The sequence below is a fragment of the Cuculus canorus genome, chromosome 1, assembly GCF_017976375.1.
Source record: "Cuculus canorus isolate bCucCan1 chromosome 1, bCucCan1.pri, whole genome shotgun sequence".
Classification (NCBI taxonomy): domain Eukaryota; kingdom Metazoa; phylum Chordata; class Aves; order Cuculiformes; family Cuculidae; genus Cuculus; species Cuculus canorus.
The window spans coordinates 45,802,169-46,028,642 of NC_071401.1; the positions used below are offsets into that span (position 1 = coordinate 45,802,169).

Below are 226,474 nucleotides of genomic sequence, written 5' to 3' on the forward strand. Positions count from 1 at the left end.
TCTCCCCCGAGCCCGGGCCGCTCTATGGATTGCTCTGTCCCACGTGCGGGACTCGCGGAACGCAGCGCATCCCCCCTGCACTTCCCCCTCCCGCCAGCAGAGGCCGCTGCACGCGCACGTCCGGCGAGAGCTGCCGCTCCTCCCCTCCGCACGGGGGCGCCGCGGCGGTCCCGCACCACCACAACGGCGAAAGAGACTACACTACCCAGAATGCATCGCGGAACCAACCGGAAATAAGTCCCGGCAGCGCCTGCGCGATGCGGCCGGCGGCCGGAAGTGGTGACCTGCCTTCCGTGATGAGGGGTAGCGGGCGCAGCGCAGCTTTCCTTGCTTGGGCTGGCCGCTCCCACTCGCGCCCGCTCCGGGCCCCGCCGCCTCCCCTGCCTCGCAGAGGTGAGAACGCCGTGGCCGCGGGAGGCCTGTGAGCGATGGTGGGGCCGGTGCTGGGGAGCGGCAGCCGCTCCCTGTAACGGGCCCGAGGCACGGGGCAGGGACAGCAAGGCTGGATGGAACCTTGGGCAGCGTGATCCAGTGGGATGTCCCTGCCCATGGCAGGAGGGTTGGAACTAGATGATCTTTAAGGTCCCTTCCAACCAAAATCATTCTATGATTCTATGACAGCCACTGGCGTAGCTCCTGGGGGCGGGTGGAGCAGTGAGGCCCATAAAGGCGCGATCTGGACAAATTGGAGAGCTGTGCAATTACCAGCTGGGTGAAACTTAACACCACCCTCACAGGAAAAAAAAAAATCACTAATTTCTAATCTAAATCTTCCCTCTTTCAGCTTAAGACTATTCCCACTTGTCCTGTCCCTGCATCCTCTCATCAAGAGCCCCTCCACAGCTTTCCTGTAGGCCCCCTTTAAGTAGTAGAAGGTCTCTCTGGAACCTTTTCCAGGCTGAACAAGCCCAACTCTCTCAGCCTGTCTTTGTATGAGAGGTGCTCCAGTCCTCTGATCATAGTCCTCCTCATAATACTCGCTCTGCACCATGGGGCTCCCACACAAAATGCCAAGATCGCTTGATATTTGACTCCTGAGGGCAAGAGTGCCTATAGAGGGATCTGGACAAATTGGAGAGCTGGGTAATCGCTAGTTGCATGGAGTTTAGCAAGGGCAAGTGCTGGGTTTTGTACCTGGGGCACAGCCTCCTTGGATGTATGGACACACTGTGAAGCAAGAGGCTGGAGAGCAGCTCTGCAGAAAGAGATCTGGGTGGTTCTGGTTGATGTCAAGTTGAACGTGAGCCAGCAGTGTGCCCTGGCAGCCAGGAGGGTGAACTGTGCCCTGGGGTGCATCAAGCACGGCACTGTTAGCTGGTTGAGGGAGGTCCTGCTCTGATCTGCACTGGTGCAGCCCCAACTGAAGTGTTGTATGCAGTTTTGGGTGGCACAGTACAAAAAGGATATAAAGCCACTGAAGAGTGTCCAGAGGAGGGCTACAAAGTTGGTGAAGGGTGTGGAGGGGAAGTCGATTGAGGAGCTGCTGAAGTCACTTGGTCTGTTCAGCCTCTAGAATAAGAGACTGTGGCGGGGAGGGGGACTCATAGCAATATTTTGCTTCCTCACAAGGGAAGGAGGAGGAGCTTCTCTCTTCTCTCTGGTGACCAGTGATAGGACTGAAGGGAACAGCAGGAAGATGTGCCAAGGGAGGTTTAGGTTGGGTATTAAGAGAAAGTTTTTTACTCAGGGTGATGGAGCACTGCAACAGGCACGCTAGGGAAGCAGTAACAGTACCAAGCCTAACAATACTTAAGAAGTATTTGGACACTGCACTCGTATGCCTGGTGTAAATTTTGGGATTGTCCTATGCAGGGATAGAAGTTGGACTCAGTGATCCTTGTGGGTCCCTTCCAACTCAGGTCATTCTGTGATTCTGTCTGGAATCTGACTTGGGAAGAGAACAGCAAGGATGGAGGGCAGCTTGTGGCTGAGAGCTGAGCATCAAGCTGGGGAGGGGTCTAGAGCCACAGGGATTATGGGAGCATCAGGGATTATGAAGGGACCTGGGTTTGTTTAGTCTGGGGAAGAGGAGGCTGAGGCGAGACCTGTGTTCGATCCAATGAGAAAAACCCACTAACACCTTTAGGGGACAAAGAGCTGTGTGTTTAAAAGCTGTTCTGGCTCAGTGAAAAGAGACTGTTTTATTCCACGGTAAAGTTTAGTTACTTTGTATCATAGAATCATGGTATGGTTTGGGTTGGAAGGGAATTTAAGGCCCATACCGTTCTAACCCCCAGCCGTGAGCAGGTACACCTCCCACTGGATCAGGTTGCTCAAAGCCTCATCTAACCTGGCCTTGAACACTTCCAGGGATGGGGCATCCATGATTTCTCTGGGCAACCTGTGACAGTGCCTCCCCACTCTCACAGTAAAATCAGGGAGATTGTGAATACATGATATTCAGTGTTCAAGCACTTAAAACACAGATTTTTCCCTTTGTCTCCCAGATCTTAAATCTGACACAGACTTTGGTTTGGATACCACAGCCAACTGAGTTGTAATCACTTCCTTACAGCAGATAAAAGGCAGCATGTAGCTGGATTTATCTAGCAGTGGCACAACATACCTTCACTGTTGTTTAAATGATATAAAGCTTCTGAGTAAAGGCCTAGACAAGGCACAGAACAACATTGTGGTTAAGGCGGAGAGCTAGCCACAAGAAAGCTTTCAAGTGAGCATGGATTTAGAAGTAACAGGGCTTTTTAAATGGTAAAGAATCTGTCAGAACAGAATCTGTGACATTCAAGGCCCCACAAAGATAAGATAAAGGGAGAAATATGCCTGAAATAATGTTGAGAAGCAATGAAACATCTGTTGGAAGGCATTCCTGTCATAAATAGGAGAGATCTTTAACTAATGCCTGTCTCAGAGGTCTTGGATGCAAACATTGTGTCCAATTTCCCAGTTACTTTACTGGAGAATCAAGAAATTAATTCTGAATGTGACATTTGCATAACTTCCTACCCAGAATATGTAGCTTTCTCTTGACTCATGAGGCTCTCCTTGACAGTCGCAGAAGAAAGGGTGAAGGGAACATGGTCAAGGGATTCTGTGAAGAACCAGATGGATGATGTAACCTGCCGGGGTTGGCAGTTTGTTAGAACTGGTGATGGTTTAAAAAGTAGGAGAATTATTTAAGTGTTGTTTCTCAACTACTATAAAACAATTGATTATGGTGGGTTTATTTTTGGTGTATAAGGATGCTTGTCTGTCGCACAGCTCCCTGGTTACACAAATGCAATTCAGGTTAATGTCCAAGTCCTAGTTAGTGTAGAGTTCCTGTGGAAAACAGTGGTGGTTTCCGATCTGTGCTGTAACTAAACTATTTAAAGGACCCAGCTTTTTGTTGTAACTTCCATGCAGCTTTGCTGTGACAAAAGAAATTAAAATATTGCCGGATAAACCTATTGGGTAAAGTTTAAAGCAGCTGTTGTTCACTTCCAGGTTTTGCTGCCACACTCATTAGGAAGTCATATGATGTCAGAAGAGTTGATATCACTCCCTTGGAGCAGAGGAAGGTAACTTTTGATACCCACGCATTAGTGCAGGATCTGGAAGCCCATGGTGAGTGATAAATAATTCAAAGGAAAATGTTTAGTTAAAGTATCGTAACTTTGAGTACTCTCAGTACCAATACTTGGCGTTATAAAATGTTTTGGCAGTCTCCCAGGATGGCCGGGAAAGGAGTAGCAGGCAGTACTGTTCAATGCCTCCAAAACAGTACAGGCAGTCTATACAGCATCTTCCAGCCAAGGAACATCATACACTCAACAAATGTTTAGTAACAATAACAGTTAACGAACTGTTTTCTAGCAAAAATGAAGCTTTAGTACAAGTTCCTTCTACTGGCCTGCTAGTAGTAACTTAAGGGTTTTCTTCTAACTAGAAATAGTTGCAGCAGTGTGGTGCTGTGATATGTTCTGAATTCCTGCACTGTTATTTCATGAGTGTAGTTGCCGGAAGCCGCCTGGAAGGTCCTTCCAGCCTGGAGTTCTGGCTCCCAACAGCTACTGTGAATCAGTGCCTGCGGAAGAGTGTCAGGACAGGGCAGATGTAGATGACACAGCCTCATGTAATTCCCAAGCCTCCAGCTGGTTTCACCCTAGAGGTATTTGGAGTCAGGTGTGAGTTTTAGTAACCTTCAAGGGAATTCTTTTCACAAGCTTATTTAGCCCCTGGGTCACTCTAAATGGATTAGTACCCAAAACATCCTTTCTCATGGAGTTTCAGACAACCACAGCTTTATGGAGAACCTGCCTTCTGCAAGGATAATTTGATACCCTCTCAGCTTTTTTGTGGGAAGAGGGAATGAATGTTTGATCTCTCATATTACTCCTGACTATGTAAACTTCTGTCATTGTTCTTTTCCAAACAGAAGAATCCTAGCTTGTTGATTTTTTTCCTTCGACAGTAGCTTTTCCATACTTTCTGTCATTTGTGATGCCCTGCTGTGAATCTTTTCAACTGCTATTACATTCTGCTTCAAAGCGGAGGGAACAGACCTGCTGGCATAATTTGACAACCAAATGTCCCACAGATTGGAACAGTGACATCATGTTGTATCTGTTTTGTTCTCCGCTCCTTTCCTTAGTAATTCCCAAGGTTTTGGTTTGCTTTATTGATCCCTGCTAAGCATTGAGCTGATATCTTCATCAGACTAGCAACTATCTTTTAAAATTCCAGGACCTGTTGCACCTCTTAGGGGAAGGAAACGGCCACAAAGCATGCACACGTTTTTCATTATCATTAATGTAAACCCATGCTGCAGCTTGACAAACCAGCATTTTAGCAGGGAGCAGCGGCATATTTCCCTAAAGAGTTCACCTCAAACATTTTTTTCAACAAGATGTTGATTGATCCCACTTGATAAAATGGACCAATTAGAACCATAGAATCATTAAGTTGGAAAAGGCCTCCCTGACAAGTCCAACTGTCAGCCCAACACCACCACGCCTACTAAACCATGTCCTGAAATGCCACGTCTACACATTTTTTTAACCCCTCCAGGGCCGGAGACTCTACCGTTCCCCTGGGCAGCTTCTTGAAGTGCTTCAACACTCTTTCAGTAAAGAATTTTTTTCTAATATCCAGTCTAAACCTCCCCTGGTGCAACTTCAGGCCGTTTTTTCTCACCTATCATTTGTTTCTTGGGAGAAGAGACGAACACCCACCTCCACTACAACCTCATTTCAGATAATTATGAGATCTCATTGCTCTCATTAGGGAGCAATGAGATCTACCCTCAGCCTCCTCAGGCTGAACAGTCCCAAATCAAAGCACAACACGTCAGTGAGACTGGTAGCAATAAATCCCTTGGCACTAGACCACATATGGTGAAAATGACACTTGTTTTTTTCCACTATTCACCACACATCATCTTTCACATCTTGGAGTTGCACTGAGCTATAGACAAAGTGTAATTTTTAACGTCAGAAAGCAAAAATTCCAGTTTGAATTCATCCTGCAGGCAATGCATGCAGCAGTTTTAAATCTAGATTCACACGTGTTCATATCTGTGTGCAACAATCTCAGTTGATGCAGCCTTACGCTTTAATATTATTATTCCAAAGAATGTGTGCTTTGTAGCTCAAGGTAAGTTTGGTTTTAACAAATTTGTCAAAGTTTATTATGAAGTAAAATTTTGATGAATGCATGAACAAATATGCATTGTACAGAAGTTTGGTACTCCTGTCACCTGCACACATAGACTGTTGCAATTTATTGAAAGTTGATGTGCTTCTGGTTTTCGCAGCATTAAGTCTGTGGTTTTTGTAGTTAAAAGTCACAGTGACTTGCTTCTTGCTGTCAGTTCTTAGGAATTTACTGTGAGGGTATTGAGGCACTGGCACAGGTTGCCCAGAGAAGATCTGGGTGCCCCATCCCTGGAGGTGTTCAAGGCCAGGTTGCATGAGGTCTCAAGCAACCTGATCCAGTGGAAGGTGTCCCTGGCCATGGCAGGTGGGGTGGAACTGGATGATCTGTAAGTTGCCTTTCAACCCAAAACATTCTGTGATTCTATGAATTGTGTGACTTCCAATTTGCCACTGTAGTTAGGATCCCAGTTTATTATGTACCTTCCTGCTCTTCTCTTCATCCAGCTTTCTAATATTACCTTCACTTATCATCCATCTTTTAGGCTTTCAGAAGGAACAGGCCGAGACCATTGTATCGGCACTGATGATCCTGTCGAATGTCAGCCTAGACACCGTCTATAAGGATATGGTTACACAGGCGCAGCAGGTAAAAAGCAATCTGTGGTGTGGGCCTACAGCATTGTACAGCTATAATGGCTCACATTTGATATTTTCAAACTGTCATAGTACTATAAGCAGTTCACTGGGATAGGTTTTCCTAAGTTTCAGGGTGGTATTAAGAGCAGCAACATCTCACACCTTTCCTCTCACAGGAGGGTTTTCCAAATGCGGCCACAATATATAAATGTAATGTAGAGATTGCTTAATTTGCTATTGAAAAGCTCTGTGATAAACCAAACATTTAACTGTGCTTTACAATGGTTGAGGATGAAAGAGAGATTCAAGGAGAGGTTCCCAAGAGATAACGAGACCATCTAAAATACCAGAAAATCATCAGTGTTTTTATTGAATCTCAGTAAAGATGTCAGCTTTCTTCTGAAATTCACTATGTTTGTCCTGTTTTCCTAGTCATGAACTAAAAACTACTATTAAAACTATTCCCTTATTTTCAACTATTCCCTTATTGAATCTGTTCTCTGAAAGCCAACCATGTTCTAGGCTGTATCAAAAGGGGTGTGACCAGCAGGTCAAAGGAGAGGATTCTCACCCTCTGCTCCACTCTCATGGAACCTCACCTGGAGCACCGTGTTCAGTTCTGGAGTCCTCAACACAGAAGGGACGTGGATCTTATAGAGCGAGTCCATAGGAGGCCACAAGAATGATATGAGGGCTGGAGCACCTCCCATACAAGGACAGGCTGAGAGAGTTGGGCTTGTTCAGCATGGAGAAGAGAAGGCTACAGGGAGATCTTATAGCAGCCTTCCAGTACTGAAAGGGGGCCTATAGGAAAGCTGGGGGTGGAGAGCTCTTTGTTAGGGGATGCAGAGATAGGAAAAGGGGGAACAGTTATAAGCTGAAAGAGGGGAGATTTAGACTATATGTTAGAAAGAAGTGTTTTCCGGTGAGAGTGGGGAGGCACTGGCACATATTTCCCAGCGAAGTCGTGGATGCCTCATCCCTGGAGGTGCTCAAGGCCAGGTTGGGTGAGACTTTGAGCAACCTGATCCAGTGGAAGGTGTCCCTGCCCATGGCAGTGGTGGTTGGAACTTGATGATCTTTAAGGTCCCTTCCAACCCAAACCATTCCACGATTCTATGATTTTATTCTGCATTTCAGCCTCTGATGCTCCATCTGTTGTAAAAGATGATCACAGCTCAGGTGTGTGCACAAACATTGATGTCCACAGTGTAGACATCAGGTGTGTGCACAAACATTGATGTCCACTGCAGCACCGTAGCTGGATTTTGCCCTGTGCCAGCTCTCAGCCTCCCTAACCTGGGCATGATTTATGTGAAAGTGTAGGCCTAGGAACTGTTTCCATTCAGTGGAGTGGGACAGAGCGGCTTTGATTTAGGAGGAAGAGATTTTAGCCACCTGGATCTAATCTGTGGTGTTTCCATGCCCTCTGGAACAGTAAGTGGGCTCTGAATTGTCTGGTTGTTGGTATAAAAGTAGCTGGTTTTGCTGATCAGGACACCACCTCAGCTTGCACTCCAGCAAAGCTTTAAGGTGTCTCCTCAATGTAGGTATTACAGTTCATGTTTGAGGACCTATTTGGACACAGCAAACTGGTCAAGTAGCATGGCTGTTTTTTCTCTCAATAACAGAGGTGGTGACAAATTTCATCGTAAAAAATTGCCAAAATAAAAACTTCTGATGACTTTGTGGGCAAGAAATGGTAGTGCTTACTTAGGATCTGGATTCAAACCAACAGTTAAAGCTTCACAGACTACTAAAAACTGTTCAGTGAAAATGGAAGAGAATGAAGGCATAACCTGAACTTTTGGGTCTCTCATTTCATAGCTTTTTGTACATATTACTAATTCTGGCTTTGTTGCTTAAATTCAGAGTTAGTGTCTAAAGCAATAGAAAAACCCCAAAACCCAAACCTCCTGAATCTTTCAAACAAATTGCAGCTATAAAATTCTGCATTTCTGTCACTTCCCTGTTGGAGTTTCTCCTCCCCCCCTTTTTTTTTTTCTTTACAGTAGCCAATTTAATAACTCACACCTAAAAATCTTTCCTTTATTTACCAGAAGGCATGCAATTGAGTCACTGACATGGTTTATTGTTTTTAAGGAAATAACTTTGCAGCAGATCATGGCACATTTGGATTCCATCCGAAAGGATATGGTCATCCTGGAGAAAAGTGAATTTGCAAACTTGAGAGCAGAGAATGAGGTACTGATACATATTTTAAATGAAAAGGTTAAAGTGTAATATGTGAGTCATACCTGTTGTGCATTTTAGCAGAAGAAAATACAAATGTAAAAGTAGTGATGGGTACTTCTTATCAGAGTTTAAGTGTTTGTATATTACAGCATCTGTGATATATTTTTGGGTAACAGTTTTAAGCTGAAAGAGGGGAGATTTAGGTGAGGTATTAGAAAGAAATGTTTTACTGTGAGGGTGAGGAAGCAGTGGTACAGGTTGCCCAGACAAGCATTGGATAACCCATCCCTGGAGGTGTTGAAGGCCAGGTTGGATGAGTGGAAGGTGTCCATGGCACAGGGATTGGAACTGGATGGGCTTTAATGTCCCTTCCAACCCAAACCGTTCTATGATTCTGTGGTATTTTATGTGATAAGACTTGCTCAGTTCTTCTGTAAAGAAAAAAAGAATTTACACATCTTGGAATCATCTTCTGTATTTTTATTTAAAGGTGATTCTGGTGCAGCCTTGTCACCATTATCAGGGAGAGCAGACAGCTGTTTCTTAACCATTTAATTAATCTGGTGATTGAGGCATATTTTGGCTTTACTTGACAGCGTTTAGATATTTTTCTGCTGTCTTTAGCCTCAGAATAACAAGATCATCATTGTATAAAAAACCCCCTTTATTTGCAGGAAAATTCCCAGCAGATTGTATATGGCTATACAGACTGAACATACCAGTTAGGATGTTTAATCAAGAACTAATTGCTCCATGGGGAGAAAAATTATGGAAGAGTAGTTGCATGCATGTGGTGGTAAGACTTACGTGAGTGATTTAACTTGGTCAGCAGTTTTCTGAATTAGTAAAATCGTATTTTATTTTCCTCCTCTGCACCTAGAAAATGAAAATTGAATTAGATCAAGTGAAACAGCAGCTAATGGTAAGTAAACAGCAAGTACCTACACACTCCTGTGAGGGATAGGAAATACTTATTTTTACATTATCATTAAGTTAATTTTTATGTTATTTTTATGTTATCATTTAGTTAATTTTAAATAGATATTCTCATAATTTTTATTTGCTTTAAAGAATGAAACTGGTAAAATTCGAGCTGACAGCAAGTTGGACATAAACCTGGAAAGGAGCAGAGTGACAGAGATGGTGAGGTCTATGAAAATACTCTTATTAGTTATGTATCTTGTTTCCCATCACTACAATTCTGATTTGTTTTTTTATCCACAGTTCACAGATCAGGAGAGGAAACTGATGGAAGCAACTACAGAGTTTCATAAAAAGGCAAGTATGGCACAGAGCTGATTTTGTGTTTAGCAGGGCACAGTTAGACTGTATACAGTGTGTAACCTCCCCAGCTGTCGTGAAAGGTAACAGTTTTGAATGTAGTGAAGCGGAAGGCTGGAGTGTTTCACTCGCACCTGCCATACATGTTTATCACCTGGGTTGCTGAAATTCACACTGAACACTGCTCAGGCAGAAGAGGGTGTGCAAGCTTTATCTCTCATTTCCCCAATATCTAATGTGCAGGCTCTTACAGGTGGGGTGTGCGCTGCCATGCTTCTTCCCAGCACTGATAGATGGGCTGATCAGCTCTACCCATAGGGGTGGTTTGTATGTCTACAGCTAAGCAAGTGTTTCAAGGTGGGGGAAGTCCTTGAAGTTGCTAGCAGGCCCTGAAGACAAAGAGACTGAAGATGGACATGTCCCATTTTCAGCATCTCCTCCCTTTTCTGGATATGGCTTGTGAATGCTTAAACCTTTGTTTTGCAAAAATTTAGAGATCCTGCCGATATGCTGAAGAATGCCTCCTTTATGAGGCACTAGCATATCAGAGACAAAAGTCTGTATAATATGAATTTTCTCTTTTTCTGTTTCTTTCTTTAGTATTCTTCCTGGATTGTATAAAATGGTGTTCTGTGTCTCCTAAAGGCTTTTACCAGTTACATATTTTACTTCAATGATAGGTTGGAAATGTGTTTCTTGGTCGTGATAGGATGCCATTCTTATTTGGCTTTGCAAAGTTGAAAGGGGTAGAGATCACTGTCAGATATATGCTGTCTTTTAATGTTTCAGGATACAAGAACCAACAGCGCTATCTCAGAAATCAGTAATAAAATAGACACTGAAATAGCTTCCTTAAAAACACTGATGGAATCGAATAAACTGGATACCATACGCTATTTGGCAGGTACGTGATAGGCAGAGGGTGAGTGCCAGTATTGCATTTTGGATGTACACAGTTATATTCAGGAATATCTGATGCGTGAATTCAGGAAGTCAGTTGTGTAGCAGCAGACAGCTCAGACTGGGTAGGGGAGATCCCCCCTGCAACTGGAAGGAAGGTGACACAGAGCACAGAAGAACTGGGAGCATGCAAACACTGCTGCACTTGGACTAGAATTGCGCCCAGAACTGGAATTAGAAGGAACAAGGACATGATTTTTTTTAACAAAGACAAAAGTCTAAATGCCTTGTCTAGTCTGACAAGTGCCTCTGCTTGCTGCAAGACAGGCACTGGTGGGGTAGAGTTGCTACAAAAGTTATCCTGAGGTCATGTAATATGCCCTGAGAGGTAGCTGTCATTCCAGACGAGTCTGAGAGGGAGCAGTTCTGACCAAATTCTGTCCTGCCACAAGCAGATGGTTTCAGTGAGGTAGTACAGTATTTCCCCTGCCAAGCAGCACAAATTCCAGTCCGATTGTTTGGCTTGTTCAGCATGGAGAAGAGAAGGCTCCGGAGAGATCTTATAGTTGCCTTCCAGTACTTAAAGGAGCCTACAGGAAAGCTGGGGAGGGGCTCTCTATCAAGGATTGTATATATAAGATAAGGGAGAAGAGGTTTACACTGAAAGAGGGAAGATTTACATCAGATATTAGGAAGAAATTCTTCCCTGTGAGTGTGGTGAGGCACTGTCCCAGGTTGCCTAGAGAAATCATGGATGCCTCGAACTTGGAGGTGTTCAAGGCCAGGTTGGATGAGACTTTGGGCAACTTGATCCAGTGAGAAATGTCCCTGCCCATAGTAGGGGGGGTGGAACTGGATGATGATCGTTAAGGTCCCTTCCAACCCAAACCATTCTGTGATTCTATGATTTCAGTTGATCTGCTCAAAGAATACATAACTAGTGACATTTTTGTTGTGTGGGGGCTGGATAAAGAGTAGTGCATTGTATTTGGAAGTGAGGACAGATTCAAAGGGAAACATGATTGGATGCTAATTAGCTTTATTTGAATGCTGATTGTAACAGCAGCATAACAAATCTGAAAAACAACTCAGCCTTCAGAGGTGCTGCCCAGATAACCTCACACTGGGTCAGATATGGGTTGTGAGTTCATTGCCATTTTATTCTGTGGGGTATCATTTTATTGATGTCTGATGCCAGAGCTGGTACAGCCGTCTCTCCTGTACTACAGCTGCCAGTAGATGTGTGACAGAAATAAAAGTTACTGCAGCAATTCAGGAGCTGAGGAGGCTCTGCTTTACAGTCATTACCATTCTTCCACCTGTTTGCAGTTAATTTCTGTATGTAGAAGGTGATACAATTTAGCATTCAGCTAATTATTCTCTTTCTTTTTTTTTTTTTTAACAGCTTCAGTATTCACTTGCTTAGCAATAGCACTGGGATTTTACAGGTTCTGGAAATAGGTCTAAATGGAATGACTGCGTCAAACACTGACAGAGGAAATTCCACCCAGGCAGTGTCAGTTAGATGGTCATGTTTGCACTGTAGATAACCTTGGTACCTTTTTGGTTTGATATTCTTACTGTGTGCTAGAAATGTCTTCTGAATGTGCAGCACTAAAGATCAAAATAACTAGGCAGGGAAGTGGGCAGATTGTAGTATTTCATTGCCCTCTACTGAATGCTGTACTTATTTCAAAGGCCTTCTTATGCTAAATCAAAAAATGTTTCCTAATGTGTATTAGAATTAGTTTTGTTTTCGGGACATTCTCAGTGGAACATTCTCACTCTTAACTCCTCTTGAAATGGAAATAGTAAACATTTGATATGCCCTGGAAATGGGAATACTATTCCCCATGTGGGACTACTAATGCCAGATTCCAGCAGATCTACTCTTAATCTTAAATAGAGGATTTTGATTTTTGCCTTCAGTCTGTTCCTTTTTTTTCTGATGGATTTAAGCCTGGTCCTTTAGTTTTTTATTTATATGTAAACACATTCTCCTAAAGAGTCCCTCTTTTTCTTGAAAACTGTTTTACATAAATTTGTAGTCTCATGTTGAACTAAAATAGATTGGTGTTTTTTAGTATCTCTTGCAATAACACCAGAGTTCAACAGAAGGGGAGAACTTTGTCTTTCCAAGGGGAAATGCCTCCACTCTTAGTGTTTACTGGGCCAGATAAGTGCTCTTAACTCCTCCTTTCAGGCTGGGCAGAGTGTTTCCAGTAAACGCTCACATATTTTCTGCGCATAGGATCTTGTAACACGGAAATAATCAGTATCTTGGTGGTGCTATTGTGGTGGTGGTCGTTCTGCTCTGCTCTCCGTGCTCCTGTGGACTGTGCTGTAATCCTGTGGGACACAATGACTCCAGACTATTCTGTGATCCTGAGGGACACACTGGCTCTCCTGACTTCTGATGATGACCCCTCTGCAAGAACTTCACAGCTCTTGCTGCGAGATGGAGCAGAGCAGTGGGATGCCTTCCAAGACTGAAGGAGTCACATCTTGTTGAGTACAAATGCTTATGCTTGGGTTGATTCTTTTAATAAAATAATAATTACAAAAAAAAAATTTCCTGGATTAAGTTTTTCAGGAAGAGCAGGCCCTTTATGGGCCACAGAGTATATATAGTACTGACTAGCAGCATTTCTTTATTGCAGTTTTATTTTGGTTTAAGTTGAACTTGCTGGTATCTTGCCAATTCTTATATTCTGTACATTAAATTATTTAAGAAAATAAAATGAATCTTATATTTGCTATGTGAGTGTGTGAGAGATTTGAATACAGGTCAATAGGCTGCAAAAATGTGGCTTTCACAACAGGCCATTACACTGGGAGCAGCAGCTGCTGTTCCTGTGTGTTCCTGCTGTCTGTGTGTTTGCCCAGTGGGCATGGGTGCCAGCAGCAAAGATCTTAGCAGCCCCGCAGCTGCTTGTGTCTGTTCTAACTGTTACATGTACATATTCATCTTCTTGTAAGCTATAACCATTTCTGAGGAATCAGAGAATCATTTGGATTGGAAAAAACCTTTAAGATTGAGTCCAGCCATTAACCCAACACCGCCAAGCCCACCACTAAACCGTGTCCCTGTGTGCCCATCCACACAGATTTTAAATCCCTCCATTGACAGAGAATCCACCACTGCCCTGGGCAGCCTCATCCAGTTCTTGGCTACCCTTTTGGTGAAAGAATTTTTCCTAATATCCAGCCTGAACTGCCTCTGGTGCAACTTGAGGCTATTTCCTCTCATCTTATTTATCCCTTGCTACTTGGGAGCAGAGCCCAACCCCTGCCCTGGCTCCAGTCTTCTTTCCAGGAGTTGCAGAGAGTAATCCCCTCAGCCTCCTCCAGATCCAGACCCTTCCTCAGTTTTGGTGCCCTTCGCTGGACGCAGAATAACTCAGAGTAATCTCTTGCACTGTTCCTACATGAGGGTTTAGCACCAGGGATGATGTAGGACATTGCTGATCTGCTGCAAGTTCTCGCCACCATCACCCTGCACACACTGATGTGGGCTCTGATGACGGGATTTCTCTTCTTTAGCTCCAGTACAGGGCTTGTGCTGTTGCTCCACGTGTCTGTCCCTCAGTCAGGGCAAACAAAAGCACTCATCTTTTTCAGTGCCTTTGAAAGTCTTGGAGATTCAGTTTCCTTTGGGAGCTAAGGATAGAACAGTTTAGGATCGAAATACGAATTAACCCTAAACTGCAAGGATTTCTTATTGAAACCAAAACTCTCGAAACATTATGCACATGGAGGTTCCAAAGGGAAAGGAATTTCACAGTACCACATGGACGAGAGAAAAATCTTTATATGTGAAGTCATTAAACGTATGGAGGTCAGGAAATGTGCCATTTCTAACACTGTGCCCCATAACCTAGCGAATGCTTCAGCCCCGAGTTAGACCCAAAGGCCTCTGCTCCAGTTCACCTGGCACCTCACAAGGGAATCGCTTCTTGGCTTATTTAGGAATGACTTGAAGATGACAATCAAGGGGCCTGGCACCAATCTGCAGCCAAGAAGTTCTCCCAGAGACTATCCTGGTTCTACACGGAAGGTCCTACCTAATTATTTTAGGAGGCAAGGTGATTTATTTGTTTTCCTCCTAATAGCTGGTGTTCTTTTCTCAGACTTAGGAGGGCCTATGACATGGCTACAATTAACCCTTTTAATGTCACCTTATAATTTGCAAAGCTGTTGCTAAACTCCTACCTGGACAGGAAGAGGTGGCTTTCTGCCTTTTTTAACATAAAAACTGTTACTACTGTGATTTAAAAATGTTTTGTATTCAAGAGAACTAAAAAACTAGTTCGTCCACAATTTCTCCGGGGAGCTGGGCTGTGCAAACACTTTGTATTGTCTACTCTGCTGCCACTCTACCTCCTCAGTCTGCCTGCACCTCATCGGAGGTTGGTTGTTCAGCGCAGTCTCACAAAAGTTCCTCCAGGGATGCTGGCTGGTTTCCTCTTTACTTTCTTTTTCTCTTTGCAAGACTTGGGGATGGTCTCAGCTTCCTGAAACAAAGAACATTGCAGCCATTAAAGAACAGTCACGTAAACCTGCTACCTCACAAGCCAGGATTTAAAAATATATGGCTTTGAGTAACCACAGAATATTGTGTTCCAACTGAAGCCGAGGGCAGAGCACAGGCCCTGGGGAACAGAGAACAGACACAGCAGGGTGAGATGTAAAGGGCCCCTCGGTTGTAGCAGTCAGAGCAGTAGTTTGTGAAAACAGATCTGCCTCAACAGAAGTTGTCTCCAGTCCCACCTGGTAAATCTAATGCCCAACTGGACTTTTTTAGGTTGATTGTGATGGAAAGACTAACTAATGCATTCTTCCACCCTAGAAACAGGGCACTCTATGCCTAGATTTTTAAAGCTGCCTTGGAAGTAGAAGGGGTAATGTTTTAACGTGAGCTGTGGAAGTAGAAAGTGCCTTTTCTTTCCAAGTGGAGGCACCTGGCTGGCCTGAGGGTCTTGCCAGTGAGGAGAAAAGGAGGAGAAAAGGAGGAGAAAAGGAGGAGAAAAGGAGGAGAAAAGGAGGAGAAAAGGAGGAGAAAAGGAGGAGAAAAGGAGGGTGAGGAGAGACCTCAACTCTCTCTGCAGCACCCTGAAGGGAGGTTGGACCCAGGCTGGGGCCCATCTCTCCTCCCAAGTAACAAGTTATAAGATGAGAGGAAATGGCCTCAAGTTGTGCTAGGGAATATTTAAATTGGGTATTAGGAAATATTCCTTCCTGGAAAGGGTTGTCAAGCACTAGGAAAGGCTGCCCAGGGCAGTGGTGGAGTCATCACTGGAGGAATGCGGTGCTTACAGACCTGGCTTAGTGGTGGAGTTGGCAGTGTGAGGGTTTTGGTCAGACTTGATGATCTTAGAGGTCTTTTCCAACCTCTGTGATTCTGTGAAAAAGACCAGGGCCAAGGATACAATGGGAGATAAACAGTTGGAGGAGCATAATAGTTTGTACCTGGTGGCAGGGAATGTGGGCACAGGCTAAAGGAAAGGGAAAAAAAGGCACAGGAAGGCAGAAAAAGTTCAGGAACAATTCTGCAAGGCAGGGCAGGAGAAAGCAGGGATGGGGGATAGAAGGAGGTGGAAAGAACTGTGCAGTATGGCTGTGCTAGACCATTGTGCTGCTCATGCACACAGGGGTGTGTTTGAATGTCAGCTCTGAAGCCAGCACCTTGTACAAGTGTGTGACACAGGCACCATAAAGCCCTGAAGGCCTTGCTGCTTCACGCTGCAGTAATTGACTGTTGTCTGGCCACACTGCACACGCAGCCACGCTATGTTAGTCTGGGATCAGATGATGGCAACAGAAGGGCTAAAATTCTTGGGTCAACAGTCCTTCTGTCCTGACTCAGATTGTGCAGCACAACGCAGTCCATAGGTCCTGCTCTCAGCTGCATCACCTCTGCTCTCGAGGTGCCTGGAATGCCACAGATGTTTTGTGGCCAAATCCATACGCATCTTAAATGGTAACAAAATTGAGATCTAAGTGCTTGTTTCCTGCAAAGAGCATCCACCAAACATTCCTCCCTATCATGCTCAGGAAAGGATCAGTAACTGGTGATAGGGGTGAAGAGTCTGGAAGTATAAGAGTTTGGAAGCTGGTGAAGGGGCTGGAGCACAAGTCTTTGAGGAGAGGCTGAGGGAACTGGGACTGTTTAGCCTGGAGAAGAGGAGGCTGAGGGGAGACCTCATAACTCTCTACTACCCGGAAGGAGGTTGTAGTGGGTTAAGTGTTTGTCTCTTTTTCCAAGAAACAAATGACAGGACGAGAGCAAATGGCCTCAAGTTGCACCTTGGGGAAGTTTGGATTGGATATTAGGAAAAATTTCTTTACTGAAAGAGTAGTGAAGCACTGGAAGAGGCTGCCCAGGGAAGTAGTTGAGTCTCCATCCCTGGAGGGGTTCACAAAAGGTGTAGACATGGCACTTCAGGACAAGGTTTAGTAGGCGTGGTGGTGCTGGGCTGACAGTTGAACTCAATGATCTTAGAGGTGTTTTCCAACCTTAATGATTCTATGCACAACAACGGGCAGTAGCTTCTGTTGCACGCACTGCAGGGGAAATTCCATATGTCACTCACCATGGGGACGGTAGGGGGGATGCAGGTTTTCTCCAGCTTCTCTCTAAGTTGCCTTATCTCAGCACGGTACTCATCCAGCTGGCTCTCCAGCTTCTCCCGCCTGACTCGTTCATACTCCAGCTGGGCATTCAGCTCCTTCACAAGTCTGCCAAAAGCAAAGTTAAAAAACAGAGGCTGAAGCTTGCCTGGCTACTCCACCTGGTCCTGTGCCTTTGCCAGGGAACAGGTCAGTCACAGCAGAAAGCAGTGCCGTATTCCTCACACCAACTATGCTGGTGTGAGCTACAGTCTGCTCCTGGCTCATCACAGTGACAGAGCTAAACAGCTCGTTTCCCTTCCCTGACAGCTGTGCTCAGCGCAATCTGACCACGAGATGGAGATATCTTCCCACACACTGAGCCAGATGCTAGGCTCTTGGGTTGGCTGTAAACCAGCTCCATCTTCAGCTGTGGAAGCGGGAGAAATGCCCAAGGAGAAAAACTGTTAGTGTGAAACTGGGGGGGCTGGGAAAAAAAAAAAAAAAAAAGAAAAAAAGGCATAAAACTGGGATTCTATCTTTCTCATTTGTGTCTGGTGCATCCTTCTTATTGATTGGCTTATCCACAGATGAAGCATACTCAAGCGACAGCCTGCATGACATTTACTAAAGGGAAGCTGGCACTGGCTGCACAAGATCTCAGTAGTTACACCCACAACAGCTCCTAAATTAATTGAGATTCCTGGAACTGGTTAGCTGAGACATAATTCACACATATTCCTGTCATAACAGCAATTGACCTCAGCAACTGAGTCATCTGGAGTTGAGCCAGCTCTCTTCTGTATCAGGATGAATTAGCGTAGCTACAAAGATGGAATACTGGTAAAAGGAAAAGGGAGATGTCTGCCCTGTGGATTTAAACAGCACAGCAGAAAAGCTCTCAGCAGGAGCTGCTGCACTTCCCGGACTGAAGTATACCCAACACATGCAGCCCAAAGCTATAGCACACTCTGTCAGCCTTACTGACTCCACAAGAATGGCCTGTGCTTGTGTATGGACCTCAGCATTCAGGGGACAGGCTGATTTCTCTCATGATTCAGATTAATGAGGCAAAACTGTGTGGCACTCACATGGTGGCAATTTTTTCCAAGCAATGCAGCCTGGTCAAAGCACTGGTTCACACCAGGCCTCTTACAGCCAGAAAACCTGGACTCAAGCTGGAAGGACATGGATCTGTTAGAGCAAGCCCAGAGGAGAGCCACAAAGATGATCCAAGGGCTGGAGCACCTCCTCTGTGAGGAGAGGCAGAGAGAGTTGGGGTTGTTCAGGCTGGAGAGGAGGAGGCTCTGGGGAGACCTTATAGCAGCTTTCTAGTAGTAAAAAGGGCCTACAGGAAACTGCGGGGATTGGGGGGAATGGTTTTAAGCTGAAAAAGGGGAGGTTTAGATTAGACATTAGGAAGAAATGTTTTCCTGTGAGGATAGGGAGGCACTGGGACAGAGAAGTCATGAATGCCCCATCCCTGGAGGTGTTCAAGGCCAAACTGGATGAAGCTTTGAGCAACCTGATCCAGTGGGAGGTGTCCCTGTCCATGGCAGGGGAGTTGGAAATAGATGATCTGTAAGTTCCCTTCCAACCCAAACCATTCCATGATTCTATGAAATCTTTAAAATGTCCTATAGTGGCCTTTCCAAGTGGCACCTCCAGCTTTTCATCTAGCAAAATGGTGTTGTCATTAAATATTCTTAAATAATGTGATTTTCTGGCATACGATACAAGCATCCTGGGGTTTATCCACAGGTACGTACCCAGAGAAGGGTAGATAGGTACGCTTAGAAGTGGTATTTCCATTTCAAAAGGTCAGCATGGAGCTAGGAATGCTCTCTGGCCTCCACATGTGAGAGAGACTCTCCAGACATCTTCACAGTTTTCCTAGTTTAGCGGCACATGCCACGGAAAACAGAATCCCCTAAAGAGTCATGTTAGAGCCCTCTAATAGGCACTGCTAGCTTTTGAGTAGCTGCTCAGTCCAGAATGAACTCTAATTTCTTCCAATAATCAATAGTAACTTTTCCATCATTTGCAAACAGATCACTCTGACCTTCCAACATAGACATCAAAATCTGAGCTGGTCACTCTCCTCCTTTAAAACCAGGAGAGATGCTCCTGGAAGTGATGAAATTCATCCTTGAAGTACATGTCTAACTATGCCCTGGAATTGCCTACATCTCTCCTAGAAGTCTAAAAAGAAGCTCAAGGTAACTAACTCAGATGCAGATTACACTGCAGACACATCAAGTTAAGGAAGATGAACATTCAGCCTGGGCTGAGTCAAAGAGTGATCTGGAACCAAAAGAAATCCTGACCTCATTTCTTGGTTCATTTACGGTTGTAAAACAAACTAATTAATTCCAATCTGTGACATCTGTTACTTGCTCCAGATCTACACAGACTGTTAAGTCTGCTGTCTTCTTGAAGGCACAGAAGCCCTCCAGATGCAGCCTCCTCTCAGTGACCAAATAAAGGCAAAGTTTGGTGTGGCCCAAACACCCAGTGGACATGGTTATCTAGAAAGACTGAGAACAGGGGGTAACTGAATCTTTGACAGGTAGAGGTGAAGATAGGGCGGTCTCCGGGTGCTGCATTATTGTTTAATTAATTGTTTATTGCTCTGAATCTTTGACAGACAAAGGAGCATTTCTTTGAAACTTGGACAGTCCGCACGTCAAATCCCCTGACCAATCCAACAGAAACCATTCAGAACAGAGACAGACATGAAAAGTACTTCACGTGAAAGGGCTGGTTTGCCCAGATTTCTTTTTTCTATGTTCTGGATGTGAACTCACGCTTTCTTGAGCATAGATATTATATTGCCCTTCACACAGAACTGTAACAGGGCATTGAATATTTTCTGCTGTATATGCACTTCCATCCCAGCCCTGCCAAGACTAAAGCCTTATTTAAGATTTATTAAAGTGCATACGTGGATTCAATGCAAACAAACAGCCAGGACTTATCAGACCTACCACACATGCGCTGCAGGAAAACCTGAAGGCCAAACACATAATCTTGCACAAGCAGTGTGGACCCATCAAACACTTGTGTTGTGCTGCAGGGCTAATCCTGGTGGGAGAAGTCTAGAAACAATAGAATTGCTAAAGTCCCTTTCTTTTCAGTCTGGCTGAAGTTGGTAGGTGGAAAGGAGAGAACAGCCGAAACAGCTTGAATATAAGTTAGACTTAAAGAAGGCTTTAAAATGGGCCTCACAGAGTTAAACATTAGCAGGGCAAGTTAACCTTACTTCTCAACTTCCCTTTCTTCTTTTTTCATCTTCTTCTCCTCTTCAGTTATTCCTCCCAGCTGTCTGTAGTTGCTGTAGGCAATTTCTAGAAGTTGCTGAAGTTCTTCAATCTTGCGATAGGCCCTTACTGTAAGACAGAGTTCTCTGGATAGGTAAAATGCATGGAGAAGACAGTCATGCTGGAACCCAGTAGTCTGGAGAACAGCCTCACACAGAGTGGAAATCACATTGCTCAGCAAACGCTGAGCTACACCTGACACCCACACAGCACGCAGATCCAAAAACCAAGTAGCAATCCAACATGGTGTTACCAACAAGGATTCAAACTGAGTTAGCAATTATGTTCTGCTTGCCCTGGTTTGAGCTAAAGGAGAATCAGTTTTCTAACTTTCCAGCTAAGTCTCCTCTGAATAACTTCATTTTCTGAAAGTTAACTGGATGTTTTTCAGACAGAGTTTCTCTCTAGAAGTGATAACACATGGCAATGGTATGCAAGAAGGCTATTGCTTATACTTACCGCTATAGAAACCAAAGCCATCCTCAAGCTGATGGAATGTCATAAGTGAAAGGGACAAAAAAAGGGTTGCACCTGCAGGAAGGAGCAGACAGGTGACCCCAAACTGACCAACGGCATATTCCGTTCTGTATATATCATTCTCAGTATAAAACTGAAGGATCACAAGGGTCAAGCTCTTTTCTTTGATGGCCAACATCCAGTGAGGACGTCTGTCTTTTGCCCCAATCCTGAATACATGCATTTCTGAATCCAGTTCCTGAGTCCCACTCCCTCCTGCCATTGAGTCCTGTGAGAACCTTTTCCCCTATGCCTGCTCTGCAGCACCTGTAGTGACATAGTCATTGGGGGAGGAAGGTGTGTGTGTGTATTTTTATATATTTTATTATTTTCTTATTAGTAGTATTTTCATTATTGTTAATATTATTATTATTATTGCTTCATTAAAGCTGGTTTAGTTTCCAACCCACAAGTCTTTTTTCTCTCATTTCACTTTCCTCTTTCCTTGTGGGTGGGAGGGGAATTGGGAGAACAACTGCTCACATTTAGCTGCCGATTGAGGCTGGGCTGGGGCTAAACCATAACATTCTATGCTTTCTCATTTTCCACAATTTGCTGAAATGCACAGTGGTAGAGATATGCTGTCGACTACCTCATTTCACAACAAAAAAAGTACAGCAGTTGGCAGAAACCATGCAACTAGGACTACAATGTCTTGAGCCCAACTTCTTCAAATAAAGAGTGATGGAAAGACAGTGCTTACTGCGTGCATTCCTTTTCTCTTCTTTATCCAGGGTTAAATCTTCTTTGCTATCTGTACTCCCTTCCACACCATGTCTTTCAAAAAACTTTATGTCGTTTGGGTCAAGTTCTTCTTCACTAGAGTTACTGTCTCCAGTTCTTTGAGTCAGAAGTTCCACAGCTGATGATTGGGCAAATCTGCATAGAGAACAGTTAACCTACATTGAAATATCCCCCACATCTGGAAAAACACAGGCACACTCCATGCATGGGATAGAAACTCTCTGAAAGTCTTCAAATTGCCATCTATTGTAGGGGTGTTCAGGATTAAATGGAGCACTGGTACACAAACTATGAGCAGCTAATCTGCTTTTTTTGTGGTATTCTGATGGTATTAGCTTCGCCTTATCTTATGACAGTGACTTCCACATTAGACGTGTCTTTTCCTTTACACATGGCTTGAGTTGTAAGGGACCTTAAAGATCCGCCAGTTCCAACCCCACTGCGATGGGCAGGGACACCTTCCACTGCATCAGGCTGCTCAAAGCCTCATCCAGCTTGGCCTTAAATGCCTCCAGGGATGGGGCATCCACAGCTTCTCTGGGCAACCTGTGCCAGTGGCTCACCACCCTCAGAGTAAAAAATATCTTTCTAATATCTAATCTAAACCTCCCCTCTTTCAGCTTAAATGATATTGATATATAAATAGGAACCAAGTAAATGACAGAGCTACAGGATATGCACTGCTACCTCTTGGCTACATCCTTTGGAGTCTCTCCAGCATCATTTGTAATGTCACAGTCAGCTCCCATTTCAATCAGCCACTGTAAGCAATGGATGTGCCCCTGTATGGCAGCTGAGGAAAGCAAGGTACACAGCAGTCAGATGCACGTAACTGAAGTGTTTCAAGTCAAAAATGTCCTTGTCTTGTCATTATCTGACATGCCAGAGGTTGGGTTCACTAAAGCACCAGGAGATACTATTTTAAGAGAAGCCTGTGTGTAGAGGTGCTCAAGCCACACAGCTACACGCGGTTTTGTGGAAGATCATGCAACGTGGTGACTCTTTGTAGTTCCAGGCATTTACTGGCAACTCTTCCTAAACATGAGTTAAACTAAATTTGCCCAGGCTCACAAATAACTACTGCTCATGCACTCTCATAGCAAGGCCAGATTCTCAGCAGAGCACCGTTGCCTCTCTCTGGCTTTGGATTCCCACATGTCAAACACAGTTGGTTGCCCCAGTCTGTGGTGTGTGGTGCTGTCTGAGGAAGGAGAGAAGCCATGGCTTTATGTGAGAGCTATAGGTATATAATTTCTTGGGCCAGACATTCAAGGCAACACTTCTCAGCTGCAACCAAACACAAGAGCTTTGTCTCATCACATGATCTGGCACAGCTACTGCTCCTATCACATGGTGCCAAGAATGATGTCTCACAGATGGAGGATGGTATCTGGCATGTTGAGCTGAATCCTGTAGCCCTTTTTTCTTAAGAAAGAATAAATCCATCTCTCGATGGCTTTGGACATTTGCCATATTTGTATTCTTACTGAGATAAGGAAATGAAATTACAATCAGCTGCAATACTTCCCCAGAACACCAACACTGTGTGTAAAGACCGGGGATGAAACAGTTGCAGGTTAGCACCTTTCCAAGGAAAGAGGGTGGGGAGTGTAGATAACACTTTTTAAATCAATACATATTAAATTTTATAATGAGAACTGTAATAATATTTTTAAAACTTATACCATTTACATCTATTCAGAAAGAAATGTAGAAAATAGTGTTAAAAGCATAGTACAAGAATACCTCCCTCTTTCTTTCCTCTCCCATTCTTTCAGACGTGACTATGAAACCCCCAAACACAGAAAGACCATTTTTCTGTAATGCCAGCACTCCACACATAACAAGGTGTTAGGTATCAGTTTACCTCCTTCACAGCATCCTACCAAAATGCTTTGTTGAGGTTTTTACAGCACACCTCCACAGTGCTCATATATTCAGTAAAAAAAAGCCCAGGCCACAATACAGATCATTCTTAGACCTAGCTAGCCAATGTTTCTAAAAGCCACATCTCTCCTGATAAAGAACACCCATTTAGTTTTCAATTTATACGTTGTTTTTCTCTTCAAACTCTTCCTTCTCTACTTCATGTTGGTTGTTTTGTTTTCAAAGTGACGCCTACACCCACATACATCACAAAACAAGTTTTCAGGGTTGCCCTTTCAAAGCCTTCAGGAAATGAGACTGTTTCACAGAAGTTTATCTGATGGGCAGCCACTTGAAAAACTAAGTAAACAAGTCAGCAACAAACAGTAACAAGCTGAAACAGAGATCATAATTACCAACCTTTGTGCATGAGAGTGGATCCTTTATCATCCCGCTCATTAATATTGATTACTCCACTTCTCACTAATCTTCTAAGCACTAACAAGTCCCCTTTGAAAGCAGCACAGTGGGCTGGGAAAGCTAAAACTGAAAATGAAACACAGATGTTTCCAAACAGGTGCCAGAAATTCCACTAAACATGCTCTCATTTGTCTCTTACTTCATGCCTCTCTCCCAGCAGCTTCTGCAAAGGCACTTCATAGCTGTAGTTAGAGAGGTTAGTGCACCCTTAATAAGTTACCACGCAGCTGCATAATTAGCACTGTTCATCATGGATTTGACTAAATATGTCTCGGTTATGGCTACAGGCATCTTGTACAGTTAAGAGATTAACTTCATAAACCTGAAGTAACGAGCACACCTTTGTTTTACAGTTGATGTTGTATTACAGGTGGTAACTGGAGCCGTTTGCCTATTTGGAATTCCGTAGTCCAACCAAATATATAAACTATTTTACTTGTTGCTTAAAAACTACTCGTACAGAAAATTTGATTTTTCTAGGTTTTTATAGACAAGGAGTACTGACACTTTTATATACATATATACGTAAAAAGACTAGCAGATAAGGACAGTCAGTGCCTGGAAAAAGTAGAGTATTCATAGTGCAACACAGTATGACAAGTTTTATTTCAATAATGGGTAAACCTACAACAATTATAAAATCATACTGAGCATCCCAGTCTTTAGGCATCAGTAAGCGTAGCAAGTACTGAAAGGAACAGCTCTTACTTATGTTGCTAAGTTAAATGTTATACTTCTGCTCATTTTCAGAATCAAGCATTCCTGTAGAATTACAATGCCTCTTCTAACAGTATCTTGATCCGAACTCACCTTCCTGCATCTCTGGATGCTCCCCCTCTTTTTCCACACTGTCAATATATTGCAGAATATTATCTTTATAGAACCGTTCAGCCAAATCCCTTGGAGTCTCTCCGTGGTCGTTTCTGGCTTTCAGTGTGTGCACGACACTGGCCATTTTATTGACCAAGAACTTAAAGCAATGCAAGTGTCCTTCCATCGCTGCCAGATGAGCTATGGCACAATGCAAAAGAAAGCAGGTTAGAGCAGAGCAATGCTGCCCACCAAGAAAGCAAGGCTCTCAACACCAGTTAGATCTAGCTCTGCTACCAATGCTTGAGCCCTCCAACACTGCACAACAAGAAGGAATGGGAGAATGTTCTGCTCCCTGGCAGAGCCGAACACCATAAGACCACCAAGAGACCACTGAGAACTAGGTGGGAGAGTGCATCACTGGGATCTCATCTTCCCCATGAACTCAAGTTTCATTCCTTGGCAGCTGATTCATTTACTTCACTGTCCCAGTGATGCTCATTACGAAGAGTCAGCAACGGCAGCCCTTGATTAGGAGTTAAGGCCATTTCTACTTTAGTCCCCACACAAGCAAGTTCCAGCATGCCCTCAGTTACCACATCTATAAAGTGAGGATGGTGACATTCACTTTAGTGGATGAAGTATTTGAAGGTACATCCCATAACAGAGGCTTCTATTCATAGAATCACAGAATCATCGAAACACTAAGGTTGGAAAGAAACCTCTAAGATTATCCAGTCCAACCATCCACCCAATACCACCATGTCTGCTAAACCATGTCCCAAAGTGCCATGGTTACATGACTTTTTAACACCTCCAGGGATGAAGACTACACCGTTTCCCTGGGCAGCCTTTTCCAGTGCTTCACCACTCTTTCAGTAAAGAATTTTTTCCTAATATCCAATCTAAACTCCCCCTGGCACAACTAGAGGCTGTTTCCTCTCAGGAAGTTCACAAGACTTCTATTATACACTTTTTTCCTTCAACTGCTACAAAGACTTTGTGTGCACAGGAGCTGCTCCACTTCAAGCACAGCAGTGACTACTGCCCTGCAGGGGTCAAATTGTTCCCCCCCATTCTTTAGGCTATGTTGGGGTTTAGTTATTTAATACAACTATAATGTTGGACCTGTAACAAACCAAGAAGGTATAAACACACTCTCTTTAGTTTGAAATTATTAGTATTCTCAAGTCCCATGAGTGGGAAGAACTTGCCAAATAAATGCTTATTATAGAATCATAGTATGGTTTGGTCCAGAGGGACCTCGAAGATCATCCAGTTTCAATCCCTTGCCATGCCATGAGCAGGGACACCTTCCATTGGACCAGGGTGCTCAAACCCGCATCCAAACTGGTCTTGAACACCTCCAGGCATGGAGCATCCATGGTTTCTCTGGGCAACCTGTGCCAGTGCCTCACCACCCTCATAGGAAAGCATTTCTTCCTAATATCTCATCTCGTCTCTTTCAGCTCTAAACTGTTAACCTTTGTCCTGTCCCTACACTCCCTGATGAAGAGCTCCTCCACAGCTTTCCTTAGACCCCCTTTTAGTACTGAAAGGCTGCTACAAAGTCTTCCCGCAGCCTTCACACCCAGAGCGTGAACAACCCCAGCCCCTCAACCTGTCTTCATATCAGAGGTGCTCCAGCCCTCAGATCATCTTCATGGCCTCCTCTGGATTTGTTCTCACAGATCTATAGCGCTTGTTGCTAATAGATCAGATGTCCTGCTGGGATGCAAGAGCCTCACTTCCTTTAACAAGACTCAGGTTTGCGAAACAGAACCTAGACAGCAGTTTACTAGGTAAGTGGTGCTTAATGGAGGGTAAAAGATTTTAAGAAGGGATTTAAAAAGATAACTCTCTACAAGTTATAGAGAAAAAAAATATGCTATTTGGAACAAATAGTGTGACAAACCATAAGTGGGAAAATGCTAAAAGGGAAAGGATGCAATGAGATCACAGGGGACCTGAAAGGAGGTTGTAGTGAGGTGGGTGTTGGCCTCTTCTCCCAAGTAACAAGTAATAGGACGAGAGGAAATGGTCTCAAGTAGCACCACGGGAGGTTTAGGCTGCATATCAGGAAAAGATTTCTTTACTAAAAGAGTGGCGAAGCATTGGAACAGGCTACCCAGGGAAGTGGTGGAGTCACCATGCCTGGAGGGGTTCCAAAGATGTGTGGCTCTGGCACTTCTGGTTATGGTTTACTAGGCATGGTGATGTTGGGCAGAGAGTTGTACTTTATGATCTTAGAGGTCTTTTCCAACCTTAATGATTCCATGATTCTACGATGCAATGATTCAACTTCCAGATGATATAAAGACAGAAGGACACTGGAGAAACTATGAAGAGCAAGGAATAAACAGTGCCCAATCCTGTGCTAAATTGACTACACTCATGCTTATAAACACAGTGCAGGTTACAGATAATACAGAAATACCAGTGTAGCAGAAATCATGATGAATAAACCACAGGTAGATGAGAACAAGGGTTTAACCAAATCAGTTCAGAAATAGCGGGATACAAAAACCTGCATACAAACATACCAGAATCAAATCACACTGGTGCAGCCATTAAAGCTTTGTGCCAATTCAGAAAGGAGCAGATAGCAGTTGAAAATCCCTGCTCCTCCACCTGCTCTTCTCCTCCTGTGACTCCATCAGCACATGCGCTCCATCCCATGCAAAAGAGATGCTGTCTCCCTATCCTGCATTCCCAGCCAGGCTGCCCCACTCCCTCTGTCAGCATCTGGAGCCCTGATCCCTGCCAGCAGACGCAGGAGTGGAGTAGGATACTATCCCCTAAGACAAATACTTTGGAATTTCTAAATTTCACCATCATTTTAGAAATGGAAACACTATGTTGATTGCATGGAACCAAAAAGCAAATGCTGGTGGTGTGCATGACCTACAATTTGGAACAATTTTCACGTAACACACAGCTGTAAAGCAAATGTTAAAAACAGAATGATTGATCCTGATGTACCTGGAAGGTTTCCACTGTTATCCACCTCATCTATGCATGCTCCCCATCTCACAAGAAGCTGCAAACACCCCAAGCGACCATGAAAAGCAGCATAATGAACAGGTTTCCAGTCATTCCTGTCTGAGACATTTACATTCTAAAACAAAAGCACCAGGTTAATTCATTCATTTATGAATCTTAGCCACAAGACAAATTATACAAATAGGAATAATTGTGTTATATTGCTTAAATCAAATCAAATAGCTTTTTTCAACGTTCATGCCATGTACACAGTTCACATTCCAAGATTATCGGTTCTTTGCTTTGTTTAAATGATACAGATATGAAAGGTGAGTTTTTAGACATAATTCTATCCCTGCATTGGCCACTATTCCTTAAATATGCACCTGTTTGTTGGGGTTTTTTTAAGTTTATATCTCCTTTACTATAGAAGATCTGTACAACTGTAAAAAATCCCAACCACCACAGTATCTGGTCTTCATTCAATGGCATCCTCATAGGAATGTGGTTTACACATATCATTGATTCTAGGTGTTTGGATCATTCGTCTAACCTATCTTACAACTAAAAAGTGTAAAATAAAAATAAAATCATGAACAAAAATTTATGGACATTAATTAATCTACAGTCCTAAACTTCCATTGAAGTTAGGGAAAGGTTTGTTTGGAAAAAGACACCAGACTTTGGCCCAGTGGTTGAAAGCCCCTCACCGCTCCACTTCGCAGCAATGTTTGCAGGGTGTAAGACTGCCCGTGGGCTGCAGCCAGGTGGGACGCTGTACACCCACGGTCATCTTGAGCTTCTCCACTTGTGCCATTTCTTAGCAAAGCCTAAAAGAAACAGTTGTTTAGTTCATAAGCTGAAAAATCCAAACACTGTCTAGCAGGATGACTTGAGCTGACCAGCAGGATAACACTGGGCTAACCTCAACGCAACAACACTACACGAAATAAATCTGTTTGCACAGAAAGCACAAATGAATGCACTGGTTCTCACAAGAGTCACTCAGTTCCACGGAGACCTTACAGGAGCCCTTCCATACTTAAAGGGGGCCTATGGGAAAGATGGGGAGGGGATCTTTCTCAGGGAGTGCAGGGATAGGACAAGGACGAATAGTCTTAAGTGGAAGAGGGGAGATTTGGATTAGCTATTAGGAAGAAATTCTTTACTGTGAGGGTGGTGATATGCTAGAACAGGTTGCCCAAAGAAGTCATGGTTGCCCCATCCCTGGTGTTCAAGGCCAGGCTGGATGAGGCTTTGAGCAACCTGATCCTGTGGAAGGTGTCCCTGACCGTGGCAGGGAGGTTGGAACTGGATGATCTTTATGGTGCCTTCCAAGCCAAACCATACTGTGATTCTATGATGCCAGATGTGAAGACATCAAGAGGAGATACTCATAGCTCCATTAGAAACTCTCTCGGCTGGTCTTCACAATGAGCTTTTCCAAACTAGCAGTCTGCCCTACTTGCTTTCACGTGAGAGCGAATATTTACACGTACTTGCATGCACGCATCCTGACCTCGGATAGCCGCGAGGTGAGCTGCTGTCCAGCCTCCAACAGTGACGCGTGCTGGGTCAGCTCCATGCCAAAGCAACCAATGAAGGCACTGCCCAACCAAAACCAAGGAGTTGATTTTACTGTTCTTATCATGTACCTGAGGCACATTTTCACTATAATTTGCCACTCCATATTACATTTCAAAACAGTATCAGATACTCCGTAGTGGAAGTATGACACTTGGAGCACGCCTCAGCCAGACACTTGTGCATTAGGAGTTTACAGGTAAGTTGTAGTTCCCAGGTTTCACCCAAGGGTACAAGAAGCACAAATAACCTACCAATTCAGGCTACAGCATAGATTTTATGGTATGGCTTCTCAATTTTGCTCTTCCTGATTTAAAATGTAATCTATGAGGGTATTCACAAGGTAAAAGTATTGGGAAAAACAACACAAACATGCTCCTTTAAATTCCAGCTAAAATTACTGGGAGGAAAAATACCATGAACCAAATTTAAAGCCTCATTAAATTTATTAGGCTTCTGGGGTGTATGCAATCCCATCTCTCTTCTCATCATTCCGCAGCCTAGTTTTGCTAAATTTATTCACCTTTATCCAGCAGATACTATTGATTTCAATGGGAAGTTCTAAGGATTATCTCAAAAAAAAAAAAAAAAAAAAAAAAGGGTAGAAGAGCAGCTAAACATTTTGTTGTATATTATTATGACTTATTGCTTTCTCTTAGGCCAACATACAACTCTGGCTCCTCCACTGTTTCCACCAAGCAACAAATAGATGACAGAAAATCCAATAAAGTCTAAGACACTGACTGCAAAGCAGAAGGGTCGAATGAAAAATGGCAGAATTGATCGAGGCAGAAAAGGGTGGGTAAGCAATCTGTTTTCAGGGCTGACAACATTCAGCGTTTTCTTGATAGTTTTTGTAAATTCCAGTAACAGCACTGCACTTAATTCTTGAGTTTAGCAAGAACTTTACGCTCTTCTTGGGACATGAATTTTTATATGATTATTCGTGGCCTTGTTGCTTCAAGGTTAAATTGCTGCTAAAATTGCACAAGGAGGCTGCAACAGGAAGGTGAATGTTTTGCTGAATACAGCAGTTCCATCCTCCTGGATGCTGACTTCTCTATTAATATTTAATGTTTTCATTTATTAAAATGATATGTATTAGGACTATTTCCATAGAGAATAAGGCATGGGACAGGACACTGGTAAATAGAACGAACATGTTTTCACATCACTTCTCATCTGTTTCAAGCACCCTCAGAACATTTTACACATCCTACAGGATTTTCTAGGTGTCCCAAAAGAAGCACAAATCACAACAGGGATAAAATAAGGTCATGAGTCTGGAAGGAAGGACATAGGACACACGTCCCAGTGTAAGAAAATCACTGATTTTTTTTAAAATCTGGCAGCGCTGACTCTATGAACTGCCTGGGCCTTCAGAAAGACAAAATGAAACTTCTGCTCTTGGAGAACATATTTAATGAGAAAGCCGGAGATTATTGATTTAGCTTGACCAAAGCAAGTAATTTTGCATCCAGCCTCTCCCAGAGAAGGAACACATTAACCTATAAAACCATGATGCTTTACCTCTAGACTTCCGCAGTGTGCAGCACAGTGCAACGGTGTGAATTTGTGGACTAAATCCACCTCATTGATATCGGCTCCACTTTTTATCATTGATGCAAGCTGTTCCACGTCACCAGCTCTCACAGCGTCGTGTACACTAGTATAGTTTTGCTTCTTCTTGACAGCTAGCAAGGAATAATAAAAGGGCATTAGTCAGTTCAGTAAGGTTTAAAAGGTAGGAAATAAGTGATGAATCAAAGGAAACATCAGAGCGTCAGCTTCACAGGAACCAACCAATATGTTCAGAGTAACCTATGAGACCGAGATTCGAATCAGCAGGAGTCCACTTCTTCTTTTTTGTCAGAAACAGAGCAATATGCCAAAAACAGAGACAGCCATGCTCCCTCCAGCCCCAGAAGAGGGCCCAAAAGAGTGAGATCCAGAAGAAAGATGACAAGAAGCACAGCAGGAACAGGAAGCAGAGCTAGGCCCATCTGTGTATGCAAATTCTGGAGCAGGTTCACTCCAATGCTGGCTGTCTTCCAAGACTGTAGGCATCACAAACTCTTTCATTTATCACATTTGCAAGTATGCCACCAGGGAGGCTTCTCACTTGGGCAAACAAGCTCTCAGTCCTCACTTCCCAGGTGCTCCACAAGGCCATACACCCGCTGCTGCCACCTGAGAACTTGGCACAGCACTGCATACCATGCTGGAGAGCACCACCAGGTGAGCACACCATATAATTGCTCTTGAATAAGCTACACACATCAGTTTCAGGACACATTGATGTCAAAATAAAAGTTGCTGCAGAAATGTAGTTCTTTATACCATAGAATGGTTTGGTTTAAGAGGGATCCTAAAGATCTTCCAGTTCCAACCCCCCTGCCATGGTCAGGGACACCTTCCACTGGATCAGGTTGCTCAAAGCCTCATCCATCCCGGCCTTGGTCACCTCCGAGGATGCGGCTACCACCACTTCTCTGGGCAACCTGTGCCAGTGACTCACCACCCTTACAAAAAAAAAATTTCTTCCTCTTATCTCATCTAAACCTCTCCTCTTTCAGCTTAAAACCATTCCCCCTTGTCCTATCCCTGAACCCCCTGATAAAGAGCCCTCTCCAGCTTTCCAACGGGCACCCTTGAAGTACTGAAGGGCTGCTATAAGGTCTTCCTGGAGACCTCTATAACCATGTGTTAGGCATCCTGTGTTATTTTCTTGCTAGAACTAAGGCACTGCTGTCACAGCTCACTGTTAGCAGCCTGATATTTTGCTCCAGCTATAGTCCATAACATCTTCACTGACCTCAGTGGCACAGAATCAAACTCTGCATGTGGAAGCAGTGGGCTCAAGAAAATAAAACCTCCATCACAAGGCCATGGGATCAAATAACATCTGCTCTCCTTCAGGCCTTCCCACCATTTAACTATGCAACTGGAAACAAGGGGAGTTACATATCCAAACCCCACTTGCAATATCTTGGTGTCTTGCCAAAGCTTGTAAACAGAAATAAGTGATGTAAGTCACATCTTACCACACCTTGAATCCTACATTCAGTTTTGTGCCACTCACTCCAAGAAAGACATTGAGGGGCTGGAGCATGTCCAGAGAAGGGCAACAGAGCTAGGGAAGGATCTGGAGCACAGGCGTTATGTGGAGCTGCTGAAGGACCTGGGATTGTCTAGTCTGGAGAAGAGGAGGCCGAGGCGAGACCTTATTGCTCTCTGCAGCCCCTAGAAAGGAGGCTGGAGCCAGGTTGAGGTTGGTTTCTTCTCCCAAGTAACAAGGGATGGGATGATAGGAAACACCCTCAAGTTGTACCAGGGGAGTTTAGATAGGACATTAGGAAAAATTTCTTTACTGAAAGAGTGGGGAAGCACTAGACAAGGCTGCCCAGGGAAGTAGTGGAGTCCTCATCCCTGGAGGAGTTTAGAAAGCATGTGGCCATGGCACTTCAGGAGTTTAGTAGGCACAGTGATGTTAGGCTGATGGTTGGACCGGATGATCTTAAGAGGTCTTTTCCAACCTTAATGATTCCATGATTCTGAGTACATCTAATGACTGAGGGGGCTCACTTCAGATAGTCAAGCATGAGAGGAACCTAAAACAATTAGTAATCACCTTCTAGAGTAGCCATCACGCCAGTACCAAATGCACTAACACTGTTTCACCAGATATCATGCTGTTAGAAGTCTTGAAGAGGCAGGCAGCTGTCAAGCAAGCATGAAAATAATTTTAAGGTGTTAGTGCCTCAACTTCTCTGCCTGTGAAGAAGAAATGGTAGTAGTTAAAATTGTTGTGCAATATAAATATCAAAATATTGAAGACAATAAATGAGAGGTTGCATGAAAATCTTTGTGACGTGTAAAAAAGCCACTAAACATGATGAAAAACAACCTTCATTGTTTACCACTGTCCATTTTCATGTAAACTGTACTATCCTAGTAGTGCTCAGGTAGATTTTTAGTTCCCACAGAGAGGAAAAGAAGGCTGAAGCAGCTTCCATTATCCACACTGACAGTAACACACCCCATGACCTAAGACACACTTGATCTTGTGGGTGTGTATAACTCCAATTCCACCTTCCCCAGCTCAGCAGGCTGTATCCCTGCCTTGCACAACACAGCTTCAGTTACACACCAGCACTGCATCCTGCAAAATCCCCTGGGACTCCATCCTTTCTGCTTTTGTGAGAACTCACCTGAAGCCATGTGTTCAGTTCTGGAGTCCTCAGCACATGAAGGACGTGGATCTGTTAGAGCGAGGCCAGAGGCAGTCATAAAGATGATCCAAGAGCTGGAGCACTTCTCATACAAGGATAGGCTGAAAGTGGGGGTTGTTCAGCCTGGAGAAGAGAAGCTGAAGGAAGACCTTATAGCAGCCTCCTGAGACTGAAAGGGGCTACAGGAAAGCTGGGGAGGGGCTCTTTATCAGAGCATGCAGGGATAGGATGAGGGAGAATGGATTTAAGCTGAAAGAGGGGAGATTTATATGAGATATAAGGAAGAAATTTTTTCCCATGAGGGTGGTGAGGCACTGGCAGAGGTTGCCCAGAGAAGTCTTGGATGCCCCATCCCTGAAGGTGTTCAAGACCAGGTTGGATGAGGCTTTGAGCAAACTGATCCAGTGGAAAGTGTCCCAGCCCATGGCAGGGGGTTGGAACTGGGTGATCTTTAAGGTGCCTTCCAACCCAAACCATTCCAAGATTAAGGGGAGAATCCATCGGGCAAACCGGAGCCCCCACCCCTTCCTGCCCCGCCCCGGTGGGAGGGAGAGGAACAGCCAGGGCTGCCCCGTCCCTCCGGGATGGAAGAGGGGAAGAATGAGCGCAGGGAAAGGGGGAGAAGCGCAGGGAAAGGGGAAGAAAAGGCGAAGCTGTCTCACCGGCAGGAGGGGGAGGCGGCCCCGCACAGCAGCCAGAGGACCGCCGAGAGCCTGCCTTGTCCTCCTCCTTCTTCTCCTCCTCCTCCTTCTTCTCCGCCTCTCCCGGCGCCGCAGAGGCGTTGCTATGGGCACAGCGTGCGCTTCCCACGGGGATGAGGTGGCAGTGACACAAGAAGTAGTTACTATTACAAAAAGCGGAATATTTTCGATTTAAGCTAAAGTAAAGTTTCCTCTGGGTGATTCTAGGGGCTGGAGAATAAGTCTTGCTAGGAACGGCTGAGGGAACTGGGGCTGTCTAGCCTGGAGAAAAGGAGCCTGGAGAGAGACCTCATCATTGTCTAAGACTGCTTGAAAGGAGATTGTAGCAAGGTGGGTGTTGGTCTCGTCTCCCAAGTGATAGAATCATAGAATCCCTAGATTTGAAAAGACCTTTGAGATCATAGACTCCAACCATACCTTTCCACTACTAAATCGTCCCCCAGGCACCTCATCCACCCACCTTTTAAACACCGCCAGGGACAGCGACTCAACCACCTCCCTGGGCAGCCTGTTCCAATCACACTCCAATCCCGATCTGCATCCATCCTCTCTCTGCACCGAGATGTCTGCAGGCTACAAGACAGATTTTTTTTCCTGCTCCTCAGCCCAAACATACTGGTACCCTGGAAGGAAGCCAGTTTCCTTTCATGGGGCAGAAAAAAGCACCCTGTATTTCCAGAGTCCTATTTCCAGGCAGAATGACCTCTTCCCAATCCAATTTACAAGTGCGCATTAATTATTACATGGACCAAGCAAGGCCCATTTAGAGCTTAACTATCCTTGTCATTAGAAAGTTGCCATAAATCCTCCTACTGCGACTTCCATGTCTCTTATTTGTTCCATCCCTTCCAGATGGAGTATTTTTTTCCTTTTTCCACATATTTCAAGACATCCCTGTCTCCGCTTAGTCTCCTCCAGATATGCGTATGAGTCTGGAGTTCACAGGATTCTGGTAGACAGTGTCCATAGACCAGGCTTCCATCCCTGTTCCAGAAGCTCCAACAGCACCACAGCAGTACCTCCCAGCAGCACGGCAAGCAGCCACCCCACACCCTCACCTCCGTACAGGCCGACCTACTCCAGCATCCACCTCCCAAGCATTTCTGTTCCTTTAGGCTGTCTCTAACTGAAGGCTCTTTTTAATCTACAACAGGGCACACTCAAAGCTTGAGCCGGAGCCTCAATACAGGAGTTAAGGAACTGCCTGAAGCCTGGCTGCGCTGTTGGGAAGAGCTGCAGCCAACAGCAAAGTCACCTCCACAGCTGATTATTTCTACTGACATCACATGCCAAGGGTGAATTCCCATCTCCCAAATATCCTTGCTGCCACCCTAGAACAGCTCTTCTAGTGTTTGGCTGGCTCCCAGCAGCCCTAAAAACGCACACTATCCACACAGCACAGTGAATAAAGCATTAAACACCTGTTGTCCCAAGCCACACCACTGTATGAATATTCCCAATCCCACAGACACCAGCCACACAAACCCATTACTGAAAGGAAGAGGCTCACACTCAAAGATAGGCTTGATTTTATTTATTACATTTAAGAAATATTAACATCTCAGGATATCTGGTTTACCATCTAAGTCCAGTCATAAGCAACCAAAAAAGAAGTGTTAACCATGTTTCAAATGAGCATTCTTACATTCATTCCCCCCCTGTAATCTAAAGAAAAGTCTGTTCAGCTGTATTAAATTCATATGTGTTTGACTAATGAAAAAAAAAAATCACTAAAAATGTCTTAACTACCAGGGATCCTGGTTTGTTAATTGTTTGTTGGCACTTGTGTTCACAACCAAGCACTCCGGCTGGTTTGTTAGGTTTTCCCCTTCTGCCCAGAACTGTCTTTTGGGGGAGGGGCTCTGGTGGTTTTTTTGTTTGGTTGGTTTTTTTCATTTTTTTTTTAAGTATCTGGATATGCAAGTTTGTTCAAATAAGTTTGAAAAGAAAAGAAATCTACAGTTGGTTGTCTGAGAAGTTCCTGCACTGCTTCTGTCGATAATCCACCTAAATGAAAGAAGTTATTTGCTTCCATTTTTCTGAATCTTAATGAGCAAAAGTTCTTTTTTATTTTGTTTTAACTGAAAAAAGTACAGAAACACTGTCTCCATTTGATGGTGTGCATAAACATTACACTCCATATATAGCAAAAATATCTTTTATTTATAATTTACATTTCCACAAGTGAAAATTGTACATTTTTACATATACAGTCTCATTCCATTAAATTTTCACGCATCTACAGAACTTTCACATGATGACACCTGAAACTGTGCAGGCAATAAGAAATTCAAATACAAAAATGTATTTATTAACCAAACAGCAGTTGAGGCCCTGCCTCAGTTGAACATTTTTATTTCATATAAAAAGTATTTGCCTTCCAGAGTTAACACAGCAGCTCTTCTGTAAAAAAAAATGCATACCTCTGCTTATACAGACTCTTCAGGTTCTGTTTTAATCTCTGTAGATGCAACTGTGCTCTCTTCTGCACAGGCAGCAGGGGTGTCGTCAGGTTCTTCTTTGACTTTAGGCAAGTCACAGGTCTCCTGCGTTTCTTGCTTAACAATGTTCAACATTATGTTTAGTGGGTTTTCGACAGGAGTCTTGCTGGGAGATGGTGTGCAATCAAATGACGATGTCTGCAAAGAGAAAGGTGAGGTAGTATTAACAGACCTTAAATTAATCATTTTTAGCTTCTTATCCTTTTTGCTCTTTCTCGAAAAGCAAACACATTGATAGTCAGGCACTCAAAATCCAAACTTCTGCTTTAGCATGATCCTAAGAAATTAAATTTATTCTTCAAAAGCATGACTTTTTCGCCACTACTTTGAACAGGTATCATCCAAGCAGCGAGGAAATGCTTAAACACATTACCATGAACTATTCCCTGCTGTTCCCAGAAGCACTGTAACTCCCAAAGTATTAAAAACTAATTCACACCAACACCCATTCACTCCATTTTTGCAAATTCCTAACTAAGATCACACACGTTACTCAACAATAAACACAAGATGTCTTCACACCGTGGTTTTCCTGTAGTTGTGTACTACCCACAAGCCCACGTGTCATCATTGTGTACATCACAAGAAACACATCTTTGTCAATTCTGTATAATGAAACGGCCATGCCCAAGGCCCTCAAGCTCTGTCTACGCAAGTGAAATTGGAAGCATATTCTGAATGCATCCACTCTCTGAAAAGGCAGGGATTGAGCAAACGAACTGAAGCAAAATGCTTCAAAAACCACAAAAGATCCACTTACATTTTGGTAATCTTCGTAGCAAGACGGATGGTAAATCTGAAAAACAATAATCAGACATTTAAGTAGACAGAAATAAATTATAGTTGGATCACTGCCTGTGACAGAACGGTGTTAATGACACAGATCACACAGTTTGGCCAGAAAAACAATGGTCACAGCAGACCAAATGTGGTGTCAAAGTTACTGATAAAAGATTTTGTGTATGTTTAGTTAGGAAAAGTTATCATATATGTTGGGAATTATGGAAGCCTGGTAAGTACTGGGAATTATTTCTGTGCAGCTGCTTCCAGAAAGAACGGACCCAATATCAACATCCATATACAGAGACATTCATTCTTATTCCAGCACTGCAGTGTCAGCGAAGGCCAGGGAGCCTGTACTAACAATACTAAGACTTCATGCACCTCCAGAGGCTGAGACATTTATGTTCTTGGAAGTTAGGAAAACTACCATGGGAATTCTTCAGGAAAGAAAAAGCACTAGGCCCTCCCATTTTTTTTTTTTTTTTTGCTGTAACTCTGTGGGTTTGTTAGTGTAAATAAGCATCACAAGTAAACAAGATCAGATACCTTTTCATCTACTCTGATAGCATTCTTCAGGTGCCACTCTTCCTCTTCCTCATCCCAGTACTGTTCAAATTGCTCTTGGCAAATTTCACAGCTCTGAAAAGTTATTGGAGTAATAGAGATAAATGAGGTTATTGCAACGATTTACTGAACACATGAACTTCAAGAACCCAGTAATACTCACCTAAGGTCCTTTTAAATGAAGTGAAATAAGGTAAGACTACAACATGATCTTTCCCCCACACTTTAAAAATAACTTTAGAAAACTTATTAAAAATTGAGTGTAGTTTGCAGACTGAGCAACAATCACTATCTGGCCTTGAAGACTGTTGTCACTGGAGAAACATAAATAAGCTTTGCCCTTTTAACTAGGAAGTCTGTCATGTAAGTAAATACAGTTGAGGGATTTAATTAGTTTTATTTATAGCAGTTATCTTCACTCTTCCCCTTAACACAGAGCCTCAAACTAAAAAAGCAGAACTTTTAGATGAGGTATTAACATTTTTAGTACTTCTATGCAACAAAACCAACTCTGAGAACAAAGCACAAGAGGTACTTCTTATAATTAAAAAAAGACCTTCATGGCTTGATAGCTAGTTTTTCAGAGGCCTAGCTCGTAAAACTGAACTGTAATTCTACCAACATGTGTATTTGATTGCTACAACACTTCAACTACCAGAATACAGGTCTACTGGTGACTTTAAGATTGAGATATTTCTTTGTCCTAATGCCTATCTTGTACTGAAAAAGAATTTCTATTATCAAAACCCGAGTAAAGCCAATGATTATTTGAACAACAAAGAATGATTTCCAATTCCCTAGCTCTATTTACTCTTCCTACAGAAGCATTCAGTAAAATTAACAGTTTGCCCGTTCCAGTTTTGCTAAAAAGACATAATGCCAGTGGGCACAGATGGTTGGGTTTTTTTTGAACTACAGGTGATCTGTACTACTATCTGCAGCCAGGAATCAACCACTCCATATACAAGCACACCACACTGATGACGTGGCTGCAGAGAGGCCCAAGAACAAGACTCTACACATGCGCCACCATATGAAAGAATCATACAATCATGAAATAGTTTGCGTTGGAAAGGACTGCAAAGCCTATCCAGTTCCAATACCCCTGCTACACCATCCACTGAATCAGGTTGCTCAAAGCCTCATCCAACCTGGCCTTGAACACCTCCATGGATACGGACATCCACGACTTCTCTGGGTAATCTGTGCCAGTACCATACAGGAAGAAACTTCTTCCTAATATCTAATCTAAATCTCCCCTCTTTCAGCTTTGAACTGTTCCCCCTCATCCTATCCCTGCACTCCCGGATAAAGAGCCCTTCCTCAGCTTTCCTGTAGGCCCCCTTTAAGAACTGGAAGGCTGCTATACTGTCTACCCAGAGCCTTCTCTTCTACAAGCTGAACCTGTCCTCGTACGGAGGGTGTTCCAGCCCTCAGATCACCTTGTGGCTCTCCTCGAGACACGCTGTCATAAACCCATGTCCTTCCTGGGCTGAAGGCTACAGAACTGAACGCAGGATTCCAGGTGAGTCACAAGTGCAGAAAAGAGGGGAGAAACCCCCTCCTCGCCCTGCCTGCTGCTCACACCACTTTGGATGCAGCTCAGGACATGGTTACTTTCTGGGCTGCAAGAATACTGTAAAGATCTGAAGTATGAGCTCACTCTCTGTATCCAAGCTAATGAAGGCAAGCTGAAACTTACCTCCACTGCTCCAGCTGGTCCAGCAGGGACACTCTGAAACTCCTTCTCTTTTGCAGCTTCTTGTGTTTTCAACACCACCTCTTCATGAGCTTTTTCAAAGAACTGGCTTTTCGCACGTTCCTCTAGATCGGCTATTTCTTCAAATTCAATCCAGTCCTAAGGAAAAAGTTTTCATTCACAGACACTGACAAATAGCCACAAATGCTTAAAAAACAGGTCTTGGGACGAGGCGGGGGAGGGAGAGAAGACATTCCAAAAGTTATTTAATATTAAATTTAACCATATTTAACAGATGCTATTTCATTAAAACCAAAATACTCCTCACACAGCATTAGCACAGTATACGATTCCACTAAAAGTTTTTTCCAGAAAAGAAACCTATCCTTTCACTTCTGTTCCTAGTGCGATCGAAATAGCACCAACACCTCTGAATTGCTTACTAATCATCATATAATTGCCTTTTGTATTTTGACAGGCACTTAATGAAAACTACTTGAAATATCTCAAATGTTGTTTACCAAAAGCCAACTCCTGTTAAGACGTAAAGTTCAACTGCAATCCTACAAGCACATACTTCAGTAAAACACAAAATCCAGGCTGGAATTTTTCAGGACACACACTGCATTACTTACCGTTAAACTGTAGTACCATCTTCGGTGTGTAATTTTTCTGCTAACGTCTTTTTCTGTCCGATTCTGACGATAGTGCCAATCTAAATGATCTGCATAAACATCTGTCTGTGAAGTAGTAAATCTCATGCCACACGAGTAACACTGAATCCCAGTGTACAGTCGATTTATTACACTATCGTAACGCCTACGAAAAGAAAACCAAAAAAAGTATTAACATTTCTTTGACAAGGAACAGGCAAGATGTTTTTCAGGAAGTTACTTCAAACACCCACAAGAGTGGAGGAAAAGCATTTATCCACTGCAAGGCTAAAACATGCAATATAGCTACATTCTTCCTAATTTTTGTAACACAATCAAATTAAACATTCAAGTAACAACAATAGGCTCACATTAACTACTCATGAGAAACACACCACTGTTGTGTTTCATGCTTACTGGCCTCATCACCAAACAAGGAATAAAACGGCAACACCTGCATTTTGGCTCGGCTTTGAAAACCAACACAAAAGTGATAAAACGAGTAGTAACAAAGGCAGGCAGGCTGACTTCAGTTTGTGTTACAACGTTCCTCATCAGGTTACAACATGCAACTTGTGTAAACATGGTTTACTCTGGTTCCTTTCCCCCTTTTTCCTCCCCCCAATTCCCTAAGGCTAACATAGGAACTGTAGGTCCTCCTTGCACAAAACCATACAAAGCTCCCAGCTATCTTGTATTAGGCATTATTTACCACTGCCTCGTTAATTCCTATGGCACTGTAAAGGTACCAAACTATACGTACTGTCTAAGTTCTTCAACAATGAAGTTAGTGAGGTCTGGGACATTCTGATCCTCATTCTGGTCATCATCCTCCTCTTCAGCAGTTGGCTGGGCTGATGCTTCGTTCACTTCTACAAAGCACAAAGACATCGCTTTATCAAAATTTCTTTACAGTATCAGAAAGAAACAACAAACTCTTGGAAGTTATTTTTATTCAAATAGCAATAAATATGATCTGATCACACTAAAATATAACTTGTGTAACAGCTGTTCGTCATTTTCCAATATCACTTAAAAAAGCATACGAGATACTGTAAGTTACTCAGAATTTCTATTTAAGAAAAGAGTATTTCACATCAGACCTTGGATTAAAAATTCAGTCTTCGGAGACAGAGAAATATTTTAGAAACCAACAAGAATCTGATTATCATCAAGAACAAGATATGAAAGACAAAACTGATTACTCTGCACAGCTGAAGTGTACAAAGTAAACAAGCTACAAAGAATTTACTCCTTCACATGTGCTAAGTTTCTTTCCAAAAAATAAAGTTCAGTTTAAAAAACATCTAATGTTCACAGCAGCTCTTATACTTAGCTTTACGTGTCAGCTATGGATAAACTGAGTAGTTAGAATATAACAGATCTACATACGTGCTGACGTGGAATCAGTTTTTGACAGTTTGAGGATTCCCGTTTTCAGCAGCTTAGCAAATAATTCATTGACATCAACCTGCCCAAGGTGGTTATCAGGATATGAATGTGGAAGGGCTCCTAGGGAAAAACGTCAACATGCAAGGAGGCAAAAGGTTAGAATTAGAAATTTACTTCACCTCGTAACACCCTTGTATTTCACAATACACTCTTCCTTCTGCCTCCCATTTCTTTCATTTTCTAACTGAAATCAGTTAACACCCCTCTTTGCTTTACAACTAGTTCTTGGTTCATTTCTTCCTGTGCAACAGCTTCCTTCATGATGTATTCTGAAGCGCTGCCCACATGCAGATTTCTACTGGATACTGTTTATTAAATTGTAGTATTTTCCTTGTTTTATACTTTAATATTCCACCAGGACCAATCTACCTCACTGCCTATTTTAACTTTTTATGACTTTTCAGCAGCTTTTCATTACTGAGCATCCCTATAGGAAGAATATGTACACATGCTGGCAGACACAAATCAGATCAATAGACTGGTACCTTCCTGAAGAGCAGACCAAAGCATTGTTTTTCAATACAACTAGATACCCAAACCACACGGTTAATGAAAACTAACAAAAGCTTCCACCGGTTGAGACAAACCCCTGAAGTGATGAAGGTACTACAGATACCACACTTAATGGGAGGCTTCCCTTCGCCCACACAGACCTAACACACCAGGACATGACAAAACAGTAATTTGTGTGGCCACTAACAAACAGAAAAACCCAAAACAAATAAAAGTTCGTTATTCTGTTACACACCTGCAGGGTTCTGAACAAAACCTCCAGGATTTGGCAAATACTGCTGACCTTGACCATAAGGCCCCGGTTGAGCAGACATGAGAGAAACCTGTGAAAGTGGACACCAAAGTTATCATTACCTTCCAAACGTTTCTCATTAATTTTATTTATATTAAACTCCTTCCAAGAGTGACCTATGTCAGTTTGTTACAGAAAGGACCAAGAATTTAGTTTCCCATCAGAAAAATTTCAGATCCCATGCTCATTTTGCCTGAGGCTGAAATTAAAAAGAAAACCAACATCTTTTCTTCTATTCTACACCTTTAGCCTTCAATCAATTTCCAAACACAGTACTTTCTTTTAATTTTCACCTGTTCACCTGAACACAGTTTGTGAGAAAGAAATTTGAGAAGCTGGTAAACATCAATTAACAAATGCCACCACTAATTCTTATCTAAGAAATGAAATAGCATCCACATTATGAAACACATCATTAAAGTAGAATTTTTCAGCAAAGCAACTACAGTAAGCCTCAGACAGAACAGTTCTTAAAACACACTTGTAAGAAAAGTTATGCTTTTTTCTTAACTGAGGACCTTCTGGATTTATAAAAAAGCTTGAATTGTTACTCTATTAGAGGTCAAGAGGACACATCACCTACTTTCACTCAGTCAGTTAACTCTTCACATTCCATTATTACCCCCCAAATGAAAAAATACCCTCTAAAATTACTCAAAGAAATTACACCATTTTCTCTGATGTACAGTATCATTTTCCCCTTTTGAAGGGAGCACTTCCAACAGGCATAAGCACAGACAACAAAACTCACAAAACATGTTGGTGCCACGATAATTTTAAACAATAGTAGTTCAACCATGACCACATCTTTCTCAATTCCCAAGTCATGGACATGTCTCTAAAGCTGGCTTGTCACCACTGCTAACAGCTGCAAAAGGACAAGGGAATCATTGTGGTCCATTCTAATTCTACACCTCTTAGACAAACGAATCATGTGTACTCACACTATCTTTCATACTTTACATAGGATTTACTTTTACACAAGTTCAATGAAAATGCCACAGGCTTCCCACTGCCTTGTTTTGTTTTCAGGTTAAAAATACCCATTTCACTGTCATACTCTGAGCCAGGAAGTCACTGCAAAGATCCACTATTTTGTTTAATCCTCAAGACTCTTAATATAAAACAGCAATAATTGAATCCTAGAATGGGTTGGTTTACAAGGGACCTCAAAGCCCATACAGTTCTAACCCCCCTGACATGGGCAGGGACATCTCCCACTGGATCAGGCTGCACAAAGCCCCATCCAACCTGGCCTCAAACCCGTGCCTCCCCACCCTCACAGTAAAGAATTTCTTCCCAATAGCTCATCTAGATCTCCTCTCTTTCATCTTAGAACTGTTGCCCCTTATCCTACTCCTGCACTCCCTAATAAAGAGCCCCTCCCCAGCTCCCCCTGTGCACATCATTCTTACATTATCTAGAAACTACCGAGGGATGACTTTTTAGCTTGAAACTGGCTACCATTCTGCCAGCTCTTCAGTTTTTACGGGAAGAATTGCAAATTCTCTACACAAGAACACTTCCACAAGCAAACCATTTTAACACAATCAAGTCTTACCTGATTACTTCCCATTGGCAGATTATTGAAGTTTCCATATTGAGGACCCTGAAGACCCTTTTCATCAAAGTAATGTCCAGCTGCTCTTAGCGGGAAATTCTGTGCTCCTGGGCCAGCTGGCCCATTGAAATTTGGTCCATGTGAACCATCAAACAGATCAGGCCTCTGGAACTGCATCCCATGAGACGGTCCATTGTAGCCCTGGCCGGGATGGTCAACAAATGGACCACCTTGTCCATACGGTGACATTTCTAGTCTTGAGGCAGGATGGCTAGCTACATTTTCAAAACGTGCACCTTGAAGACCAAGTGGCAAGTCAAATCTAGAGGCTGGCTGGTGAGGTCCATCAAATCTTTGAGGTATGGCTGTATCAAATCGTGCTTGTGCCTGTTGCCCAGGTGCTCTTTCAAATCTTGGACCAGGCTGTCCGTGAATTCCATCAAATCTTTGCAACAGAGATAGCTGTCCAGGCTGACCATCAAATCCAGCTCCATGACAACCATCAAATCTCGAACCAGCACGGCCCAGAGGGCCATCAAATCGAAGTCCACCAGCTCCCTGGTGTACTGGTCCATCAAGCAACCTAGGACCTACGCCTGGCTGACCATGAGGTCCTTCCAATCTGAGCCCACCACCTGAAGGTCCGTGTGGCCCTTCAAATCTGAGCCCACCACCTGATGGTCCATGTGGCCCCATAGGCTGACCATGTGGCCCCTCAAATCTGAGGCCACCTCCAGGTTGACCATGGGGCCCCAATGGCTGTAAATGTGGCCCCTCAAACCTGAGGCCACCCCCTGGTTGACCATGAGGCCCCAAGGGCTGACCATGGGGTCCCTCAAACCTGAGACCACCCCCTGGCTGACCTCGAGGCCCCATAGGTTGACCATGAGGTCCCTCAAACCTGAGACCACCTGAAGGCTGACCACGGGGACCCTCAAACCTGAGCCCAACTCCGGGTCCTTCGAATCTAGGACCACCCAGAGGCTGCCCAGCAGGCCCCTCAAACCGCAAAGGACCACCCATCTGCCCAAGAGGTCCCTCAAACCTCAGTGGGCCGCCTGCACCAACCTGTCCCGGGGGTCCTTCAAATCTCAGGGCCCCTGCCAGCTGCCCTGGTGGCCCATCAAACCTTAGGGCTGCTGCTCCCCCTGTTCCTGCCAGTGGTCCATCAAACTGAGAGGCACCTGCTGCCACCAAAGGCCCATCAAATCTCATAGCAGCCTGTCCAGGCGGCCCATCAATTCTGGAACTTGAACTGGCAGCAGGACCATCAACAAAAGGACTTCCTGGTCCATCCACCCCAACCCGTGCAGCAGCCGGTCTAGGTGAGCCATCAAACAGAGGTCTCTCTTCCATTAGTGCACTTATCCTGGGCTTTTTTGCTTCAACGCCTGCAAATCTTGATCCTGGACTTTCTGGAAATGCTGCTTTGTCTGGATCTTCATACCTAGTTCTTTTGAAACGTTCACTGAATGGTGATCTTGGTTCCTCTCGAACACCTGAAAAAAACAGACACTCACTCACCAAAACGTTGCCAGTTATCCAATAGCTGTAAAATAAAGAAAAACCATATACCAGCTTGCCCAAGAAGCGGCCTTTCTTCACGATTATCAAATCTGCAGACTGCATCACCATCTATTTTCTGGAACTCTGTTGTGCTTTTCCCCTGCTGCCTTAGAGCATCTCTAAATTCTTCTGATTCTCCCCAGTTGTCATAAGGATCAAAGTTCTTAGAACCTCTTGCTCCTTTAGTACCAGTTGGTTCCTCAAGCCTTCGTCTACTCTCAAGTGGCGACAGGTTCTCAGTGAAAGCTCTGTTAGTGCCGCTTACAGGAGAGTGCCTCCTTGGTCTTTCTCCAAATGGTTCTTTTCTGTCAAACTGTGCTCCACGCTTGGCTTTTGCTTGCTCACATTCTAATCCAGAAAGCAAAGCATCTGGCAACTGATAATCCAAAATATCATCAGGATCCAACAGATCAAGTCTTGACAATGAATGCTGAACTTGTGTTCTTTTTAGTTTAGCTTTATGTTCATAATATGTTAATTCTGCATCTGACAGCAGAGGTTTCTTTTTCAAACCACATTTTTCCTCTGCAGGACCATCCCAGACATTGCACCTGTGTTTTCCTTCCTGATACTGGAACAGCTGTCGGATCTGATGAGCCACCACGAGGAACTCATCTTGTGTTATTTCACCAGAAGTTAACCGTTCATTAGCCTGTAAAATATATTTAAAGCTTAGACTTCTCAAAAGGAAGAAAACTATATCCAGTACAATTCTATGAAGACAGATCTATCAGTATTACCTTCTTAAGTAATTCCCTCTTGCTTGCAGATGTCAGTTCTTTGGGAATCTGTAAATTAGCATCCACACTTAACCGGTGCTGCTGCTTTGGTGCTCGAGGTGATAAAATACCTTTACCAGCAGGCCAGTTTTCCCGGTGTCTTTGGTGAGGGGATTTACCAGGTGCTTGGTGTTCCTCATTCTGCTGTGAGCTGAAAGCAAGAATACATTAAGAATAGTTTACTTCTTTATTCAGGACATAAACTGTCACATTCCTCTTAGAATTTATAATGGCAAAACACTACCATCACCTTAAAATCTAAGTATGTATAATTTCCATAGCGCACTAGAAGAAATAAGTTAAATTTAGCAACTTAAAACACACCAAACATCACCTCCCAGACTTGACTATACTCAAGTCAGCAGTGTACTTTCCACTGACTTCAAAAAGAAGTTGTTTAAAAGGTAGTAACTTACTTTTTATTTTCTTCCCAACCAGATTTCCACCTCTTGCCTGATTTGGATCCTTGCCAGTTTTCAGCATTCTCCTTGGGATCAGGAGAAGCTTTCGTAGAATGCGGGCTTGCTGTTTCTAGAGGCCTATCTTCTTGGACTTTTTTCACTCTCCTTGGATCTCGCACCTCTTGTTTAGCATTCCTCTTATTAGAACTTCTTTCATCTCTTGTTGCCGGTGTGCCTTCTTCAGTATGAGACTGTTTAGGGCCTATCGGACGTATCTTTCCAATTTTAGGAGCTGATGAGGTGGGAGATAGGCTCCTAAGTCGTCTTTTAGGTGATCTCCTCTCTCGTCTTTTTGGAGAATGTGTAGATGGTGACCGTGCCTTAGGAGACCGTGATCGTGACCGTTTTCTCGATCTCCCTTGTTTCCCACCCTGTTTTTCTGACTCCTCTGTAGTCAACTCTTGTTTCTGAACAGCACCATTAATTACCTTATTTCTGCTGCCTGCAGGTCTATGTTCACAGGTCTTATGCTCTTCTTTTTCCTTCTTCTCTGTATTCCTCCTCTTTTCTTTCACCTCCTCCTCTTTGCCCTCTGACTTATCTTGAAGATGTCTTTTCAGTCTTGGATCCCTCTTACTAATTTCAGATACTTTTGTGCTTTCACTTTCCTGGGTTTTAGTATCTTTAGTATTGGGCTGCTTATTTTTTAAAGGGGATGGTGATTTAGATTTTGTCTCTGACTGGTCAAGTTCTTTCTTCTGTGTTTTTTCACTTGCTTTTGATTTTTCTGGCTTTGTGGAGTTTTGTTTTTCAGACGGTGTGGTTTTGTTCGTCTTGGTATCAGACTGACTGGTCGTGTTTGGTGGGAATTCTTTCCTGTGAGACTGATCTTTAGCATGAGAAGACTGTTGACCTGTTCTATTAAGTCGAGGATCTCTATTTACCACTTTGAGATCATGAAGTGGAGGACTTGGGGATGGTTTGCTTCTTTCAGATTGCACAGGAGACTGATGAGGTGGTTTAACTGTCACATGAGGTGCAGGAGACACGTGTTGCTTGGAAGGTGCTGGAACAGAGGCTATAGTAGATGATCCTTGCTGAACGCTAAGAGATACCGCCTGAAAGAGTGAAAAAAACCCAGCATTAATCTGCCTGAAAGAACGCCTACCCAGAGATGGGTCAAATTTTGCCTCCAAACCACAACTACAAATAGAAATGTCTTGACAGTTATGAGATCCAGCCATTTAACTTAAAATAACTCATTAATTGCTAATTACAAGCTTTAAAGTAATGCAGTACCATTACAAAAGATCAAATCCAAATAGAATACCAGTACTCCAAAGTCAACACTGCAAGATATGTAACTTAGGCTCACATTCTCATTACAGCCTCAGTTTTTCAATATATTCCACATGCTCAAGGCAACAAAGCTATCAAGCACCTGACCTAATTTTCGTATTTCTACACTTCAAAAACCTTTTATTTTGGTATCATCAGCTGTCAAGACAGCAAGACTTCTAATTACAAACATGAAACAACACCGCTTAACTGCTACCTTCAGATCGTGGCATCAAACCAACAAGACCTAATGACGAAACTGGCTTATTTCCAACCACCAGGCTTCATTATTCTCTAAGAACAAATACATTTGAAAAAAACCTATCCTGCTGTGAGCCACACAAGGTAGAAGACAAGGCTCACAGACAGGCATCACTTTGGACAGAAATTAAAACCAAAAACCCAACAAGTTCACTTTTTTTTTTAACCTGTTTTGAGTGTAATTCCTAAGGTTTTTAGGTAACAAATACTGTCCAAGAGCCTGAAATCAACTTGCAATGCTCTGGTCCAGTAACAGCTACACCTGGTAACACGAGGAAAAAAAAAATCATGTAGTGCCCTTAGCGATGTAGCTAAGTACTGCCCAAAAGAAAGCAAGATCCACCTATAAAAGTTCCATCAACTCTCCTACTCACCAGCTGTGCTTTAGTCTGTTCCAGCTCCAGCTCTAACTTTTTTTGCTGAAGTTCCAACAATTGCTTTTGTTTTGCAAGCAACTGCTGCCTTATCAGTTGCTCCTGAGTCAAATTCTTTTGTATTTCAGGAACAGCTGGAGGAGTAGAGGCACCAGAAGTGACGGCAGAGGTAGGTGCAGCAGATTCCTCTGGCTAAAAACAGAATTAAAGAAGTTACATTTAAAATCACAATGAAATCAACTAACTCCATCTCCTTTAACTGCTATGACAATCCAGTACTGACACTTAGTTTGTATAGCAGTTATAAACTGCATTTTTAATGCAAAATATAACTGAAATAAAACTTTTACTCCACTGGAATATGCCTGCTGGTACAGATGTATGTCATTCAATAAAAATTCATCAACATTCCAAAATCCAGAATACAGTTTTGAAATATAAAAAACAAACCCATCAAATATTCTGAATTCAGAAATTTCTCTTACCTGTCTACAAAGGCCAGATACTTCGTTCTTAATATACTGAATTGTCAAAAAGCAGCATACAAACAATGAAAACCACACATATTATTACCATCTGTTCATACAGCGGGCATAAAAACTTACCGATTTATTTAAAAACTTAGGATTCACATGGATGCTAGAAGTATTCACATTTGGGGGCAGAGGTTTAATTGGCCAAGCAGGATCTAATGAGTTGACTCTGACATCAAGTGCATATAGCTTCTTCAAAGGAAAAATATCATCCCATGTGGAGCGTAATTTAAATAAACTTTTCCTAGTATTTTCATCCACCTAAAACAATAAAACAATTCTATGGCTTGTTAAGTTAATATAAAACAATTTCTTAAACTTTTCTGTAGAACTTAAGATTTAATTTATTTCCTAATTCTATCAACAGTTTGCCATTGTAATGCACTGAACTTAATGCTACACAGAATTTATACGCAGTGCAGATTGTGTATCTATACCAACAGAACCAGTAAAGGAAGCTCAAATGTAGAATTCTTGTTTCAAGGCCATTTGAAGGTTTTATTGTATATTACCATTCTCTGAGAATTTTCTTTCAACTTTTCCATTACCAAAATTCTCATTTTACTTGCCCAATTTCTGTGGAAAAAATACATTAACAAAACCTCTGAGACAATCCATTATGCAAGTGTTTGTGCTGGATAGTGTGTAACAATGACAAATCAGGAAACAAGAAACTTTTTGAACAGAAAAGGTGTTTTGCTCAGCTGTTTCATCACTGAAGGATTTTTTTTTTTCCCCAACAAATGCAACAAAAGAGGTATTAGCTAAAATGAAGTCAATTACATTTCAGTTCAGCTGCAGAGTCAGACTCATCCGAGAGCCACAGATCAAGCGTTCTTGTAGGGCCAGTGCACATTTCATCTTTTCACAAACAATTAGTTTGGATTATCTCATGACAGGCAAGTCAGGAATTTCCAGTAAAGCAAAACTTAGTTCACCTCATAACTGGAGTAGTTAAACATTAAAAGAACAACTTTTAAGGACAAAATATATGCAGTTGTTCTACATCAATATCAATATAATTAAGGACTGACTATCTAGATGGGTTTTGCTGCAGTTTTATTTTTAAGATGTTACAGCAAGACACATGATAGTCTAGAAAAGTCAAAGGGGTTTTTGGGTAGGAGCCAGAACTTTTCAGCTGTTGGAGGATGCCTCCATACGGTTTTCAACAAGATGGTCTTAAGTTCACTGCAAAAAGTGCAGAAATGACTGAGCAAAAGTTTCTGACTTCATCAAATGACTAAAGACACCTCAGTGACCATTTACTGACAACACAAAATCTGTAACAACATCAGTGCTGGAATTCTACTTTCATCTTTTAGCATGACCAATTAAGCTATCAGAAGTGACTGCCACAACACATTTAATTAATACACATTAATTATTTCTAGTCAGCCTAGTAGACCGTCAGCCTATAAAACTCTGAAAGTTATTTATCATACACAGAATTTTGGCTGCAGCACTAAATGCAACTCAGAAACATAACATTCACAATTTAATACTGAAAAAACCAAATATGTGTCTACATAGCTACTCTACGCACAGGACATGGTCATTACTATACTCTACTCCTTACTTCATCATGCATCTCGTATCTGAAATCTCCATACAAAGCGTACTGGGATCTCAGCTCCTCATATATACATAACAATACGCAAAAGCTCCATTCATCTCATCCGTGTGAGATGTCACCTTCTTATAGCGTATAGAACATCACAGAAGTTAACTCTTCATTTCTGATACAACTTAAACCCATTCAAGTCCAGCTTCTGAAAAACTGGACTGAGATTTCCCTTTCTCACTGAGGAATAAGAACAATTTTTTACTTCACTTGGTTTAAAGATTAAGAGCAAAAATTAAAAGATATGGAAGAAGTTTCCAATGTTGAACGAAATTAAAACACGTATTTGTGATATAATATACCAAGCGATCCATTCTAAGATCCTCTCCTGCAGCATTTTTTCAAATCACAGATCACCAGGAGCGAATCCAAAGCCAGTGCTATTCACTCTTCACTGTTTAGGCACTCATTTTGCATATCAGAAATTAACCAAACCAGAGAAATCTAACTACAGGAGACAGAAGCTCTGAGAAATCCATAAGAAACTGATTCTCAATCTATTCTTTGTATAAAAGAATTCTTAAAAATAAATGAAGAATTCATAATTAATTGGTCTATACATTACGTAAAAGTCCATCAGGTAAGCAATCACTAACCAAAATACTAGTAATAAAGCCTTGCCTGGATAGGGAAATTACAGACATTTGTGAACCAAATTACGTTAAGTAAGACTTGCAATCGTTCAGCTAACAGGTTAACTTGCATGCTTGATAGCAGCAGGAATAATCTTCCACGGTATGGATACAGTACTGAGATTTATCAAAAACAACTGGTACCGCTCACCACCCAAGAAAACTCAAAACTCAAAGCATGTATTTATTTTACCAGGAAGAAATTTTGCTTAGAATACAGAACTTTTCTGAAAGCGTATATACCTTTTCAAATACACAAATAAATGTTGCAACTAGGTTTTTAGTAAATGCAGTAAGATATTCTCTTCCCACATTCTTGACAATGGAATCCATAAGGTACATAACAGGGAGCTTCTCTGATGCAGGAGCCTGGAGTAATAAGAAGAAACTGAGAAGTTTAGTACAACAAAAACAATCTTTAAGCCTTTTAAATAAAGGGATTACCATTCCCAGCAATACAGACCTCTCTTTTTGGTTGCCACTATGAAAACCAAGGGATTTAGCTTGGCATTCTTTTGTTTATACAAAAACTTAATTGGGAAAATTGATACTCAGTTCGAAGTATAATGCAGTGGGTCTATCACACAAAAAGGGAACATCTTAAGTTATTCTGTTTGTGTATCAAAGCTTTGGAAAAAGGGGGGGAGGGAAAGATGAAAAGAGAAGCCCACAAGACAGTATTGCTGCTACTGTACTGAGTGCAACCTTTCAAAACCCACTTGAGAAAGTAACTTCAAGTTAGCAGGAAACAATCATTAGCGCTTCAAGAAACTTCTAAAAAATAGTTTATAATTCAAACCTCCAGAACGTTTGTTTTACTGGATTGCACAGAACACAAATCAGACTTCTGGCAAACAGCCCAAATTAGTGAGCTTCTGCAGCTGTAGATTATGTCGAGCACCACAGTCTTTTCATAAACCACACACAGAACAGGTCGCAACAATTTCGTTGTAATCCAAACAAGACAGAGCAAGGAGTCCCATTCTCTCTTGGCACTTGTAAGCAGCGACAGTTCAGATTTCCAGAGTGCTTGCAAAAATGCACAGTCAGAACAAAGTTCAAAATCAAGACAAAATTCAATCACCCAGTCGACCTGGTGAATGCACAAGAACAGGCTCAGGAACTGCAACGATTTTCACAGAAGACAGTCTTCAAACTCTGGACACATCTTTGCCACAAGAGGAGGCTTCTTTGTTGTGTGTTTGGATTTTTTTTAAATCCATTTTCAAAGCTTGTAGCAATTGTGTGCAACGGAAGGGTGGTGACGCCAGACCGCTACAGCAACCTCTAATGTACACAAAGTACTACTGGCCCAAGTCGAGGTGATTTTAATACCCACTGTTGGCTTTCACAAGCAGAGGGCACAGCAAAGTTCTCAAAAATATCAGCAAGTGCACGGACTTGCTGAAGAGGACAACGCGAATAACACCACCACGAGCCATGTGTTGACCACGATCCCCTTCAAAGGGCATCCACTTGTTAACTCCCATTCAGCATCCGGTAAGCTCAAGATAAAACCCAAATAACTTCACTCCCTGCTCATTCTAAACAGGACAGGCTATTAGCTTAATGAACACCACCTCACTTTGCAGCCCCACTGCCCAGACAAGTGTGTGGAAGTGCTCTTGCTTTACAATTTTAGATTTAATACCTTCCCCTTTAAGTTGGTTCACAGAAGGGCACCCAGTGAGCAATAGATTCAAATGGATGAATCACAATGTTTCCTCACCCTTAAACGTGTATCAATCTACCATGACTTGAAACTTAACATTGAAGAGCGCAAAATCCTTGTTAGTTGGGGGCTGGAAAGGGGAGTCACTGCCTTTAAGCATACCGAAAGAACAGGCAGGGAGTGTTCTGTACGCAAAAGGATAAAAAAACCCCGCAGTTAATTTAGCTAAAACCCACTGCAGCATATTAAAAGCCTCACTACACTGTGACTTAATACTAAACTGTAAAAAAGCTAAAATGCAACAGCATTAGAATAAAGACATCGCTCTAGTCCCAGAAATCAAAGACTGTGGGTCCACAGCTACTTAAAATGTCGGTGGAATACTGGTTTCTTCGTAAAGCAGTCTGCACAACGGCCCATGAGAAACACTACTCTCTGTTCTGAATGCCTTCCTTTATAAAAACATGACAGTGCGCAGCTTCTGACTTTCAAAGTCAGCTGCTGCGGAAACAAGAAGCTGCCCCATAAGTACACCCAAGAACTACTCAGACGGGATTACTCTCTTCCATTCTACTGATGTAAGGAAGCGGCTCAGAACATTTAGCCAAGCTTCAAGTTTGAGACGCTGGGGAGTCATTTAGTGGCAAAGGCACTGTAAGAAGTTTAACTGTCACTTTCACTATGCATCAGATTTAAAAGTAATCATACATGGAAGCACTGTCATCTAATAAGGAAGCCTACTCCAAACTACAACGAATTGGCTTAGCAGCATGCCCTGCTTCAAACACAAGTTAGTTACTCAGGTGTTGCATTTTAAGAACCATGACTTAAATAAGGTTGGGATATTTAAATCTTCCCTTCTGGAAATGTTTATGATGTCAAGGTATCTAGCACATATCCTAATAACTGCAAAAGGGAACCCCAGGCTAGAGTGTATTTTGGTTGCGGGTGGTCTATACACCATCCCCTAGCAAGATGCCCACACTACACTAATCAAAAGGCAGGAGAGGCACCGCATAATCACCAGAACGCAGAACACTAACTCTGAGCTCACCAGTATAATAATATTGAAGATTTCATTACACAATTCCCACTGTTCCTTCAAATAACATAGGAAAGCTATTGTTGGAAATGTGTGGCTCTTTTTTTATTAGTTTCCTAAAAGTTTTCAAGTCATATCTTGGCGATTGAACCCCAAATCACAAACTTGTCCAAAAATTTGTTTTTAAGAAAAAAAAAACCCAACCTCATATACAAAATGGGTCTCAGAAACAAACTCTGCACTATACAATGGTAAATAAAAAGACAAATACATATTTCACACTTTTTATTTACAGATTTTATAATACCAGTCACACATTTCAGAACCATTTATTAAATTGTAAAGCAGACCACTCGAATTTTACACTAAACAAACTGTCTCCAGGCAACACTTTTTAAAAGTGGCTTAGTAAAGGAGATCACTTTCCCAGAAACAACTAAAAACTTGCCTCGAATAAACCAGGCATGAACAGAACTAGGCAAAACTAACCATTGATACAGGATTTAAGACAACTTTTTTTTAAAAAAACCACACTTCAGGGCAGGCTCTAAATGACCCAGGGGTAAAAAAAAAAAAAAAAAAAAAAGACAGCATTGATATTTATCACAAATCATTTTATACATATCTACTGCCCTTCAGGAGATATAATGGTGAGATCTATTTGATTACGAGGTCACCTCCCCAAGGAATGGCAAAACTCGGCCACTGGCACCATTTAAAACTAGACTGGAAGAGGTCTGCGGAACACTAAAAAGCCATCCTGCATTGACAGAAAGACAGATGAAGTAACTCAAGAGAGATCTTTCCCTCCCCATCACTCGACAGAACAATTCTCACCATTATAACCTACGATTCGAAGTCAAAGGAAAAAAAGCCTTTGAACACCTGAGATCAGAGGGAGCAAGGGAAACAACGGGGGAGGGGTGACTGGCAGAAATGGGAGGGTGTGGAATGCACTGAAAGAACCCTTTTCTTCTAAAATGTTCTGTTAAAAAGGTGCTGTAACCCCCCATCCATGTGCCGTGGCTGACTGATGTCAGCAACTGCCTGGGCTGGGCTCAGAGGGAGCCTCCTCTTTCCCTTCTTTTTATATCATGTGCCTTTCAGACGCCATGTTAGGATCCTACAGGCTGCTACCGTTTCCACGCTCAGGAAGAATTTCTTCTTCCCCTATCTCAACCAAGAAACCTCTCTAGCCGAAATAAACTAAATCCACAACACTAGCATTTACTCAGGGCACAGCTCACCTGAAATCCAAACAGGTTATCCCAAGCCCTCCGAATTGTCTCTAATCAGGCAGAGCAAAACAACCCCCCACCATAGACGCCTCTCTTTGGATAAAGCCGATGATCACCTTTCACCCACGAACTTCTTTACGATAAGGGTGCCCAACTCCCTGCCCCCCAATTAATCTCTCGCAAGGAGAACAATCTCATCTAAACTGATACTTGGAAGCCATGAAAGCCCTTCAGAAACTGACAATTCGCGTGCTATAAACTTTGCCTTGTTTTCTTTCCTCTAAACTACCCCCGAAAAAAGCCGATCCTTCCGAGAATCTCCCAGTCGGGCCCTCTCCTACCGATCGCAGTGTTAGCAAAGGCTAAAAAGACAGTGTTTATCCTCCAGACTCGGGCCGGCTCGCCAGGGCGAGGAGGAGGCGCTGCCGCCCGGCCCCTGCCAGGCCGCCATGTTGTGCCGGGCTCCGCACGGGGCTGAGCCCGCCGGCCCCGCTTCCCTCCCGCTGCTGGGGGAGGCTGTTCCTGTCCCTCGGGGCTCCCTATAGAAGCAGCGGCTCGCCCTGAGCCCAGTGCGGGTTGAAGGCGCTGCGGCCCCTCTCCTCAGCGATCCCGGTCTCCGGCGCCTCTTCGCACCGCACCCCCGCTCCCCTCCCGCCTCGCCTGCAAGGGCGACCCCCCGCTGCTAGGGGGGAACTCCCCCCTTCCCTCGAGGCTCCCCTGCTCCCTATGGAAGAAGCAGCAGCCCGGCTGGAGGAGCCGCACCTCCCACCGCATCCCCGCGCTCCCCCACGACCCTTCCCTCCAGCTGGCTGGAAAGCGCCGCGCCGCGCCTCGCCCTCCCCTCTCCCCTCCTCTCGGCGACCCCAGCCCCCGGGCCCACTCCCCTCCCACCTCGCCTGGAGAGGAGGCGGCCCCCTCCTCTCGGCTCCCCCGTCCCCCATGGAAGCGGCTGGAAGCCTCCCACCCCATCCCAGCACCCCCCGGCTCCGCAGGTTAACCCGCTGGGCCCCTACTCAGCCCGCCCCGTTCCCCCCCCAGCGACCGCAGGCTCTGAGCCTCTCCGCACCCGTCCCCCGCCCTCCCGCTGCCTCGGGGGAAAACTGCCCCTTCCGTCGGGGCTCCCCGCGTTCCCTGGAGCTCTGCGCTTGCTGAAGGAGCCGCACCTCGCCCTGTCTTGTCCGCTCCCCACCCAGTGATCCCAGACTCTGAACACTCTCCCTACTCCATCCCCTCCCCTCTTGCTGCATGGGGGACGCTATTCCCTCCCTTGGGGGCTCCCCCGTTCTCTATAGAAACGGCCCGCCCCGAGCTCACAGCGCCGGCTGGAGGAGCCGCGCCTTGCCCCGCGCTCCCCTCCCCAGTAGCGATCCCACCCTCTGAGCTCTCTCCCCACGCCATCCCACTTACTCATGGGAGAAGCTCTCCCCTTCCCTGGGGGCTCCCAATGGAAGCATCAACTCTGAAGATCAGCGCTGGCTGGAGGAGCCGTGCGTGGCCCTCTATCCCGTCCCCCTCCCAGCGATCCCAGGGTCTGGGCTCTCTCCCCACGCCATGCACTCCTGCTCATGGGGGAAGCTGTTCCTTTCCCTGGGGGCTCCCCTTACCCTCTGGAAGCAACTGCCCTGAAGGTCAGCGCTGGCTAGACGAACCTCGTCTTGCCCCGCGCTCCACCCATCCGCCCCCCGCCCGAATTCCAGCCTCTGGGCTCTCCCCCCAGCATCCCACCCCCTCCTGCTCACGGGGCAATATCTCCGCTTCTCCCTATGGAAGCCTCGCTTCCTCATACCCCCTCCCCCCGCCCCCCGCGATCCCAGCCTCTGGGCTCTCTCCCTACGCCATCCCACCCCTCCTGCTCACGGGGGAAGTTCTCTCCCCTTCCCTCGGGGCTCCCCATGGAAGCAGCAGCCCGCCACCGAGGAGCCTCGCCTCCCACCCCCTCCAGCTTCGCAGGGATCCTGCCCGCCCCCGCCCCGCTCTCTCAGCCCCTGCCTCGCCTCCTCCCCCTGTCCCCGCCGCCCCGGCCGGTTTCCCTCCCCGAAACAGGAAATAGGTTAAAGGAGTAGTAGTCGTTGGAATATAAAAACCTTGGCGATTTGCGCCTCGATCAGGGAGACGATGTCCTTGGCGAAGGGCACGTTCTCTTCGGCCAGGATGGTCAGCATGTTGATGTGGGGTTTGCTGTTGAACGTCAGGTCCTCCAGCGACGACTGGTAATCGCGGCACGCGTCTTCCCGGGCCTCGCCGCCGCCACCGGCGGTGCTCTCCGGGGCCGACATCTCCTCTCTCTCCCTTTCCGAGCGGGGCCCGCAGCCACGGACACCCCCGACCCCACCGACCGACAGCCCCCTCCCCGCGATCCCCAAACGCCGCCGATGCCGCCGCCGCCACCCCCCGGCCGCCGCCGCTGGGCTCCTCTACCGCATCCTCTGGGCCGCGCGCTGCCGCTCGCCGCCGTCTGAGCGCTCGCAAAATGGCGGAGGCGACCGCGAACCTCTTCCTCTTACAGTTGCGTCATGTGAAATTGTTCGGAACGGGGCGGAGGGGGATGGCAGGGGGAGGGGGGGCGGTAGCTTGGAAAGCCCCTTTTGTTCCCCGACCGCGGTGCGATTGGCCGCGCTCCCCGCAGGCTCAGCCCGCTATTGGCTGCGCCGCCGCCACCGCCCCTCCGCGCCGCGGATTGACTGCTGCGCCGCAGCGCCCGGCCCGCACCCGCGGCGTCGCGGCTTGCTATTGGCGGCCTTGCCCAGCTCCCCTGCTCCTAAACTGCTTAGCCTCTGCCCACCGCCTTGCCGTACTCTGATTGGTGTCTCTGCGCGACCTACGCCTTCCCCCCCCACCTCTCCATTGCGGCTGCGCGGCGCCGCCCGCTACCGGGGCACAGCGAGGCCGTTGGCAGACGCTACGCCCCTCGCTCGCTATTGGCTCAGCTGGCAGCCATTGCCCCGCCCCTCGCTCCCTATTGGCTCATCTGGCAGACATTTCCCCGCCCCTCGCTTCCTATTGGCTCAGCCTTTGCCCCGACCCGCCTCTCGCTTGCGATTAACTCAGCCGTTGTCCCTTGCCACGCCCCCTCTCGCTATTGGTTCAGCCGTTGCCCGCTGTCCCGCCTCTCACTCGCTATTGGCTCAGCCCGCGCCCGCTGTCCTGCCCCTGATTGGCTGCTGTAAGGTCCCCCCAGAGACCTTGTGCCTTCCCAGCAGGGTTGGAGTGACTCGGTGGTGCTGCCGCGTTGCTTGGTGGTCTAGGACACAGGGCTTTCCTTACCTGACAAGAGTTCATTTGTCTCAGAAGGAGCAGGAGGCAGCAACCCTGACTTCCTGCTTCTGGGCCACGTCCAGAGAAAAGCAAGAAAGCTCTTTGTGAAGGGTCTGGAGCACAAGTCTTACGAGGAGTAGCTGAGGAAATTGGGGCTGTTTAGTTTGGAAAAAAAAGGAGGCTGAGGGGGGACCTCATCGCTCTCTGCAGCTCCTGGAAAGGAGGTTGGAGCGAGGTGGGTGTCGGTCTCTTCCGAGTGTCTTGGTAATAGGATGAGAGGAAACAGCCTGAAGTTGCGTCAAGGGAGATATAAACTGGATATTAGAAAATATTACTTCACTGAAGAGGTTGTCCAGCACTAGAAGAGGTTGTCCAGGGAAGCGGTGGAGTCCCCATCCCTGGAGGTATTTAAAAGATACGTAGATCTGGCACTTGGGGATATGGTTTAGTGGTAGACTTGATAGTGTTAGGTTTATGCTTGGACTTGATGATCTTAAAAGTCTTTTTTCTAACCTAAACAGTTCTGTGATTTTCTTGACACCTGGCTGCCTTGCACCTTCTAACTGGTCACCCCTCACACCAGTGCTTTTACACCATGGCCCCACTATACAGAGTGATAGGCAGCATTTCTTTTTACTACACTAGCAGGAGAGTGTTAGCTTGGTGAGAAGTGGAAAAAAACCTGGTCTTGATCATGAGGTTTGCCCATAGGTGCCCTTTGGAAGTTCACTGGCTTGCAGAACATTCTAAGGTAAAGCCATTCCTTCCCACCTGCTGCATGTTACTCATTAACTGCAGAGGGTTGCCAGTGTTTGACAGCAGGCTTCATTAAAATACACTTTGAAAAAAACATTCTGTGAGATAATCTTTAAAAGGTAAATGTATATATATATATATATAAAAGTTATATATATTAATTATGTCTATATTCTGCAATTATGGCTGAAAGATGGCAAAAATAGAGACCTGGAAAGTTCCTGGTAAAAGCTGCTATTTGCCATTTTATTTGGATAAAAATGTATTTTAGTTTCAGCGTTTGTATTTGTATCCCCTTTCTGAAAAATGAGACCTTCAAAACAGGGAAGAGGGGGCAGGAAACACAACAGCATCTCTGTTGTGCCCGTTGAAGTGCGTGCTTAATTTTGTTTCTGCAAGCTGCAAACTGCTGCACTTTGTGCACATGGCTTCGCCTTTACAGCGTGTCACCACAAGATAAGAAAACAAAACTGATGTTTCTGTCTCTGGCCGATCAACGCTGGGAATGCAAGACTTCTTCTCATTGTAAATATTAGCTGACTATTTGCAGTCACACTGTCCATGAAGAAAATTAATTATGTACCAGGAATCAAGCCATAATGTAAACACAGTTTATTTGGCAGAAACAGTGCGTGTTGTTCTGCTCCTAGGGGAGAAATGCGGGGGTGGAGAAATCTAGCTCCTCCTGAAATGACTCTATTTGCAAATTAGAATGCTCACTCGTACTAATTACAGGAGCAAACCCAATAATATGAGCAAAACTGCCTTGATGAGGATGCTGTGTGGTCCAAGGCCACCCTCAAAACCAGATTTAGTAATCCGCAAGGGACCGAGCCCGGTGCGAGACGGATCAGTTTTCTACCCTCCAGAACACACCTGGCTTGCTGAGACAAAGTACACCCTCACATGCCCAGCCAGATCCAGTATTTTAGCATATTGCTAGTTTGGCTTTACTGGTCTTTGTATGAAGCCAGTAGTACCTCAGCAAGGTCTTAGCAAGGGTTTACTTGTGAGGCACCCGTGCCAATGAGCTGTGGGAATGCTCCATGCTCTAAGCAATTCCTGAAATAGCACAGAAGTGCCTACTGAACCTGTCCTCAGAATCCCCAATGAAAAGTTGTTTATTATTACAGGAGTTGCATTGTACCAGGGATATGAGGAGGGTGCACATTTATCTGTGCCTGTAAAAGCACTCTTCATAGAATCATGGAATGGTTTGGGTTAGAAGGAACCTTAAATATCATCCAACTCCCTGCCATGAGCAGGAACACTCTCCACTGGACCTAACCTGGCCTTGAGCACCTCCAGGGATGGGGCATCCATGACTTCACTGGGCAATCTGTGCCAGTGCCTCACCACCCTCTAAGGAAAAAAATTCTTCCGAACATCTAATCTAAATCTCCCCTCCTTCAGCTTAAAACCATTCCCCCTCATCCTATCCCTGCAACCCCTGATGAAGAGCCTTTAAACCACCTCCTATTGAAAGCATAGCTTTGCTGAAATGGTTAGTTAGAAATGTTTATGGTATAGCTACATCCCACCACTCCTCATCTCAGTTGACATAGCTGTCAGTTAAACTTGGTTGTTTGTTTTTTTACAGATGCAGCAAGGGATTTTGCTGCTATACAACCAACTGTAAAACCTCTGTACTAGCCCTGCAAATAGCACACCTGGCTTGAGAATCACCAACAAGGGATAATTAAAGAAAACTTGCTGGATAGTTGTGAAATTATAGTACTACCAGAGAAAATATACCAAGGTAAGAAGTTTTCAAGAATTTATTACAATCCAAAACAGCTGTAGTTGTGCTTGAAAATACTCATATTGTGTTTGTGCTTGAGCTGAATTTTCTTGGAATGCTTAATAAAATTCATTTAAACTGTTCTATAGCTAGAGAAGGATAGAGAAAAAGGATCTCTAAGCACCCAGAAATGTTCTTGCTGTTTTTCATTCTGGAAAAGTAAAAAATAAAAATAATTGGAAATGTATCCTCTTTGATATGTTTGGAAAGGAAAGACACAGACACTAAAGAAACAAACACCGTGTAGATTTTTAAATGTTGGTTTAATGAGATGTAAATTCTCCCTCTGTCTATGAGCTGAAGTCCTTTGTTCTCCAGATTCACTTAAGCAGACAGTGTTTCTGTGTTGTTCCTCCCAGTCGGTGAAAGGCCTCCAGAGCAGCCCTACTGTCATTAGCCTTGCACTCTTCTGTAGCTGGTTTGTAGAACTAGAAAGTTTGCTGAGGTAGCTACACTAGAAAAGCTGATAAATCCTCCTGGAAAATTAGATCAAATTTAAATTACTTTAATAATTGCTTATATCAGAACAACAAAGAATGTTTTGCTGTTGAAAGTATCTGCAGGTTTTTGCCCGCAAAACTGTATTGATTAGCTAGCATTGTTATAGTCCTGGTATTGCTAAATCAGCAAAACTTTTAAATATAAACCAGGTCTCGCCGTCTGCCAGTCAGATGACTCCTTGTCTGTGTAATGCAGGCCTCACATAGCTTCCCTCACTTTTATTCACATTTAGAGTTGCACCTTGGTGACCTCTGACCAACTAACCGTAAGCTGTTTATAACTGGATTACCTCCTCTTTAGAGATAAGCACCTAGGTTATTACGAATGTGAAGAGCCTGGGTTTATTCATAAGGTCAAAACATAGGAAATGATGAAATTACAGACTTCAGAAAGCACAAAAAATTGCAGTTTACTTTTCCAGTGTCTGGTGATGAGCAAGGCTGGATTTGAGATGCATGATAAAGGAACCATCTGTAACATTTATGTACTTACAAAAATCTGCATATTGTAACTTTTCTGATAGGGCTTGAGTTGGCCTCAGAAATTCTAAAGACAAACTGGATATATTTAGTAAAAAATACTTTGATAGGTTGATAATTAGAAATCAAACACTGACATACTGAAAAATAAGTTTAGTATGTCTAGACAAATGCGCTAACCTATATTGCCCTTCAAAGCTTTGCCAGATCATCCCGATGGCTTGTAATTTCTATAACATTTTCATTGCAATGGGTTCATCTTTACAAGAAGGCAGACAAACCATAAACAGCAACGAGCCAGGGTCAAAGGCTGAGGATAGACAGGGAAGAAACGGTTGAATCCACATATTTCTGCCTTTGCCAATCTACAGAAAATACTGTGCCACAAAAGACAGATTTCTGAAATATTCCCCCCATGGCATGGGTGTGTGGAACTGGATGATCTTTAAGGTCCCTTCCAACCCAAACCATTCTATGATTCTATTAAATGTTTTGGATTATATTATCCAATCCAGTGTTTGGTATGTGTGTATAAGACCCAAAGATGTGACAGCAGGCTTTTGGGAAACACATCATTATTTACAGTGACTCTAACTCTCTGGTCTACCAGTAAGAGCCTGACCACAGTTGCTTGTGGTCCTGGTGCTAAAGACTTGCTGAGTTCCCGTAAAGGCTTGTGTAACCTTTTGCATTGCCATGTTGTCAAAGCTAAATGGTTACTGGTACCTGAGCTGACATGCCACTGACTGACCTTCTGAAGTGACATCTCGGTGGGTCTTGGGAGACTGGAGGACTCAAAACATGGAATATTTTAGCCTGGTGCTTCTGTGTCAGCTGGGAAGGGACTCTTTATCGGGGAGTGCAGGGCTAAGACGAGGGAGACTGGTTTTAAGTGGAAAGGGGAGATGTAGATGAGATATTGGGAAGAAATGTTTTCCTATGAGGATGGTGAGGCACTGGCACGGGTTTCCCAGAGAAGTCATGGATGCCCCACCCCTGGAAGTGTTCAAGGCCAGGCTAGATGAGGCTTTGAGCAAGCTGATCCGTGGCAGGTGTCCTTGTCCATGGCAGGGGAGTGAGAATGGAATGATCTTTAAGGTCGCTTCCAGCCCAAACCATTCTATGATTTTATGATCTTCAACTGCACAGGCAGTGCAAGCAGGGACAGGTAACCTGGGACGTGTATAGAGACGCTGCCCGGTTGTGTGGGGATGAAGTCAGGAAGGCTAAGGCGCAGCTGGAGCTGAACTTGGCAAGGGAAGTAAAGACCAACAAGAAGGGCTTTTACAGGTACATCAATCAAAAGAGGAAGATCAAAGAGAATGTACCCCCACTGATGACTGGAAATAGGGATCGTGTATCGACAGATGAGGAAAAGGCTGAGGTACTCAACGTTTTTGCCTCAGTCTTCACTGAAAACTGCTCTCCTCAACCCTCCTAGGTCATGGGACAGCAAGATGGTGACCAGGGGGGTAGACCCCCTCCCATAGTAGAGGAGGATCAGGTTCGTGAACACCCGAGGAACCTGAACATATATGAGTCTATGAGACCTGATGAGATGCATCCTAGAGTCCTGAGGGAATTGACAGATGTGGTTGCCAAGCTGCTCTCCATGATATTTGAAAAGTCATGGCAGTCAGGAGAAGCCCCTGGTGACTGGAAGAAGGGTAACATTGTACCCATTTTTAAAAGGGGCAGAAAAGACGACCCTGAGAACTACCGACCTGTCAGCCTCACCTCTGTGCCTGGGAAGATCATGGAACAGATCCTTCTGGAAGCTATGCTAAAGCACGTGGAGGGCAGGAAATGATGAATGGCAGCCAGCATGGCTTCACCAGGGGCAAGTCCTGTCTGACTAACTTGGTGGCTTTCTATGATGGGGTAACCACAGCAGTGGACACGGTAAACGAACAGATGCGATCTATCTAAAATTCTGTAAAGCCTTTGACACGGTCCCTCACAACATCCTTCTCTCTAAATTGGAGAGATATGGATTTGATGGGTGGGTGGTAAGGTGGATAAGAAACTAGTTGGATGGTCGTATTCAGAGAGTAGTGGTCAATGGCTCAATGTCCAAATGGAGATCCGCGACAAGTGATGTCCCTCAGGGGTCCGTACAGGGACTAGTGCTGTTTAATATCTTTATGAATTATATTGACAGTGAGATTGAGTGCACCCTCAGCAGGTTTGTGGATGACACCAAGCTGAATGGTGTAGTTGCCACACCGGAAGGACGGATGTTATCCAGAGGGACATGGACAGGCTGGAGAAGTGGGCCTCTGAGAACCTCATGAGGTTCAACAAGGACAAGTGCAAGGTCCTACACCTAGGTTGGGGCAATCCCCAATTTCAGTACACAATGGGGGATGATGTAATTGAGAGCAGCCCTGCAGAGAAGGACTTGGGGCTGCTGGTTGATGAGAAGCTCGACATGAGCCAGCAATGTGCACTCGCAGCCCAGAAGGCCAACTGTATCCTGGGCTGCATCAAAAGAAGTGTGACCAGCAGGTTGAGGGAAGTGATTCTGCCCCTCTGTGCCTCTCTTGTGAGACCTTATCTGGAATACTGTGTCCAGTTCTGGAATCATCAGCATAAGAAGGATATGGAGCTGTTTGAACAGGTCCAGAGCAGGGCTACAAAGATGATCAGAGGACTGGAACACCTTCCCTACGAGGACAGGCTGAGAGAGTTGGGCCTGTTGAGACTGGAGAAGGCTCTGAGGAGATCTTATAGCGACCTTCCAGTACCTGAAGGGGGCCTACAGGGAAGCTGGAGAGGGGTTATTCATAAAGGCTTGTGGGGATAGGACCAGGGGGAATGGGTATAAACTGGAAAGGGGCAGATTTAGACCGGACATTAGGAAGAATTTCTTCACTGTGAGAGTGGTGAGACACTGGAACAGGTTGCCCGGGAACGTCGTGGCTGCCCCATCCCTGGAGGTGTCAAGGCCAGGTTGGATGGGGCCTTGGGCAGCCTGATCTTGTGGGATGTCCCTGCCCATGGCCGGGGGGTTGGAACTAGATGATCTTTAAGGTCCCTTCCAACCCTGACTATGCTATACTATGATACTACGAACTACGCAGGCAGATGTTTATTCCTGTTCTGTGTTATTTGTGACTGGATGACATTTTGGTGGGCAAAGTTCTGGGTTGCTACAGAAACTGTCTCTACAGATCCACTCGATCAAGTAAGTCTCTAGTGGCAGGACTTGTGCTTACAGCAGGAACATAAATAATTCACACTTATGCTGGCTTGTTCTCTGTGACTTCCCTATGAGCAGACTGGCGGCTCAAAGGAAAGCAGCCATGATTAGCTGGAACTCATGTCTGAGAGTCACACATGTTTACTACAGCATATGGTAGTTTCAAAACATTTTGCTTGGGAGCCTACATTGTCTTGGAGAGAGGCAACACCAGCAACCTGCTCTGTTAGCTGTTTTTCAGAAAGATAATGGGAGGGACTCTGATTAACTAAAATCACTTGACCAGTTTTCCCTGCTGCAGTACATCCATCAAGGAGGCAGCTGGCTTCCTGACTGATAAAGCACGCAGTCATGGAGCGCTATGGAATTAATCTGGAAAAGATCCTCTGGTGTTTGGGATCTGCTTGGCTGTCTCTACCAGTAGCAGCAGTGGCCATTGGCAGAGATATCACTGGGTAACCTTGCAACATTTAGGCTTTTTATGCATGGTGCTAGAACTGCTTGTTAAAACTTGATGTTAAGCTGTATAACTACTAAAATACCTTTTCTACACACAAATTTAAGAGGATTCCCTCTGTAGGAGTTGTGAACTCCCATCGCTCTGACTAGTCCCGTCTATGCAAACCATCAGTCAGTATTTAATCCATCTCCCTCTCAACCGTGCTTCTGCTGTTCCAATCTGGGAGTTCAACTTTTCCTTCAGCATCAATAACATCCACTTTTACCACTATTTTCAGTGAATATGGGATGGATGTCAAGGAATATGTGGAATATGTCAACAGTTACGGGATAGATGGGATAGTCCACAGCAGTGCTTAAGTGAGCCAAGTTCTCACATGACTTTAGCGAGTCAAATGCCCGAGAACCTTGCAAGTTCCATGTAGTGAAATCATCTTTAAATTGTGTTTGTATTTAATATGACTGCATAAAAGCTTCTGATCTTTGCACTAACGCTGTAAAAACCACTTAGGAAAAAAAGGCAGTGTGAAACCCAAGCTCCAAAAAAGGAAGATCTGTTCCTTAAAATGTTTAGGGAAGCAGACCTGACTCAGACCTTTGCAGATGCATCACTCTGTTCTGCTTGTGAATCACTGATGAATATTTTCAGGGAACTCTTAACACAAATGGTTTTGCACCAACTCTAGAAATTTCAGCTGCTTTGCTTATGGGACTGTTATATGAGATGAAAACCCTACTGAAGTGGTCATCTTTAGTGCTTTTTGCTTTTTCCATCTCCAAGTGGCTTCTTACCTATACAAGGATTTCTGCTGGTTTGGTAAGACCTTTTTCAGATAAATTTATGTTGCCAATTGCTAACGTCTTTATTACTTACTGTGGGAAAAAAAGAAAATTAAATGTTGACAAAGGTTTGCAAGGGATTTCAAAAATATATATATTTGTATGGGGTTTTTTTAATTAAAAGCAAAGCTTCATATTTTCTTTAACAAAAGTTCACTATCCCCCAGAAAATGCGTGGTTTGACTGTGAGATGCAAAGTAGTTTTCCCTGCAGTCAGTAGATAAGATGGGTGGTGATCTTTCCAGTTCTTCGGTAAGATTGAAAGGAAGCTCCATGAATTTAATTTGATAGTGTTCCTCCTGCACTATTCTAGGAAGAAACATTGTGATTCTTGGCTAAAAATCTCTTCTCACTTGCCTGGAAGTGCCAATTTTGGGATTCAGCTTACACTACCAGACCAATGGTAACTTCCTATTGTGGTGAAAAATCTTCTTGTTTGTAGTGTGTCACAAAACTCTTCCAGCATTTCTCTTGAGAAGAGCAATTCTGGTCTCAGCATAGTGTTTAAACTCTTACTTTTTTAACACAGCTGTGTGCCAGCAACGTTAGCACTTGCAGAACCTTGAGTAGAGGCTACAACAGGTACCCTCTCTTTTCCCACTCCCATGTTGTATGGCTCACGCTGCTGTGCATCTCCCTATCAACACATCTTTCTCCTCTCTAATTTTCAGTCTGAACAAGAAAACCCATGTGTGGGTCAGAAAACAATTAATTTTGCAGCGACTCTTGTATGTGTGGTCATTAAATAAAATTGTTGCTAGCTCAGCTGCAGAAATGCTTCCAAGAAATCCTTATCCCACCCTGGAAAGCCCTCTTGTATAAAAGAATGTAAAAAATATAAAGACCCATAGCGGGCCAGACTCTGTAGCCAGTTACAACTTGAGTAACCATGTTGAAGCTGGGGAGACTGCAGCATTATCGGCACATTGTCTCTCGTTATACAGAATACACTCTTGCCCGATTCTTCAAACAGGATTTTCCTGTTACTGTGTGTGGGCTGGAAAGCTTAACTACAGTCTATATCTTCCTACTGCTATAATTGATTCCCAGGAATCTTATTGAGTAAGGAGGCATAAACCTGCTGGGGAAAGCAGCAGCAGGAACGCAGCCTTTCGAGGAGACAGCCGGCATTATCACATACATAACAGCCAAGTGATCAACTGTCCCCCTCAGCCCTTTACAGTAAGGAACAGGTTTTAACTTAAGCCTGGTTTGTATCTTGTAAGAAGATTAAAAGAATTAAAGAGAAACCAAGTGACCCAGTTAGTCAATTTAATATTAAGCATATGACCCATAGCTTCATCTTATTGAGGGCCAGAATAAACAGAAGGACACAAATATGTGCCTTTTATGTTGCTCTTGAGGACTTCCAAGCTGGAATATCCTGCCTGCATCAATCTCCAGAGGATCCCCAAAGCTTCATAGTTGCATACACATGCCACCATGCACAGTTCTTGGAAAAAAACCATCCTATTTTGGTTGTAGCAGAGTGATTAATTCAATAAATGAAGAGGAAACCCACCTTGGCTGTGCTGCAAAGGTTTTGAGGAGGTAGAGAGTGCCTGGGGGATAGGTGGGATGGAGCATCCAGGAAGACATTATTGCAGTACTTAAAGGGGGCCTACAGGAAAGCTGGGAAGGGACTCTTTATGTTTTGATAATAAAGATTGCTGTGTGGAGTGTTGGTAGTGAAGAGGATCTGATATGTGGATGAGAAGCTCAACATGTGCTGGCAATGTGCACTTGCAGCCCAGAAAGCCAACTGTATCCTGGGCTGCATCCAAAGCAGTTGGGCCAGCAGGCTGAGGCAAGGGATTCTGGCCCTCTCTGCTGCTCTCATGAGACCTCCTTGGGAGTCCTGCATCCAGTTCTGAAAGTCCTCAGTACAGGAAGGACATGGATCTTTTGGGGCGAGTCCAGAGGAAGCCACAAAGATGCTGGAGCACCTCTCATACAAGGACAAGCTGAGAGAGTTTGGCTTGTTCAGCCTGGAGAGAAGGCTACAGGGACATCTTATAGCAGCCTTCCAGTGCTTAAAATGGGCCTACAGGGAAGATGGAGCAGGGCTCTTTATCAGGGAGTGCAGGGATAGGATAAGGGGGAATGGTTTTAAGGTGAAAAGAGGGAAGATTTACATGAGCTATTTGGGAAGAAATTTTTTCCTGTGAGGGTAGGGAAGTACTGGCACAGGTTGCCCAGAGAAGTGGTGGATGTCCCATCATTGGAGGTTTTCAAGGCCAGGTTGGATGAGGCTTTGAGCAACCTGATCCAGTGGCAGGTGTCCCCACCAATGCCAGGGACATTGGAACTGGATGGGCTTTAAGGTTCCTCCTGACCCAAACCGTTCTAGGATTCTATATGTTCACATGCTTTTGGGCATGTGAAGGTATGACACCCTTGCAGACCTTGCCTGAGAGCTCCTGCACAAGGGCCAGGTGAACCAGCACCTCCTTCATTGGTGGTCTGGATAGACACTGCTCATGTCTGTGCAACGGTGGCACTTGGTGTAGGGGACATGGAGAGGACATAGAATATGGCCTTGATTGAGTGGCCCTGTGCCTGACAGCATGCTCCCCAAGGCTGCAAGTCATAATGAGAAAAGCACAATGACTTCTTCACATCCTGGTGCTGCCTGGAGTTCTTGCCTTCCCAGCTGAGCTCCAGGAATGCTCAACAGAAGTGTAATCTTTTTAAGGACTCTGTAGGCACTACAGTAAAACAATTCCCTGGCTAACCTAAGAGATGTTTAAAGAAGTACTCACAATGTTCTTCTTCAAGACCATCATAAAAGTCCTGGACTAATTCCCAAGAGCTTTTACAATCCCTTTGCCTGAGTTGCTAGAAGGCAAAAAACTGCAATTACACTTCATCTGCACGCCGTAGGAATATACAGCTGCCTAATATCCCCGTGTTTGCAGCACTCTCTTTGTCCAAAAAGTATTTACAGTAAATATTTTCAATCATAAACAATCAATAATGAATTACCAAACTGTTCCCTTTACATTGAGAGCACCTGGTAAATTAGACTGTACCAGGAGACTCAGTGTTTGGAGATGTGCCGAGTGAGAGAGAAATCAGGACAAGTTACGAGCCTGGTCATGACCAGTTCTTGCTTTGATTTCGGTTTGTATGAGACAATACCCATTTGGGGTTGCTTGGCATAATTTTAAATACATTTAGACCAAGGGTGGAAGTTGTATATTTTTATGTCTAACTACTTCACTGCTGTGAAAGGAGACAGAATGGAGCCCCGTAATAAAAATTAATATTCCATATGTATATCTAAATGCTCTATATTTCATGTAATTTAGGCTGCAATTTCCGTTAAGTCAATAAAATAGCAGATTCAAATTATCTAGTTACCAAGTTAATATGGCAGATAACCAGAATATATCCATGCCAATGCACTGGTGAACTCGTAGAATTATACAGGTTGGAAAAGACCTTCAAGATCATCCATTCCAACTGTCAGCCCAACACCACCGTGCCTACTAAACCATGTCCTGAAGTGCCACAGCTACACTCATTTAGAACCCCTCCAGGGATGTGGAATCTACCACTTCCCTGGGCAGCTTCTTCCAATGCTTCACCACTCTTTAGTATAGAAATTTTTCCTGATTTCCAGTCTGAACCTCCTCGGCACAGCTTGAGACCATTTCCTCTTGTCCTATCACTTGTTACTTGGGAGAACTGACACAATACACATCAGTAAGCAGGCACACTAGTAGGTTGCTCAAATAAAATCTTGTGAGGTTCTTTCTATCTGGTTTGTGTTCCTGTTAGCAGAAATTCTAAATTGTCCTTTTCCCCGTTGCTGTTTCCATCACTTGAATAAGGACACAAGTACCTATTTGTTTCATTCACACTATATGAAACATGGCAAAAGTTACACATTAGCACATCTATATGCAGAGGGGCAGCAAATGTGCTTTGTTCAGGCTTTGCATCTGTAATAAAGAGCCCTGTGCTGCAAACTTGACAAAGACACAAGAATTTAAAAGGGCAAAAATCTGATTAATACAGCCCAAGAACTTAGCTTTGCTGAGGTTCTTGTTGAGTCTTTCTCCTTTGCCTTGCTCTTTTATTACTTTTTACCTCTGTACTCAGCTTATGTAAATATGAATGATTGGGAGAGCAACTCCATGCTTCCAGGCCAAAGTATATGAATGAGTTTAAATGTAAATCAATATGTTCTGCAATTCACTCTTGCCTTGTGAGTGTGTAGATGAATACACTGAGCAGAGGGCAAGGGAATACCATTTTCGGCAATTAACTAAGGAATTCTTATTATAATCCTTCAAGGCACATCCTCATTTTGGAGGTAATAAGCATTCTTAATGATCTAAGCACTCTGGTGGAGTCAGCACATCTTTGAGGTGGACCTGCCTCCAGTTTCCCCTTGAAACAAATGTCCCAAACCACAAAGCTCTTAACTTCAGAAATCAGATTTGTTAAAGCATTAAGGAATACATTAAAAAAATAGAGAATACTTCATGTGAGGCAAAACAGAAACAGAAAGTTTCTAAATTAACTTCTTGTAGGGCAGGTCATTTCTTTCAGAGACTTCTCTCTGTCCCATCCCGCTCTGAAAATGGGTCACCATTAGCTGCACCAAAGAAAGGCTTCTCGTCCACTTCCCTGGGTCCAACCATGGCTACGGCATCCAAGACAAGACAGAGGCAGCCTTCCTTCCTGGTGCCAGCCGACACCCAAGGTTTTTTATGATATATAACATTTCAGGGAACAGTATATATAGTAAAAATGCGCTGGAGGTGTACTACCCCTGCAGGCTGTAAAAGGAGGCCCCTTGGCTAGGCTGCTCTACTCTGCAGCTGTGGGTGAGATGATCTACACGATCCCTGCTTTGTCTTGTTTCCAGCCTGCTGTATATCCAGGTAGGTGCTCATTATAGGTGAATGTATTTGGCAGTTGTGTGCCTTCGGTTGATTTACATAGTAAATCCACAGTGCATAAGCATATTTTTAATTTATAAACGCCTACATTCTTAACATGGCAGGACAGATGACTTGTCACGATCATCATTATTGAGGATGTTACAGCTTGTGTAATGTAAGGGATATAGGCAGTGACTTTGGAGTCAGACACAAGAGGCTGGCGACTTCACACCAGAACTTCTGTGCGCCCTCAGAGCTTGTGACCCAGGTTGCAGTTTAGTGAAGTAAACACATCTTGTGCCCTGTGTTTGGATTGCATCATCCAAACAGGAGCACAAACATGAAGGCGGGAGCACAAACATGAATCTCACAAAGCACATTACTTACCTAATTTACTTACAGTTTCACAAAACTGATTAAAACCAAAGCAGCGCTCTATATTTCAGATGATTTAGGTTGCAATTTTAGTTAAGTCAATAAGTTAGCAGATTCATATTATCCAGGTTAAGGTGGCAGATAACCAGAACACAGAATGAAAGAAACATTTTTTTTTTACACTTGTCTTAGAATTTAATGAAGGTCTAGTTTTCTTTTAACCAGAAAAGCCCAGCTACTATTTAGCTAATAGTTCATTGACATAGTTAACGTATCACTGGAGGACCCTGTCATTGCTGGGCATAGGTGGCTGTTGAATATTAAGTATATATTTTGGTTTAAGGCCAGTTAAACGATCCAAGCAGACAACAACTCTACTCGTGCTCAGCTCAACAAAGTACAGTTACACCAATGCCTGTCTTCTTTAAATCTCCCTGTTAATACATGTTGGCAGTTTGATGTTGTTCTTTGCCATCACTGCGCAACAACGCAGAATCTTTTTGAAGACTGAACATTTAGATAGATGATAGTTGGATCAGCTCCAAGAGCAGATTTCAATTAGCTCTGGCTGTTTCACTGAGAAGAACGCACCAGTGGCAGAGTGTTTTCCATTTTTAGTAACTACAGAAGATACTGTTCACCCTCCTTGTCTCTGACTGTGGCTTAACAATCGAGCAGATATGCCCTAACCCTCTAACCCAGATACAGACCCAGCTGTAACTCATGCTGTGAAGTTAAAACTTCCTTAAAAATTTTGTTAATTTTGTACCGACACATTTAATACAGTTACAGCTACTGTCTGTCTGTGCTATTGTCACTTTCTGTCAGGGAAATCCTTGGTTTCAATACAGGCTGGAGGATGCTGTGATTGTGAGCAGCCCTGCGGAGAAGGACTTGGGGGTACTGATGGATGAAAAGCTGGACATGAGCCAACAATGCGCACATGCAGCCCAGGAAGCCACCTGTATTCTGGGCTGCATCAAAAGAAACGTAGCCAGCAGGGCGAGGGAGAAGGTTCTCTCCCCCTCTACTCTGCTCTCATGAAATCTCACCTGGAGTTCTGCATCCAGCTCTGGAGCCCACAGCACAGGAAGGACATGGAGCTGTTGGAGCGGGTTCAGAGGAGGCCATAGAGATGATTTGAGGGCTGGAGCACCTCCCATATGAGGACTAGCTGAGAGCTGGGCTTTTTCAGCCTGGAGAAGAGAAGGTTCCTGGGAGACCTTATAGCAGCCTTCCAGTACTTAAAGGGGGCCTACAGGAAAGATGAGGACGGACTTTTCAGCAAGGCCTGTTGAGACAGGACAAGGAATATTGGTTTTAAAGTGAGGGAGAGTAGATTTAGACTGGATATAAAGAAGAAATTTTTTACAGTTATGGTGGTGAAACACTGGAACAGGTTGCTCAGGGAAGCAGTGGAGGCCCCATCCCTGGAAACATTCAAAGTCAGGTTGGATGGGCCTCTGAGCAACCTGATCCAGTGGAAGGTGTCCTTGCTTCTGCAGGGTGGCTGAGCTGTATGAACTGTAAAGGTCACTTCCAACCCAAAATATTCTATGATTCTAGGTCAGATCAGCTATCAGCTTCCAGCTGTTATAAAACTTGTGGCAACTCCATACCATAGATACTTCATAATTCAATGGAAATGAGGTCACCTCCCCACTCCACTCCTAACTGGAACCAAACCCAGATGCTTGGGGATCCACTTGCGCATAGATCCAGTGATAAAAATGGTGGAAGCAGCCTTATGCATGTGCTGCACACACACACTCAAAATAAGATGTAATTCCACTGAGAAAAAGTTAAAAATAAAAACTTGAGGCAACTGTTTAATTTCTTAGGATCTGTCTCCTTAAAGTCACTCTGGGATATTACCAAATTGGGTGGTCTTCCATAAGGGTGAAAAGCAGAATGCATAAGGCTCTGGGATTAGAAAACAGCCCTGGCTTCTGGCTGAGATTGCAAATGCAAGACCTACGCCTGCATCAATATTGTTTCATAAAAACAGATAAAATGTCTACAGCACATATCTCTGCTTTTCTTGTCAGCCACTGTCATGTTCTCAGCATTTTTAAAGCCATCCAGATTTTTATCGTAAAGGCAAAGAAGAATAAGACCTCACAGCTCATCTTGTGAGCTTTTGACCTGAAAAATACATGGCTGTTTGGCATTTTATAAGAACAAATTCCACTCAAGGTTAAACAATTAAGGCATTTTAAAAGTCTCCCATGTTCTTCTCTTCATTTGAGTGAACAGTCAGGCTTAGGAAGATATGGTGCACTATTAATTTTGGTTGTAGTGTTTCAGGGAAGACTGAGAAGAAGGAGAGAAGCTGAAAGAGGGTAACTTTAGATTAGACATTAGGAAGTAGTTTTTTTCCTGTGAGGGTTGTGAGGCAGTGGCACAGGTTACCCAGCCAAGTCGTGGATGCGCCATCCCTGGAGGTGTGCAAGGCCAGGTTGGATGAGGCTTTCAGCAACCTGATCCAGTGGAAGCTGTCCTTGTCCATGGCAGAGGAGTGAGAGTGGAATGATCTTTAAGGTCTCTTCTAACCCAAACCGTTTCTGGGATTCTTTGATTCTATTCATCATTGCTTTAAGCCAGTTTTTGGACTTCTGGCTCCTTGTGTTCAGTTAGATTTCTGAACAATACCCTCAGTCTATTAGATGCTTAGCATCTGCTCTGCTTTAAGATTGATCTATGTATTAACAAAATGGCATTCTTCATACATTCAAGTTCTGCACCGTTGAGTTGCCTTGGAAGACTGATGTGTCTGGCCTGAGCCATCCTGACCCATCTGCAGGAAAAGGGATGATATTTTTGTGTGCTGTTGTGCCAATATGTGCTTCCTTCATCACAGAAGCTGCAGCATGTGTTGATTCAGTAGAAAAACAAACCCTGTAATAACTGCAAAGGCTTCTAATTATTACAGTCCCTGCTGGTTTTAATGCTTGTCTTAGTTCAACTCAATAGAATGACTAGAGTTTAGAGTTTAAATAGCATGTACATAGATGTTCTTGTTGTAGTAAATCTCTTCTCCTTGGCTTCTCACAATACAAAATATCATCTTAGCACTGCGGCAAGGCAGAGACAAGACATCTGTGGGAAAGAATAGAGCTTGTTCTGCTGACAAGATGCTGCAGAAGTAGCCCCTTTTCTGAGCATGCACTCTCTTAAAATATGTCACAATTTCCCTGTTGCTAAATTCCATCCTGTCAATTCCTTCCTTGTGATTTTGGCAGAAAGTTCATGCAAATCAAGTAAGTGGTGGCAAGTCTCTGCACTAAGAAAGTAAGATCATAAAATCATTAAAGTTGGAAAAGACCTCTAAGCTCATCCAGTCTGACCGTTAGCCCAACACCACTGTGCCTACTAAACCATGTCCAGAAGTGCCACATCTACACCTTTTTTTTTAACACCTCTCGGGAAGGAGACTCCACTACTTCTCTGGGCAGCTACTCTTTCAGTAAAGAAATTTTTCCCAATATCCAGCCTAAATCTCCCTGGTGTAACTTGAGGCCATTTCCTCTTATCCTATAACTTGTTACTTGGGGAAGAGACCACAATCCGCATCACTACAACCTCCTTTCTGGTAGTTGTAGAGAGCAATTAAGGTCCCACCTCAGCTGCCTCTTCTTGACTTCATGAAAGCCAAGCATGCCATTAAAACGTTCCACAAGGAAATACACCATGCTGCATCCATACTGCATATTTGTCAAAGATTTTGCAAAATTCTGTGCCTCAGCAACTCTTAATTCTTGGTTGGACTTGGTGATCTTAGAGGTCTTTTCCAACGTTAACGACTCTATTGTTCTATGATACATTTCAAACCTGGGAAGATGTTGGTTCGCTTTCTCCATTGATGTCATCTGACTTGTTCCCGCTTCTTTCCTCTGTCTCTAGTGGGGTGAAATATAAAAAAGACTTATTTCTGGGAAGGCATGATGGCTGTACAACTGGCATGTAGACTGTACATGAGTTCACACCTCTATCAGTTGGGGCCAGTGACAGCCAAGACCAATGAGTGACTTATGACACTCTCCAAGAGATGAGCAGGAATGTGTCACTGGTAGAAGGAAATTACCAATGCATCTCTGCAGTCTCCTGCTATTTGTCAGCAAGCTCATCAGACTGCATAGCCACTGGAAATGGCAGCTCTTTAGCCAAAATGTTATGTTTTCTAAGTTAAACCAAACTAACCCACTGTGAATAAGAAAGACCATCCAACTTGCTTTACCTCAGCCCTTGCCATATTCTGTAGAGAAAAGATGAAACACCTAACTGTGCAAAGCTAATGAAAGAATTTCTGTTGTTTTCAGACACCTACTCCACATCATCCCTGGAAGGGTCAGGTGTCATACTGCTGAGATTTTGGTGGTGTGCTCCAAAAGCAGTGGAATAAAACCTGTGGAGCAGTGCAATATCTACTTTCCACCTGTATCTAGAACTTCTTGGGCCACTGGACTCATTACGCTACAGGAGGTGAGTTAGGTGCCCTGGCATGCAGAAAATGCAAGTAATTAATCCCCCAAATCAAGAATTAATTTAAACTGAACTACACCCAGCTCATTCTTTAGCAATTCATTGTAAATGAACAGCAATGTAGCCAAAACCTTTTCCCTAGGAAAAGAGGGTAATTAATCCAAAACTGATAAAAGCAAGACTAGCTGAAGTGAAAACTGTTGTCCAACATAATCAATCTAATCCTAGGGAACGGGTGGCAAAACCAAAGAGCCTGCACAGGGAAAGCTAAAGGGTTAGAGATGACTCAGTGTTTCACTGCATCATTATAAACAGGAAGAGGCTATTTCATAAATCACGGGTCACTTCCATAACCTGAAAGCCCATATGGGTACTAACAGGCCATTAGAGCAAGGCAGCACACGCAAGATTGTCGATGTTGTTAAGCAGAGCACAAGTGCTGGACACACTTAAATCCCACAGAAAGCTCTATACAGTCTGGTGTAGACTGGAAAATGTTTCCAGAAAGCAACAGCATATGCTGGTGCCATGAATATAGCCCCGTGTCTGCAGTAACCTTACCTTATGCTCCTGATCCTGTTCCTCTAATCTCTTAATCATTCTCATGGCATTTCTCTGCAACACCCTTCTTGCACCATGGACAGAGTTTTGGAAACTGATTCAAAAGGCTTGATCTCTGCAGAAGAGGAAGAGTGAATCCTACTCACGCATGTTCGATATTGCCTGTGTTTTGTGGTAGGGAAGGCCAGAGGTTACCTACTGTTTGTAGCCATGATGGAAGCTGCCTCTTCAATCTTTTGCTTGATTTGGTCACTAGTTTGCTTTATTTCTGCAAGCAGAGAGGAATCTTCCCAGCCATAGTAGATACTAAGGCCTCATCTAGATGATACTACGACATCATCAAGGTGTTCAAGACCAGGTTGGTTAGGGCTTTAAGCAACCTAAGCCAGCGGAAGGTGTCCCTGCCCATGGCAGAGGGGTTAGAACCGGATGATCTTTATGGTCCCTTCCGACCCAAACCATACCATGATTCTATGATCTGTGTTATACTTCTGAAAGAGTTCAGAATGAAGACTGCAAATACTCAGGTTTTTTTTAATTAAAGAACTTGAGAAAGAAATTAAGTTTTGAAAACTTAGATTCTGAGCGGTAAACAAATGGAAATCAAGGACAGAAATTCTGTTCAACCATTTTAGAACTACTTAGAAACGTAGAACTTACATATGTATCAGAACATGATAAATTTTCCATCGTTACTTACTGCTACCTTTTATTATTCCTAATAGAGTTCCAGTCAACAACACCCCAAATTGTTTACACTTGTGCATTTGTCCCCATGTGGAATTCCACTAGTTTTGGAAAAGTTAATGACTACCTACTAATTACATAAGTAACTGTCACTTTAACAGTTACTTTAAACTTTATGCCATTTGGATGTGAAATCAGATCTGTAAAATTTATTGTCTAGAGATGTTTAAAGATGAGGCAGAGCAGTACCCAATATTAGTAACACCAGCCTGTAGGCAGCATGGGTGAGATGTACGCCAGCTATGAGTTCTAACTGTGAGCCAGTCTGACCTCTGCTTCCTCTGTAGTCAACAGAAAGGAACAGAAATCTCAAGAGACAAATTAGTCTCCCTGTAACACAAGCATGAGAATTGAGCCCAGTGCTGCGAAATACTCACATAATTAACTGTCTAGTCATTACCTGTCGCACATAGTGGGAGTCCATGTGAGAATAATTATACATGAACAAATGATGTTTAGGATCAGACTCCTGCTAGCTTGCATTCTGTAAACTTAGGCTCCTAAATTAGAGTAAAAGGCATTGGAAAGATCATCTTTGGGACACATCCAGTCCTCTCTGCAGACTGTAAGGAAAGCCTGAGCATAGACTGGGCATCTGTTCCAATGCCTGAAATTAATTCCACCCCCTAGTAGCGTCTAAAGTTTCTGTCCCTAATAAGTGCCAGAACACTGACAACTTATTCAGAGAGTGATCTCTTTCAAATGCTTTGGTCCTCAACTGAAGTAGTTCCCAATCAATAGCAACATTATCTTAAAACTGTCTTCCTAAATTTAATCGTTTGGTTATTCTCATGTGGCAGAATAATGTCAAAGCAAATAAGGAGTGAGGAAAAGCTCAAATGAAAATCTTTGCTAAATACTTAATTTCTCATAATTATTAAGTAAAGATAAATGGAGGATTAGGAGATAAAGGAAACACTAAGACCATCATGCTCAATATTCTGCCTGCGACGTATTTAAACATTAAAGCAAGGCATGAACGGTCTTAGAGCCACCCTCTGCTGGTAGAGACCCACAAGTACAGCCGACGAGCAACTAGAGCAGCAGCATCTCCAGTTTCAAAGCTAGCAGGGATCCACACCTCTGATATGCATTTTGCAGCCTCGCGCAGTATTTGGCTACTCTTCAGAGGTGCCACCTGAGTGGCAGGGAGCTTTGGAGACAGAGGGACAGAGACCGTTTTTCTGCCCGCTGGCATCACAGGGTGCTGGGTTTTTGCAGGAGAGGAATGCTGCCACTCCCTCATTCCTGCATCTAGCCCAGCTTTAAACTTAAAGCCACAGTCCTAGGAGAGCCTGTGATGGGGAAGAAGGTAAGAAGAGAAAGATGTATGGCTGCTAATGTGATCCATTTTCCTCTTTGTTACTCTGTAAGCAAAACAACTGGGCTAGTAAACTACAAACCCTGCCTGAACATCAACTTTATAAACAAGCACATGCATTAATTTTATTAAACACAAAATGCAAATTTAATGTACCTGTTTTGAAAATCAGGGCTCCTGTCATAATTTTATTTCTTTAGAAACAACAGAAAGGCATTTTTCTGTCTTGGACTTGGAAATGTGAACATATTTAGTGGTGCCACAAATTGGCTATGAAAATGGATGAGTTAAAAATAATACTAGAAGAAGGTTCAATAGGTTACTTTTTATCTGCAGATGGCTCCCAATATTTTTATTAAAGTGCGAGTCAGCTACATTTATAAGTGCATTAAAATAGGAGGAACCCTATAGAGGTACTATTAAGTATTTGAATCTTCTCTTTACAACGTTGTCAACTAGTTTTCCAAGGGATAATAGTTTTTAGACAGAACACTGTAGGTGTAAGACTGTAAGAAGAGCTAAATTTGTTCAGCCTGCTGACAGGTTTTTGCACTATTGTATTTGAGTGATGACTGGTTGGTTTCCAGCAGTACCATGGTTCTTCATCTTCACTGGCTGTCTGCAAAATGACCCTTATGAATTTGAGGAATTGGAGGCAACTGGTTATTGAGATCTATTTATCATCACACATCACCAGTTTAGGAAATCAAAGGTGCTACTTTAAATTTTTAAAATACAGATGTTAAAAAAATAAGACACTTGGCACAGAAAGAACACTTCTCATTTAACTTTTAAGTGTCATTTCACCACCAACCCACCAAAGATTCAATGGGAACCGGATTATGCCTCAGAGAAAAAGATGCTGAAGCAGAGCAACATCAGCCAGACACACAAACAGATGACCTTCACTGCAAAATATGGTCCTGAAGGGTAAATGATTTGCCAGCTTAATGTACCAGGAGAGGACCCAGGTCTTCTGAAGTTTGATCTCAAGAACTCTTATGGTTTAATACTCAATTTAAACATTTATTGATAATACTACTGACTTAACTGCTGTGGATACATGCAACAAATATAAAGCATGAAAAAAATACCTACTAAAGAATGTCATTTATATTGTTACAAACAGGTTGTCCAGAGAAGCCATGGATACCCCATCCCTGAAGATGTTTAGGGCCAGGTTGGATGAGGCCTTCAGCAACGTGATTCAGTGGAATGTGTCCCAGCATGGGGTTGGAACTGGATGATCTTTAAGGTCCATTCCAAACCAAACCATTCCATGATTCTATGCCTTTGTATAAAACCAGTCGTATTTGTACAAAACTGAGAAATGTAACCGGCTGTAAGTTACACAGAAGATGTAGGGATAAGAAGATGATGACCAGGGGAGTAAACCCCCTCCCACAATAGAGGAGGATCAGGTTCGTGAACACCTGAGGAAAACCCAAACATTTATAAGTCTATGGGACCTGATGAGATGCATCTCAGAGTCCTGAGGGAACTGGCAGATGCGGTTGCCAAGCCACTCTCCATGATATTTGAAAAGTCATAGCAGTCAGGAGAAGCCCCTGGTGACTGGAAGAAGGGTAACATTGTACCTGTTTTTAAAAAGGGTAGAAAAGACAAACCTGGGAACTACCAACCTGTCAGCCTCACTTCTGTGCCAGAGGTCATGGACAGGGAGGTGATTAATGGCAGCCAGCATGGCTTCACCACGGGCAAGTGCTGTCTGACCAACTTGGTGGCTTTCTATGATAGGGTAACTACAGCAGTGGACACAGGAAAACCAATGAAAGTGATCTAGCTGGACTTCTGTAAAGCCTTTAACACGGTCCTCCACAACATCCCTCTCTAAATTGGAGAGATATGGATTTGATGGGTGGACTGTGTGGTGAACAAGAAACTGGTTGGATGGTTGTATTCAGAGAGTAGTGGTCAATGGCTCAATGTCCAGAAGGAGGTCTGTGATGAGGGTCCCTTAGAGATCCATACCAGGACCGGTGCTCATTAGTATCTTCATCAATGATACAGACAGTGAGAGTGCACCCTCAGCAAGATTGCAGATGACATCAAGCTGAGTGGTGCAGTTGGCACACCAGAAGGACGGGATGTCATCCAGGGGGACCTGGACAGGCTAGAGAAGTGAAAATCTCATGAGGTTCAACAAGGACAAGTGCAAGGGCCTACACCTGGGCTGGGGCAATCCCCGATTTCAGTACGTGATGGGGGTGATGTGATTGAGAGCAGCCCTGCAGGGAAGGACTTCAGGGTGCTGGTGGATGAGAAGCTCAATGTGAGCCAGCAATGTGCTCTCGCAGCTCAGGTCAGCTGTATCCTGGGCTGCATCAAAAGAAGTGTGATCATCAGGTCGAGGGAGGTGATTCTGCCTCTCTATTCCTCTCTTGTGAGACTTAATTCAGAGAACTGTGTCTAGTTCTGGAATCCTCTACATAAGGAGGATATGGAACTGTTGGAATGGGTCCAGAGAAGGGCTACAAGGATGATCAGAGGGCTGGAGCACCTTCCCTACGAGGATAGGCTGAAAGAGTTGGGCTTGTTCAGCCTAGAGAAGGCTCAGAGACCTTACAGCAACCTTCTAGTACCTGAAGGGGGCCTACAAGAAAGCTGGGGACGGACTATTTACAAAGGCTTCTAGTGATAGGACTAGGGACAATGGGTATAAACTGGAGAAGGGCAGATTTAGACAAGACATTAGGAAGAATTTCTTCACTATGAGAGTGGTGAGGCACTGGCACAGGTTGCAACCCAGGGAAGTTGTGGCTGCCCCATCCCTGGAGGTGTTAAAGGTCGGGTTGGATGGGGCCCTGTGCAGCCTGATGTGTCAAACTAGATGATATTTAAGGTCCCCTCCAACCCAAACTCTTCTGTGATTCTATGATTCCCTGGAGCTTACTGAGCTGAAACATGTACTGAAAAGGAAATGGGTCAAGCACCTTCTCTCCATCACAACCTGCTCAGTAGGACCCTTGAAAAAAAGTATAGAGCCACCAACACGTTGTGAGCTCATCAGAGCCTTCTCACTTAGCAAAGGATTTCAAAATCTTAATGCAAGATTATCATGACAGGGCTATGGAAGAACACTTGATCACAGTGTCACTAAAAAGGGATATAAAGTGCTTTGTCAAATTTAGCAGAGGTCACACACAAGACTCTACGAAGGTATTTCCTGGACCTCATCCACATTCATGTCTTCTTTGTTACCAACTATGAAAGGACCAGCAGCTTTTTTCCAGTGTCAGGCATGAAAAAACTTCAGATGATGGCATGCGAAGACACATCCTGGCCTCTTGTATCCCAACTGCATGCACTAAAGAGCAATATCAGAGCTGATTTTTTCAAACAAGAATGGAAACAAGCTTCATGAAGGGGGACATAAAAGCCATGGGAACAGAAAGGGAAGAGGCAGAAGACAGCCCCTCTTCAGATGGGTGTTCCCTCACCTCCATGAATTCATAGGGTGCTGCTGTTCAACCACTCAGGGCAGGGGGCGGGTGGAGAGGCGGCAGCTGGTCAGAGCCCTAGCACCAGCTCGGAGCTGTTTGGGATATGCCAATAGACAGGAAGGTAATGAGGGCTTTTTCCTCTAAGGTATCCTCTTCCTAGTGATGGGATGCAAAAGCTGGAAATTTGCAGCCACCACTATCACCACCTCCACACAGCTGAACAAATGGAGAATTATCCTAAGGCTTGTCACACACATCAGGACATAACTTGCTAATCAAAAACCAAGTGTGAGGTTCTACATGTGTGACAGGGAGATGGCACAGAAAAGGAAAAAACCCAAAGTGTGTAAAACCTGTATGCTGGCACAAAGCCTTCCTTAACACCTCCATTACCAAGTGCCATTTGTGGGCAGTACATGAGGAAAATGATGCCTTGTGTTCCCTGTAATGTCACTGACTGCTAAGCAGCAAATTTAGGGAAGACTGGGGTAGCCATCCTTCTGCACCCCACAGTGGTAAACATTACATGGAGGCTGTGCACATAAAGCACTACCACAGAACAGGGAAAAACCAAGTGTGTGTTTCCTCTGGGAGGAGCAAGACTGGAAATCGCCTGTTCCCAGGAGGCAGTTCCACCCATACCAGAGAGCACAAGTGCATTATCACAAAAAGGCAGGCATATGCCAAACCCTGAATCTTGCCTGCAGGATCTGTACCTAAATTTACTTTCAGATAAGGGAGAACTGACTGTAGTGGATGGCTGGGATATGTGAGATACTGTCAAACCCATGGGAATGGGGCTGCACTCAGAATAAGGGACAGCAATGTTACCCATTCTGGAGAGCTGCAACACTGCCGTGTTGACAGAAACTCATGAGAGACCTCCCAGAGCCAAGCACATCACATGCATCCATACTCATGACAAAGTTAAACCACAGCCAAACAACCTTCTCTAGGATGAGACTTTAAAACAGGCACAATTAGAAATTGTAACACAACCAGATGATTCACACAGACTGCATTTGTTGGGGACCAGACTGTCACGTTCAGCCTGTTCTCAGGAGAAAAAAAAAAGCTACTCCATCCCAGGAGTCTGTTGGCAACACAGAGCTCCTCTATTTTAATGTGATTCCTCTGGCTTACCAATTTATATCTTATAATTTTACACTATATCTTGTAATATGTTTACATGTAATATATAAATGTATTAAAAAGTTATACATTTATATACATATATTAATCTATTTGCAGGTATGTATTTATTAATACATTTACGCTATAAAAATATTTAGAATAGATATGAATATTTAGAAGTTGTAGATGTCCCATCTCCGGAGGTGTTCAAGACCAGGTTGAATGAAGCTTTGAGCAACCTGATCCAGTGGAAGGTGTCCCTGTCCACGGCAGGGGGAGGTTGAACTGGATGATCCTTAAGGTCCCTTCCAACCCAATCTACTCTATGAGTCAATATTTCTAAATTATTAATTTATAAATTAAATGTATTTATTTGTTTATAATTAAGAGTAGGCCAATTTGTTTATTTTTATTGGACTGGAGTGCCTATGAAAATAAACTCTTTCCTTCTTTGTTTCCAGGAGGTAGCACTGGGACAGCAGTGGCTCCAGTCACAACCTGCCCTGGAGATGAGGGGAGCTTTCAGTGGGCAGGAATTTGCAGGAGGCTAAATGGACCAGAGACAGGAGCCAGTATCGCATGCCCCTCGTCATCCCCAGTGAACTACAAGGCTCCTGGGCTGGGCAACACCCTCCTTCTGATTCACCAGGTTTGCATCTGTCTCTACTTCTCATTTGTTTTCCCAGAAAGGTTAACAGCAGCAACAATCTAACTCTCAGGGGACACAATTACTACTTTAGTTATTATTAGCTAAAGCAGAGCAAGTAGAGTGAAGCCACCACGCATCACTTCAAAACGACTAACACCAGATTATCCTCACTGAGGACAGTATTCACTGCTAATAGAACGGAGGCAGTGATTCATACTTGCATTGTAAGAGTCCGTGGTGGCAAAGCTGACTTCACTCATACCAGGAGCGCTGCAAAAACACTGACGTGGAAAACAGAGTAGTCTTTTCATCTGTCCTGTGTGAAATGTTTTAGTGCTCTTTTAGCAGATCTACTCTGCCATTAAAGATGTACAGGGGTAACATACAACTGCCTACGCATAAGAAACCACTTTCATTGTAAGATAACAAATCTGTACCCTCTATAACAGTGATAAAAGGCAGAATTTAGGGGTAAACTGCTCCACATCATACTCTAACTCTCCTCTCCCACTTGGATTTGTCGGAGTACATAGAGCAATCACCAGTGCTGCTTACAGACATTTGGCTTTCCACCACTGCCACTGCCTAGTCAGAAGCCTGCACGCAGCAAAACATTTGGCTGGGTCATGAGACCTAAAGCAGAAAAACAGTTAGCAAAAGCATTCATGCACACAAGGGACAAGCTGCTGCTCCTCCCACACAGAATCAACTTCGTCCTTAAATGGACACTTCAATGAGTCAGGAGGCTTCAGCAACAAGCCCAAGGACTTTTGACTTCTGCTGTGCACCTCGCCACCTATTTTTACTGCGACAGTGCAAGTGCTCTAAACCAGCTCGCTAACCTGATCCTGGTGTTAGAAAGCTGCACAACTACAAGCTTCCTCCACATTCACCAGGAGCCACAGAAAAGCATACACAGGGCAGAGAGCATGCATAGTGCGCTGATTAAAGCGCTGATAGCTCAGTGCCACTCCCATAGTTTTGTTGGCACAAGGGAATGATGCACTGTGGCACAGGAGGGCAAGGGGCAAGAGATAACCTTCTGTCTACCAGCAATGCCACCAAAGCTTGCATGACTGCATTTTCTGGGAGCTCAAAGCAGTGCAGTAAGGAAATATGCGTCCTGGGAATCCATGCCCCAAAAGTCTCTACTGGATACAAACCAACTCTGATATGGATGAATTTGGAACCTGAGGATAAAACAATGTCTCTTTCAGCAAGGTACCTTAAAAGAGTCAGCTTCACACCTCTATGCTGAGAAACCTCTCCTATATTCAACCCTGTCAGACTCGTTACATGCCAAACATATTCTTCTCGCCCTGAGAAACCCAGGGCTTGTGTGTACACAGAAAAGCAAGGTTCAGAGGAGATAGAGTCATACAGACCTGCAAGTAAAGTGATCATTCCTAGGGCGTCCTTTCTAAAGTCTTTGCAAGAATGGTATAACACTATCTCCTTCATGAACTTGTGCAACAGGAAAGTGAGGGCTGCCAAGAGCAGCCACTGAATTCACCAGGAGGAAGCAGATGGTGTAAACCTAACCAACACAGACCATGGCCAAGACATAAAGGTTAGCTGCTTATCAGCAGGCACTCAATTATATCCTTAGGACACTGCATGTAAATAACTTGACAGAATGGAGCAAGTGAAACCATGTGAGTGGAAACTTGGCCAGGAGCCTGAGATACTTACTGTTCTTCCCACTTTTCCAGGAAGAGGTATTTGTGGAGAAACTGAAAAAAACCCCAACCAAACCCAAAAATAGTGGAAAACAGCCAACAAGCACTAATGTACAGAAAAGCTGAAATTTTGGGTAAAAAGCAGTCCAAGGCAAGGAAGAGGATCAAACCCAGGGAATTCTGGCACCAGAGACACTATCAAATGATGCTCTCCCCCAGCTGAGTGCTTCTTCACAGTGTCTTACTTACCCAAAGGAAATGGTTTGTGTGCATTAAGGAATGCTCCAACTGCAGTACTATTGTTTAGGTACTCATACTGCCAAAGCCTATATTTTAACCTGAATCATATAGGAAGCAACGTACAATTAGCACCAATGCATCCATGTAGCTCTGGAGCCCACCAGCATGTATAATCAGGGATCCAGGTCAGTGATCCTGCTGCGTCTCCACTTTTTTGGGGAGCAGAAGCTAGTACCACACTTACGGATTTGTCAGCTTATGGACTACATCTGGCTCAGACGCAGTGATCAGCTGAATGACCACACAGTAAAAATAGGTTTTTCCATGCTTGGTGACACAAGTGAGGTCACACACACAGCGTAATCACAGTGGAATACCCGGACCTGCCTTTTCCGATACAGGGTTTTATCACGTTTTGTGCTGAAGAGGGCACTACACACACACACAATACATCTGAACCCGTCTAGCCCATGTTTCCTTGCTCCACATGGAAGTGCTCAGGAGCGTCCATCGCATATATTACAGCTAGACCACAGGAAACCAAGCAATTTATACTCAGCACTGAAGCCCATCTGAGTCGTGTTTGGTCCCACAGAAGGCTGTTTCTCTTCAGTGCAGTGCTGCAATTGGCCAGGACACTCTGCAGATTTAGGTGGACTAAGCACAGCTATTTTTAGACCAGAAATACTCTTTGATGAAGACTGAATCTGTCCGGGTGGTTCAGGATAGCTGCATATATGCTTTCCAGAGAAATGTCTGCCTACAACCCTACATTTTTCAGTGGTCATCTGAGGCCATCCACCTGCAGAGATCCATCCTTATGTAGGCAAGAAACACCTGCAGAGCATACTCCTAACGCTCCTCTGTTTCCCTAGTTTCCCCGCAGTGGTAGTGTGTGTTCCCAAAAGCATGTTTCTCACAACTGGAGTCTCTCATACTTGAGTCACCTGTAGTTTTCCCAAGGATCACAGCATCCTGACCAAGCACTTTACAGTTCCCTATTCCCACCCCCTTCTCCAGTAGGGGATAAAATAACTTCCTGTTTCAGTATTAGATGGGTTCTCATTTAAATTTAAGGGACTTAAAAGTTGTGGAGCAAACTTGAAGTGTTTTTTCTCTCCCGAGTTCCTTCAGAACCCTGTCCTTGTGAACCCAGAGACCCACAGCTGCGTGCACACTCTTTCCTGCTGTCTCTTTCAGTTGAAGAACATGCCCGTGCTACCTGAAGAGGTTCCTGACTGCTTAGAGCACTCTTCTGCTGAAAGATAGAAAAAAAAAGGTAACACTTTATAATTAGTCACAATTATTTTCAGACGCTTACAAGGTTTTTTGGCTATGCAGCAATAGCAAGTTCTTCCAGAACTGGTTTAACAGCTGCCTCCCCACAACTTCACCAGGAACACTTAAGAAAAGTCAGAAGCCTTCCAATCTTACCTGTGTTTTTTTCCAAGTTCCCCCTGTTTAAGAACAGAGCAATGTGATTTTCTGTATTAAGATACTTGGGAACATTAACATGATATAAAATTCCTTACCTATTCCACCTAACTGAATTCACTCACCTTTCAACCTGCAGCTCCACTCTTTTGAAATTAGGTCCATGGGAGATTAATTACAAATAAAAAACCTCCACAGCAGCTTCTTCAGCCTCCAGAATCTGAGCAGTAACTTTGATGTTAAAAGAGTTTACACCCTTCCCCCACAGGCTTTCAAGTGAGCAGTTGGGCAGTGACACTTACACTCTCCTCCCTTCTGCAAAGGGTCTGGAGACGACCACATTTTATAGTTCAGATAATTAATAAAATGCGATTTCAACTCAAAACTTACACACCAAGAGGAGCACAGATCCTATCAGTCACCGTTTCAGTGCACCTGAAAATCTTTTCATCCAGCTAATTTGCATACACTTAAGGACTGACAATTATTTTGAAGAACTTGGACAGCTCCAACATCCTGCTGGTTCTCTGTGTTGCTGTGCGAATATAGATGGTGACACTAGGACAGCAGAACACCAGATACCTTATGTTATCACAGAACATATTTGGACACTCAAACCTTGTAAATATATGTATTTCTCATGCAGACTGCACACTGGTTTTGATACACCACCCAGTGAAGGATCAATTTTGAGCATCCAACTCCTTGAAGTTTTCATTAAGAACCTGTCAGAATGAAAGCCGAGATACAAAGCCAGGTTTCTACACACAAACTTAGATAAAACAATTTCTTCCTTGAGCAAAGCATCACACGTTCCTACTTATTCTCATTTTCCATGTCCCTCCTGCAGGGTTATCCAATTGCTTCTCCTAGTCTTCAGGACACTGTGTGGTTGCTTACCTAAGTCCACGGTGAGGAAAATCGCTTCAATAACAAAGACAACCTATTGTTTCTGCAAGGCGGCATATCAGCACAGTAGTCCAAGTATGGACAAACGTATTGGCTTCATAGGCTCAGGACCTTACAGACACTTTCCTTCATGTATCCAAGAAATGCTAAAGGCAGGCTTTCTGTTATAGCATCGCCTTATGTCTTTTCATACGAAATGCTACAACAAAACTTAATTCTGCAATACGACTGTTAGCTTCTTGTCAGCCTTGGAGATAAGGCCTGTTGGGAGAGACTTGAACATCAGCTCTTTCAGGTGAGCAGAGTATCCAAGTTTGAGACAAGTTCATAACTCCAACAAGCTATGATTAGTCAGTATAATCCATACTCACTGACAATTACCAGGGCATCCCCAAACCAATGGAAATGAACCACACACAGAGAAAACTTTCACTTATCTCCTGCATCAGGTATTCAGTTGGGTAGTTTCTGAAGTGAACTCCTTTTTTCTATATTTCAAACAGCTATAGCAACTCTTAGCTGAGAGATTCGTGGCATCTACATGTAAAGAAGTATGGTACAAACAAAGAAATGAAATTGTCTGTAAAGCAAGGTGCATCCTGGTCTCCTCCCAGAGCAGCAGCACTGACACAAGGGGGAAAGAAGGAAGGGAATCAATGCAGGTGAAACCCATTGTTTCTAAACTAGCTTAAAAAACAAAGCACACTGCCATCAGGTCAGCAGACTGTCTTGGATGAAAATTCCACATGCGTTTTTCTGCCAGTTACACAAAAGACAAACCAGCCCCCATTACCCTACTGCAATACTCACCATCATTACTTGGCATTAGCTGCACAGACAGAAACACAGTCTTAAAGTCTACAGTAGGCAGCTGTTGTTACAAACCATTGTGCCACTGCCCATTTTTTCACCCGAAGCACACCTAATCTAAAGGCATCTGTGTACAGAAGGAACAGAAGTAGAGAAATAAAAGGGCCTGTACTTGTAATTTACAATTCTTGAGATGTGTGCAACTATTACTGAAAATTACAGCAGAGCACTACATTCCCTCCACTCCTTTTTCTCAGCAATGAATATGGCAAAACTGGACAAGCTGGGAGTGGGAGGGAAAGCATCTCCCGTCCCAGGACACCAGGCTTTTTACAGGAAGGCAAACAACTGGTTCAGATTCTTTAACTGGATGGAGTTGGATTTAAAGAGCAGGAGAATGGCGCACATTCACGTGGTATCAACACATCTTGAAAGGCTGAAAGGATTAGGTTAAGTAAGTGCATCACAGAACATCTCATGACACCATTCCTCCACCATTCAAGTGTATCCCTGGGGCAAAGACGCTAAATATGCGCAGTTACTGTGATGCAATATCCTCAAACGCATTGTACTTACCTCCAGGAGGAGCTAAAGTATGAAATAAGAACTTGTAACCCAATTTTTCCTGAGCTAAATCACTATTGGAGTTTAGCCAAGACTTCCAGCGAGCCTGCAAAACTCTCCACAACTCTGGCCAGTGGAATATCATCTTCAAGTAATAAAGCACTTTATTTCACAGGAATCAGCTGTAAACAGAAACAGTGTTATTTCACAAACCATGCAATAATTTGCGCTTCTTCCCTCACAGTTTTGAGCACAGATCTTCCACACATTATTTCAGAGAACTCTGGTCACATTAACCCTAACAGAGCTTTAATTCTCCCATTTAGTGAAAGGATAATTTCCCATATGATAAGTGGATTGTTTCCCATTCCCCGACACAAGCAGGGATTATGTTCAGTACAGGAAAGTCTACAACCCACTGCTCAAAATCTAGCCTACCTCCTAGAAGCCAGCCAGAGGGAATGCTGAACCTCAGGCAGCACGAAGTCAGCTGGCTAAGTCATGCCAACACCTGGCAGCGATCACAAACGAAAAACAGAGCAACAAGTTAACCTGGCTGCTCCCATACCACGCTGAGAGGCTTGATACCACTTCATCCATTCTCTCATCTTTTTCAAGGTTGATTTATGTCCCTATGTACCCACTGACAACAGCTGCCTTGAGGAGAGTGCAAAGCTTCTCCTGCTGGTCCCACTAAGCCCTGTGACAGCCAAACATTATCAGTGCAGTTTCCAAACATTGCACAAAAGCCACAATCCTTAGAAAAGCACCAAATCAGCAAGGGAGGCTGCCACCCAGGCTATGACAAAGGCACATGCCAGCTTTCTCCTTGCTGAGCCCCCCCATCCTACTAAGGCCAGGCTAAGCATACAGCCTGCTTTCTAAACGACAGTCTGGGCTTCCCCGCAGACAAGGGCCAAAGCCTGGGGGAGCCCCAGCCCCGAATAGGCCCCTCGACTTGGAGGGTGCGAGAAGCACAACCCCCAGGGCCAACACAGCCACCTGGCAGGGTAGTGTCCCTCTGATACTAAAAATACTGACAAAGAAGCTCTCTAAGACTCATTTGGGAGTTTTACCAGGTCTGGGCAACATAAGGGAGTGATCTCTGTCAATCACATATAGTGAGACAAGAGCTGGGGACAGAATATACTCCCTACTTACATGCACACGTATAATTATTTCCATAAGTCTTATTCTATTATTTTCCAAAGTCTAATTTATTATGAACTTCACAACAGTCAAATCTCTTGCTAACTTGGAGCTTTAGAGACAGCTCTCTGCCTTACCTTGCATTTGACACGGGGAAAGTCCACAAACAGGGGTGATTACAGAAAGAGACATCTGTTCAGCACAGATCATACTTCACACAAGACCTAGCAGTGTCTAGAAAGCACTATTTGAAAAAAACATGCTGTAAAACACACGTTATCAGAGGGACATTCTGTCTAACTTTCAAAAAACACAACTACTTTGATGAACTTCAGCTTAAATCAAAACATACCACTCTTTGTAACAGCAACTACTGCTTGTAACACCCCAAAACAGGCATCATCCCAGCCCCCAACACCCACCGCAACCTCGCCATCCCCTCCTCTCCAGGACTCCCTGAACCTCCCGCCTCCACTGGGATTTTCTCCCCCAGGCCCCCTCCTCTCCCCGCCCAACTCAAGGCCCGCTCCTGCGCGCAAAGAGACCCCAGAAACGCTTCCCCGGCCCTCGCACCCGCCACAGAGAGGCTCTTCCCTACCAAGAACCGGCAGGCACCGAGGAGCAAGCGGCCACCACGCGATGTCCTTCGAGACCCTCCACAACCCGCCGCGCCCCCTCGGCCGTTCCTCGGTCTCTCGCCCCCTCCCATGAGTTCTTTCCACTCCTTTTTACCAACGCTTAACTCCCACCCTCCTCCTTTTTCGACATCTAAGTCCGCTTCCCCGGCCTCCCCTCCAGAACTAAATGCACCCCCTCGCCACCAACATGGCGGCCACCGGCGACTCCTCCCTCCTCCCCGCTCCCCACAGCGCAGCGCGGGGCCTGCTGGGAGATCGAGTCCCCGCCTCGCCGCCACCGCGCGGGGCCTCGCTAAGAAAACTACAACCCCCAGAATCCCTCGCGGCAAGCCGGCTCCACCCAATGGGAAAGCGCCGCCGCTGCCGCTGGCCCCGCCCCGGCGGGCGAGAAGGGTGATGTCATTGCCCGGCGGGCGGCCGGGGGGCGCGGCGCCGCTCATTGTGCTGCGCCGGGGCCGCCTCCCGCCGCCCCGCTCCGGCCCCCGAGCTGTGGCCCCGCGGGCTGCCGTGCGCTGGGGGCGGCCCCGCAGCCCTCGCCGAGAGGGACTGCCTTGCAGGGAGCTCGGCTGCACCCATCCCGAGGAGGGGGCGAGCTGAGCGCCCATCGCGGGGGGAGGGAAGCTCCTGTATCCATCCCGAGGGTGGGGGGCAACCGAGCCGAGCACCCTTCCTGGGTGGAGGGGGCTCCTGCGTCTATCCGGAGGGAGGAGGGGAACTGAGTGCCCATCCCGAGGTGGTGCTCAGCACCCACCCCGAGGGGCTCTGTCCTGGCCCATCCCGCTGCGCTGCACGGGGAGCTCAGCGCCCGTCCGCACTGCATCCATCCCGGGGAGCTCCCCTGCCGCGGGTGGGCGGGTGAGCGGCCACCGCCGGCCCCTGGGCGACCGGGCTGCCTCGCACCCAGCCCCGCTGTCCCTAGCCTCATCCCACCGCCGGGCACCGGCTCCTGGCTCCCGCCTCGTTTTATGGTCGTGGAGAGGGAGGAAAAATCCCAAACCAGGTAAGTTCTGCGTTCCTTTTTTTTTTTTTTTGGTGTGTTTTCTCCTTTTATCTTCTCATCTCCCGATCGCATCCCCGCACGGCGCGTTCCCTACGCCTTTCCCTGTCATTGCTGAAAAAGAGGGGGGGAAATCACCCCAAACCCCTGAAATCAGCGAAATTCTGCGGCGATGCCTCTCCCTTCCCACCCTCCGGCCGCGCTGCGCGTCCCGCATCCTCCGGGAAACTCCGCAACTTCGGGATGCCTCGAATTCGCGCGGTCCTGAACCGAGGGGACCGCAGGGAAATTCCGTCCTATTTGTCCTTAGGTTGTGGAACAGCGGGAAAGAAGATGGATTTTTAATTGCTGTCGTTAACTGCTGCTGAGCGCCTGGGAGATTCCCGGGGAAAGAAAATAATAAATAGGATCTTTTAAAAAGTCCAATGAGCGAAGTCTGGTTTCGGATAGGGTTTGGCAGGCTGCTGTGCTACATGGCGTGGCTTCTGTGGTTTGACATCCCTATTCTTCCCCTCTTTCAGGGAAATGGAGGAGATTTGAGGCAAACTGGCTCTGCTTTCCGGCTGTGTGTGGTTGGTCCAGGTTTCTTTTCCAAGTCACATCATGTCTGTTTCTTAAAAAAACTGTCGCTTGCGCAGCCTGATGGTTTATTTCAGCTTCCAAACTATCATTCTGGTCTTTCCCTATTTTGTCATAAATACCGGGAATGTGTATTTTAAACTTTTTACTAACTTTATGGTCCACTAGAGCTTGATTTTAGCATGTTTTCAGTTGTTTCCCTCTTCCTTGCTGTTTGCGAGGCGCGGTTCAGAGCTTTACTTGAATAATGCTAAGATGATACTAGATTTATTTTTCCTCTAATCCGTGAAATCAGGAGGTTTTATCCCTTTCCTTACCTATATCATCACTGCAATTGCTTGTGGATCCCATACATCTGATTTTGCACTAATGGCAGTGAAATGTGTGCACCCAGAGGGGTCCCGCTTGCCTCAAATCTGTCAGCATCTTTTGGTGCCCTTTAAAATTAATCCACTCCAAAGCCTGGATTGGAGGCTGTCCTGAGAGAAGGAAGAGTCTGCAGCTGAGCTGATAGGTTGGGGTTATTTTCCCTTTCTCTCTGCTGTATATTTGCTTCTGCGCTTCTCTTGTGTAACTAGCACCGTGTTCCCTCTGGCAGGTTCTCCCTGGAATCACAACGCTGGGGGACTGGGTGATGTGAGGGCAGCGGGGGCAATGAAACTCCCTGTTTGGTTTAATCCTAGTGTTTGTAAACACCAAAGGGGTGGTTGGGGATGTCCGTGTGCAATGCTTCCCCTCTTCGAGTGGGACAAACGTGCTGCATCCACATCTCCTTCCTTTCCTTCCTTTCCTTCCTTTCCTTCCTTTCCTTCCTTTCCTTCCTTTCCTTCCTTTCCTTCCTTTCCTTCCTTTCCTTCCTTTCCTTCCTTTCCTTCCTTTCCTTCCTTTCCTTCCTTTCCTTCCTTTCCTTCCTTTCCTTCCTTTCCTTCCTTTCCTTCCTTTCCTTCCTTTCCTTCCTTTCCTTCCTTTCCTTCCTTTCCTTCCTTTCCTTCCTTTCCTTCCTTTCCTTCCTTTCCTTCCTTTCCTTCCTTTCCTTCCTTTCCTTCCTTCCTTCCTTCCTTCTCAAAGGGGAAGAACAACAGTATGTGCAGGAATTGCCTTTGTTTGGTTGGTTTTTTTAAGCATTTTTATTTCCTGGAATTACATTTTCCCCTTTATTTTACAAGGGAGGGAATGGGTAATCTAATAGAGGGTTTCCCATCTTGGCTGTAGAAGGAGAAGTTTTATAGCAGTGATTTTGTTAGCGATGGAGAGAAGGCACTAGAAGTGAAGTGATAATTTGAAAGCATAGCCTGTGAATTGTTCTGGGAAATATTAATGCAGAAGTTGGGGAGGACAAGCAAGGAAGCCATGGCCAGAGATTTTGTATTTCAATAGTTTTCGTGATGTCTCTTTTTTTGATTTTGCTTTTATCTTTATACGGGCATATATTTTTATGAAAACAATACTAGTAAAACTTCTTTCATCGAAAGTGTTGTCAAACACTGGAAGAGACAGCCCAGGGCAGTGGTGGAATCTCCATCCCTGCAGGGATTTAAATGCCATGTGGATGTGGTGCTTAGGGACGTGGTTTAGTAGCAGAGTTGGCAGTGTGAGGTTTACGGTTGGACTCGATGATCTTGAAGGTCTTTTCTAACCTAAACTATTCTATGGTTCTACATGTTGGTATTTATGCATGTTTTATTCTTTTCAAATTTATTGCATGTGAATTTGGAGACTTGTGACAATGTGTGCTGGCATTTTCCAGCTATATGATACTATAGCAAGAAGTGGATTAAAAATGTATAGAAAGGTACACTATTATATTAATAAGATGAAATTTTGCCTTGCAGCAATAGAAATATAGAAACATAAAAATGGACCAAAAGCTGGAAATGACTCAATAGATGAGTGATTGTTGTGAAAAAGCACAGATGAGCTAAGGGGCCCTTCCTCTTGAATCATTTGTGTTCTTGTCCTGCAATGATCTAAATGCAATGTATGCATTTGCTGTGATTCAAGAAGTCTCTGAGATGCCAGTTGCTGAAAGCAGAGGGACTGTCGCAGGAAGGAAGCACTAACTATTTCCTCTGGTCTTTTACTCCCTCCTCCCCTGTTTTTTACTAGTGTCCAGTTTCTAAAAAGCGGCTTCAGGGCTAGGTGGTCTTGTGGTCATACCCTGTACAGTTTAATTGTATTTTAGTCCTGTTCTTAGTTGAATTGAGATGTGTGCTGTTGATTGGCTTCTTGGTAACACCACAAATCATGCCTTTGCAAATGAGCTTGATCAGCATCATCTAAATGCCCTGCACTGTGTTAAATTGCCCACCCCAGAACTGTTTTAGAAAGAGGTTCCAGCTGGTGTGTCTCCCAACCCTATGTACGGTTGGACCCAAAGACTCATGAGATGAGAGGAACTGGGAAGCACCAGAGCTGGGACAGGCTTGCTGTCCCTTAAGCGTCACTTTTTTCTTTGCTCCAGAGCTAAGCTATGAGAGGATGTTGATACTTTTGTAGCCTGGAGCTGGGGTCTAGCACAGCAACTGGAGTTTCTGGAGGGAGGGTTGGATGGATGAAGATGACTCTTCAGGGAGAAGCTGAGCAGTTGCTTCCCAAACAAGCATGAGGAGAGAAGGTGAGAGTTGGGGCGTGGGAGAAGGGAGTCTGTGAACAAATTCATAGAATCATGAAATGGTTTGGGTCAGAAGGGACCTTAAAGATCATCCAGTTCCAACCCCATCCACTGGATCAGGGCGCCTAAGGCTTCATCCAACCTGGCCTTGAACACCTCCAGGGATGGGGCATCCACCACTTCTCTGGGCAACCTGCTCCAGTGCCTCACCACCCTCACAGGAGAAAAATTCTTCCTAATATTTCATCTAAATCTTTCCTCTTTCAGCTTAAAACTGTTCCGCCTTGTCCTATCCCTGCACTCCCTGATAAAGAGCCCCATGCCTAGTTTTTCTATAGGCTGCTTTAAATACTGGAAGGCCACTGAAAGGTCTCCCTGGTGCCTTCTCCAGGCTGAACAACACCAACTCTGTCAGCCTGTCCTTGTACGGGAGGTGCTCCAGCCCTTGGATCACCTTCATAGGCTTCTCTGGACTCACTCTAACAGATACGTATCTTTCCTGTATTCCAGAACTGAACCTTGGTTTGTCACCTTGCTGTGAAAGAACTTTCCTCTGTTAGCAGATCTGTGTGCTTCCAATCTTTACAGGCCTACCTGTGGGTGTTAGATGTGGTCGCAGCCTGCTCTGCGATGTTGTGTCACTAATGCAAGTTGTAAAGCTCCTGCTTTAGCTCTGGAGCTGCTCTCGTTTGGTCCTTGCTGTTACAGCCAAACTGTCATCCATCAGCTGGCAAATGGTGGCTCATGCTGTAGGGTATATGATGTGTCCGAGGCAGATGTATCTGCAGCTGGGTTTTCGCCTGGGTAGGGTCTAGGGTTGTTGGCATTTTCTTATTTTTGCATAAGAAAATATAGCCAAACAAGAAATTGTAATAGCTGGGAATTAAATAAATTCCTTTTGTAATTTTAAAAGCACATATGTTTTTTCAGGGAAGGACCAACAGTTTGAGTGCAAGGCTTGTTGGCCAAGAAGACCAACAGCATTCTGGTGTCGATCAGCCATGACGTGGCCAGCAGTAGGGAAGGGATTGTCGCCTGAATCCTGTGTTCAGTTTTGGGCCACCTCACCTCAAGAAAGCCTTTGGGGGTCTGGACCACATCCGTAGAATGGCAGTGGAGCTGGGGAAGGCTCTAGAGCACAGGGTTTATGGGGAGCAGCCTGAGTGCCCTGGGGCCGAGAAGAAGAGGCTGAGGGGAGACCTCATCGGTCTCTGCAGCTCCTGGAAAGGAGGTTGGAGCCAGGTGGATGGTGGTCTCTTTTCCCAAATAACAAGTGATAGGACAAGAGGAAATGTCCTCAGGTTGTGCCAGGGAGATTTAGGTTGGATATTAGGAAAAAAGTCTTTCCTGAAAGAGAGGTGAAGCACTGGAAGAGATTGCTTAGGGAAGTGGTGGAGTCCCCATCCCTGGAAGCGTTGGAAAGAACATGTGGATGTGGCACTTTGGGACGTGGTTTAGCAGGCGCAGTGGTGTTGGCCTCACGGGTGGACTGGATGATCTTAGAGTTACTTTCCAACTTTTATGATTCTGTGATGCTTGAAGTACGGAAGGAAGATGGGGGAGATGGTTCTTGTATTGCTAAATAGCCACCCAGGCAGTGTGAAAGTTTGAGATTCATTGCGGTAGTGCAGCTTGCACAGCAGGAGCACAGAAAGTAGCGCAGGGTGGACACACCTTGCAACGATGAGGCTTTTCAAACCAGGAGGTCTCATGGATGCTTGCAAGACTTCAGAGCAGGAGATGTAGGAGACTATAAAATAATGTTCTCTAATATGTATGGGTTTCTGACACTAAAACCATCAACCTTTGGGGCAGAGATGCTCACCAACAGCCCTGCTTTGGCTGGAGGATAGATGAGATGACCTAAGGCAATGTTTTGATTGACTCTCTAGTTGCTGTAATTTAATTTTGCAGCACGTCATTTAGCTTCCTGCCCCCCCCCAGTGATTTTGTCAATACCTAACTAAATCCTCATTTTATTTTTAGTGGTGCTTTTACAGTGTGAGGCAACTAATCTGTTGTGTTTGTCGTATAACCCTGGTGCCTCTTGCTTGGTCTGTGCTTAAGTCTTGGATTTCAGCTTGGAGAAGGATATGGAGCTGTTGGAACGGGTCCAGAGGAGGGCTACAAAGATGATCGGAAGCCTGGAGCACCTTCCCTATGAGGATAGGCTGAAAGAGTTGGGCTTGTTCAGCATGGAGAAGGCTCTGAGGAGATCTTATAGCAACCTTCTAGTACCTGAAGGGGCCTACACGAAAGCTGGAGAGGGGCTATTCATAAAGGCTTGTGAGGCTAGGACTGGGGGAATGGGTATAAACTGGAGAGGGGCAGATGTAGACAAGAGATTAGGAAGAATTTTTTCACCATAAGAGTGGTGAGGCACTAGAACAGGTTGCCAAGGGAATTTGTGGCTGCCCTCTCCCTGGAGGTGTTCGAGGCCAGGTTGGATGGGGCCTTGGGCAGCCTGATCTTGTGGGATGTCCCTGCCCATGGCAGGGGCATTGGAACAAGATGATCTTTAAGGTCCCTTCCAAACCTAACTATTCTATGATTCTATAAGGTCAAGTCAATTATTCCTCAGGTGCTAACACATTGAATTAATTAGGGCAGAACAGGGATGAAGAACTTGTTGAAAAGGCTGAGGAGGAGCTCAGAGTGCAGGGATAGGATGAAGGGGAATGGCTTTATGCTGAAAGATTTGGATTAGATATTAGGAAGAATTTTTTTTACTAAAACTGGGGAAGCCCTGGAGCAGGTTGCTCAGAGAAGTTGTGGATGCCCTATCTCTGGAGGTACTGAAGGCCTGGTTGGATGAGGCTTTGAACAACTGGATCCAGTGGAAGGTGTCCCTGCCCATGGCCGGGGGTTTGAACTGAATAGGTTTTAAGCTTCCTTTCAAACGAAACCATCCTAGGATTTTGTAATTTAAACAAAGACAAGACCACATTAAAGTCTGTTGCTGTTACAGCAGTTTCGTAACTAATCTGTGCTATTAAACACTGGCCCTGCATAAGGTATTAGTGAGATTTGCCTTGTAATGTCATTTGATTTCACCCTGCATAGACAAAAATCATTAGAGAGCTTTGTTGCGTTGAGCTGGGGATAGATATTTAGGTTGCGAACAGCTTGAGACTTAATTGTTATTTGTCATCTTACCTCGCCTGAGGTCCCTGCTCACACCACACCGTGCTTCCCTCTCTGTATGCAGAGGCACAGCTTTCCCTGATGCACATATGGCAAGATTTAAACTTCTTCTTTAAACTAAGATAGCTCTTAGTTTCCTGAGACAATAAAGGAATACAGAGAGGAAAGCTTTCTGTAGGGTCTTGCTTAGCTCTCAGTATAGGAAGCGCCTCACAGAAATCTGTTACTGTCCTTTTAAAGATCACAGGATGCCCTGTTTATTTTCTTTCCTCTTAGCAGAAGTGCTTTCTGTTTGGTACTGCTGAACTAAAAGTTAACTGTAACCTTTAAGGGTCTGAATAGTGTTTTCTTTTAGACCTTGAAAAGAGTAGTAGGAAAGGGAAGAGAGACGAGAGGAAGGTGAGGAAAGGGTGTGCTGGCATGAAGAAAGATGAGTGTGCACATGTTTTCTCAAGTGGCTGTGTCCTGCAGGGATAAATTAAAAGGGGAGTGAAGAAATGGTCTTAGAGATGCCAAAGTGCACAGAAGTCAAGCAGTGCTTGGGTTACCCTGTCCTGCTAAAGCTGCTCTGCACAGAGAGAACTTAATGCAGGGCCCCAGCAGCCCATCCATACCGCACTGCGCTGCTGCTTGGCTGTAATGAAGTTACACGAAACGATGCCCTGCGTTTTGATTGAACAAAAAGCTTGTTACTTGAAGGGCAGCATGAGTGCATTTCAAGTGGGAGTAGTTTTTGGTATAATTCCAGCCTATTGTTTGCAAAAGGGAATCGCCATGGAACTACCACCCTGTAGGCTGCTGCTGAGGCTTGACATCAATTCGTTTGGAACAGTGAAGAAAATGAATCTGTGTGTGAGATGCTCATATCCCACAGTAGCAGTCAGTTGCATGTGCTTTTCAGAGTGTTTGGGACAGAGACCCTCACATCCAAAAAAAAAAAGAGCTCTTATTGCTCTCTCGAGAGGGATCGCTCCCTTACCTGGCATTGGAAACATGGGATCCCTCTCCAGAATAATCAGGTGTTTGGAACTGAATATTTTAAGTTGGAAGAGACCTATAGTGACCATTTAGTCCAACTGCCTGACCACTTCAGGGCTTACCACAAGTTAAAGTAAGTTGTTAAGGACTTTGTCCAAATGCCTTTGAAACATAGGCTTGGGTCTTCAACCACCTCTCCAGGAAGACTGTTCCAGGGTTCAGCCACTCTCTTGGTAAAGAAATGGTTCCTAATATCCAGTCTGAACCTCCCCTGGTGCCTCTTGGAACCATTACCACACATCTTGTCCCTGGATACCAGGGGAAGAGCTCAGCGCCTCGCTCTCCACTTCCCCTCCTCAGGAGGCTGTAGGGAGCAATGAGGTTGCCTCTCAACCTCCTTTTCTCCAAACTAGAGAAGCCCAGAGTCCTCATCTGCTCCTCACAGGACATTCCTTCCACCACTTTCACCAGCTTTGTTGCCTTCTGGCAAAGCTGTTCAGGGATGTATGGGATGTTTCCTCTGGGGTGTCACTACTGAGACGGTACGTGTCACTACTGAGACGGTACAAGCTTGAGGGAGAATCCTGACATGCTTGTTCTCACGCTTTCTACATGCTTGCTTTCGACCTGCCTAAGTTTCTCCTTCCTCCAGTGCAGCTACCCCGTCTCCTCTCCCACTGCTTTTCTTCTGTCTAGTGATGTTCAGCAATAACCTTTGGGAGCGTGGATGTTCCCTGACTACAAATGAATCCAGGGAATGCTGTGAGTGGGCATAAATGGAGATGCTCATCTGAAGAAGACATGACACCGGTAGGGAACAGGTTACTGAAGGTGTTGGGTAGAAAGAAGAATGTGTGTCTGATCAGTAGATCAGGTGACCTGTGCTCTGCCGTGTGGTATTTGAAACCTAAAGCACAGGAAATTGTCAAGCCCTCCTGTCTTTCCACCAGTCACTCTGAAAACTGGGAGATTTAGATGAGATAGTAGGTGCAAATTTGTTAATGTGAGGGTGGTGAGGCACTGGCACAGGTTGTTCAGAGAAGTCAAGGATGCCCCATCCTTGAAGGTGTTCAAGGCTAAGTTGGATGAGGCTTTGAGCACTTTGATCCCAGTGGAAGGTGTCCCTGCCCATGGCAGGGAGTTGGAACTGGATGATTGGAAGGTCCCTTCCAATGCAAGACATTCTGTGATTCTTTTGCTCCAAATACCCATTCATCCATAGATACAGAAGTGGTGGGAGAATCAGAAAAATTTGTGCTCCAGAAATTCCCCAGATCCTTGTTCAGGATGTAGATCAGGACCTTGAGTTGAGAGGTGAACACCAATGTTCAGATTTACGAGCAATCAAAGAAATGAAAGGTATTGCCAGGATTAGAAGAGAGATTTTGGGTTTGCTCCATTGCAAAGAATGCTTTCACTAATGAAAAGCTGGTGTGAAAAATAATCATTAGCACTTCTCTATGATTTAAATTTCATTGCCTGAACTCAGAGTAATGGAAAATAGATCAGTCAAGGCTTTTTATCTAACAAGTTTCTAAAGAAAGCTGGCTTCATGTCTAATTAGTTGGAAGTTTTGTGTGGTACCATCTCTTATGCTTTCAGGGTCTAATGCATGGTGTTTTCATGACAGATGTGGCTGCAGCATGGGAATATTTACTTAAAATAGCATCCCTTCTTAAAAACATACTAAGACAAATTTGTATTTAAATTTATTTCTTGGACAACTTGAATTCTTATTAGTCACCTCAAGAAACCCTGTAAGGGGTTTCCATGTTGTGTGGTCTTACTGTCCTGTTGTGTTCTGATAGCAGAAGGGAGTTTTAAAATCCATCTTCTCCAACACTGGAGATTCAAGCTTTAATATAATGGTTACTGAACTTGATTAACTGAGATAGGAGACGGCTGCCACTTGAAAAATTAATCCTTTTTCTTTTTTTTTTTTTAATAGCTACTAATTCAAACACTTGGAAAAAAATAGATGTAGTGCTGACAAAGGTATCCCCGTTAGTCCTCTGGAGGCATCAGATTATTTCATCCAGAGATGAGTAGTCTTTAGAGGTGTGAATCAGGTAGCCAGAAATCACTGTGGGGCTATCGGTTCATTTTTATGTATTGGGAAGAAGATTAAAAGAAAACATTAGCCTCCTTATTCTTGCATCTCCCTTAAGTTAGTAGCACATCATGTCCTGTGGAGAAAAGGTATTAACTTAGCTAAAACTGTGGTAATGTGTTTAATTAAAACCCCAGTGAAGACTGGAGTAATCTGTAGCTTCCACAGGAGCCTAAGAGCAGTTTTGGGATTGCTGTATTTCTCTGTGCTGCTGAGGACCCCAGGACAGCTGTTTCCAGCTTGTGGTACCACGTCCTGGTTGACTGGGGAGGTAGCCGCAATGTCACCCAGTGTGATGACAGGTTTGGGCTATGCTCCTCTGCTCTGTAATCCCTATATCTGTGGCATAGCTACAAAAAAGTGCTTTCACTCTGAAGTGATTGTTTTAACACAGCTTGTAGCTCATTCCATGTTTTATATCTGAAATCTGCTCAGGGGAAGTGTGTATCTGCCCCATCACAATTACCCCAACCCTGTGGGCAATAGCTGCCTCTTGTCTGTAGCCAATAGAAGATTGCAGCACCCTCTAATTTCTTATGTATCTGATAATATAAAAATTTCCACTGCAAATATTTGTTCTTGAGAGCATTAGGGAATTTGGGGGCTATTCTTGAATAATGTTAGGTCTATTAAAACCAAAAAATCCTGCAGAGACTGTATCTGAGCTGCATGTACCAGAAGCTTGAAACATCAGAAGCAAATTCGGTGCTGGATTTCTCTATTGCATTTGTCCTTGTTCTGAACAATTTGTTCCTTGTAAAAAGGGAACTGTGCCCATTTTTTTCAAGCCAGCAGTATTCACATTTCTAAAATCTGGTAGTAGTGTTTTGCTTGGGTAGATGGGTGGATGTGTATGTGTGCACGTAGAAAACTCCCAAATAAACCCAGGTTTCTGTTAACTCTTCAATTTCAGCAGGCAAAGGGAACACTCTAGAGTCAAGCTATTAATGCTGGGTTTTCTTCTCGACCTATTTAGGAGAGGGAGGCATGAGCATACAACTCTGATGGAAACTGCTTTGTGGTATGAGGTGGGTGTTGCCATGTACTGACCATCCTTGTACTGATGTCATGTATGTTGACTGCAGAAACTGTCTTTTTAGCAGGTGATAAACCCATATTCTGAAGTCTCTTTTGCCTCCCCTTAAAATTGGAAAGCAAACTTAAATGGTGAATCATAACATGGTTTGGGTCAGAAGGGACCTTAAAGCCCATCTATTTCCAATCCACCTGTCATGGGCAGGGGCAACTTCCACTAGATCAGGTTGCTCAAAGCCTCATCCAGCGTGACCTTGAACACCTCCAGGGATGGGGCATCCAGGACTTCACTGGACAATCTGCACCAGTGCCTCATCATCCTCACATGAAAGAATTTCTTCCTAATACCTAATCCAAATCTCCTCTCTTTCAGCTTAAAAACCATTCCCCTCTGTACTATCCTTGCACTCCCTGATAAAGAGCCCCTCCCCAACTTTCCTGTAGCCCTTTGTAGCCTTGTCCAGTCTGAACAACCCCAACTCTCCCAGCCTGTCGTTGTAAGAGAGGTGCTCCAGCCCTTGAATCATCTTTGTGGCCTCCTCTGGACTTGCTATAACAGATCCACGTCCTTCCTGTGCTGAGGACTCCAGAACTGAATGCAGAATTCTAGGTGAGATGTTACAAGAGCAGTGTAGAGGGGCAGAATCCCCTCCCTCACTCTGCTGGCCCTACTGTTTTGGATGCAGTCCAGGTTAAGGTTGGCTTTCTGGGCTGCAAGTGCATATTGCCGGCTCATGTTTGGTTTCTTATCCACCAGGATCCCCAAGTTCTTCTCTTCAGGGCTACTTTCAATACATTCTCTACCCAATCTGTAATTATATTTGGGATTGCCCTGACCCAGGTGTCTATGTTATGCTCCTGAGGTACTTCTCAGTATTTTCATTATGTTAGTATACCCTGGGAACAAGATTTTGTAATGTGGAGTGTTTCCCTCTACTAGAAAATCTTTCCTTTTTTCTTTTTTCTCTCTCTCTTTTTTTTCTTTTTTAATTTCAAGTGGCAATTCTGTGGTCATAGTTCTGCAGGAAACCTGTGTGTTGGTGCGCTTGCACTATGTAGTTAGCTGGGCCCTACGCATCACGAGGAATCATTGACAAAAGTGTCTTTAAAGGCATGGCCTGTGGGAAGTGTCTGTTGGGTCATGTTGGACATCACTGTGTCAGTGATGCTTACACGATGCTTACAGTTTCCCCGTCCTGTGTCGTAAGGAGGAGGCTGTAGCGGGGTGTGTGCTGGTCTCTTTTCCCAAGTAACAAGTGATAGGATGAGAGGAAATGGCATCATCTCTTCTCTGGAGATGTTTAGTTTGGATATTAGGAAAAAAATCTTTACTGAAATAGTGATGAAGCATTGGAAGAGGCTGCCTGGGGAAGGAGTGGGGTCTCTATCCCTAGAAGTGTTAAAAAAAAAAAAAGTGTAGATGTGGCACTTTGGAACGTGGTTTTGTAGGCACTGTGATGATGGGCTGACAGTTGGACTTGATGATCTTAGAGGTCTTTTCCAACCTCAGTGATTCTATGATAATACATGTTTGTTATGGACCATTCATGAACATCGTGCTGCAGAGGTGAATGTGGTATGGGGAATTTTTGTAGCTCTTAAGCTGCTGCATGGCCAGAGACACCTGTGCTTCCATCATGAGTAACTTCACCTTGCTCTTCGTAAGCCTTCAGCCTTCTGTCAACAGGTATCCCGTTTATACCAGTGTTGTCTCTTAACCTGTTGTGTCTCTGAATTGGGAAACCACTTGGTTGAAGCCAGTCTTAAAATTATTCTTTCTTTACTAGGTTAATTTTTGGGGGACAGTGTCTCCAGGTTGACTCACTTCTCTGCCATGCAGTCAGATAGCTGATATTTCATAGTAACAATAATAATGATGGTGATGATAATAATAATCTTTAAAATCAATCTCTCCCTAGTTAGAAGTTCAGGAGCGAAGGAATTAAAAATAAATTGAGTATTGCCTTGCACAACGAAATAACCCAGGAAAACATTCATTGTGGGCTGAGGCTAATTCTGTTAGAATAAAGGAGGTTGATTGTAAAATAAATATTAAATAAAGTGTCTCATTAAGTTCTGCAGTTTTACAAAAGCTGTCGCCACAGGGAGGAAGAACCTGGCATGAATTATTGTTTGTTTACTGCAGCTGTCAGTCTTTGTGGCAGCGAGTGTGGTGCATCAGTTTGTCGAGTAGCCATTAGTAACCAGGCCATCCTGCTTAAATGTCAAACTCCTTGCTGGAAAATGTGTGAAACTGCATGAAAATTCTTTCTCTCTCATTAACACATCATTCACAATATTCTTCATTTTGCTTGATGCCATCAGTTCTTGCAGATACAGAAGAATGCTTTGAAAAGACATTCTGGGCAATGGTTAGTTAATGAATTTAGTTATGTGTGCCTGACACTCAGGAGGACATATCCATTCCCAGTTCAGCCTCTGGTGCAGTTTTTGAGCCATTCATCTCTTTTTTACTGTTCCTGTATTTTACATATAGATTGGCTTTTCTTATCATAGAATAATAGAGTGTTTTGGGTTGGAAGGAACCTTAAAGATGATCCAGTTCCGTCCTTCCTACCGTGGGCCAAGACAGCTTCCACTGGATCAGGTTGCTCAAAGCCCCATCCAATCTGGTATTGAACACCTACAGGGATGGGGCATCCATGACTTCTGTGGACAATCTCTGCCAATGCCTCACCACCCTCACAGGAAAACATGTCTTCCTAATATCTAATCTAAATCTCCCCTCCTTCATCTTAAAACTGTTCCACTTCATTCAGTCCCTGCACTCCCTGATAAAGAGCCCCTCCCCATCTTTCCTTTAGACCCCCTTTAAGTACTGTAAGGCTGCTATAAGGTCTTCCTGAAGCCTTCTCTTCTCCAGGCTGAACAACTCCAACTCTCTCAGCATGTCCTGATATGGCAGGTGCTCCAGGATTCATGGAGGTATCCATGATAAGGTCTTAGAGACAAGACTTTTATCTATTGGTCCCTCCCTTGTACAGTGAGAATCTGCAGTTCTCTGCAATCCGTAGGTGTTACTGCAATGTGCGTAACTAGGACTGTAACTTGGGATGGGGAATAGCCATTCGTGATTTTGGTCAGTGTTGGGTCTCCTTAATCTTGGTGCAAATTGATCTGTATAATCTGCAGTTTTGTCTAGGAAGACATATTTTGGATTCTGAAGGCTAGACATTTGAATTCTGTATCTATTTTGTGTTTACAGGCAAACCCCTTCTAAATTTTGTCTCTTGGTTGCCTCCATCTGTAAAATGGAGATAACCTCAGTGAGATGCCTGGAATATTCATTGGTGGTTTATTGTATGCTGCTGAAGAGAAGTCTTGCAGGCAATGTTAATGAAGTTTTTTACTCAGCCTCTTTGCACTTTTATCAGTATTTCAAACACCCGTAGTCTCCACAGTCAGTGCTAGCAAATTCTGAACTGGACGGAGCCTGTAGGTGACAAAAATATCTTGAGTTTACATGGGGTTTTTCCTTTGGAAGAGCTCCAAAGAACTCTATAAACTGTAATGCAAATCATAGTGTAAATATTGCCTTATCAGCCACCAGCTATCAGTGAGGTGTTGCGTGAGGGATATTGCTGTGTAGCTGACAGCTGTGTGCAAGAGCTCACGAAAAAGAGAAGCAATACTGCAGGAGGTGGAAGTGACACAGGCAGGGAAATAGGAAGACCAGATGACACTACTTGAATTGTGATTTTTAGCTTTATGATCAGTGATTTCTAGAGACCAAGTGCTCGTGTGAAATGTTTGCCTACAGGAAAACTGGAGTGGGACTCTTTATCGGGGAGTGCAGGGATAGGATGAGGGGGAATGTTTTAAAGCTGAAAGAGGGGAGAGTTAGATGACATATTAGGAAGAAATTCTTTATTCTGAGGATGGTGAGGCACTGGCACAGGCTGCCCAGAGAGGTTGTGGATGCCCCATTCATGCAGGTGTTCAAGCCCAGGTTGGATGAGGCTTTGAGCAACCTGATCCAGTGGAAGGTGTCCCTGCCTATGGAGGGCGGTTGGAACTTGATGGTTTTTAAGGTCCCTTCCAACCCAAACCATTCTATGATTTGTGTTTTTTTGTTGCAGTCCCACAGTACTGCAACATTGGCTTAATTCCAGTTGAGCACAAAGAGCCTTGTTAGTTCCCAGGCATTTTTCTTGCTGAATGTTTGCATTTCTGGACGTCTTCATTCAAATACTGTGATCCAACAGTGTGATTTCAGTGGTTTATCAGGCTGGTGTGACTGTGTAGTGTCGTCATCTTAAGGAGACAAAAGGCGCAGTCACTTAGAGTTTGCTGTGTTCATCCAAAAGACTCGAAAGCATAACCCTGATAACTTACTCTCAAAATGAAATCCCCTTTACTACCATAAATCCTTTCAGAAAATGCAAATACGTTTGCGAAGATGTTGGCTGAGGAGTTGTTGTGTTCAGTTGGGTTTATTCACTGAATGAAGGAGCCTTGGCTTCTCCCCTGAATTGTATCACCTAATTTGGGTTGTCTAAAGTTGAGTTAGGTCCCAGATACCATCACTGGAGAAAGATGGCAGGTTCAGAAGTGCTCAAAGATGCTTGTTTCACAGTTTGATAGGGAGGCCAGAACTTGTATAAGACTAAGTTGTATATCTTAGCTCCTCAAAGGGAGGTAGGATAAAACAGTGCCACTGTCTGAGGTGTTATCTGATGGATTACTATAACACACTGCTGCTTTCATAGAATAGACACAAGGCTCAAGTTGTCAAATCATTTATTAATGTTTAATGATAAATTAATCATTTATTAATGAGAGGTTCATCAGCTTTTGTGTCCCACACAGGAACATATTTTGGAGAAGTTTTGAGCACCTTGAACTCTTCTGGCTGAGTGTTGAAGCTTCAAGGGCTCAGAACCACTAAAAACCAAGACAGAGAAGTCTAGAATCTGAGAAATACAAATTAGTCACTGCAATTAGTAGCTATGACAGGAACATCTGAAGAAGAAAAACATGGCTGCTGTGTGTGCTCTTGGTGGTCAGGTGTTTGTGTCCTGAGCAACCAGCCAGCTGCCACCAAATGAAAATGGCAAGAACAGGGGTCAGCCCAACTTACTTAAAGTGGGGATGCTGATTTAGGGCTCACTCCAGCTGCCTGTTGGTCACAGAAATTATATTTTTTTTCATAATTTTGCCAAAAAAGTCTTTCCTTCAATAACTTCTGAGCCCGTTGGACAGGCTAGATGATTGCAAAAGCCTGTTTTGCTTAGAAAATAGAGTTAAAATGTGTGTAACACTTTAAAGAGAGGGAAGCTTATTGAATTCAGATGCTTGTTTGGTGGTGTTCATCCAGATCTTGCCTGGTATGGAGAAGAGGTTGCATTGTATCATCTTTTAGGCTTGGTTTGGGCAAACCAGTATTTCTGTTTGGAGCAGCCTGGGTTAATGGAGACCTCAGCAGTCAGTAGAGCACAGATTGAGGCTTGCCTTCCTGCCTGGCTGTATACTTACAATAAACACAGAACACCAAGTATAATTATAGCTTGGTGGATGAATTTATGTTTTGGGTATATTGTGTTGCTGGGACTACTTAAAAGTCTCTATGTTCAGGATTCTGTCTTTCGAGACAGTTAAAAACCTGTCAATTATATTTTTTTTGCTAGGCCCCTCCTTCCATTACATATCTATATTGATAAGTCAAGGACTGCATTAATGCTTAATCCAGTACATTTTTCAGTTTTAGAATCCCACTCATCCATACAGCTGGAATTGATTCCTCCTGGAAATACTGTAGTAATTAGAGGAGACACTGTTTTGCAAGCATTAATGACACATGTGCAACTAATCAGTATTATTTTGATCCTTTCGTTGCCTTTGCATATGACTTTAATCATGTACCATCTTGAGTAGGACCACAGGAAGGAGGAGTGTGAGCTCTTCTCCCAGTAACAAGTGATAGGACAAGACGAAATGGCCTCAAGTTGTGCCAGGGGAGGTTTAGATTGGATATTAGAAAAAAATTCTTTACTGGAAGAGTGGTGAAGCATTGGAAGAGGCTGCCCAGGGAAGCAGTAGTCTCCTTCCCTTGATGTATTAAAAAAACTTGTAGATGTGCCACTTCATGACTTTAGTTTAGTGGTTTAGTAGGCACAGCAGTGCTGGGCTGACAGTTGGACTTGATCGTAGAGATCATTTCCAACCTTAATGAGTCTAAGATTCTGTGATTCTCTTCGTTTGCCTGTAAATGACACTTTGTCTGGGAAGATTTTATGGGGATTCAAGCAGTGCTACACAGAGAAAAAAAACCATATCCAGTATGCAAACAACTTTGATCCTAGTGTTTCAGGTGTTGCTAATCATTCTTCTGATACTTCTGTCTTCAAATGGACAAGGCACTTGGTAAGATTTAGGAAGAGAATTGTTACGGAGAACACCTTCCTGCAATCAGCACCTATCTCCTCCTAGGAAGGAAGGCTGTTGTAACTTGTGTGCCTTCTTTAAAGGGAGAATATATTTATTAACTGAATCTTAGTGTTGTGATATGTTGGAAAAAGTTGTACATTGAAACTAGCTGGATTGCTCATGCATGAGGTGCGTGTTGCTGGGAGCATGGGCTGTTCTCAGGAGCTGAAGTGCTGCTCTACAGGTTATTTAGTGAAGCTTGTTTGGCATTTGAGGGTTTTGCCGAAGAGTCTGACATTTTACTTGCCTACTTCTGGCTTTAAGAGGAGCATCTGTCATTTTATCCTAACCCTGAAGTGGGTCCCGGTGTGCCTTGGTGTGTGATTGGTGATGTTTGTCCTCTTGCAAAGGACAAGCTTATGATAGCTATTTCAGCTGTTCCTGGGCAAGTCAGGATTCTCCCCATCATGACTTATACTTTTGCATGGAAAGGGCTCCCTCTGAGCAGTCACAGAATCGTGGAGTGGTTTAGTTTTGAAGGGATCTTAAAGCCCATCCAGTTCCAAGCCCCCTGCCATGGGCAGGGACACCTTCCACTGGATAAGGTTGCTCCAAGCCTCATCCAACCTGGCACTGAAAACCTCCAAAGATGGGGCATCCATGACTTCTCTGGAAAACATGTGCCAATACCTCAACACCCTAACAGTAAAGAATTTCTTCCTAATATGTCATCTAACTCTCCCCTCTTTCAGCTTAAAACCATTCCTCCTCATCCTGTCCTTACGCTCGCTGATAAAAAGCCCTTCTCAGCTTTTCTGTAGGCTCCTTTTCAGTACCAGAAGGCTGCTATAAGATCTCCCTGTAGCTGCCTTCTCTCCAGGCTGAACAAGCCCAACTCTCTCATCCTGTCCTCGTATGGGAGGTGCTACAGCCCGCTGATCATCTCTGTGGCCTCCTCTGGATTTGCTCCAACAGATCCATGTCCTTCCTGTGCTGAGGACTCCAGAACTGAACACAGGTCTCCAGCTGAATTTTCACAAGAATTCCCTCCAGATGTTGAAAACGCATCTTGTGACTCTTCAAATCCTGCCTCATAATTCCTTGCTCTCCTGCTGTGCTTTGAACTTGCCATCAGCTTCTCAACCAGGAGGGACTGCAGTTCTCAGTGGATCAGACTTGGAGGAAAAGGAGTGGCATGGGAGTTAGAACCTGGCATTCCTGCTTAGGGATGGTTGGGTAAGACTGAGGAGGGGAGACATGCTCCTTCAAATTAAGGTAGGACCCCTTCTGCTCCCTCTTGCTCCTGTGTGTTGCTGCAGCATCCCGTAGCCACTGTTGTGTCCTGGACAAATGTGCAAACACAAACCACGGTTTTTACCTGGCAGAGGTCAGCACTTTCTGGTGGATGAGAACAGGTCATGGTCACAAATAAGCAGGGAAAGGCCGGGTAGCAGCAGTATTTTGCTGTTCAAAATCATGCTTGGACTTTTTGTTTGTTTTCAGGAAGACACAGGCATGCTCTTGAAGAGCGCACTGTCCTCACTAACTGTTTAGGTGTAATAAATACACAAAGAGCCACAAACGTGGCAGTCTATGTGATCCTCCTTATCTGCAGCTCTTGGATTGTACTGGCAGAGTCTTTCTCAGTTCCCTAGCTTTCATAGGAGGAGGAAGAGAGGTAAGTAGTTACCAAGAAAAGAAGCTCAGACCAATTTACGTGAGCACTTGGGGCTGCCAGCTGTAACCCCGGGCAGTATGTGAGGCTACTGCAGAGCAGCAGAAACAGAGCTGTGAACCAAGCAGTGGATTACTGAGCCCACAGTGAAAACTTGGATTTCTTCACTGAAAGTGAAGTTCTTCACTCCAAAGGCTACAAAGACTTTTTTTTTAATGTGGAGCACTTGTCTTTGACACAAGCTGACCTGCATTTCTATGCCAAAGAAATAATCAAACCTGTCCCCTGTACTGCACCACAAATGGAATACTTGACACTTAATACCTAATTTTCCCTGATAGTCTTGTGTTCTTTTGTGCTTTTGACAGTGAACTGAAAGCACGTTTGTGACTTACAAATGTGTGTTTTATTATGGACGAATGTGTTAGCTGGGGCTGTGGTGACTGTTGTTCAGGCTGGAACTGAGAATTGCACTCAAACCCGATCTGTGCTCAGTGTTTGCATTCAGATTTTCAGATCTGATGCATGGTCTCACCAGAATACAAATTTTCCTTGCAGTTTTAAAAATTGACTGTTCTCTGACTTTTTGCGCTTAAGCTTTTGAGTTTGTCTCTGCAGGTAACTGGCAGGTGTCCTATCATAGTTAGGTTTTTTGCCAGTTTGTTCTTCCCATCATCCCCTCTGGGCTGCATTTATCCTGTTCTTGTTTTGCTGTGCCAGGCATGGATGCACATCTTTGACGGTTGGGCTGAATGGTGTTAGATGTCTTTTCAATCCTTAATGATTCTGTGATTCTATGATCTTTATCCCAGATTCATCCCATACCCTTCTGCGTTTCCCATTTTCCCGGTCTTTTCACACTATAACTTTTATTCCTTCCTTTTATAACCCTAAACGAAAATTGCCTTATATTTTCTTTCCACTACTTTTTCCCTTTAAACCTTGATTTTTACAGCTGTAACATGTTTGCTTTCACCATCATTTATAGCAACTCAGAGTACTGCCAGCTAAGCAAATATTCCAGTCCAGATGAAGCCGGTTTTGCAAGCCTTGTTACCCTGCCTGCATTCTTTATAACCATGGCAGCTTCTCTTTTGCTTTTTATCATACATGTATTCAGTTCAGGTTGGCTAAATTTAAGTTGTTCTGCATGTGACTGTTGCAGAGACAGAGGTGCTTATGCTAAAAGAGAGCAGCAGCACACAATATGATTAACATAGAATCACAGAATCATAAAATGGTTTGGATTGGAAGGGATATTTACAGGTCATCCATTTCCAACCTCTGCCAAGGGCAGAGACACCTTCCACTCGATCAGGTTGCTCTAAGCCTCATCCAACCCAGCCTTGAGCACCTCCAGGGATGGGACATCCAGGACTTCTCTGAGCAACCTGTGCCAGTGCCTCACCACCCTCACAGTGAAGAATTTCACTGAAGATTTCTCTTCCATTGGAGAGAAACTAAATAGGTTGGAGAACAGAGTAGTTTGAAAAGGAGGTTCAAATCTGGAATTCACTTGTTATTGCTGGCATTAGCTCACTGCAATAAAATTGTGCAAGTTGCTGCAAGCCCTCAGTTTTCGGAAAGAAACTCCATGACTTTTGTAAATTTGCTTTTGCAGTTAAATTTTGGGATAATGCTTTCGCAAAAGTGATTTGCACAGAGCTTTGCAGAATGGATGGGTTTGGTCTTGCAATGTCACTTCAGAGCAGTGCATGTAAGGACTCATATGGGGAAGGATAATCCAAACTGTTCTGCAGGACATGCTCTGCAAACTGTCATTGGCAGAGCCGAAAAGTCTTCTCATATTCTGACTTCTAGCCTTGGTCTTTACCTGGTCTTCCCCTGCTGGCAGGATAAATATGCACACACACAAAAATACCATGTTTCTTCTTTTGTGTTATGGTCCTGGACACATTGGAGGGAAGGAATGCCATCGAGAGGAATGTATACAGACTTGAGCGGTGGGACTGTGCAAACCTCATGAAGTTCAACAAGGCTAAGGGCAAGGTCCTGCACCGGGATTGGGGCAATTCCAAGCAAAATGCAGGCTGGGAGGAGAATGGATTGAGAGTAGCCATGAAGAGGTCTTGAGGGCCCTGGTAGGTGAGAAACCCCAACATGAGCTATCGATGTGCACTTGCACACAGAAAGCCAGCTGTATCCTGGGCTGCATCTAAAGAAGCATGACTAGCAGCCTCTGAGCAACCTGATGCAGTGGAAGGTATCCCTGTCCATGGCAGGAAGGTTGGAATTAGGAAGAATTTTTTTACTGTGAGGGTGGTGAGGCACTGACACAGGTTTCTAAGTGAAGTCTTGAATGCCCCATCCCTGGAGGTGTTCAAGACTAGGTTAGATGAGGAGGTTGGAACTTGATGGTCTTTAAGGTCCCTTCCAACACAAACTATTCTTTGATTCAATATTCCAGTGCTGATTTCAGTTATGTAGTACAGAATACCTTTAGAAAGGACTAGAAATAATTATAGAACTTCTCTACAAGCCCTTTCTTTGTTTTAGATAGGCTATGTTAGACATGAAATCTGTTTATAAGTAATGACAACTGATGCACAGCAAGGCTGTGCTTGCATTTGGTACAATAAAGGGCAAACTAAAACGTGAAGAGGGAATTCTGTATTTTACTAAATGAAAATGGCTTATTTTGAATTATGAGTTGTATTTTTGGATAGACTGCCCATTTTGTTAAAGAACAAACCATGGCAGTCTAAAAAATTTTGTATGAAACTGGAGAACTGCAAGGAATGAACATATGTGAGATGTTCCATACCTGCATCAGCACAGTCTGTCTCATGCCATCTCTTTTGATAAGCCATATCTTAAAGAAAGAATGTCAAAGCATGTGTGCATTTAAGTAGCTGCTTGCGCGGTCTTTTTTGTGACTGAAGCGCTATTTCCTTCAGGATTGCGTGTCAAGATCTTGAACACCTGAGTGTGACCAGCTGACATTAGCCTTGGGACAAAGTCTCCTAGTTGGGATGAGAAACACTTGCTCTGTCACATCCTTTCAACTTAAAGGACTGAAGCTGCATGGTGTCCAACAGTGTCAGCCTACTCTGGTGTTGTACTTGAAAAGGAATTTTTCCTGCTTGGTTTTATTTTTCTTTCTGGTTTCCTTATTCTTCTTGGCCTGCCTTTTCATTCCCCTTTGGCTTGTGCATTCTCCCTTGTCCATTCCACCCTGCATCCACCCACGTGCATAGCAATCTAGAAATGCTCTAGATCCCATACTGCTGCAGGACTAAGCATGCAAACCAGTAACTGTTGCAAGGAAGGGATTCTGTGGAGTACTTTGGCTGGAGTCCTGCATGGAAGGATCATGTTTTCTGTGCTTTTGGCTTACTGCCTGAGTGAAAAAGTAGTCTCCTCATATCCCGGGTTGTGATTGCCTTTCTAGTAACTTCAGCAGCCTTAACATTTCAGCTCTGCAGTGTGAGTAAGGGTTAACATATGAGGCTTGTGCTACAAGTCACAATGAGCTGAAAAGTTATTGTAGAAACTTATTTATCTCATGCTCGATACACAGTGACCTCTTGTTGGAATGTGCAGGCTGTAAATGAGAAGGTGGGTGTCTCACCTGCAGTCCTGCAGGCACAGCCTGGCCAGGGAGGAGGATTGAGGATGAATCTCCTTCCTTCTGTCTCATATCCAAAAGATAAAGAATTCAAACTAGTTATCCTTCTTGGATCCTGTTGCCTTTAGCTAATTTGTGTGGGTGTCCCTGATCGTGATTAAGGACATGGAACTGTTAGAGAAAGTCCAGAAGAGGCCACAAAGATGATTTGAGGGCTGGAGCACCTGCCTTACGAGGACAGGCCGAGAGATTTAGTCTTGTTCAGCCTGGAGAAGGCTCCAGGGAGACCTAGCAGCCTTCCAGTACTGAAAGGAGGCCTACAGGAAAGCTGAGGAGGGGCTCTTTATAAGGGAATGCAGGGACAGGATGAGGGGGAATTGTTTTAAGCTAAAAGAGGGGAGAATTAGATTAGATATTAGAAAGAAAGTTTTTACTGTGAGGGTGGTGAGGCATTGACAAAGGTTGCTCAGAGAAGTCGTAGATGCCCCATCCCTGGAGATATTCAAGGCCGGGTTGGATGGGACTTTGAGCACGCCGATCCATTGGAAGGTGTCCCTCCATGGCAAGGAGTTTGGAACTGGATGATCTTTAAGGTCCCTTCCAACCCAAACCATTCCATGATTCTGCAGTTCTGATGCCTCATTTTGTGGATGAAGATTTGAGGGGAGCGTGGTTGGGTTTGTGGTTGTAATGAAGGCTCTGCAGTGCTAACATATGCCAATGCCTGTGACTTTGGTTGGATATGGCCCTCAGTGTAACGTACACAGCCAGTGTTGGAACACAATGGTGTGGTTTCATACACAGCTACTTCTTGGGGAATGTAAGGGAAGGAGCTTGTGGCTTTCTTTAGAGAACAGGCTGCTTTCCAGCCAGCTGCACGTGTGTGGTTGTGCAACTTCTGGTCCCTCCTGCACAATTGTGGTGGGTAGCGGTGGATGAAAAAAACTAACCCATGGAGGAGCACCGCTTACAACATTGTGTAATAAACATTGTTTCTTAGGGTCCTGTTGTTCCTTCTAGACAAAAGGGTTTGTATTAAAGCCCAGGAGCGCAGAGAAAGATTTGCAGGAGGGGAAGGGCTGTAGACAAACCCAACCAAATATGACCTGCTAGTGAAATAAGTGATGTAAATCGGCTGCATGGATATCCTTAGCTTCCCAGGCTTCTAGCATGCAGCCAAAACCAAAAAGCATCATGACTGGAAGGAGCAGGCTCTCTGGAGACCTGGAAGATTAAAACTCACACAAACGCTCGTGGCTTTGGCTTGCAACACACGAAGAAGCTCCTGTTAGCAGGCACGTGGCAAGAAATGCTGTGGTGATGCTGAGTCTGGGAGCAGGGGAGGGGAGTTGTGCTGCCGCCAGGTTCCTCTGGCAGTGCTGTGCTGGCAGCCTCCCCAGAGACCCAGTGTCAGAGCCTTCATGGAGCTGAGACACCCCCAGCTAGTTCAGGATCCCTTTGGTAGGCAAGGAGTCACTGTGTATAAAAGCACATGATTCTCATTACCCATTCCAGGATGTCTGCTGGGGCTGAATTGCCTGGATCTCCAAGAGTTGCCCAGTAAGAAGCAGCAGATGTTTTCCCTGGGAAGGAGCAGCTGCTTATGTATTTATATAAATATATATATATACACACATATAATATATATAGTGTGTGTGCAGTGGATTCACAAGCAATTATTAGAAAAACATTCCTTTCCAGTCATACAAAAAGGGTATTTTTGTTGTCTTCTTTCCTCTAAAACACAAATCGGAGAGTCAGGGATTTTCATTTGCCATGACAACCAGTGAAACCACAGAGCCATATGATTTCTCTATACTTACTATGACTAAATCTTATTTTTTTTTTTGAGGGCCATGTTGCTAACAGAGTTCGGAAACATCAGGTGTTATTTGTTTTTCTCATGTAGATTAGACAGGATTTAATTTGCATGTTTGCTTGGGAGCCGTAGAGAGCTGGGGAATATTGATATTCCCATGATTCTTGGTATCTTAGTTCAGAATTACCATATTGTACTGAAGTCTCTTTTTTTGCTCTTTGAGAGAGTGTGATTACTGCAGGGTCTTTGCTCCCACAGGACAAAAACCATTGTGGAGGCCCGTGAGTGCTGCAGAACAGTGAGGATCATAGTCTTGAGCCTCAGAGATGTTTGTTTACACATAATACAAACAGCTTAGAGACTTTAAGAGCAAATAAATCTTCTAGTCTTATACTGGGGCAACATTTTGCAAAGGCACGGACTCAAATCTTGATTGTCCATGTGAGGACTCCTGCCAGCTCCAGGTCTGAGCACTTCACGCTAACTGAAAACCTGGGGGTGGTGTTACTGTCAATGAAACTCGAGTTCCAACATTTACCCTCTATTTTAACAACTGCTGTCTTCTGCTCAGGAATTTCCCCAGGGTGCCAAATATAGATTCAACACACACACAAAAACAAAACTAAAACTCGGCCCCAAGAGCTGCTCTGTTGCTAAGGAATAAAAATAAATGGTCACAAACATGGTGCTGACGTGCCAAGTTGTGTCCTCATGACCATGAAGCAGTGAAGGTCCCTAGCTGGGTAGTGACAGCACTGCCAAGGCCGTGCATGTCATGTTGGCACTGGTGCCTATGGACTGGCTACTGTTTGCTTAAAGTAAATAAAAGGAAATAACTTTCTGCTTCCTAATATTAGTCCCAAAGAGGTTGAAACTTCAGTAGGCTGCTGTCAGGAAATCAGTAAGGAAGGACAATCTCTGAATTTTGATATGGTGTTATATATAAAATCATATAGTGGTTTGGGTTGGAAGGGAGTTCAAAACCCATCCAGTTCCAACCCCTTTATCTGAAAATCTCTGCAATAATTTATTAACCTCTGTTGCTGGAGGTGGGGTGTAGCTGAGCTGGGAGTGGGGGTATGCAGACATGAAGACATAATTTATCCAGTCTAGAGAGCTGCTGTGCCCACTGTGATCCTCATCTGGAGCCCTGTGTTCAGTTCTGGAGTCCTCAGCACAGGAAGGACATGGGTCTTTTAGAGCGAGTCCAGAGGAGACCATGAAGATGATCTGAGGGCTGGAGCACCTCTCATACAAGGACAGGCTGAGAGTTGGTGTCGTTCAGCCTGGGGAAGAGAAGGCTGTGGGGAGATCTTACAGCAGCCTTCCAGTGCTGAAAGAGGACCTGCAGGGAAGATAGAGAGGGACTCTTCATCAGGGAGTGCAGGGATAGGATGAAGGAGAATCGTTGTAACCTGAAAGAGAGGAGATGTAGATGAGATATTGGGAAGGAATGTTTTCCTGTGAGGGTGATAAGGCACTAGCATGAGTTTCCCAGGGAAGTCATGGATGCCCTACCCCTGGAGGTGTTCAAGGCCAGGCTGGATGAGGTTTTGAGAACATTGATCCAGTGGAAGTTGTCCCTGCATATGGCAGGGGGTTGGAACTGAATCATCTTTAGGGTCTCTTCCAACCCAAACCATTCTCTGATTCTATGAATGTTTGTGTGTGTGTGTGTTTGTGCATACGTTATTCTTGATTTTGTGGGGGCCTGTTTGCTTTAGTCCTCAAGGTACCACTTGCTGCATCAAGTCTAAATAATAAATCTCAAAGACTCTACCCCAGAACACATTGTTTTTACTATTTTTTCAGATCTAAGGGTTTTAGGTTAGCTGTTTGAGTAATGTCCCTGCACCAGTAGAAGACCTAGAGCAGAAAGCTTCCACTAACAGCTGCTCTTTTTGCTTGTTGGGGTTTCTTTTAGTGTCAAATTTAACCCATGGAATCTCTGGCGTAAAGGCAAAGTGAGGTTTTAACGTCAGATGGTTGCCCTAGATGAGTAACTGTACTTTTGCAGTGGTTTAGGACAAATGAAAAGTAGTGTAACCACCTGAAACTATAAGGGGAACTGAAAACAGGCTACATGTTAGCACATGAGCTGAAATTTAACCAGTACATGAATACCATTTCTTACTTCATGAAGAGAACCCTGGTATCCTTACAAAAATCTTACTCAGGAGCTCTTATGGCATGCAATGACTATTATAATTATACTAGTTATAGGAAACAGGGCAGATGCTTGTTAGTCCTCAGCACAGGAAGGACATAGATCTTTTAGAGTGAGTCCAGAGGAAGCTGCAAAGATGATCGGAGGGCTGGAACACCTCCCGTATGAGGACAGGCTGAGAGTTGTTGTTGTTCAGCCTGGAGAAGAGAAGGCTCTGGGGAGACCTTATAGCAGCGTTCTAGTACTTAAAGAGGGCCTACAGGGAAGATGGGGAGGGACTGAAAGAATCAACTTGAAGCTGAAACAGGGGAGATTTAGATGAGATATTAGGAAGAAATGTTTTCCTGTGAGAGTGGGAAAGCACTGGCACAGGTTGCCCAGAGAAGTCATGGATGCCCCATCCGTAGAGGTGTTCAGTGCCAGGTTGGATGAGGCTTTGAGCAACCTGATCTGATAGAAGTTATCTCTGCCTATGGCAGGGTGTTGGAACTGGATGAGATTTGTGATCCCTTCCAACCCAAGCCATTCTGTGAATCTATGAAAGATACTTTTGTGCAAAATTAAATTTTAGGTCTAGGGTTGTAAACCTAATTCTGCTTTCCTACCTCCAAAGCTTTTCCCATCTGTTCTGGGTCCCTCCTGCATCTGGCAGGGTGCTGCGTGCAGGCAAGGCTTCTCTTTGAGGCTTGAAGCTACGCCCAAGTCTATTATTTCCACTTTCTTCCTCCTCTGAAGAATCTGTTTTCATGAAACATCTGCTCCTCTGGCAGGCGCTTCCAAGTTAAAGCTGTCCTGAAGTGTTTCTTTGCAGAAATGCAAAGAATATTCCCCATCAGCTCAGCTGCTTGCCAGACAGGCTGGCTGCTCCCAGTCTGGGGGTTTCCATCAAATGATAGCATTATTACAGGGGAAAACTTTTTAGATGAGACAACTCTTACTGGTGGTGCAGTTTTGTTAGGAGGTAGAGGTATATCTACTTGGGTGCATGAGCATGTGTGACGTTATAGATGTAATGGGCTTTCCATCAGGAAATAAGAGGAGGTGGTGAAGTGGGTAGCACTGAGGTAATAATCGGCCTACATCCATCACACCAAACTTGATATTAGTGGCAGAAAGGGCCCTTTGGTTTGGTATTTCATACTTATCTTTGGAGGAACAGGTACTTGAGAGACAAGCTTCTCAAGGGTCTTCTCAGCTGCTCCAGCACGTTCTCCATCTCCCTCCCCATAAGGATTTAAATTGCACTGCCTCTGCCATCTTAACAGGAGCCTGTAACACTTAACTCTGTTATTACTCTGTCACTTCATGTATTAAAAAAATACGTTGCTTCTGGAGGAGAAATTTTCCTTTGAAATGCATAACACAGGCAGAAGTCTTCAAAAATGCAAACGCGCTGTTGCAAATTGCCACCTGTCCTATTGTGGTGGCACAGCTGTGTGATGTACAGCTCCCGTGGGGCTGGCTGGTGTTGTACGTGGGACTGTGATAGGGAGTCTTTGGGTGAAACACAGGGTCACTTTATTTCCTCATTTATGTTTAAAAAAACAACAAAACCCAACTTCTCTCTTAACAGTCCTAGTCTACAGTAGCAGGCTGTGCTCTTGAATTAGAGGGCATAGAATGGTTTGGGTTGGAAGCTCATCCAGTTCCAACCCCTGTGCCATGGGCATGGACGTCTTCCACTGGATCAGGTTTTGCCTAGGGATGCCAGCCTCCCTGCTGAATCACTAGGAAGATGCTGTCCCACAAAATCCAGGTGCAAAATACTAACTGAGGATGGCTTATCTGTACTGTGCAAGTAATTGCTCTAATAATTTTATGTTCCTTCCTGGAGAAAGCTCCTTCAAGCTATTGTCTTGAGAAGGCTTCTTCACTGTGCTTCAGTCTGTGACATAAAATGGATGAGAGATGCCAGTTAGGAGATGGACTCCTCTCAATGAAACATTATCAGTTGCCCAGAGAAGTCACAGATGCTCCATCTGTGGAGGTGTTCAGGGCCAGGCTGGATGAGGCTTTGAGCAACCTGATCCAGTTGGAGGTGTCCCTGGCCATGGCAGGATGTATGATCTATAAGGTCCCTTCCAACCCAAGCCATTCTATGATTCAGATTCTTCAGAGGAACATGGGGTATTTTTTTGTTTCCCCTCCCCACTTTTTTTCACTTTTTTACAGCTTCCACAGTACGGTTGCAATTCTTAAAGCTGTTGTCTTGGCTTTTTCAGTTTTACCTTTGATTCTTGCTATTCTAAGAGAATCAGCACAAATGCACGTAGTTGTAGTAGGAGAATGAACGTCTTCTTTAGAGATTTGGTGGTTCCATATGCAGATCGCGTCTAGTATAGAGGAAAGGCAGGTACTGTGCCTGCTCCTCAGAAGGTGTAGCTGGCTGAATATTAATAAGATCAACTCAATGGATGTTAAAATATGTTGTTAAGAACAGTATGCAACATAGGTTTTTTGGTTTTTTTTTTTTTCTGTTTGTTGATGAGAGTGGTAACACACTGCTACAAGTTTCCCTGTGAAGTCATGGAAGACCCATCCCTGGAGGTGTTCAAGGCAAGATTGGATGAGGCTTAGAGCAACCTGATAAAGGGGAAGGTGTCCTTGCTCATGGTGGGGGGGTTAGGCTAGATGACCTTTAAAGGTCCCTTCTGACCCAAACCACTGTGTGTTTCTATGATTTTTATTGTGCTTATTGCTTCTTCCCTTTACTGCTGGTATAGCTGATTTATTATTATATTACAGGAGAGTTGCCTTTTGGTCTGGTAGATCTGTCCCAAGCCACAGAATAAAGACCCCAAATTATTACTTTTTTTTTTTTTGGATCTTGTTGTCCATTCTGAACAAAACTTTCATCTTAATATAACAGTTGGGTTTTAGCTTTTTGATTGCTACTGCAGGACAACATGGGGCTTGCCCAGTATGGCCTCACCAGTGGTATGATATGACGAAGCATGGCATGATATGGGAGCACCATGCTGGAAGGTACCAAGTGCAGCCTTGCAGACATAATTTCAGCCATGTGAAAGCCAGGGCAGATGAGGCTTCATCATAATGAGGGGAGACCTTATTACTCTCTACAACTACCTGAAAGGAGGTTGTGGAGAGGAGGGAGCTGGCCTCTTCTCCCAAGTGACAGAGGACAGGACAAGAGGGAATGGCCTGAAGCTCCGTCAGGGGAGGTTCAGGTTGGATATCAGAAAAAAATTCTTCACAGTAAGAGTCATTGGGTACTGGAACAGGCTGCCCAGGGAAGTGGTCGAGTCGCCTTCCCTGAAGGTGTTTAAGGAACGGGTGGATGAAGTGCTTAGGGACATGGTTTAGGGAGTGTTAGGAATGGTTGGACTCGATGATCCAATGGGTCCTTTCCAACCTTGTGATTCTGTGATTCTGTGAGGCTTAATTACTTGTTCCTTCTACTACATTTGATGGAGAAATGATGTAAATCCCAGTAAATCACAAGTTAACTTGGGCAGAAATAACTGCTTATTTTTTTAATTAAAAAGCATTCTTATAAAACAAAACTGTTTGTTCATACCACAGTTTCTGGCACAATCAAAACAAGATGGTCAACAGCAGTAAGACATGTCATTGTAGTTAAAACTTCAGAAAATTTTTTTGGATGTGCTTTTATAACCCAAACTGTTTAATGTACAGATTCATATTTCACAATACATTTATGGTAATCAGAATCATAGAATGGCTTGGGTTGGAAAGAACCTTAAGGATCCTCCAGTTCCAACACCCCTGTCATGGGCAGAGACATCTTCCACTGCATCAGGTAGCTCAAAGCCTCATCCAGCCTGGCCATGAACAGCTCCAGGGATGGGGCATCCACGACTTCTCTGGTCAACCTGTGCCAGTGCCTCACCACCCCCACAGGAAAATCTTTCTTCCTGATATCTCACCTAAAACACTCCTCTTTCAGCTTAAAACTGTCCTGCTCCTCCTATCCCTGCACTCCCTGATAAAAAGCCCTATTCCCAGTTTTCCTTTAAGTAATGGAAGGGAATGACTTATGTCATTGGTTAATGACATACTTACCCTTATTCTCCTCCTGTGTTTGCAACCTTATTTGAGTCATGATGTTCTTGTCAATATTTTATTGAAATCCTTCAGTTGTGATAGCTGTTCATGTATCTTGATGAAAATATTGGTGTCAAACTGTCTCATCTTGCAAGTGTTTTATCTGAGCCCTGTCACCCAGTGTCAAAACATCTCCATGTATGACTGTGATGCCACTCAATCCCCCCACCATGCCAGCCCAGCAAACTAGTGTGTCATAAGACGACATTGCCTTTTACCTCATTAACATGCACAAGCTTTTCTTCTGCACTGAGAACAAATCTTTTCCCCAGCTTTGTCTCCCTGCTTGTAGGGTTCCTGTCCCCGTAAACTTTTCCCAGACTGTGTATGAGACCTGAGGTTCAGCCCGATCGTGCACCTCGTTTCTAAAGACAGAAGTTCTCATTCAAGGTCCTGATGGGTTTCCCTGTTTCAATGGGTCAGGTCCTGGTGTGGAAGCTTTATTTCTCGTTGTAGAGAGCTTTATTTCTCATTGTGTAGACTTGGGAAGCTTTCCTGGCTTTTCCATGCAAGGCACATTCAAGGTAATGCTTGACTGTAGTTTTAAAAAATAATTTTGTATATTTTTTTTTCCCCTTTGGGAAGAAGCTGTTTTTGAGTGGATAAAACTGCATTTTTGGCTGGATTTCTGGCAATGCAGTTTTCCACACTTGGAAGTCAGCCTGTCTGCTGTGCTGGCTGAGTCTTTAACTGCTTCTATGCAAAAATGTGTTGCTGCAGAGCATACAGCTTGGTGGTTGCATGATTCACTATAACGTGGCTAAAACCACAGACCCTTGCTTTAAGCATGCAGTATTTGGTATCCATATGCAGGCATGTCTTGAAAGGTGCTTATAAAAACATGTATTAAGATTGCACAGATTTTTTGCTGTCGGAACCCAGATTCTGCCAATAAATGGAGTGCGGGGCTGTTCTCATGCTTGGAAACAGCTTTCTAAAGATGGTGTATATCCTGGGCATGCTGCTGGTAGTGTGTGGTTTGGTCACCAGCCAACTATTGTGGCATTGTGCATGTGCATATTCTTTTTTCAATCCTAAAAAAATTAACGTCTGTTTGCTATTTTGCAAGTACTTTGTGTGTTTATCTCATTTTTCCTGAGTAACGCAGAAATTGAAGTAGTTCATTTATCTGTGCGAGGAGAATTAACTGATTAACAGTTCAATCTTCAGATATTTTTGATAGGATATAGCTTGCTGTCTGCATGTGATATTTTACACTTTTGTGGTCATTCCCAACCTCAAAGTGTGTTACAAATATCCCTGAGTCTTACCTCCTTGGACCACAGGAGCTGTGACTTGTCTGGTCTCTTCGGAAGAACCTTTGGTTCACCATCCAACAAAAAATAATTGATATGTGTTCATGCTGCTCTTGACACTAGTACTAGCAAAGCCACACAGAAGACTTCACCCAGTGATGGATGGCATAGACACGAAGCCTTTTCAACATTAGGGTGTGCCAGGAGCACATGAAAATCCAAAGATTCCTCCTAGATGCGAGATCTGTAACCTCCAATGTTAAGCAAACCATCCAGACAGAGAGAGCAATATTTAGCCCGTTATCTCTGAAAGTGAGGAGAGGTGGTGTCCAGCCATGGGCTGTTGCAAGACAGGGCGCTCTCCTCTCAAGCATGAGCATCACAGCCAACGAGCCTGCTCTGCCAAACTCCTTCTGCACAGTAAAGCAGAGCTTCTGCTCTGGGCTCTTCATTGGGATGATGTTGATACTAGATTTATTGTAGAATCATAGAAAGGTTTGGGTTGGAAGGGACTTTAAAGATTGTCTAGTTCCAAGCTCCCTGCCATGGGCAAGGACACCTTCCACTGGATCGGGGTGCCCAAAGCCTGGCCTTGAGCACCTCCAGGGACGGGGCATCCACAACTCCTTGGGACAACCTGTGCCAGCGCCTCACCACCTGAATAGGAAAACACTTCTTCCCAATATCTCATCTAAATCTCCCCTCTTTCAGCTGAAATCCATTCCCCGTAGTCCTGTTCTTACAGTCCCTGATACAGAGCCCCTCCCCAGCTTTCTTGTAGGCTCCCATTTCAGTACTGGAAAGCTGCTGTAAGATCTCGCTGTAGCCCTCTCTTCTCCAGGCTGAACAATCCCAACTCTCTCAGCTTGTCCTCATATGATAGGTGCTCCAGCTCTCCGATCATCTCCGTGACCACCTCTGGATTTGCTCCAACAGATCCATGTTCTTCCTGTGCTGAGGACTCCAGAACCGGAGGACTCCAGGTGAGGTCTCACGAGAGCAGAATAGAGGGGCAGGATCCCCTCCCTTGCTTTGCTGGTCACACTGCTTTGGATGCAGCCCAGGATATGGTTGGCTTTGTGGGCTGCAAGCTTGTATTGCCAGCTCACGTTGAGCTTCTCGTCCACTATTATGTACTTGCTTTATGGTGAAGCACCTGTAATTGCTGATCAGTAGGTTTCTCTGTAGTGCTTGCACAACCTCCTGGCAGCCAAATAACGTATGAGCCATGACCTGATCAAAATAGCCTGGTGAGCTGCAAATTTTCCCTGGTGGCGAAAGAGGTGAGGGAACGGGCTGCATGCCCTGCGTGGTCAAAACTTCTCAAGTTTAGCGTCTCTGTATTTTATAGGAATATCTCTGTGAGATAAAACATACCTGTGGTGCATGAGAACTTGCACATACTCAGCTTGTTTGGTTTCTGTAGGAGAAATATCCTGAGCAAAGGTTTTGAGGAGCAGGAATTTCTCCAAATAGAATTTTTCGGTAAGGCTGAGGTTTTCATAATATGCTGGCTTTTTCATCTGGAAAGTTTGTGTGCAATTTACTCTTTTTTTTTTTTTTAAAATGTGTCTAAACTTTTGAATGACGAGGCTGTTGTGTGCATAGTTGTGCATAGTTGCTTCATTCCTCCTGGAAGTGTTGGATGGAATTACAATCTATGGAGGTGTTCAAAAAATGTGTAGATGTGGCACTTCGGGACATGGTTTAGTAGGCATGGTGGTGTTGGGCTGATAGTTGGACTTCATGATCTTAGGGGTATTTTCTAACTTTAACTTTTCTGTAATTCTATGATTCTGTGTTTAGGAATGCCAGTGTGCAACCAGCTGGATATTACTTGTCTGGAACAGGAAGTATGATGGACAGAGATGGGAAATGCTGGGCTCTGCAACCCGTATGTGCCTGTGATAAATCTTTCTGCCTTGAATTTGGGAAAGACATTCCTGCAGATTTATTGTCTCATCTAGCTGAGAGGGTGGATCTCTTGTGGCTTTGCTGCCAGTACAAAGCAGGGCCATTGCATGGGTGATCCAGGGTTTTTGGGGTATGAAATCTCTCTTAATTTTTCCTGCATGGTTGGAAGTGAAATTAAACCTTGTAAAGAGGAGGAGTGAGGAAGGTGTGCCAGCGAGCAGGAGGAAATCCAGGCTGCTGGGTTGCAGAGGAGCATGAGCTGGACTTGTGCTTGCTGACTGCAGGAGCCTGCTTGGGTTGGCAGGTGCTCTGGAAATGGAAATATTTTCTCCCGAGTTATGTAATGCAGCAGCATGTCCAGACCTGAGTTCCCTGCGATTTTCTGGCCCGCAAGGAATAATTTTCTGCTTGAAATATTAGCTGTAGCTTTGAATTTCCGGGTTCATATGGCATGTGTGATCAATGTAATATCTGTGTACATAACTGCTGCTGTTTGAACTTGTGTTGTTTAGGTAAATTTATTTTGGTTTATAGCTGTTGGATGATGATCAACAGAAATCCTTGTTCATTAAGAATTGTATAAATACATAAAACCCACCCTGACCTGCTGGTTTGATCCAGCAAGTGGAAGAAGCTACAGATTCTTTTCTGTGTCTAACTGAAGCAATGGGTTGTAGATGAGGATGTGAGGTAGGATTGAGCTGAGGTGCAAATTATAAGTGTTCCTGGCTTAATATAGGCCCTCAGTTTCACTCTTTGCCCTTATATTTGGAGAAGCCTCTGCAATGTGGGTTGAACTCTAGGCTGCGGATAGCCATGCTTGGGTCTGCATCAGCTGGCAGCCTGCTCTGACTTGGGGACTGTGGTCCCCTGAGCATGGCTTCTACATAGGAAATGCTCACAAAGCCTTCTGGTGCTTCATCAGGCTGTGGGAAATGAAAACCCATGAGTGAGACTGGTAGGGAGAGTAGGTGATGCCATGCTGTGCCATGGATGCCATGCTGTGCCATGCATTCCCTGCTCCGGTTTTTGCCTGGGACTGCAGAGATGTGAACTGTTACTCTGTGGACTCCTGTACCTCTAGCACCAAAGGGCACTGAGACACCATGGAGGTTTAGAAACAACACACAATTTCTGTTTTGTTCTTCCAAAATGAAGCTGTTGAAGCTTTCTTTCAGACATGAAAGGGTTTTGCCTTAGGACAAAGGCTGTCCACTGTGTTTCTTTGCACGTTTTATCTTGAGATCTTCAGGAGAGTAAAGGCAGATGTTGGCACACCTTGTGGTTGACCTAGAAAGTTTTGCCTTTTTGAAGTATCCCACTCCAGTTTTGTGTTGGTGACTCAAAACAGTTGGGGTAAAATCATCATCATAGAGCCTGTTCCTCATCATGCCTAGAGGTAGAAAGTCTTCCTTGAGCAAATCAGTCGAGCGAGAATCATAGAATAGTTTGGGTTGGAAGGGACTTTAAGGATCATCCAGTTCCAGGGATGGGGCATCTATGACTTCTCTGGACAACCTGTGCTATTGCCTCACCGCTCTCACAGTAAAACATTTCTTCTTAGTACCTCATCTAACAGATCCATGTCCTTCCTCTGCTGAGGACTCCAGAACCGAATGCAGGACTCCCAGTCCTGCCCCTCTACTCTACAAGAGCAGAGTAGAGTATCCTGCAGCCCAGGATACGATTGGCTTTCTGGGCTGCAAGCACACATTGCTGGCTCTTGGTGAGCTTCTCCTCTACCTGAACCCTGAAGTCCTTCTCTTCAGGGCTATTTTCCAACCATTAAGAAGTGCTAGAGTCTTTATCAGCGAAAAACCTCACTCACACTTGCTTTTTGTTTTGTGCAAAGACTGGTGCTGGTGTAAAAGCTGATGAGGGCCAGGTGAAGTTGTGGTTTCATCCATCCAAAGGAGAATTTGATCACTCCAAAGTCATTAATGTCTGCCAGATAGTATTTCAGTGTTGCCTTGTGTTTCTGCTTAGTTGGTACCTGAAGAGGCTGAGCGTGGCATGATCAGAGCAGGTCAGAGATGAAGAGGAACCCTCTGTGCTTGTCCAAGCTAATGAGTGAAGAAATGGTGCAAAAAGTTATAAAATAATTGGTTCAGGTGATGGTAAATGGCGTAAAGTAATTCAAGGTAAACTGAGAGGTGAATGGAGCAAGTGCAGGCTGAGGCCCTGGTGTAGGGGAATAAACGAAACATACCTGGGATATCTTACTCCCCAAAGCATATATTTACTGTGGATAACTGCAGCATTGTACTCAGGTGGCTGACAGCATCCTGGCTTGGATCAGCCATAGCGTGGCCAGCAGGAGTAGGGAAGCAATTGTGCCCCCTGTACTTGGTGCTGGTGAGGCTGCACCTTGAATCCTGTGTTCCGTTTTGGGTCTCTCACTCCAAGAAAGACATTGAGGGGATGGAGCGTATCTAGAAGAGGGCAATGGAGCTGGGGAAGGGTCTGGAGGAGTGGCTGAGGGAACTGAGATTGTTTTGCCTGGAGAAGAGGAGGCTGAGGAGAAACCTTATCACTGCCTACAACTACCTGAAAGGAGGTTGCAGCAAGGTGGTTGCTGGTCTCCTCTCCCAAGTAATAAGTGACAAGGTAAGAGGAAACGTCCTCAAGTTGCATCAGGCTAGGTTTAGATTGGGTATTAGAAAAAGTGTCTTTATGGAAAGAGTGGTGAAGCACTGGAGGAGGCTGCTCAGGGCAGTGGTGGAGTCCCCATTCCTGGAGGTGTTCAAAAAATGTGTGAGTGTGGCACTTTGGGACATGGTTTAGTAGACACAGTGGTGTTGGACTAATGGTTGGACTGGATGAGCTTAGAGGTGTTTTCCAGCCTTTATGACTATGATCTTGCTTCATGTCTTGTGATGAACAGGAGAAGCAGGAGAGAGTGTCTTTCTCCTTCAGCAGCTGTGCTGCTTTTCCGCACATAGAGGCAGAAAAGCCCACAGCAAGGCGGAACAGAGGGCCAGGTTCTGGTGACCACACTATGGGAGAGGGTTCCTAGCAATCAAGATACTGGAAGAAGCTGGAAGGACTGGTGTATGTCTGCCTTTGCAGCAGTGTTGGCTATATGGGGAAGGCAGCCCATGGCTTCTGCACTTCCTTTTTGAGTGTCTGAGTGTCTCCATGAGAGCTGGAGCTTGCTTGTATGAGCTTGGTGAAGGGGAGGAGTGGTGAAAGCCCCTGGCTCTTCTGGGTTTGGGTGGATCTCACCAATCTTTTGGTTGAACTGGAATTAATAATTGAAAAATACTAAAAGCGTTTACTGCACTGTCTTGCCCACGAAAAGAAAACCAACTAAGCCTGAAATGTCCCCTGCAATCTTTGGGCTGCAGATGGACCATCTCTCCAGGTGGTCTCTGCGCTTCAATTGCCCCCTTCTGGCTCCTTGTTCCTGCCCTCAGTTGATCATGTATGGGGCTGTGTGATGAGTGGAGATGAGCAGTGATCCAAATGAAATAAAACCCTTGCGAGGCTGGTGGGAACAGCCCAGGGGAGTCATGAGCTTCGAGGGCTGGATGGGATAAGAGCTATATAAACTGTAAAAACAGTTAGGAAACCAAATTTTCTGCCCTGCTGCCACCTCAGACTGTGCTTCTGCTTCATCTCATGGCAGGGCATGTCTCTGTGCTGTAGCTAGCCCTGTTTGTGATTTAAACAGATGTGCTGAGGGGTTTCTAAGGCATGGACAGGCAACAGTTCCCCTGCCCTTGCTGCAGAGTCTTCTCTCTGCCAAAGGGTGGGACAGGCAGCCGTGACCCTAATGCCTTTAGCCACTGCAGGGATGCAAGACAGAGCCCTGCGCTTGCAAAGTCAAGAACACAGAAAATAAAAAACCAAACAAATCCCCAAACCAAGCAATGTTGCACTCTGCATTTTCTTTTTATTAATTTTTTTTTTAAGTCATATAATTCAAAGTGTGATGTATTGCTGAGATGCACATCCCCTGACTGTGACAACCAGGGCAGAGGTTGAGACATCTTCCCTGGGGAGAGGGAGGGTTGCATGCAGCTGAGTCAGCAGCAGAGGTCACTTGGCCGAAAGACTCAGCTTGCAGAAGATGATTTCGTAACAGTAACTGATGCAATGTTCCTGTGTTCGGCACTGGTGGCGTGGTAGGTCAATGTGTGAGCATGCTGGAAGGAGAAACACTGATTTTGGTGAACAGGGAAATAACAGCACAGTGATGGTCAACCTCACCTGTCTGCTCCATTCCTAAATGATTTCTCTTTAGTCCTGCTTGTTTTCTGCCTTCCCTAGCCCTGACTTTTCATGTCGTTTCAGTTCTGGCATTTAATCTCATTGTCATGTTGTTTTATGGCCTTGGCCCATCTTCCACTTTCCGTTTGGGATCATTATCACATATGATTAGTCTTGGAGCCTAATGAAGGGGATCAGACATAACTCTAGGCTATGTCTGAGCCATCTAGCATTTCTGAGCTCCAGGATCTGCAGAGGAAGTTTATTTTTAAGCTTTCTGGGAAGATAAATTTGAACCTTGGGTTGTTTAGGGTACAAGTAATAGAACTGAAATCTCTCTGGGGGGAGCAATGCCCTTTGGGATATGAAACATCCAAGGGATAATTATCTAGTGCTGAGTAAGTCTTGTTAGTCTTGAAATAGCTTTTAGTGGATGATCACATCTTCCTTCACGCTGGCTAGTGTGAAAGCTTGAAACCATATATTAACATTTAGCCTCTATTGTAAGAGCACTGTCAACATGTTCTTAATACTGTTGTTATCCAGTCCCACTCTGGGAAAACCAGGCATGGAGATACCAAAGGATTACACAAAATAACAACCCCGGAAAATAAAAAAGGGCATTTTTTGAGGCTGCTCTTTAAGTTTCCACTGTTTCACTGTATTAAGAACTAGAGGGGAGCTCCTAGGTCTTGCCTGTCAGAGCAATGTCAGATTAGAGCATTCTCAAGGCAGCTCCAGCTGCTGCTGTTTTGTGACACTTTACAGGGGCAAAGCAGCAGTGGGGCAAGTTCCATGCTCTGTCACTGTCCCAGATGAAGTGACACATCGATGTAGTGACTCAGCTGTGTCCTGTTAGCCATCTGCTGATGTGATGCAGATCATTAGTCACTAATTGTATGCTTACCCTTTTTTGGGGCTGCTGGAAAGGCCAAGGATCGCATAGACGTGAAGGTGCTGAGTCAGTCTTCCATTTCTTTTGCCCTCTGGTCCACCAGGCTCTTGGTGGTGCTTGAAGAGACATTTCCGTGTGCCCTGCCAGACAGACCTGTGCTCTCTCACTTTTATCTTGTACTCTCTGGCTGTTTGTCTATAAGCCCATCTCAGCTGTGTGGTGGAGCTTCTGGTGTGCAGCCACAGCAGAGTGGCAATGAACTCTCCCAAGTAAGGATCTTTGGAGTCAGCGGGAGAAGGCATTCTGCCTTTGAGCTGAGTACGAGGAGCTAGTTTCACCTATGCTGCATTTACTCCCTTTGTCAGCTCTGTAAAATCCCTCTAAGCAATCTGAGGCTTTGCTGAGGATAGAGAAGTTGTCCAGAGAAGTTGCGGATGCCCCATTCCTGGAGATGTTAAGGTCAGGCTGGATGAGGCTTTGAGCAATTTGGTCCAGTGGAAGGTGTCCTTGCCTGTGGCAGGGGGGTTGGATCTAGGTGATCTTTAAGATACTTTCCAACCCATACCATTCTGGGATTCTATACTTTTTTTTGTTCCTCCTCCCTTCCCATGTCTGCACTTCCTGTCTTTGGCTGTGTCTCTGCATCCAGTGTCTAACCTATAGGAACTGGTGGGCTAGGGACTGATGCTCAGCTATCGCCTTACTTGGTATCGCAACTGCTGTCTCCTTCCTGATGTCTCTTATGCCGCTACCCCAGACCAGTCTTGAGGGCAAGTCTGGGTCCTCCTGGACACAGCTGGGTTTGGACACTGCCCTTCTGCTCCCTTGTCTGTGGGTTTTTCTGTCTGTCTAAAATTACAGGTTACAGACTGCTCTCTGGTTGTGCACTGGAGACAGAGGTGTGGATGTGCATCCCTCATGCTTTGGTCAGGGGCAGCGAACCCTATATTTGTCTTTTCTGTCCTTCTAATACTTTGAGTGGCCTAAGAAAGCCCTGTAGGTCTCTTCCCATCCCCTGCAACCCTGCCCATCTTCTGTGACATTGCTGAAACACCTGTCTCTGCATCCTGCCAAGGAAGTTGGACTTGATGGGAGTCGTGCTTGCTGGATCCTGCTCTCTAGGCTTTGTGTTCACTTCTCGTTTGAGCTTTACACCGAGTAAGCTATCCTCACAAAACTAAAGAAGATTATTGTAGAGGTAGCAGTATTTCTTATAGCATCTATTATTTCTTCTAAAATTATTTTTTTATATATTTCAGCAAAACTGTTACCCTTCCTCCCCACTAAGATTTTAGCAAATGAGCTCATTTATTCCTCAAGGCAAATGCTACTGCTTTTACTTTAAAATTATTTAATTTCCCCATCTGTTCTACGTCCATGTGTAACCCAGCTCCACTCTGTGGGTTCTCAGTACCTACCTGGAGGAGCTCACAAAGTTTCTGGGTATTCATAGAATCATGGAATAGTTTGGGTTGGAAGGCATCTTAATGCCCATCCATTTCCAACCCTCTGCCATGGACAGGGACACCTTCCACTGGATTGGGTTGCTCAAAGCCTCATCCAGCCTGGCCTTGAACACCTCCAGGGGTGGGCCATCCACGACTTCTATGGGAGACCTGTGCCAGTGCATCACCACCCTCACAGGAAGAATTTCTTCCTAATATTTAATCTAAATCTCTTTCAGCTTAAAACAATTCCCTTTTGTCCTGTCCCTGCGCTCCCTGATATAGAGCCCCTCCCCAGCTTTCCTGTAGCCCCCTTTCAGTACTGGAAGGCTGCTATAAGGTCTCCATGGGACCTTCTCTTCAACAAGCTGTACAAACCCAACTGTGTCAGCGTGTGCTCATATGGGAAGTGCTCCAGCCCTCAGATCATTTTTGTGGCCACCTCTGGACTTGCTCTTACAGATTTATGTCCTTCTTGTGCTGTATTGTGCCAACAGAAATAAGTTATGCAATCCCCTTGGACAGTGTGGTGCGCTGTCCTTTGGAGCTGGCACAATTAAGTGAAATAAACATTTGGGGAAATGTAGGAAATGGTGACTTGAGCTTGTGGAGCATTGCTCTGAAAGCTGAGAACCAGTATCTCTTCTTCACAGGCAGCCAGGTGGGATGGAGTGAAAGCCAAAACATGGCTGAGGTTTCACAGCAGCTGATGTTGAACTACGTGGATGCCCCAGGTTGGAGTGGGAAGGGCTCTTCTCCCTTATCTCGCAGTGATGCACATACAAGAAGACCTTTGTTCTGGTATTTGGAGGAATAAAGTTCAGCAGGAATAAAAAGGCATTTCTCTACCACCTTGGTTCACATTGTGTTGTGCTCTCTTTCTCTCTCTTGCAGCTGTGTAAATGAGTATGGAAGATTATGATTTCCTCTTCAAAATTGTTTTAATTGGTAACGCCGGTGTGGGGAAGACCTGTTTAGTCCGTCGCTTCACTCAGGTAAGACTGACCACCTCTTGGATGTGGAACATCAGGGTGAGGACAGCACTGGAAGGAGTGCGGAGCCTGTGGCTGTGTGCCAAGGGCTTTGCTGGCATTGCAACTTTGAGGAAATTGTCTGCACTCTTGGTGTGTGCGTCACCTGTAGCAACATACTAGGACCAGCAGTGCATCTGTATCTAGTGCTGTACTTACCCCTGCTGGAGATCTCATCCCTCTCTAAAGATAGAAAGTGTTCTCTGAAAGCTTCTGGAAAAACTTTTCCTGAATTGGGTGTGCTCTGGACCAGTTATAGGGACTAGCGTATTTCCTGGTGTTCTCTCATGTTCCTTCTCATCCCCATCACTCCTGCCACTGCACAAAGTTCTGCTGGTTATTTGGCATTACTAGATAATTAAATAATCTGCATCCTGGGCTGTCAGTCCAGTGTCTTCTGTTAAACACTAGACCTTTTGTGTGGCGGAATAACAGGGAAAGGATCAGGCTTCTTTGATCTGGAGCGGAAGGCTTTGCATTATGCACTATAAAACCCAAGTTGTGAGTTTTTTGTTGCACTCTCCTCTAGGAATCATCAGCAAATTTCCCCCTCACTGTTAATTTTAGTTTTAAAGCCATGGTGATTTTAAACACTGTCCAACTGCGTATGACAGCCAGTGGCAATCAAGCCAGTCAATCAAGGGTTAACCGCAAAAATCTGTGGCCACTTTTGCTGCCTAGGCTTTGGCAGAGCAGCTGTTTTAGAGGATGGATGTGTGCTCAAATTAACGTGACTTTGTAGACATAGACACTGGAAACCAAAAAAGCTTTGTTTAATTTCTGTTTTGGTTTGCTTCTGCTCCTTACCGATGGTGCTGCAATCAAATACATCAAATACAGCATCGTGCTGGCCCTTGCCATTGCTGTGGCTCTGGTAGTGCCTGGCTCTGTGCTTCACTCCCGAAATTCTGTGCAGACCAGCAGTGCTGGGAGCTGCCAGAAATGCCTTTCCATGCCATGGTGTGTGGTGGAGGGGAGAGGGAAGGCATGAGATTGCAGGAGCAAAGGCATCTCATTCCACATGGATGCTAACACCTCTTTCAATGCATTGGGAAGTAGGATGAAGGTTTCCCATCTATATTTCCCCTGGATCTTCCAACTGCACAGAAGCAGAAGGTCTTTCTTCCTCTCTTCTTCCCTGGATGCATTCTCTTTCTCCTGTTTGTTGTATCTTCTTCCTTCCTCTCCTCTGAAGTCAACAACTTGCTACATGATTAGGGACGTGTAGGCAGGAAAAATGCTGTGGGGTTGAAGTATGATAAACTTTGTGCTGGGGAAATGTCACATTTTCCTCTCTAAATGTGATGGAAATAAGTGTCTGGGGAAGAGGACAAGGAAGGAATGGTTTTGAGGATGGAAAAGGGTGGGGTTTAACATCTAGAGAGAGTTTTGTCTTGCTATAAAATGTTGCTTAGTGAAATTCTGATTTTCTTTCAGGGGCTTTTCCCACCGGGTCAAGGAGCCACGATTGGGGTTGACTTTATGATTAAAACCGTGGAGATAAACGGTGAAAAAGTAAAGGTAGGAGCCTGATGGTTTAAAGTGTAAACTCATGTGGCAGTATCATAGCTGATGTTTCTTGCTGCAGCCCTCCCACTGCAGGAAGGCACGCGGGGAAGTGCAGGGTTGTCTGGCACGTCTCATATAAGGCTTCCCTGGAGCCTTCTCTTCTCCAGGCTGACCCACCCCAACTATTTCAGCCTGTCTTCATATGGGAGGTGCTCCAGCCTTCTGATCGTCTTTGTGGCCCTGCTCTGGACCTGTTCCATATCCTTCTTATGTTGAGGATTCCAGAACTGGACAGAGTACTCAAGATGGGGTCTCACAAGAGCGAAGTAGATGGGGAGGAATCGCCTCTCTTGACCTGCTGGCCACGCAGGTTGAGGTGGGAAAAGAGTATGGTTATCTGAGCCTCTAATATCAAGATGTCCAGGGTCCCTGGGCTTCTCCTGGAATTACTGTGCCTGCATTAAATCCACAGGCATCAAAGTGGAAGACAGGTTTTGGTTTTTTTTTCCATTTGCTGCCATCTTCAGATCTATTGATGAGCAAATGGGAGAGCAGCAGCAGTGCAACGGTGGCTGGTTGTGGCATTGAGACCTATTTTTAAGCTTGTGTGAGTGATGAGATGGAAACAGTGGACTCATGCAGATTTTGAGCCCTGGATTTTTCACTTGTATTTCAGTGCAGAGTTTTTTTTCAGAAGAAAATAAGGTAGATTTAGATGAGATACTGGGAAGAAGTGTTTTAGTGTGAGGGTGGTGAGGCACTGGAACAGGTTACCCAGAGAAGTCATGGATGCCCCATCTCTGGAGGTTTTCAACGCCAGGTTGGATGGGACTTTGAGCAACCTCATCCAGCGGAAGGTATCCCTGTCCATGGCAGAATTGGAACTGGATGGTCTTTAAGGTCTTCCAAACAAAACCATTTTATGATTCTAAGTTTAGGACAGATTGTAAAAGCCACTGTCACGTCATCAGGCTGCCACCCTGCTGCATGAGGAGCTGTACAAGCCTATGGCAAGTGATGGTCCTTAAGCAGAAGACCTTCCAGCCTGAACAGTAGAAGGACAAGAGGTATAAATACCTTTTCCTGATAAAGACTGAGTTAATGTTCAGCATATCGCTGTGCAAGTGGAACAGAGCAGCAGGCAGGAATGCAGTGAGGATCACATGTAGCCTTCATGCTCTTGGTGCTTCACTCAGTGGTTGTAATGCTCATTAGTAGGCAGCTGGCGAAGCAAGGTTGGCCAGGACATGGATACTGCTTGTTCCAGGCTCCTCGGACAGCAGAGATGCTTCTTTCAGCCAAAACCAGCTCCAGTGAAGCAGCTCAGAGAATTGAAGCTGGTAAATGACTTATGTACTGCACAGAAGGTGGAATTAATCTTTTTCTGTATGTACCTGGCTTATACCAGCTGCCTCAAGATTGTCCTGGTCAATGGAGGGAAAAAATGATGAAGATTAATCCCATCCCCTTCAGACACCTCTCCTTTCCAAGCTTCTGGTTCCCTGTCAAGTACAAATGGATACTTAAGAGCAGTGCTTATGTTCAAGGCCTGGTTTTTGGACAGGTGAACTCCTCCTAAGGATTTTTCTGCATTTAACTTGTTACTCCCGTGACTGTTGGTAGATGAGAAGCTCACCATGAGCCAGCAATGTGCGCTTCCAGTCCAGAAAGCCAACCGTATCTGGAGCTGCATCCAAAGAAGTGTGGCCAGCAGGACAAAGGAGGGGATTCTCCCCCTCTGCTCTCCTGAGACCTCACCTGGAGTTCTATATTCAGTTCCGGAGTTCTCAGCACAAGAAGGACATGGATCTGTTAGAACGAATCCAGAGGAGGCCACGGACGTGATCCGTTAGCACCTCCTACAGGAGGACAGGCTGAGAGGGTTTGAGTTGTCCATCCTGGAGAAGAGAAGGCTCCGTGGAAGCCTTATAGCAGCCTTCCTGTACTTAAAGGGGTCTACAGGAAAGCTAGGGAGAGACTCTTTTTCAGGGAGTGCAGGGATAGGACAAGGTGGGGTGGTTTTAAGCTGAAAGAGGGGAGATTTAGATTAGATATCAGGAAGAATTTTTTTCCTATGAGTGTGGTAAGGCACTGGCGCAGTTTTCCCAGAGAAGTTGTGGATGTCTCATCCCTGGAGGTGGTCAAGGCCAGGTTGGATGAGGCTCCGGGCAACCAGATCCAGTGGAAGGTGTCCTTGCCTATGGCAGGAGAGTTAGAACTAGATAATCTTTAAGGACCCTTCCAGCCCAAACCAGTGACCATTTTAGGATTCTGTAATGTAATTCTGTTTTAAGACTACCTTGGACTAGTGGATCCTTATGGAGGATACAAACTCCATAAGAGAAACTGGGGAGCAGTTATGCCAACATGGGCTATCTCAGGGCAAAGACAGTTCAGAGAAACTCTACAAGCTAAATGCAAACTCATTACCAGTGCCTGTGGCCCTGCAAACGGCTGATGAATGTACAAGTGTCCACTGAATCAGCTCTCTCTATCACCTTGGGGCTGGCTTGAGTTTCACAGAGCCTTAGAGAGTGGTAGCTGGTATACCAGCTGTATTTCACATGGCAAATAATGAGTTGTTAAATTAAGACTCTTTTCTGACCCCACCAGCAGAGTAAATTGGAATTACCTGAGCTCAGCCACAGTGATCAAGCCTGGGAGGAACCTTAGTGTGATACATTTGGGCATTTGAATGAGCCTTCTGGAGTCTGAAAGGCAAACAGATTTCTTTCAGGGAGGGATCTTGTAGCTGTAAGTTTTTGAGTAAGCAGTGCTAGTGAGAATAAACATTTAATGAGCAGGAAAAGCAGGAATGAGTCAGAGCACAGAGCAATGAAAATGACAACTCAGTCAAACGAGGTGCTTCTGTGACTGTCAGCTCATTTAAGAGTGCCTGAGCCATGACTTCACTTCTGTGCTGGGCAGCATCTCCTGCGTGTCTGCTGGGATCCAGGATGAGAGAGCAGAGCTGTTTAGCACAAAGGTTTTCATACTGGAAAATAAATGATAGACTTCCGGGGAAAAATACTTCCTAGCTTTCAAAATTGAATTTGAAAGCCAGCAGAGAGGGGATTGCTAGCATGAAAGCTGTGTGCAGGGCATATCAGATCATGGAATCAAAGAATGGTTTGTGTTGGAAGGGACCTTAAAGATCACCAAGTTCCAACTGCCTGCCATGGGAAGGGACATCTTCCACTGGAGAACACCTCCAGGAATGGGGCATCCATGGCTTGTATGGGAAACATGCTCTAGTGGCTCACCACACTCACGGTGAAAAATTTCTTCCTAATATTTCATCTAAATCTCCCCTCTTCCAGCTTAAAACCATTCCCCCTTGTCCTATCCCTGTACTCCCTGATGAAGAGCCCCTTCCCAGCTTACGTGTAGCCCCATTTAAGTATAAGTGGCTCCTAAAGCTTCTTGACAGTGGCATGCAGGTGAGGGGCTTTTGGTATGCCTGGCCTTTCCTAATAAAGCCAAAAATATGTGCAACACCCAGACTAAGAGGTTACACAAATTCCAGCCATTTAGATGGCAGTTATTGTGCTGGTCAAAGCTAAACTTCCTCAATGCTGCAGACAGAGGGCTGTGCTATATGGACCTGTGATGTTATTGCATTTACAGGAAATGTTCATATGTTCTAAATCATAGAATCATAGAACACGTTGGGTCAGATGGGAGCTGTACAGGTCATCCAGTCCAACACCCCTACAGAAACAGGGACATCTTTAACTCCATCACATTGCTCAGAGCCCCATCCAACCTGACCTTGAATGTTTTCAGGGATGGGACCTCCTCTACCTCCCTGAGCAACCTATTCCAGTGTTTCACCACACTCAAGCTTAAAAAGCCTGCCTCATACCCAGTCTAAATCTACTGTTCCTCGGTTGAAAACCGTTACTCCTCATCCTGTTATAACAGACTTTGCTAAAAGATCTGTTCACATCTTTCCTGTAGGCCCCCTTTAAGTACTGGAAGGCTGCTATAGGGTCTTCCTGCAGTCTTCTCTTCTCCAGGCTGAACAACCCGAACTCTCTCAGCCTGTCATATATGTGCAAATGTTGGGAGAGCAGTTAACATTGTCTGGCTCCGAGAATATGAACATCTAGGTTTTCCGAAGGCTGAGTCAGACATTGTCCTTTGGTTACTCTGAAGAAAAGATACAAGTAAAATGGTTGCTGTAAAATATTTTATTTGGCAGAAATAATTTGGTGACTGAGGGGTCTGGAGTTGTTTAGCCTGGAGAAGAAGAGGCTGAGGGGTGCTCTTAATGCTCTCTTCAGCTATCTGAAAGGAGGTTTTAATTATGTGGGTGCTGGTCTCTTCTCCCAAGTAACAAGTGATGAGAAGAGAAGAAATGGCCTCAGGTTGGACCAGGGGAGGTTTAGTTTGGATATTAGGAAAATTTTCTTTACTGGAAGTGGTGAAGCACTGGAAGAGGCTGCCCAGGGCAGTGGTAGGGTTGTCATCCCTGGTGGTATTAAAAATAGTGTAGATGTGGCACTTCGAGACCTGGTTTAGTAGGCATGGTGGTGTTGGGCTGATGGTTGGACTGGATGACTTTTCCAACCTTAATTATTCTATGACTCTGTTAAGTAATCTGTGGTCTGAAGTGTCAGCTGTCTTATTTTGGGTGCCAGAAGAGTTTATCAGTGTCTGTAGTTTATCAGTGTCTGTCTCTTCCCTGCCTTCTGCACCCTGCTCACAGGTAGACTCATGACAGTATCCAGTAAGAAAACAGCTGAGTAGCAACAATATTATCTGTATTTTTCCACCTGCCAGATTTTGGAGGCAGGTTTGTTTTAATGGGGGTGCATTTGTTGTCTGAATTTCTTGTGCGAGTAATTTCACTTCTGATTTTGTATGTTACTGAACTGCAGGTGCCAGGTTCAGCTGTTTCAATGCAACTATGCCAAGAAATTAAGCACAATGGTGCCCAGGAGATGTGAGCCAGCCATGAATCACTTTCTCTGCAAAAGCGTACTCTTTCAAAATCATACCCCATGTCTGAAAGCTGCTACTGGGAGCTCTCATTTGAAACTAACACATTTATGATGAGTAGCTGGCATAGTTTGACTTTGGAACTGGGCAAGAATAAAGTTTTCTCAGTTAGAGGCTGCTAGATATATGGAAAAAAATCTCAAATACTTCAACTTTTTTCTTCCCAAAGTACACAGGATTCTGGCTGGAAATCAGCCTTTCACATATTTAATTCCAGGGAGGGGTGCTTTAAAAAAAATAAAGCTGAAGCAGAGAAGTGCTCTTTTATGCTGAAATGGTTTAATTTTGGAAGTTTGTTTCTGTGACTGCTTTTTTGAAGAGCTGAGGTTTTGCTGACCCGCCAAAAACTATCAGATGGTCAAATTTTAAAAACAATGTTAGTATTGAGAAATGTATGTTGTCTCGCTTGACCCAGTAGGTTTGGAAAGCACTTATAAATCTCTTTGATGTAGTTAAGGACATGTCAACCAGTTCTACATGCTGGGAATGCAGGCAGCAAGCAACTGGGCAAGATGGCTGAAGTTATACAGAGGTAACATGTTGGAGCCTTTGAATCAGGCTTCATCTGTGCTCCTTGTTCACTCCTGTGGTTTCCACCCATCAGTGCATCATCTCAGGATTACTATAACTTTGGGTGCTAGAGGAGAAATAAATGGATGCTGCTGCTGGTTGGGCTTCGGAGGCAGGGGAAGTGACTTTCTCTCTGCAGAGCCTCCATTGTAACTCCAGGCCAGCAGTTCTGTCCACGGCAGAGGGAGATGCTAGGAGTCACATGAAAGCCTGCAGACCTGGGGCTTCCAGGAGCCATCAGCCACTGTGCCAGCTGACTCTGTGCCTTGCATTTCAATCCACAAGTGCAGAAATGGAGACAAAAAATGCTGGGGGAGGAGAAGCCAAAGGGGAGAAGAGATAAGTGCTTTCCCAGCATTGGTTTTCCCTCAAGGTCGCTTGACTTTTTTAGGTCAAAACAGTGCTGCTATCAAATGAAAAAAAGTTAAATGATTTTTTTTTTTTTTCCCTTTTACCCTTCCTTGTTATGTAAAAAGCTGCAGATCTGGGACACGGCAGGACAAGAGCGATTCCGGTCCATTACACAGAGTTACTATCGCAGCGCTAACGCATTAATCTTGACCTATGACATCACCTGTGAAGAATCCTTCCGGTGTCTCCCTGAGTGGCTGCGAGAAATCGAGCAGTATGCCAGCAATAAGGTCATAACCGTGCTAGTGGGTAAGCGATGATCATCCCTAGTGGGATGGTGTGATGAGAGGGTGAGCTGTGCGTGTCAAGATTTTGGTGGCAGATGGAGTTGTTAGCAGGAGGAAAATGTGGCAACTGTGTGAACTGGTGGTGGACGATGCTCAAACTGGTGTGGCAGATCCTGTTGCCAACAAATGGCAACCACTGTTGAGCCACAGGATAGAGATGATGCCTTAAACACAGTGTCTGCAAACAACCCCAGGAGGCTGATACTGGTGTTCAGGACACCACAACCACTTCCTGAAGCGTGGTCCTGTCTCTGGTCTAAAGCTATTGCATGCAGAGGTGGATGCTTCCCATCAGTTAGTCCCATGTTGGACTGAAGTGCAGCTACCAGCAGAGCTAAGAATAGAGCAGTTTCCCTTGTGACTCTCAGCTCAGATGTCTACAGGTATACGAGGATGAATTGAGAGTAGCCCTGAAGAGAAGGACTTAGGGGGTTGCTGGTAGATGAGAAGCTCAACATGAGCCAGCACTGTGTGCCTGCAGCCCAGAAAGCCAGATTTATCCTGGGCTGCATCCAAAGCAGTGTGACCGGCAGGTCGAGGGAATGTGAAGAATTATAATCTTCTCCCATATGAAGACAGGCTGAGAGAGTTGGGGTTGTCCAGCCTGTGGAAGAGAAAGCTGCAAGGAGACCATATAGCAGCCTTCCAGTACTGAAAGGGGAGCTAGAGGAAAGGTGGGGAGGGGCTCTTTATCAGGGTGTGCAGGGATAGGACGAAGGGGAGTGGTTTTGAGCTGGAAGAGGTGAGATTTGGATGAGACATTTGGAAGAATTTTTTTTCCCTTGAGGATGGTTAGGCACTGAAGCAGATTTCCCAGAGAAGTGCTGTATGCCCCATCCCTGGAGGTGTTCTTCAAAACCAGGTGGATGAGGCTTTGAGCAACCTGATCCAGTGGAGAGTGTCCCTGCCCATGGCAGTGTCATTTGAACTGGATGATCTTTAAGGTCCCTTCCAACTCAAACCATTCTGTGATTCTGTCTGCTCAGGGTAGGGTCACATGCAGGTTACTATATCCCATAGCTGTGGGACAACAAGAGTCTCGCCTCAACTGGATCAGGAACTGGGAACCAGGTCAGGCTGTGTGGATCATAGCATTCACGGGTGGGGCAGAGCTGCAAAAACGGATATTTTTGCATGAATTTTAGGGAAACTAAAAATAAGTAAGTGAATGCTATGTTAATCTGTAGAGCTTCAAGTCAAGCTACAGCAGATCTCAGCCCATCTGTCTGCTGCAAGCAAGGTGAAGGTTAGTTTGCCTCCCCAAGTTTTTCTACGCTCTGCTCTCAGCATCTGGTAGTTAGGACTTGGCTCTTAAAGGCCTAAGGATATATAAAGAGCAGTGGAAAAATAACTTGAGGAAAGCCAAAATGTTTTGTATTGCAGTGTCGTTATCTCCTTTAATAGCCTACTTTTTAAAATATAAGTCTAGAAGATTGTAAAATATGTTTAAGGTGTCTTTAAAAATCTTTTGTGGTGCGTGCTCCAACGGTATTGCAAGTGGATGTTGGGATTTAAGGAGCTTCCCTACAAGAAACACATCACACTCTATGCGAAGGATATGGCGCATGTACAAATGGTGCAGACACAATTAATAGATGACTAACAAATATATACATGAGGTTTTTTTAGGGAACATTCAGTTAGTTATCAGCATTAATATCACGTTAATTATCAGTTAATTATTGCAGCCCGGAAGGCCAACTGTATCTTTGGCTGCATCAAAAGAAGCACAGCCAGCAGGTCAAGGGAAGTGATTCTGCCCGTGTAGTCTGCTCTGGTGAGACCTCACCTGGAGTCCTGTGTCCATCTTTGGGCCCTTAGCACAGGAAGAACATGGATCTGTTAGAGCAAGTTCAGAGGAGGCCAGGAAAATTATGAAAGTGCTGGAGCACCTCCCCATATGAGGACAGGCTGAGAGAGTGGGCTTGTTCAGCCTGGAGAAGAGAAAGCTGCGGAGAGACCTTATAGCAGCCTTCCAGTGCATAAAGGGGGCCTACAGGAAAGACAGATACAGACATTTTATCAAGGCCTGTTGTGACAGGACAAGGAGTGGTGGTTTTAAACTGAGGGAGGGTAGATTTAGACTGGGTATAAGAAGAAATCTTTTACAATGAAGGTGGTGAAACACTGGAACAGGTTGCCCAGCAAGGTTGTGGAGGCCCCATCCCTAGAAACGTTCAAGGTCAGGTCAGATGGGGCTCTGAGCAACCTGATAGAATTAAAGAGGTCCCTGTTTCTGTAGGGAGGTTGGACTGGGTGACCTGTACAGGTCCCTCCCGACCCAAAGCATTCTATGATCTACAGCACAAATTGTAAATGGTAACAGCACAATACACACTTTGAAGATGGTGACACCCACAAACTGCTGTTGAGTGATAATTTGTTTAGCAAAGTAACTTCAGGGTATGCAGCAAGTCCAAGAAACTACTTTATCAGTAGAGAAGGGGGATCTTGGGCAAGAGGAAGGCAATAGAACGTGGCTTGCCGGTGGAAGGGCAGTTTTTCTCTTACCAGTTCTCATAAAATTGCTAGTAGGAGCGAGACCAGTTTCCTCCTGAACCTGCTGAGTCCATGGGTACAACCCCCAGTTATCGCAGGTCCTGGTCTGTTACCTTCCTTGTAAGATTAATTTATTTCAAAACCATCATATTTTAACTGCTGTGGCCAGTAATAGGGTGTAATCTTATCAGCTGCTTGCCTCAGGTATGAATCGACTCTGATAAACTGAGCTCTCCAAAGGAAGGGGCTGGTTTCTCACCCCACCTCACTCTGCAAGTGGCCTTGAACGCGTCCCTCTTCCAGCCTCGACAGCCAAATCCTTCATGGGAATATTGATATAGGAAAGAAGCCTTCCATGCCACGCTTCTTTTAAAGCTTGTAATGACATGAGAAATGTCATGTTTAGTATCTTGCATGCTCTAATTGACATTTTAAGTATTTCTGAGAGCAAGAACAGGAGCATTTTCAATAGATCTTAAAATGGAAATCCTTTAATATTGGTTGATAGCAGCAAACAGATGCACTGGTGCTAAATTAGAGATAACTGACGTGGATGTTCACAGGGCACGTTCTATTAAATTAGCTGATAATAAATGAAGTTAGTTGCATGTAGGATAGGGAATCCACTGTTTGGAGGGGAGAAGCACGATGAGTTTCAAATCAAAACCACTGTCCACAGACATATGCAACACACTTATCAACTTCTGTTTCTCTTGTTTTGGAAGTCAAATTAATTACCTTTCTAAAATCTTTTATCAATGCAGGTAATAAGATTGACTTAGCTGATAAGAGGGAAGTCTCCCAGCAAAGAGCTGCAGAGTTTTCTGAAGCACAGGACATGTACTATCTGGAAACCTCAGCAAAAGAATCTGATAATGTGGAAAAACTCTTCCTGGACTTGGCCTGCCGGCTGATCAGCGAGGCACGACAGAACACCCTTGTGAACAATGTTTCATCACCCTTACCAGGAGAGGGGAAAAGTATCAGCTATTTGACTTGCTGTAATTTTAATTAAAGAGCTGGCATGGGATTTCCCCTTCTGCCATGGGCCAAGAGGATTTTTTTTTTTTTTTTTTTGCTGGGATTTATCTCCTTGGAGGGAATTCCTGCCACTTTGATCCATCCAGCTTACCCTGAGTCAGGTTGCAGACCTGGAAGCATGGCGGGCTGGCGGCTCAAGCTGCATGGCAACGTAGCAGAATATAACGCGGTTTAAATTTCATTTTCCTTGCGGACTCTGGAGCAGGTTAGGAAAAGAAAGTTGCACAAATAATGCAGAGTATGAGCTAATGTGTTTCCTTCTGTGGGAGACTAAAGCAGCCTCCCTTTAAGAAGATATGAAGAGGTCAACATCTTTCTTGCAGAACAATGTGTTTGGTCCCTTTTAAAATAAAAAAAAATAAGAGAAAACCAACAATGAATACTGACCCTGGACTACCCTGGCAATCTGCTGGGCTGCCAGTGAGTGAGCTCTTAAGACATGTATACAGCATCTGCTGGGGCATGCGTCTTCATGGAGGACTCTGCTGTTTGAAGTAGTGTTATGTCTCTCATTTACAGGCACTTTCATGAACATGGAATTAAACAAAAAAAGTTACCTATATCAACGTTTTCAAGGTTGAAGAAGACATGGATACAGCTCAGTTGCTCCCTTTGGTGCTAGCAGTTCAGCAAATATTCCATAGACCAAATGTAGTTTTACTACATTAACGTCCTCTGAATGTGTTAACTTAGACTGGCTAGGAAAAAAATACTAATTAGCACTGTTCATTAAAAAATAAAAATCTCATTACCTCTTTTTCTAGGCTTGAACATAGTGGGAAAGGACTGTGCTGCTTTTGGTATCCAACTTAAGATGAAAAGATGTTACAGAAATAATAATAATAAAAAAAGTTTAACTGTCCCTCCTCTAAGTAGTAATGGCCTAATATGAAAAATCAGCCTTGGGAAACGTTATTGTGTTGGAAAAAGCACACCAGACATGACCAAAGTCATGTATGTGCATGGATTGTGTATAAGGGTTCAAAGTGAGCACAGTTTGAAGTGGCAGTCTGCAATACATCTGGCTTAAAAATAACATCTGTAGGTACAGTTCTTGTGGAAAGGCAGGTGCACAATTATGTAGAGGGTTTTTTAATGCTGAGTGGAAATAGCAATGGGTTGCAAGTGGTACCCTTCTGTTGGACCCATCCAGTGCTCACCTTACGGAACTGCTCTCCAAGATGCTCTTGGAGATACCTTCTTGGAATATGGTCCCTCCTCTAGAGTAGCTTTCAGGTTCAGGGCTGTAGAATCATTTTATTTACTTGATGCATTGTACTTTTAATCTCAGACTCCAGTGTACACATAACAGATTATGCAAAAGTGGAAATACTCTGGACTATGGTGTGTTGTTACTTATACTACCATATGCAAATAATGCATTGCAAATTTACATGTTGTCGTTAAAGTGAAATTGGAAGGTAGTGAATGCGCACATGAAAAATGATTTTTAGAAGTTTGAGTTCAGTTTTACTAATCTGGATAAATCTCTCCTGGCAATTATGTTGTGATATGTTGTAATTTAGAGTTAATCAGTTTGATATTATTTGTCATTTACTGGAGATTATAGGAGAGCTTTTGTATTGACATAAAAAGCTGCCAGTAAGTACTTCTTGAAAGAATTTAAGAAGAAAGACATTTAAAAATGCTTTTTCACATTGCCCTGGAAAGATGACTTTGGGCTGCATCATGTTGTGCCTTTGATCTGTGACAGGGAGCTGACTCCATGTCAGACAGAGGGGGGCAATCACTGTGTCATATCGCTATCTTTAATATTTCCCTTGCCATTTTTCAGGTCACCTTCTTTTATGACTAGTGGTAAAAAGGAAGATGTAGAAATTTTGGTACAAGGCTTATTTGTCATTCAGGTAATGCTTAGCAAACTGCTGCCATAAGTGTGAGATGTTGGGAGATGTCATCTGCTGTGCTGGCCTGTCTGGTCCTTTGCGTCTCTGCTCATGCTGTAATCCAGAGGATTTAGAAATATGTGGGACTTGCTGGCTTCTGCTGTGCTGGACCGTGTGATGAAGAGCAATGTCTGTCTTGAGCATTCCCCAAGTTGAGCTGTGAAGACCAACCATCTCTGAGACAGCTGATTCTGCACAGCTTTTAAGTAGCTGTTTGAGCAAGGCTCAGAGTGTTACGTGTAAGGTAACACTCAAGTTAAAAATCAATATATATTTAATTTGTAAAAGCTGTTACTCTCTTGATGCTGGACTGTCACCATACAATTGATATCAAATAGGGTAGGGCTGTTCAACTGAGCTAATCAAAGAGAAAGAAGGCTTCTGGCTAAAGCACCTGTGGGTTCCTCAGCTGGATTTCTGAAAGCACCAAAATTGGGCAGGTACTTTTTATTTCTGCTTAGTACTATTATAAATACATTTGACAGTGCTCCTTGCATCGCTTCTGGAAGTTGAACTCTTAACAATTTATCATTACTGAACAAGCTGATCTGGTCAAATAGCAGAAATTGCTGCCTTTATTTTCTTGGATATTCACTTTGAGGTTTCTAGAAGGCTAAGTCTCTTTTCCCAGTGGTTTTCTAACCTGTAGTGGAATATTTTGGAGACTAGCTGCCTACTAGCATTCTCCAAGCACTGGTTCTTTTTATCGCTACTAAATCTCCTCCACATAAAGAGTCCATCTCCAGATGGTGATGTGCTTTTGGAGTGGGTGCTTTTGCAGCATGCTGCAGCTGGGCTGATGTTACAGTGAAGTATCTGACTTCTCCAGGGGCAAATCTGAACTGTTTCCTTTCAAATTTCTATGTAGACTTAAAAAGTTGAAAGGAAACACTGGTGGTATGTGCAACGTTTTATGAGGTAGTGAGCCAAAGCTGTGTTTTGCAACTCAACTCTTTTTCTGCAGTTAACAAACATGCTTACCTGTTGAAGAATTAATATTTTATTGTAGTGACTCCTTTGCGGGAGTTATTTTTATACACTTTCAAATATCTAGTGCATAGAACCCACCTTTCCTTGTAGCATTGAGGGCTTCTGCTCTACAGTCTGAAGGCTTCCTGACCAGCAGAAGAGCTTTATCAACTGCTAATGACAACTTAGTGGTGTGGCACAGTGGTCAGTCTTGAAAAATAAAAGGAAAAAAAAGTACAAATCCCAGTTACCTGACAATCATCTCTCCACCTATGGCCAACACCTTGCTAGAAGAGTGGATCTTTGAGAGAGCTGTCAGTAAAAGCCTTGTGATGTTTGCTGCATTGAGTGTCCCAAAGCTGTGCAGAATTGATATAATGGGTCCAAATTTGACTGGAAATGTTCTCTGCAATGAAGAGAGCAAGGCATTGCTTTTATTGTGGTTGCTAGACTTTGATGTGTTTTCCGAGTGATGTATTCACAGCCATGGAATGATCTTGGGTTAGTATTTATTTTTATAGTGGTCCCATAATGAGACCTTTTCTTCATATTTTTTTAGCACAGTGAGTAGCTCCAAGCAGAAGGCAACATTAGGTGGTCAACAGATGTTTGCTGTATGTAGAAAACCTGTTTGCAGAGATTAGTAAAATCCTGAAAACTGGATGGTCTAAACTCTATTTTCCAGTTCAGCTGCTGATTCAGTCAGGCTGGTCTCTACTAAACCATCAAGTGCTCTGTGCTTCAGATCGCTGTGTTTGAAGTACTTGCTAGGATTTTGTGTTGGGTGTTTATGCTACAAGTTTGCTGGGATAACCCATGGCTCCCTTCTGTTCCTTTTTGTGTTTCCCACAAGTGACCAAGTGCTAGGGAAAAAAAAAAAAAAAGCCTTTCAGTTCAAAGAGTCATGATGAAAAAAAGGAAATGTTGAGCTCTATAAAGAAGGAGACACTGGGTGCCTCTTCCTACCTCTAATAGCGAAGTCCTGATTTGATCTACAGGTAGGTCATTGGAGAGTGCAATCAGATACGAGTTAGTGCTGAATGCTAAATGGAATTGTGATCATTATTTAATGAAAACCACATGTGATAAATTGTCAGGCAAGATACTTTGTTCTTTGCTGTACAACACATGAAACAGCCCTTAAAACCTGTCAGCCTGCTGGTGCTGTTTGTGTTTTTGGAAATAGCTAAATTGGTAACAGTTGGCTCCTGCTAGTCTAGGTTTAGTGGTTAATGGCTACTGAATTCCTTCAGCATCAGTAATAACAGCAGCAGGCTGAGGTTGACACAAGATAGACTTTCCCTCTTTGCAAATCACTAAATTAGTGATGCAGAAGCATGGTGGGTGCGCACACATCCTGAGCTCTTGCTGACAAGGGATGCAATTAGCTATAGTCAAACCCACTGGGTTTTGCCTTATTCGTTATCCCTAAGGACTGCTGTTTGTTCGTCTGGTTTTCCACTTGTCTTCTCTTTTCAGCATGAAGAACTGTCTGTAAAGCAGGCTGAGATGGTGAGCTGGCATGATTTTTGTAGTCAGACTGAATTCAGTCTGAAAATAGGTGAAATTCTGCAGGCTGAACAAACATGCACGGTACACTGGCGTTTGGGGACTTGTACTGTTGTGGTTGAACATGGTTGGAGACACTATCACAGAAACCCTCTCCTGGCTGTGAAGCAGACTGAGTTCTGTGGCCCTTTGTGCAAGGGCAAAGATGACTCTGTGGAGCAGGAAATGCAAAGCAAAGGGATGGTTCTACTCGAGATTTCCTCAATCCCATCTTCTCTTTAAAAAATCCATCTATGACTCGGTTTTGGAATCCTCTGGTCTTCAATAAGGGATAGTAGGAATTTGAGTCTCAGCTGAAATTTTTCTGCATTCTGTTGCTTTCCATATCAAAGCACCCAATGTCCTTATACACATTGCTCCTACCAACAAAGACCTTTTTTAATTCATTCAGTTAAAAGAAAGGTGTTTTTTAGAGGACACTTTGTGAATTCCTAGCGAGCAAATATGGAAACTCTCTAAAACGTTGATGTATGTGAGGGCTCCTCAGAAAACCCCACTGGAGCCAAAAGAAATACTAATAAATTCTAGTCATGAAAGCTACTGAAGAAAAATGTTTTATAAAAAGCTAAGGAAGAAACTTTGCTTATGTGAAAAAATTTGGCTTTTTCTTTCCTTGTCGGCCATGTTTTCAGCTCGGCGCGGTTTCCCGAGTGAGAGGGGATGTAAAGAATACTCTTGCACTTTCATGGGCAGTGATCAAGGGCTCTGGTGTGTCTGGTGTCACATGAATGCAAACCTCAGAGCTTTTCAAAACCTGACTCCTCCAGTATTTTTCTTCCATGAATCTGTTCCTTCCCCGTACTGATCATGCTTCAAGCACTGTGGAGGTCTTGGACTGGAAAGAGAACTCATTGCATGGACCTCAGGATCTGAATTTGGCATTAGCTAGAAGGGAGAGCATCCATTTCTCATCTTCTTTGCCACCTTGACATGAGCACTTTACTATCAATATAAACCTAACTAAATCTATTATCCCGTTCTCAAGCCAGACATCCTGTGAGGAATATTTCCCTTCTTATGGGACCAATACAAGAAATGTTGATGTTAAGAGTCGGTGGTGGTTTGGTGCAAGCGAGTAGATCTCCAGTGAGGAGGTGGATGCTGCTCTCCATCCAGGGAGACTTACAGCCCTGTGGAGGAGGAGAGTTATTCTGAGCTGTCACTTGCGCGGTGGTGTGAATATCTCCCAGGGTCTGTGTTGCATCATCGGCACGAGCTTTACTAAATGTAATGGCCATGATGTCCCCAGCAGGGAAGCCTTTACAAAGAGGGTAGCAGAGGAATGAGGAAGGTAGTTTTGACAGTAGTGGAGTGAGAATAGATCTACGGCAGGGAGAGCTGCCATGATTTCAGACACTGCTATCGCCTCAGCTACTGGAGGCTATTTGGGAAAAAGCCTTTACATACAGTCAGCACTGAAAGGACAAAGCCAGCTTCTTAAACCAGTTTTGGGGGAGAAAAGGCCATCTACTGAGAGTAGGGAGGGAGCCCAGTGCTTGTTGCTATGATGATTTGAAGGGACAAGTACATCTCTGGATATTAGAGAAATAGTTTAAAATGTGCCACGGATTTTAGCATAATAGGATGCGCTGCAGATATGTCACATCCATCTCATTCCCCACAGCTGTTTACAAAAGGAGAAAACAACCCCAACACTGAGATCGGAGCAGCTGCAGTCACTCAGCTGTCAGTGTGGGACAAGGCTCTTCCTGCTCTGCTTTTATTCCCACTTCACTCTGTGCTGCTGCACGTATTAGGCTGTTCAGTGAATTTGCAGATCATGAATTTTTTTTTCCAAACTTCCTTTGATCTATACAGAAAGACTCACCCAGTTCTCATTTGAATTCATTAATACTTTGAGTAGGCATTTTAATTTTCTGTTTACTGGCTTGTTTCCCTTTGTAATGTTATCTAACTGACAAGTTTGTTGTGCTCTGAATTACCTTTATGTTTTTGAGTCAAAAGTGTTTCCTCTTTCCTGAAAGCTGTGATCATTTTTAGAGATGATATAAAGGCATCTCTCATCTCCTCTAAAGAAAACCTGACTTACTCTCAGCTTTGATTCCTAACAAATAAGTATTGAAGTACATAATTCTCTTTACAGCATGAACAAAGTATGTTTTATACCATCAACTGTAGTTTGAATTGTAGTTTAAAAACCTGCTTAAGCACTAAAAGCAGCATTTTGTTTGCAGCTTCTGTGCCAGGCAAGTCAGAGCATTAAAGGAATTTCCTGGGTTGGAGTTTTGTCCCACAAAAGTCTGCTGTCTTTTCCCCAACAATTGTGAATTTAGCACAATGTACAGAATTTTAGCAAGAACCCTGATTCCTAAACATGTGGCCAGAAGAATGAGGAGAGGACGTATTTCTTACTGTTCAAGCACAACCGTTTCAGTGGAGAAAATGCAATACAGCTGGTCAGACCATGGAGCTGGAGTTGATGGGGTAGTGCTGTCTTTGGGAAGGGTGTAGGTGTTAGCAAATTGCCAAATTGTGAATCGTTGACTGTCAGAAACATTTGGCTTGTCTGTTTTTTTAAGTTCCTGTTGTCAAGTGTGGTACAGTGGGGTTGAGAAAGGAATGTATTTTGGATGACCAGGATGATGAATGTATGATGCTTCATGTTTGTTTGTAATGTCCTTTTTTATACTTAGAAATTGCTTACATATGTATCTGTATGTAAATAAATGTTTAATCCTTTCCACCTGGTGCTTAAAGTGTTTGATATGTTTGCTTTTTTTTGATTTGAACTGCTAAGCAAAGTTGTCTTAAAAATATGTACAAGGCAGTGGGTGCTTGTTCTCCCAAGTAACAAGTGAGAGGATGAGAGGAAATAGCTTCCAGTTGCATCAGGGGAGGTTTGGATTGGATATTAGGAAAAAATTCTTTACTTGAAAGAGTGATGAAGCATTGGACGAGGCTGCCCGGGGCAGTGGTGCAGTCCCCTTCCCTGGAGGGGTTAAAACGAATGTGTAGATGTAGTTGAATAGGGACAGTGGTGTTTGGCTGATGATTGGGCACTGTGATCTTGGAGGTCTTTTCCAGCTTCAATGATTCTATGATTTAATATCAGTCTAACAAACGAATGGCTGCTGTTGATTTTCTGCTTGGGTTGAGCATCCCAAGGCTCTGACAGTCTTGGGATGGTGACAGCAAGAGAAGGGGTAGAGCCGCTGTTCCTGGGAGCGATGTTCCTTTGCACTCGAGCAAAGGAAAAATGTTATTGAAAGCAAGAGCTCATAGCAGTGTGAAATGCCACAGAAATGCCGGCATCAGGCACTAGAGGGTGGTCTTTGACAGAGCAGCATCTGCAGTCACCGTCACTGCACACCTGGGTAAGCTCTTGTCCCACCAGGGTCGTGTGGATGAAGGTGACATTTGGATATTTGGTTGAACTTGGTTTTGTCCCAGTGCCTATTTTTTATGCTGGTTCCTCTCTTCAGCCTGCAACTCGCTCTTTTCATGCTCACAGAAGACGGCTGCTTCCACTGGAGTTCTCCAGTGACCTGCCTTTCTAGGGGGGCTGGAATCCTTTTGGAGAAGATCTCTCATTTTCCATCCTGACCAAAAGATCAAAGATTTAAACTTTGTCCTCTGGCTCATCCTGGGGATCAAGTGTCCTCCCTGTTCTCTCCTTCACATCAAGGACAATTTCTGCTAACTGTTACACTGAGAAATGAGCTGTGAAGCTTGAAGACACCATGTGTCCTTTATTGCCTCTTCCACTGACCTTGAAGCTCCTTCCTTGGTAAATGTCTGACATGAGGACTGGACCATCTGCTCCATGTTCCCCGGGAAGCTGGCAATTCGTGTCAGTGGTAGGACAGAGAGGGTATTTGGAGCGGGGAAATTCCCTGCATGCTTCTAGGTAGGAACTGGGAAAGGGAGGGGAAGAAAACATCCTTAAAATTCTGACAGCCTGGGAATTGGGTATTTAATGAAAGAGAGGAGAGCTGGAGGGTGTTGTCTGTGGGAGTGATGGCTAGAGAAGCCATACCAAGCTCTGAGCAGTGGCTGAGGGAACTGGGATTGTTTAGCCTGGAGAAGAGGAGGCTGAGGGGAGACCTCATTGCTCTCTGCAACTCCCTGAAAGGAGGTTGTAGTGAGGTGGGTGTTGGTCTCTTCTTCTAAGTAACAAGTGATAGGATGAGAGGAAATGGCCTCAAGTTGTGCCAGGGGAATTTTAGACAGAATTTTAGGGAAAATTTCTTTACTGAAAGAGTGGTGAAGCATGGGAACATGCTGCCAAGGGAGATGGTAGAGTCTCCATCCCTGTAGTTTTTTAAAAAGTGTGTAGCTGTGGCACTTTGGGACCTGGTTTAGTAGGCACAGTGATGTTGGGCTGACAGGTGAACTTTATAATCTCAGAGGTTTTCCAGCTGTCATGATTCTATGATTCCTGGAGAAAAGTAAGGGGCAGGAGAAGAGCAGCAGGTCTTCCTTGCAAGGAGCGTGTAACCTGTGTGCCATGCAACCTTATGCTTGCTCAGCAGGTGTAGCAGCAAGATCACACCAGGCTTTTCTGTGGGTAAAAGGATTGGAGAAGCACAAAGGCTCCCTGCAAAAAGGGAACAATATGCCCACTGGAAGGAATGCAAGACTTAAAGGGGGCTGCTAGAAAGCTGGGAGCAGGGCTCTTTATTGGGAAGTGTGGGGATAGGACAAAGAGGAATGGTTTTAAGCTGAAAGAGGAGAGATTTAGTTTGGATATTAGGAAGAATTTTTTTTCCTGTGAGGATGGTGAGGCACTGGCACAGGTTACCCAGAGAAGCCATGGATGCCCCATCCCTGGAGGTGTTTATGACTGGGATGGACAAGGCTTTGAGCAACCTGATCCAGTGGAAGGTGTCTCTGTCCATGGCAGGAGGGTTGGAACTAGATAAGACTTTTAAGGTCCCTTCCAACCCCAAACATCCTGTGGTTTTATAACAGACTACAGGAGCAATGCCAAGACGGCTCGTGCCTTGCTTCCATCATCTCATGTACAAGGTCTTCCTACCAAGCACTTAGGGACCTCTGCCAATAAGATGTCATTTTGCTGATAGGGGTCTGTCACACAATGGTACTTTTTGGTGTTTCTGTGTGTGTAATCCTTTCACACAAAGCACAGCAGATCTGACTGCCCTGCATTAATTTCAGTAGTATTGTACAGGCATTCCTACCTAATTTAAAACCTAGTCTTGATTTATGGATTTCTATGCATAGGGAATCAACCATAAACTCAGTATGCATCTTCAGGAGTTTTATTACCTTCAAAACTAAACATGCTGAGCTTTATACTTTTTTGTTTCAGCTTATAATTACAACCACAACAGCTTGTGCAAAGCTGTAACTTACTGTAGCATGAGGACGAATTCTCTGCTGAATAAAATCACTCGTGCTGGACAGAACATTTCATGTCAGAATGCTGTCAGGTATATGATGTAGAAGTTCTGGTGGTGTTTCATTGCTAGGTACATCAAGACTCTGGTGTAGCACTTGGAGCCAGTCTGACCCCTATGATAAAGGAGCTGTTTGTCCAGTTCATCACAAGGGAGTGCTTGAAGAGCTGGTGATACTTCAGTTTTGTATTATGTGGGAGGTTGGAGCAGAAACAACTAATTTCAAGCTCTATTTCTTTGAGCACTAGTACCTTAACACCCTTTCAGTATTGCCATCCCTGTGCTCAGTGATTTGGGGATGACTAATGCTGGCTTTCCCCCTTTTTTTTTCTAAATAAGCTCTCAATGCAGATTTACTGTGTCCAGACAGGCTCCGTTTCTTACTCCTTTTCCACCTGCCCTTAACATAGAGTTATCAAGCAGGATATTACTTGCAATAAATGAAATTGCAAATAAAAATGAAATATGCAGTACCTGGAGCCCTATGTTCAGTTCTGGAGTCCTCAGTGCAAGGACATGGATCTGTTAGAGGAAGTCTGAAGGAGGCCATAAAGATCATCCAAGGGCTGGAGCACCTCCCTTACAAAGATAAGCTGAGAGAGTTGGTGTTCTTCAGCCTGGAGAAGGCTCCAGGGAGACCTTCTTACTAGAGCCTTCCAGTCCTTAAAGGGGGCCTATAGGAAAGATGGGGAGAGGCTCCTCATCAGAAAGTGCATAGAAAGGATGAAAGGGAATGGCTTTAAGCTGAAATCGGGGAGATTTAAATGAGATACTAGGAAGAATTTTTTTCCTGTGAGGGTGGTGAGGCACTGGAACAGGTTGCTTAGAAAAAGCTGAGAAAATCTGGCCCTTCTCCACAGAGAGTCATCGCGTGAGGATATGGAGTGTTGGTGGGCTCCAAGGATCTTCTTGTGATGCTTCGCCTACCTGTACTTTATGAGATCTATTAAATGCTCAAACATTTACAAAGTTTTTATTGCAGGTTCTAAAGTTAATTTACAATAAAATAACATTACTGCAAATTCTGGTTTTTTCCCCCAGTTTCTGTGGTACAAAGTTCTGTAAATAAACACAGCTCAGCTTAGGAAGGCATATTCCAATAACTATATAAACAATCTAATCATTTTTAAATAGCTCTTTCCTTCAACTGGCTCCTTCCCCAAAATCTTAAAAATTATTCAACAGAACATGGCACAGAAATATCTTTCTTTTACTATTTTGGCTTACTGGAAGAAGGGCTCCATGCTTGGAAGAACAACTCCGGAGACCAGCCTATTGCCCCTTCTAATACAGTCCTTGAATAATTTGCATTCAAGAAGAGATTCTCGCCTTCTGTAGGGGAACAAGTTTCCAGGACTGTACTGTTTAAAAACAAGGCCTTGGTGTCACCTGCAGCTGCAGGAGTTGTTGGTACCCTGTCAGCATTCCCAGGGTTGAATCTCTCAGTTCTGAAGCACACATAATTTTCACTCTTCTCTTTGCTTTCAGTAACAGTGTTCCTGCCAGCATGCCCACAGGCTGGCTGCAAGTCAGCAGCCCAGCTGACTGATTTCAAGGTTAAAGGTGCAGTTGTTTTTAACCTTTTGCTCGCAGCAGGAGGGGTCCACTCCTCAAAGGCAGCAGGCAGTCGGCTGCTAAGGGACTGCTGTGAAACAGAGCTGTTACTTTCTTTGTCTCCCCCGCTGCTCAGCCTTCCACGTTTCACTAACCTGCCTGTAAGGTCCTGCAGCAAAGTGTTCTGAAAGGAAGACCGAGTTCGCTTGCATTTGAAATGGGTCTTTGTGGGATTTTTAGGGGTGAAGACTGGGGCCTCTCCAGCAGGCCACAGTTTCTGGAGAGGTTTTGTCATAGGGGTCGACTGTGAGCATGGAACAAAGTCTGGAGCACTAACCAAATTGCATTCCAAATCACTAAAGGAGTGAGGCACTGGCGTGCTGTGCTTCCTATAAGTAGGAGGGGATCTACGTCGGGATGAGCTTGGTTTTGAACTGTTAAAGGGAACATCTCCAGGATAAAGCATCGATTCAGAAGCTGTGACCTTTTCTGTCAGAGTATCTTCCTGTAGTAAAGAATTACATGACTTATTTAAGAATTCTACAGACTTTGCTACCTCTCTTGCACTTGCAAAGAGATCAGCAGAAGCATTGTAGCTGTCTTCAGGGAAGCTGTTGTTCCACAGCTTCACTCTCCTAGTAATACTTTTGAAGGTATTTTCTGACAGCCCTGTCAGTGGCTTTAATTGTTCTTTATAGATCCTTGTATTGCTGGGAATTGCTGGATCAGAGTCCCACATCCCTGGGAATGCTAGATCTGTTCTTTGACTTGGTATAGAACAATTTTCTTTATTTTCATGCCCAGCTAAACAGCTGTCACACACAGAATGCACACAGGTAGCTGCCTTGCTCAGTTTCAAAGAGGTTTCCCTGTGTTCAGCAGTAGACTGCAGACTCCTAGAAGACCAAGCTGGCTTTGAAATGTCAATATTTGCTTCAGAAACAAAAGGCCCTGACGTAAATGGTGAGGACTGAGACAGAATAGGTAGCTGAGGGTTAGGTATAAAGCAAGATCCTCCACAGTCCTTGTCAGCTGAAGATGAAACACTAGAAGAAAACTCACATTGTGAGACCTCATCACTCCGAGGATTTGCATTTGTCTGAAAGCAAGCATAGAATATATTCTCCCCACTGTCATTCTCTGCTGGTGGCAAGAGCCGCCCTAAAATGCTAACTCCAGGCAAATCACCAGCTACTAGGGTTTGCCTGGTATACAGTTTCTGAGGATTTACACCCAATTTGCCTGCAACAAGGCCATGTGATGTTACAACACTGTTGCCATCTTCTATTCTGGCTAAAAACTCATTGAGGCTTTCTGAGAATGGGAGATCATCCCACAGCATCAAGTCCATCTGAGACACTTCCACTACATTTATGTGATTAGAAGCTAAGGCATCTTTCTTGTCAAAAAGGGAGTTGTGGGGTTTTTCTGGGCAAGAATAATTTCTATTATTAATTTTGGGGCAAATGCTTTTCCCCCCATATTCCAAGGGATGCTGTAACAACCTGTGACTGTTTCCATGTGAACACACAGTCTTTGAAGAGGATACTGTCTCTAACTTATCAGTTGCAGAGCTATCATCAGTCTGACTGGGCTGTGAACTCAATTTATTACCCTCCTTTTTGTCTCTTTCCTTCACAGAAGAGCTGGAAAACTGTGAATTGCAAAGAATTTGATCATTGCAGCTTACACTGCATGATTCTTCAGAGACAGGCTTCCCTTCTTTTGCATGGGGTTCATTCACTAGTGTTCCCACTTCCAGAGTGGGAAAGTCTTCTGCTGTTACCCAAGCAACAGATGAAGTCAGGCTGAAGGACTGCTGCCAGGATGCTAAAAAACTTTCTCTGCTGCTAGACTGAACAGACCAGGAGTTTCTGCTCAGGCTGGACAAGCTGCTGAGCTCACCGACAGGTTCATCTACTGGAACCAAAGATGCATCAAGTAAGTACAAGCTGTTATTAGAGCTCCTGAATTTTGCTGATTGCAGAAGCCGATGGAAGTAGCTGATAACAGTAAAGCCAGTAACAGCAGTGTTTGGCAGGAAGATTTGGCAAGCTGTAAGGTTTTTTGTGCTTCTATTAATTCTGGAACAGTTTTGCAAGATGCTGCTGGCAGCAGAATGCCCTCCATCTCCATTTGCACAACCCTTGGGTGGGGAAGAAAGAAAAAAACCCACTTTAATGCTTTATTTTGTGACAGAAAAAAAATTGCATATCTTTTAAGTCAGGCTTAAATTTAGGTCTCACTTTTTAACAGAATCTGCAGGGAAGAAAATACAAAACAGTGTCCCACAAAGCAGTGCTCCCTGGGAAATAAGCATTGGCAAGGGCTGTAAAGGGCATCACAGTGAGAGGTTCTTTGCTTGCTGCAATTACGCAGAGTTTTGGAGCTGGAAAAACAATGAAGATTGTAAGGAAGGACTTCACAGAACATTTCTTCCTCCCCCCAGGACACTGAGTGCTTCCAGGCTCCCTCCCTTCCAGAAAAGCCTTTTCTGTTCTCTAGGAGGCACTAGGAAGCACTTGAAGCAAAGCACTCTGGTACCAGGTATACAGCTTGGCAGCTCAGCTATCAAAGCCAGCATGATATTTTCTCTGTTAAAGGGAAATAAGCCACAACCTTTATCTTCTCAGATTTATTTGGGGATTGGTGTTGCAAAGGAGCTTCAGCTGCAATTCTTTCTAGAACCCATTTTTCTCTACATAGAAATTACAGGTGTAGAATGACATAGAAAGGAGAGGGAATTAGATCTAACATTTTGAGAAGCAGATAAACCCTTTTTCACCTCCCCTCAAGGTCTGGCAATGACAGAGAGGCCAAAACCCAAATATAGCTGTCTTTAAACTCAACAACACTCTTACTTCCCAAGTTTATGCAAAGGTTGAGGCTGAAGGCTGTTAGCCAAGCACAATAGCCTCCTTGGTAAGACTCAATAAAGTATTTTCCACTGATTCAGAGTTTTATCTGGGAGAGGGCAACTGTATGCACAGCAGAACACAATTATAGAGAAACACCTACAGCCAAAGGCTGAACAAATGGTCCTTGAATGTGCATTCATCCCTTGCGTGCGCATGAGCAGCCACAGGGCTGCTGATATGTAGGATTAGTTGTGTTTGCAAAGGCATAGGATCTAAAGACCTGGTTAATGGTTCCAGTTAAGTAAAGTTAATCCACGAAGGCTCAGATACAAACCTGTGGAAGGAGAAACACCTGCCAGGTAGGATTTAGGTCACAGAATTCCTAAAATGGATGACTCACACAAGCACCACTCAAAGAGAACTTAGTAATATTCCTATATAAACAGTCTCCTAAGACTTCAAAGTTTGTTAAACACATAGAAGAACCACAGGTGTGTACGTTGAACAGCTGTACTTTATCAACATTTTTAAACATACTCTTAAATCCAGAAATATCAAAATGTTGCAAGGGGATGTGTTTCTCCATACATTTCAGACACCAGGAGACTGCACAGCATGAGAAAGGTAAAGCAGCGGTTGAAAAGACAGTCTGCTTCTTGCCTAAACTGTGCATAGTTTTTTTACAGACTCCAGGCTGTTTCTGATATGCACAGGAGCTGGCACTGCAGAAGCTTGCTGAAAAGCAGCCCTGACAAGCTGTCAAGCTGACTACTGCCACTCAAGATGACTTTTGGATGTGACTCATTCAAAACAATCCATGAGTCTGGAGGAAGAGGAGCAGAATCCTTCCCATTTCCTAGCCCTACATTTTCTCAAATTCCCCAAAAATGTTGTTTGTGATGTTCTGATAAGTCAGTCTATGCCTCCCACTGGCTAGAAGCTAGTGAAAAAAACTCATTATAAGAGAGTACTGTGGATTAGAAGTTACCTTCACTCCGAATATAAATCTTTTTCCAATGAAACAGGATTCCACTGCTTGAACTAACACTCCTGGAGATGCATCTGTGTTTGTTTCTCCTGACAGCTGATTGAAGTCTTGAATATACCTTGAGTAAAAACACACACAAGTATTGCACCGACAGAGGAAACCTCACACAGCATTTTAGCTGTTGTATAAGTAGGACATGTGCTAAAGACAAGATCTTGTTGCAGCTTAAACTAAACATAGAACAAAACCAGGAATCTATGAACCTTTAAGTTCAGTTGCTTAGTTCACTTCATTTGTTACTGAAATAGAAGTAAACAAAATAACTTCTTTGAATAGGTTTAATATACAACCGCTTTTGAGTGGCTGTGGTTTTTGTATCAATAGAATGACTGTATAATGCTGGTATTGCTTACACATCCCTTCTGCCTGCGCCTTTACAACACAGCTTACACATCCATACTAAGACACCTATATAACTGTTTTTCACAGCTGACAGCAGTACAGCAGGCTAGTGTGGAATGTCTGCCATGAGCAGGCTATTAATGCTGCTAATAGGGGCTTTTTAAAGTGTTAGGTTTTGAGTCAGTGATAAAACAAGTCATTGGATAATAAGGGAATTGAGAAACAAGCAGTGAATGCCTGCAAACACCCCATCCTAGCAGTCACGCTCATCAGAAAGTCTGAAGCTTACTATGTAAGTGGTCAGGCTCTGAGGATTAACTGGCTTTCTTAGAAATCCCTCCTTGCTCAAGAAAAATGTGGTTGTACTTTATTAAAAGTCACAAGGTGCACACTTTGAAAAAAAAAAAAACAAACCAAAAAAACACAACAAAAACTCAAAGACTCTATCCTTAAGATTCTTCTTCTAAAAATCTTGAGGAAAAAGCGTATCTAAATCTCTGGAAAAACTATTAATCTGCCATTCAACAAAGGAAATTCAATCATCTCAAAGGAAGAAGGATGAAGGAAGAAGCCCAACCAACCAAATGGTGAAGCTCCCTTAGCAGGTGATAGCTGCCTACAATACACAGTGGAGGACCTTTCACATACAAGTAATCCATCTCAAAATTTCACGATTTCAGGAAGAAACCAAACTTCAGCAGTTTATCAAGGTGTTGGGAAAAGGAAAAGACAGAAGGGTGCCCTTTAGCAGCTTCTTCTCACTCGTCTCCCCACCATCCGAGCTCACCTCAATTCTTTCAGGCTGAAGAAGCAGCAGCAGCTATATAGTTAGAAACAAATCATTCCTTACCTCTGCAGATTTTCTGCAGTGACCCCAAAAAATGGATCTAAGCAGCTTCCAAACACAGTAATGTCAAACAAATCATTAGTGTCAGCAATCTTTAGGGACAATCGATATCTGTAGCCTGCATCTTTAGCTTCACCTGTGCAGCCACATTTTAGACAATGAAACCTGACAAAAGACATAAGGATAAAAAAAGATTGAATACACAAACTTCTGTTAATCATTGCTGACGGACTTATCTGCAGCTTAGTATTACTACTATCAGCATATAGTATTACTACTATAATGCATCAAGTGTTCTATCCAAAAGTAGAAGATTATTTAGCCCCTGAAGCGCAATCCTACCATAGGCTCAGTAAAGTCTCTGTATCATGACAGAACCCCTCTGACTTCTTTTATTGATCAACTAAGTGCTAGCCTGTTGCGTGTCGGAGAGAAACAGTGGGCTTTGAATGAAATGTTGGGGAGAAATTCTGAATACCCTGCACCCTCACTGTTTGTGTTTTGTTCTGGTTTGGGATTTTTCTTCCTGCAGCTTTAGTATAGAATCATAGAATGCTTTAGGTTGGAAGGGACCTCAAAAACCACAGAGTTTCAGCCCCCTAGCCATGGATCAGGTTGCTCAAAGCCTCGTCCAACCTGGCCTGGAACACCTCCAGGGATGGGGCATCCATGTCTTCTCTGGGCAACCTGTGCCAGTGTTTCACCACCCTCGTTGTAAAAAATTTCTTCCTTATATCCAGTCTAAATCTATCCTCCCCGAGTTTAAAACCATTACTCCTTGAATTTCTGTTCAACCCCCAGAGAGTCCCAAGGCCTCTGACAGTCACAGTTCAGCCCCACAAGATGTACCTCCTTGAATCCAGGATCAGCCTAGAAAAGCATTTTTGACACGCAGGATAGATGAAGCAGGAGTTCTGGATGGAAATTACAGAGGCAGCCAAGAGTCCCCTCACGCTATTCATGTGCTCACAGCATCACCTGAAAGAAGAAAGTCAGAATGGCTCAGAGAGTTCTCATTTTATGAGATATTAATATTAACTGCTTTTAGTTGGAAAAACTAGTTTTAGAAAATCTTTATTAGAACTATCCTTCAGCACAGCAGCAAATCCATTTCTGATTTCTTCTTAATTTAGAATGAACTCACAGCATGCGGTTAAAAATGGAAATGATTATACACTTGTAATTCTGCAAATGCCTTCGATACCTATGACTTTGAAAGGAGAGGATGCCCAGAAAACCTCAAAAGGGCTTCTGATTGCAGCTTTATTCATTCCCTTTGAGCCAAAAAGGCAGCTCTACAATATTTACCACTGGTTTTGACAAAGGGGACATGTGGAACTGACAAATAAATGATGAAATAAATATTTAAATTAATTATTTTTTTATTTTAGGAAACTCCCCCTATTTTAGAAATGTTTTGGTAGCTTAAGTTGTAGTTTAACTTTCTAAAATCAGAGGAGTTTCCTAAAATTGATAGCGATGATAAAGGCAAGAAAATTCTGCAGGAAAGTAACAGTCAATAAAAAATAATTAATTAATTAAAGGAGACAAAGGAGACTCTAGCATGGTCTTTACATGTTAAGAGCCATTAAATAATCAATAATGTTTTGTTCTCATTTTGCCTGAAATTAGTTCAGCTCACAGTCCCATTCTTAGTGTTCTGGGAAAGAGTGACTACTAGGAAAAGTAAGTACTAGGAAAATGTGACTAAATTCATCATTCTGAGCAGTTTGGAGGAAAAAAAAACCCCAACAAACCCTAAACAACCAGATATCCCAGTATTCTCTATGACAGTAAGGCCAGTTAAAACAGAGGCAAGAAAAGATAAAAGCTTTACTGGGAAGACAACCAAAATAAAAATCACTCATCAGAACATGTATCGACAGTGATTCATTTGACACAAAAGATAAAATGATGTGTGCCTTCAATTCTTGCTAAAATTGAACTATTTTGCTTTAGTTACAGTACAAGATATCAATAAACAGTCCAAGTAAAACACTCGGGTAAACAGACTAGCAATAAAAGTCTGATTTTGTTATTGCCCAAGAAGTGGACTTGGAGAAAATAGTAGGTGCTTCACACTCCAGCAGGTTTCCAACTCAGAACTAAGTAAACAAAGTATACTGTTATCTGCAGTTTTTAATGAAATAAAAAACCCCACGCCACAGAAAACACAGAAAATTCTTCAAATATTCTATTGCAATATCAGACAAAGTGCAACATGTATGTATGCACACAGCTCTGGTAAGAAATCCCTTTAGAGAAAATGGGTTCAAGATCTACACTTCTGTTTCTCCACACTTGTATCTGGACATAAGTTACAAACAGACCTGTGTTACTTTTTTCTTTTTTTTTTCAATAAAAAAGTCAAACCAAGCCTCTGGACCCACATTCCCAGCTTTCTCTTTTAGACTCTTAAAATGGTCTGGGTTGGAAGGGACCTCAGGTATCATCTAGTTCCAACTCCCTTGTTGTGGGCAGGGACACCTTCTGCTGGATCAGGTTGCTCAAAGCCTCATCCAAACTGGTCTTGAACACCTCCAGGGAGGGGGTATCAATCACTTCTCTGGGCAACCTGTTCCAGTGCCTCCCCACGCTCACAGGAAAACATTCCTTCCCAATATCCAAACTAAATCTCCCCTTCTTCAGCTTAAGACTGCTCCTCCTCATTCTAACCCTACACTTTCTGAGAAAGAACTCCTCCCCAGCTTTCCTGTAGACCCCTTTAAGTCTTGCATTCCTTTCCCTGGGCATTTTGTTCCCTTTCTGCAGGAGCCTTCATACTCCTAAAATGTTTTTACCCACAGCAAAGCCTGGCACAGCCCTCTTCTGTTTGACCCTGCTGCTATACCTTGTGAGCAAGGACAGCGCTGAATGTTTCCTAGCTTTCCTGTAGGCCCCCTTTAAGTACTGGAAGGCTGCTGTAAGGTTATCCAGGAGCCTTCTCTTCTCTAAGCTGAACACCATCAACTCCTTCGACAGCCCTGAAGTCTCACCGAGGTTTCCAGCAGTGCCTGGTGCCCTCTGGTGGGCTCAATGCCTTAAACGCTCCCTAAGAGAAAAACAAGAACACATAAAAGAAGTTGTAACAGATCTAACACCACAGTTTTCACCTCCCTAGCCCTTCCCCCCGCAGCCTGGGCGAGCAGCGAGGCCAGGCACAGCACAAGAGCGCTGAAGGCTTGGAGCTGCCTGGCTTCACCCCAACCACGGGGGTCATTCTCGGCCCTTGGAGCTTTGCTCAACACCCAGGAAACGCTTGTTACCAAAGGGCCAAAGTGATTTGCCATTGCGTGTCTGAAGAGAAATGGTGAAGTGTTGTACCCCCCTGAAAAGGGAGGGGGAAGGGGGGAAAGGAGGGGGGACAAGGTGGGGGAAAAGGGAAACGAGGGGAGGAAAGGGAAGAAAAGGGAAACGAGGGGAGGAAAGGGAAGAAAAGGGAAACGAGGGGAGGAACGAGAGGGGGAGAGGGGAAGAGGGAAACGAGGGGGGTAAAGGGGGGGGGAAGGAATAGGCAGCCCGAAGCGCCTCCCCTCAGCCATTACCGCGACCCCATCCCCTCCGCCCAGGCCGGAGCGGCCGCAGCTCCGCGGAGAACACGGAAGCGCCGGCGCCTGGGGGCGGGGCCGAGGCGGCGCTCACCCAATGGCGCCCCAGCCCGAAGGCAAACAAACCCCCACCCACTGACCTAATAAGATGCGAGCTTTTATACAGGCGCTTAGAGGCGCCGCGGAGGTGTGGGTCACGTGCTCCCCGCCGCCGCCAGTTAGACAGAGCCGCGGCTCAGGGCCCGCCCCTCCACGTGCGCGGTGGCCCCGCCCCCTGGCGGACGCCCCGGGGCAGAGGCACTGCCGAGCGGAGCGGGGCACGCACTGCCCCGGCCATGCAGAGCCTCCTCCTTCTCCTGCCGCTGCTCGGCACCGCAGCCCTGCCCGTCCCGAACCGCCGCCCCCGGGGCTGCGCCGACACAGCCGGCCCCTACCTCACCCGCTACCTCCGCCAGCAGGTAGGAGCACGCGTCGCCGGGGCCGGGGGTTGGAGGGCAGGGAGGCTGTGCAGAGGGATAGGGACAGGCTGGATCCATGGGCTGGAGGGCAGGGAGGCTCTGCAGAGGGATAGGGACAGGCTGGATGCATGGGCTGGAGGGCAGGGAGGCTCTGCAGAGGGATAGGGACAGGCTGGATCCATGGGCTGGAGGGCAGGGAGGCTCTGCAGAGGGATAGGGACAGGCTGGATGCATGGGCTGGAGGGCAGGGAGGCTCTGCAGAGGGATAGGGACAGGCTGGATCGATGGGTTGGAGGGCAGGGAGGCTCTGCAGAGGGATAGGGACGGGCTGGATCCATGGGCTGGAGGGCAGGGAGGCTCTGCAGAGGGATAGGGACGGGCTGGATGCATGGGTTGGAGGGCAGGGAGGCTCTGCAGAGGGATAGGGACAGGCTGGATCGATGGGTTGGAGGGCAGGGAGGCTCTGCAGAGGGATAGGGACAGGCTGGATGCATGGGCTGGAGGGCAGGGAGGCTCTGCAGAGGGATAGGGACAGGCTGGATCCATGGGTTGGAGGGCAGGGAAGCTCTGCAGAAGGATAGGGACAGGCTGGATCCACGGGCTGGGGGGCAGGAAGGCTGTGCACAGTAACCTCATGCAACCTTCCAGGTTCAGGGAGGAGTGGCTGGAAAGCTGCCTAACAGCAGCTGAGCATGAACCAGCAGTGTGCCTGTGTGCCCAGGTGGCCAAGAAGGCCAACAGCGTCCTGGCTTGGATCAGCCGTGGTGTGGCCAGCAGGAGTAGGGAAGGGATTGTTCCCCTGGGTTCAGCACTGTAGGGGCCGCACCTTGAATCCTAGGTTCAATGTTGCACCTCTCCCTCAAAGAAGGACCTTGAGGGGCCGGAGCGCACCCGGAGAAGGGGAACGGACTGGAGCACAGGAGTTCTGTGGAGCAGCTGAGGGCCCTGGGGCTGTTTTTTTCTGGAGAAAAAGAGTCTGAGAGGAGACCTCATTGCTCTGCAGCTCCCAGAAAGGAGGTTGAAGCGAAGCTGGGATCGGCCTCTTCTCCCAAGTAATAAGTGGTAGGACAAGAGGAAATGGCCTCAAGTTGTGCCAGGGGAGGTTTAGATTGGATGTTAGGGAAAATGATTTCACTGAAAGCATTGTCAAGCACTGAAAGAGGCCGCCCAGGGTAGTGGTGCAGTCCCCATCCCTGGAGGAATTTAAAAGCTGTGTGGATGTGGTGCCTGGGGACATGGTTCGGTCATGGGGTTTGTAATATTAGGTTTACAGCTGGACTCGGTGATCTCAAAGGTCTTTTCCAACGTAAATGATTCTGTCATTCTATGATTCTAACCTAAAGGCTAGTTTCAGAGGGGTAGTTTTCAGTTCCCTCTGGGCATTCCTGAGTGAGGCCAGTGGTGATCCTCAGTGTGGTGCTGGGCCAGGCTGAGAAAAGATCTGGCCCAGGTGACGGCAGATCCAGCAGGGGAGTCCCACCCTGGTGCTGCTGGTAAGGGCTCCATCACTTGGAAGTTCTCCCACAGCCCAGCTGAGCACAGCTGCTCGGCGGAGGCAGTAGTCCTAGCCAGAGTCAAGCAGGGACTTTCTGTGGGGATTCAGGGGCTGTTTTCTCCTCTCAGATGACTCATTTAGCTTCAGACTGGACGGTTGTCTATTTTTGTGGATTTCTGGATGTTGCAATGCTCAGTCCCTTTGGTAGAATGTTCCCGGTCTTGAATATCCCAGTTAAATTGCGACTGACTAAAGGGATCAGCTGCAGTGACAAGCAGTCGGCTCCACTGTATCTGTAGCCCATGTCCTAGCCCCAGAGTCTGTATTCCAAAACATACTGCACAGAGTGTTGGCAGAGTGGGACTAGGGACCCCAGCTGTACCCTGACAGGGTTTGCAAATAGCACTTGTGGTGTGGTTTTTGTTTATTTTAAATATGGAACTGATTTCTCTTACCACCCTGAGCTTTCTTTTCCCATCTGCTCCAACAAGTCTCCTCATGATTACTTACTGGGAAGCTGGAGAGGGTCTCTTTATCAGGGAGCGCAGGGATTGGACGAGGGGGAATGGTTTTAAGCTGAAAGAGGGGAGATTCAGGTGAGATATTAGGAAGAATTTTTTTCCTGTGTGGGTGGAGAGGCACTGGCACAATTTGCCCCAGGAAGTCATGGATGCCCCATCCCTGGAGGTGTTAAAGACCGGGTTGGATGAGTCTTTGAGCAACCTGATCCAGTGGGAGGTGTCCCTGCCCATGTCAGGGGTGTTGGAACTGGATGATCTTTAAAGTACCTTCCAACCCAAACCATTCTATAATTCTATGATTTGTGGACTGAATGTCTCCTCTTCCATCTTTGTGGGAGGTGAACTGAGGCTAGAATGAGCAAAATGGGAAGATAATGCTTTCAGAGTGAACAATCGTGAAGAAAACAAATAAGCATTGTAACAGTATCCTGAATAGCTATGGAATAATTTTAGAGTGAAGTCCCCATGATTAGGGGTGTCGGAGTGGGCTGGGAAGAGTTTCACTGGTAAATCCATGGATGGAAATTATGTTTTTCTGCAGATTGCCTTACTGTATTGGTAGTGTTCCTCAGCCAGCAGTCTCCTTGCATAAATCCTGTGTCTTGAAAGCATTCCTATCTATGCTTTTCAATCATTCAGGTAGCAATTTGAGGTCTGAGTCCCTCATTGACTCCTCTAATAGCCCTGAAGCTTACTTTGGAAACGTACTGCACATGCCTTTTGCACTGTGTGGTCCTTGCTGGCCAGGATATTAATCCTGTGGTAGTGTTGTAACTCTAAAGCATGACACCTAATTGTTTTGGTGCGTTGGCTGTTGCACATTGCTGTCATAGTATCAGTGATACTAATCATGTGCTTTGGTCTGAGCCACCCTTTGTCACTGTGCTGTCATCATCCTATCTTGGGGTCATAACATCTCCTGGTTATTCTCCTCTGCTATCAGCAGAGACAGCCACTCTGCCCTCCAGTTGTCAACAATGTGGCAAAGCTGACGTGCAGATGAGATCTGTGGATTCTGGAACGTGGATGGATTTTGAGAGAAGGGAAGGGGGAGTCCCTGTTATATCCTGCTGTAAAGATGAAGCCACATCTTGCTCCCTGCAGTCTCTTTCACATCCTCTTCCCCTTATACTTCACAGAATCATAGAATGATTTGGGTTGGAAGGGACGTCAAAGCCCAAACAGTTCCAACCCTCTACCATGGGCATGGATACCATCCACTAGATCAAGTTTCTCAAAGCCTCATCCAGCCTGGCTTTGAACACCTTCAGGGATGGGGCACCTGTGACTTCTCTGGGCAACCTGTGTCAGTGCATCCCTACCCTCAAAGGGAAAAAGATCTTCCCAATCTCATTTAAATCTCCCCTATTTCCCTTAAAACCATTCCTGTCGTCCTATCCCTGTATTCACCGATAAAGAGCCCCTCCTCTACTTTCCTGTAGGCCCCCTTTAAGTACTGGAAGGCTGCTTTAAGATCTCCCCAGAGCCTTCTCTTCCCCAGGTTGAGCAAGCCCAACTCTGTCAGCCTGTTCCCTTACGGGAGGTGCTCCAGCCAAATGATGCTGGCTGAGAGTGGTTGCCGTGGGAAAGAGGAATCATATTTACAGGCCTTGCGTTCCTTGTCCAAAGACTTACTAGTATAGCCAGACGTGGTGGGAGATGTATGTATTCATGTATTTTCTGTATTCATCAAAGCCTGTCACTTGAAAGATGTAGCCTTAGTGTAAGAAGTCTAATTGCAGCGAGGGCACAAGTCTGCTCCTTATGAGTAGCACAGCATGCAGAACACAAAGGCAAACCCTCCAGCTGTTCCAAAACACGCACCAAGTGTGCTGTCTGAGAATTTGTAATTACATTAGGATTCTGTAATGGAACATAAATACCTTGATAAACATATTTAATAGAGGTGGTGATAGTTGGCCACCCCTCAGGATTGCTGAAGTTTAATTACTTACATTATATTTGCTTACGAGTCGTGAGTCATCTGCTGCTGTTCTGTGCTGCTGAGTCTGTCTTCTTCTCTAAAGTTACTGGTTTGATTTTCGTTTTATCCCTTTGACACTTTTCAACATCAGTTAAAATAGTTTATATAAAACTATGCAATATAAAATTGATTTTATAATTTGGCAAAACATTACACTGTTACAAAGGAAACATTTCTTATACCTACTTCTATAAACACTCTTTTTGAATAGTCTTATTCAATATTTAATACTTCCACAAACAAAAACTTTGGAAAGTCTAAGTAAATTTCTTGTGTGAATTCTATTGCTTAAAAGTACCTCTTGAGCACTGTAAACAATTCATTAATGTTGCAAGTTGGAGAGGTGAATTTCAGAAGCTGAGAATTTTCAGGTGGAATTGCGGCCTCTAAATGGAGACTCTTGGCATGATGGTCTATATATATGTAGCCTTGCTTGAGAGTTTGGTGTCAGCCTTTGCTGAGAAGCAATGATCATTTCAGTCTGCTTTCATAAACGTGGAGAAGGAACAAGGTTGAAGTTCCGCTTGACGCTCGTCGACGTGAAACTTCCTCCTGTTGACCATTTTTAGTATCAGACATCCCTGACAATATTGAGAAATACCCCTCAAGTTGCACCAGGAGAGTGCGACCAGGAGAGTTTTAAATTTGATATTAGGAAAAATTTCTTTACTGGAAGAGTGGTGAAGCATTGGAAGTGGCTGCCCAGGGCAGCAGTGGAGTCCTCATCCCTGGAGGTATTAAAAAAACATGTAGATGTGGCACTTCATGTCATGGTTTAGTAGGCACGGTAGTGTTGGACTGATAGTTGGACCGGATGATCTGAGAGGTCTTTTCCAACCTTGATGATTTCATGATTCTATGAAATAAGTCAAGGAATGCCTATGTCAGTGGACTAGGATCTTAGCATAGGGGACTGTGTATGTCCTTAACACCTTTTATTATTTTGGCTTGGAATAGCAGGGTTTTTTTCTTCCCTCTTCCTAAGTAACTGACGTCTTTCAGCCCTCTATTCCTCCAATACAGAAGTGAAATTACCCCATTGTATCTGTATTAGGGAAGCTGGTCTCTTTTTCGGCTGTTCTGATGTGACTTTTGTGGGCAAAACCATTGGTCTCAGTTTTGGCTATTCTGATGTACTGATGTGACGTTTGTTGGCAAGACTATTCTTGCTTCTGCTTTGGTAGCTTGCTTGCTAAAAGGTTACTTGTTATTTGTGTTAAATGAATCCATAAGAAATGGAACATTGCATAGAGAATGACATGTAGCATGTACAGAGTTGCGGGAAAACCACCACTATCTGAGTGAGCTCATTGTAGGAGCTGTCTCAGTGACCAGAGCTCAAAACCATTGGAAAGACTTGGTGAGGTATGCAAGAGCCACCTACTTCTCTTTTCTTGAGTAGAAATAAACTTAACAGTGTAGTGGGGAGGGTCTGGATTCAAGCAGTTTTTTGGAAGCCTTGTCTTGCAATTCTGCATTCCTGTCTTCAGGATACATACCAGCATTGCAAAGACCATAGCCTGGGAACTTGTGGTGCTGTAGGTCCAGAGCTGCCAAGAGGATGGTGCCTTAATTTCCTGATTCTTGAAGGATTCTTAGTGATAAACTGTCGTCTTAGACAAGAGAATGGATGGAGTGTCTCTTCACTCAATTTGATAATGGAAGGCTGTGTGAGACTTAATCTGCTGGTGGACCCTTCACCCCAGTGAGACTCTGTATGCTATGGATTGGTCTAAGAACCGATGTAAAAATTAACCTATGATCAGCAAGTTACTGAGCCTGATCCTTCAGTCAGATTGTCTTTTCAGCTAATACCTGTCAGTTGTACCACTATTTCTTCTGGCATAACTTCCTAGATTTCATACTTACATCAGTATTTCATAGCTTAGTAAATTCATATACAGGTCTCTGTGCTCTGAAACACATCTGCTTCCCTATAGCAGCCTTCCAGTACTTAAAGGGGGCCTGCAGGAAAGCTGAGGAGGGTCTCTTTATGAGGGACTGCAAGGATAGGATGAGGGGGAATGGTTTTAAGCTGAAAGAAGGGAGATTTAGGTGAGATATCAGGAAGAATTTTTTTATCATGAGGGTGGTGGGTGTGAGGCACTGGCACAGGTTGCCCAGAGAAGTCATGGATGCCCCACCCCTGGAGGGATGGGGCAAGGTTGGATGAGGCTTTGCACAACCCGATCCAGTGGAAGTTGTCCCTGCGTATGGCAGGAGTGTTGGAATTGGATGGCCCTTGAGATCCCTTGTGACCCAAACCATTCTATGATTCTATGACTCATATTGTGTGTACATAAAAGGAAGCTATACTGAAGCTTCAAAGTAATGACATTTGAAAAGTAATGCAATTTGATCTTTTCTGGCTATGTCTGGTGACTCTGATGCTCTGTTTTGTGTTACAGACTGAGGTTCTGAGGTACAGAAGATGAAAGCCTCGAACCTTAGTGCTCTCTGCATCTCCCTGAAAAGAAGGTTGTAGCAAGACCAGTGCTAGTCTTTCTCCCAAGTAACAAATCATGGGATGAGAGGAAATGGTGTCAAGTTGCGCTGCAGAGGTTTAGGAAATATTCCTTCACGGAAAGGCTTGCCAGGCATTGGAAGAGGCTGCCCAAGGGAGTGGTAGAGTCCCCATCCCTGGAGGGATTTAAAAGACATGTGAGTGTTATAGTTGGACTCAATAATCTTAAGGGTCTTTTCCAACCTGAATGATTCTATCATTCTGTGATTGAAAGTGCAAAAATTAGAATCCAAGTTTCAAGCCAGAAGAGAGTATTTGAGAGGGACTGTGGAGGAGAAGCAAATATATATTTTTTTGGACATAATTTTATAGTAAGGGTTAATTTAGAGGAAACCAGTGAATCCTGGAATTTCCCTGCTCTTCCTGAAAATGTACTACAGCGAAAACCAATATAACTTCAGTCTCAGGTCACTCTTGAGTGAGCAGAGTAAAGGAATGTGAGGTGAAGAGATTGGGTCACCTTTTCAATGACAATGCTGTCTTAATTTATCATTTTAAGATTATAAACTTGGATTAGATGATGAAAATTCTCAACCGCAGACCTAAAACTCACTGCTAAGATATTAAGACACATTGAGATTACCACTTTAAATTCTGGCTGGCAATTTTTTCAGCATCTTGTGACTCAGGTTGGTGTCTTGGAATAGTAACAGATGTTGGGAATGTTTAAGATGGATTTGCTTTTCCATGTCTGGCACCATAATACAATAGATGGTGAAGGAAAAAACAATCTGCTTTGCTCAGAGCCCCTTGGTACCAATTAAAAGTTACATCAGTGGTTGGAGAAGAATTGATGCTGCTGTTTATCTCTGAGGCGGATAACTTGGAATATATGTTTTACTCATCAAGTAGTACAGGAGTACTTGGCAGCTTTCCTCTGTGATTTCATAGTGTGATTTAAAACAGGAGCTGTAAGCTATAAACTAGGTCTATAAGCAGAAACAATAGCTCTTATTCAACAGACAGGAAAGTGAGGAAGTACTTGTTAAAGCTTGCCAGTGAATATTTATTTTTATGCACTACTTATCTGCAGGTCACAGTGCAGGCAGTGGCTACTCAAATTAAGCAGGAAGCATTAATTTCCTCACAACCTGTGGCCTTTTCCTTCAAAGGAGCAGTTAATAGGAGAGACTATACAAAGCATCAGTGATCGCTACGTGCTTTCAAAATAAGCATTTTTTTCATCTCACTAGCTTTAATCATTACAAGTTGTAATAGGCCACAGAAAGATTTCTGACAGACTCTCTTGATTAAAGAAAGTCTAAAGGACTAAACAAACAGAGCTGCAGAGGGCTGAAGTAGGAAGCTGTTTGCAAGCCAAGTGTGCATGACAGAAATCCTGTTAACTTCACTGAAGGTATTTTGACCTGTAGCAATTCCCCACAAGCTTCTAGCAGTGGAAGGCCAGCACCATCCTGGGTTGAATCAGATATGGCATGGTCAACAAAAGCAAGGAAAAAACTTTCTGAAAGCATCTGCAAAAGGACCTAATGTGGAAGAACTTGGTTGGAGGTAGGCTTAGATGGTAGTTTCCATGCAGGAACTCCCTTTCAAGACAACAGGAACAGAAAGTGATGAGCATCAGGCCCTCCGACTTCAGCAGAGCTTGGACTGAGGCCAGACTGAACTAGAGGAAGTGAGTGAGAATAAAACTAGCATTAACAAATGGTTTGATTTATGCCTCAAAGTAACAGCTTGCTTTTCCTTGCTGCCTGGCTCCCTGAAGATGAAGTCTTTCATAAAAACTGTTCAGAAATGCATGTTGCTCTGGAAGTGCTGGCTTTTCCATAGTGTTTCCAACACCACGATAATTGGCTGGACCCCTCAGTATGATAAGGACATTGAGGGCTGGAGCACGTCGAGGGATAGGTAACGGAGTTGGGAAGTGTCTGGATCACAGGGGTTATGGAGATCAGCTGAGAGACCTGAAGTGGTTTAGTCAGAAGAGGAGGCTAAAGGGACACTTCATCCACTTCATCACTTTTTACGAGTACCTGAAAGGAGGTTGGAGCAAGGTGGGTGCTGCTCTCTTCTCCCAAGTAACAAGTGATAGGAGAAGAGGAGAGGGCCTCAAGTTGGGCCCGTGGAGGTTTAGATTGGATATTAGGAAGAATTTATTTCCTGAAAGAGTGGTAAAGCATTGGAAGTGGCTGCCCAGGGCAGTGGTGGAGTCTCCATCCCCGGAAGCATTCAAAAAGCATGTAGTCAGGGCACTTCATGACATGGTTTAGTAGGCATGGTGGTGTTGGACTGACAGTTGGACTGGGTGATCTGAGAGGTCTTTTCCAACCTTAATAATTCTGATTCTATTAATGCTACCAGTCATCCCGTGTGCCCATGTCTTGGAGCTCTGCAAGCAGACAGTTGTTCTACAGCATTCAGAGATGTTGCAAGCTTGCCAGAGAAGCAGTTGCTATGTGGTATTTTTGGTATTGCATAAGAGCTGTATGACTAGTTGCTGCTTCAATGCTTTGTTTTCTGTAATTGCCTTCTCCCCTCCCTCTGAGATGCTCATCAGAATTGGTAGTTATTAAATAAATTATTAAATAAATGTGTGAAATCCCTTGTCCTGGAACTTAACTAGGTATTCAGAACCTTTTAATGCTGTAGCCGTTTTGCCTGTGCTGTATCTAACTAGAATAATATTGGAATGGATGACAGGACAGTTTTCACTGTTTCCCCACCCATTGCTGCTGGATCTTCTGTTTTGTGGGGGATTAGCTGGAGGAAATACAAGTCCCAGTGATTGAACTAAGGCTGGGTGAATAATAGAACAGAACAGGCTTGTCCTTGTAGCTCTGAAAAGATGGGAAGTAAAATAATAGCGACTTGAGTTAAATCTTTGGCACCCTTCTGGGAGAGGCTGGAGGTCTTTTAAATATTTAATTTGACCAAATCAAAATATATTCTTGAATGAGAAATGGTTTCCTTCCCCAGTGCTTGTTTTCCAGAATGCTGAGGAAGCCTTTCAAACAAAACCCATTTTAATCAGGGAAGATCAAACTTATTTTGTAAAATATGTTGTTGCAACAATTAGTCCTGTTCAGACCTTTAGGACACTCAGCAAAACTGGAATATTTTTAGACTGCTTAATCTGTGACATGTTGAAAGTTTACGTACAATTTCTTCCTCCCCTCTGAAGTTAATCCTCCAAATCTGATGGATTTGTAATTCAATCTGTAGGGCAAATGGAAAAAAAATTACAGGCCTTTAATCTGTTAGAGTTCTGAGAGACCTTTCACAAGGCTAACCTTGGTTTTGCTGATGGAGTGTGTCTTCTGCATGCTGATTTCAGCCTTATGGATGCCTCATCCCTGGAGGTGTTCAGAACAGGGTTGGAAGAGGCTTTGAGCAATCTGATCCAGTGGAAGGTGTCCCTGCCTGTGGAACTTGATGGGCTTTAAGGTCCCTTCCAACTCTAACCATTTTATGATTCTATGATTAAATAATGCACTTTGGGTAATACAGCTTCATCCTGTTTGTTCCCTACTCCTTGCCCATCCCTTGTCCCATGGGAGAACTTCACCAGGATAATTATACCTTGAATGGAAGCGTCAATGACGTGGACAGTTGGTGTGTTTGTTGCTGTGGTAGTTTGTCTTTTACAACCTTAATGATTCTGTGATTAAATTCAGGTGGATGAATTTTTGATTCTCAGCAGCAGGAACCTTTACACTGCTTGGAGGAGAACAGAGTGGCAGGGGAATGGAGAGTGTGGATAAGCAGTAGAGTCTGTTGAAGTGATTCCTGCCTTGGTCACCCATTCTCTCCCTTGTGCTGGAGAGATCCTCAAGTTTGGGGCAAAAAATTTTGGGAGGGCCTGCGGGATCTCTCAGACTGTCCTGTCCAGCTGGAGAAGTTGTAATGAGGAATTGCATCCTCACTGCGGCTGGTGGAGGATTTTACACTGAAGTAGTTAAAGCCTAACTGTGTTTGTGAACTTCATCCTTACATGGTAAGGAGAATCAGGAGTTTCAGTTGACCTGAGTAGCCTGGTGCTTTCCTGTAGGTGTTTAAATGTTCTTCAGTCTTTTAAGCGTCTTGACTAAACTGTGTGGCTCAGGACAGGGGTAGAGTTCCTGTCTGAGGCTTTCCCTTGTCAGTGCTTTTGAATCACCAAACTGAAAAATTAGCACTAAAAGCAGACTTCCTTAGATGGCTGTAGCCTCCAAAGAGCAGATGATGTGGTTTCTGCAGTGTAAAAGAAGGTTCACTAAAATACATGAAGCGTGGTTCTAGTCAAAGGCCAGTGTGTTCACAAGAATATAGTTGCAACGGAAGAGATCCCTCCATTACTAGAATAGAATCATAGAATCATGGAATGCCTTGTACAGGTCATCCAGTCCAGCCCCCTTACAGAATCAGGGACACCTTCCACTGGATCACGTTGTTCAGAGCCCCATCCAACCTGACCATGAATGTTTCCAGGGATGGGGCCTCCACTACCTCCCTGGCAACCTGTTCTACCACTCTCATTGTAAATAATTTCTTCCTTGTATCCAGTCTAAATCTCCACTCCCTGAGTTTAAAACCATTGCTCCTTTTCCTGTCACAACAGGCCTTGCTGAAAAGTCTATCCTCATCTTTCGTAGAGGCCCCCTGTCAATACTGGAAGGCTGCTATAAGGTCTTCCTGCAGCTTTCTCTTCTCTAGGCTGAACAACCCGAAGTCTCTCAGCCTGGTGCTCCAGCGTTTGGGTCATCTTTATGGCCTCCTCTGGACCTGCTCCAACAGCTCCATGTGTTCTTGTGCTGAGATCTTAAGCTTGGGTTTATTTTGGGGAGTGTGTTTGGCTGTAAGCTAACTCCAACCATGGGAAAGCTGGTAAAGGTTATTTTAGACCATCACCAGTAGATTGGAGGCTGGAACGGCCAAACAACATGTCTAATTATGTCTGTATGTTTTGTGAATTGGGACAGATCAATGAAATAAAATTTAATCTAATGAACAAAATTATGAATTATGGAGAGTGTGGAGATTTGTAAGTTTGAGTCCATCTCTTCCAGTTTTCTTATATTATTTACGTGTAGGACTTTCAGGTTAGTGGTTTGGTGTAGTCTGATGCAAGAAGGTGCAGTTCCCATCTCCCTGCTTTCCCACAGAGCTTCAAATGATGATGCATTTCAACAGACTGCTGCTAAACCTCAGTTTTTGCTGTCCCTTGCACAAGCGTAAGCCTAGAAAGCAAGGAAATGCTTAATTCCTTGCATGTAAAATGGAAAAGATAGAACAAAGCTAACTTTGTTTTTCTTATCCTTTTTTATATTTTTTTTTTTCTTTTCATCTGCTCTAGATTAGCAAGGACAAACTGAGAGGATCTTACCAGCTGTTGGTGAGATGAAACCTCAGTCCTGGCAGGCTATGATACACAAAAATGTGCATTAGGAGGAAATAAAGCAACAGGAATAATGTCAAGGAGGGAGACTTTTGACAAAAAAAAAAAAAAAATTTTTTTATTTAGCTTTCATTTCTGGTTCTGTGTCTTGCCTGCTATGAAGACATAAATCAGTGTGAGTTTATTTTTTTAGTGGTGCTCTACTGCTGCAATGTGTTTTTACTAGCTTGAATATTTAATTGTAGCAGAATTTGGGGTTCCTTTAGTATGATACTGTACAAAGATGGCAAGGCAGTCCCTGCTCTCAGGAATTTGCAGCTTAAATGGAGCAAATGTTTTTGAGAGGAAATAGAACTAATAGGACCAGCTAACGGGACTGGAGTCTAACAGCCTGCCAGGAGTAAAGCCAGGAAGAGAACCACATAAGTGAAATCCCAGAGAAGCTCGTCCCTGCATTGCTGTTCACGTAGGAGGATATCCTCAGACTGTCCTGTGTCTTCTCATCCTCAGGAAATAATTCAGACAGGATGAGCACTCCAAACAACTCCATGAATGTATAGAGGGTATAGCATGCCCCTTAGAATCTCCTGGCTTCTTGCTGGTTAAACAACTGACTTGATTTGAAATGGAATATCCACGTTTCGGAAAATAAAGCTCTTGCTTAGAGGATTGAAATTTGAGGCATGACAGAAGGGCTTTCAGACTTTTGCAGTACTGCCAGAAACTCAAAAGCATAACAATCAAACCATCAGGTGCTGATTTACCACCTTCAATGACATTAAATGCTTTTGGTTAGAATTACGGTCATTTTTTTTGGTAAGGCTTGGGTTTGCTGTCATCTCTCTGTAGTCACTGACGACCTTAAGGTGCTGCTGAGAAGGAAGAGGGGTTTAACCCACAGGTCCTGTTCTGTCTTTTTACTTCGCACACTGCTGTAGCTCCCCAACACTTCCAGGACTGTATTAAGCAGCCTAATGGCTGCGGAATAACTAATATCTGCTGGGCTGGTTTTTGTTTCCTCCTGGGGGAGATGTGTGGCAGAGTAGGTTATTTTATTTTGAATGGATTTCCAAAACAACAAAAAAGCACATTAAAAAAAAACACCCCAAGATAAGTCATCTTTGAGAGCTCAACAGAAGCACACAATACATGTGCGTGTGAGAGGTAAAGCCAAAGAACTGTGCCGTGTATTTTGAGCAGAGGGCAGCTGAGGTGGATTTTGGCCCTTCCTTCTACTTTGTTCACTTTACCAGGCCAGGCTCCTTGTCCTGAGCTAGTGAGCTGCTCTTTGCTGTAGAAAGTTTCTCTGTGCTCAGGGATTGAAGCTGCTGAACCAAGCCTTCAGCGTGGAGCTCTCATCAGCCTTTTGGGCATAGCAGCTCATGCTGCAGACTGCTGTCTTTAATTGAACTCAGTGAATGCAGATCTTAACAGCTGTGGCCATGCTTTGGGAAGTCGCTGTGGTCTTCCATCTGGAGCTGGCTGCTTTTTCAGTAGTCTGTTATGCATGTGTTCATATTTCCCCATGTGATTTGTGAGTCCTTGGACTCACAAAGACTTCAAAGGTGTGCGGGAAAATACAAGTCAATTCTTTATCAAACAAGAATCATGGAATGATAGAATCATTAAGGTTGGAAAAGACCTCCAAGATCATCAAATACAACCATCAGCCTGACCCCACCATGCCTACTAAACCATGTCCTGAAGTGCCACATCTACATGTGTTTTGAACACCTACAGTGATGGGGACTCCACCACTTCCCTGGGCAGCCTCTTCCAGTGCTTCACCACTCTTTCAGTAAAGAAATTTTGTTAATAGCCAATCTAAATCTCCCATGGTGCAACATGAGGCCATTTCCTCTCATCCCTTCACTTGTTACTTGGGAGAAGAGACCAGCACCCACCTTCATCCAACCTCCTTTCAGGTAGTCGTAAAGAGTGATGACATGTCACCTCAACCTCCTCCAGACTAAGCAGACTGTCCCTCAGCCACTTCCCAGAACCCATCTGCTCCAGACTCTTCATCAGCTCCATTGCCCTTCTCCAGACATGCTCCAGCAGCTCAATGTCTTTCTTGTACTGAGGAGTCCAACAATGAACCAGGATTCAAGGTGTGGCCTCAACCGTGTTTAGACAAGGGGGACATTCCCCTCCCTACTTCTGCTGGTCACACCATGGCTGATCCAAGCCAGGATGCTGTTGGCCTTCTTGGCCACCTGAGGATACAGCTAGCTCATCTTCACATGCTGTCGACCAGCACCCCAAGGTCCTTTTCGGCCAGGCAGCTTTCCAGCCACTCTTCCTCCAGCCTGTAGTGTTTCATGGGGCATTAGCAACTGAAGTGGAAGACTCGGCACTTGGCCTTTTTGAATCTCATACAATTTGCCTCAGCCCATTGATCCAGCGTGTCCAGATCCCTCTGCAGAGCCTTCCAGGGTTCATGAGGATTTTTGTACATGGAACTGAAGTTTTGTTGCTAGCCTTCTTTGCTGCACAGCTGTAGCTCTCTGTCCTGCCTGCCTCGGCTCACAGAAGTTTCCCATAAACTTATTCATAACTTATTGCTTGCAGTGCTTCTTTTTCTATATTTACCTTCCCTTTTATCTGTATCGAAATGACTGTTTCTGTCAGAGTGGTTTATGTACACCGTTTGTTTGTAGAACACTGCTGTTATATTGCCAGCGATGAGGGTGAAGAGGCAATGGAACGGGTTGTCCAGAGAAATTGGATGCCTCGTCCCTGAAGGTGTTCAAGGCCGGGTTGGGTGAGGCTTTGAGCAACCTGATCCAGTGGAAGCTGTCCCTGCCCATGGCAGAGGGGTTGGAACTGAATGATCTTTAAGGTCCCTTCCAACCCAGATTGTTCTATGATTCTATGAATCTTTGACTGTATTCTTATTTCTAACCAAGCTTGCAAGGTGGTCCTGTTTTCAACAGCTTAAAACTTCAGCCTATGTAACTGGTTTGGGTTAATCCTAGAAGAGTTAAGTTTCAAAAGGTAGCTCCGCGTGTTCTGTGGCCCAACCTCCCACTCAAAGCAGGGCCGGTTTCACAGTTGTATGAGGTTGCTCAGGACCTTGTACTTACTGTTCACACCCTGGTGATAAATGTAATTATGAAAATTGTAATGAGAAAAACCTTTATCTTTGTTACTTTAAGCAACAGTTAAGGTATTGTAAATGTGTGCTAAATTGCTTTTTTCTTTTGCTGTTGTGGTCTATTCTAAATAAGTCTGCTTGCAAAAGTCATTGCTTTTTGCTTACTCTTTTTGCGTAAGTGTGGAGAAGAAATTTTCTGGTTCAACTATTTATCTGACTTTTAATCTGACTTTAAAGAAAGCAAAAAACCAAGCCTGGGTGGTTTGAGTTGTAAAGTATACTTTACCCAGTTTATGGGGTTTGTTACTTGTTTGCATACCTGTTCTGTAAAGGATGGTGAGAGAAAACACATGTGGAATGAGGACCAGCAGCTCCTCAGCCCTGCATGATCCTGCCGCACAGTTTGGCTGCACGACAGCTCCATCTGCTGCTCCTGAATACAGCTTTTTCTTTCTGTCCACACCTCTCACTGCACCATTTTATATCTATTGTTGTGCTTCTTCTCTCTGACTTAGGATATTTGAAAAATGCCTCACAAGCGTGTTTACTCTTCTGAGGAGGTAGTTGTTGGGACACCTCCAAACTGCATTTTCGTCTTCTGGATTCAGAATTTCTTTGCATTTCTTGGTGATAACCAGCAGTTGTGATGTAGAATCATAGAATCATGGAATACTTTGGATTGGAAGTGTCCTTAAAGCTCATCCAGTTCCAACCTCCTGCATGGGCAGATACACCTTCCACTGGATCAGGTTGTTCAAGGCCTCATCTAACCTGGCCTTGAACTCCTCCAGGATGGGGCATCCACGACTTCTCTGGCCATCTCTCTCTCTTTCCTTGTCTGCTTTACAAGCATAAGGTTTTTTTTTTAGTCATGCTACATGTCTTATCCATGCAAAGACAAGTTGCAGCAACAGAGTTCCCACTCTTCAGTTGAGCAATAGTTATTTGTGGTTTTTCTTTTCCCTGGAAAAGTCTGGACTTGTGTCTGTGCTGTCTGGAATCTTACATGTGTCCATGGCTTGTTGTGTTGTGAATGTGATGAACAGAGGCAGTTTAGCTGCTGTGAGGCTACCAGGATTTTAGATTTATGGAGGAATGGGGAAGACAAATGTAACTGATGGCAGTGAGCGAGTCTATGACATGGCTTAGAGTGAAGATGAGAATGACAACACTTTGATCAATGTGGTTACTAAAACCAGCAAAAGAAAGCTTGAATTCCTGTATCTTCCTCCGTCTCAGTATTGAGAGGAAGATTCAGAAAAGCATTGGGATTTGGGGGTTTGTTTTGTGGGAGTAGACTGACAGATTGCATTACAAGGAAACCACAGTAAATTATCTGTCTAAAAAGAAAGTTAGCCATCATTTGGGAAAAAATATTCATATTGGAATATTACTATACTAAGCTGCTGTGATAAAAGAACAGTAAGATGGGCTTTAGAATCTGTACAAACCCCCCATGAATAACCTCAGTCTGGTGCCAAAAGGATGTTTGTCCCTTAGATGATTCTGATTTTTTTCCATATATTTTTTCCCGGTACACTGTATGTTTTTTGTCTGTTGCACATTAAGCTGCCCGCACTGAGAAGATTTGAGTATGTATCTTTGTAGTTCAGCAAAGCTGAATGCTTTTTGTGGTGTAGCCTTGTAGTTGGCACTGTGGCTTCAGGCAGGAAGGATGCAGAAATAAGTTTTAAAGCTAAATGTTTAATTTTAGATCATGCCATAAAACGGCAGACAGGACACACAAGCTTATTTTTTCCTGTCTCTGGTTAGCAGCCTGCCCAGGAAGGTTAAATAGAAATAATATAATAATATAAATATAACAATATAAATAAATAGAAATTGAAATAGAAATATAACACTAGAAACTTGTCCCCTTTATAAACAAACTTGGAAGAGAAGATGTGTTAGTTATACTTCCTAGAAGTGTTGGAGTTTAATGAACGACACCATGATTTTTATTAGATGAGCCCTATCTAGTCCTTCTCTTTAATTGTCTTAGGACCAAAGACTTTCTTAGTTTTTGACCTTGTTCTGCCTTTCTACATCTCATCACTCATGATTATGCTTGATGTAGAAGGAGAAACTAAAATTAATAACAACTGTGCAAATGAAAAAGGAGCAAGTGAATTCTAAGTGTGAAGTAAGACCAGCGTATATTCTCAGCACTTGAATTCAGTGAAAAGAGGAGCCCTTAAATATGTGCATGATAACATCACCATGTACTTTTGAGTATGTAGTAAATGGTCCCGCTGAGCAAAACGTGAAGGAGTAACCTTCCAGTACTTAAAGGGGGCTAGAGGAAAGCTGGGGAGGGGCTCTTTATCAGGGAGTGCAGGAATAGGATGAAGGGAATAGTTTTAAGCTGAAAGAGGGGAGATTCAGATGAGATATTAGGAAGAAATATTTTACTGTGAGGGTGATGAGGCAATGGCACCGGTTGCCCAGAGAAGTCGTTGATGCCCCATTCCTGGAGGTGTTCAAGGCCAGGTTGGATGAGGCTTTGAGCAACCTGACCTGGTGGGAGGCATCCGTGCCCATGGCAGGGGGTTGGAACGGGGTAGGCTCTAAGGTCCTCCCAACCCAACCCAACCCATTCTGTTATTCTGTGGTTCTATGGTTCCAGACTTGGGTCTGGAAGCAGTGGCTGCAGTTGGCTTATTGAGGGTGCCTGTGTGCCTTATAGAATCGTGCGGAGACCTCCAGCAATTCTCAATGTTCTGCTGGCAGTAAGCCCCAGCACGACTTCAGCCCAAGAGTGAATGAACTTTGAGAGGGTTTGCTAAAATCTTTGCAGCAGATTGTGTATCCTAAGTAAGTTTCTGCACTCTCATTGATCCAGGATTTCCTGGATCCTGCAGTTGGGTCACTACATTAGCAACAAGTGCTTGGACTTGTGTGTAATTTGGTGCTTTTTCACATCAACTTGCAGATGCTCTCAAAGCAGGAGGTGTGAAAGGCTGGCTCCTGGAGCATCTGAGAGATCTGGCAGTTGGCGTAAAGGGAGATAAGTGAGCAGAGATGTTTAAGCCAGCAGATGTCAGGCTGTTACCACCAGTGAGAAACGAGGGAAGGAAAAGATGATGCTTGGCGCTGACGCTTGGTGCTGGCGGAATTCAAAATTGGGAAGCTACTCATCAACTTTGACTGATGAATAAAAGTAGTGATTTGGGAATATATGGCAATTAAGCAGCATGACTCTTCTGGAGTAGTTTTGTGTTTTGATTTTTTTTTTTTTTAATTTGCTATAGCAAAAGCTTGCATAGGTGTTCCAGCATAAGATTGTACCCATGCAGGGAGTCATCTTATAAAAGCAATGGATGAACTTCCCAGTATGGATGAGTGCTTGAGGAAGTGTCAAGGGGAATAGTGCGTACAAACCAGTGTGACTAAAAGCTGAAAAACTGGCCTTAGGAACTGCAGTTAAATTTCTAATGAGGAAATAAAGCAAACACTGTGGGATTTGGGTGAAGTAGGCTTTATAGGCTTGTGGTATTTGTAGGGCAGTGGAAAGAACTGGGGAGGGAACATGAATTAGTAAAAATTGCCAGAAGAGAAGGAGAAGTACTCCATAAAACTATCAGAAAAACCTGTCAATAGCATAACTATGCAGAATAAGTATTTTCTAGAATTAAAAGAACTCAAACTAAACAAGAATCTACTGAAATTTCAATCTTGTGCCAAAAGGGAGAGAGATGAAAAAAGTTGTTGGGTGTTGGTTTTAAGGTTAGGAAGGGATTTTCCTGGAACTCAAAACACTGCAAGACAATGATTCTTTTTATTTATTTTATTGCATCAGATACTTTGTGACCCCTCAACAGTTTTGTAATATAAAAAGGGCATGGATTTTTTTTTTTATAGCTAAAATAACATTTCTCTTCAGTGGGTTCACCTCTAATTTTGGCTGGTTTCCTTTGTAAAGCAGAAGAATTTTGATATATTAGGAATCTAGGAATATAAATTAATTAATAGAGTCATATAATGATTTGGATGGGAAGGAACCTCAAAGATCATACAGTTCTAACACCCCTGACATGGGCAGGGACACCTTCCACTGGATCAGGTTACTCAAAGCCCTATCCAACCTGGGCTTGAACACCCCCAGGGATGGGGCATCCACAACTTCTCTGGGCAACCTGTTCCACTGCCTCACCTTCCTCAGAGGAAGCAATTTCTTCTAATATCAAATCTAAATCTCCCTTCTTTCAGCTTAGAACAATTCCCCTTCATCCTATCCCTGCATTCCCTGATAAAGAGCCCTTCCTTAGCTTTATTGTAGGTCCCCTTTAAGTACAGGAACACTGCTGTGAGGTCTCTCCAGAACCTTCTCTTCTCCAGGCTGAACAAGCCCAACTCTCTCAGCATGTCCTCGTATGGGAGGTGTTCCAGACCTCAAATTAGGATGATTTTTTTTCTCAATAAAAGCTTTTTGCTTTTCTTCATTTTTTGTCTGCAAGGTGAGTGTTAGCAGTTGCAGTGGACTCCAGGATCAATTTTAGCTTTTTGGATGTTTCTTTGTTCCTTGTTCTTACAGATTGATCACTTTGGATTTGATGAAAATCTTACATTCCAGCAGCGGTATCTAATAGCAGATCAGCACTGGAAGAAAGACAATGGACCGATACTATTTTATACAGGCAACGAAGGAGACATCACATGGTTCTGCAACAATACGGTATGTAGAAAATGAATTCCCAGTAGTGGCTTACCAAAAAATAAGGAAGAACCTGGAGATGGTGTCATAGAATCACAGAATGGTTTGGGTTGGAAGGGACCTCAAACCCCCAGCTAAGGACAGGAACACCTTCCACTGGATCAGGTTGCTCAACGCCTCATTCAACCTGGCCTTGAACACCTACAGCACCTGACATTTCTAGAAGAAACTCTATCAGGTGCTTCAAGCTAAGAATGCAAAATTTTGGACCAAATTACACCTATCCCAGTAGTTTTGATTCCCTGAGTAAAACAGGTGGGTTTGAAGTTTTTTTTTTTTTTTTTTTTGTTTTTTCCCTTATAAGATAAATATGAAGTGAAATGAAGGGGGCTGGAAAGCAAAGGTAGATGGTTCTTGATCTCTGAAAAGACGTGGAAGTTTTTAGTTCCCTGGCTGATACAATGGCAGAGTGGCACATATGGGCTTTTTTCGGTTACTTTGGTACAAAACACAACAGGAGTGACACAACAGGAGATGACATGTACTGAACTTAAAGCACTCAAGGACTGTTTACACACTTTGTTCTGCCAGCAGGTGGTCTCTGCCACTTTCCATAACTGGCAGTAACAAGCTCCTGTCAACAAGTAATAACAAATTGTACTAATTTATTAGTTGAAAATACGTGTATAGCATTGCTCTAGATTGTTGCTAAACAGATTTTGTGGTTTCTGTAACACAGTCCTAACTCAAATGCATGCTTTTCTCCTATAGTGTATGTTATTTCCTCTGGGTTAAGCTCATGCCATAGGAGGTTTGATAGGCTTGCCTGTGTGCACTCACAAAACAATAGTACTTAATATTTTGCAGCATTAAAATATACATCTTTTCTTTGTAAGTGTCCCAGACTATCTGTTTTGTATGTTCTCTTACTTCCATGATACTTCAAAACCAACTTGCATTCTGTCTTTATAGCTGTATTTTGAAAGTGGGATCCTTCTAATCAAAGAATATGAGGTTTAATGCAGGAGATTGGAAATAGAGACTTTGAAAAGAATTGATGCAACTTATTTAAATGTCTGTTTTCTTCTAACCAGGGTTTTATGTGGGATGTGGCTGAAGAACTTAATGCCATGTTAGTATTTGCTGAACACAGATATTATGGAGAATCTTTGCCGTTTGGGAATGAGTCTTTCAGCGTAAGTGTTTTGTTTTGTCTTCCTTAAGTGTGTTCTATACAAATGTAATTCTGCCTATTGTAATTCTTGCAGTGCAATGACTGTTAACCTGAGTAAGATTTATATGTGCTACAAGCACATGACTATCCTACTTTTTAACCAGCAATTCTAGGATGAAAAAAATAATAACCTGAATTTTTCTAGCACTTCAGTGGACCCCTTCAAAGAATATTTCATTTGTTATCAGGCACAGATTTAGAACTGGGCGGCTGCTGTGTGGAATAGAAAGACTGCTGCTGGAAATCACTCCCATATAACCTGCTTTCTGTGTCTTAGGATTCCAAGCATCTGAATTACCTGACATCTGAACAAGCTCTGGCAGACTTTGCAGTACTAATTGAGTACTTAAAGACAACCATTGCGGGAGCCCGTTACAGTCCTGTCATAGCTATAGGAGGATCTTATGGAGGAATGCTTGCAGCCTGGTTAAGGATGAAGTACCCCCATGTGGTAGTTGGGTGAGTGTACTTGTCCTGCTCAAACACAGAGCAGGATTTTGTTAGAATCATAAAATTATGGAATGGTTTATGTTGCAAGGGAGGTTAAAGATCATCCAGTTCCAAACCCCAGCCATGGACAGGGACACCTACCACTGGATCAGATTGCTCTAAGCTCCATCCAACCTGGCCTTGAGCACCTCCCGGGATGGGGCATCCACGACTTCTCTTAGCAACCTGTTCCAGTGCCTCACTACACTCACAGTCAAAAATTTCTTCCTAATATCTCATCTAAATTTCCCTTCTTTCAGCTTAAAACCATTTCTCCTCATCCTGTCCCTGCACTCCCTGATAAAGAGCCCCTCCCCGGCTTTCCTGTAGACCCCCTTTAAATACCGTAAGGCTGCTATAAGGTCTCCCTGCAGCCTTCTCTTCTCCAGACTAAACAACCCAAATTTTCTCAGCCTGTGTTACTTCTGTGCTATAAATATTACAGTCTTGGAAGGAATACTATAATTGAAGCTGACTTGAACTTTTCACTGCTGGGAGGAGGAATTAAGTTGCCTTGAGTTTGTGAAAAGGCACTGTTTGCCTAATAAAGACAGCATAGGTCAGCAGGTTCTGGATGGTGTGTATTTTCAGAGCTGTCTGTTAGTTCTGTAAAAACAGTTATTATGAACGCTGATTTGGCACCTAATTTTTTTTAGTGTCACCAGACTTCTTGGTGGCATGAGGCAGGTCTTTAATCTCTTCAGTGTCTTAGTTCCCCTTTGGGAAACAAGATTAATAATTCCCATACCTTTGTCTGTTAGGGAGTAGATTTTTGTGAGCAAGGACTCTCTTCAGTTGAGTTTGCATAATGCCTGGTGAGAAACACCTAGCTGCTAGACAAGAATGAAAAATAATAAAGCAAGCAAGGCTGAATTTCGACTTTATGTATTTACTGATATCTTTGTACCAGAGTTCAAGACTTAAAACCTTCAATAACTTTTGGATATGGACCTATGGAATAGTTCTGCAATGTGATGTTAGTTTGCCTAGGGCTCAGTTGTTATAAATGCTTGGAATTATAAATGCTACTTAGGCAGTGGCCATGGGGAGGGTATTGACCAGTGGATGGCAGTTCACTTTGCAGGGGTTCAGGATCTATATCTTTTTCTAAACAGTCTTCTTCTGTGTCTTGGCAGAGCTCTGGCAGCCTCCGCTCCAATCTGGCAATTTGGTGATTTGGTTCCGTGTGGCACTTATTTCAGCATAGTGACTAATGATTTCAAACATAGTGGGACAGGCTGCTCAGAAAGCATCCGGAATTCCTGGAACGCTATTAACCACCTTTCCTCAACAGGTGAGATATCACCAATACTTTTGCAAAAGGTTGTAACATTCGGGATTGTGTTAATGACTTTGTAAAATCAGCAATGTTACAACTTTCACCTGTAGATGTATTGTTTTTTTGAAATTATGCACTTAGTACTGAAAACTGCCAAATGAAATTAGCACTATTTTTTTTAATGCCTGCTTTGTTGGATCACAAGCTCCCTTCACACCTGGTGTGATTCATGATCCCTGTCCAAACATCCCTAAGGTCAAACAGGAGCTGACTCCGGATCAGAACCTCAAGGCTTGTATTCATTTCTGACAAAGTAGGACAGGTATTTGTTACTGTCAAGAGTTTAAATAGCAACAGAAGCAATCAGCTGTAGAAAATCACTGCAATCCTTATGGATTTAGTGCTAGAAACTCAGTTGTACTCGATCTTAAGGATCTTTTCCAACCTATATGATTCCATGATTCTGCAGCTTCCTGAAAGGAGGTTGCAACGAGGTGAATGTCAGTCTCTTTTCCCAGTTAACAAGTGATAGGACAAGAGGAAACAACGTCAAGTTGCAACAGGGGGGGTTGAGATTGGATATTAGGAAAAATTTCTTCACTGAAAGGGTGGTGAAGCACTGGAAGAGACTGCCCATGGTAGTGATGGAGTCAACATTCCTGGAGGAATTTAAAAAGACATGTAGATGTGGCACCTAGGGACATGGTTTAGTGGTAAACTTGGCAGTGTGAGGTTTACAGTTGGACTCTATGATCTTAAAGGTTTTTTTCCAACCTAAATGATTCTGTGATTCTATATCACATGAGCTCACTGTACAGCAAAAGAATTAGATTGAAATAAAAACCTTGCGACTTGAGTTTAGTGTCCTAAAGAGAAAGTCTGTATGATGAGCCAGCTGATTAAAATCAGGGAAGCTGAACTGGGCCAGTTCTAGACTAGATGAAATAATGAAAAGAAAGGCCAGGAGAGTAGCAAGAGATCTATCTATCAGTAGTCCTTGCACTGTGAGCTAGCTGATTTGAAGTTTTCCTTTCATTGGAAGGAGAGCACCTCAATATTTTCTATCAAAAAATGCAAAATGCCTTGTAAATCTTTCTTTGTTTTTTGAAAAGAGTTATCATAACTGTGACATACTCATACACTGAAGCATACAGGTTTTATTTCCCTTCACTTAGAGATGCTGACTAAAATTTGATCTGCTATGCTTGTGTGTATGTGGAATAATGTCACTAGATTAGTTATGCTGTGAAATATTTCTTTTATCAGCAGCCACAACTATGTGTTAATAGTAGAATACTTTAAACATTAGTTTATTTTATTTTTTTTATTAAAGAGGCAGGTCTACAGTGGCTTTCCAGTGCATTTCATTTGTGTGACCCATTAAAAAATCTTCAGGACGCTGCTGTAATGAAAAATTGGCTGAGTGAAACATGGGTAAACTTGGCTATGGTGAACTATCCCTATAAAGCTAACTTCCTACAGCCTCTGCCAGCTTGGCCTATACAGGTAATGGAGAACTAATATCAAGTAGAATTGACCATTTTGCTTAATTAATTTTCTCCTGCTCTCCCAGTCTGCGCTTTTTCCTTCATTTTGGCCTCTATAGCGCTAATGTGGCTGAAAAAAGAGAACCAGGGTGATATCATGTAGTGCATCAATAGGTTTGTTGACTAACTGCCTCTTGTAGGGCTAATAGGTTGCATCAAGAACATAGATGAAGAAAAGTCACAGGGATGACTGCAAATACTCAGCTATCTTGCAGAGTTGTTCTTGAGGAGCAGAAATGTTGCACATAAAGCACATGCAATTAGAGCTCCTGGTGCCAGACTTAATGTGCAGAGCTTGTAATTAAAGTTTTGAGCATGTGTCTTTTCTGATATGGGAAAACTAGTGAGAGAGGAAATGTGGATCCCCACAAGTGTATTCCTTGGAGGGTCACTTCTCAAAGCAGAACAATTCTTCTTGCAGTTCATTCCACTTGTGCAGCTCTGTTTATCTGCAGTTATTTTATGGCTGGGGAGATAGATAAAATATTTAGACTTTTGGCTATCAAACAGTAGTTAAATGTAAAATAAAAGATTTCCCTTGTGTAGAGGTAAATGATGGAGGAGGTCAGGGACATTTGGGTAGTTGGATATTAGGAAAAATTTCTTTACTGAAAGAAAAGCCCCTCCCCATCTTTCCTCTAGCCCCCTTTAAGTGTTGGAAGGCTACTATAAGGTCTCCCCGGAGCTTTCTCTTCTCCAAGCTGAACAAGCCCAGCTGTCTTTCATTACAGAGGAGATAAATACTCTTTCTTAAGTATTATCTATTTTAAAGAACAGGAACCTCCGTCCCTGGAGGTGTTCAAGGCCAGGCTAGATGAGGCTTTGAGCTACCTGATCTAGTGAAAGGTGTCCCTGCCGATGGCAGGGGGGTGGAACTGGATGATCGTTAAGGTCCCTTCCAACTCAAACCATTCTATGATTCTATGAAATGGATTGAAAAGCTTGGTGAATGAGATATTAAAGTTGCTCTGGTTTTAATCGGGAAGTATGGAGTTTAAGAAGGTTCCTCATTGTAGCGTGCGCTATTCCAGTGGAATACTGCTTGTTATGATAACATTCAGGTTATATCATTACATAGAGAGATGCTTTCTGAAAGTGATCTGACTGTATTTCAAAAAGAAATTGATAACCCATCAGGTCTCACGTATTTTAAGAGTTACTACCCCCTTCTCTCTTTGTTGCAGGAAGTCTGCAAGTTTTTGAAGGATCCTAGTCTCTCAGACAAATTGTTGCTGCAGAATGTTTTCCAGGCAGTGAATCTATATTACAATTATTCAGGAGAAGCCTCGTGCTTAGACATATCTGAGACTGCAACAAAGAATCTGGGCCAGTTGGGTTGGTACTATCAGGTATGTGCTCTATCCTTTCTAAGTTGTAACTTGGTGATTTGCTTTGGGCTACGGCTGATAAGAATTGTCAGGTCTTTTAACTATCAATGTATTGCACCAGATGTAATTCATGTACTAATGACAAATGTAAGCGTGAAGCAAGTACGCTTGTAGTGGGGAGGGCAAGTCACAAAAGAGAGGAAGCTTTCCCAAGAGGTTTCAGTTATGTCTTCATTGTCTAGCTAATTGTTGAGTTTCAGCTCTTCATATTGACTGAAAATGATGTGCAGCAGCTGCATCTTGGTCTTCTAATCCCCTCATCTCAGCCATCCGCCCCATTTCTGTGTGCAAATATGTCAGGATATGTTGATACTGATTCCTTTCAACTAAAGCTGTTTGCCCTGTAGTTCACTGAGACCCAACCTTTCCCGTTAGATAGGTAACAAAAATAGAGATCCCTTCTGTAAGAGATCCAGGGCATTCTGCTCTCCCCATTCCAATTACAAAGAACTCGCCACACAGTTATATGCAGTCAGATTGTGACCATCTGCTCTTGGCTACTGTCTCTGATGAATTTGTTCCGGACAACCCTGGGAGATGCACAGGCTTTATATGTTGTCTTCTGAGAAAGGGGGGGGAAACACCGTACAAAGAATATCGCAGCTAGACTGACCAAAACAACACATTCACAGCCTGCTCCTGAAGGCTCGTGGGAATGGGAAAAGTGATCAGTTGCCATGATGGGAGACTATGTTTCTTCCAGGATATAATCTGGTTTTCTGTTATAGCTAGTATTGCTAAGGTGTCAGAGAATAATTAGTGTGAAAGCTGAAATTTGTGCTTGGTATCTGTGTTCTGGCCCATCTACAAGAAGGGCTGGAAGGAGGATCCAGGAAACTGTAGGCCTATCAGCCTGACCTTAGTGCCAGGGAAGCTTATGGAACAGATCATCTTGAGCGCTATCACATACTGTGTACAGGATAACAGTGTGATCAGGCCCAGTCAGCATGGGTTTTGGAAAGGCAGATCCTGCCTGACCAACATGATCTCTTTCTGTGACAAGGTGACCTGCTTAGTGAATGAGGGAATGGCTGTGGATGGTGTCTACATAGACTTTAGTAAAGTCTCTGACTCTGCTTCCTGCAGCATTCTCCTGGCAAAACTGGCTGCTCATGGCTTGGATGTGTGTACTTTTCGCCAGTAAAAACAGCCGAGCCCAGAGAGTTGTGGCCAATGGAGCTGAATCCAGCTGGTGGCTGGTCACAAGTAGTGTTCCCCAGGGCTCAGCGTTGGGGCCAGTCCTGTTTAATATCTTTATCCATGGTCTGGATGAGGGGATTGAATGCTCCCTCTGCGAGTTTGCAGATGACACCAAGTTGTGTGGGAGTGTTGATGTATTCCAGAGCAGGAAGGCTCTGCAGAGAGCTTGGGACAGGCTGGATTGATGGGCTGAGGCCAATTATATGAGATTCAATTGTATGAGACCCCCAGGTCCTGCACCTGGGCCACAATAACCCCATACAATGCTACAGACTTGGGGAGGAGTGGCTGGAAAGCTGCCCAGTGGAAAAGAACCTGAGGTTGCTGGTCAGCAGTAGCTGAACGTGAGCCAGCAGTGTCCTCAGGTAGCCAAGAAGGCCAACAGCATCCTGGCTTGGATCAGAAAAGGTGTGGCCAGCAGGAGCAGGGAAGGGGTTGTCCCTCTGGACTCGGAACTGGTGAGGCTACACCTCGAATCCTGGGTTCAGTTTTGGGCCCCTCACTGCAAAAAGGACATTGAACTGCTGGAGTGCATCCAGAGAAGGGGAATGGAGCTGGGGGAGGGTCTGGAGCACAGGGGTTATGGAGACTGGCTGAGGGCCTTGGTGTTGTTTAGTCTGAAGACGAGGATGCTGAGGGGAGACCTTATTGCTCTCTGCAGCTCTCTGCAGCTCCTGGAAAGGAGGTTGGAGCCAAATGGAGATCAGGCTCTTCTCCTGGGAAACTAGTGACAGAATGAGAGGAAATAGCCTCAAATTGTACCAGGGAAAGTTTAGACTGGATATTAGGAAAAAATCCTTCACAGAAAGGCTTGTCAAGCACTGGAAGAGGCTGCCCAGGGAAGTGGTCGAGTCCTTATACCTGGAGCAATTTAAAAGCTCTGTGGATGTATCACTTCAGGACATGGTTCAGTGGTATGCTTGGCAGCGTGAGGTTTATGGTTAGACTTGATCTCAAGGATCTTTTCCAACCTAAGCACTAACAGCTCTCAGACAGTCTCCTGGGAATACATCTTGTTGCCCTCCTCTTTCTTTCAGGCTTGCACGGAGATGGTGATGCCAATGTGCACAGATGGTGTCAATGACATGTTCGAACCTCAGAAATGGGACTTTGATGCGTTTTCAGAAGAGTGTTTCAGGCTGTGGGGAGTGAGGCCTCGCCCCTCTTGGATTCTTTCCATGTATGGAGGCAAAAACATCAGTTCCCACAGCAACATCATCTTCAGGTGAGCCTTGTTTTAGCTTCTAGAGTGGAATCTTCCACCTGTATGGGCTGTCAATGCAGAAGGCCTGGCCTAAGTAGGAAAAGGATGTGTCCACCACTCCAGCTGAATAAAGGATGGGTGTCCTTTGTGTTGTTCTTGGGAGTAAAATGGTCAGTCTGCAGTAGCCAAAGAAGCCAACTGTTCTGTCACTGCTTGTGTGATTCTAAAAGAAGAATCTGGGTTGGGATTCTGCCAAAGTAATTTTCTTCCTATGTGGATTCCTTCTTATCTTTTGGCCGAAGTCCAGGTTTCCCATGCTGGTAAATCCATCTAGCTTTTATGAATCCCAAGCACTGTCTCTTCCACAGTCTACACAAGGAAAGTCTACACAAGCTCTAGCTATAACACAGGATCTTGGTCACTAAAACTGTTGCTCAAGGTGATAGCCTTGTGTCAGAGCTGGCGTGATGTTCCTCTTTTCCTTTGATACAGAAAAGCAAGGGAAGTAACTTGGTGAACTTTCCTCTTACTGCAAATCACCCTTTTTTTTAGTGTTAATTAGGCAAGTTTCAACAAACTTGTGTAAGATCTAGATACAAAGAGATGTTTCCATTCGAGCAAGGCATACTGGTTGTACAACAGTTTGTCTGAAACACCTTTGTCTGTGGTCAAAAGGTGAAAGAAATGTTTTAGTCTAGTGCAAAAACTAGTGTGTGCTGCTTGCTCTCTGCTCAGCCTTCACTTTCCTCATTTCTAGGGCATTAAAAAAGCATATAGCCATGGCGCTTCAGGACATGGTTTAGTAGGCAAGGGGGTGTTGGGCTGACTGTTAGGTTTGGTGATCTTAGAGATCTTTTCCAAACTTAAGCATCTGTGATTCTGTTTTTAAGGTTACACTCCTCTTTCTTTACCAGGAGGTTCACGTGTCTGAAAAAAAAGAAAAATAGAAAGTTTTAAACAGCTAAGGACTAGCTGTTCATTAGGTATTTAAGGAGTAAGGGAGTCATTTAATAAACCCTATGAAGCCTGCACTTCAGGAGTTAGAATTATAGAATCATAGAATCCTAGAATTGTGCAATCATAAAGGTTGAAAAAGACCTCTAAGATCATCCAGTCCAACCGTCAGCCCAACACCACTGTGCCTGCTAAACTCTGTGCCAAAGTGCCACAGCTACACTTCTTTTAAACACCTCCAGACATGGAGACTCCACCACTTCCCTGGGCAGCCTGTTCCAGTGCTTCCCCACTCTTTCAGTAAAGAATGAAAGTTCTGACTTGCTGTACTACTTGCACACTGTGAAATCCTGGGTATATATTCCTCATTGCTCTGGTTATAATTGTGCAAGGCCTTTTCAAAATAACTGCCACTTTGTTAAACAAAACTCAGAATTAGTCTGTTGGACTTGGTAAAGAGGTGTATATTTTAGAAGTAAAAGTCCTCGCTTGAAGTGGGGATTATTTGACAGGCTGAGAGAGTTGGGCTTGTTCAGCCTGGAGAGGAGAAGGCTTCAGGCAGACCTTATAGCAGCCTTCCAGGACTTAAAGGGGGCCTGTAGGAAAGATGGGGACAGACATTTTAGCAAGGCCTGTTGTGATAGGACAAAAAATAATGGTTTTAAACTAAGGGAGGGTACATTTAGACTGGATATAAGGGAGAACTTTTTTACAATGAAGGTGGTAAAACACTGGTGCAGGTTGTCCAGGGAGGTGATGGACACTCCATCCCTGTAAACATTCAAGATCCGGTTGGATGGGGCTCTGAGCAACTTGATCAAGTTAAAGGTGTGCCTGCCCGTGGCACTAGATGACTAGATGACTTGTAAAGGTTCTTTCCAACCCAAAGCATTCTGTGATTCTATTCTCTGCATTTCAGCTGTTAGCATTGGTCTGCTAATGCTAACATTGGCTCCAAAGGTCTCTTGCTTTGTTCTTGTTTGACTCTTGCTGTTCCTGTCCCAGCAGGATATCTGCTCTAGAGTGAGAAATTCTAACTTATTTTGGGGGAAAAGTTTTTAATAAAACCAAAAAAGGTGTTGGTTTAACTTAATTTCTGCAGTGTTGCTTTTTTTCAAAGGCTCCACAGCTCTGTATAGTAGAAATCTGCTCAGTAAGCCATAGAAAAGCAAACAAATCTAAATAAATGTTTAAGAATTTATGCCAGCTGAAGGAGCTTGAAATGAGAAAAAGCTTGAAAGCAATCAAATGAATGAAGAAGTAGTGCAGTGCACACAAAGCTTTAGATCTCAAGCTGGGTAGTTTCTCTTCAAACACTTTGTCATTACTGTACATTTTATATAAGAGCCTGTTATCCTTGAACGCTGCAGAGTGCTTTACAAAAAAATATCCCTATGTTTACTAGGGGATGTGGGTCCTTGTAGGGTAAAAAGCACCGTGTTTCAAGTGTCAGACAACTTACACAGTTTAGTGCAAGAGGGGAAGAATACTCCAAAGTAAAGGAAAGCATGGGTGGATTTGTCCAGCTGCAATGTGATTTGGCCAGGATGTTTAAACCGGTGTTGCTGCTTCTACTTCTGCAAGCAGTAAATCACTCTGCAGATTCAAAATGTGTCATACATGTTGTGTGGTATCGACACAGGAGTCTCCATTGCCACTTTGGTACCTTCTTTTTGGTATTGAAAGAGTGGTGAAGCGTTGGAACAGCCTGCCCAGGGAAGTGGTGGAGTCCCCATGCCTGAAGGGGTTACAAAAATGTGTAGATGTGGCACTTGAGAAGATGGTTTAGTAGGCACAGTGGTGTTGAGCTAACTGGATGATCTTAGAGGTCTTTTCCAACCTTAATGATTCTATAGAATCATAGAATGGTTTGGATTGAAGGGGACCTTAAAGCCCATCGAGTTCCAACCCCCCTGCCATGGGCAGGAACACCTTCCACTGGATCAGGCTGCTCAAAGCCTCATCCAGCCTGGCCTTGAACCACCTCCAGGGATGGGGCATCTATGCTTCTCTGAGCAGCCTGTGCCAGGGCCTCACCACACTGACAGTAATGAATTTCCTCCTAATATCATCTCAATCTCAATCTCCCCTCTTCAGCTTCAAACCATTCCCCCTCATCCTGCACTCCCTGATAAAGAGCCCCTCCTCAGCTTTCCTGTAGTACTGGAAGGCTGCCTTGAGGTCTCCCCAGAGCCTTCTCTTCTCCAGGCTGAACAACCCTGACTCCCTCAGCCTTTCCTTGTATGTGAGGTGCTCCAGCTCTTGGATTATCTTCATGACCTCCTCTGGACTTGCTCTAACAGATCCATGTCGTGATTCTATGATTCTTGGAAATCTGTAATTTGTGTGTGAGTGCTTACTCAGCCTGTAGGCTAATGCTACCTCCTTGTCCTGGTCAATGAATCTTTATTAAAATGCTAGTTTGAGGAAACTGAGGTTTTTTTCGGAACCCTGTTTACCTTCTCCCTTCCAGTAATTACTGTTCCTGATACTCTTATTGGTACATACTGTGTACTTTGGAAGTGCCGCACAGCCTTGGAAATGGCATTTTAATGCTGTACATACATGTGGTGGCAGAGAGCATGTAACAGTTGGTAGTGTCTTGTCATCAACATACTACATCAGTCTAGGTGTTACCAGACAGTACGAAATTTAGTGTGCACAGTCTAAAATCTGATATTTTTCAGTCTATGTGGATCATACCTGCTCAGTCAGGGCACCCACCTATCCAATTCTGCACTGGCAAGGGAGAGGCAGGAAGTGAAGGGTCTGTTTTGAGAGTTACTGGAACTATGAGCGGAAGAGGGCATTGTTAGCATGAAAGAAGGGAGTGGAGGAAGGTGGAACAGTGCCTGACCGAAGAGAAAAGTTGAGAGAAGAAAGTTAATAAAACTTGACAGTTTTGTAGAGTGGGCATGTTAAAAAAGGATGCACAGACAATGCTGCTAAGATTGTGTAAATCCTCTCCTTGTTCTGGGCAGGGCTAAGGCAGCTCTGAAGAGATGACAGGAAAGGGAACTGTTGTGGAATAGGCAGGGCCCTATTTATGCTGTCAAGGAAATATGATGAACAGGACTAGTGTGCCAATATTTTGCGGTAGGTGTTTTTCTGAAGCTGTACCTGCCTGGCCTCTGTCAGAAAGGCAGAGCTGATGTTTTATTCTTTCTTTTCTTTTACTACTTCTGTTCACATTGGGAAACTCCTTTCCGGTAAGTTGGGCAACTGAGTATGTTTACTAAACATGCATGTTTAGTTTTGACACATAAATAATCCATTCCAGTTGGTACTGAATTATCATATTCTGTAAAACTGTTAAGACTTATGGTTATTTTGTGGTGAGCCCTCCATCTTCCCTCCTGTCAACCAGTATCACTTCCTGAACTGCGTCAGTGCCTCCAGTGCCATCATTTGGCAGGAGCTGCAGAGGCTACAGCCAGAAGCTCTCAGAAAAGCCAGACAGTGTTGTTTTCTTGTGTTGCACTCAGTTTCCACATGACTAGGACCAGAAGATCCAAGTTCATGTACATCTTGGGTCTCTCGGCAACTGATCCCCCTGTTGCCAAGGTGCTCTACTGATTCAGGCAACCTTTTGAATCGAATGCTTTTTGCTTATTGGTCAGCTCTGTGTGCTTTTTGTTTTGCAGTTACAAGATGTTTCTCTTCTCCTAAGTCATATTTAGAATCACTGAAAATAAAGATCTAGGGATTCAAGATACTTGTTTTTTTTTTTCAATGAAGAAACAACTTAAGTTTTAGTTCAGATCTCGTCAGGTTTTTATTCCATTTCTATAAATATAATTTTTTACTCATTATTTCTCTCTGTTATTTTCTGGTGCTGCTATTATGGTATTTTCTAACTGCATATCTCTTAATGTCCAAGGATGTTTTAATTTCTTAGATTTTCTTAGAAAGTGATGCTTTCAACCTCTAATATTTTCTTTTGTGGGTAGGTCCAGTGTTTTAAGTAAGGAACAGATCCAGATGTGTGCAAATTTCATAAGTATACAGATGTTACTTTATTTGTGCAGAAAGATGGACCACATGGGAGAAGATTGTGATACAGAAAAACAAGATGTAGTAGGGATTACTCAGTCAAGTCCAAAACTAGAAATGAAGGATGCAAAACTTTCATCCCTGTTCAGCCATTGACTTGCTGAGTGGGCCAGACATTATTTGGAGCCAGATCTACAGTGCAGGGGATCCTTTCTTTGACTTAGCTGAGGGAGGAGGGGGACTAAGCTGCATTAAATTGTCCTGTCGCAGAAGAAGAGTAACTTTAGACGGTTTCTTGAGGGATGAAAGCTTTCTTTTCAGTGCTGGAGTCCTCAGCACAGGAAGGACATGGATCTGTTTGAGCGAGTCCAGAGGAGGCCACAAAGGTGATTTGAGGGCAGTAGCACCTCCCATATGAGGACAGGCTGAGAGAGTTGGAGTTGTTCAGCCTTGAGAAGTCTTCAGGGAGACCTTATAGCAGCCTTACAGTACTTAAAGGCAGCCCATAGAAAAGCTGGGGGGGGGGCGCTCTTTATCAGGGAGTGTAGGTCATGGCACAGGGCTTGAAACTGGATGATCTTTGATGTCGGTTCCAACCCAAACTATTCCGTGATTCTGTGATTCTATTTTAAGATGATTATTACTACAAATAAGGGGACTAATGGAAGTCCAAGCATTTATTTGCAAAATCAGGTTGACATCCAGCTGAGACAGCAAGCGGTAGAACTTCCTGAAAATTCAGCTCTAAAGTGTCTAGTTGGTTAGTTATTAGTTTATGGCAGACTGTGAAGAAGGAAAGGAAAGTGCTTTTATTTGGGAATTTGGACATGTCTCGGTGCAGGGGAATGTGAACCTTTTATGACAGTGAGAGGTGGCAGCAGATCTATCTCCAGAGGCTGTGCCACTATTATAGATTATTATCTGTATAATATCTGTTCTTGGAGAACAAGTCTTATGAAGAGTGGCTGAGGGAACTGGGGTTGTTTAATCTGGAGAAAAGGAGGCTGAGGGGTGACCTCATCACTCTCTGCAGTTCCTGGAAAGGAAGTTGGAGCCAGGCAGGCATCTGGCTCTTCTCCCAAGTAACAAGTGATAGGACAAGAGGAAGCAGCCTCAAGTTGCATGAGGCGAGGTTTAAATTGGATATTAGAAAAAATTTTTTTACCAAACAGTGGTGAAGTACTGGATGAGGCGGCTCAGGGATGTGGTCATCCCTGGACATGTTCAAAAAGCGTGCAGCCATGGCTTCCGGGCATGGTTTAGTAGGTGTGGTGGTATTGGGCTGACGGATAGACCGGGTGATCTTAGAGGTCTTTAACGACCTTTATATTCTATGATTCTGTGAATTAGCAGATCATTAATGACAGAAGTGTAGCCTTGCTTCAGCTGCTAATAGCTCCATAACTCTGTCAAGAAGGCTCCTCTCAGCAGAGGTTTGGTTTCAAGGCATTGATCCAGAGCTGAGGTCTGCTCCTGTCTGTACAGATGCAAAACCAGTTTAAAGATAGCATGGGTGTGCTGATGTGAGTGGCAGCCCCACAGCTGCCCACTGTGCAGATGTGCCCTAAGGAGGTGTCTTTTTTTACAGCAATGGTGGCCTTGACCCGTGGTCTGCAGGTGGGGTGACCCAGAACATCAGCAATTCCCTCGTGGCAATCCTGATCCCAGATGGAGCCCATCACCTGGACCTACGCAGCCGCAACCCTGAGGACCCCAGATCGGTGCAGCAAGCTCGAGCCTTGGAAATCTGCTACATGAAGCAGTGGATTGAAAAGGCCCGGCACAGCCACTGAAGTGGTACTACAACAACGGTGGCCATTCCACCTCTTTTGTCTTTGCTGGGAGCAGGGCCAGGCCATATCTCAGAGTCCTCTGAACACTTCAGTCCTGCTTCCTCACCTCTGTTGCAGTGGTAACCATTGCTTGTGCCCAAGCCAAGCAGGTGGCACATGGATGGAGAGCATTCTCAGATAATAGGTTTTAGTCAAAGTGCATGGGTTGAGCCACCTGTTCTCTCTTGCTTCCCTCTTCTGCTCTTCTCAAATGCTGTACTCTATGGTAGAGTTCCTGTTCTAGGCTTGATGCTGGCTGTGCTGAGCAATTGTCCTGGCATCTACAGTGGATTAAATGGCAGTGCTGTTGATGATGAAGCTGCTGCCTTCTGTGGGATTGAATTTCAGACATCCTCACCTGGCATAAACTATCATAGCAGTGGAATGGCGGTAATGGGGGAACAGAAAGCGCATCTTACTGTGATGTTTGGTGGAGAGGTAGGGAAGGCATGGGGAAACTGGCTGTGCCATTTATGAAGAAACTAAACAGCCCTGCAATCAATGCTGAAAAGTAGTAAATATCTTTTTTCCGCCTTTGTTTTCTGGCAGCTTATTAATCAAAGCTTCCTCAGGTAGCTTTTCCATTCTGTGCTGTACTGAATAGTCAGGGCTGGACCCAGACTCACTCTGCTGATAGCTGGCTGAGAGTGCACAATCTGTATCAGGGTTTTGTTTCTTCCTTTGCTGTTTTTCCTAGTCCTGAAATATCTACCACTGTGACGATGCTTGCCAGAGAAAACTCTGGGTATATTTGTGTGTGTGTATGTATGTATCCCCCACAAACACTTTAGCTTCTTCAAATCAGGAAGCTATTCTCTTGAAGAGCAAGTGTGACACTTGTGCTGGCTAGATTTTATGAAGTGACAAATAATTAGGGCTGTGCCTTGTGTGGGCTCCCCCCCTCTCCCCCCATTCTGTGTATTGTTCAAATTCTGCATGATCTGTTTGCTGATGGCTCCTCAATAAAAGCCTTTTAAAAAAAAAATTGTTTGCAGGACAAACTATTCAAAACACAGAATGCAGCCATCCTCTTGGATCAGCCTAAAGCCTGATGCTGAGCTCAACAAGCCAGGTGCACTGAGCTTTCTGTAAGGCTTCCAAAGCAGACAAACTGCCCTGATTCATGAGACAGCATATTTGACATTAATAAATGGCTGGGGCAGTCCCCTCGTTTTGCAGCTTTGGCTCTGTTCACACTGAAGCTCTTCTTCAGAAAGGGTTCTTTGCAGTTTAAAGGACAACTCCATTTCAGAAAGACTCAGGCAAGGCTTTTTGTCCCCAAACTCTTAAAATTTCAGTTCTGTTGAAAAGTTTTCTCAGGTTTGATGTTGGGCCTGATATTTTCCTAAGAACCAGATGGCCTTTTCTGCTTCCAGCTTCCTCCTGTCCTTTGGGAACAAAGTGAACCCAACATTGAAATTTTATCTTTTAGTACACTTCTGTGTGTCTTCTTTCCAATAGAGTTCCTGGCATTCCGTCGTCTTGTGTTAAACATGGCATTCATGTTCAGACTCCGCAATGTAAACCTTTCATGCTCTTGAGCAAGGTAATTACTTAAGGGACTATACAGAACAAGACCAAAGCTGAAGAACCACATGGAAGAGGGAGAGCTACATACATCTCACCTGCAACCTGTTGACTGAAAGCTATTGGTAATCCCTGTTCTAATAATTCCAATTTTTGGCACTCCGCTGTAAATATATTCCACTCTTGTACTCGTGTACTTTGTGATAACATGGTGACCTTGAATTTTTGTGAAACAAATAAAAAACTATGGTTTTCCTAATCAAGTAGGTTACAGCCAAATTTTTAGAAATTCCATTGTATTTTCCTATGCTTTAATTGATGAATGGTAGTGTCCTGCTTTACTGCAGTTCAAGGAGGGGTGGGGAGAGGCTCATTTCAGGGAGTGTAGGGATAGGATGAGGGAGGACACTTTTAAGCTGAAAGAGGGGAAATTTAGATGAGATATGAGGAAGAAATTTTTGACTGAGGGTCGTGTGGCACTGGCACAGGTTGCCTGGAGAAGTTGTGGATGCCCCATCCCGGGAGGTGTTCAAGGCCAGCTTGGATGGGGCTTTCAGCAACAGGATGCAGTGGAATGTTCCACTGTCCATGGCAGAGGCATTGGAACTGGACGATCTTTAAGGTCCCTTCCAACCCAAACCATTCTATGACTCTATGAAAACAGAAATCTTTCCTTTGAAACTGCATCTGTGATTTCTACTCTGTAGGAATGATTTATAGATGATCAGTTGGAAGGTTGGTTCTGTCTCTGTTATTTGCCATGACAGCGTCGGTGTTGATGTTTAGCTGGGTGTTACTACTGGAGACTCCAGGTTTTTTTATAATCTAACCTCTGTACACATTTTTAAGCCAAAGCCTTGGTCTCACAAAAATAACTTTATAAATCCACTTTTAAGTCTCCCCATATTAAGGAACTAAAATGTTCTGGTTTGGCAGCGCAGATTAGCAGATACTGTGTGTTATATGAGCAGCGAAGCAACAGCAAAAGGTCTGAATTGAGGATGATAATCTGGGATGAGTCCTTAAGGGCTTTTCAAATTTCCCTTCCTGTTGTTAAAAAAACCCAAATAAACCTGGTTTATAATTTTCAAGATGCTGAGCCTCTGACTGCAGCTTCCACTGACATCAGTAGCCTTGTGTTCCTATATTATATTGATGTCTTGATTTCACACCACTGCCTCCAGGTTCTGAGATGTGACTGTTGAAGTCCCAAGTAAGCCTTTCATTTTTTGCCCCCAACCTAAAACTAATTGTCACCCAAAAACCTGAAATGATTTTATCCACATAATTTAGGGCAGTTTCCTTCTCTATGTCCTTTCAATCACACAAGCCTAATGAAGAAATTGCTTTAGAGCATTAGTTGTATTGCTAATTGTGTTGCTACTATGAACCTCGACAAGGTGGGGACCTGCTCTGCCCCCTTGGCAGCCCCACGCTGAGGGTACCCCCGGTCCCAAGGCGCGATTTGGAGACAGCAAATGCCCTCGTCAGCGAGGAGTGAGAATGGGCTCCTTTATCAGGTTGCACCCTGCATTTCTTCCTTCCAAGACAGCAGTCAACTATGCCAGCCACTGCTTATCTTGCAGTTTTGAGTGCCAAATGTGAACATCTGGGTGCCAGCTGACTGTTGCGGTGCTTTGGATGGGCATCCCTGTAGTGTGAAATGTATTTTCCGTAGACCTCAGTGCTATATCCAGGCTTTTCCTCGGTGGGGAACTAGGGCTCCCTGGGGTGGGGCCGGCTCCTGCCCAGCTCTTGGGCCTTTCCCCTCCACTGGTGATTTGCAAAATCTTTTCCTTCAATCCCCCAGTTTAGAAAGCAGGGCCAGTGAAACACTGGGACTGGGAATAGCAAATCCCTTCCGTTTGTCTTGTTGTTTTCTAATGTATGCGACCTCTCTGGGTGGTTTAAGCGGTTTAGGTACTTTCTATAAAAGGGATCTTTTAATGACAAAACTAATGTGATTATCTTACTGAGTGTGAGAGGCGTATTCAAGGTTTAAAGAAAATCTGTTAGAATAGCTGAATGTATCTGCTTAATCCTTTCTCTAATGTGGGTGGACAATGCTCTGGGAAGCAATTGGTCTTTCTTTCTTAAAGTAAATGCCTGGTCTCCAGAGGTAGGAACTTGTTTGCAGCTTTTTATACCCTTACGCTTCACCTTCCAGGGAATACAAAGGCACAGGAGAGAGGCAGAGAGCTTTGAGAGGCCAAGTTTTTCCTCAAATAGTTGAGGGTGTAACCAATATGGGGCCAATTCCGGCAGGCAGCCGAGCACCCTCTGCTCCCTTTCACTGCGACCTGAATAGAGGGTCCTCCTTTTGCCCTCCTGCAAAACCAAGGCCCCCACAACATGAAATACAGAAGCGCTTTCTCTTTTCTGAGCATGTAGGGAAGCTGCTTGCAGTTGCTTGCATGACAGGACCCTGCCTGGTTTTGTTTGTTGGGTGAGCAGCCCTTCCCATGTGGATCCATGGCATGGGGGAACTCTCCAAGTGTCCTTTTTTCCATATCAGCCCTTTGGAAAGACTTTGACTTGCTACCAAGTTATCGCCTGAGCAGGGGTGAACACAGCCGTGCTCAAACAGAGGGAAAGGCATCAAGGGGTGATGCTGCAGGATGCAGCTGTAACTGGACCTCAGCTGGTACCAGTCTGGTGTTGCTCAGCTCCTCCACTTTTCATAGGTCTGTGCTTGTTAATCTTTGATTTCCCCATGTCCATCTGGATACACAGGTCTTAGAAACATTGGCAAATCCTATTCTCCGCTACAGTTAGCAAGATAAGTAGAATCCCCTGCCTTGCTGAAGTGTTCATCAAAGCAAGTGGTGACTCTGGGACTCTTTAGCACATGGATTTGGCTTTATAGCAGAGGCGAACAGGTTGCATTTTGTAATTTGCTATCCAATCATCCTCAAAACAGCAAAGAAGGAGGAAAAGGCTATTAAGCTGCTGCCTTTTCCAGCTGGAGTGAAATGCACTGTCTCCTCTCACCACCCAGCAGAGTAACACAGGGAAAAGAGGTACCTCAGTATCAGTTCATCCTCTTCATGAAGGTGTAGCCCTACACGCTTGTCTGGCTACCCTGGCCATGGAGCTGGCACTGGGTTCTCTGTTGTGGAAAGAGAGTATTCAAGAACTTAATGCACAAGCTGAAAACCAATCCCAGATTGTACCAAACTGAATTTTCTGAAGAAGGAGAAAGCAGTTTGTGTAGATAAGGCCTTGGCATCTCCCCAGCAGGCTGCTGTATGATCAGTAAGCACAGGATGGTTCAGGTTGGAGGGACCTCAGGGAGTCTCTGGTCCAACCTCCTGCTCCCAGCAGGGTCAGCTACGTTGTCAGACCAGGATGCTCAGTGATATGTCCAGCTGGATCCTGAAAACCTCCAAGGCCAGAGCCTGCACAGCCTCTCTGGGCGTTTTGCTCAACTGTCTGCCTGGCAGAAGAGTTTGGCATTTAGTCTGAACTTCTTGTTTCAGTTTACATGCACTGTCTTTATCCTCCCACCATGCACCATCATGGAGAATCCTTCTGTCTTCTTAATGAGCCCTGTAGGCCCTGGGGACTGCTGTTAGGTGCCACCAAAGCTGTTCCTTTTCCAGGCTGAACAAGTCCAGCTCCCCCATCCTCTACTCATAGACCAAGTGCTTGAGCCCCATCCCGGTGGTCGTCTCCTCAACTTGCTCCCTTTGATCAATATCTTCTACAGGGATGCTCCAGACTGGATGTAATATTTGATTTGTGGTCACTAAGCACCAACAAGAAGGGGAAGTTCCCATCCCTGGATCTCCTGGCTCAGCTCCTGTTTCTATGGCCCAGGAGACTGCTGCTCTTTTGGCTGGCTCATGCCTAGCTACATGTCCACTAGCATCCCCTGGACCTTTTCCGCAGAGCTGCTCCACAGGCTGTCAGTGCCAAGACTGCACAACTGCCATGAGTCCTTCCTTCTCAAAGGGGCAGGACCTTATGTTTGCTCTTGTTGAATTTCATGAGGTTCTTATTATCTCCTTCAGCACATCTATCTGAATGGCTGCCGTTTCACAAGCGTATTAACTCTTCCCTCCAGCTTGGTGTCATCTGCAAGGGTAAGAAGTCATAGGATGAGAGGAAGTCGTGACAGGGGAGGTTTACATTGCATATTAGGAAAAAATTCTTTACTGAAAAAGTGGTGAAGCATTGGAAGAGGCTGCCCAGGGAAGCAGTGGAGTTGCCTTCCCTGGAGGTATTCAAAAAGCATGTGGCCATAGCACTTTGGGACATGGTTTAGTAATCACAGTGGTGTTGGGCTGATGGTTGGGCTGAATGATCTTAGAGGTCTTTTCCAATCTTAATGCCTCTATGATTCAAAATGCCACAGAAGAAACCTGAGAACAGCATGGTTTCAGCTTTATCTCTTGGTAGAAGATACGCTTGGACTCATCTTGAAAGCACTTACTCTTTGAAGTACTTGCAACATTGTAAGGATTACATCTCTCCTGACCACCTTCTTGCTGACTGCATCCCAACATGAATTCTGCCATGGATTTGAAGGGCTCTGGGGAGGCCTTACAGCAGCCTTCGGGTACTTAATGAGGGCCTACAGGAAAGCTGGGAAGAGGCTCTATATTAGGGAGCACAGGGACAGAATGAGGGGGAATGGTTTTAAGGTGAAAGAGGGGAGATTGAGATGAGATACTAGGAAGAAACATTTTCCGTTGAGGGTAGTGAGGCACTGGGACAGGTTGCCCGGAGAAGTTATAGATGCCCCATCCCTGGAGGTGTTCAAGGCCAGGTTGGATGAGGCTTTGAGCAAGCTGATGGTGTCCCTGCCCATGACAAGGGAGTTGGAACGGGATGATCCCTGAGGTCCCTTCCAACCCAAACCATTCTATGATTCTGTGTTTCAATGATTATGTAGCTATGATCGGTTGCCAGGACAAGGGAGAAAAGCCCCATGCTGCTTTGCCCTCAGAGCCCTGATGTACAGCAGGGCTTTTAGAAGTGTCTTGCTGCAATGCCTACTGTCATATGAATGAGCTTTAGAAGTGACATTCAGTCACTACAGTCACCATGCTGCAATGAAAACTGAATCCAGTCATTTCTGCGAGGGACTGTGGAGCAGCTTTGGCAGTTGCAAAAAACTGTGATGGGGAAGAAGAGCTGCAACCTAGTCTACCTCCTTGAAAGCAGCAAAGGATTTCTTTTGAAGGATGATTCCTATGGTCATATGAGTCTGAGAGAACTATGGACTGGATCACAGTTATGATACCACAGGTATTTTATCACCATTTCATAAGTGAGGAATTTGGGCCAGAATAAGACCAGAGAGGTCTTGACTGGTTTTCTTCAGGAGGAATTTATAAACCTCTTAATGCAATATCACTGGCCCAGTCTTGATCAGTGCACCAGGGCTGCCCACCACTCCTGGGGATGTTACTCAGTACATCTAAGCACATCCTGAGGGGATTAAGAAGTGATGGCAGGTACAGTTCTGTGGGTCACCATTTCCAACACTGGGCTCTCCTGAGCTTTCTATCTGCTTCCACACCTGCACACTCATCAGTTTGATGAGAAGCAACTCAACACACTTGCTGTGTTTAATGTTTGTTGGTGTTCCTCCAAATATCTCACAGATCCACCTCTTGCCCTTAGTTTCTTAGCTGAAGCAGGCTCTGGTGATATGGAGCCCCGTTCCTTTGGTCCGAGTGGAGAATGGTGGTTCTCCTGTGTGTGTGTGTGTGTGTGTGTGTGTATATATATATGTGAATACACATGGGGGAAAAATAGTGTTTCTTTTCCAGAAAGACAGGAATGACCTTCTCCTCCCTGCTTGCAGCCTGCTGGTGTATCCTGCTGGTGCAAACTGCGCTCTTCAGCTGCCACTTAACATTTCACCGTGTGCCAGAGAGGACAGGAGAGGAAGGGAAGGACGTTATTTCCTTTCAAAGACCAGTCCCCCATTCTCAATCACGGTGAATGGATCCATTAAAGGGGCTGGGCCCTCCCTAGTCATGCTGGAGGAGAGAGGAGGCTCCCATCTTTCCTCCCAACAGACAAAGTTAGTACTTGCTACGCAAACTAGACTAATAAATGTCGAGGCAGTGGGAGGTGAGTGTAATCAAGTGCAAGAGCCTGAATTATAGTGGTAACCTGCTGAATTCCTGGGTCACAAAGTAATTTACAGAACAACCCTAATGTCATTCAATAATTATTCAGACAGCCTGAAGCCAGGGGGCACAGCTTCCTGCTGAGTGTATTATTAATACCATCAACAAGCAGCAGGATGTTGGTGTGAAGAAAAGAACCACAACACAAGTGTGTGAACCTAAGGAACAAATGGAGACTCGTATTAATAGGAAACTGTACACCGCCTAATGAGTAAAGAAATCTATCTATCTTGTCCTAGAAAGTTGTGCAGTGAAATATGAGTATGTCCCCTTATGCTGACAGTGAAAACTGCTCACAACAGTTTGTGTAGAAGGAGAGAAAGATTGCTGAGGCAGTGGCTGCCAATTGATGTCTCCCAGCCTCTGTGATAGTCCCCATGGAGACTGAACAGGGGGGGAAGGTGGTTTCCAAGCACCCCAGAATAATTTAAATTGATATCCAGTGAACAATGTAAACCTTCTCTTTGACGTGGCGTGGGAATAGGCAGTCACAGTGCTCGAACTGGGTCAGCTGAAAATGAAGGTAATGCCACAGCCGATCAGCAGAGTAAGCCAGGGGCTCGAACTCCACTATCTCTGTCTCTCTCTTGTCCTCCCACCCCCTCATTCTCCAAAACATCTGGGAATGGCAGCAAATTCCCTTCAGAAAATTGTCCTTGTGAATGGAGACTTTCTGGATGAAGAGGACATATATGAAACCCGAGTAGTGGACAATGTGTTCTGCCACACCTACAGACCCCAGCATGTGGGTGCCAAGAGGTCCAAGCTACAGCTGCAGTTCTGAACCTTTTTCCATCAGTGTTTGGGGTTTGTGGCCCTTCTTAACCCAGCTGATGCTCTACATGGTCTAAAGTTTGCTGCTAAGGTATAATAAGGAATTACATGGGCAAAGACAGAAGTGAATCAGACCAAAGTAACCCTTCAATTGTTTCTCAGCTGGGAAATGACAGTGGAGGGCTACTTGTCACGTTGCTTTGATCTGATACATACCACCAACAAACAGACAAGGAAAACATCCCTGGTTTTGACCCTTCTTCATGCAGAAGAGTACATAGTTTATTTAAACATGGGGGTAAATGTTTCTCAAGGGCATTTAAAGGATCAGAGAAGGCTTTCTGGCCAGTATCAGAGGGATAAATAGTAGATGTTCGTTTATAGCTGAAGAGATTTTGCCTCAGACCTGTTCCTAATAATTAGTAATAGTCATTCCAGGCTGTTGCCTCGGACACTGCCTGAGGTGGAAGATCCATGTCCTCATCTGATCATCTGCATAAGAGAGATATCGCTGCTGGTGGCCAGAAAATAACTGTTTCCTCCAGTTCCTCTGCATCAGCTGTATATGGAACCCTTCCTGGACCATCACTCTGGCCACAGACTGAGGTTGAAGTTGTTAATGGAGAATTAGCGTCAACACTTTGACTTGGGGTATGAGATGGACTCAGTGGTTCTCTTTGGTCCTTAAAAGTGCAAAATTAGCAAATCTCCACAAAACTGTGCAGCAAAAAGAAGCTGGTCACATGGAGCTGCCTGATGGTAGGCAACGCCCTGGACCAACACAGTTGTGAACCAGTTCATCCTCCACTGGGAGTGCCTGGCATGTGAGAAGCCAACCTGAGTCGGTCTGCAGAGTTGTCTGGGTCCATGATCCAGCAAAATGCTTACAGCACAGTCTGGAAACCTGTCGCCTTCCCACTGGAGACAGAGCGGAGCAGTGCCTGGGACCAGTCTTCACATTTACTATCAGAAAACAAAGTGTGCTGCATGGCTCCCTTTTCCCATCTGTCACAACTCTGGCGAGTTCACTGCTTTTTCACAGTTTGGTTAAAATTCAGATGGCTGTTCAACTAAATCAGAATTAGAGCAGAAACCAGCAGCTGATAGAAGTACACCTGCCCAGGAGAGGTGCCCCTGAAACCCACCAGACTGGGAACCTCCAGAAGTCCAGAAGGAAGGCTTTTATTGTATTCAGGGGATGGAGGGATAGATAATCCTGTAATTGGATGGTTACTCCATCACTGCAAGTATTTCAAGGCCAGCATTGAGCTGGTGAAGGGTCTAGAGCACAAGTCTTATGAGGAACATCTGAGGGAACTGGGGTTGTTTAATCTGGAGAAAAGGAGGTTGAAGGGACACCTCATCACTCTCTGCAGTTCCTGGAAAGGAGGTTGTGCTGGGGGGGGGTTAGATTGGATATTGGGAAAAATTTTACCCAAAGAGTGGTGCAGCATTGGAAGAGGCTGCCCAGGACAGTGGTGGAGTCTCCCTCTCTGGAGGTGTTCAAAAAACGGGTGGCCTTGTCATTTCAGATCATGGCGACATGGTGGTGTTGGGCCGATGGTTGTTGGACTTGATCTTAGAGGTCTTTTCCAGCCTTTAATCTTTCCATGCTTCTATGAAACACGTACAGATGAGATCTCCAGCTAGGAACCAGGGGGGATCTAGGATCCATGAGTTCATTGTGCACTCATGGTGACCAGTCACAGCCTGAGGTTCACGGAAAAGCTCAGCTGTACAACTTGTTTCATTGGCCATGAATGATTCCTCTTTTTGTCACCTCTTTAGTGTTTGGCCAGTTTTCTCTTCCCATTTTCCTTTTGCACTGTCAGTGCCCAGCAGCAGACAGGAGGGCTGCAGAGCCCTGTGGACGTCGGTGGTGGGAGCTCTGATGTTAGAGTCTGGATCCTTCCTCTTGTTCACAGTTTAACAATAAATTGCTAGTGACATCCACCTCCACCTAACCTCCCTCCTGAACTTCTCCCACATGCACCACTGCCAGAATTAACAGCAATTTTTTGCCTGTGCTCCTTTTCTTGGCAGGATTGATGAAAAAAAGTGAGAGAGTTGTGTTACTACGACGTTACACTGTTGCTGCCTGAGAACAGAATCACCAAAATACTTCCTTTTTCTCCCTTTCATGCTTATGCACGGATGCTGCTGCTGCTGATATTCCCTGAATTCCCCATAAAAATAAAGAGCGTTCTGATCCGTTTTCCCCAAGTGCCCAATACAAATGCAAATCAGGTCCTGGCGGCAAACCTTGGTTTGTTTTTTTTAACTTCTTGGTTGCCCAGCATCACTTGGCAGGTCTTTTCTCACTTGCTTCTTTTCCTCCCTTCCCTTTAGCCAGTGTATCCAGAGCAAGGTCCCCAGGAGGGTCAGAGACCTGCTCCATTTCCGCACCTCTACTCTTCTCCTCTTGCTCCTGTGGCCCAGCTTGCTTAAAGCCTTTTTGTTTATTAAGCAGAAAAATCTAAAAGGCTAAAATTTAAGTGCCTCAAGTTGTACCAGGAGAGGTTTAGATGGCTATTAGGAAAAATTCCTTTGCTGAAAGAGTGGTGAAGCATTGGAAGAGGCTGCCCAGAGAAGTGGTGGAGTGACAATCCCAGGAGGGGTTCAAAAAACGTGTAAATGTTGCGCTTCAGGACATGGTCTAGTTGGCACGGTGGTGTTGTTTTGATGGTTGGACTCAATGATCTCAGAGGTTCTTTCCAACCTCAGAGATTCTATGATTCTATGAAAACTAAACCAAGACTTGTTCAAATTCCTGAAAATAGTGGTCAGATGGGCCACACCAGTTTTGGATAAGAACAGCTGGGCATTTTATGTTCCTGCTTTGCTGCCACTCTGCAGGGTTGATCTCTTGTGTGAAATCAAGCAGGAGATCACAGCAGCAGAAGTCAAGCTCAGAGGAAGGAAAGTGACTGAACTTTACCATCACTTTAAATACATCAGTGCTTTCTAGGTTATACAATACCTAAAGGAGGGACTCCTAAATCCTCCAAGAGTGAAAATTTAACAAAGGGGAATTTCACCAGCAAGGCTGGGGAGAGTAACTGCTGGTCTAAATCCTTAGGCCAAAGCAGGTGTCTGCTCCCTTAGAAAATTCATGCACTGGTCTTTAAAAGTCACAATTATCCAGTAGAGTAGGCTGTCAGGTTAAAGACATGCCTGCCATTTCTTCTTCTGGAGTTGGAAATTTTTCTTCCATGCTCAAATTTCAGACTGGTGCAAACTCTATGTGCCCTGACATTTTAAAAATAAATTATTTTTAGTTGTATTTCAAGGTACAGCTGGACATATCAGCCTGTGAAGTCAAATGCACACTGGATTACTGCAAGGAGAATGCGAAAACGAATCATCAAAATCAAGATTCAGCTCCAACAATCGAACAAAAGGCAGCCTACAGGTCCTGTGAGCCTGGTCTGAGCATTGCAGTGAGGGACAGCCGGTGGCTTGCTCAGCACCCATCTCTTCCTCCCATGGGTTTCGGAGCAACCAAGCACTTAAATATACACTTAACTTGGAGTACATAAGCAGATCCCACTAATTGAATTGTTTGTGCAATGGGCTATTGCAAAAGATGTCCCTAAAGCCAAGTGAAGGGCTGGTGGAGCCCTGTGAGAACGAGCCATACCATTTCCTTCCTGACTTGGATCTATTAAGGGACTTGAGGTCCCACGAATCTGCAGAGCCCCGGGGCCTGGCTGCGTGTCATGGTGTTTGGGCCCACGAGGCACCCTGGGAGTGACCAAATTTGGGTGGAAGGCACATGGGTCCCGATCGATCACCCGCGTCACTTTATTGGCATCTGTGCCCAGTGCTGATACTGAGCAGCTTGTTCTGCCCTGAATGCCGCAGCTGAGCTGGTGCCTAAAAAAAAAAGACCTCAGAGTTAAAAAATTCATTTGTGCAGGTTTCCTTTTTCATCTTCTTTCCTGCTGCTATTCATTTAGCATGAAATAACCTTCCAAATCAATCCGGAAGGGATCATTTGAAACTGTTGCTGTTTTCACATTGCTAATTACTGGTTTGAAATCCCATTTGAATCACCCTGAATACACACGCTGATGTTCCTAAGCTAAGTGCCTACCAGGTATTTTCCCTGATGGGCTTTTATTTCCCTGCAAAGATAAAAAACTCCAACTCTGGCTCAATGGTGAGCTTTTAATGGGACAATAACATCTCCACAGTGCATCTTGTTTCTGAAGCAGAGCCGTGTTTTGGCAGAAACCAACTGCTACTGAGTTTCACAGGGCTGGCAGGGTGGTTTGGTACTCACAGACCCAGAAATGAAGCAGTTAATTGCCCTACTGGGAAGGAGGAAATTTCTTGTAAAAATCCAGAATCTGGTTGAACAATGTGGCCTTTTCTTTTTCAGCCTTGGAATCAAGCCTGGCTGCCCTTGTAAACAAAGAAAGGAAAGAATCACTGAACCAACCCAACGCATAAAAACTGACCATGTCTTTCTTTGAAGTTCCCTTTATGTTGTTTGGAAAACTTGGGATTATAGAGGACTGTTTTTCGTTTTTTTTTGTTGGTTTTGTTTTTTGGTTTTTTGTTTTTTTTTTTTTTTTTAGAAAAAAAAGAAGGATTGGAGTTAAGGGAAACTTTTTCTTAAACAGAGCAGAAGTCATTAATTAAGTATCCCATTCATTGCCGAGGCACCGGCTCATCAATCAGATTTCTTATTAGCATTCTGATGACCTGCCTGACCCCCGTTTCTGTACTGTCTGCATGACGACATGGAAAACCAGACCACACACCAAACGGAGGAGGATTATTTGATGCTTTTCCTTACCATGGGGGGTGGGGACCGAGCTGGGAAGAGGAATGATGACTGACATTGTTGTTTTGGGTTGAGGCAAGTCAATACACAGCTCCTGGAAAAGCAGCCCTGAGAGCTTGGAAGGGTGATGTAAGTGATGTCCTGGTGGGTTTGCTGCTCCAGGGCTGGGACCTACAGCTTCATGCCATCGTAGGTTCTCTCTGTGCCTGTTGTCATGCTCAAATTTAGAGCAAAGAACAAGATTTCAGCACAGTGACCACCATGCTCTTACCCTTGGGTAACCCCAACTGGGAAATGATTGGCTCCTGAAAGTGTGCTGGCAGCTTTGGCCCCCCTAAGAAGGCTATGTCCTCGAAGTGGGTAACGATCCCACATTACCAGTCCTCCAGCCTTTCTCCTGCCACGTTATTCCAAGTATAAGTAATTAGCTGATTGCATCTCTACACAACCGCTTTCCGGCAAGTTTTGACTATAAAAAAAGGGGAACAGTGACAGTAATAAGTTAATGAGATGTGCACGTCTTTGCTTGAAAGAAAGTCAAACTATAGCAGGCCCTGGCTTGGCGTGGGAATTTGCACATGCACACACATATGGACATGCACACACATGCAGAGACACACATTCAAGGATGATCAGGAGCCACTCTGTTACTTTTGCTATGATTCTATGTGAAGCCATGTGTCAGGGAGGAAGAAGGGCAACATGCATGATGCGTCCATGTGACTGCTGTGGGGATGGATGCAGGAATACAGAGTTACTCTTAGGGCAACTTGTTACCAAGAGCTGAGATTTCTAAATGAGATTGGTTTTACATGGTGTTATTTTCAAAATAAGAAAATCTGATTTTTTTTAAACCGGGGAGGCTGTTTTTCTGGCAAGATAGAACATTATTTTACTATTTCCTAATTCTTCATTTTTCTCTGATTTTCTCTCTCTTTGGCAAAAGCGGAAGTGTAATACTGTGTATGGTGAATAGAAAAAGGAAAGATTGGAAAATAGATAAAACTGCAAATTTTCTGAAGTATTTGGGAGGTTTATTTTTAAAAAAAACCAATATCTTCTTTTTTATTTGCTTTAGTTGAAAGAGGTTGTCCCCAAACAATGTGTTCTCCTTTAAGTCTTGCAGGTCCGGACTGTTACCATTACAGCTCACCTCTGAATTTAGGCAATATTCCCTGAGTCACAACAGAAACTGCTAGGGATTAAGCATATTTTAGGGGAGTGAGGCTCAAGTGTTGGCCCAACAAGAAACGTCCCTCTGGGCAGGGAATTATATCTGATCTCCAGCTAAGACCCTAATGGATAAAACACTGTTGTCTCTGAGGCTCACCCTCAAGGTAGAGGGTTGCTGTCACAGCTGAAGGGGACATCACAGAATATCCTAGGGAAGTAAGGACATGTATCAGTCATTTCTGATGGAGGAGGAGATGGGGAGGGTGGAAGTGAGAGATAGCAGCAGTTTGGTCTTTCATGTTAAATAGCAAAGCAACACTGGCAGCAGATACCTGAACCCAGGACTTCACATTCCTTTGGCACAAAGCTGCAGGAGCACTTCTGTTCTCTGTCTCAATGGATCCTGAATTATCAGACATCAATGTGAGAGGTGCTGCTTCTACACTGTGTTCTTAAAGTAGCATTCTATTTTCTTTCTGCTGTAGAGTGAACCTTGGGGCATTTCATAGCATCATCTGAGATTTTACCCCATGAATACCCTGCTATCGTAGAAACCTGGACACCAACATATCAGGTCTCCCTTCCTGTCTTCGTGAGACATCTTACAGTTCCTGATTTGGTCTTCTGCTGGCATTTATTTCCTTGCATAGTGGCAAGTGGAATGGATGCTTTTTAGATCCTTTTGAACTATACATCTCCTACAGTAGCTTCATGTCCTCTCCCTGACAGAGGCCAGAGGAGACCCTTGGGAAGAGCTGTAAGTTATAGACTATACTCTCGCCCCAAACTGTCCCCATCCTGATCCCACTTGTCTCTTGGGGACCTCTGCATATTTGTCTGGGCTCCATGACCTAGATGTTGTCTTCTGGCCCTGTATAAACCTAAACATATACAACCCAGGCAGCCCCTGTGACCCCAGCTGCCCAACTTTGACCAATGTCATAGAAGCATAACCAACCCCTCTTTGTCCAGTAACTATGGACCAAGACCAGTAGGATCAACTAAGGCAAGGATTAGGGCAGGCCAGAAATCAAATACTAGTCAAAGTGGCTGGAAAGCAGTTCCCTGGACTAACAGCTCAGACAGGTCTTCCATGCTGGTCAGGCTGGATGGGGCCTTAGGCAGCCTGATCTAGTGGGAGGTATCCCTGTCCATCGCAGGGGGGTTGGAACTAGATAAATCTTTAAGTCCCTCCCAATCCAAACTATTCTATGATTCTATGTGCTCAGAAAGGATCGATGTAGCCCAGGCACTTTAACAAAGGTAATATTTTTTGCTTGGTGATGGGAAGAGCTGGTGTGATGATGGTGTCTGGCCCAGGGTCACCTCTGGTCTCAGCTCCCCAGTCACTATAATCCAGAGGAGTCCCAAAGAAGTGTTATCCCATTGGGTTATTGATGGACTTCTTTACACAGCCTTTCATGTCATAGTGCAAATCATGGACTGCAAGGTTCATCTCCACACCTCCATCACAGCAGATTACTTGTGTGGATTTTGCATCTGGGAAACAGCAAAAGGAATTAGACGCATTACATACTGAAATTATAAGTGTGTGGGTTAGATACTGACAATTAAGTTGAGTTTTCATGGTCCTTGTTAACCAACCTGGTGCTTGATCTGGTTCCTCCCTGAGGTATCTGCCATGGCTTGCCTGTCAGTTGTCTTTGTGTGCTGTGCCATGCTATTCAAAGCTCAGTGTATATTGAATTTAGATCAGCTGAAATGTCAGATATTTCTCTGATGAGGTAATTTTTTTCCTACAGAGTGGCCTGGGAAACAGCAAGTAGAAAAAAACAGAGAGGGAAGAGCATGTATTGGGTAGACACTGCCACAAAAGGGGTGAGAGAGGGAAAGATTTGCTATGTGGAAGACCTATAAAATGCACAAAGGCTTGTGAGGATGAAAGCTCACACCCCTTACATCTTTCTAGTGCAGCACATGAGGACTTGAGTTTAACTGGGTACAAGCTTGCCGGCTGCTGACCTGGTACTGGACCATCTGACACAGTGATCAGATGCTGTTTGCAAAGCCTGCATAAATTAAACTCCATGTACACGGGAAAAACTGAAACAGGATCTCTGATGCCAGCAGCAACTCTTATCGCTTTGTAGCCTGTTTGTGTTCCTTGGCAGATAATCACCGTGACTAACATTTATCTGACACAGCCGATTTTGCTACCAAAATCTGTTTTCTGACCTTAACTGACTGTTCACAGAAATGACAGCTCCCCCCTCAATCGTATAAATGCTAACAAAGCTTTCCTAGGAAATAGATAACTTTTGTGCACACTTTATAAAGTCAAAAGAAGATGCAATGAGTGCTCCAGAGATTTGGATGGAGGAGGTGAGTGCCTTTTATTTCTTCGTCTTAGTATTTGTTGTACTTTTCTTCATCTGATTACTTCTTTTGTTGTTGTGTGTTGTATCTTCAAATAAAGGAAGTCTTTCTACTGTTGGATGGTCATGCTGGAGAAAGAGCTGCCTGCCACACTCTTCATAAGCATAAGCATAAGCATAACCATAAGCATAAGCAGGTTTGCATTGGAAACAACCTTAAAGATCATTCAGTTCCCCGCCCCTGCCCTGGCCATGGGCAGGGAAACCTTCCACTGCATCAGGTTGTTCGAAGTCTGGCCTTGAACACCTCCAGGGATGGGACATCCATGACATCCCTGGGCAACCTTTGACAGTGCCTCAGCACCCTTACAGGAAAACATTTCTTCCAAATATCTAATCTAAATCTCCCTTCTTTCAACTTAAAACCATTCCCCTTCATCCTATCCCTGCTCTCCCTGATAAAGAGCCCTTCCCCGTCTTTCCTGTAGTCCTCCTTTAAGTACTGGAAGGGACTGAAAGCCGACTTGACTTCTGTTCTTTCTTTCTCTGCTTTTTTCTAATCTGTATTTTCTAGAGGTCTGTAAGGAAAAGGTTGTACAGATGTTTGAGGTGCACTGAAGTGCACTGGGGAATTGCCCAGGGTTCATATGACCCTGGCTAGATCAAAAAAGAAGTTTAACTCTGAGCAGTTCCTTGGAGGGCTGTACCTATTATGCTGGCTCCAGGTGGTGGTAGGAGATGGGACTAAGGCAGGAGAAGAAGAAAGGACCAGGGCAGATGCACACAGGTCTGCCTGTGGCTCGTTAGTGGATTTCTAATCTACCAGGGTTCTGCTGCCCAGATCAATACCATTTTTGACCCATGTTTCCACAGATCTCCACTCAAGTCATGTGCATTCTAAATCATAGAATCATAGAATGGGTTGGGTTGGAAGGGACGTTAATGATCATCCAGTTCTAAGAACCCTGCCATGGGCACGGACACCTCCCACCTGATCAGGCTGCTCAGAGTCCCATCCAGCCCAGCCTTGAACATCTCCAGGGATGAGGCATCCATGACTTCTCTGGGCAACCTGTGCCAGTGCCTCCCCACCCTCACAGGAAAAAAATTCTTCCTGGTATCTCATCCAAATCTCCCCTCTTTCAGCTTAAAACCATTCCCTCTCATCCTATCTCTGCACTCCCCGATAAAGAGCCCCTCTCCAGCTTTCCTGTAGACCTCTGTTTTTTCCTCTTGGGACACAGATTGGGCAGGAGGGCCAAGAGCACTTGCTGGCTAGGTAGAAGAACCTTTCAGCCACTATGATTTTTTAAACACTTGAGAGTTAACTTATCATTGTCAAGAACTGAATTCTTCAAGTGGATCTACCCATTCCTTCCAAAAGTGTGCTGTGTGTTTTTTTAATTTGAAGTCTTCTGCTTTCTTTCTTCTTCTGATTCTTTCTCCATGAACTTATATCACACTTCAAAGGAAAATTCACCTTTAAATAGTTCTTCTGGCTGTGTGTTCACTCTAGCCATCCAGACCTAGCGGTCCTCACCTGAAGGTCAGGGTTGAAGGCCTCAAACTGTAAAGAGATGCCTTAAAGATGGTTCTTTGCAAAAAAACCCATCAGACTTCCTCCAAGCAGGACTAAATAAACTGCCTCAGGGCATAATTAAGTATGCAATATTTGTATTTCCATAACTTGCATGTCTGGCTCTTTGTGAAGAGTGCCAGGCACGAAACTGGCTCAAGTCATTGGCAAAAGTGTCCATCCTGCCTGCGTCTGAGGTCACTCTTGTCATCTGAATCCCCTCATCCTTCATGGTTTTCAAATGGTTTCTCTTCTTCCTTGTGCTGCTACCACAATTTTGCCAATATTGATGATTTTCACCCTCCGTGCTTAATGAGGTCGCCATATTCCCATTCAGATCCTTATTACAAGTCCCTTCCACAGGCCCAAAAGAAATAACTCAAAGCCCTACCCCAGAGAAGATGTTGCTTTTCCCTCACCTTCATTTTCTGAGACCATCCAGCCATACGGACAATGCTTACTACATCTGACAACAATCTGTTGTAGCATCTGTATGTTCTTGACATGAGGATAGTTATGGATATTTTCAGAACTTACTAAGATTTTAAGCTTAACAGGTGGGAATAGGTGACTTGGAGCATTTGTAGAGAGATGTGCTGCATTTCCATAGAATCTTAGAATGGTTTGGCTTGAAAGGAACCTTAAAGCTCACCCAGTTCGAACCCCCTGCCATAGGCAGGGATACCTCCCACTGGATCAGATTGCTCAAAGCTTCATCCAGCGTGGCCTTGAACACCTGCAGGGATGGGGCATCCACGAATTCCCTGAGCAACCTGTTCCAGTGCCTTCCCATCCTCAGAGTAAACAATTTCTTCCTAATATGTAATCTAAATCTCACCCCTTTCAGCTTGATTTTGTCTTTCGAAGTTTGATCCCAGTCTGGTCTAAACCTGTAACAAACAGAAACAATTACTGGCTGGGAGTTTTCCCCCCTCAGAAAAAAGAATGCGTGGACCTCTGAGTGGGTAAAAAGCATTTTCAGGAAATTTTGGGCAACTGTCTTCCCCTGGTTTGACACATGTAACTCCAAAGGAGGTTGAGCCAAATTGGCAGGTGCCCTGAGCTTTTAAGATCAGAGTGGCATTAGTTTCATTTGGTTGGTCATGGGGACTCCCTTCAAGATCAGTGGGAAACCAGACCATCATAAGGCAGGATCGCTAAAATGTGGCAGAAAAGTTACTCTGGAGCTGCCTGTTTCTCTCCAACAATAAGAATCTTAGAATGATTTAGGTTGGAAAAGTCCTTTGAGAACATTGAGTCCAACCATTATCCTGACACTACTAAGTCTGCACTACACCATGTCTCCAAGTGCCACATCCATAGAAAAGGAACTGTGGGCGAGATGCTCAGGTGGGGTTCTCTTTTGCAGCCACAATCAGTGGCTTTTGGGTCTTTTTAAATTGGTGGGCAGTAACTCATTGTCCTTACCAAGGGCCTTATTCAGGAGAATTATGGCTGTGAGGATGACTGTGCCCAGGTGCAGGCTGCAACAGCTGGGCTCCTCCTGTGGTTCTCCATGGAGAGAACACTGAGATCCTCACTTGGGTCACCTGAAGAAGGGTGGGCAGCATACAAAACCTCCATCCTCCTCCTGGGAGCCCCCTGGGAACACTATAAGGAAAACGACAGCATTAGCATACAAAAATGTGTGATTTTCTTCTGAATGTTGGTCTTTTGTCCCATGTAACAAGTGATTAGATGAGAGGAAATGGCCTCAAGCTGCACGAGGGCAGGTTTACACGGGATATTAATAGAAAATTCTTTACTAAAAGAGTGGCAAAGCACTGGAAGATGCTGCCCATGGTAGTGGTGGAGTCCTCATCCCTGGAGGGGTTCAAAAAATGTTTAGCCCTGGCACTTCCTGACATGGTTTAGAAGGCATGGTGGTGTCAGGCTGACAGCTGCACTTGGATGATCTTACAGTTCTTTTCCAACCCTAATGATTCCCTGATTCTATGATTCTGTGGCTCTGTGAAAAAGGACAAAGCTTGAATGTCTTTATCAAAATCCAAGTGCCTGAGAACAGCACAACCAAAATCCACTCTGAGTGATCTCGGCAGCCCCCGGACATGTGTGGTGCTTTGGACACGCTAAGCAGTAGTGGCCTCGTTCCCACACCGGCGTGCAACGATATGATGGCGTGCCAAAGAATCTTTAGGGGCTGAGGGAAGGGGAAAAAAAAACCTTGCATAGAATTTAAAATGTGCTCTAACCTTTTCTGCAAACTGAAAGCAAGAAAAATGCTCATAAAACTACTCTTTGTGCACAGAAAGAAGTCCGTTTTTACACTGTTGCTAAGTTCCTTATTGTTTTCTGGCTGTTTTTTGTGTTTCTGTGGCAGCCTTTTCTGTGGGCCTCTTTCAGTGACTTAGCTATATTGGCCTGCAGATAATTAGATCAGTGCTATCATTTTCACTGTCCTTTTTCCTCTGGGGCTATTTGCATGATAATGGCAGTTTGTGCAACTCTCTCCCTCCGTCTCCCTCTCTTCTTTTAACAAGACACCATTTCTAAACATGAAATAATTCAGGGCACAGTCTGCAAGTGGGTCTGTTAAGAAAAGACTGAAAACATCTGGTTAAAAAACATTTCTGGCTAAAAAAATCCAACATTTTTGTTAGCTGTAGCTTTCCAAAAATAAATCGTTAACTTTACAGTATTTTTAGCCTACATGTGGAGCTATGTGCAAAGCTCCTCATCACGGTATGTTCCCACTCTGACTGTATATGTACATATAATAAATTATTATGTGTTTATCTAGATAACTTATAGGCATGTAAGATATTAGGATTAAAAATGAATCCTACAAGCATTTGAAAGGAAGCTATGCACCACAAAACTGTTTTGAAACCCTCTCGCTATGAAAAAAGTTTTTGGTTCGACAAGATATATCTGAATCTAAGCATGAGAGTCAGCCCATTGAAATTCAGAGATTGGCTTTGGTGGTTGATGTTTCTGTCCGTAGAATTGTAGAATGGTCTGAGTTGGAAGGCACCTCAAGCATCATCCAGTTCCAACTCTCTTGCCATGGGCAGGGACATCTTCCACTGGCTCATGTTGCTCAGAGCCCCATCCAGCCTGGTCTTGAACACCTCCAGGGATGGAGCATTCACAACTTGTCTGGGTAACCTGTGCCTGTGCTTCACCACCCTCACGATAAAGAATGTGTTTGTAATATCTCATCTAAATGCCCCCTTTTTCAGCTTAAAACCACTCTCCCTCATCCTATCCCTGCTCTCCCTGATAAAGAGCCCCTCCCCATCTTTCTTGTAGGCCTCCTTTAAGTACTGGAAAGCAGCTATAAGGTCTCCGGTGGAGTCTTCTCTTCTCCAGGCTAAAGCCCAGCTCTCTCTTGTGGTGATTTAGGGTCTGGGGTTTCTATGTGAGAACGTAATGGGGCTAAGGTTGGGCAAAAGAAGCGCTTTGTGCTGGAGCAGGGACTGCTGCCGTTCTCAAGGGCTGCAGACCGGTGGACATCTCAGCCTGCAGACTGTGTTGAACCAATGAAAGGGTGATTTTTGCTATATGAAAGGCGTCTGGGAAAAATTGCTGCTCCTGGTGGAATTAGACTCTCTGCAGACATACCTTGGCAAGGTAGAAATCAAATGGTATGGGGAAAAAAAAAGGATTTAATAAAATTGGTGCTGGTATCAGGAAATAATGGTATTTCTGTGAGATAAAACCTGGGTTTGCCTCCCAGAAAGGACATTATTATTAGGAAAAAATTTCATTTCTGAAAGAGTGGTGAAGCACTGGGATGGGCTGCCCAGGGAAGTAGTGGAGTCACCATTCCCTGAGATGTACAAAAACTGTATGGCCATGGCACTTAGTGACAGGGTTTAGTAGGCATGGTGGTGTTGGTCTGATGGTTGGACTGGATGAGTTTAGCAGTCTTTTTCAACATTTATGATTCCATGGTTCTATGATTCCATGACATCTGGAGAGAGGATCCAGGAGGGATTCAATGCAGAGACTGGATATCCCCATGGCAGAAAGGCAGAGGGCATTGGATGTCCCACTCCTGGCATCTTTTTACATGGATCTGACAGATGTTTATGTCACAGTGTTAAAAACATATTCCTGGTCCAGAACTCAGAGGCCTTCTTGGCGCAACCCAGCACTGCAGTGGTTTGGAGGCGAGGCTGGGAACAGATAGTTGTATTTACCTGTCCAGTTATGCTGATTAAGTTCTGCTGACTGAACTTCTCTAATGGATGGTTTTCAGCAGGTGAAACTGGTCGCATTTTTAATAGCATTTCCAGTTAAAAATAAAGCAATTAAAATTTCCACTTGTCCTGTTTTATGGAAAAAAATCTTGCAAAGAGACAGAGTTTAGCCATTTAAATACTAGGACACAGTTCTGACCAATATTTAAAGATAATGCTCTGCCACAAATGCCTCATAACCATTGTAACACACCAGAAAAAAAAAAAAAAAGAGAGAATTATTTCAAACTGTTTAAAACTGTTGAAAATTGTTTAAAGAGGGGAGATTTAGATGAGATATTAAGAAGAAATTTGTTATTGTGAGAGTGGTGAGGCACTGATACAGTTTGCCCAGAGAAGTTGTGCCTGCCCCATCCCTGGAGGTGATAAAGGCTAGGTTGGATGAGGCTTTGAACAACCTGATCCAGTGGAAGGTGTCCCTGCCCATGGCAGGGGACTTAGAACTAAATGTTCTTTAAGGTCCCTTCTGCCCCAAACCATTCCATGATTCTATGATCTTTTTACCCCTAAGCATCCAGTCTACCTTCCCATAGCTAGAGTTGCTTGACAATATATCATATATCAAGTGGTTAACACAGGTGTGGAACAATATTGATGACAGCGAAGAAGAAGAGGAAGAAGAAGAAGAAGAAGAAGAAGAAGAAGAAGAAGAAGAAGAAGAAGAAGAAGAAGAAGAAGAAGAAGAAAATGGCTTGTTGGAAAAGCTGATTCACGACTAAGCAAGCCCAGTTTTATGCTGAAGTAACCCCAGTGAAATAAAGACTTCTGCTCATATAAAACCTTGAGGTGGGGCAGGCTCAGCTGAATGATGGACATTCCTGTTCACACAGAAGAATAAATATAGTCCTGCCCAGTGTGGGCTATGTTTCAGCTGAGTCCTGCATGGGTGGAACAATCATTGCCTTCTGAGCAGCCTGATCGCAGACCTGGGCACTGCAGGACTGAGCTGTGTAAATCCCCACGATTTCACCTAATACTGGTAAACAGGAAACAAAGTCCTTCCTTGTTGAATTTATGAACTTGGTTCTAGAGGAAATTTTGGATATATAGAACTGATTGGATGAGGACCTGAAGTGACCTACTATTTCTGTTGCAGTTCTAAACCATGTCTGGTTTGGTTTTATTTTTTTTTTCCTTGATTTCTTAATATAAGCATATAAAGAAAATGTCAGGTTAAATGTTTTAAAGTACACCTCAAACACCTCTGTGTAGCTCAGCAAATCCTTGCTGAAACCCAGAAGTCTCCAGTGGCATTTCAGAGCTCAGCCCAGCCTGGGCAAGGACCAGGAGAGCCTTTACAGGATCTTCTGATGGAGCGATTATCCCCTAAGCAAGGCAACACAGCTTTGCGCTTTGCTCTTGAGCAGCTCTTTCCAATGTGATACAGTGCTGCCAAACACATTTCACCCATTCACTGGTGCCAGGAGAACCACCAGAAACTGCTTTGCCCTTTCTGCTGGAGGGAATATCAGAGAATCATAGAATCACAGACTCATAGAATGGTTTGTGTTCCAAGGGACCTTAAAGCTCATTCAGTTCAAACCCCCTGCCATGGGCAGGGTGACCTTCCACTCATGGGGCTCAAAGCCCCATACAACCTGGCCTTGAACATTTCCAGGAATAGGGCATTCCAGGAGGATATATCTCACGAGAACACAAAATGCCCACCAAGAACAAAAGAAGGGAAGAGAAACTGAGACAACTGCATCCAGAGGCTACAACAGGAAAACAGGGCTTTGTCTGCAGGGTGCCAGGTCTGCCGATGTGTCTACTAGTAATTTCATGGACTAGAACAGCATCTCTACGAAGCCAAGACCAAAGATGAAGGAACTGTACATACGTACATGTATGAATATACACGAGCTGAAGTGGTCTTTAGTGACTGAAGGAAGGTGAGGACTGCATCTACATAAGCCACACAATCTTATATCTACATAAACATACTAAATTTAGATTAAGTGGCTTAAATTTGGCTTAAATGAGTATTCCTTTCATCCTTCCTTCTGATTTTACTGAATATTTTATTGTCAATTTTTCTTCATTAGTGGGAAGCAAACTGGTATGTTTTAAACTTTCTCCCACTGTTGGGAGTATAACTTCCTAAAGATTTTAGCTTCTTTGCAAGACATTCAGTAAAATGAAGGATTTTTTTTTTAGGTCAACATCTTCTTCTGGCAGACTGAGCCTGAAGTGCACTTTATTTCCCTTTAATTTAACAGCTCCAGCAGCTTTTCCAGTTAAATCGACTGTTCATTATCGAGCCCATTTATGAAAGGCTGTGCAGTGCAGTTTAATGAATCCCTGGCACAAAGCTCCCTTTCAGCGCAGGGAAAGAATAGTAGCCTATTTAGGTCCTGTAGGGCTGTATGTCAAAGGCTGCCTATAATACTTGTCAGGGAAGGGCAGAAATTCCCACTGATATAAGAATGTGCAAGAAATCAACTTTCACAACCAACTCGCCGATTAAGACACGATCAGGAAATGAGACTGTAGGTTGTGAGCAGTGACACCTGTTTGGGCAGTTGGATTTTCCCATAACTCGATAACCATATGGGCCCATATAACCTGCCAGGGAAGAAAAAAAGAGTCCTCCCACCCCTGTTGCAGAGATTTTCTTACTTTCACGCTGCCTTCCTGATGCTGCGGCAAAAGGAAAAAGGGTGTTGTGAATTGTGAGGGCTGAGCTCAGTGCTGGATTTGGTTTGCCTTCCCCAGTGGAAGGTTTTCCTAGCGAACGTAGAATCACAGAGTGTTTTGGGTTGGAAGGGATCCTTAAAGCCCGTCTAGTTCCAACCCTTTGCAGTGAGCAGGGACTTCTTTAACGAGACCAGGTTGCTCAGAGACCTCTCCAATCTGGCCTCAAACATTTCCAGGGATGGGGCATCTCCTTACCTCTCAGGGCAACTTATTCCAGTGTTTCGCCACCCTCAATGTAAAAAAAGTCTTCTGTTTATCAGCTTGAATTTACCCTCTTTTAGTGACAGGGCACAACATGAGATATTTGGTCAGGCCACTGGAAGAGGCTGCCCAGGGAAGTGCCCTAATACTTGGAGGTGTTAAGAAAAAGTGTAGCTGTGGCACTTTGGGGCATGGTTGAGTACTCATGGTAGTATTGTGCTGACAGTTGGACTGGATGATCTTCAATGTCTTTTCCAACCTTAATTATTCTATGGTTCTGTGTTTCTTCAG

The 226,474-nt window shown here is 44.2% G+C and overlaps 6 protein-coding genes and 2 long non-coding RNA genes across 14 annotated transcripts; 4 read left to right on the forward strand and 4 right to left on the reverse strand.

Moving 5' to 3' along the window:
* Positions 1-265: 265 nt before the first annotated feature.
* On the forward strand, positions 266-13,178 carry CCDC90B (coiled-coil domain containing 90B). Its single transcript, XM_054088823.1, has 9 exons — positions 266-393; positions 3,445-3,564; positions 6,137-6,240; positions 8,334-8,435; positions 9,307-9,348; positions 9,498-9,569; positions 9,651-9,704; positions 10,497-10,611; positions 12,013-13,178. Exons 1-9 carry the CDS (start codon positions 297-299, stop codon positions 12,066-12,068), a joined length of 762 nt encoding a protein of 253 aa, XP_053944798.1. The 5' UTR covers positions 266-296; the 3' UTR covers positions 12,069-13,178.
* ANKRD42 (ankyrin repeat domain 42) lies at positions 9,101-33,279 on the reverse strand. Of its 4 annotated transcripts, none has more exons than XM_009565141.2 (12): positions 31,049-31,237; positions 29,434-29,541; positions 28,645-28,764; positions 27,935-28,070; positions 24,953-25,153; positions 24,083-24,208; positions 22,484-22,589; positions 21,756-21,931; positions 20,479-20,605; positions 17,201-17,345; positions 14,988-15,121; positions 9,101-9,302 (listed from the first exon to the last, which is right to left on the reverse strand). In XM_009565141.2, the coding sequence occupies exons 1-11, from the start codon at positions 31,235-31,237 to the stop codon at positions 15,026-15,028; spliced, it is 1,530 nt and encodes a 509-aa protein (XP_009563436.2). In that variant the 3' UTR covers positions 9,101-9,302; positions 14,988-15,025. The 4 variants fall into 4 exon arrangements, with proteins under 4 accessions (XP_009563436.2, XP_053944772.1, XP_053944783.1 ...); XM_054088797.1 differs by lacking the exon at positions 9,101-9,302 and adding an exon at positions 33,150-33,279 and having other exon boundaries at positions 13,316-15,121; positions 31,049-31,212; XM_054088808.1 differs by lacking the exons at positions 9,101-9,302; positions 29,434-29,541 and adding an exon at positions 33,150-33,279 and having other exon boundaries at positions 13,316-15,121; positions 31,049-31,212.
* A 3,314-nt stretch (positions 33,280-36,593) lies between these two features.
* On the reverse strand, positions 36,594-58,431 carry PCF11 (PCF11 cleavage and polyadenylation factor subunit). The gene is made up of 16 exons (XM_009565125.2): positions 58,014-58,431; positions 52,221-52,346; positions 49,794-49,982; positions 49,189-49,380; positions 47,231-48,333; positions 46,776-46,965; positions 46,045-46,687; positions 44,470-45,968; positions 42,852-42,939; positions 42,044-42,163; positions 41,415-41,523; positions 40,634-40,817; positions 40,002-40,157; positions 38,282-38,374; positions 37,713-37,748; positions 36,594-37,090 (listed from the first exon to the last, which is right to left on the reverse strand). The coding sequence occupies exons 1-16, from the start codon at positions 58,203-58,205 to the stop codon at positions 36,881-36,883; spliced, it is 5,130 nt and encodes a 1,709-aa protein (XP_009563420.2). The 5' UTR covers positions 58,206-58,431; the 3' UTR covers positions 36,594-36,880.
* A 700-nt stretch (positions 58,432-59,131) lies between these two features.
* On the forward strand, positions 59,132-84,801 carry LOC128852292 (uncharacterized). The gene is made up of 4 exons (XR_008450040.1): positions 59,132-59,419; positions 61,541-61,699; positions 76,812-76,974; positions 84,663-84,801. It is a non-coding gene; the product is annotated as an uncharacterized LOC128852292 (long non-coding RNA).
* LOC128852298 (uncharacterized) lies at positions 64,163-92,446 on the reverse strand. Of its 2 annotated transcripts, none has more exons than XR_008450045.1 (3): positions 92,234-92,446; positions 77,536-91,879; positions 64,163-76,391 (listed from the first exon to the last, which is right to left on the reverse strand). It is a non-coding gene; the product is annotated as an uncharacterized LOC128852298 (long non-coding RNA). The 2 variants fall into 2 exon arrangements; XR_008450046.1 differs by lacking the exon at positions 92,234-92,446 and having other exon boundaries at positions 77,536-90,997; positions 91,773-91,906.
* Positions 92,447-92,692: 246 nt separating this feature from the next.
* RAB30 (RAB30, member RAS oncogene family) lies at positions 92,693-151,285 on the forward strand. Of its 2 annotated transcripts, none has more exons than XM_054079639.1 (5): positions 92,693-93,273; positions 134,067-134,167; positions 135,641-135,724; positions 141,763-141,946; positions 145,248-151,285. In XM_054079639.1, the coding sequence occupies exons 2-5, from the start codon at positions 134,075-134,077 to the stop codon at positions 145,496-145,498; spliced, it is 612 nt and encodes a 203-aa protein (XP_053935614.1). In that variant the 5' UTR covers positions 92,693-93,273; positions 134,067-134,074; the 3' UTR covers positions 145,499-151,285. The 2 variants fall into 2 exon arrangements, with proteins under 2 accessions (XP_053935614.1, XP_053935622.1); XM_054079647.1 differs by lacking the exon at positions 92,693-93,273 and adding an exon at positions 125,668-125,689.
* Positions 151,286-156,307: 5,022 nt separating this feature from the next.
* Positions 156,308-165,655, reverse strand: DDIAS (DNA damage induced apoptosis suppressor). 2 transcript variants are annotated; one of them, XM_054077843.1, is made up of 6 exons: positions 165,545-165,655; positions 164,851-165,051; positions 162,849-162,977; positions 162,003-162,164; positions 160,751-160,868; positions 156,308-159,050 (listed from the first exon to the last, which is right to left on the reverse strand). In XM_054077843.1, exons 3-6 carry the CDS (start codon positions 162,959-162,961, stop codon positions 156,564-156,566), a joined length of 2,880 nt encoding a protein of 959 aa, XP_053933818.1. In that variant the 5' UTR covers positions 162,962-162,977; positions 164,851-165,051; positions 165,545-165,655; the 3' UTR covers positions 156,308-156,563. The 2 variants fall into 2 exon arrangements, with proteins under 2 accessions (XP_053933818.1, XP_053933828.1); XM_054077853.1 differs by having other exon boundaries at positions 164,996-165,051; positions 165,545-165,649.
* Positions 165,656-165,803: 148 nt separating this feature from the next.
* Positions 165,804-203,236, forward strand: PRCP (prolylcarboxypeptidase). The gene is made up of 9 exons (XM_054077865.1): positions 165,804-166,005; positions 185,496-185,636; positions 186,710-186,811; positions 187,127-187,308; positions 188,475-188,632; positions 189,951-190,123; positions 191,349-191,513; positions 193,790-193,977; positions 200,492-203,236. Exons 1-9 carry the CDS (start codon positions 165,883-165,885, stop codon positions 200,694-200,696), a joined length of 1,437 nt encoding a protein of 478 aa, XP_053933840.1. The 5' UTR covers positions 165,804-165,882; the 3' UTR covers positions 200,697-203,236.
* Positions 203,237-226,474: the final 23,238 nt, after the last annotated feature.

Coding starts and splice junctions, on each gene's coding strand:
- ANKRD42 (XM_009565141.2), bottom strand. CDS start 31,237: ATGCCCTTTTATTATTCCTTGCTAGCTGTCAAGAAGAAGCAAAACTAT. Junction 29,542..31,048: donor CACACTGCGGAAGTCTAGAG/GTAAAGCATCAT, acceptor TTGGTTGGGCAG/TGCCTTCATTGGTTGCTTTG. Junction 25,154..27,934: donor TAACAGTGGAAACCTTCCAG/GTACATCAGGAT, acceptor ATTGTGCCATAG/CTCATCTGGCAGCGATGGAA.
- PCF11 (XM_009565125.2), bottom strand. CDS start 58,205: ATGTCGGCCCCGGAGAGCACCGCCGGTGGCGGCGGCGAGGCCCGGGAA. Junction 49,381..49,793: donor CTAAGTTTTTAAATAAATCG/GTAAGTTTTTAT, acceptor TTCTGTTTTTAG/CCAGAGGAATCTGCTGCACC. Junction 40,158..40,633: donor GATGGTACTACAGTTTAACG/GTAAGTAATGCA, acceptor CTTTTTCCTTAG/GACTGGATTGAATTTGAAGA.
- CCDC90B (XM_054088823.1), top strand. CDS start 297: ATGAGGGGTAGCGGGCGCAGCGCAGCTTTCCTTGCTTGGGCTGGCCGC. Junction 394..3,444: donor GCCTCCCCTGCCTCGCAGAG/GTGAGAACGCCG, acceptor GTTCACTTCCAG/GTTTTGCTGCCACACTCATT. Junction 8,436..9,306: donor ACTTGAGAGCAGAGAATGAG/GTACTGATACAT, acceptor CTCTGCACCTAG/AAAATGAAAATTGAATTAGA.
- DDIAS (XM_054077843.1), bottom strand. CDS start 162,961: ATGAATAGCGTGAGGGGACTCTTGGCTGCCTCTGTAATTTCCATCCAG. Junction 162,165..162,848: donor CTGATCCTGGATTCAAGGAG/GTACATCTTGTG, acceptor GTCTTTTGTCAG/GTTTCATTGTCTAAAATGTG. Junction 159,051..160,750: donor GATTTATATTCGGAGTGAAG/GTAACTTCTAAT, acceptor TCCCCACCCAAG/GGTTGTGCAAATGGAGATGG.
- RAB30 (XM_054079639.1), top strand. CDS start 134,075: ATGAGTATGGAAGATTATGATTTCCTCTTCAAAATTGTTTTAATTGGT. Junction 135,725..141,762: donor TAAACGGTGAAAAAGTAAAG/GTAGGAGCCTGA, acceptor TTATGTAAAAAG/CTGCAGATCTGGGACACGGC. Junction 141,947..145,247: donor GGTCATAACCGTGCTAGTGG/GTAAGCGATGAT, acceptor TTATCAATGCAG/GTAATAAGATTGACTTAGCT.
- PRCP (XM_054077865.1), top strand. CDS start 165,883: ATGCAGAGCCTCCTCCTTCTCCTGCCGCTGCTCGGCACCGCAGCCCTG. Junction 166,006..185,495: donor CCCGCTACCTCCGCCAGCAG/GTAGGAGCACGC, acceptor TTGTTCTTACAG/ATTGATCACTTTGGATTTGA. Junction 193,978..200,491: donor CACAGCAACATCATCTTCAG/GTGAGCCTTGTT, acceptor CTTTTTTTACAG/CAATGGTGGCCTTGACCCGT.